The sequence below is a fragment of the Diceros bicornis genome, chromosome 7 (assembly GCF_020826845.1).
Source record: "Diceros bicornis minor isolate mBicDic1 chromosome 7, mDicBic1.mat.cur, whole genome shotgun sequence".
In the NCBI taxonomy this organism is placed as follows: Eukaryota; Metazoa; Chordata; class Mammalia; order Perissodactyla; family Rhinocerotidae; genus Diceros; species Diceros bicornis.
Genome location: NC_080746.1, coordinates 22,174,880 through 22,461,763, shown reverse-complemented (window position 1 = coordinate 22,461,763; position 286,884 = coordinate 22,174,880). Strand labels below are relative to the sequence as shown.

The 286,884-nt window shown below is 48.2% G+C and overlaps 2 protein-coding genes and 1 pseudogene across 2 annotated transcripts; all 3 read left to right on the top strand.

The window, feature by feature from the left end:
- The first annotated feature begins 6,850 nt into the window (after window positions 1-6,850).
- HTR3A (5-hydroxytryptamine receptor 3A) lies at window positions 6,851-20,642 on the top strand. Its single transcript, XM_058545188.1, has 9 exons — window positions 6,851-7,223; window positions 9,610-9,776; window positions 10,851-10,895; window positions 13,161-13,270; window positions 14,745-14,914; window positions 17,292-17,452; window positions 17,784-17,994; window positions 18,099-18,320; window positions 19,826-20,642. Exons 1-9 carry the CDS (start codon window positions 7,157-7,159, stop codon window positions 20,122-20,124), a joined length of 1,452 nt encoding a protein of 483 aa, XP_058401171.1. The 5' UTR covers window positions 6,851-7,156; the 3' UTR covers window positions 20,125-20,642.
- Window positions 20,643-76,888: 56,246 nt separating this feature from the next.
- On the top strand, window positions 76,889-253,878 carry ZBTB16 (zinc finger and BTB domain containing 16). Its single transcript, XM_058545186.1, has 7 exons — window positions 76,889-77,115; window positions 80,115-81,472; window positions 164,584-164,681; window positions 194,501-194,587; window positions 245,127-245,297; window positions 251,152-251,319; window positions 253,511-253,878. Exons 2-7 carry the CDS (start codon window positions 80,205-80,207, stop codon window positions 253,738-253,740), a joined length of 2,022 nt encoding a protein of 673 aa, XP_058401169.1. The 5' UTR covers window positions 76,889-77,115; window positions 80,115-80,204; the 3' UTR covers window positions 253,741-253,878.
- Window positions 253,879-274,426: 20,548 nt separating this feature from the next.
- On the top strand, window positions 274,427-278,012 carry LOC131407903 (nicotinamide N-methyltransferase-like; annotated as a pseudogene).
- The last annotated feature ends 8,872 nt before the right edge of the window (window positions 278,013-286,884 follow it).

Sequence of the window (286,884 nt, the reverse complement as noted above, 5' to 3'; positions counted from 1 at the left end):
ACGCAGTGCGGTACAAAGCTTTGTCAATGTTATTATTCTCTGCCTCTGCTTTCTTCTCTCTGGAAGAGCCCAGAAATGACCACTGTGTTGTCACTACCTCTCAGAGACAGTGGAGAGGATGGATGGGAGATGGGACTCATTTCTACAGGATGAAAGGAAATGATTCAACTTGTACCAAGTGCAATTAAAGTTAGATATTAGAAGAAACTTCGTTTTGGAATCCCAAGGGAGCTTGTGAGGTTTCTTTCTTTGAAAATTTCTCAGAAAATACTAATAACAATATATTAAGACACTAATCTTCCCAGAAGCAAGGGGATGGATAAAAATGCTTCTCCAGTCTCTTCCTTTCTAGAAATTAGAATTTAAGTAAGAGAGAAATTTAAGCCAATCCATCTTCTTTCCCCAGGTCCAGTTCTGGGGTGGTCAGATAGACTAATGGGCACTCACCATGAATAAGATGACCTCTCTGGTCCCTTCCTCCCTGGAATTTAGTAGTTCTCTTGAGTTAAAAAGAAATTCAAGCCAAACGACCTTCTGTTCCCAGGTCTGGCTCTGGAGTAACCAGATGGGCTAATGACCCATCACCAGCCCCATTAAGGTCTTGCATTTGCTACCAGCTTGCTAATCTCAGATGCACTTTCCAGGCTGACCTTCTACCCTGGAGTTGGCTCTGTTGTTTGGGGCACAGAAGACAAGCTTCCATCTCAAGGAGATGAAAAAGCTAGAATTTGATAGAGGTTTGGGGAAAGAAGTAGGTGGAAAGTGTCATCTTGTAGGAAAAAGACATACTCAAGTGGCTGGAACATCCCCTTCTTGGATACCCACATGGACTGGAGTGAGACCTCCATCCTCCTGTGCCAGAAAGGAGGGGAAGGGTTAGAAGGAAGGATGGGACCCTACCGGCTCTGTGATTTCTTATACTCAAGATTTCCTTACAGCTTGTGTGAAGGATTACCACCTTCCTTCTGAAAACAAGTCCCCCAATCTCCAAAGTTTAGCGGCAGGAAGATCTCCAGGCGGATGGGACAGTGGGACCAAGCACCCCATCACAGTCCCTTGAGCTTCACTTTGCTCAGGTGCTTCTCTCTCTCAGACCATTGCTGCTGCCACCACACTGGCCTAATCAGAACCAAGCCCCCCTCCTTATCCTCCCCTTAGAGCAGAGGATGAAGGTTGGGAATTCCCACATGAATACATATTAAGGGAAGAGACAGGGAAATAAGCAAAGGGACATGCAAAGACCAGAATAGTCTGTCTTGTCCAGCACAGGGTGCTCAGGTCCTGTAACCGGCCAAATCCTTCCTGGTGTCCCAAAATAGCTGCATAGAGTCCCAAAGACACAGCACAACTTCACAGGCCCCTTGCTTGGGTTTCTTATTCCTATCCCTGCCTTTCCGCATGTGGAAGATGGCAATTTAAGCACATACCTCCTAGGACCAAACTCTCAGTCATCGTGACCTTTTGGGGTCAATATATTTTTTTTTTTTGTGAGGAAGATCAGCCCTGAGCTAACATCCATGCCAACCCTCCTCTTTTTTGCTGAGGAAGACTGGCTCTGAGATAACATCTATTGCCAATCCTCCTCCTTTTTTTCCCCAAAGCCCCAGTAGTTAGTTGTATGTCATAGTTGTACATCCTTCTAGTTGCTGTATGTGGGATGTGGCCTCAGCGTGGCTGGAGAAGCGGTGCATCGGCGCGCGCCCGGGATCCAAACCTGGGCCGCCAGTAGCAGAGCGCACGCACTTAACCGCTAAGCCACAGGGCCGGCCCCTGGGGTCAATATTGAGAGAAAAAGCCCCACTGTGCCACTTCAGGATCTGCATCCTGTCTGGTTAGAGGGCTAGAAAAGGCCTCTCGCCAGGTGACAGGAGGCAGGAAATAACCCCATCCTTCTAGAGAAGCCCCACCCCATGCACCCAGACTCTACAGAACAATATCACACACCAAAAACTCTAGCATCACTTCCATACTATGCGGAGGGGCTGCAGGGGTCACCAGTCCCAAACTGACTGTGAAGCCCCATACCTGACATTTGCAGAAACTGGCTTTGCTGGGACCAGGATGGTAGAGAGCAGTATATCTGAATCCACTTCGTAGGGAAAATAGTTAACTTAATGGTCCATTAAGTCGCTGCATATTCTTACTTATGACACTCTTTAATAAAAATATCTTTAATTAGTGGGCTTAAGTACGGCCAGCCCAATGAGCCTGCCCTTTCAATAAGAGTAATCAAGGCAGGAGTGGGGACCCCATCCATTCCCGGGATTGGAGCCAGAGTCCAATCAGCCTGGGTCTAAATCCAAGAGAAGGCTCTGGGACTCAGTGTAATCAGGTGGTTAAGAGCTCAGGATTTTGAATCCATAAGACCTAACACCATACCTTCCACATACCAGCTACGTAATTCTGCACAGATTGCTTAACTTCTCTGTGCCTCAATATTCTCACCTGCAATATGGGAATAATAATATCTTCTTCGTAAGAAATAAGGATAAACAAGCTGAAGAGCTTGGTACAGTGCCTGGCACATAGCATGCTTGACAAACGGTAGGGACTGTTGGTGGAGTGGTGGTGAACCAGGCCGTTTCAAGGTCCAGGGCCTTGACAGAGAAAAGGTCCTGATGGAACATGATGGAACATCACGGAAAGAAAAACCGGGAGGGAAGAGACCCTCCTGTGACACTGCTCCTCCTCTCTCCTCCCTACAAAGGCCACTGCTGCCTCTTTGGGCAGGGGAACTGGGAAAACTGAGTCAGGCATCTTCCCATCCTGCTGCTTCCCACCCTCTCCCTGGGTAGGCAACCCCTAAATGTTTTAACCTCCATGCCAGGATGTGTCAGGTCCCTGGAACTGGGTGGAGGAAAGACTGCACCTGTCTGTTCTCCCTATGCTATCCCCAGAGCGGGGGCGGGGGGGTCTCGTAGGGACTCCGTGAGCAAGTGCCACCCTGGGTATCTAACCAGTGGGGCTTCGTGAATCCCTCTCCTCCAGGTGATGGAGGTTGAAGCTACATTTAGTACCATGATAACAAACCGTAAGCCCCCCTCAGCCCTTCCCTAGCAGGTGGGCCCCTCGTGGGGCTGGGTGTTACTACTGGTTGCAGAATTTCTGTGAGTTTATATGTTTTAAAAGGTCAGGCTCTTTGGTGGTAAAAGTTTTACAGACCAGTAAAAATTTACTGGAGAAGTTGGGAAACACAGCTGTGATGCAAACGCTGGAGGCAGGAGTCTCGAGGATCTCAGTTCCGTCTATAAATTGCTGTGGGAATGGAGGCAAGTCATGGAGGCTCTCTGGGCTCTGTGTTTTAACCTGAAAAATGGAAGCGAGAAAAGTGATAATGGGTATGACAATGTGCATACATGGATGGGTGGAAAGTTCTAGGCACATATGTGAGTACAGTCCTCGTTCCCATGGTGCTGGGAGCAGCTGGCACAGACGGAAGGCCCAGGCCTGCAGGTCCTGTAGTCTCAGAGGTTTTCATTGTCCGCGCTGGACCACTGCCATCTGCGTGTCTGCCTCCACTCCCTGGGAGGAGACTGGCCGTCTGCAGGCAGAGATCAGGAATCAAATTACCCAGGCCTCTGCTTTTCCCTCATCCTCACCGGCCAAGGAGAGTTCATCAAGGCCTCGCACTAATGCTTATCTTGTTTAAAAGGGGCAAAAGTGACTCCACAGTTTCATTGGAGGCAATTTACACCCCGCCACTGGCCACGGCCCCAACTCCCTCCCAGCCCCGTTGTGCCATCAAATCCATTAATAGGAAATTTCTTCAGGGGAAACTTGATTGCTGCTCCATCAGGGAGGCGCACAGACAATACATCTCCATTCGAGGCTGTGCCTGCCCGGCTCGCTCTAATCCTGTTACCTAAGAGGCTAATTCCCTAATGCACACACTGTGCCGAAGACATCTTCTTCTCTCCCTAACACAATTGGGCAGTCCCAGAGGATTCCGGGAGCTTGGTGCAGAAATGAAGGCTTGGGGACCGTGGCGCAAGGTCTCCAGGCTTTCTCACTGCCCCCGAGTCGTAGCACACACCCGTGGCTGGCACTCCACTCCACAGTGTGGAGAGCCCACTTTCCAGAGTCCCGTGGTGGGGAGGGGTCAGCCACATTCAGGCACCCTGGTTTCATAGCTCTGCCTCCTCCTGCTGCCGGGGCCTCATCCTTCCTCCTCCTCTTCCTTCTGTCCTTTTCTTTCTTCTCTTTTCCTCTTTTCCCCCCTCTCCTCTTGCCTTTTACTCCAATCTTCCTCTTCCTTCTCAGTTTCCTACCAATTTTTCCTTCTTTTCTCATCTTCCTCTTATTTTTTACCTCTCTCCCTTGTTGTCCTCCACATTTCTCCTCTTCTTCAGTTTTACCTTCTGTTTCTTTTCATCCTCTTCTGGCCCCTTTCCCTCCTGCTTTGGCGCTGCTCCTTTCAGAACAAGTTCAGTGCTTGCTGCTTCTTCCTGGCTCTCCGTGTCCAGGTGGCTCAGCTCTGTGGAAAGAATGGGCCCCAGGTACCGGCCTCGGCTTGGAGCAAAAGATGGGGAGTGCCTCGTGGATATACACAGGGAGCCCCAAGGGGTACAAATGGGGCATTTGGGGGCAGTGGTTAGGGTTCTGTGGGGGAGCAGTTAAGTGTCTGGTTTTTTGTTGGTTTTTTTTGCTGAGGAAGATTCGCCCTGAGCTAACATCCATGCCCAGTCTTGCTCTATTTTTTAGTATGTGGGCTACCAGCAGAGCCTGGCCACTGATAGAACAGTGTAGATCCATGCCCAAAAACCGAACCCCAGGCCGCAGAAGTGAAGCATGCCAAACATAACCACTAGGCAACCAGGGCTGGCCCAGTGTCTGTTCATTTTTAAGGATGAAACAATCATAATGGAAACCCCAAGTGAGTCTGTGACTGCTAAGCTCAAATCCCGGCAGCGGCCACATGGAGGGACCCCATCAATGAATGGTATAATGCTGTATGCAGATTTCATAATGCACATGAGCAAAAGGAGAATCCTTCTAGAAATTTGCAGCAGATTTCTAAGTGGTAATGGCCATAATTGGAGGTGAACATCAGCCTAAGAATCTTTGTTTATCACTCCAGATGTTGGGCTTGAGGACACGTTTAGGAATCCACAAGTGCTCCTTCTGAGTTTGAGCCCCTTCAAGACCTCAGCCTGGAGGCCAGGGGGCAGCCTAGTTCTTCCTGCCTTGCCTTGTCCCGCTGTCAAGCCTGGATTCTGTGTACAATCACTCTGGGGTATCTGGCTCTTTAAATTCCCTAGAAGTTTGGGGCCACCTATTTTCTTCTATTCTACCACTTGTCCTCATCTCCGTTCCTCCAAAAAGAATTCTTGGAGATGATTTTCCTTGTTTTTCTGAATTGTGCAGTGAGGAAGCACATGACTTAAGAGAAGGATAGCCCAACATCCTTGAGCTTGCCTGAACATTCCAGGGCCGAACTCTGCCCAACGGCCCTATGAAGGGACTCCATTAGGGAGAAGCGTGGTGCTATGTGCAGATTCCATCATGCACACGAAAAAATTCAGACAGAAAAATCCAGACAGAACCAAAAAGGACTCACCCCTGACAGAGGTGATTTTTTTTTTTAACTTAACTACAATTCAGAAAATTCTTCCTTCCTACAGTGTTCTCAGCCTATGCTACACTTAAAATTCAGCTGGAAAAGGGATTAAAAGGAATGAAAATGTTTTGTTGTTGAAGTTTGCCATGATTTGATACAGGGGCATCTTGCCTTTAACACACTCGAGGTAGAAACGTCCACATCTACTCACATGGGGAAGTGGGGGTGGGATTCCTTCCAACAGAAATTCACAGCAATTCTTTTCTCAGATAATTTTGGTGGTACGTGATTGGGTATCTGAGGGATAGATACTTGCCTATTTAACTTACACAGAAAAAAGAAACACTTCTTTCAAGAAAACAATATTTTAAAAAAATTATTTTATTGAGGTCATATTGGCTTATAACATTGTGTAAATTTCAGGTGTTCATCACTATATTTCAGTTTCTGTATAGACTGCATCATGTTCACCGCCAATAGTCTAGTTTTGTCCACCACCATACACATGTGCCCCTTTACCCCTTTCACCCTCCCCTCACCCTTTTCCCCTAGTAACCTGTTCTCCTTATCTATGTATTTCTTTGTTTATCATCCACACGAGTGAAATCATATGGTATTTGTCTTTCTCTTTCTGACGTAAGGAAAACAACCTTTAAAAGAAAAGTGTTGAGCATGCTCATGAAATGATATTAAGCAAAAAAGGGTCTGGATACAAAATTATATATATGGTATATTAACTTCATTGTATACATATTATAGAAGGAAATTATAGAAGAATATACACCAAAATATTAACAGTGGCTGTCTCTGGGCAGTAAGCCTATGGATGATTTTAATTTTTCTTCATATTTTACTACAGTGAGCATGTGTTACTATTATATTTTTACAACCCTATTTACTATGTATATTAAAAATATATAAATATATATGTATAGCATAAAATTATCTATATAAATTACTACTTAAATACTTAAATATGAATATTTAGATGAGGACAAAAGGGCAAACATGTGGTGACCCCAGGTCTCCTTCTTCTGTCTGCAGAGATGCACAGTCACCTGCTTAGCTAGGGGCACTGTGTCACCCTATGGAGCGAGAGAATGGCCCTCCTGCTCCTCCCATCTCACCCCACCCTGCCCCAGCCCAGTGCTACCGAAACATATTTGTCGTGGGACACAAATGAAGGCAGCAGCCTGGAGCACCTCCCAGCAGACAGGCTGCACTCTTGCTCCAGGGGGTCCTGCAGCCCCCGTCCCCAAGTTACTCCCTGGCGAACTTGGCCAGGCCACCTGGCTGAATGGGTGGACTGAGCTCCGGCTGCATGACATCAGCTGGGCGGGCTCCCCTCTCACTGGTTCCCCGCCTCCCTCCCGCCCTGAAACCTCAGCCAGCTGAAGGACTGATTGCAGGAAAACTTGGCGGCTTCCCAACCCTGGTGGCCGGGGCAGTGCAAGGCTGCAGCCTCAGAAGTTGCAGGGAGCACTCGGGAGACGCAGGCTGGCTGGGACACGAGGCTGGCAGAGTGCGGGCAGGCTAGTCCTCCGCGGGACTCACTCTGAAGGCCACTCCAAGGCACCCCCACACCGCGGGAAGCACACCATGCTGTTGTGGGTGCCACAGGCACTGCTTGCCTTGCTTCTGCCCATACTCCTGGCACAGGGAGAAGGTAAGGGGACGGTGGGAAAACACGCAGGGCTTGGCTGGTCATCTACAGGGGTGGGGTAGAGGATGCTTGATTCCTCCAAGGGTTGGGGGAGCGGTTTATGGAGTGGATGCTGCTGCAGGAAAGTCAGGAATCTTACCACAGAGGAGCATGAGGGAATTTTAAGGCACTGTGGTCCAGCTAGAAAGTTGGGGAGGGTGAGTCCCCAGTGAGAGCTGGGGAGCAGAGCAGCAGCTGCTGTATCAGAAATGCTAGACCGGTGCTGGAGAGGGGCCCCTCTCCTCTTTGCCCTGCCCCTAAGCCCATTGAATGGCAGCTGCAAGGAACCTTCGAGCTCATTTTGTCCACCGCTTCTTGTTATAAATGGGAACACTGTGGTCCAGAGAGGGGAGTAATTCACACAATCTCACACAGCTCGTAACAGCAGAGTGAGATGAGAACTAACGTAGTTGTCGTTCCTCAACTTCCCTGGTTCCATTGCACGGGTTCTCTGGGCCTTCATTTTCTCAGTTCCCTCTCAGGGCTAACTCCAGTCACACCAAACTTTGCTCTGCATCCCCCACCCATCCTTTCCTGCTTCATGTGGATACAGGGTGTTTTAGTCCCAAAAGGATCCGTTTCCTTTGGCTGCAGACAGTACTCATTCCCCATTTTGGAAGGTTTTCTCCCCATCCAGAGCTGGTTGAAGCTGGGGCTGCGGCACAGTTAGGATGCCATCCAGGGCTGGACAGACATGAAGGGCTCATGGGCACAGAAGTTTTCTTCCCCGTGACTGTCATCGGGGAAACTCAGTGGTACAAGCAGGCCCAGGCTGCAAGTTATGACTGTGGTCTGGGGAGAAGACCCAGACTTGGCTGAGGAGGAGTTCTGTCCCTCCCAGCAAGAGCCCTTCGCTCTGAGGCGTGTGGGGCCCCATCTGGTTCCCTCCAAACTGGTCAGAGTCCCAGATAATAGGATCTGGGCTGTTGCTGGTGTAGTGAAGACGCACAGGGATCTGGGTTTGAATCTCCATTCCTCCACTTGCAAGGCACAGGACTCACCTTTCTGAGCATTGGGGATCCTTGTCTATACAATGGGCTATCATGACAGCCACCCTAGTGGGCTGTTCTAAGATAGAAGTGAATAATTTAACTGATATTATTCCAAAGAAGACACTCAATAAATGGTCTCTTGTGTTCCGTCTCTCTCTCTCTCTCTCTCTGCTCTTCTCTGCCCTCAGGGAAGCTGACAGTTTATCAGGGATGGGTGGGTGAGGGGCAGGAAGGCGAGGGTGTAGGACCAACTGACTGCACAGGCTGCACACTAGATAGACGAGATGAGCAAAGAGGGAGTCTTGTTTGGAGGAAGCCAGGCCTGCTGGCTCCTGGTCTGTGAAAGACCCTGGTCTCCCCCTGCCTGTCCACTCACATCCCTGCAGCCTGTACCCTAGTCCTCTAGGGTGGTCCCCCTTCCCCACCCTAGGCCTTTCATCTTCATATCTCTTGACGCCTTTCAGGAAGTGTCTCTACTGTTTCCCAGAGGGATAGCTGAGGTGCCCATGACATCCCCATAGAATGGGGCTAGGGCCTAGGAGTTGGGTTTTCTCGTCACTATTTGTCTTTGCAGTCCTCCAGCTCTGGGAACAATTTGGTTTCTCCTCACTACCTCTCCACCTCACCCCTAACCCTCTCCCTAACCCCATCAAATTTGCCCACAGAGCAACCCTAGGAAGGAGACCCAGCAAAGCCTCTCCTAGGATTCTGCGTGTGCGTGTGGTGGGGAGAGGGAGAGGATCTTCTCGGGGTGGATTTTGCAGGAAGGAGAGGCAGTATCTGTTTCCCTGGATGCCCCTCCTTCTTTGTCAGTTGCAGGCCAGGGTCAAGGAGACAATGAGGAGCTGTGCAGATGCTGAGATCTGACCTTGGCTGAGGCAAACCCTCATGCACACCACTGGGCTTAGAAATTGTGCACCTGGGGCCCCATTTCCTTACACCCTTCTCACCTTCCAGTATCCCACATGCAGGGCAGCTTCCCTTTGGTTCCCCAGAGCCCCTCATCCAGGGCCCCACAGGCCACCTCCTCTGGGCAGGTCCCTACTCTCGAACTTTCTCAGCCCTTGGCCTGCTTCGGACCCCACCTGTCCTGTGTCACCTGCTTTTGTAGCCCAGCTCCATCTCTCGTGTAAATGAGCACGTAGGTTACTCTTATGAGACGATACCTTTGAATTTTGGCAGGAATCTCTGCAGACAAAATGCTCTAGTGATGGGAATTTCAGTCTGTGGGGGTATCTGGGAATTTTGTGAGGTGGGAACGGTGGGGACACTTTCCTTCTAATAGCTTTCAAACCAGGGCAAGAGAACTGGGGGAGACTCAGGCTCTGATGTCCACTTTGAACTGTTCTCCTTCCCAGCCAGGCAAAGGGGAGGACCCCAGGCTCGTAACACCTCCAGGCCCGCTCTGCTCAGGCTGTCAGATTACCTCCTGGCCAACTACAAGAAGGGCGTGCGACCCGTGCGGGACTGGAGAAAGCCAACCACCGTGTCCATTGATGTCATGGTCTATGCCATCCTCAGCGTGGTGAGTGCTCGGCCCCAATCTGCCTGGCTCAGAGGTGGGCCTTTTGGGATGGGAGACCAGGTGACACCAAGTCACTCCCTGGGCAGCACGGTGGGCATTCAAGTACCCATGGTACCTGTGGTCTGGCACCACAGCTCAGGGCAGACTGCAGTACCCACCATCTGCACAGCTGCCCACACAGAAAACTGTGGTCACCTGTGTGGCTGCCTCTCCAACACCCCTACAGCCAGCGGGTCACTTACCACATGTAGTTCTTCACACATTGTATCATGGTAACCATCTCCCTGTGTAAGCTGTGTGAGGGTTCAGGCTGTCCTATTCCCCTCTATGCCCTCGGTGTCTTACGCAGGTCCCTGGGACGTGGTGGGTGTTACTAAATGGTTGTTGAAGAATTAATCATAAATCAATTTAATCAATTCTTTCATCAATTACTGTAGTAGGGGAGGTGCACTTCCCAGTAGAGGAGATCGGACATCGTGCAGAGATAAACAAGAAGATAATTACAGAGATGCAGGGCACTGTGTTGGGGTAGGTGGGAGAGAACTGACTTCACGGTCTCTACTGCAGTCAATATGTCTATTTCGGAAAGGGAAATTGAGAACTGGATGGGAGGAAGGGAGAGTGATGAATTTTTCACTCTATGTGGTTTTGTACCTCTTGACTTCATACTCTGGCAAGAGACTGGTACAGATATATAGATATATATACATACAAATAAAAATATAGAGATATGTATGATATTGTTATATATGCCTTCTATTATCTTCTATGATGTTATATATAGTATATGTGTAAAATATTCATAACATAATAGACATACATATAATACGCATAATATAATAGAAGGTATATACAAATATATATATGAAGTTAAAAAAGAAATCATTATATTTCTTTCTAGGTGTGTCCCAGTAAAAGACCACTTTTCCTGGCTGGCCCCATTCCCCCACCCTTTTTCTTCACTCTCACTTCCTGAGGGAACAGGGACACAAATCAGCTACTTTTGGGGCTGGTATGTGCAGGTGGACCCCAGCCCACAGGGCCACCCATGCTTAGCTCGCTTTCTTTTCACAGGATGAGAAGAATCAGGTACTGACCACCTACATCTGGTACCGACAGGTGAGCAGACCAGCCCCTCGTCCGCCCCCACTTCCTGGGATGGGGACTTAGCTTTCCGGGAAGGATTTCTCCACCTCAGAGGAGTCAGGAACCTCAGAGGTGCGGTGAGGGAAGGGGAGGAGAGATTCAGAGGCAGATTCATGGGATCCGGGAGTCTGGACTCCTCTAATCTCAGGACTGGGAATGGAAGGAAGCTTCAAGATTGGTGCAGGAGAAATCCTCCAAACTCCTCTAGTTTCGGAGGTTTTTCACAGCATCCCAAACAAGCACTTGTCCAACTTCTGTTGATCAAACTCCTCCAGTGACAGGGACCTCCCAAGGCAGCCATTTCACTTTCAAACAGCTCTAATTGCTAGAAAGTTCTTCCTTGTATTAAGCCAGATTGGACACAACCAAATTGGGTGATTGAAACAAGAAGACTCCACCCACTTAGTCTTCAGATCTTTGGCCATTTCCTCACTCTTCTAGCTTCTTTTTTTTTTTTTTTTGTGAGGAGATCAGCCCTGTGCTAACATCTGCCAATCCTCCTCTTTTTTTGCTGAGGAAGACTGGCCCTGGGCTAACATCCGTGCCCATCTTCCTCCACTTTATATGGGACACCGCCACAGCATGGCTTGCCAAGCAGTGCGTCGGTGCGTGCCCAGGATCTGACCGGCGAAACCCGGACCACTGCAGCCGAGCGCGCACTTAACCACTTTTGCCACCGGGCCGGCCCATCTTCTAGCTTCTAATGGGCATCAGTCAGGCACCGAGTGTGGAGGTCTCTGAGGCCTTGGCAGCATTTCTGGCTTGGAGCTGGTAGGGGGTGGGGGGACAGCACACAGTGGAGGCTGCTGTCCACTAGCTGGTTGTGCTCCGGCAGACTCCGAGTCTGTGGGGAGGACGCCAGAGCAGAAGGGAAATCAAAGTGGCTGAAGAGAGGGGGGCAGGAGGATGGGGACAGTGCATAGAGGTCAAACCTGAGAGAGGCTCTGGGGACACGCCTGGCATATTTGGGTCTCTGTTAAGTCCCTTTTCGCTCCTCATGGGCACACTCCACCACCACCACCAGCTCACAGGACAGGGAGTGGGGTGACGGAAGAAGCTAGAATGCTGATTCCTGACACACTGCTCCCTTTCTGCCTTGGAGAATCCCTTAATACAGAGCATACCCCACCTCAAGGGAGGGGACTCAAGCAAGAATAGGCAGCCTGGAGCTCCTTTCCTGGGACATCTGGCCTGGTCCCACCCCTGGACCTCTAGGGTCACTTGTCTGCCCTCAAGTGAGGGGATGCCAACCTACTCTGTACCAGCGACTGTGCTGAAGGAGCAGAATTAGAGACACAGACTAGACTCAGGCCCTGCCCACAAGGAGCTCACAGACTAGCGGCGGCCACAGACACGTGAACAGACAATTAAATGCAGCAAGACAGCCACTCCAATGCAGCAAGGACAAGATGCCAACCGTGAGAGCATAGAGGAGGCACATAGAAACCCAGCCTGAGGATGGAGGTCACAGAAGGTCCCTGGAGGAAGGAATAGACAGAGGCCTTAGTGAACAGACAGAGGCCTTAGTTAAGTCTGGAAGGATGAGTAAGACTTTCCTCACTATGGAAGATGGGGATTACAGTATGGTAGAGGGAGAAGGGTATGCAGAGATGTGGAGTGTTTCGTTCCATATGGCTGGAGAATTCTAATTCTGTAGAATTTTTTTGCATGGCAAAGAGAAAAAAATGAGGCTAGAAAGATGGAGGCCAGATCATGAAGGCCTTTGCTGGCCATGAGGTTTAACTTTATCCTAAGTGCAACGGGGTGCCACTGAAGAATGTTAAGCAAGGGAATGACGTGACCAAATTCACATTTTGGATCAGTCATTCTGGCAGGGTAGTGGAGAGTGTATTGATTAAAACTTACAATAACCATCTCTACCCTATAAGGTGCATGTCATTATCCCTACTTATATATGTGCACACCAAGACCCAAGAAGCTATTTGTCTAAGATCCCTCAGTTGGAGGACAGGGGATTCAAAACGTTAGAAACGACCCAACCCCTTCCTGGGATAGGCTGCACCTGCCTACATCTTATTGCATGCAGTGAGTGTGTGAGTACAGAGGTGGGGGGACTCTCGGGTGCTGCTGAGTGATTTGGGTGCCACCGACACCCAGGTTCCCCCAAGGAGATGCCCACCTGTTGCCTGGGTGCTGAGCGGTGAAGTCGGCCTGAGTTGCCGATGACCCCTCCCCAGACGGAGGGGCTGCCCGTGACCGTTCCTGCTCCTCCCCTAGTACTGGACTGATGAGTTCCTCCAGTGGAACCCTGAGGACTTTGACAACATCACCAAGTTGTCCATCCCCACAGACAGCATCTGGGTTCCGGACATTCTCATCAACGAGTTGTGAGTACTGTTCTTAGATGCTGGGCCGCCAGGTGGCTGAGGGGCTGGGAAGGCAGGGAGCAGGGAGACAAGGTTATTGCTGTTGCTCTTGAGATGTCCCACCCAGATGTGCAGAACTGTAGGCCAAGTTGACTTGGGCCCAAATTGCCCTTTGCTTTTTTTTCCCCCCTTTTACTTTTTTAAAACTTCTCTTTTCTATGCCTGATGTTGAAACTCTATACCTTTTGGTCCAAGGGCTCCTTCCTGGGGAAAGGAAGCCAGTGAATGAATTCACACTGTTATAATAGCCAAATGAAAGACAGCTGCATTTTAAAGGGGACAGTACTGTTACTGAAAGGAATGAAGGGCCAGTAGTGGCCACTGCTCCTGGTCACAGGGGAGAGCTGGTGCTGGGAGACACTCAAACCTCTCAAGTCACACACGTGCCTGACTGGCCACAAATTACACCCTCAATATGAAGTAGGTCCCACCAGCCTTTACTCTCAGCAGTCAGACATTGCCTCATTCGGCCCCAGCCAACATACCTTCTCCCCATCCTTCAGGTTCCTTCAGCCTCACTGCCTGGGCTTCTGCATGCAAGGACAGGGAAGATGGCTGGGGGAAAGATGGAAGCCGAAGGTGGCCTGGGGCCAGTCACTTTCCGCCCAGTACCCACTGCATTGCCCAACCCCATGGGGTACTATTGTTTTCAGGGGAAGTGGTTGACCTGGAGCCCGTGCCCTGCATAGCTCAGGCTGGAGGGATTTAGGGAAATTTCAGTTTCTGGCTGGATCTCCAGTTCAACAGTGAAGCAGCCGTAGTCTTGACTTCTCATCTCTCACCTGGTTCCCCAGAAGGCTGCAGGCTCAGGACCCTGGGCTCAGGCCACTCCATGTCACAGTGGTTACTTGGGAGAGCCTAGGGGTCTGGGATCTGCTGAGAGAGTGGGATGAGGTCTTGTAGGACTTTCCCCAATTCTTCTTGACGATTTCTCCAGTTCCTTTTCCTCCACAGATGATTATTCCCATTTCACAGGACTTCTAGGGATGGGGAGCAAAGAAAAGCCTGAACCAGGATGGGACCCAAGGGTCTGCTCTCCTACCAAGCCTGCCCACTGTGACTGGGCTGGTAACCCTGGGAGCCGAGCTCTGCCCAGCCCGGGTGGGTGGCAATGTAGGGACAGCTGGGCATGCTCCTTACAGCAGTGGATTTGGGGTACACGGCTTCCTTGCCCGCCTTTTGTGGCTAGGCTGCCAGGGGAATCAAGGAGAAATGCCCCTTACTGCTTGGAAAGCAGCCTTGACAATGGCGGGTAAGGAAGCCTAAGAGAGACAAGAAGGTTGGAAAAACTGAGGCCAGACAAAACTGTGAGGACTGTCCTGCTGCCCAGACCCTCCCCAAATTTCTCTCCCTGCTGGGTTGGTCAGAGATCTTCAGACTCCCAGGGCTTGACCTGCTCCTTGAGCCCCCACACTGACACCTCTTCCCCGGCCAGTGTGGACGTGGGGAAGTCTCCGAATATCCCGTACGTGTATGTCCGGCATGGCGGTGAGGTGCAGAACTACAAGCCCCTACAGGTTGTGACCGCCTGCAGCCTGGACATCTACAACTTCCCCTTCGATGTGCAGAACTGCTCACTGACCTTCACCAGCTGGTTGCACACCAGTGAGTATATGGGCTTCAGGGGGGCGGGGGCGCACTCAGATCGGGGGTCCCTGGGACACTTGAGTGAGGCGCACACCCTAGGATGCATTGTCCCTTATTCAACTTATCACTTTTTTTTTTTATCTTTTTTTTGGTGTGTGTGAGGAAGATCAGCCCTGAGCTAACATCCAAGCCAATCTTCCTCTTTTTGCTGAGGAAGACTGGCCCTGGGCTCACATCCGTGCCCATCTTCCTCCACTTTATGTGGGAGGCGGCCTCAGCATGGCCGGACAAGTGGTGCGTAGGTGCGCGCCGGGGGTCCATACTGGGGCGGCCAGCAGCGGAGCACACACACTTAACCTTTACGCCACGGGGGTGGCCCCTATCACTTATTTTTTTAATGCTGCTGAGCCTCTGTTTCCTCGTCCTCCAAATGAGACTAATATTGTTGCCCTTGTCACCTCCTTCAGTTGTCATAGGGATTAAATGAGACAGTGTGAATGATGGCAAGATGCTCAGTAGGGGCCAGTTCTTTCCAATATCACAAACAGGATCTGGCACTAAGTGTCTCTCAAATCCACCCACCTCTCTTCTCCACTGATGCACCCTCCCCACTAATGCAAGCTACCCTCATCTCCTGCCCAGGTTTCTGCAGCAGCCTCCCAGTTGGTCCCCCTCATTCATTCTTGTCCTCCTCCAAGTCATGCTCTTCCCAGCAACTGGGGAGATCTTATTAAAATGCAGCTCTAATCATATCACTCTCTGCTTAAACCCTCAATGGCTTCCCAGCACTCCTGAGACAGAATCCAAGTCCTTCACCTAGATAGGGCGGATAGGGCCCTGCAAAGTCTGGTCCTGCCCACAGCCCACCTGTCCAGCCTCATCTCGTGCACACTCCCCTGGGCTCTGCTCCAGCCCAGCTGCCTTCCTTCCCAGACCCCCAAGCCCCTTGTTCTTTCCCTTTATCATATACTGCCTCCTCTCCTAGGCCACTTTGCCCCCTCCTCTTCCCTCCCCTGCTCCCCTTCCTGCCTTACTCCTGCCCCAGCCACACCTAGCTTGGCCGACTCCTCTACTCACCTTCTAATCACAACATCAGCGTCAGTTCCTCAGGGAAACCCCCTCTCATCCCCCGGACTAGGCATCCCCGTTGCCCAATTTTATAGCATCCTGTTCTTCTCCCCACTTCTATTGCACTTGTAAGTACTTGGTCAATGTCTACTTCTCTTCCAGATATAAACTTAGAGAGGGCAGGAACACGATTTCTGACCCACCATCAGATCCCAGTGCAGTGCATGGCACAAAGGAAGGTGCTCAGCAAACTTTTATTGAGTGGATGAATGCTCGGTGCTCACGATGGTCTAGGGAAGTGAGCATTAGCCTCCTGCAAAAAGGCATCCTCCATTTCTATTCTGATTTTATTGCATTAACCGCACATTACAAGGGTAATACATAACTTCCTTGAACAAAAATCAGAATTACAGTCTTTGACATTTGACCTTTACCCTCAATCCCAAACTCTTCACCAACTCTCCACACCAAGTCTTGACAACTTTTATCATAAACTTCATATAGCATGTTCTTCCAGATCCTTCTCTGTCCTTTGCACATATACACGTACACACACATCTATGGAAAATATATGGAAATTATTTTATAGGTTTTTATTTTACATAAATGTATCATTTATGCTACTGCTATTTGATTCTTTTTACTCAACAACAGGTCTTGGACATTTCAAGTTAGTGCATATTTAGATCTTCCTCATGAATTCTGACTGCTGGAGAATAGCTCATCATTTGGCTGCATCACAGTTTATTAAGCATTTTCCTGATGGATGGACATTTAGATCTTTCCTAATATTTCGCTGCACTGGAGACACCCATCCTCCTGGTGCCTGAGTATATGAGTCTCTAGTATAGGTACAGAGAGATGAAACTGCTATTTTGTGAGGATTTTGCTGATTTTCCTAATTCATCTTTAAAGATAGGCGACTCTGTGAAGGCAAAGGTGAAGAATGCTGACTTTTGGTCATTTCCTAAATGGGTAATTCTAACAGGGAAACCTAGAAAGGTGTTTGGAAGGGGTGTGTGCGTGTGTGTGTCTGTGTGTCTGTCTGTCTGTAAGCGAAAGAGAGAGAGGGCTTTCTAATAAATGGTTTATCTGGTTCTTTGATTTTTGCTGTGTTTTCATTCAAGACTTCATTTCCCTCACCACGGCCCACTGTACAGATAGAGACAGTGTGTACTATTACCTTAGCTGAGGAAACTAAGGCTGAAGATCAAGAGCTGAGATGAGCTAAGTCACGTGGGTGTGGCCCACCCCACGCCCGCCATTGCGGGATCTGGCACGCCCCTGGCACTAGATTCCAGAGCTGGCTTGATTTCTTCTCTCTCAGTCCAGGACATCAACATCACCCTGTGGCGCTTACCGGAAAAAGTGAAGTTTGACAAGAGCGTGTTCATGAACCAGGGCGAGTGGGAGCTTCTGGGGGTGCTGCCCCAGTTTCAGAAGTTCAGTCTCGAAAGCAGCAACTATTATGCAGAAATGAAGTTCTATGTGAGTGGGATGGGGAGTGGATGCGGGCGACACAATGGATAGAACCACTAGGCCGTTGCTCTGGGGTAGACTTAAGGAGGCCTATGGGGAAGAACATTTTGGGTCACACCTATCCCCTAGAACTTCCATGAAACCCAGCTGAATCGCCCCTTACTTATGCTGAACAGCCACAAGCCTGGATCCAGAGACAGAATGTGGGCTCTGTCCATTTCCTTCTCTGAGGATTCAGGCTGAAAGCTCCATGAAGCAGGGGGTCTGGGATGGGGTGGTGGCTCCTGGGTGCAGAACCTGTCTGCCCCAGGGTCCCCCTCAGCTTCTCTCCTGGTCTCAGGTGGTCATCCGCCGGCGGCCCCTATTCTATGCAGTCAGCCTGCTGCTTCCCAGTATCTTCCTCATGGTCATGGACATCGTGGGCTTCTACCTGCCCCCGGACAGTGGCGAGAGGGTCTCCTTCAAGATCACACTACTCCTGGGCTACTCAGTCTTCCTGATCATCGTGTCCGACACACTGCCGGCCACCGCCATCGGCACTCCCCTCATTGGTAAGGCCCACTCCTGGGGAAGAGCTCAGTGTGGCCGAGGGACCCAAGGACCGGCCCCTTCCCACCTCCTGTGTGTGTCCCCCACCCTGCCCCGGGGTGCACAGGTGTCTACTTTGTCGTGTGCATGGCTCTGCTGGTGATAAGCTTGGCCGAGACCATCCTCATCGTGCGGCTGGTACACAAGCAGGACCTGCAGCAGCCCGTGCCCGCCTGGCTGCGGCATCTGGTTCTGGAGAGAGTCGCCCTTCTCCTCTGCCTAGGGGAGCAGCCAACCTCCCGAAGGCCTGCAGCCACCTCCCAAGCCACCAAGGCTGATGACTGCTCAGGTGAGAAAGGGAAAGAGAGAGTCCCATACAAAGGGACCCCTTTTGGCCTGGATGCAGGGACATGGTGATGAGTCTCTGGAGGCCGTGGCATCCCAGAGAGCCCAGGCAGGGCCTGGGAACCAGGTGCTGTCCTACACACGGCGCCCCACGCCTGGCCTCATTGGGAGGGGCAGACTTCAGGTGTCAATTGGACCCTTGCTTCACCTTCACATCCCAGGTGTGGACGGAGAGGGAGTAGGAGTCCCAGAGGCTGAGCATGTCAGGAGCTGAGACCTCTGGGTTGAGAGTGGCCTCTCTCTGGGATGGACCCAATAGTGGGTGAAATGGATGCCCACTGGACTCCTTGCCTCACCTAGTTAAATACTGCAGCCAGGATTTCTAAAACTCTCACTCTAATCAGCTCAAAGACCGGGGCCCTTAGATTTCAAACACCTATGAGGCAGAGAGACAGGGTTCAGAGGGACCCTTAGTGTGGAACTCACCCCCCGGAGGAGCTGTCACAGCTGCATCAGTTGTTGGTGGAGGGGCTGTGGTTGGTTGGTGGTTGATGTGTCGAGCGCTTGAGGCAGGCTAGTGCAAAGCATTTTCTGTGCATTCTCACAGGTAATCCTCACGGCGACCCAATAGGATTCTCATTTTTCAAGTGAGGAAACAGGAGAGGCCAGACAGCTTGCCTTAAGTCACAGAGCCAGGAACTGGTGACACCGTGATTTGAAACCAGCCAGGCCCATCTGCCTCTAAGCTAGTGTTTTTAACCCCTTCATCCCATTCCACTCCCTTTTATCCTCCCTTCTGGCTAGGGCCAGGCCTTCTGCAGAAAATGTTTGGTTAATCTAAGACTTTCTTATCATAGCTACTGAACCAGTACACCAGCCTAGTGCCTAATTTCACTGCTCACCTGGTCAAGGGAGCCATATCTGAAGGTGTATTTTCTGGTGCAGGGGGGACTTGGAGTCACGGAGAGGAGGGCAGTGAGGCAATGTGACACAGCAGAGCAGGGGATTCAAAGTGCGGATACCTAGGCCTTGGTGGCATCACTATTAAATGATGCTCCAGCTGTGTGACTATAGGCCAGTCACTTAACCGCTCTGAGCTTTAGCACCTTTACTTAAAAAGTGCAGAGAGGATCACTCCCACTTTGCCTCTCTCATGGGGCTTTTGTGAGGCTCAAATGAAATAATAGATATCAAATTGCTGGGAAAAGCCCATGGGTTAAAAAAAAAAATGCATGGGAAAGACAAACACCAAATTCATGGTCTTGGTGACCTGGGAAGGGGATGGAGGCTGTGACTATGGATGAGTATACAGGAATCTTCAATTGTATTGGCTTTCTTTATTTGCTTAAGTCGGATGCTGGGTATGCAAATATGTAAGTTGTTCTCTATGCTCTTTATGTTTGAAATCGTTCATAATAAAAATTTCTGCAGGCCACAAAAACATAAGGGACAGTGTTCAGCCAGCCGGCTAAGCCTCCCTCCCTTGCCAATGCTCTGCCTTTCTTCCAGACATGGGAAACCACTGCAGCCATTTGGGAGGACCCCAGGACTGTGAGAAGACCCCAAGGGGCAGAGGCAGCCCTCCCCCACCACCACGGGAGGCCTCCCTGGCGGTGCGTGGGCTGCTGCAAGAGCTGGCCTCCATCCGGCACTTCCTGGAGAAGCGAGAGGAGAGCCGAGAGGTGGCCCGGGACTGGCTGTATGTGGGCTCTGTGCTGGACAGGCTGCTGTTCCGCCTCTACCTGCTGGCAGTGCTGGCCTACAGCATCACCCTGGTCACGCTCTGGTCCATCTGGCAGTATTCCTGAGCGGGTACAACTCAGCACGGTGGTGGTGGTAGCAGTGGTGGTTAATGGCGCTGGTTAGGATGGGGTTGGGGGAATTTCAGAGCCCAGGGGATACCAGGGATGTTCTCAAGACACATATACAGTTCCATCTCTGTTTTCCATGCCAGTTCATCTCAGCAACCCTGAACCTGGGCCTTAACTCTTCCCCGAAAGACTTGGTGTTCAAGACCCTTACATCCTCCAGCCCTCTCCCACCCGCCCGTCATGGCTTTAAAACATGCTGTCTTAGATCAGGAAAGAACCACGCATTCCCTAACTTCACTCTATTTATCTATGTATCAAACCTCAATTTCCCTATTGGCACTTCCCTGAATAAGGCACTTTGGAATTCTGCTCATCTCCCTCAACCTCGTTTTCAGACTGAAGGCAAACAACACTACTACACAGGGCTGATAACTCTGCCTCAGGTTCATCCAACCTTAATGTCTCCTTCGCCTCACCTGTGGCCATTTCCCTGAACACTCATGTTCTATCAGATGGTGGGGTAGGGGTGGGTGGGGGTAATAAAATGCGATGAAGCTCTAATCTCTCTTCTTGACCGTTTGTCAGCAGCTGGGTGGGTGGAAGAAGAGGTTTAAAGTTATTGGTGGAAATGAGATTGGGGAATTATCTGTGGTTTCAGTTGTTCAGTGCTTCCCCTTTCAGGGAACTGGGAAGTGACCAAATAGTGGCTGTTATGAAGAAGAAACAATAGGAGGTGGAATTTAAGGTGGGAGGGTCAGGGCCATGAATGCTTAGCAATGGAGAGGTGGGGAGGGGGAAGCTCAGTTCTGTGACCCCTGGAAAGATGCCAGAAGTGTCCACACAGTCCTGTTATCATTCTGGGCTCACTGTCTCTCTGCGAAGCTGGGAGCAAGCTCTCTCCCTGCAAGAGGATCCTGCAAGGGAGACAAGAACATTAGCACCATGGCCAGCACCAGCTGGTTTGGTGTTTGGAAGACAGCGAAAGCTAAGGCTTGAGTTTATCTCCTTTGGGAACTTTCAGCAGCCAACCCCTGGCATATCCACCAGAAGAAGGACCATGAGAGAGGCAGAGTTGGGAGTGTGGTCTTTGATCTTACTTCTCATCTCCTGGCCCCCTCTCCCAGTCATCAGGGCTTAAGACAAGCTGAGGAGCACCCCAACTCTATCACTCCATCCACCTAACAAGCATTCAGAGGAAAAGGATGCCAGAACCCACCAAGAGTGACCTGTGTTAGTGTCCGCCACATTTGCCTGAGGCTTTGGTTCTCCCTTTCTCATTCCAGCCTTATCCCTTTCCCCGCCTTGGGCTGCCTGTCACTCAGAAGAAGGCATAGTGGACAGGGACTGAACACTGCCAGGCTAAAGGGATGGGACCCAAAAGGAATATCTGGGACGAGTTGTTCCAGGCTGGCCAATTATAAGGGGTTCAGTATAGAACACCTGAAGCTATACCTTTCCTTGACCCCAAACTCTGCATTTCTAGTTCGTAGACCATCCCAGGAGGCTGGGTGGTGGGGAGACCTTGGGCCCTTGAGAGCTTCATGTCAGAAAGAGCCTAGAGGCTAAGGAATGGTACTTGTCTGGTGTAGCATCTCGCAGCTTCTCCTCACCCCAGCTTCCCCAGCATGCAGCAAGAACTCAGTAAATATTGACTGCTAGTTCCTCAGGTGAACTGGGAATGAGGTTTCATCTGCTACTTCCACCCAGACACACGTGTTTTTGCTATTAGTTAGGGATTTTATATGTATCTTTGTTTTGTTGATGGGTAGGTATCAGGGCCTCCCAGCAAAAAGCAGGAGACTGTGGGGCTGCGGATTGGCCTCATTCACAGCTGTTGCCTCCTGCTGAGCAGAGATTGGGCTAAACACTAAAGACGGGGATTGTTCATCTCCACTCTCTCAGGATGGTCCCAACACCCCATACTTTGGAGCCTGGTCTTGGGCCCAAAAGCTGCCCCACTCCACTGGGATTTGCTGGGGCCATTCATGCTACTAGATGATTCTCATGTCTCAGGCCAGAGAGAGAGAAAGGTGGACAGTGTGGCACTGCCGATGCACCACTAGTGAGTAAGTGGGTGGCTATTGACAAAGTGTCCAACCAGAGAGCTAGTAAGACACTAATCAACCTATTGATTCCTCATCTCCCCCGCCCCACCCTTCGCCCACAATCAATGGGGCAACAGAGCCCAGCACTGAGGCAGCCAATTAACCACCTCAGGAATGAGCCACCACGTATAACATCCTCTGCTCCACTAGCCACAGCCAATCAGCTCATCGATCCGGCATCCAGGGTGTGCTGCCCAGGGGTGGGAAACCGAGGCCCGGGGCCAGAGAATCCCCCAGTGCACTCACTCTTGTCCATCAATACTGGTCCTGGGCTTCTCCCAAGGAGACCTTTACCTGTCTGGGATATGAGAACACGCAGAATCTCCCTGCCCTCTGTTATCTCCTTCCCTCCTCCTGCAGAGAGAGAGAACCAGAAACCACCCACGTCTTTGTAAGTGCTTCCAAGAAGCTTGCCGTTCTCTAGCTCATCTCCACTCCTCCTCCGCAGCCTACTCTAGTCACCGATGAATACTCCCAGTCCTCACGTCCTTTTCCCCATCCACCTTGCTTTCCAAACCTGTCATTTCTACTCAAAAGATTCCATTAAAGGTCTTGAAAGTGCCCAGCCTGAAGCCTCTGGCCATTTGTAGTCCTCCAAGCTGTGGAGCCCGCTGCCACCATCCTGGGAGCCTGCCTTTCCTGCTGGGTGACGGCAGCTTGTGCTCAACGACCTCAGGGCCCTTGCAGGAGTGGACATTCCTGGCTTTAAGGATGGTCCAGGGAGAGTAGCTAGCTCAGAGTCAGGATCCGGGCTTAGGGGAGATTTCCCTGAGAGAACAGGAGGGAGGGAAAGTTGCCTGTGGGGTAAAGGAGGGGGAGGTGTGGTTCAGCGTTCCTGAGCCAGATTCCCCTCCCCCCCATCTCCCCCCAACCTCTGAATCAATACATTTTGAATCTAATCTAATAACAGAGATTTAACGAGGGGATAATGCCTGAGGAGCGGCCAGGCGCTTTGTCTCTCCTTTCAGGCGGCAGCTGGGGCCCATTATCCAGGGACAATGCCCCATGCTAATCACTCCTCTCTCCTCTGAGTGTTTGGGGAGGGGACTTGGGCAAGGGAGGGCAGCTCCTCCCCTGACTGGAGGGGAGTGGAGGGATGGAAGAGGGGGGAAGAAGTCAAGAAGGGTCTGGACGGGCCCCACACCATTGTCTTGACCTGACACCAACTCAGTGGCCTTCTCCCTCGGCCCACGCTGACCACCCTTGACGTCAGGATCCTGAGCCCTAACGGCGCACACCCACGGCAGATAATTACCTCTCAGCTGCAGCTCCAGTGACTGGGAGTGGGGTGGGTTTATTGGGGTTTTTTTTTTTTCGTCTTTTCTCTAACTTGGTCCTCTATAATTTAAGCTCTCCCATTAAGGCCTGTGATTGGCCAGCCCTGACTGTCATGGTTAGAGAATGAAACCCTGATTTCAGAGCCAAGAATACCCCTCGCTGAAACAGAAGCCACATCCTCTCTCTTCTGTCTGGGACCTTATAAACGGGCTTGACTCGCAGGAGGAGGTGGGAGGTTAGACTGTAGGAAGAACTTTCTGACACTCATATTCCTGACATGAATTAGATTGGGAGTCTGAAAGGGAAAGAATGGAATCTCATTTCCTAGAAGGCTTTAAAGAGAGACCTTTACCTTGGTTGGGAAGGGGCAGACCAGGGAGGAGAGATCGGCCTCAATTTCCACTATCGGAGCTTGAGTTAGGAGGGAGCCCAGATCTAGGACACCTGAAGCTTGGCTATTCCCATTCCTTTTGCAACCCATTTATTGGGGTCCGTTTATTGGGGATGAGTGCCGTGCAGAGTGGGCTACCCCAGATTTGAATGTTGGCCCCACCACCTGCTAGCTGTGAAACCTCAGACAAGTACTTAACTTCTCTGTGCCTTCACCTTCTCATCTGAAAAATGGGGATCATATTAGTACCTGGCTCATAGCTGTTGTGGGCACCATGCTCCCAACATGGGGCAAAAGCCCGGGAAGTGATGAGGCTGGAGTATCAGCCCCTCCTCGGTCTGCTCACGTCACCTTCTGAAGGGGTGAGAACTTCTCCCAGCGGAAAGTGGAGGAGAGGCCTTTATCCTTCTTGTCCCCATGTCAGGGAAGGGCAGGGCGAAGTGAGCTGGTCACTCACCATTAGGCCAGTGGGGGCTGACGTTCCTGCCCCCACCAGGCTGCACTCAGACCTCTACGTCCCATACCTGCGTGTCCTTTTTTCTCCCACTGCTGCCCCCTCTCCGTCGCCCCTGCACATTCCCAAGCTCCTTTGCACGGAGTTCCTTCCTAAAGTCACAGCTTTGAGCTCCTCCCCTGGGGAAGCGTATGAATTCTGGACACAACTGGGATGGACTATCCTGATCCTGGCTGGGTCTCTCCTATTCGATTCCACCTCCTGTGACCCTGTCTGTAAAGAGAACTAAACTCTTGGCAGAGGGACGCATCATGAATAGACAGCAAGGACTATGGGAGCCTAGGAATTCACTTCCACGTGACTGGTAGAACCTCCCACTTAAGACGCAGAAAGAAGTACTATCTTAAGGCCCAGGATGAGATGCCAATCTTTGGCCAAGGGCAGCCACAACTCTTCCTTCTAAATTCTGTCCACCAGGTGGCAGCAAAGTCCAGAAGTTCTACAGAGGGGACTTGAAACATTTTTTGCCCCTTCTCTCCCCTCCCCCGCAAAAATGTCCTCCCCCACCCTCACAGGCCTCTGAAGCCCCCTTCTTTCAAAGCCAGCTCTTTCCTTTTGGCCAGCACTGAGGATCATGTTTCAGAGTGCTGAGCGCCCTGTTCTGATTCTCTGGGCAGAGGCTGGCCCACTGCCCCCTTTCATCACACAATTGTGCCCACACTGATCCCTGAGCAACTGCCCCTCTTGCTTATGTGCTCTGGCCTAGACCCCATACTAAGCCACACACTTAGTTGCTTTTCCCCTTTCTGCTTATATGATGAAGATGTTAATGCCTGATGGTGAAGAAGCTGTTTAACCCGAAACCCATACGTACACAGGCCCACGGAGGACTCTGCGCCTTTCTCTTCTGCCCATGTCTCTAGGGCCTCAACTCCAGCCCATCCCACATTAGCTCCGAGATGGTCCTCGGTGGTCCTAGGAAGAGAAGGGTTAGAATAAGGTGCTGCCCAGAGCAGAAGCTGGGGAGGGGGCGGGGGTCAGTAGCTAGATATGGAGGGTGGGACACTGGCAGATGCTCATCCAATGGCTCCAGGGTAAGGACTGAAGAGATGACGCTGGTCCACATAGGGTTAATGACACGATGATTTTTTTTTTTTTTACTCATCCCAGGGCAACCCCCCCCCCCATAGCTTTGCTGTTGCCACCTGCTAGCTATTTTTGCCTATCAGTTTCCTGCTGCTGCTGTAACAAAGCACCAATTTAAAAACAAAAATTTATTATCTTACAGTCCCCGAGGTCAGGATTCCAAAATGGATTGGCAGGGCTGTGTTCTTTCTGGAAGCTCTAGGGGAGAATCCATTTCCTTGCTCTTTCTAGATTCTAGAGGCCACCTGTGTTCCTTGGCTCATGGCCCCTTCCGCCACCTTTTTTTTTTTTTTTTTTTTGTGAGGAAGACCAGCCCTGAGCTAACATCCGATACCAATCCTCCTCTTTTTGCTGAGGAAGACTGGCCCTGGGCTAACATCTGTGCCCATCTTCCTCCACTTTATATGGGACGCCGCCACAGCATGGCCTGACAAGGGGTGCGTCAGTGCGCACCCGGGATCCGAACCTGGGCCGCCAGCAGCAGAGCACGCGCACTTAACCGTTATGCGACAGGGTGGGCCCCTCCCTTCCGCCATCTTAAAAGCCTGGAGTGTAATATCTTCAGATCTCTCTGCTTTGTCATGTCTCCTTCTCTGACTCTTCCGCCTCCCTCTTTCCCTTATAGAGACCCTTGTGATTACAGTGGGCCCACCCAGATAATCCAGAATAATGTCCCCATCTCAAGATCCTTATATTAATCACATCTCCAAAGTCCCTTTTACCTTGTAAAGCAACATAACCGCAGGTTCCTGGGATTAGGAAGTGGAAATCTTTGAGGGGGGCATCATTCTGTCCACTGCTCTGTGAGGTCTTGGGCAAGTTGCTTAACTGCTCTGGGCCTCAGTTTCCTCGTGTGAAATCTACACAATAACAGTACCTGTCTTACGGGATTGTTGTGAGGATCAAAAGAGCCAATGCAAGTAAAGAGTCTAGCACAAAGTAAACACTTGATCAATTTTAACTATGGTTTTGTTATTGCTCTTATGCATAAATCTAGAAGCTTCCTGCCCAGGCCCCTGCACAGCAAAATTGAGGTGTGGTCCATCTCAGCCCATTTAATTAATACTACATAAGAAATATACTTCCTATTAGGCCACGTTCATTTATGCAATAGCTTTACGGTGAGGAATACTGAGCTACTTTATAACTTAGGAGAGGGGGATACAAAAGCAGAATCAACAGCAATGAGTCCAGGACCCTAGCCTGGAGATACAGGATCAGGTTATGGCAGCCTCTCTCCTTCCCCTCCTGCCCCACTCCCAGGGTCTGCTTGTCTTCCTAGGGGGCAGAGGTGCTTGACAGTGCTAAGGGCTTCTGGAGGCAAGAGGTGTTAGACACAGAAGGGGGTGCGAATCACTTCCCTCCGAAGCCTTTGACAGAGATGCTGCCCCCTTGCCCTGATCCACCTTCTTTGTCTGAGAAAGTAGTACAGGCAGGGGGTGGAAAGGATAACCTCTAGAGGACCTTCCCAGCCTCTAGGAATCCTGCCTTTCCTTCTCCATGACACTTACTCATGGCACAGGCTCCAGCTCTGCACTCTGATCTTTTCTCTTTGCTGACATATCCCCCCGCTGCCCTTTTCACCCAAGGGCTTGTTTTTCGGGTTCTCACTAATGAAACTCAAATCCATCTTCCATGTGAGTTTATCACTGGGCTTCCGGTTCCCACTAAGAGCTCACTCCTCAAAGTCTTAGGAAGGTGAGCACAGGGTTTCTCCTACCACTGTAGCCTCACCCAGGATGTGCTCTTTCAACACCCTCCCCGTTCCTTTAATCTCACAATAACTGTAAGTCATTTATCTGTAGTCTGGAGATTTGTTTAGCATCTATCCTGGCTCCCAGCCTGTAAGTTGCCGAAGGCAGGTATTTCTTGTCCTACTCACCACTCACGTGGTGCCTGACACGTAGTCTATGCTTTGCGTTTAGTAAGCGAATCAATGAGTGAACTCTGGTTGGGAGAGAGATGTCTACACGCGAGAGAGATATGCGAGAGAAGACCTTAACTGAAACTCCTTCTCTAACCTACTCCTCAGCCCTCCCTGTCACCAGCAGTGTGGGTGGGAAGCTGGGAGTAGAGTATAAAAGAGAAACCCCAGCAGCTGAAAGGGCACTGGGGAATCTTGGGGGGAGGGGTGGCCCTGAGGAGGCTGGGTGGGGAATGTGGGGGTGGCCTTGAGGGGGCTGGGTGGGGAATGTGGGGGTGGCCCTGAGGAGGCTGGGTGGGGAATGTGGGGGTGGCCCTGAGGAGGCTGGGTGGGGAATGTGGGGGTGACCTTGAGGGGGCTGGGTGGGGAATGTGGGGGTGACCTTGAGGGGGCTGGGTGGCTGTTGAAGCCCCTGATGTCACTTCCTCAGTGAACTTTCTCTGAGACCCTTTAAGAGAATGAATCGCTGTCCCCCATAACTTCCATATTGAGCCATAGCTGGTTTGGAGCTGATTTTGCCAAAATTGTGAGCTCCCCCAGCAAGGACTGCCTGCTTCTCACTCAGCTCTGTATCTCCAGGGCCAGACGTGCGCCTGGCTTAGGGCTGAGGCTCAATATTTGCTGAGGGAATGAAGGGGAGTGGTAGTGTGGATTCTATGTGAGCCCCTTTCTGCCAGAATGACCATATAATTTCTTATCCAGACCAGAGCATGTCTGTCCTGGAAAAGAGGCACTATTAATAATTGCACAGGGACAACCTTCTGTAAAGTGGGGCTGTCCTGGGCAAGCAGGATGCATGGCCTCCCTTCCTCTTTAGAGTCTCCCTGCCCCACTTCATGCCTGAGACCCTACCCGAGCTGGTCGGCTACGAGTGCTTCTGCTCCCTTAGATTCTAGAATCAAGAGATCTCGGGCTGGCAGAGGGGCGGAGAGGCCTCAGTGCTGCCCTTTGTCCACTGTCAGGTCAGGTCTTCCGCCTGAGGTTCACTTCAGAGGCCAGGAGGATTTCCTGTGGGGTCACGGGTCAAACACCGCATGTCTTTAGCAGAGCTACATGGAGTCCTAGCTCAGCCTCTGCCCTCCTGCCCCCAGGAAGAAGGATGGGCTGATTCTGGAGCAGGAAGCAGCACTGGGCAGGCCCAAGAAGGCAGAGAGGGGCTCCGAGGGGCCCCAACCCCACCATCCGAAGGGCATGGTTCTGGCAACTTTCTTCACCCCCAAGCAGGAGATGCTGCCTTGAACTTGTATGTTGGGTGGAGACGGGGCACAGTGTGGAGTGGGCTCTTCTGGCACATGGGGTTGAAAATTGGCTTAGCAGAGCTAGATTTACAAGGAATCCTCTGATAAACTATTGCCCTAAAAGTCTACTTTTCATTAATAACCCCTTTTTTGGAGGAGGAAACCCATATGCCCCACTGCACAGTAAAGAGAAAGTGCAATTGTGTTGCTAAGGGGGAAACGGATTTGGGTCTCTCCCCAGCTTCCTGACAGCTCCTTGAGAGTTCCCTAGAATTTGGGCGTAGAACAGAAATCCCTCTGGGGCCAGGCCGTATCTAAGCAGTAGCTCCCCTAAGTGGTCTGATATCAGGGATGTGGTGGGAAATGGGGTCAGGTTGAGAGGGTCAACCCTGAATGTCTACTTTGGTGTGTGCTGAGATTCAGCATCAGCCTCACCATCCCCTGCATGCATCTGGGCCCCAGTTTACAGGGCTGCTGTGTCAGGCTGCACAGGTTGTGCACTGTGCAACCCCAGGGGCACCATTTACATGGACCCCAAAGCTCTGGTCTTGAGCCTTTTCACATGCAAGTCCCTCTACCTAGAATGTCATTCTGTCAAGTTCCTACTCAACCTACAAGATCCAGCTTAGATTTCATCTCCTCTTAGAGTTCTTAGTGCCTCCTTTTCTGGGTATCCCTCACACTCACACATACCTCCGTTCTGCAATTTACTACTTGGAATTGCAATGATCTGTGTAAGAGTCTGTCTTCTCCACTCTTCTCAGAATCCTACTCCTCCCTGCCTCCCTCCTCTCACTGTGCCTGGAAGGTCGAGGCACTGCGTGAGTGATGTGGACTGAGTATTGGAGCGGGAAGGACCTGGGAGAGCATGGTGCCCTCTTTCATTGTAAATAAGAAGATGCTGTGGCCAGGGAGGTGAAATGACTTGTCCATGGTCACTCAAAGTCTTTGTGGCAGTGAACGGGAACATGATGGACAGGCTTGGGCAGCAACCAGCCCCTTAGTACTGGGGACAGGGCAGGCTTCTAGCAAAAACAGTGGTCCCTATTCTGAGCACACTGGGGAACTGGGGCCCACACTCTCTTTCTGGTGGGTCACTCCCTCCTGTCCTTCTTTTCTTCCTGCTCTCACTTTCCAACCACGGGTATTTTAAAGGCTATTTTGACTCTCTCTGCTGTAATAAGAAAGCGGCAATTATCTATTAGAAGGCTCTTTTACAACTGTGTGCAAGCCCCTTTTATTTGCTTTAAACGGTTCTATCTTTCATCCCTAGTTTTCGGGAATATAAAACTTTACAGCATTTGCTGCAAACCTTCATACTTTGCTTTGCGGTTTATTGCTCCCTCTGCAGAGATATCTTTCACATAAATAAGACTTTCATCCGTACAGTACCAGGCCTGGGCCACTGTGGCTCTCCAGGATTTCATCAGTGGGACTCGGCTCCGACACAGGGTGATTCGCATGGAGCCACTGGCCTGGTTGGCTGCCCTTGGTTGCTTGTCCTCTGATCAGGGCTAGACTGACAACCCTGCGGCAAAGGAGCTCACAGAGCCCAGGGAGAGGGAGGCGTGATGGGCATCCTGGAGGGGGTGCTCCCCACTCACCTTGTGCCTGATCTGAGGTTTGGGCCCCCACAGACATCAAGTTTGACTTGATTTTCGGTTTTTTGATCTGGAGTGTTTGGATCAAATCCAAAAATGGATGGTAGCTCATATGGCGGCCATGAGAATGCACCACCCCTGGACCTCCAACTTCAGTGAGGGAAACTGATCAAGGGCTCCAGCTGCTGCTCTAAAATCCATGGCATCATTTGTGCCAAGGCCATGCCTCCCAGGGGCTGCTCCTGGCAGTGACTGAGCGTGGCAGGGATGCTAAGAGATGCCCATTCCTGAGAGACAGGGGACCCCTCTAATGGTCGACTGGCTGGAGGACTCTCCAATAGCCTTGCCAAGTCTTCCTTATGTTGCATGGCCATCTAGGAAGATCCCACCCATCTTTCCTTCTCTCTCTCCCTCACGGGGATCAGCCTTGCAGAGCAGTGTGACTGCCCTCCCAGCCTGCCCTGGCTCCTTCCCCATTTTCCCTCGCAGGCATTTCCCCTAATAAAATCTTTGCACATTTAATCCCATATTGGCGTCTGATTCTCAGAGGACCTGGAAAAGCACAGCTCTCATTTACACAAGGAGAAAGAGTTGTATACATTAGTGTGGCTGACGGAGATTCTGTGCCTTCGTGTTGTTCACGTAGATAGCTGTTAGAAAGACATGTAGACAGCTAGAACAGATGTGTAAATGTTTACATGCAATGCTAGAAGGAAACGTACACGTACCTCTAGGTATAGACATAAGTAGGTGGGTATGAGTTGATAACTATAAACACAGGTTTTTAGAAGACTTTATTATTTTAGAGCAGTTTTAGATTCACAGCAAAGTTAAGAGGAAGGTACAGAGTTTTCGCACATACTCCCTGCCTCCACACACACATGGTCTCTCCCATGATCAACATCCCCCACCAGAGTGGTACATTTGTTACAATCGACGAGCCTACATGGACGCATCATAATCACTCAGAGTCCATAGTCGGCATTAGAGTTCACTCTGGCTGTTGTATAGTCTATGGGTTTGGACAGATGTATAATGACTTGTATCCATCATTATAGTGTCCTACAGAGTAGTTTACTGCCCTAAAAATCCTCTGTGCTTTGCCTATTCATCCCTCCCCTGCCCCCAACTCCTAGCAACCACTGATCTTTTTACTGTCTCCGTAGTTTCGCCTTTTCCAGAATGTCATATAGTTAGAAACATACAGTATAAATATACTTTTTAAATTGCACTCATCCAACACTTGGGAAGGAATCACTAGTTAGTTGATGATGTTACAGGTACAGAGAGTGACGGATGTATAGCCGTAATAACAATTATCTTACATAGATACACATGATCTCACTTAATTCTCACAACAATTCAATGAGAGGTGCAATTATCATTCCTATTTCAGAGATGTGAAAATGGATGCCCAGAGAGATATTCCAGTAGCAAGTGGCAGAACCTGGACTTGTCTGTAGATAACTATGTACATATGTGAAGCTAGGCAATAACTGCACATTACAGAGAAGAGTAAGTGGGAATTGATGGCTAAGTAGACATATCTGAACATACATGGAGACAGATGTGTTGACAGATAAATAGATGAGGATGCGCAAACCTATCCTCCACAATCACCACCTCTTCTCTGTAACTCAGGACTCAGGATGTGGCTGTGTTTGAACTTGAGCCCAGAACACCGAGTTCTGTCTCAGTAGACTTATTCCACTGCTCAGCAGTAACTCAAACCCAATTGCCTCCTCTTATCACTCACTGGTTACCTGGATTCCAGGAAAGCCAGTCCCAACTCTAAGAAGTAGCTCTAGCACTTGGTATCAGTAGCAGACGATGTGTATACAACTTTGCATTTTGTATAACTATTCCCATGTCTCATTTTCAAAATAAAACTTATCTTGCTACGATCAATAAAGACCTCCTAGTTGTCCAATCCAATGGTCCCATTTCAGTGCTCACCTTCCTGGCCCTTTTGGAGACGTTAACAGTGTTGACCACTCTCTCTCCGAATCTCTTCTCCACGGTTCCCTTGACATCACTCCATTCTGACTTACCTCTCACCTGTCTGGACACACTCCCTCTCAGTCTCTTCCAGGCTGTTCTTTGATTACTCTGTAACAGACACTGTTGGTCACCTACTCAACAGTTTTCTCCCCTTGCTCCTTTCTGATGGAACCCTGATTTTGTTCAGGTATCTTCCCTCCTCTGAGCAGCAATGCATTTGCCATTGTTGAGCCCAGTCCTCTGAGATGAATGTGATTAGTCTAAACCACTGGTTCTCAAAGTGTGGTCCCAGGACCAGCAGCATCAGCCTCACCCAGAAACTTGTTAAAAATTCAAATTCTCAGACCTCACTCCATACCTACCAAACCAGAAGCTCTGAGGGTAGAGCCCAACAAGCCCTCCAGGTGATCCTGATGCATGTTCAAATTTGAGAACCACTGGTCCAAGCCCATCATGATGAGCAGTCTTGTTCCCCTGCCCAGTGATGGGATTAGACATGCATATGTGATGAAATTTTTGCTAATGAGAAATGAGAGGAAGTCTGCTGGGGGAGGGAGTCTTGGAAAGGTCTCTTTGCTTCTAAAAGAGATACAAGGAAGAGACGATCCCTCTTCATTCGATGGACGCTATTGTGCTGGATGTGATGCCTGGGACTGCTGTAGCCACGTTTGACCATGAGGAGAGCAGCCTAAAGGCAAGCCAGCAGGTTGAGACCGGCAGAGCAGAAAGATGGAAAGGACCTGTTACGGGTTGAATTGTGTCCCCTAGAAAGATATGCTGAAGTCCTCACAATGTGACCTTATTTGGAAATAGAGTCATTGCATATGTAATTAAGATAAGGTCATACTGGAGTAAGATAGGCCCTAAATCCAACATGACTCGTGTCCTTATAAGAAGAGAAGACACACAGAAAGAAAACGACCACATGACGACAGAGGCAGAGATTGGATCCTCTCCTACAGGTTTCAGAGGGAGCATGGACTTGCTGACAACTTGATTTTGGACTTCTAGCCTCTAGAACTGTGAGACAATAAATTTCTATTGTTTTAAGGCATCCATTGTGTGCAACTTTGTTATGGCAGCCCTAGGAAACTAATATAGGATCCTTCTGACCTATCCACCAACTCCATAGCTGAGACTACATGTTATGTAGAATAACAATTTTTCCCTATCATTTAATCTAGTTGGATAGGGTTTTTTGTTTTGTTATCTTTTAGTTGCAATCGCTTCCTGTCTGATAACTGTTAGTCTTTCTGTCCTTGGCCTTCTTCTCTTCTGACCCCACTCTTTCCTGGGGAGATCTAATCCACTCGCACAGCTTCAAATACCACTCTGTCGGTTCCTAACTCTTAAATCTGTATCCCCAACCCACATTGCACTCCTGAATTACATATTTAGTATTTATCTAACATCCCTACTTGGAGATTCCCCTCAAACTCCACATGTCAGATTTCAATTCCCTATCAACCCCCTCCTTTGAGCTGACTTTACATGTTCTCTGTTTCAATAAATGTCACAATGATTGATTCAGGTGTCCAAGCAAGACACCTTGGACAAGGATGTCATTCCGTCATCCTCCTCTTATGTCTAGAACATCCACAACTTCTGTTAATTCTACTTTTTCTCCCTAATATCCCTTGTATCCATCTTTTCTTTACGATCCCCATTTTCACTGAAAGAATATAAGTCTCCATCATTTTTGTCTAGGATGTTGCAATGCCTAACTCTACCTTGAACAATTCTCCATATTACTGATGATTTAAAATACATCTCTTAAAGTTTGGTAAAATTCGCTGGTGAAGTCATCTGGGTCTATAGTTTTCTTCGTGGAGAAGTTTTTTAAATTACAGATTCAATTTATTTCACAGATATAGAATTTCACAATTTTTTATTTCTTTTTGTGTCAGTTTTGTAAATTGTGTTATCCTAGGAATTTGTCTATTTCACTTAAATTTTCAAATTTTTTGGAATAAAGTTGTTTGTTATAACACCTTTGTATCAGTTTCCTAGGGCTACTGTAACAAAATCCACAAACTAGGTGGCTTTAAACAACAGAAATTTATTGTCTCACAGTCTGGAGGCTAGAAGTTGGAAATCAAGGTGTCAACAGGGTCATGCGCCCTCTGAAACCTGTAGGAAGGAATCCTTTCTTGCCCCTTCCTAGCTTCCACTAGTGATGGTCATCAGTCTTTGGTGTTCCTTCGCTTGCAGCTGCATCCTTCCAATCTCTGCCTCTGTTGTCACGTGGCGGTCTCTCTGCGTCTCTGTCTTCTCTTCTTATAAGGACACCACTCATACTGGAGTAGGACCCACCCTACTCCAATATGACCTTATCTTAACTTGGTTACATCTGCAAAGACCCTATTTCTAAACAAGGTCACATTCTGAGACACTGGCAGTTAGGACTGCCACATATCTTTTGGGGGGCACAACTCAATTCATAACAATTTTATTATACTTTCATTATCTTATATATTTTAATGCATATTAAATATGCTTTAAATTTTATTAAAATGCTAAAAGCCAAGAAAATCTTGTAAGAAGAATAACAAAATTGGAAGATCTACATGACTGGTTATCAAGACTTTTTACATAATTATGATAATCAAGACAGATGGGAACAGGGACAAGCATAGATAAATATACTAAGGGGACAAAATAGAAAGTCCAGAAATAGACTCAAATATGTATGGATTCTTGGTTTATGACAAAGATGGCACTTCATAGCAGTAGTAAAAGGATGATCTTTTTAATACATTGGGCTTCCGCGTGGGAAAAAAAGTGAATCTTGAGTCCTACTTCACATCCATCACAAATATCCATTCTGGATGGATGGTAGATCTCAATGTGAAAGGTAAGACAATAAAGCTTTTAAAATAAAACAAACATAGAATATCTTCATGATCTTGTAGTAGTCAATGATTTTTTAAGCTGTACACAAAAAGCATTAACAATTGTGGTAGTCTCTCTTGTTGGTAGCCCTCAGTGAACCCCACCAGATCGTATTCACACCTTTGTGTAGTCCCTTCTCCTTGAATGTGGGCTGGGTTTGTGACTGTATTTAATCAATAGAATGTGGCAGAAGTGATGGGATGCCAGTTCCAGCTACAGGAGGAGCTGTCACCCAGAACTCAGCTAAGGATTCAAGACCCTAGAGGGAACTATCATCTACTTTCCTCTAGGGCTCTTCACAGTAAATCCCATCATAAGTCACATCCCTGCTTACTTTAGGAACCTCTAAAGTCCAGGCCTTCTGGGTCATCCATTATGGGTCATCCAGTGGATTACTGGTCCCCAAACTGCTGGTCATATCTCCTAAACTGACCTATTTCCCAGAGCCCCCAAATCCTTTCATCTCTCCTCTGGAGCTTCCAAACCATAACCACATAATTTCCTGATATTTTCCCTTCTATTCTCTAAGGACACAGCCTCCCCTATAGTCCTCTCATGTAGGTCTGGGGTGGGGACCCCAAATTGCATATCTAACAAGTTCCTGGGTGCTGTTGATGCTGCTGGTCTGGGAATCACACCTTGAGAACCACTGCCGTGGTCCTTATTATAATTACTACTTTATGCACATCCTCAACTCTCTGCTCAGCTCCCTCTCCATTATACTCATCTGGCAAGGCCACAACCCCGCTTGAGTCCAGCTGTCCACATTCTCTGCTCCCACATCTAAGTAGCTGACTACTCTTGGAGAAAATCAAACTGAGCTGACTAGATTTACCACAAATTCATGGCTTCAACTACAATGGGCACTCAGTGTCCCCTTGGCAAACCTACATTTCTCTTTTAAATTTGAATTTCTTACTTTCCAAATAATTATTTTATTATTTCCTCTCTTTTTTCCAACCTCCCACACTTGTTCCATTCTGCCTCTTGTTGACAACCTCATTCTTTAATTCATTGAGAAAATAGGAGCCATCGGAAAGGAATCCCTTCATCTTTCGACCACCAAATCCACAGATGGACCACATCTGTACCCAAGTTCTCACAGGTAAAATGGAGGAAGGGGGATCCTTCCAAGGGCAACCCCATCTCTCATGCTCTGAGTCCTGCCCTTATCACCTTCTCAAGGACTTTACTCTGAAGTTATTTCCCTTTTCCTCTGTATCATCAAGCAACCATGTCTACTAGATCATTCTCATGACCAAACATATTTTAGTGTCTCCTATTATTAAGAAAACACAAAAACAAAGAAACTTCACTTGAAACTGTTCCAAAGGGAAACTTCTCAAAATAGTTTTATATTAGTTTTTCCCACTTCCTCACCTTCAATTATTTCTTTAACTCAGTCTGGCTTCAATACCCATCATTCCCATGAATCTGTCCTTGTCAAATTTACCAGTAGCCAAAAATAAATGGCCAATAAGCATATGAAATAGTCATTAGGGAAACTCAAATCAAAAACACAGTGAGATACCATAACTTCATACCCACTAGGATGGCTGAAATTAAAAAGACAGAAAATATCAAGTAATGGTGAGGATGTGGTGAAATTGGAACCCTCGTACATTGCCGTTGAGAATATAAAATGGTGCAGCCACTTTGAAAAACAGTTTGGCAGTTCCTCAAAATGTTAAACATAGAATTACTACATGACCTAGCAATTCCACTCTAGGTATATACCCAAGAGAATTGAAAACATATATCCATAGAAAAACTTGTACACAAATGTTCATAGCAGCATCATTCATAGTAGCTAAAAAATGGAAACAATCCAAATTTCTAATTAATTCATGATAAATAAAAGGTGGCATATTCATACAATGGAATGTTATTTGGTCATAAAAAGGAATGAAGTATTGATACATGCTACAACATATATGAAACTTGGAGACATTATACTCAGTGACAGGAGCCAGACACAAAGGCTATTTATTATATGATTCCATTTACATGAAATGTCTGGAACAGGCAAATCCATAGAGACAGACAGTAGATTAGTGGCTGCCTAGAGCTGGGATTGGGGGTGAGCAGAAAGGGGAATGACTGCTAATAGGTATGAGATTTCTTTTTAGGGTGATGAAAATGTTTTAGGTTTAGATTGTGGTGATGGCTGCACAATTCTGTGAACATATTAAAAATCACTGTTCTGTACACTTTAAATGAGCAAATTTTGTGACATGTAAATTGTACCTCAATAAACCCGTTTTTTTAAAAAGTCATTAAAAAACTTATCAGCAGCTTTCACATTGCCAATTCCAGAGGCTTCTTTTTCCCACTCCGCTCTCCCTTGACTTCTCAGCGGCCTTTCACAGCTTACCACTCCCTTCACTCTCTTGCCTTCCACAACATCACACCCTCCTGGTCCTCCCACCTCACCGGCCACACGTTCTCAGTCTTTTTTGCTGGCTCCTCCCCTTCCACCCAGCCTCCAGATGCTGGAGACCCAAGGCTCTGTGGAGGCTCTTCTTATCATCTTGGCTGATACTTTAGTACTCTGAGACTTGATCCAATCCTACCCCATGACTTTAAATAGCACCTCATACGCTGATGATTCCAAATAAATCAGGACCTCTCCCCCTTTGTCTCAGATTCATCTATCTAACTGCTTATTCAATATCTCCCTTTATTGGTCTTAAAGTTATCTCAAACTTAGTGTGTTCAAATCTGAGCTTTCTGTCTCAAGCTCCCCACCCCACACCAATCCTATTTCTTCCCTATTTTCCTGTCCCAGCAAATGGCACCACCACTCACACAATTACCCAAGTCAACCTTGATTTACATATTTTCCTTCTGCCCTACACCTGATCATTCAGCATGTCCTGGCTTCCACTTCCAAAATGCATCCCCAACCCACCCACTCTTTTTCATCTTTTCACCACTAAGTACAAGCCACCATCACCTTCCATGTGCAACAACCTCCTAACTGTTCTCTTTGTTCCCACTTTATATTACTTTCTCAATTAAGACCCCTCATTGACTTCCCATGATGTGCCAAGCCCTTATCTGCCTCAGGGTCTTTGAACATGCTGTCTTTCTGCTTGGAAGTCTCTTAGGTCAACTCTCCATATGGATGGTCCATTCTCTACTTTTCTCTCTCAGGTCCTGTCACCTCCTCAGAGAAGCCTTCCCTGCACACCTGTCTATATTCTTTCTTCATCTCAGTTATTCTCTAACATATCATGCTGTCTTTTCCTTTGTGACACTTACCACAATCCATAATTATCCTCTGTGTTTTACTACCACTGGTTTATTAATTCAATAAATATTTATTGTGTCTCCTCTGTGCCAGTCACTGTGTTCAGTGCTAGGGATAAAACTGTGATCAAATAGACAAGGTCCCTGTCCTGAGGTAGCATACGAGTTAGTGGAAGATACAGATATTAATCAAATAATCATACAAATGACAATGTAACCACAAACTCTGAAAAGTGCTTGAAGAAAAAGCTGTTAGAGAATAAAATACTTTACATTTACTGGATGCTTATCATCTTCCAGATACAGAACTAAGTTACAGCCTGTCCAGGCAGGGACTCATTATGCTCGGTTTACTTGTGAGGAATCCAAGTCATGGCACAAATAAGGGACTCAAAGTCACATAACTAGGTAGTGGCTGAGCCGAGGTTCACTCATGAGTGTGTGGCTTCAGAGCGAGAGTTCTGTAGCCCTGTGCGACCCCGTCTCCTCTTGCTACAGCCTTTCTTGGTTTCCCTCCTGCCTTTCTGACCATTGTTCCCAGTCTCCACCATCACATCCACTCCCCTGGCTCACTCCCTAAATTCTGGTGCCTCCTTGGTTTCTGGTCTCAGCCTTCTCTTCCCATGTGCCCCAGCTGGGCTGGAGCTGAAATTTACACATCACTCACAGAGTTAGGCAAATTTTGGAGAGCAATCTGGTGCTACTTACTTAAATAACAATCTGGCAATTCTGCTCCTAAGATCCCAAAGCCATTCTCACAGCAGCTCTTGAGGCTCCCTGAATGAGGAGAATCACTATGGCATTACTCGTGACGGGGTGAGGCTGGGCAACCTGGGCGTTCATCACCGCCTGGGTGCATCTATATATGCGGTGGTTGCATGGCACAGAGCATAAGGCATCCATTAGGAGCAACAAATTCAATGTAAACATGAACAGTGCTTAGCGAAAAAAGGTAAGAAACACAAGTAGAGTTATAGCAAAACATTATCTATATAAACTAAAGATGCATGCACATAAAACAAAAATATACATTTTATAAGAATACATAAAGGCAAAAACACACAAATTAAACAAAACAGAATGGGTGCTTAGAGGGACACAGGAAGGGACATAAAGTATAGGCAGGGTGTCCATATGTCCTGGTTTACACCTGTGGTCCCAGCATAATAATTATTAAAGTGCCTCTTTTTCTTCTCGAAAGTGTTCTTGTTTGTATAATAAATATATGGTGGCTCTAGGTATAGAAATAAGAAGAATAAATAAATAAGAGGGAGATGTTACACCGATCTTGAGGAAGTAATAAGAAATGAGGACTATGGTCCCCTCAGCCCCCCACACTTGAGATTCAAAACAAACTAAAATAGAGTAAACAACCACAATAGGAGTTAGCAAAAAAAAAAAAAAATCTAGACAAAAAAACACTCCAAAATTTGAAAAATACACATGTCTTTGAGTATCTATTTGCAGGTACTGACATGCTTGGGCAGAGGATCATTCACACATGGGGACAGGGACTCTGAGTATCTACATTTGGATTCCAGGCATATAAAGGCATGTCAGGTGCACTGGGAGACTAGGGGTAGCTGTCAGAGGTCAAATTACAAGAATAACTTCCGGACCTCTGGGAGAGAATTCACCACAATGGAGACATCCAGTATGACGAGTACAGCCGCTAAAAGTGCCCAGTGGTGGAAGGAGGGCAGTGATCTAGGTGCTGATATGGGTAACGCAGGACAGCTGGTTTGAAGGAACCCTCAGAACCTAGTGGATGGCAGGTATGCACCCTGGGAACAAGCGCTCTAGGGCGCTCCGAACAAGGGCGGAGCTAAGGCTCTCACTGTGAACAGCTGTAAGGTCTATGACAGCCTCATAACTAGGGAGGCATGGAGGGAATGTTCCCCTTCTGACCTCCGCGCAGGTGGCCACATGCATGCACTTGCGCTGCCTGTAGCTTCTGCACCCCTGAGCAGAGCTCTGCTTGGCTGCTGATGCCAGTGAGACAGGAGGCACAGTGGAGGCTCCGCAGAATCTCAGTTCTGCAAAGGTGGTATCTGTGAATAATGATTGATTCATGAATGTGGGTTAAGACTTTTTAAGATGCCAGAAGTTCTTTGGAAAAACTTTGCAAGGATCTGCAGGCGGGGATTTGAGCTAGTAAAATTGGTATTTAACCGTTAATGTGATAGCATTTGTCCCTGTGAACTGGTGAAGCTAAGGGACAACCACATGAACTATCACAGTAAAGAGAACCATCTTTCACTTACTCTCCCCAAACCCAAACCCAGGTGTTATCATAGACTTTCTTTCCATTATCTTTCAAAACTAATTGCTCACCAAATCCTGTTCAACTTTTTAACAGTGTTTTAATCTATAACTTCCTCTGCATTGCTGCGGCCACTGTTTTTGTTCAAGCCTCTATCATTTCTCCCTTGTGTGATGGTTAATTTTGTGTGTCAACTTGACACAGGGTGCCCAGACATTTGGTCAAACATTATTCTGGATGTGTCTGTGAGAGCGTTTTTGGATGAGATTAACATTTGAATGGTAGACTGTGTAAAGCAGATTGCCTTCCCTAATGTGGGTGGTCCTCATCCAATCAGTTGAAGGCTTGAATAGAACAAAAGGCTGACTCTTCTGTGAATGAGGGAGAACTCCTCCTGCCTGATTGCTTGAACTGAGACATTGTTTTTTTCTAGCCTTCAGACTCAAACTGAAACATCAGCTCTTCCTGGGTCCAGAGCCTGCTGGCTTTCCAACTAGAACTACAGATTGGCCCTCCTGGGTCTCCAGCTTGGCAACTGCAGATCTTGGGAATTCTCAGCCTCCATAATCCTGTGAGCCAATTCCTTATACTAAATCTCTTTATATAAAGAGAGAGTTTATTTACATGGAGAGTTCTCTGGAGAGCCCTGACTAATACACCTGGATTCCTGCAGCAGCCTCCTGAGTGGTCTCCTTGCCTGGCTGAGCCACCTTGACCTTCCACGCTGCTTTCAGAGCGATCCCCCAGGACATAATCCGAGTATGCCTCTTACATATTTAGCTTTCTGCAATGACTTCCCATTGCCTTCAAAATTAAAACTCTTTAGCATCTACACTAAATCCTTCATGACTGACCCCTTCCCACATCTCCAGACCCTTCTCTTACCTCTTTGTCCATGTGTATAAACTCTAGCCTCACTGAGCTACAGGCAGTCCTTCAAAAGGGCCTTACCACCTCTTCCCTCGGTCTTCGCACAAGCTCTACCTCCTGCCTGGAATGCCATGCAGGACGGGTCCCACAGCTGGTCTAAGGGCCTGACAGCCTGACTCAGGGCCTGCTGGGTTACTAACCCGCCTTCCAGTTTCGTGCACAGAGTTCAGGAATGTGCACGACCAGGCTGTGCAGGAGAGTCTGATGATGCCTTAATGTACTGTGTACACACTGTAGCCAATGTTCTCTGAGACGGCCACGCACTTGGCCCAGGTGAGGGGGGCGTCTCTGGCAAGAATGCTGTGTAGGTTACATGCTGGATGTTTTAGCCTGATATCTAGATATGGGTATATGTTTATGTGTGTAAATGGAAGACTTACCAGAAGCTAAGCTTCAGAACCCTCATTTGCACAAGGTCCTGGAAGGATGAATGTTTGCTGTATTTATTAGCTTTTGTAAATGTGTAATTTGCTCTGATTTCTTTTTTCATTCTAAATAAATATTCATTTTGTACCTAATTATGCATTCATAATTTTATTATTTTTCTTAAAGAGGGCCCTTCCAAACTGTATAAGCTTCGTGCCCACAAAATAAGAGATGTATCTTTGCCTCAAAGGAGACAGGCTTCCAGAAAATCTAATGTGACCCTCATTTACTCAGAAGTCCTCACCCACAACTTTGGGCCACTGTTCTGGGGATAGTTGCTGGTGTCTCTGCCATGTGTCCTGACTCCTCCCTCGTCTGTCAGTAAGGAAACCCAGTTTGATTTACCCAAGTGGGGTCTGCACCTGGTCTCTCTCTCAGTCCAAACCTAATGTGGACGTACAGTTGTCAGCCATTTCTTTCATCTGGCTTACTCCTCCTCATCCTTTAGGGTTCAGCTCAGGAGTCGCTGTCTCCTGGAAGCCTTCCCTGATGCTCTCAGTCCAGGCTGGGTGCCCACACATAGCAGCCCTTCAATAACTGTTAGTTGAAAACGTAATGAATGAATGAAGCTGAGCCATCAAATTAGTCCCCTCTGCTCCTAGAAAAATGCATTCTTTTTGGTTGGTTCCAGTGGAATCCTGAGTTCCATCTGAAGCAAGCCCCTACTCCGCAGGTTCCTGGGTTGTTCCTCTCAGAGGATTCCACATCTCCCACTCCTGAGGCCTTCAGACAAAGGTGGTTCCTTTTTCTGTTCTCTTGCTTGACCTAATTTCCAATGCCTGACCTTTATATGCCACCGAGTGTGGTAAGAGCCTTCACTTGCCATCTATCATGTAGTTCTCACAACTCCCAAAGGTGGGCTGTATTAGTTTTCCAGGACTACCAAAACAAAGTGCCACAGACAGGGTGGCCTAAACAACAGAAATTTATTCTCTCACAGTTCTGGAGGCTAGAAGTCCCAGATCCAGCGGAGTTGGCTTCTTCTGAGGCCTGTCTCCTTGGCTTGCAGACTGATGTCTGCTCCTCCCTGTTCTTTTGCATACTCTTCCCTCCATGCGTGTTGGTATCCTAATCACCTCTTCTTATAAGGACACCAGACAAACTGGATTGGGTCCCACCCGCATGACCTCACTTTACTGTAATTACCTCTTTAAAGGCCCTATCTCCAGATACAGTCACATTCTGAGGTATGGGGGGTTAGCACTTTAACATATGAATTTGGGGGTACACAATTCAGCCCATAACAGGGTTAGCCTCATTTTACATATATGGAAACTGATATCCAAAGGGGTTAAGTAACTTGCTGTCTTGGTCAGCTTGGGCTGCTATAACAAAACTATGAAAGACGGGGTGGCTTAAGCAACAAACATTTATTTCTCACTGTTCTGGAGGCTGAGAAGTCCCAGATCAAGGTGCCAGCAGATCCAATGTCTGGTGAGGGCCGGCTTCCTGGCTTGTAGACCACTGCCTTCTTGCTGCGTCCTCACACGGCCAAGAGAGAGAGCGCGTCTCTGGTGTCTCTTCTTATAGGGCATTAACCCCATTCATGAGGGTTCTACTCTCATGGCCTAATCAGTTCCCAAAGGCCCCACTTCCAAATGCCATCACATTAGGAATTTGGCTTCAACATATGTGTGTGGGGGGACACAAACAGTCTATAGCACTTGCCCATGGTCACTCAGGCAGCAGGTTGAGGAGCTGGGTCTTCTGACTTCAAGTCCGGTGCTTTCTGCTACATCCCACAGTCTCCAGGGTCACAGCCCCTGTCCCTTTGTCGTCTCTAAGAGCTCTCTGTCCCCTCTGTCATCTTCCTGCCATTTCATTTCCTGCAAAGTGACATATCTCTACATGCCATGTGAACACAGGCAATCAGGACCGTGTAATTGGAGGGTATGGGATTGGGAGGTCCTAAGCCAGCCTAGGCAGCTGCAGTGGCAGGTGGGGGTGCAGGTGGGCTGCAGTATAAAGGAGAGGTTAAGGGTACATACTTTGGAGCCAAACTACCCAGGTTCAAATTGAGGATCACTCATTCTCTAGCTGTGTGGTCTTGGCCAAGTCACTCAACCCCTTGGTGCCTCCGTTTTCCCATCTGTAAAATGGTGACAATAACAGTACCTACGTCATTATTTACTGAGGTGACTAAATGAATCAATATGTGAACGGGGGCCAGCACTTAGTAAGCCCCAAATGAGTGAGAGCAAAATGGGTGGAGTTTTCCTCAATCCCATGTTTTCATTGCTCTGAGGCAGGATTAGTCCTGAATTCTTGTTGCAGGCTTATAGAAGGCAAAGAACAGGCAAAGAAGGATGAGTGTCTGGAATATGCCCCGATCTCAGGGGCAACAATGCTTGCCTTCACCTTCGGGCCATAAAGTTCAAGGAGACACAAGATCCTTGGGATTTCAGGCTGGCAGGGCTCTGGAGAGACCTCTGTGGCCACCCCTCTGCCTCTAGGCAGACCTTTTGTACATCCTCTGCTAGTACAAGGCCCTGAAGAGCCGGGTGACAGCGTGTGGCTACCAGGAAGCTTTATGGTGCTTCATACTAGCTCTGACTTCTATTTCAGGACCCACAAAGGTCAAAGTCAGTCCCTGCCTGCAGGAATGGGGAAACGCGTGCCAGGAGCAGCTGGGTTCCCCAGCCTCCAGGGTCCCACTAACCGGGAGGAATGAACCTCGAGCCCATCAAGCACGGAGGTTGACAGAAACTTGCACCAAGCCCCGAGGGGCCGCTCTGTAGAGAATCCCCAGTGAGCCCAAAATGGAGAGAAATACAACTTCTCACAGCTCATTTGGGAGCTTGCCTGCCTCCCCCTTCTCCCATTCCCTCAACCAATGAAGTAGCTTGGTTCACAATTAAATACAGTAGCAATTTCAACCGCCCTGTGGTGGGAGCCTGCACCAGCAGAACCTCTCCCCGCCTGCTCAGGTTGCTGTTGACTCTGGCAGGGCTGAGCTCCTCAGCCGCCCTGATGTTGGCACTGAAAACTCTCCCATAAAACACCCTATAAAAGAAGCTCTAGGGGCCAGTGAGCCAGGTTTGTGAGTAGGGCCTCCATCCCTGGACCTTGTCCCTTTGCGCTGGAGCCCAGGACACATGGCGCTTCCTTTTGTTTCACCCCATTTCCCAGGGGTCTTGTAGACTTCAGGTGACCCCAGCCCATTTACACCACTTCCAGGTGGAGAGATTTCAGGGCGTTGATAGAGATCCTATCCAGGCTTCCGCTGAGGGAAGCCAGCTGAGGGGGATGGGAAAGGACGCTAGATTTGGGATCAGAAGCCTTGGGGTTCAATCCCTGGCCTGCCACTTCCTAGCCCTGACCCCGGAAGTCAGTGGTCCTCAAAGTCTGATCCTTGAGCAGCAGCATCAGCGTCACTTAGGAACTTGTTGAAATGCCACTTCTCAGGCCCCACCCCAGACCTACTGGATCAGAAACGCAGCAATCTGCGTTCAACAAGCCCTCCAGGTGAGTCTGGTGCACGCTGAAGCTCGAAACTACCATCTTACATCATTTCCCTGTCTGAGACTCACTTTCCTCCTCTGGAAAATAGGGAGAAAACATCTGTTTTGCAGGGTTGTTGTATTAAATGAAATTACGGTGCGTGAAGGTGCCTGGCCCCACACCTTGTCACACAAGCTGCCCCATGGTGTCGCTGCTGCAGGGCTGAGGGTGCAGGGCAGGCCCGGAGCCTGAGCCCTCACAGTACTTCATGGAGGGGGGCTGCCTCTCATTTGGCCCCGGCTTTGAGTGATTCTGAAGCCAGACCTCATCTCACCAACATCAGAGAGGCTGAGTGAGCAGGTGCCGCCAAAGGTTTAACTAAGCTACAGGCTGAAAGAAAAGAAGGCAGAGGAGGAAACACGAGGAGTGGGAGAGCAAAGAAGACAGAGAAGGTGAGAGTGAAAAGAGAAGCTGGGTGGTGAGTGTGAGATGCCACACACAATCGTTTGGTTGGCTTTGGTGCCAATGGTCACCCACTTCTGAAAACACTCGTGGCCTTGGAGTCGTAACCAGGGAGAAAGGCCTCTTGTTCGTGTCGCTGCTTCCAAACAGCACAGCATCTAACCCGTCCTGCCACAGCCTCCCATCTCACCTGCCCTTGGGCTGGAACACCCTTGTTCCTCATCTTCAGCATTACCAACAAGTGTTCATTAGGCACCTATTATGTGCAGGGTGTCAGCACTACTTTTTTAAAAGGGAGGGGACACATTCTCTGCCCTCTAAGGTTTACTGTCTGGTAACTTGGAAGAAAAATGTGCTCTGGCACCCAAGACAACCCATAACCCTTACCAGAAGCTTCACTGGCTGCTGAGTGACTGTGGGTATGGGCGTGGTTCTGCGGGATTGTCTTACGTGTTTGTGAGGAAGAAAGAGAACAAGAGCGAGGAAGAGAGGAACAGGTGCACACTGGTGGGCTGCAGACCCCACATCTCCCGGAAGACTGGGTGACATGTCTGCTGATTCTATGCTTCAGCACCTGGCTCTCCCAGGCATTAGGAAACAACCACATGCCACACACAGTGGGAATCCAGAATCCTAGAGACCCGAGGCAGGCTTGGGCCTTAAGTCTTCACCTATCCATCCTTTTGCCTCTAGGCAGGACTGTCCTCCAAGAATCCTAAGGGAGAACTGTCCATCCTCTTTGGTAATGTTCTCCATAGCCTTCCAAGTTTGAGTCCCAGCTACCAAAAACAATCGCCAAAATAGCTGCTCTTTATTATCCACCACACGCCAGGTTCTGTGCTGTGCACGCTGTCCAGCACACGCATTCTCTATTTATTTTTCACCATAGCACTGAAGAGTGGAGCTATTCATCTTTGTTTTTATTAGTGAGAAAAACTGAAGCCGAGACAGGTTGCATAACTTGCCCAAGGGCACATGGGAAGGAGTAGGTTCAGAGTCTGAACCCAGTTCTCTCTAATTCCAATGCTCTTTCTACAATATCACCCAGTTATTAAAGCTTCCCCTGTGTCTACTACTCATTCATTCATTCAGTTAATATATATTTTTGAGCACCTACCATGTGCCAAGCACTGTGTTGGGCACTATAGCTAAACTGAATTCCTTCTGTTTCTATAAGCCAGCTCTTTCTTATCCTTGTTATTAGGGAAAAAGATGCAAGTTGATCTATGTGTGATTATTTGGGGGGTTGAGTCAAATACGGAGACATGAAAAATCTAAAAACAATTGTTTCAGGTCATTAATTCTCTCTTGTTTGTTATTCCCATGCCTCTCTCCACTGGGTTGGGAGAAAGATCAGAGTTATCTAACTTTTGGGGGAACCATGGGAAGGTCTTTAAGGGCTAGGATGAGAGGGTGCCTTACAGGGCACACTCTTAGTGTCTGGAGGGGTGTGACATGTAACTGTATTTAAGTTTATCTAAATGTCTCTCAGCTAATGGGTGTTGCCAGTCCCTTCCCTTCCTTTCCCCCATTCTACACCAAAAAGAAAAGGAAAAGATAAAAAGAAAAGGGAAGAAAGAATGTCTATTCTGAGATGGACTAGGAGTTCCAACAAAGGTTATCTATGTTGGCCTGGAATCATTGGTCCTTTGGTGCTGGGGACACATGACAGCTTTGCCCCGCTCTCTACTGCTAATCCAAGTTTCACATTTCTTTTCCTCTGGCAGAGGAAAAAGGCTGCCACTGGTCTTCGAGAGACTCTAAGGTCTTCCCAGTCACTAGGGATAAAAACACGCAAGTCAAGAGGAGACAAAATGGCAGATTTGTCCCCCTTAACGCAACAAAGAACTACAGAGATGGTCCTTGTTAAAGCAGACTTCGAATGTGTCATTGTTATAGAAGCAGGCTGGTTTGGCCATGGGGCTGTTTTATAGGCTTTAGGAATCAGCCCGAGAAGGGGGCATTGAGAGCCCCAGTTGGGTTGCTGTTTCACACACCTGCTGTCTGCTGGGGCTGGCTTTCCTCCACGCTTGATGAGCCGAGGAGGGGAAAGCTAACGAACCCACCCCTAGGCTGCCTTGCTCCCAAATTAAGGGGACAAAGTTGCTCAGCACCCCAGTGATGGGTAAAAAGCCTCCTTACCTTTCTGCATGACAGTAATAAACTTGCCCTAAACCCCTAAGTTATAACTCAAAGAGAGCCAGATTGAGATCCTGGCTGCCGTGACAGTGCCCCCAAGGTAGGCATTTAAGGAGAAAGGCTCAGCAAAGTGCACTATTAGAGGAACATCTCTCTGAAGGATGAAGCTGAGAACCTGACATTAAAAGAAGCCCTCAGAGGGCCGGCCCGGTGGTGTAGTGGTTAAGTTTGTGTGCTCCGCTTCAGTGGCCTGGGGTTCATGGGTTCAGATCCCGGACGTGGACTGTGGCGTGGCGGCATCCCACATACAAAACAGAGGAAGATTGGCATGGATGTTAGCTCAGGGCCAATCTTTCTCACCAAAAAAAGAACCCCTTGGCATTAGGCCTCTTGAAAATGTCTGTTGGTGTAGGCCGCAGATCCTGGACACTGTGGAAGCATACAAAAGAACAAGGAGTGTGGTTCGTTGTCTGTGGACACTCATTGTAATGACTTTGGTTCTGTGCCTGGAGCACTTGAATCCATTCATGTATTAAATAGCCACTTACGAGGCACCTACTATACAGCACCTGGTATGTGTCTCTAAGATGGTCCAGGCCCTCAGGCTCTGATGGGACGACTCTGTAAACTTTCTCCAGGAAGAGAGACTTGGGTACTTTTGTCTAACCTCATTCTCCCTCTCTTGTTCTGTGTGTCTGTGCTTCTCCCTCTCCAGATCTCACTAGGAAAATGGTGAGATTCAAATAAAGTCTGTAGTGTAGTTAATAGTATTGTCCCAATGTTGATGTTTTGGTTTTGATAACGGTGCTGTGGTTACGTGAAATGTTAACATTAGGGGAAGCTGGGTGAGCAGTATGTGGGAATTCTCTGTATGATTTTTTCAACTTTTCTGTAAGTCTAAAATTAGTTTAAAATAAGAAGTTAAAAAAAAAGGAAGTCTCCTTAGGAGTTTCGTTGACTCTCTGACTGCTTCTTTTCCATCATTTGGTCTCTGTCATCCTGTTTTTCTATAATCCTTTTACTATCTCCTTGCCCCTCCTCTCTGTCCAGTTCTTTTTCTCAGTTTCTGCCTTGTCCTTCATTTCTCCTTCCCACAAACATCTGCTCTCCTCCCAGATTTCTCCTTCCCACACGTAAACACATAATCAGTCACCAAATTCTGTGTATTAGACTTCCTGAATATCCGTTAGCTCTTCCCGCCTCTCCAGTGCTACTTGCAAGGCTCCTGGGTATACCATCACCACTCACCCCACACAATCATCCAGATTACTCCAAGGGCCTCCTCGCTGGACTTCCCACCTCTGGTGTGGGCTCCAGCTGGTTCATTCTGCCCACCGCTGCAGCTCCATAAGCTCTATCCCCTGATGAACACCATCACCATACTTGCATCGCCTACTGAAAAAATCCCAAACAAACTTCATCATGCTCTGGTCCCTATTTCCCCAGCTTCAATTCCCCATCAGTGGCATAACTAGTTTAACTGAGTCCCAAAGCAAAGTCTAAGAGGGGCTTCTGCACATAACAGAGAACAGCACTGCTTTTTCCTGCAGGCAGCAAAGGTGGGTTTTTATATGTAAGTTGAGGTTCTTGGGCTGGGTGTGGAGGAGAGAGGAGGGGAGGGGAAGAGAAAAGAGAGAAAAGAGAAGAGAGAGGTTTTCACTTCAGTGTCAGCAGAGGAGCCGATGGAAGAAGAGAAGGGAGGAGTCTTAGGCCTTCTTAGTAACGTGGTCTTTATGGGCTTGGTTGCTGCTGTTCTGAGACTGCACAAGATGCTGGAGTTTGTGTCTTCCAGGAGGATGGAAAATAGACTGAGGTCCAAGCGGAGACTGTGGCTCTATCCCAGCAAACCTGTAACTTGTCCCTTTCAGCCACCAGCTTTTAGCAAAGCCACCTCTCGCCTGTCATTGGAATGAGCTCTACACACACTTTTAAAAGCCAACAGACCCTGTGCAACGCAGCAGTAGCATATTCCTAGTTTTATAACTACCTTCCCCCTCCTCAGTATTTTATGTTTCAACAATACTGAACGCATCACAATGTTGTACCCATTGGGGGCAAGGGGGCTGGACGGTTTATAGGTTTGTATCTATCAATCATTGGTTAAGGGCTACCTCCAGTGGAGGTGGGAGTCAGGTTATACATTCATTCCCAGGCACTTCCAGCAAAGCAGGCAGCCTGAAGGCAGTCCTCCTAAAAAGAGACACAGGTGCTGGGTGTTGGACGTGAACACTCCCCCTGAGTCCATGCACACAGAAATGGCAAAGGGATCTGAGGCATCTGCTACACAAGGGGGTGGTTGCAATTTTAGATGGGGGTGCCCAGGGAAGCCCTCATTGAGAAGATGACATTTGAATTAAAAACCTGCAGGAAGTGCGAGCAAGCTACGCAGGTATCCCTAATGTCCATCACAGTGCCTGGCACATACAAGTTGAATAGAGGAAGGAATGGATGAACAATGAATGAGGCCTTGTGTGCCTTTCCACCTGCATGGGGCAGATGCTGGGCTCCTGATCCCTACCCCGAGGTCCAGGTCTGATGTTGTAGTGGATGGCTCATGCGACCAGCAGTGCCAGTTGCAGGCCTCTTCCAGCGTCTCTCCTGCTGACCGCCCAGAGCCAGAAGAGATGAATTAGCACCCCAAGTCCCCCAGCATCCTCCTGAAGACAACAGTCCAACTCTTGGAAAGTTGCAAACTTGCTGGGTGCATGTGGGCTGCCTCGGGAGCAACAAATGAGCCTGTGCAGATGGCGCTGAGATAAACGGCGCCATCCTTTTACTGTAGCAGTACAGTCGTAATTTTCCAGAGACATTTATTAGGCAGCGTCTCCCTTCTATGGGATTCTGCTGTGGCTGGCGCACAGAGCTGCTGCGAGCGAGGTGGAGTGCAGAACCCAGTGCTAATGGCGTGATGGGCACCCGAATCTCTCCCATTCCTTTCCTCCCATTCTCGCTTCTGACAATTTATAGGTTAGTTTGATGCCTGAATAGCAGTGTGTCTCCAGTAATATGTATTCTTTGTAAGTATTCCCTGCTGTGGCATATCCTAAGAGAATTCCATCAAATAATTACCTTCCTTTTATTTATTCTCCTTCTTTTCACTTGATCTGCATCACTATAAAATATTCAATGGTCTCCTCAGAGTAGAAAGCCTTCTCTGTGATTGTAAAGTGTATTTATGTACAGTACTAAATCCACACCCGGTAGCTCTTCATCTCAGCACTTGCCGGATCTGACAGGGCTCTGGGCCCGCAGTGGGTTCCCACCACCTTCTGTTGGGAGAGGGAGAGCTGGGGTCATTGAGGCCATTGGCTCAGCCCACAGGCCCCAGCGGCATGGAGAAGCCAGCTCAGGAGCCTGTGTCCAGCTGTACCTCAACACCTCCTGACCTTGACCTCTTTCCCCAGGATCCCCAGTGAGCCTCCTTTGCCACGAGGAGTCTTGGTCCAACTTGCTCAAACTTTCCCTACTTCTCAGAATCTAGAGAAGGTGAGGGCGCACAAGGAGACCACAGCACCGGAGTGTCTGGGTCCCACAGCCAGGACTCAGCGGCCTGCTAACTGTGGTATGCTCCAGGCCTTCATGTGCATACTGCTTCTCTAACTAGACAGAGAGCTCCCTGTGGGCAGGCTCAGTATCGTTCACCTTCCTTGATTTTCCCAAAGCCTTTAGCATGGAGCAGGGTGATCAATTCACAACTAATGGTAAGTACTTATCGCTTTGAGTCTCTTTCCAGGAAGCGTTCTCTGACAAGATCCTTCCTTCCATGACCCCTACGCTCATATTAACTTGCATACTTAATAAATGGCTTTATACTTTTGTAAGAATCTCTCCAACTAGATGACAAGCTCCTGCAAGATCTTACACTCTCAAAACAGGACACCTCCTCAGGGGTCCCTCTGTCCCCCTTCTATCCAACGCATGAACACGAACCCTGGATTTTCTTTTGCTCCTGTTTTATCTTCCCAGTGCCCAGATCACACAACTTGAAGGAAGAAGAACCAAACCGTTCTAGAAAGAGCACACACTCAAAAAGACACCTGGGTTCTAGTCAGTTCCAACACTGCCCTTCTGAGTAAGAGTCACAGAACCTTTCTGGCCTTCATTTTCCTCATTGATAAATATGGAAATACTTATAAGGTTACAAAAGCCATTTGGATCTAAAGGCCATTTGGTTCATCCCTCTGCCTCTAGATGCGTATCTATCTAATCTGGAAAGGTGAAAATTCAACCACCTCACCTGTGCCCTTGACCCAGTGGTTACCCTCCCTGGGGTTCAGAATGCCTTCCTTTTGCTTCTACATCTTGCTTGCAGTTTAAGCAGAATCTCTGTGTTCTCTCACTTGCTTACCTGGGAGAATGTAGGCATTTCTCCTTCCACAGTCTGGAGCTGAGAGGGAAGTCAGAGTGAGGGCGACGGCAAGGGGGTAGAACTCCCCAGGGAAGTAGGTCTCCATCCAGTTCTGCTTCAGGATCACCTGTGCAACTTTAAACACCTCCTCGGGCCAGGGGTATGCCTTGGATCTGCTGGATTGGAGTCTCTGGGGTTGGATTTTTAAAAGCTCTGTATCTGTGGTTTTTAAAAGCTCCCCAGTAAATTCTGAAGCTCCATCAGAGTTAGAGTCCTGTGGTCCTTCCTCCTTCTCCCCACCCCCATAGGCAGGAGGAGCTGGGAAAACCTCTGGGGCTCAGTTTCTCCTACCCCTGAGCTCTGGAGGCAGGACTTACAGACAAGGCAGCTGATAGCATCCACTTCAGGACCATAGCCATAGCTGAGCACCACAGCTTTGAGACAAGCCCAGGGCAGCAGGCATGGTCCTGTACCAAGAGTGGGGCTGACGTGAGGCTAGCCCCTTCCCTCCCTAGTGGACCAGGGTGATTTTATACCCTGCCAGTGCTGCCTGGAGGAACTGTCGCCCACAGTGACTGCCTGGCAGGTTGGATTGACACGGGCTGACCTGCGTCCTCTCCTGGTCACCTGTGGCGTTTACTCCTTTGATATCCATCTCACTCAGGTTCCTGGGTGTGTGCAGGCTGACTGCTAAACTCAGACAGGTTTCCTGTCTTCAGGAAGCTTAACACCTACAGCAATGCCTCATCTTCCATCCCACCCCCAAGCCTCGGACTCTGCTGTGTGCACAGAACTTCTGATGCCAGGGCTCATGAGGCCTCTCTCCTATAAACGCTAGTGCTGGGACTGCAGAGTCTACCCAAGATTCCAGATTAGGCTGAAGCGACTCTCGTCCAGAGCAGGAAAGGGGCTTTGTCCTGAGCTCTTTGGGAAGGAGCCATATGGCCACACATGGTCACCCCTTACAGGGTCTTACATCTTGGACCAGACCTACCTCTGCCTCCTACCTGGTCTCAATGACTTTCTAGACTTTTCTGCATATTTTTGGCTTTGCTGGCTTCTCTGACCTAAGCTTCTTCCACTGTCTTCTTGACTTATGGGAAGATTCCTTATTTTCCATTCCCACTCCCGCCTCTCAACCTGCCCCATTCACCTCTCTCTGAATGCAGAATGGCTTAGCCCAGGGAGCACCTAATGAGCTTTCCCACCTCCCTCAGAGTGCTCTTCTGCAAAGGACATTTCCGAGCTCTCCAAACCTCAGCCCGGGGCATCGCCATGGCACGTGGGCTGGTGGATGAGAGGTACTCTCAGATCTGCACCTCCTGGGGAGGGCCACAGCCTTGAAGCGTTCTCTCCTTCCAGATCTGGCTTGACCTGCTCCACGAGACTCTCTTTCTGCGGCTGACCATTCTTCTCCATCCTGGCCAGGGCTGGAGGGTGAGCGAGGCTTGTTGCAAGCTCCAAAAAGAGGCGAGAAGAAATGCCTTTCCCCTCACTCCTCTCTTCCTCGTTGCGGTGTGCTTCTCTCACCCAAGGAACCTTCCAGACACCACTGAAAGTTCAGCGGCAGCTGTTCGGCATTTACATTTTACACAGTGCAAGGTTATTTGACTGCCACGATTTGATCTTCGCTAGTTAATAACCTTGACTTATGGAATAATAGCAGCAATGGCTCAGTTCCTTTTCCTGCCAGGGATTCCCGCTGCTGGGAGTGGTGGCTGGGCACAGACCCCTCTCTCCAAAACCCTCTGTCTTCTTGTCTCACAGAGAAGGGGACCCTGCAGGATTAGAGAAGTCCAACAGGCTATGCCTATGGCCAGGTCTTCTATCGGCATCTCCTCCACTTCCTCTCTTTGCGGAACGTGACCCCTGGCTCTGGTCCCTTTCTTTGGGCACCACCCTTTCCTGCCTCTTGTCCTCCTCAGTCCAGACCCACAGGTAGAATGGGCTGCAATCTTGATCCCTCTCCTCTCCGGGAGTCCTCCCTGGCAAGGGTTAACCGTGTGTATAAAATTGATTGCGATTTTAGTAATTCGGTATAATCACAGTCTACCAGCAGGTTGCTTTTCCAGCAGGAGGGTTTGGAATTATTTTCTGGAGTTTGCAATATAGAACTTAAATTAAGCCTCAGAAGTCAGGGGCGCTCCGCAGCATCCCTAATGTGGTGCCAAATTCTCAGCAGCACAGTCTCCGTATTAAAGCCTTTGCTGGCAATTAGGTTCATTAACTATCACAATACCTTATTTATTACTCGTCGTGCCATATGGTTTCCCAGCTAAAGAGTGGCGCCCGTTCTCCCACAGACCATTTGGCATCATAAAAATGTTAACAAATAATATTATGGCTCTCGGGGGCACGAGGCCTCCCTGGGTTCTGGGTCTGAGCGGCGGGAGAGAATATGAAAACATTTTTCTTCTATGGTGAAATAAAAAATTCCTCAAGACAGAAGTATTCAAAGAATATAGCACTTGCATAACATAAATGGGAGTTTTATTTACTCTCGTAATGGTTATGTCAATATTTGCATCAGCTAGGACTTTCACTCATCTTCCTCTCTGCTCTCTTTTGAGGTTGTTTTCACTTTCAGCTTCCCCCTCTTACTTCTCCAGTTTCATGGCATGAGGCCAATGACAGCCAGCACCACCCCAAGGCGTGGGGGCAAGCCGCTGGTGGGGTGAAGCTGCACTGGGATTCTCCCATCATGCACCTGTCTCAGGGTCTATCGCAGCTCAGCCACCTGGGCGCGGCTGCCTTCTCTACTCAAATCCTGCCTCAGGGCTTCGTCTCCCAGTGCTATCTTCAGTCAGTGTTTTCAGCAGAAATTGGGAAGTGATGCAGGGGCCAGTGTTGCCCTGTGATGAGCAGATGGTCTACTGCCCAGGCCTTGCCAGTCCTCTCACTGCGGAGGGTGGGCATGGGGGTGGCTGGAGCTGGAAGTGAAGACCTCAGGAGGATGGGAGAGCTGCACTTCAAAGGGCCAGTCTCGAGAAAGCCATCTCGAGAGGGCAAAGCACCTCACTTTTCCTTATCCCCTGGATGTGGGAGTGCAAGGCCTATGCCTGGGGGCTGTAAGCAAAAATTAAAGAGAGGAGAAACTCTGCCAGTTCTTCAGTGTGCAATAAGCAAGTCCTCCAGCTGTGAGGAGCCTCCCTACTTCCCAGCCGTGGCCTTCCTCTGAAATGGAAGGCCTGCCTGGGCAGTATTCCAGTGCAGCTTCCAGAGAGGACTGTGTGACTTACCTTTTCCCAAATGACTCCTTAGACCTGCATGGAGATGCTCCTTGGGAAGCAACATAATGTAACAGTTAAAACCATAAACACTGGAGCTGGACGCCCTAGTTTCAAATCCTGGTGTTGCCATCTACCAGCTGTGTAACCTTTTTATGGCTCACTGTCCTCATCTATAAAATGGGGATCATACTAGTACCCACTCCCGCAGGGTTGTTCCAGGGACTAAATGAGTTGGTCTCTCGAGGGGCCTAGGACAGCGGCTGGCCCACAGCAGTGCGATGCAGGGGACAGCTGTGATTAGGAACAGTTCTCTTGGGCTGTCCCTTTTCTTTCCCCTGATATTTCTTTTTATCCCTTTGAGGCATTTGGGAGGGTGGACCGCTCCCAACTCTACAACCACACTGCATCATCCCCAAATCCTGATTCTGACCCTGAGATGGAACCACGTGGGCTGGGACAGAGCCAGAATGGGATCTGCCCCTTTCACACACCATTTCCTCTGCTGTGATGATACACTGTCACCTGGGGCTCACAAATGCAATGACCCCCCTGCACACACCACCCTCCGCCCAACCATGGCTTGGAATCACAGACTGAGAATGTCAGGCCAGATGAGACCTTAGAGCTGACCAGAGAAGGTGGTGACATGGCCACAGGCATACAGCCAGGAAATGGCAGAACTAAGTCCCCAGTCTAAGTCCGCACCCCCCAGCTCCACTCAGCAGAGGAAGGGAACAGAATGTGACAGAGGAGAACTCGAAATGAAACAAATTCCATTAAGTGTCAATTACATGCAAAGCACAGAAAGGATGAGGCCCATCATTGGAATCAGTGGATGAGGGTTTGAGATGAGATGACTGTGGCATAGCAGCCCCAGGAGATCTGCCCCTCATGCTCTATTTCTGGGCCCCAGGGTCCCTAGCAAGAAACAGGCTAATCCCAGAGAGGACAGTGTCAAAACAAGCCTGTTCCCATTCCCAGGCGCCTGCTTCACAATTCGAGGTGAGGGTGGCCGACTGCCTCAGCCTGTCGGCCCAGCTGGCTCCTCGGGAACCTCTCCCTCTGTCCAAAGGCACTTGGCTTTCCTTCCTGCTAGTTTTCTTCTACTAGTCGCAGTGACTAGTTTGTTTCCCCTTTGCTTCTCCAAGAGGTGGCCCCCTTGGGGAAACTCTTCTAGGAGGAAGGGTGCAGGTGCAAATGTGTGTGTGTGTGTGTGTTCCCACATGCACAGGCACAAGCAAACACCACGCCTAAGCATGTGTACAACCTGGTGACATCTTCTCAGGATGTGTCATCAGACTCCCAGAGCTCACTGTTCACTTTCCAGGCCCCTGCCAACTAGCTGCGTGTCTTTGGGCACGTTTCCCAAGACCTCTCTACTTCATCCTCCCCATTTGTAAATGGGGACAATGAAAGGATTTGCCTCGAAGCATTGCTGTGATGATTAAACAGTACCTGCAAAAAGCTTAAAAGCTCCACTTGTAATGTGCACTCAATAACTGCTAGCTATTACTGTAGTCATTAATATTATGTATGAGCATCTACCATGGGTCAGGCTCTATTATCTATATGTTATATATATATTTTTCTGTGTACTATCTCATTTAGTTTTCACGACAACCTGGAAAGTAGATATTCTCTCTCTCTTCTTACAAAAGGCAAGACTAAGGCTCAGAGAGGAGACGAGCTAGCTAACGGAAGCACAGGTATTTGAGCCCACAGCCTTGACCCTAAGTCCGGCGCATGTTCTGATATAGGGATTGTTTTTCCTCTGCTCCCTGAAAGGACAGGCATGGGAGTGCACGTCCCCCAGGAACTTCATGAAGGCTGAGGCACCATTACAGCCTGTCCCACTCTTGAGGGTCATGCTGCCCTGCCTCCCCCATGTTGCTTCTGTCCAGCTCCCTTGGCAAGTCTGGGAAGGGGAGGGTCAGGCCGGTCAGACCTGGAGTAGGTCTCCCCAGGACTGTGCACTCCAGCCAAGCCGAGGGGGAGGAAGGGCAGAACCATCAGGAGTCAATTTACCAAGAGCTGTGACCACGAGGAAGAGAAATGAGAAGGAGAGGATCAGGAGATTGTTTTCAGGAACATTAGACAGAGACCAGAGAGAAGTGGGTAATTTTAATCCCATGCAGCTGCTGGAAATTAATTTAATTGTGCTGGCGCTGGCTCTTCTCCCTTCCAAGCCACTTCATCGAGGGTCTGATGGAGTGCCCAGCCTGAAGAAAATGGCCAGGCCCCTCCAGACAGCTTTGGGTACTGCAGCCCCCAGCGAACTTAGTGATCCTAAGGCTGCTACCAGAGCTGATGGGTAAACTGGTATTTTTTTTCAATCTAGACTCTTCTCTTCTTGAGAGGGGACTGAGGTGAGACAACAGGAAGAACTTCCCAGGAGCAAAGAGTATGAACTAGGCTAATGGAGAAAGAGGCTGTAAATCATCCTCTCTGACTCTTGAGAACATGAGAGAGATTGACAGGACCCTTTGCTTCTTGAGTCTGTGCCAGGGGTATGAGTTTCACCCTAGCTCACTCACCCCATGCAGCCACCCACTCAGGCACAGGACCCCCACGTGGTCAGATACCAGCATCACGGACACGCTGTCAGAGAGGCACAAAAGCCCACACTGGTGCTCAGACACTAGACTCAGGCACACTTGAGGGCAGACATAGCCATATTCAGACGCTGGCATCACAGCCACCTGCTCTGGAACAAGCAAATGCCCAATTTTGACCAAGGGCTCTCAATCCTGGCTGCAAATTAAAATTACCTGAGGAGCTTAAAAAAAATACCGACGCGAGGTCCCACCGTCGGAGACTGGTCTGCGGTGGGGCCTAGACACGGGTATTTTCAAAGCTCCCAGGTGATTCTAATGCTCAAACTGCGGTGAGAACCGCAGAGGTGTGAGACAAACTCGTCGCTTGCCACCCTGGCCCAGCGTCCTGTTCAGTTCTGCCTTGTGGCCACTAGAGGTCAGCAGGGCCTGGAAGTAGTGGCAGCGGGGGGAGACCCGCCCGGCTCGGTGCGCGGCGGTCCAGCCTTCTCGCTGCTGTGGCCTCCAGCGGATGGAGGTCAGGCGCTGACTCGGCCCTGGGCAACGAGCGGACACCGCGAGGGGGCAGAGGCGGCCTGCTGGCAGGATCAAGGCCTGCAAGCCACAGAAAGTCAACTTCACTTACAAGATTTTTTCAAAGTATCCCCCATTAAAACCTCACAATCCAGGCCTCCCGCAGCGAGCGCCTCTCTGCACCGGGATTTTCCCATCTGGTCACTGCCCGGCTCTGCGCGCAGGTGGGCGCGCGCTGAAGATGCGCACACAGCCGTGCCAGGCACCCCGGGGCCTCCGTCAATATAAAAGGAAAATATTTTGCCTTTTCCGTAGGAGGAGCCAGCGTTTGGATTCCAACAGTTGTTTATTTTGACTTACTGCTGTTTTTGCTGGAGACGAGTAAAGCAGAAAGTTCCGTTACTTTGGCTGAGATGGGGCACGCATAACCGCGCTGAGCCCGAATTTCAGACGAGCAAATAGAAGTGAACGGGTGGCTCAATCTCCTTTCATCTCCAAGGAGAATAACGTCAAGGGTGGAGAGAAAGGAAGCTTCCCTACACTTCAGTTTAAGAGAAATAAAAGCAAGGCTAACCTACCTTCTAGCAACAATATCTGACCTCAAAAATGAAAAATGCGAGGCCTCCCTGCTCTACTCCAAGCTCCTCCTTCCGGTTCCGGCTCCTGGATGCCTGCCTGGCACATTGCACATGCGTGCTCCCAGCGCTGCCCACAACATGGTGTTGTCACTGCTCTTTGTAAAGTCCACCTTTTCCTCTGAACTGTGAGTCTGCTGGATGGCAGAATTAGTTCCTGGCACGTAGCAGGTGTGCAGTAAACATTTGTCAAACCAGAGTGTTTATTGCTCATCTTGTCTTGAATCTAACTTGCATAGTATTTAAAATCGACCCACAGAGAAATTTTCCTAGATCCTTCTCTGTTCAACCCCAAAGACCCCCTCATTCTTAACCCTCAAACGTTTCAGGGAAATTTGTTTAAAATGCAGGTTCCTGAAATACACGCCCCCTAGAGACAGTGATTGGTAGGTTTTAGGGTGGTGTCCAGGAACATGTGCTTTTGACAAACGCCTAGGTGCTTCTGAATTGTCAGGAGGATCAGTCCTCTCCGCCCCCTGCTCCCCAACTCCTGGCTGGGCTCTTTACCCGGCCTTGACTTCAGCCCTGGTCCGGGGAGAGAGGCCAGGGTGGTTTTGGATGCTCCCACAGGGTTTGGGGCCTTCTGTCCTCCTAGTAGGGAGTGCTGTGAATTCTCTCACCTCCAGCAGAGTGATGTCAAGGTTCTCTTCTCCTGCCACATCTGGTCTGGTGCGCTCTCAACAGTACAGCTTCTTTCTTTTCTCCTCCTATTCTATGCCACGCTTTTCCTTGGTTTCCCTTATCAATCCCAGCAACCAGGGCAGGACAAACATGCCAGGCCCCCATCCTAGAATGGGACAATTGTGGGGGCTCCTGAAACCACAGTTGGGGGCTGAACTTGGGGCCCTCGTGGATGTGGTTCTGGGTCTCAGACTGGCCCTTAATGGAATGAAGGGTTTTAGGGCAGCCAGAGGAGAGGGGTCTGAGGGCCTGGAGTTTCACCAGCAGCCTGAGCCCCACCTGGCCGCTGCCTGGACCTCCATCAAGACCCTCTTCATAACCACTCAAGAGACATGGTTATGATGAGTTCTACAGCCCATTCTCCCTTGTCACAAAGACACTGTCCGAAAGGCTGCCCTACGGGGAGCAATCTCCGTGAGTCCAACCAGGATAGGAAAAAAAAAAAACCTTTAATAAAAATAGCTACAATTTTTTTTTTTTTTTTGGTGAGGAAGATCAGTCCTGAGCTAACATCTGCCAATCCTCCTCTTTGTTTCCCTTTTTTTGCTGAGGAAGACTGGCCCTGGGCCAACATCCATGCCCATCCTCCTCCACTCTATATGGGACGCCGTCACAGCATGGCCCAACAAGCGGTGCGCCAGTGCATGCCCAGGATCTGAACCGGCGAACCCCAGGCCGCCGCAGCGGAGCGCGCGTACTTAACCGCTTGCGCCACAGGGCTGGCCCCAAAATAGCTACAATTATTGAGCACACTACATTGCAGACACTGGACTAGGCACCTCGATATACATTATATTAAAACTCATAGCAACGTTGAAAAGTAGCCACACATATATTATTCTCTCCATTTTACAGATGAGACAGAGAGTTTAAACAATTTGCCCAGGACACACAGCTAGTGAGTGGCAGAGAGAGGATTTGAACTCAGATCTGTCTGGCCCAAGCTCCAGAGCTCAACCTCAAAACTGAAGAAATAGACAAAGCCTCTTACTGCTCTGCCCAGGGCTGTTCTGTGTGGAGGCATTGCAGGGGAAGTGCCTAGGGCCAAGAGAGGTCTCTGAAACTGCTTAAGACCTAAAAAACTGCTGACTCCAAATACAAAGAGAAAATGACAAAACTGAAATGTTTAAAAACACTTATTTAAATGACAACAAAACAACATCATGACAAGTAGTTAACCACAGCTCACATCTTATAGAGTTTTATACAAATGATGTTTAGTGAGGGGCATATGCGTGTTCTGATAAATTGGGGATGGCTCCCAAAGGAGCAGAATCTACGGTCTCCCATCACCATGCCCAGCCCACCTGGCCCTTCTGATCTGTCAACATTGTCACCTGCCCAGCTTCCCACCATAGAAACCTGAAGGAATGCACAGAGGACGTCAGATCCTGCTCTGAGCACTCTCCTGATGGCCACTTCTCATTTCAGTTTTCCTGCCTGCAGAATGGGGATAATACATTCATCCTACTAGTCCTGAGGCTCAAATAAAACCATCTTTTGACGAGCATAAAGTCCCATAGTTTATCCAAAAAGCCTGATTCTAAAGGATGATAATCTCTCAAGATGGAAAACACAGGCTCAAATCAAAACAAGGAAACATAATTTACATATGAGAAAAAAAATTCCCAGTGTCTTATGTTATTCTGTTCTATCCCAGATCTCATGGGGTGTCAGATTTCGTAAGGATAATTACTAATGCATAGCACTTCACTGAAATTCCTTACCCCATGCAACCATCCTATCTTGTAAAATAATTTGCACTATCTCTCCTTATTTGTCTGTCACAGATACAGTATAACTAAGGCACAGAGAGGTGGAGGGACTTGAGGGTCTCCCAAATAGTAAGCATACAGCAGTCATACCTATCCTTTAGGATTGTTGTGAGGTTAAATGAGAAAATCATGAAAATCACTCAGCAAAGTTGCTATGTAGTTAGTGCCCAGAAAATGGAGGTGTCATTATTGTTTATTATTACTATAGTTATTATTATCCAGCATATGTGCATATGGTTCCTTCTCTGAGCCTCTCCCAAACCAACACAGACACACACTTTCTTTTCAGGAATAAAGATCTCAGATCTGAGCTCCTTGGGGAGACCAAGCCAAAATGTCAGCCTGACTTTTGCTTGATTCTCAAGATCATGCAAAGAAGACAGAAAAGTTAGACACAGAGGATGAAGGGGAACAAATAGATGAGAGCTTAGACAAAAAGCGGGGAGGAGGAGAACTAGGCAGAAGGCTGGGCTTGCAGAGCCCGCGTATTAAAGCTACAAACCAGTTACACGCCCCTGACCCTGGCGGCTTGGGGAAGCCTGATGCCAAAGGACAAAGTCTAAAAATAGGCCCTGGGCAGATGGGGAGGTGCCAGGGTACTTGGGAACCTGGTTTCACTTCATTACCAACAACTCAGACCCACATTTCACAGGAAAATATAAACAAGTTAGTTCAAAGGCTGGAGTCACACTTAGCCTGGCTATAAAGTTACACTGCCCAGGCAGAATACTGAAAGTAACCCTCCGCACACATACCCGTTTAGTGCAGAGAATGTGGGGAAGGAGCCCTGGGAGGCCTGGGTAGCTGGCTTCTTAGGTAACATCCCTCTGCCTAGCACTAACCTTCTAGATCAGGCCACGCCTCTGGCCACCATTGGTGAGCTGGGTCCACATCAGCTTTGCTCCAGTTCTTAAGCAAAGATCTTGAGCATGGGTGACCTTGGAGTTAGACTTTGAAGGGTAAATGATTTTCGCCCAGACAGACAGGGCAGGGTACCTTGGGCAGAATGCACAGCCTGTCCAAAGCCATGGATGAATGACAACGTTCAGGAGGCAGAATGGTGCCAACTTGTAAAGGTCTTAAAGGCCATGCCAAGTGGTTTAGGCCTTTTTTTTTTTTTTTAATGTAGGCCACGAGAAGAGCCATTGAAGGGTTTTCAGTAGAAGAGTGACAGATCTGTCCTTTAGAAAAGTAATTCCAGTGACCATTTGGAGGGGAGGTTGCCAAGAGGTGGCTAGAAGCAAGTCGGCAGAGTGAGCCAATCATCCCCCAAGAGCAATCCCGTTAGTTATTTTGATGCTATTTCTAGACAAAGAAGTATCATACGACATGATAGAAAAGGGGAGAAAACTTGTAGAACACTCCAATGAGCAGGGCAGGACGAGGTGAGGCAAGTGTGATGCCTAGGGTGCAAAATCAAACGAGGCATCATCTTAGAATCCTGCAAATGCCCCGAGAGTGATGCCTCCTTAGACTTTACACCCTCAGTGCCTCACGTGCCTTCCTCTAGTCCTGGCCCTGCTCAGGAGCCTATTATTACCAGCCCCATCTGGAGGTGGTCCTCCTGTGATCTCTCCACGGGGACAGGCATGGGGAGCCAGCAAGCCTGTGTCCATTTGTAGGATGTTTAAATGCAAAGATAAGAGCACTAGTGGCCAGCAGACCTAAATCCACGTCCTAACTCCATCCTTTATGATCTCGGTCAAGTTGCTGAGCCTTAGGAGCTTGGGTGTCCTCATTTATAAAATGGTAAAACGATGTGAAAGTACTGGGTGCAGTGCTGTACAAATTCCAGGCACTGTCACTCATCCTGCCTTCTCCTCGGCTGGCACACCCTTAGAGAGCGGGGATATCATGATGCATGAGCATGCTTCTTTTGGAAGCAGCATCAGTAAAAATAACTCCAGCGCAATTGGCATGGCTACCTCAGAGTCTGTGGAAGGACAGCTCTCTCTTCCCTGGCTGTTAATTATTTGAGCCTGAATCCCTCCTTCTCAAGAACATGCTGCCTGTTTGTTTAAAAAGTCTTCCTGGGGGAAAAAAAAAAAAGCAGCACATTTCTTGTTTTGTTCTTTCACTCTTTGAACAGATATTTATTAGGCGCCTACTCTATGCAAGCATTGTCCTGGTGCTCTGGCTATGGCAACGTGAATGAAAGACTCCAGCTCTGGGCCCTCAGGAAGCTTAGATTAACTAGAGGGGTCTCAAGGGAGGCTCTGGGAGGGGAGCCAGGAAATCAACAAGCAGTCATGTAAACAAAGGAAACAATTTCCAGTAGTAACAAGTGCATGCAAACAATAGAGTAGGTCAGAGGCCTGAGGGGGCAGGGGGAAGCTCCTGATGGGCAGCTGAAGGGAGGATTTCTCTGGGGAAATACTGTTTGAGCTGAGATCTTAACATGGAAAAAAGTGTATTGTGTCATGGAAGGGGAGATTTGCGAGGGGGGAGGGGGGCCATCAAGTGCAAAGGCCCTGAGGTGGGAAGTAGCAACCTTTAGTTATGATGTCTGCTTTGAGTCAGTGTACAGCGTTGGGCATGATTTCTAAACAAGCGTGGAACAAATGTGTTTCTGGACCTGATTCAAAGGAGCATATCTATCTCTATATCTGTATCTTTATCTAATTCTCCATCCCCCTCTCTATACCAAGGACACCTTATTTGGGTCACAGCTAAACACTCTCATAACTACCCTGCCCCCATCCCCCACTCCTTCCTCTATGGCCTGGCCATGGCTTCACCACTGATACTTCCTTTCCTTTCTAGAACCACAAAGAACCATCACTGACAGAAGCACCTTACCATTTCCTGCCCAAGCCGAAGCCCAGCTTGCCTCCTCCATTTTGCCTGCTTCTGTGTAGAGGTAGAAGGCTCCCCAACACCTGGGTTCCCTCATGATGGGAATCAAAGTTATGATAAAGACACCTCTTCCTTTAAACACACCCACATCATACCCTCTCTCAATCAGAAGGTGCTGGCACCTAATTTGAGCGTACTAGCTGATGGAGTTCACAGAGTATTATAGAATTTCATAGCTAGAGCTGGGTTGGCCATAAAACTAGTCCAGTATTTTCACATTATCCACAAGGAACCTGAGGCCCCAAAGAGGGGAAGTAACGTGCTCAAGGTCAGGCAGTAAATTAGGGACAGGCCTTAAGGCTCTTCTCAAAGAACTGGGCAAGCACTTTTAAATGGTCACAGACACTTTCCATATCATATCGCCATGTTTACAGAGGGGAACATTGAAGCACAGAGAAGTTAAGTAATTTGCCCAGGGTTACCCAGGAAGTGTTTGGCAGAGCTGGCCTTGAATCCAGGTCTTCTGACTGGAAATCTAGTGTTCTTATAACTTCACCATGCTCTCTCCAATCTGCTTAACAGAAAATCAATAAATAAATATTCTAGAACATTCCAAAGAGATGTTGGGGGAGACAAAAATTAATATCCTCCATGATTACTTTTTTTTTTCCTTGTTACTAAAGGCAGTCAATAGGCAATAAACTCAATAGAAGGAAAATTCTCTTTCTGGGAAGACAGGATATTAAGTCTTTGAAAAGAGCTTCCACACAGTCAAATACTGGTGCAGTTTATTTGAGTGCTTTCCCTTGAAAGAAAATCCCCTCCGATGACTGGGAGCTCCTACAGAATGGGGCTTTAATAACCAGAGAAATCCATGTCTTGCAGTAGACTCTGCAGTCAATTTATAGTCTTTTCTGCTTTCCACCAAATTTCTCTTCGTGGTAATATTTTTGTCATTTTAATTTTAGACATGGGTGAGGAAGTAGGAGAGGACTTTTTTTTCCACTGAAGTCTAACATATATATCACGAGAATCATATGTGGTCTTACCTACTTGCTTCTCGCACTCAGGGTATAAGAGATGGCTTTAAAAAGAAAAGATTGGGCAGGGTGTGAACCTCCTCTCCAATCCTAATGGCCACCTTCCTCATAGGGAATTGCCCTCTGCTTCCTTAAGCATGGGGTCCAAGAAAAAGGCAGGTTTGGGAATCCAATAGACCTGAGTTTAGGTCCCAGCTCTGTCCCTTACGATCTATGGGATCACGGCCAAGTTCCTTAACTTCTTTGAGGTTACAGAGACCTTAGGCATCCTTGTAATACAGATGAGGAACAGAGGCTTGATGAGGTGTGTAGGTCCGTGCCCAAGATCCGAACCCGCAAACCCCAGGCTGCCGAAGCACAGCGCATGAACTTAACCACTACGCCACCAGGCCGGCCCCCAATCCCGCTGGTTTTGACCTCAGATTTTATTATCCAGCTTCATCACCCTCTTGAGCTTGTTTTGAAAATCAAATCTTCCCTCTATGGGCAAGATATGCCATGACTGAAGAATTTCAAAAGATTAATGCGATGTACTTTAAAGGAAATGTCACAATTTCCAAGATTTCCAAGAACGACTGAATGGCTTCAATGACATCTTCATGATGGCCCCCAAAGGGCTCTGGTCCCAAGTCGTGCCTCTAACTGGCCGCATGGCTTTGGGAACATTGTACCGCCTTTCTGTTCTGCTTCCTCTCTTGTAAAATGGTGAGATTGGACTAGATGATGTTTTAAGTCCCTTTCCATTTTGAGTCTACTGGGCATTTTGAAGAGGGTAACTGTTATTTGGTTGTCTAAGCTCAAGTTTGCTTATCAAAAAGTGAACTACTTTGCCTTCTAGTCATGCCTGATATATGTGAGTGGGCAAAAGTGCTGGTGGGTCCTCGTTTGGAAATAAATGTAACAACTTTACCAGCCCACCCATTTTTCATAGTAGATTACTGCCTCATTTCCTCCTTTCAACCTAGGAGATAGAGAGTGTGCAAAAGATCGGAATGTACCATCTCCTTCCAACCAACATGTTCAGGGGCCTTTAACTACTTCCTTCCAGGACCTGGGCTCACTTCTCTTGATTTCTCCAATGTTATGCTAGCACTGTGGGTATCTTTCCCTAAATTCTGTCACTACAAAGGATGCCCCTTTGTAAAGCTCCTCCCCAACTTTTCCTCTACTGCTTCCCCAATGGGTTAGGCTGGAAAATTACCTTTTCTTCATCATTTGTAGGGAATTGTGAAGAAACTCAGGCCACAAGGAAAGCCTGTCACTGACCTGCACTCTTCTCCCCAGCAAGTTGGTGGGGGTCCCAGTGTTCAATCCTGGAGAAACAGCACCCCCCCCACCTACTTCTAATGACCTGGTGATTAGATTTGAAAAGCTCAGTGGTTTACAAATCTGCTTCAGTTCACCTCCTTCTCTTCTACTGATGAAGGACCAAATGACTCCGCCAGAAATTAATCCAAAAAGCAGGAACGCACAGCAGTGGTTTCAAGCATGGCCTCTGGAATGTGGGAGTTGGCTGCTCCCTGTTGTTAGCTGTGTGGCCAAAGGAAGGTTGCCTTTTCTCTCTATCTCAGTTTCTCTAGCTGTAAAATGGGAATAACAGTAACGCTCAACTCATGGAGTTATCTGGAGGAGTAGAGGAGATGACACATGTTAAGGGCCAGCGCCCTTGAGTAAGTCCTCAGTATGTGTTAGCCATAGTCATTACCTCATAAGCAGTATTCAATACATGTCATGGCAAAAATGAATTGAAGACATGACTTAGATTTGTTTAAGCCTATCAAATCAATATTCATTCTACATACACTACAGAGTTTATCATCCTGCTGGCAAGGGCCCTCTCCAAGAGACTATGGGAGGGAGCTTAACAAGATCATAGGAAATGGAGAGCTCAGATTTGGGCTTTTTTGGTTACTCTGTTGTCTTTCAACAGAAGCAGGTTCTGTGAAGTGCCTGTCCACCCAAACACCTTCCTCCTCCCCCATCCACTTTTATTTTGGAAAACAAATAATACAATAATACAAATCCTACCACAACCTGCCCTTTCTGATTCCAGCCTTGCCTATTAGACTGTAACCTCCTGAGGGCAGAATTATTGTTTCTTTGATTGCGTACTTCACCCAGTATGGAACCACGGGTACACTTGGATTTTTAACAAGGAAGCAGTGCAAACACCCCAAGGCTGGGGGTGGCCTCCTTACTTCTCAGAGATTTTGCAGAGCCCAAGCTGTTCAGAAAAGCAAAACACGCTGCCCACATTCAGGGATCTGCCATCCCTGCCAGTTCACGATTAATCAACAAGGAAGAAGGTTCCTTTAAGGAAAAGAAAAGAAATAGAGACTGGAAGGAAGAAAGCAGGGAGAGCTGTGGATCTGGGCTAGAGAGCTTGCTTAACACTTTCTCCCAGCCCTGCAGCCCTCTGTGACTCTTGGTCTCAGTATAATTATGCTAAATAATTATATTTATTATATAAATACATATATTTATATAATATAGCTAGCAACTGTCCCTGCAAGATGCAGCTGGATATCTTAGTGTCTGGCTAATAAATATGTGGCAAAGAGAAGAAATTACAGCTGGTAATGACTTCTGAATATTGAGGCACCCCTGGAACAACCTTTTCCAGCTTTCCTACAACTCTACTTCCTATCCCTAGACAAATGGAACAGAGAACACCCAACATGTCACCATTCCCCCAGCACAAGACATCACTCACCCCAGGCTGGTGGACTGGAGCCTCTTAGCAAGGCCAAGGTAAACACACACATGCAGACTTGGGGGAGGAGGGGCGGAGTCTGCAGTCCACACCTGCCTCACCCAGAGCTTCTCTGCAAACCCCCTGGTCTTGTGAGCCGAATCCTAAAGGTTAAGAAGAATCACAACAGGCAGCCTATCATTGCCTCGCGGTCTGGCCGAGAGGCTTACAACTGAAACTCACGGCAGAGGGAGAAACTGGCTCAATCACTTGGAGTAATGGTACATGCAGAGCCAGCTGGGCATGACTGCTATTTAACTCAAGGAGACCGGGCTGCTGCGCTTAATGTACGTACGCACTAATAAACGCGTCATGCTATGAGGCCAAAATTAACGCCACCCCCTGCACTCCCCACCTTGCTCCCCATTTGCCTGTTTGCCTCATCCCAACCAAACAAATGGGACAAGACTGGGAGAATAGGGCATCAAACAGATGCTCACAGCTACAATGATGTCAATAATCCCAGGTCACCCTTCACTCTTTTAAAGAGATTTAAACTTTATTTATCACAAGACCTTACCCCAAATATTTATAATAAGTCATTTTGTAGGAGGAGGGTGGAAAGAAGGAGTACCTGACATCATCGCTAATAATAGCTGACATTTTCAGATCTTTGACTGTGGGCCAAGCATTCCTTGTGTACCTTCCTAGCAACTCCAGTGAGGTGGGTACCATTACTGTCCCCAGTTTGCAAGGGAGGACAGTGCAACTCAGGGAGTTTAAGAAATTGATCCAAGATCACCCAGGACCTAGGAGGTAGGAGGGGGTATTTGAACACAGACCCATGTGAGTAAATCAGAGCCCAAGCTCTCAGCTTTCTGCTACACTGGGTATTTACAAGACAAAGGAGAAAGTGGAGGATGGGATCATTGGCTTGATGGTGTTCTCAACAGTCCTGCTTTTATTCCTTAAGGTCTTGGATGGGTCCACATTATGATGCCTTCCTATCTGCCCTTCCCTAGTAGTCATCCTGCTTTCCCGCCACAAACAAGAACTCACCTTTTACCATATGCCACGTACTGCAGATACAGAGGTAAGACCCACAATCATCCTTGTCTCATAGAACTCACAGTGTCCTGGAAGAGGCAGCTGAAGAAAAATATGTTCATAGGAAAAAGGGTGAACTACAAACTGTCAAGATATTTCCTAGTTTTCCCCTTGGCTCTGCCCATACAGGATGCTCTGTTCTCCAGATGGACCTGCCCTATGTGTAACCTAATTGTCAAGAGGACCTGGGGGCAGCCCCTAGTCTCAGGCCAGAACCTCAGCTTGGGTGCTGTGGCCCTGCTGCTTCTGACAAACGAAATAAGATGTGTTAATTAAGGTAATGCTAGCTAATATAATAAACAAACTCCAAAATATATAATAGCTAAAGACTAGGGTAGCCAGATTCAGCAAAAAAAGACACCAATTTAAATTTGAATTTCAGATAATTTTTTTAGTGTAACTATGTTCTGTGCAATAGTTGGGACATACTTATACTAAAAATGTATTCATTAATTATCTGAAATTCAAATTTAACTGGTGTCTTTTTTTGCTAAATCTCTGCATTGTATTTGGCAACCCTACTCAAGACATCGAAGGTTTATTTCTTATTTATATATAAAGTCCACAGTGGGTGTTTTTGGTTGGCAGGCAGCTCCCCTCCAAGCTGTGATTCAGGTATCCAGGCTCTTTCCATCCTGGCTCCGCCATACTCATCACTCAGCTTCCAAGGTTTCTATATACTCATGGGGTCAAGTCACAGAAAGGGAAAGAGCATGGAGGATTCCATGTGGGAGTTCTTATGGGCCAGTCTGGTAGTGGCACAACGGACTTCTGCTCACAATCCATTTGTTGTCCAGAACTCAATCACATGGCCTGTACCTAACAGCAAGGTAAGCTGAAAAATGTAACCCAGTGTGTGCTCAGGAAGACATTTAGAGAACAGCTAGCCAGTCTCTGCCACACCTGGTAACAGCAGAGCTAACTGTCAGTACTTGTGGCTAATGCATGTCTCATATGCTAGTTCTGGATTCAGTCAGTAGTCCTACACCCTCTGGTGTCCCTAGCAGGAGATCAGATGCTCTCCTATAGCCCTGGCTGGTTAACTAATAGCTATTTGGGATTGGGAGTACAAGGCCATTGCAGGAATAATGAGTAGTGTTATTCAAATCAATTCATTTCACTTCAATGCAATCTAATAAATATTTATTAATGCCGCTAGGATAGCGAGAAAAGCTTGGTTCTAGGCCCCTGACAGAGACATAAACTGAAATAGAACCCACTTATACTCTCAAGGAGCTGTATACAATTAAACTCAACAGCTATCCTCAACCCTTATCTATATTTCATTGATTTTTCAAGGGTTAGTAAAAAACCCATAGCTACAAAGAATTCTGCCCTAAATGTTGAGATACAGAATGGTTCCTCCTCTCGCGAATTCCTAAAACACTTGGTGTTCATGCGTGTACGTATTCATTCAATTAGTTCATTCACTAACCTGTCTGAGAACTACTCTTCTTGACAGTGTGCTAGGCTCTGAGGGTTGGGAATGGGAATACTGAGTTGAACAAGACAGAGACCTTGCCTTCCAGAAATTCACAATGGAGGGGGTGGTCAGAATGCACATAACTCAGTCAGATACAAGGCAGATAGTGGTAAATACTATGATAAATGTTCACACAGTGCTAAGGGACTTATGGATGAGGGAGAAATTAATTCCAGCTGGAGGGTGAGGTGGAGAAGATTACTTGAAAGATCCAACAATGACTTCCTAAAGAGACAAATGAACTTGCCCTGGCAAGGGAGGCTGAGTCTGGCTCAGAGCCCACAACAGCCTTCGCCCATGGGGCATCCCCCAGACTGCCCCCGACTCAGCCCTAATGGGGAAAAGGCAGCGAGCTTTTCTCAAGGGAGAACTCCAAGGGAGTCTCGCATTTTATCTTAAAAATTCATACAGATTTTGAATTCCACTCCACAGGATATCAATGTTTGTTTTGCTATAATAATTTTAATATAATTGGCTTAAATTACCTGCCATTGAGTAAAATCATTTCATCTCGTGGCTTGTGCGTCCCTGACATACCACTTCCATTTGAAGGGTGCCTTCTCCAGAAATTCAGCTTCTGAGAGTGAGTATATGAATGGAAGCTCAGTCTCACTCATCTTATCACTTGTCTTTTCTGCTTGTCAGGATAAATGAAATATTCTGCTTTAAGGACTCTGAGTCCAGTCTTATGCTTTGTGAACAACAACCCAACAACCATGGATGAGGCCATATTAAATGAACAGAGTAGTTTTCATCCACTTCTCTCACGTCAGGGGAGAAATGTATAGAGTAATGCAACCTGAATATGAGTGGTATGTCTGGACCATGGGGCTTCTGGTGGCACCTTCAAGGAGCGTGCCCCTCCACCTGCATACCCTTCCAGGTTTTGTACATAACTATAGCGTTCCTATTGTAAAACAGCTGCCGTGGATTGAAGTCTATAACATTAAACACCTCCAAAGTTAAACAGTTGGCTATTTAAAGTTAAATAGCATAAGAAAATGTTACATATTTCCCCTCTTCCTGGCCTCCCCACAATAAAACACCGAAGTGTTAAAAAAGCCCCTGTTTGTGACGAGGACTTGGGGGTTAATTTTCAGCATGGTGCCTGGGGATTTAGCTGTGGGACTCCCATTATAAGTAATGGGAGTCCTGCTGCCTCATTCCACGCACACTACATGGAAACCGCACCCCTCGACCGCTACAAAATTTTAGTTTTGAAATTGAGGCCGTCTTTCTCAGAGCAAAGCAGATTTCCAGAAATACCAGAAACTACTCACTCATTTTATCCGGGCCTGGGATATGTGTGTTTGTGCTGGCCCGGGGCCTGTGTGTTTGTGCTGATGTGTATCTAAAAGAGAGAGAATGCCTTTCTCTTAAGTACAGATGCCCCTTTCAAAGACAACAACATTAAAACATTATGCCCCATAGCTGACAGCGATAGTCGCTATGTCTCACCCCAAAGCTTTGTTAGGATCCCCATAAAACCTGGCACATGGTTGGTGACACCCACTGAAACACTGTGCTTTTTCCATAACCTGAGCCCTGCTGCCTGTCATTAAGGGACCTCTCTTATTAAGCATCTCTTTTTTAAATGGCTGCCATCATCTGGTCCCAGTGTACATTAAATCCCATTATAATTATAAACACACTTCCCCATAACATCCACTGCAGATTTCATCCACACTGCCTACCCCCTCAGGGCATCTTTGCACTAATAACAACTCAGATTTGCTATCTGAGTTGACAACATTAGGTCCCAACACCATTTGCAATATGCTGGGGGGAGAGAGAGAGAAGGAAAAGCTTTTCTCTTCCTCAATCATGAAGATCTTGGGGTCACAGTGACCCAAGGCCTCAGGGGCTGAAAGAAATACCTCTTCCTCTTCTTCATTTGAAAAGTCACTCTCTCTCTCCAGATGAGAGGAAGGGCATACTTAGTACCTGGAAGAGAAGCCCAAGTTTGTAAACACCACTAACCAGATCTCTACAGGGAAAAAGGATGGCAATTACTAATCAAAGAAGGCACTTTCTTTCTTGGTTTTCTGACCTTCAACTAATTAGAGCCAACATGTCACCTGATTATTTCCCCATCTGTTTTTTGGAGGGGACATCTAAGGAAGTGACATGAAAGAATTAAACTAAAAAAACAACAAAAACACAAACCAAAAACACTATCAACATATGCATTGAGGGCAAATTCTACTCTGCTTAATTTTTTACATCATCTGCATTTATCTAGTAAATATCTACAATGATGACCTTGACGCATTGTAAGATCCTTTGCCTCCAGAAAAGGACAGAATAGGCTTGCTGTGTCTTCCCCCTAAGAGTCCCCAGTGGGGTAAAGATCTGAGAGTACATGTGACAGTGTGGTGCATCCTCCAGTGGCAACCTGGAGTTCTCAATTGTGGAAGAGACAACTTTTTTCCAACTAGGGGGCTTCACTGCCTGCATCACACCCTGAAAATGCTTCATTCCCCACTTATCACAAAGTAGCTTGGAGAAATGCAAAGTAGCTTCTTCTCCCCAAAAGCTAGGAGTCCTTGATTTATTTATCATGACAGGAAAGTTTACTTTTAAGTTTTAAAACTATTTTCCTACTGAGGAATTGGAACAAAATGAGTTGCGACATTCCATTAACAATTGGAATACTCAAAACACCACTGTCACCTTCTTCCTAGGCACCTGTTTAGTCGAAGTTTTATTGTAACTCAAAACTCCCTCCTCAACTTTTGCCTGAGATATTGAGGGAGGAGGAGAAGTGCAGAGATCGTGGGGGATCTAGGTCTATTTACCTGGTGGCCTGATTCAGCCGAGAACTGTTTGGTACTCAGCTTGGCTGGATGCTGCATAGACCTTGGCCTCAGTGGAGAAAGAGGAGAAGGAAAATTAAAAGCCCTGTTTCCCTTTTCTATCTCACAAGAGGCTGTATAATCTAGAAGTTAAGATCATGAGCTTTGCAGTCGGAATGGTCTGATTTAAAGTCTCAGCTCTGATACTGAATAGCTCTACAGCCTTGGGGAAGGCACTTAACCTCTCTGAGCCTCAAGTTTCTCATCTGCAGAAATGGGGAAAATACTACTACCTGCATTAATAGGATTGTTATGAGGATTAAATAAAACAATATAGGTAATGTGTTAAGATTCACAGACAGTGCTCAGAATGAGTTGTTATTCCCACTGTCTCATTCCCATAAGATCACTTAGACCTGATCTACTCTCCTCTTCTACAAACTGAGCTCTGAAAGGCTGCTACCAGTGGGAGGTATGTTAGTAAAGGAGGAGATGAGGGCATAAGAAGATTTAACAATGGAATTCCATCCAAAGGTCAACTCATCTTTTTCCCTCTCTCCAGCATGACATCCTAGCAAGACTGAGGTCCCTTCTATTTTTAGGACCTATCAGAACTAATGTCCCAGCTTCCCTTACCACATCCTTCAAAAAAAAAAGTAAAAAAAAAAATTACTACAAATACATGAACATGTGAGAGAGAGAGAGAGAGAGAGAGAGAGAGAGAGAGAGAGAGAGAGAGAGAGATTTCTATTGTAATTTTCCATCCTGCTTGTTTTTAGGTGCTGCCATATGCAATCTCTGAACTGGGGATTCTCATCAGCCTTCTGGGGACCCAAGGACATAGCTCTGGCTATAAATGATGCCAGTTGTGGGGGGGGGCAGCTGCTGCTGCTTTATCTGGGCCTAATAATCCTTATCACACTGCTGTGCGGCCAGCCTTTAGCGCTAAGTGGAAATGCTGGGAGCCCAATGCTGGCACTCAGCCCACAGCTCGCCTGCCTTCCTCCTTTTTGTTACCTTCTCCACCTCTTAAATTCAGGCATTAATCTCTCTTTAACACTTACTAACGAGGACTGGGCTTTTTAATGGGCAGAGTTTATGAAGCAAGGGAGATTTTCACGTAGAGCGAATATGGCATGGGGTGGGGGTGTCCAGGGCCATGGAGGGATTGTTCTTTCTCTCCCATTGTTTCCAGGGAGTTTCTCTTTCTCTGATTTGAGGATGAATGGAGATTAGGATGGAGGGTTAATCTGGGCCTCTTCTGCTCCTGCACTCAGGAGGGGCCGGTAGGTGGAGTGGACAGCGAGGAGGCAGCAATCTTCAGCAGGCACCATTGAGGCAGAAGCTCAACAAGTTTACTGACTCTTCTATTTCCCTTGTGAGGCATTAGGAGGGTCTTTTCTTACATCCCTTCCCTCTCGTTCTCCTTGCAGACCATTTATTTCTTAACTTTCTTTACATTCTTTTCCTCTTACAGATTGCAGAGACCTTAGCTAGGAAAACAATCTATAATAGGGATTGCTCTTCATTGTTAATCAAAATGAACACCCAGGGACTGGGCTTTTCTAGCAGCGGTTAGCTGTTGCTGTATTCCCTGCTATCAGAGGGTAACTGGCCCCTTTCCTTCACTTCCCAGCGCGCTTCTCTGCCCATCGTCTTCTTTCCCCTTACTCCTGAAGGTCTGAGCACTTTCCCTGTCAGTAGGAGACAGGAGCGACGCTTGCTGGGATGAAACTGCCCCTTTAGCAGCTCTTGTAACTCCACCGTCTGGCCTTCCGTGGCCGGAAGCGGATTTTTGCCTCTAGTTGGCTTCTGCCACCTTCCATGACCCTTCAGTTCTCGGGGCCTGACTCTCGGTCTGGCACAGTGCCAGAGGCACGCATCGGAATGTGACTGTACGTGAGTCGGGCGGAAAACCCTTGACCCACTCGCGTCTCAGGGACAGAGTGTGGGGACTCAGAACTCTGTGCTTGAAGCCTCGCGCTGCTGAGATTGTATGACCTCCGGGGCTGACTGGCCTGAGACCCAGGGAGGGCGCTCTCCACCACCACCCTCACCCCAAAGCTCCTGGACCTTAGTCGGCTGCCATGGCCTGTGCTCAGAGGAGCGCTTCCCACCTCTTGTCCCCTACCTTCGCCAAGCTCCAGGGAAAGGGGGGAGAAAGGGACTCTCCATCACCGGAAGAGGGGCAGACTTCTGGTTGCTCTTACCCGGGTTTAGTGATCTCAACTCCACCTTCTAAAGTGGAGCGGCCAGCTGAGAGGACGAAGCACTTTTGTGGGACCTGGAGCTTCTTCAGGCTTTCACTCGCCCCCTGAAGACTTTGCGCTGACTAGGGCGCAGTTCTCAGGAACTGTTTCCAGCCAGGTTCCCTGGGGGTCAAAGTCCAGGGGATGCTCAAGACTGGGAGGGAGGAAAGTTTCTCTCAGGCTTCGACCTCGGCCTCCAGGGATCCCGACAGCTAAAACTGGGTGTCTCCCCTCGACGATAGATCCCCGCGGAGCCTCTGGCACCTGGCTCACCAGGGCCCTCGAGCTCTGCGCCTGGAGACTTCTCGCAATCCGGCTGCTCAACGCCCAGAGGCGCAGAAGACCTGGGCTTGGGCTGGGAAATTGACCTTCTAAAACCGACGTCGGGGTACAGGGGATGTAGCCCCGAGCCCGGAGAAAAAGTGAAAGGCGAGAAAACACGCACTGAATCGGGGCAAACATTTGAAGCCGGGGACCAAACTCCGCGCCTGGAGCAGCAGGAGAAAACAAACCCCGTGTCCAGGGGAAATTAAAAACCAGGGGGTTGAAGGTGGGGGCTGCTCCTCGCCCCTCACCTCCATTGCCCCCACTAAGGGTTCCAAGCCCCTGGAACTCCTCTCCACGAGCTCCTTCTTTCCTCTCCGCTTGGCCGGTAAGCGGCGGCCGCCGGCGCCCCAGCAGCAGCTAGATGTCAGGCGAAGCCCGGGGCGCGGCGCGCGGGGAAGGGAGGGGAGGGGAAAGGAGGGGGGAGTGGGGCGGGGAGCGCGCGCGGGCTTGGCCAGTGCGGGGGGTGGGCGGGCTGAGCCCAGGGACGGCGCGGGAGGGGGGAGAGAAGGGGGGCAGCTATGGGCAGGGAGCCGGGCTCGGCCGCCAGCACTAAAGATGGAGAGGCGCCGGGGCCTCGCAGGGGAGGGGGCTTGGCGTTGACGTGGGACGCGGCGGAGGCGCCGCAGCCGGTGGTGATTTGCTAACCTCACAGCAGAGAGGAGTTGAGGGCGATGAGAGCGGGTACTGCGAACTGCCGGGCGATGCCGCCGCTGCCGCCTTGATACCGAGAGCAACAGTTCCCCAGCAACACCCCTCCCCGACGCAGGCACACACCCCTCAAGAGGCACGCACACCCACCCTACAGCGCCTGGCTCGGCAGCGGTGAGTGGGATGTCGGGGAGGGGCGCACCGCTCAGCAATAGCCTTGCGCCAGGGCGCCCCAGGACTGGAGAGGTCTTGGGGGCGCGCTCGCTTCGGCCACTCGGCCGCTGGGCTTGTGCCTTATTTTATTCGGCTTGCTCCCTTCTTGCTGCTGCAGCCGTCGCCACCGCCAGTTGGGGGGGGGTCGGCTAGAAGGGGGAGCCCCGGCTGTCAGCCTAGGCGAGCTGCCTCCCCAACCCTTCCGCTCCAGGGCACGGTCGGGGTGAGAGGTAGGGGGCAGAGCGGTCTACAGTGGCTGAGGGCGCGAGCGGAGGATTGGGGATCCGGAGGCTTTGTACCACCAGGGGCCGGCAGTGGAGCCGGGGGCCGGTGGGTGCTCATGTGTATGCGGACCGGTGCGCGGGCGCGAGATAGGGTTGTGGTTTATTTGTGTGTTTATTCGCCGGTCGGCTGGGAAGCTAGAATCGGAGGATCCGAGGAGTGGATCTGGAGGCGAAGGAGAGCAGGACTGGGACTCACTTGGGTTTTGTTTCTCTTTGAAAAACGTGGTGGGCTCTTTTTTCTTGATTGGACTTGATCCCCCCGTTTTGGGGGGGAGGGGCAGCCGTGGCGTAGCTCCGGAGGGTCTCTAGGGCTCCGGGCCCTCCTCGGCTCTCGGCGGGACCGGCCGTGGCGCCGGAGCTCGCTGTGCGCTCCCGACCGCTCTCGGTGGGTGCCCCGGCTCTGCACCTGATGCGTTCGGGATGCCTTTCCCATCCTGGCGCTCCGGCAGCTCGCTCGCACAGCCCCTCGAACACTCCCGCACGCGCTCGAAATGCGCACGATCTCTCTGGCCCGCGGACCCACCAGAACGCACAGACGCGCTCGGCACCGACTCACTCGCCCGCTCCCTGAGACGTTCGCAACGTGCCTGGGGAGGCACGCCGGCTGCTGGCGCCGGAGGCCGGGGACCCTGCCCGTCACTCCCGGGAGTCACGGCCCTGGGTCGAAGAGGAAAGGCCGGCAGATCTTTTCTCGCCTTTCCTCCCACAACTCGCTGTCGGGCTTTTGTGCTTCCCCTTCGCCGCGGGGCGGGTCCGCCTCCTCGCGGCTCTCGCCAGGAGTCCAGCCAGCTCGGACTCTCGCTTTCCGCCCGGGTCTCTTTCGTTTTCCCTCTTCCCTAGCCCGGCTCCCTTTCTTTCTGCGGTCTGGCTCCCCGGGAAAAGTTGCTTCCCTAAGTTTGCTGAAGTCGTCTCCAAGTCTCTGTGGGGGTGGCTGGGAACTGGGGGTGTGTGAGAGCGCGATCGATCCCTGGAGCTCGAGCGGGTTAGCCCCGGCTTTCCCCCGCGGCGCCGGGCTGGGCGCCGCAGCCAGCGCCGGCCGGATCGTGGGCGCCGAGCCGCGGGTCGGGGGGACCGCTGACCGAGGGCACCCTGATTTCCCTCAGGACCCGAGGAGCTTGCTTTTGGGAAGGAATTGGGGTAGCCCAGCTTCCATTCTTTCGATTGCTCTCTCCTAGTTCTCCGAAACCCCGAAGTCTTCGGGAAGGCGCACGGTGGCGAGGCGCCGATGAATGGCCCTCCCATCCTTGACGGCCTCAGTCCCCACCCCAGGGTGGGCAGCAAAAGTGTCTCGATTAGCCGTCCTGTTAACCCTTTCTGCGTGGGATTTGTGGCTGTGGAGCCAATAGGGCTCCTTTTGGGGGCGGAGGCAAGCAGTGTTCCAGGAGTGAGGGAGAACCCTTGCTCTGCTTTGCTCCCAGTTCGTTTCACTGCAGTATTGGCCACAGCAAGGCAGAGGCTGGGGGTGACCTGGGCCTGGGGGTCTTTCTAACACTCTTTAAACCGAGTTTGGGCCTGCCAGAGCCCTGTTGTTGATCCCGAACAGCGCTTTGGGGAGAGGCCTTTGTCTCCCAGCCCTGTCCTCCCTTCATACTGGTTGTAACTAACACTGCAGATGCTGGTGCCAATATCACTTCTAGCGCCTCAAAGCCATGTCCAGCATCAATTGCTGCTCCTGGTCACAGGACTTGCCCACTCCTGGGAGCCTGTGGGACGCACTTGGAATTCATGTGCCCAGCATGTGCTCTCCTGGATGTAGGGGTGCATATTTCCTATGATCTCTTTCCGTAGATCTTTCATGACCTATCCTCCTACTTTTATAGATTCTCCCGTCCACTGGGCACTTGTGGGCAGGGGTAAGTGTGGCATCTTATATAAGTGTGCACACGTGTTAACTCTCGCTCCCTCTCTGGCTGGTGTGTGCACACACATGCACACACACAGTCCAGACTTTGGATTACATATAGTACAGTAACTTGAGGCACCTATGGGTAGAAGTGAGCCAAGCCAGTGTGTGGGTTATGTGTGTGTGTTCCTGTTAGAGCCTAAGGAGGGAGTCAGGGCATGGGTCTGCCAGTCTTTTGCAGTCCTGAGAAGAGTGGAAGGACAGAGGCCCACGAAAGCACCATAGGTTTCTGTGGGCCAGGACTGTGGGCTGCTTGCCCCAGCTAGGCTTGACTTTGCTCCTGGGGCTACCACTGTGAGGCAGGATTTAGAAGAACTTTGTTTCGAAGATGAGGTTTGCTGCACAGGGGTTGAGAGTGAAATTGACCAAAGGAAGGGGTTAAATTCTTATTCATTTCAAGTAAGTGCTGGGCACCTCCTCATAATGAATGTTAGCCTTGCATAGGAGACCCCTACTCTCAGACTTGAAGATAGCCCAGGACTCACAAGGCTCCACTGTAATTTTCATTTCACTTCATCTAATAGACATCATAGAGCAGGAAGTTAGACATATGCTGTAGTAGAACCTTCTCTTGACTCTCATCATCTCTGGGCTTGTAAAGGCAGACATGTAAAATTCTAGGAAGAAGCCCCTCCTCTCCATTAAAATCTCCAAGGCTCTCTTGCTGGGGGATTGCTGTGTTGTATTGTTTGAATTCTTACTTTTAAGGACGCTAACTAATCTACCTTTTGTGCTCTCATCTCTTTTGCCTCTGCCTGCCTTCTCCCATCTAGCCTTCTCCATTGGCCCAGGAAACTCTCACTGCCCCACCACGCAGAGCCAGGAAGGAAAGAAAGCCTCATGCCTAAGCCGCGGGGAGCACTATGGATCTGACAAAGATGGGCATGATCCAGCTGCAGAACCCCAGCCACCCCACGGGGCTCCTGTGCAAGGCCAACCAGATGCGGCTGGCTGGGACGCTGTGTGATGTGGTCATCATGGTGGACAGCCAGGAGTTCCACGCCCACCGGACTGTGCTGGCCTGCACCAGCAAGATGTTTGAGATCCTCTTCCACCGCAATAGCCAGCACTATACTCTGGACTTCCTCTCGCCAAAGACCTTCCAGCAGATTCTGGAGTATGCATACACAGCCACGCTGCAAGCCAAGGCAGAAGACCTGGATGACCTGCTATATGCGGCCGAGATCTTGGAGATCGAGTACCTGGAGGAGCAGTGCCTGAAGATCCTGGAGACCATCCAGGCCTCAGATGATAATGACACGGAGGCCACCATGGCAGACGGCGGGGCCGAAGAGGAAGAGGACCGCAAGGCTCGGTACCTTAAGAACATCTTCATCTCGAAGCATTCCAGCGAGGAGAGTGGGTATGCCAGTGTGGCTGCACAGAGCCTCCCTGGGCCCCTGGTGGACCAGAGCCCTTCGGTCTCCACGTCATTTGGTCTTTCAGCCATGAGTCCCACCAAGGCTGCAGTGGACAGTTTGATGACCATAGGACAGTCTCTGCTGCAGGGAACTCTTCAGCCACCTGCAGGGCCTGAGGAGCCGACACTGGCTGGGGGTGGGAGGCCCCCTGCAGTGGCTGAGGTAAAGACGGAGATGATGCAGGTGGATGAGGTACCTGGCCAGGATAGCCCTGGGGCAGCAGAGTCCAGCATCTCAGGCGGGATGGGAGACAAGCTGGAGGAAAGGGGCAAAGAGGGGCCCGGGACCCCGACTCGGAGCAGCGTCATCACCAGTGCTAGGGAGCTGCACTACGGGCGTGAGGAGAGCGCTGAGCAGCTGCCGCCGCCAGCGGAGGCTGGCCAGGGCCCCCCGGGCCGAGCAGAGCACACTGCGCCTCCAGCTGAGAAACATCTGGGCATCTACTCCATGTTGCCCAACCATAAGGCTGACGCCGTGTTGAGCATGCCATCGTCGGTGACCTCTGGCCTCCACGTGCAGCCTGCCCTGGCCGTCTCCATGGACTTCAGCACCTATGGGGGTCTGCTACCCCAGGGCTTCATCCAGAGGGAGCTGTTCAGCAAGCTGGGTGAGCTGGCTGTGGGCATGAAGTCAGAGAGCCGGACCATCGGGGAGCAGTGCAGCGTGTGTGGGGTGGAGCTTCCTGACAACGAGGCTGTGGAGCAGCACAGGTAGGCCCCTCTCCAGTCCCGCACCCCACACCCCAACACCCCGACACCCTGCCTGCATTCCCAGCTACTCCTGAGTCCCGGGGCCTGGCTCCCCTGTCCTCCCTCCTATTGGTAAAAAACCACTTCTTTCGAAGTCCTGGGGGGCCACACTTTTCAAGTGTGGTGAGGGGCCTAGGGTCGTTCCAAGCATTGGGGAACTCATGGGCCCAGCTCCTTATTCGGCTCTTTCCTCTCTTTTTGCCTTTGGGCTCCCGTTGGCTTCTCTGCTCTTGGGTCTGCTCTCCTTTGCTGGAGTGACTGATAAAGTGGAGGGAGGGAGAAGAGAAAGTGACATTGAAAAGGAAGGTCTCCCATGGCCTGGATCTGGCCACATTGCTGGGTTGCAGGTACCCGGGTTCCCATGCGGTAGTTTCTGCCAAGGTAGGCTTGTCTGCAGCTCTGGAGGGTGGGAGGGCCTGGGTGTTCCTCAGGCCACAAGAGCAGCTGCAGGTTCCGAATGTCATTCCTGGTGAACTTTCATTGCCGGGAACGTTGCTTTCTCTCCCTTCTTGTTCTCTGTCCCTGCAAACATATGTGGAGGGAGTTGATTTAAATTCAAGGGGGAAGGATGGGTATGAGAGTCTTGGTTTTGCAGCCTGCAGAGCCTTATTCTTATCCCATCTCTGCTCACATTGAATTAAATGCCACTTCGGGCTGGCATTGGCTTCCCTCTGGCTTCTGTTTCCTTTTCTGTGAAATAACCATTCACTGAGTTCTTATGGTGTGCCTGGTTCAATACTAAGTGCTTTATGTGGAGTCACATTTTTGTAACCACAGCCCTCTGAGGTAGGTTCTTCTTTTACATAGGAAGATACTAAGATCTTTTCCCAGGGTCACATAGATAGTAAGAGGCAGAGCTGTGTTCAAATTCAGGTCTTAACCCCCTTGCACGTTGCTGCCTCTTGGAGTCTTTCAGTCCTGAAGAGGATCGTGTCTACAGAACAGAGGGTTTTGAACATTGCTCATTAGAAGTAGAGTAAATACGGAGGGAATCAGTAGCGGGTATGGTGTTCACCTGTATCTGTTGTAACAATATGCCCATCATTTCACCCTCCAGTCTCCGGGTGTCAATAAGTGCCGTTTCTGTTGTCATTCATGATAACATTTCCCTGCACGCCCTCTGGCCTGCTGTTTTGCTGATCTTGGGTGGATTCTCTCGTCTCCCTCCACCCCATCCCTCTGTTGCTCATTCAGGTACAGGAAGGGATGTGAAGGAGACAGGGTGGGGGTGGAGGAGAAGGGGGAGGCGGATCTGATTACCACACGCTGAGCCGGAACCTGCTCCAGCACTGCTTAATCGGTGACAATTGGTGGCTCTGAGACTTACCTTGTGGAAAGTGCCACTGAGCTAAATGTAGCCGGTTTTTTTTTCCGGTGGGTGCGAAAAATAACCGCCACTGAGGTGTGTCTTCTTGATGCTTCTACCGCTCAGACATAGACCGGGGTTGTGTTTGTTTTCGCTCAAACTTTCCTAAAGAGGAAACCCCCCCATCAAACCAGATAGATTGACCATCTCCGGATGTGAATTATTTCAGTTGCGTGCTATTAGAAATGGGGTATGGTGGAGAGTAACTTTTTTTTGAGGTATAATTGACATGTAACATTATATTAGTTTCGGGTGTACAACATAGTGATTCGACATTTGTATATATTGCAAAACAATCACCACAGTAAGTCTAGTTAACATCTGTCACCATACATAGTTATAGATTTTTTCTTCTTTTGATGAGAACTTTTAAGGTCTACTCTCTTAGCAACTTTCAAATATACAGTACAGTATTATTAACTATAGTCACTGTGCTGTACATTACATCCCCAGGACTTATTTATTTTATAACTAGAAATTTGAATCTTTTGACCCCCTTCACCTATGTGGCCTACCTCCCACCCCCTGGAAAGTACATTTTTTTTGACTCCTGTTGGATCATTTTTGCTTCTCTTGACCTGAGAGGGCTACAAAAGAGATCACTCTCCCAGGAGTTCCAAGTTCCTGTTCTGCGGGACCCTCGCTTCTCTGGGGAGAGATGGAGGGCTGGCTGTGTTATACCCCACAGAGCCTGGGCGGTGGAACTAGCCATATCTAGCCGTGAGAGCTTGGGAAAGTCATGTAATCATTCTGAGCCTTGTTTTACTCTCTTTAAAGTGGAGGTGGTCAGCAGGGTGTGGGGCTGAATTAACGAAGTAACATTCAGAAATCCCTAGAGCTGTGCCTGGCACATAGTAATGATGAAAATGAAGAAGTGGCCCTGCAATCCCCCGTCTTGCTTAGGTCTCGTCTCTGCATCACCTTCTCAGCTCTGAGTTCTAGCGGGTAGTGTCCAAGGCACTGCCTTCTGCCGGGGTTGTGTTGGCTGTGAGGTGGTGCAGAGAATGACCCTGTCCTTGTGAGCTTGTGATGGCGGGGTGCTGGAATCCTTGGCATCACACTCTGGGCTGCTGACATGGAGAATGTGCTTTTGACTGACGGTGGAAAGTAAGCTGCTGCAGCCCAGGAAAGTGGAACCTAGGGCAGCGCCTTGTGTGGAAAGCTGTGGGTGTTTAAAGAAATCGAGGAGGGGAGAAAATGTCCCTGCACGTGCTCGGCCCTCGCTCTGACTGGCAGCCCCGTGGCTTCTGATCAGATGCGCTTGGGGAGGCTTTTTCCTCTCTGCTTCTCCCTCAAAGCTCCAGGATTAAGTGCGACTTCCCTGTTTCCAACTGTTTTCTGTTCCTCCCCCCACATCACAACTACCAATACAAACAAAAAGGCAAGACAAAACAATCAGAGTGGGAGATTTGGATGTCAAGAGGCTGTGGAATTGGCTGTAAATACAACGGTGATGAACATGATGAAATAACAGGCTACAGGTTTTACTTTATTGTTAAGCCAGTAGGCGAGAGTGTTGGTCAGGGTTAAGCACCCAGCAGTTATTGTTGCTTTTCTTTCTGGGGGGCAGAAGGGCATGGAGAGGAAGGAAGGGGAGAGTGCTGGGAAGTGATGCAGCAGGGAGAGTTTGTGAAGGAATCCCATCAGTAGGTTTCCTCATGGCTTGGTCTCCAGCTAGTGAGAGGGGAGCCTATTGGCATGACAGACAGAAAGAATGAAACTTAGTGAAGTTGTGCTCCCCACGGTGCATGACGAGATATAAAAGCAATGTCACATACAGTCATGCATTGATGGAAAGACTGCACAAAGACACTACTTGGGTAAATCAAATGGGGCTTCCTTACCTAAAGGATCCAGAAAGAAGTGAGGATAGTCAGAAGACTTGATAGATCAGCAGCATTCTCCAGGCAGATGCAGGAGCAAGCTCTGGACCCCCAAACCTTCCCCAGTGAGCCCACATTACAGAGGACAGTGTATGAGGGAGGGAGGCTCACATCAGGATTCTGGAAGATTGGACTCTCCTCTAGGCTCAGTGTCTTGTCTTGCTCTCTTTGAAAAGCTGAAGCTGTCCTGCGTGTAGCCTTGTCTGGATCTGATCTAGGGGCCGTCTTAACTGGTCTAGATGCAGCTTCTCGTTCTCAGAGTTATGTACATATGTGGTAAGGTTACAGGGGCAGTATGGTTGACTTGAGTGTCAGCACAGTCCTCATTTATAGCCCTTAGTCTCCCCAGGCCTGTACAACCTGGGCTTCACATGTTTCTGAATTTAGTGCTGCAGAATCAGAGTGCCGTCTGGTTTCCCAGGAGCCTCTGGATCTTCTACAGACCAGCCCTTAGACCAGCTACAGTGTGGATCCTCCACACACACAGTAGGAACTCTTGCCTGGTGCTTGAAGGGATGCTCAGGAACCACAAGTAACAGCCTCGGCCAGTTCCCTGCACTCGTGTGTGCAGCCCTTCTCCGTGGCTTCTTGAGGCCAACTCTAGGGTGCATGAGCCACATAGCTGAGATGTTAGAGTTCTGCCTGGCCCTTTGCCTTGGTCTCGCAGGTGGCCAGCAGCTCTGTTTTCAGTGGTTGACCATGTAGAGGGCTAGTAGCAGTTGATCTTGTTTTAGGTCACTTTGGGGACTTTAGAACTTGCTCATAACTCTTGGTGCCCTTTCATTATTCTGCCAGCTTTAGGCACCCATTTGTTCTGTTTGGAAAGAGTGCACTGTGCAATAATGATAGCATCAACAATAATATGAATGATGCCTTTTATCAGTTGTACCACTTTTTCCTTTGCACAGCACCTTTAATGACTCTATCTCTCTTAACCTCACAGCCTCCCGTAAGAGGGTTCAAGTCCATCATCCTGTGTCTGTGATTATGAAGTCTGCAAAGCTCTGAAAGCTGAAAGGTTTTGTGTAAGTTTGCAGCAAACTCGTTTATTGGCAAAACCTGATCTGAACTGATGTGACGCTATATTTATCCCACCTGTTTTGAATATTCATATATTTTGCTGCAAAAATATTAATGTGTTTGATTACAGAGTGCTTCTCTAGACTCCTCTGGGACTGGTAAAGACGCTAGGCCCCATGGTACCTTTCTAAAATCTGAACAATTAGGATTTTGGAAGCACCCAACAGTTTTGGGTAAGGGATTGTGGGCCATCATCAGCCACAACTTTGAGATGAGAATGAGCTTTGGAGGGAATAAGTGACACGCCCAAGGTCACAGAGCTATAAATGGCCAGAGCCAGGAGTTCAGCTCACGTTCTGATTCACAGTGCTGGGTGCCCTGCACCAAGCCATATAAGAACATCAGCACTGCCGTTCTGGGTCGGATCCATCTGACCGAGTCTTTGGGTGCCAGCACCATCCCTCAGATACCACCATGGGAGGCTACAGCTATCTTCCTTGACGTCAATCCTAAAGGTCAGGTGCAGCCCAGCTTCTCTTAGTAGCTATTTACGGCAGCTCTGTCATTCACAGATTTGCTCAAATCCTTTCCGAAACCATTTCTATTTCCAGGAAGTATCCTTTTGGGGGTGATGAATGACTTAAGTTTATAACCTGGGCTCCTGGAAATCTAGTCTTTCGAGAGGTCACTGGTTGTGATGAGAGGAAGACGGCAGAAGGCTTGGTGGCGTTGTGTCCAGCTCTTGCAGAGGCCGGGCCTCTAGACTCAGCTCTGCGCTGTTTTAGCTCTGCCACCTTTCACATCCTGAGCTTTAATTTCTTCATTTGTAAAACTAGGCGCTTGGATGAGCTGTTTCCGGATTGTTGAGCTCTTTAAAAAGTCCTTTTTTTTACCCTTTATGCTCTCACTTCTGTCTTCATGAAGTCCTTTTGGTTAATTGAATTTTGCTCTGTTTTAGAATCTGGATTGGCAGTCAGCCAGCTAAAATAGGGGATCAGTTAGATTTGCTTCTGTCTGCTGTAATTTCGTTTTTAAATACTTCAACCTGCTTAGGGTTCCTGAGTCATCTGGGATCTATACTGAACTCTTGGACATTTTGAAGATGATTTCTTTTCTTTTATTTCCAAGGAGGAAAGTTGCCCGTTCTTTCGTCTCAGTGAGAAGTCCCATTTTAATCTGCTGTCCCTGTTGGATGGAGCTGCTCTTTGCTGGAGGGAGGGGGAAGAGCTATAGATCAGCAACACTTTTTCCTCCTGCTTGTTCTAGGAAAACTATTTATGAATCTTTAAAATAGTGATTATCCTGAACTGTTAAAATCAAACTCCATTCACAGCTCTTTGATTTCTTGCTAATTCAGGAGAAAAGCATTTCCAATCACTTTGTTTTTTGGTTAATTAATGACTTTGAAACAAGTCTAACTTAAAGCCCACATGTGAGACTTGAGACTCTTGCTAAATGAATACAGGTGTGCCTCAGTTTGTCCGTTGGAGGGTTCCTGAATTTTCCACGATAACTAAGAGTTTTCTTAGTCAAGTTCTGTTTTGGTGCTGTTAAGTGAAAGCCCTTACTCAGCAGCAGTTATTTTGGTAGAAAGAAAAGTTTACTATGGCATCCTCACTGCCTCACCTCCAACCCCACGTTTTACACATAGAAAATGTGCATTTTCAGCAAATTAGACTATCTGGGTCAGAATCCTGATTTCACTACTGACCAGCTGTGTGACTGTGGTTACGTTACTTAAACCTCTCTGTGCCTGTTTGCTCATTTGTAAATGGGAAAAGTAACAGTACCTACTCACTGGATTGTTACAAGGATTAATCAGTAAATATTTGTCAAGTGCAAGGAATGGTGGCTCACAGTAAGTGCTCCATCCATGTCTGCTATTGTATTTTTATTGCCGTTGTTGTAGTGAAGCGGGTCACCTGGCAGTGCAGGGTAAAAAATGTGTTTGTGTTGGTCCGGGTCCTGCTTTCCCCACAGGCATTGGTTCATACAGCGTGGTAAACACTGCTGCCTTGGGCGCCGCATGTTTGGTGCTGATACACGGTAAGCACCTGCATTGTCCCCCAGACGCTGGTCACTTGTACTGTGGTGGCCAGGGTACTCTTTGTCCCATTGACCTGAGGCCTGATGAGTCATTCCAGTTCTCATTTAAATTTAGCTGGGCAGCACTCCACCATCATTGGTTCCAAATGCCGAGGCGGCTTATCCATGCGGTGTCCTATTGCCTGTGCACGTGGCCGGGTGGGTGATTTCACTGTGGTCGAGGCAGAGGTGAGGAGCACAGACACCCCCTTGCTGAGGGAACTCTAGGCTTGTGGATGCTGGGCGTGCCAGGGCTCCTTCCCTTTCCTGCCCCCAGTGCAGGATGCTTCTAAGAGCGCATTCAGCAAACACGGTTCTGAGTGCTTGATCCATGTCAGGTTCTGTGCTAAGTGCATTCGTAGTCAGAATCTCCTCAAACCCTCTAGCCACCCTATAAGGTGGATGTTGGTTTTGCATTCCCTGGTGGGCAGAGGTTAGTGGGCTTGTCCATGGTAAGACAGTAAAGTGTGGCGCCAGGGTTGGTGCCCCAGTCTTCTGGCTCCGTGTTCACTCTTCTTTCCATAACGTCCTGCTTGGACCTTCAGCCCCTGGTGGGATCAGAAGGGAAGGGAGAATACAGGAAGGAGCGGCTCCGTGTTCCCTGCAGCTGGTGCCCAGGAGGCTTACCTCTTGGCCAGCTCTGGGCTCCTAGCTTCCTCCGGTGGTTTGAGAGGAAGAAACGAGTGAGGAGCTGCTTACTGGGAACGGTTCAGGTCTTTTGGGGGGCTGGGACCACACAGGTTCAAGGAGTAGCACATTGTACTACATCATCTCTTACCGACACAGAGACCAGCTTCTAGCAATAGAGGCCTTTTATGCTAACTCGAAAAAAACCAGAAAAAGGGAGCGAAAGAGAAACACACTTACAGAAATAAAAATTCCATGCTGTTAATTTCATGCCAGCATAATCAGAAATTCCCCTTTCTACTGTTTCCCCTTAAAAGCCCCCGTGTCCTTATTATGCTGGCTCAGTCTGGAAAAACTGTGGTCGGGTTTTGCCTACGTGAGGCTTATCTCTGCAGCTGCAAGGAGGGATCCGGTACTTGATCGTCAGCACGGAAACTTCGGCTAGAAACTCACAAAAATGTGCTTAATTCTAAATTCATAGCTCACTTTCGACTCTGTCCTCAAGACCTGATTTTCTTCAGCAGGAACAGATTGTGTTCAGCTTTGCATTAGGAAAAACCCAAATTCGATAAGAGAAGGAACTTCCTGAAACAGTGGGGCATTCCTGGTGAAGCTGTTAGAAGACTTGGTCACAGAAATGTGGATGAAGAGGAGAAGTTGTGGGCCACTTGGAAGTAGTTTTTGGAGTTCTCGCCTCTTTAGGGCCATTTAGATCCCCCAGAAATAATAAGAGGACACATACACGCAAGCAAACCACCGCCACCAGGCATACCAAGAACAAGACATACGCACCACCAGACCATTGTCTTTGTTGGGGACAAGGTGTATAGTGCCCGGGCACAAAGATTGACGTTGGATAGACCTGGGTTTGATGCTAGCGCTGCATTGTGAATTTGGGCAAATGGCTTCACCTGTCTGAACTGTCAGGCCCCTCTCCTTTGAAGTGAGGTTAACCCCGTACCTCTCAATGTGGTTTTCAACATATTCACTGAGGTACCGGGTAACATAAAGCACACAGCAGGGACTCATATGTGAGGCCACCGCCCTGCTTCCCACTTCTCTCATGACCTCAGCCTGACAAGGGAGCCTCTCGCTCGCTGAGCCCCCTGCCACCCTCACCCGCATTGGTTTCTAAGTGGATTAGCTGAGCGTTGTGATCTTAATGCCATTAGGCCTGTTGGCACAACTTTCCTTGCCATAGTGAGAAGCAGATGTGGCCAATCATAATGGCCCTCGGTGATCCATCAGGCCTGGAGTGCTGGGGGAAACATTATGAGTGTTAATTTGGGGGAGTCTTTTATGGTAGCTGGGGGAAATGGGCAGGGATTTTTGGAAATGTATTTATTTAAGCCCTTCAGCAGGTTAGATGCTGCCCGGGTCTACTGTGGCTAACCCCCCTACTCCTCCACCCCTCTCTTTAAATAAGACCCCTCCCCACCCCCGAAGCCTAGGCCTGATTGCTTCCAGAGTTGGAGAGACAACTTAGCAGGGCTCTTGTTTCTTGCCGATGTACCTTATTAGTAGCACCTGGCATCATAACCCACTAATGGGAACCAGCGCTCTCCTCCTGCGTGGCCAGTGACAAGTAGCCTTGTCAGCCGGAGCTCGCCGTGCGAGGAAGTTCCTATTAGCTTTATGGTCAGGAGAACTTGTCCTGTTCAGGAAATGAATGTTGCCGCTAAAGGTCTGTGGCCCTGACCCTGGCGGCATAACCTGTGCGGGCCGGGGAGACCCCGCTCAGGATGCTTGGGATTTCAGCCCCTCTCTGGTTCTTGTCATATGTAAAGAGGGAATCATTGTGGTATGTTGCAGCCTTGAACTTTTGATTTATTCAGTGAGGGCGACTTAACTGTTTCCATGCCTGGATGGCTGTGTAGTGACAGAGCTGAGTGTGTGTGCCTAGATGTGTGCGTGGAGTCTGGGGGCTGAAGGAGGGACCCCCATATGCTCACAGGGGTTGTCTCTGGGAGGGGGGATTTCAAGGGATGATTGTTTGCTTGCTTTTGCGTTCCTGCAATGTCAAAATTTTCTGGAGTTGTTGGCGGTAGAATGGTGGGAAGTTGGGCAGCTGGTGTCTGTAGCTGGCTGAACCTGGATTTGAATTCATCCCGTGCCTCTTAGAAGCTCTGTGGCTCTGGCAAGATACCTAACCACCCGCTTCCTCCTCTGTGAGAGGAAGTTAATAAGATCTACTTCACAGTGTCGCCATGATATTGTTCATAGGACGATGCATATGGTGGAATATATGACCCTGCCCGGGGTCAGGTGTGTGGTATGGTCTCAGGTTATAATGTTTGAAAGGATGTGCGTATTTCTTCTTTTCTCGTCATAAACTTGTTTTAAAAAATTGAACGGCATAGCCCCTTTTTTCCGTTTGTATTGCGACTAGTTTTTCCTCATCATGGCCTTAGAATCGTTAAAGAAAAGCTACTTGTTTCTTCTTCTTCTTTTTTTTTTTTGGCCTGCAAGTAATGTTTCTAAATGTGATTCTTGCAGAGAACAGCAGTGTTTGACCTCATTCTTGAGGGAAACTTTTGCCCGACTCTTTTTGAGAAGAGATGTTTGTGAGCTGTCTGGCAAATGGATGCGTTACTTTTGCTGCTCTTGCTGCCACTGCGGTTTTAAAGGCCCCTGGTGACAGAGGGGTGAACTGCATGTCCCAGCGAAGCATGCGGAGTCTTGCCCCGAAAACATGGGCCTGGGGGAGGAAGAGGGCAGTCTGAGATGATGCCTCCTAAAACATGTCTGTCCTTCTGTCTCAGGCTTTTATGGCATCGTTGACAGTAGTTCAAGGAAAAATAAAGATAAGTTCTTATCTGATTGTGGGGTTGGGTGCAAAGAAAAAGGACAGCGAGTTGAGCTGCTGGACCTGGAGGTTTAGAGAATGGGACACTGGCCCATTTCTGGGAACGCACAGTTGCAGGAGGCAAGTTCTCACTTCTCAGCCGTCTCTTCATCCTGTACGTGAAAAACGGCGCCTGTCTCAAATAAAGAGCAGCTCTTGCCCCTCTGGGAGCAGGTGAAAGCTGCTTCGAAGGCGTTCGTCGAGTAGGGACTGGAAATGTTCAAGGCGAAAGCTGAATCGTGACAGTTGTCCCCTAAATGCTCTGCTAAATTAAGGCTCCGCTAAGATTTGCGAGTCTACCTCCCTGCCTACCCGCGCCCCCGTCCCCTTGGCAGAAGGGATAAAGATGGTACCTAAAACAACGTGAAGTGGCTGCTAAATTGAGTGGCTCTAAAAACATTTTTCTTTCCTTGAAGTTGAGTGTGGAAAACCAGGGCTGGACTCGTGAAGGCTGCAGACCCATTTAGGGCCCATGTGCCTGGCCCCTTTCCTCCATTTCTAGCACAGTGTTTTTCATTGCTACCTCCCCCCCTCCTTTCCCCCTTCATAATTATCCAGTATTTTACTTTTTGTGTCCTGACAGCTACAAGAGGGGTTTTTGTTTTTGAGCTGAGTAGCTGCTAAATATTCCCCAGCAGCCGATTCAGTGGAGTGGGGGTGTGGGGTCGAGGGAATGGGCCAAACCTTGGCATCCCTTGTTGCAAAAGTGAAAAATATTTCTGTTTGCAGTTAATTTTAGTGGCAAGCAGATCATGTTAACTGGATGTAATTGCTTCCAGATATGGCCGAGGGTTTTGTGTGTTGAGATGAAGGGTCTGGTAAGTGCTTACTTCCTGTGTAAATTAGCCTATTCCATTCAGTCTTTCATTCTGGCCAGCCCTGGATTCTGTCATTCTCCCATTTTCTCCCTCCCCAGCCTGCAGCCTGGTGTGAGAAGCAGCTTGCCCTGTCCCTCCGAGTGTAATTCTTTTGTCACTTGGAGCCACTCACCTCTTGATGTGAGTTTGCCCTTAAAATAATGAGAAAGATTTGAAAAGATGCCACCTGGACCTGCTTCTTTCCACGCAAAGGCAGATCTGCAGAGCCCAAGGGCAGGTATCATCTCCTGGTCACGTGGATTGTCTCGGAACCCAGAACTCCTGGTTTTCCGTGGATCTTTTCTCTATTGACCTCTGACCCCCTCTCCCACCTTGGAGAATACCTTTTTCTTCCTTTCTGCACAAAGCACGTTCCAGTGGGTCTGAAATCCTGGAAAAATGAAATGACTGCCACAAGGAGGAGAAGCTTGTGGTCACAGAAAGGAGTTATATTAGTCAGACATGAAGCCGCCACTCTTCTTTGCAGAGCAGGTCAGACCTGCACACACTCCTGCCCCTCCCTGCAAGAAAAGGAGAGGAAAATCCACCCGGAGAATATTCTCCAAGTTCCTGCGGGTTTGCAAGGTTGGAACCAAGGAAAACGGTTAAGATTGATGTTCTCCTAAATTCCGATTTTGTCCTGTGGCTGGTCCCACATTCTTAGCGCTATTTGCATAAGAGGTTGCTGTTTATCTTCCTGTATCAACTCTGCTGATAACCCCTGTGGTCTGTTTAACAATCTGTGAGGAGTAGATGACTTGATAAATGCCAGTTTTTCCAATATGCAAAGATAAACTGTTGGGGTCAGGGTGAGGGGTACAGTGTGTTAGGAGGGAGGGACCAGGTGGGGAGCCAGGACCCTCTTTCAGATCGGGGTGGAGATGTGTGAAGGCACCTGATAGAAGAAAACAGGTATCTTGTAAAACACAGCAGCTGCATTTATCACACAGTGTATCAGCTTCCTGCCCTCACCTACTTTTCTCCTCCTTCATGTGGACACGCAGAGTCTCTGAGAACGTTGCATTGAGTGGGAAAGCGTGTAGGTAATCTTTGCTTCTTTAGTTCCTATCTTTTCCTCCCTCAACCCTCTCTCACTCCCACCAGTTGTTGGCTGGTAAGTAATTTGTGCTTGCGAAAAATACGTAAATCTGAAATCTTCAATGGGTGGACTTTTCCCACCTGCCCTGAATTTGCTTTTTCAAGCCTAGTGCCCCATTCTGGAAGAGGCGAGGTGAAAACTTCTGACCCCATCACCTAGTCAATAAGCTGTCTGAGAATCAAACAAAAGAGTTTGGACTGGCTGCTAAAGCTAGGAACCCAACTGATAGCTTTGTTTTGATGTCCTTGTAATGTTTGCAGATCATGGAGGGTGCTATTTAGAGCAGGGGGTGTCTCCTGGGACAGACTTACTGGGAAGTTGAAACAGCCAGCACAAAGTCCATGAGATGTTGAAGATACTGAAATGCAGCCCAGGAATTGAGGGGGTGGTTCCTCAAGGAAGAGGCTTTCTGGGAGATGGTGGAGGAGGTGTTTTCTAGGGACAGTGTAGAATAATGAGAAGAACACAGGCTTTAGAGGGAGGTGTCCTGAATGAAAACCCAGGCTCCAGAATTTACTGTGTGCTTTGGACAAGTTACTTAGCCTTTCTGAGCCCCTGTTTCCTTGTTCTGTAAAAAATTATGTGGTTATTTGGATAAAATATGTGTAAAGTGCATAGGACAGTGAAGGTACTTTGTAAACAGGCACTATTAAGCTATAGAGCTAGGCTCTTAGAATCCTGCTGTTTTGGCCCAGGGGAGAAACTGTGAAAGGAACCAGTGAAATCTTTTGTTTTGGGCACTGCTAAATTGATGATAGTACTAACCCTGTACCAGCAGCCGGCAGATGAAATAATAGGTGAATAATGGAAGTCCGCTGTGCATATAAAGGTCTCCATTTATGAAGTGCCACTGCTGTGCTAAAGACACCTACATCGCTAATAAGTGATCACTTAATCCCATGATGTGGCCACGGCCCCAAACATTTTGGAAACCTTCTTTCAGAATTCTTTCCGAAGTTTGTGCCACGTTCTTTTGCCTCGTCCTTTGGGAGGATAGATTTGACTTTTGGAAATGGTCAAAATAATTCCGTGACCAATCTGGTGAATGTAGTGAGTGATGACATTGGGTGACTGTGTGTGACTCTGAGGGTGGATTCTGGAAAGAATGTGTAGAGACAGTTTGTCAGCTCAGCCCCAGGGTGAACGTTGGCCTCACCTCTTAGGTGGGAGGTGGGCAAGGCCAAGGGGCTGGAGATTTCCCGTCACTGTGGCTGGAAGGAATCGCTGACACTGATTGCCTGGCCTGGGGCAGACTCCTCCTATTGCTGCAATGTTTCTGCATTTGTGGTTTGGCCTCCTGTGAGTCTGGGGTCCCGAGAGGCACTTTGTTGTTAAAAAAATGTAGACCACCACCAGTAGATACAGTTTGGGGTCAGAAAAAATGGATTGAGTTTTGACACACAGACTCTAAGGGAGTAGGTACAGAGGCCTGGGTTTAAATCCTGCCTCTGTCTCTTGGGAAAGCTCTGGAAGGTTAAACGAGCTTGTGTGTTAAAATCCTAGCCCAGCACCTGGCACATTGTCAGTGTATATTGGTCTCCTTTTCTAACGACCTTACTTGTCCAGATCACCTAGAGAGTGGAGGGGGGGAATGTTTGCCTTCTTCTCCGTGGGAACCACCACCGGGCCGTCAGTCGAGCTCACATTCACCTTGGGATTGTCTGTCGGACCTGGCTCTTTTGTGACCCGGCTGCGCAGAGGCCCAGGGCTCAGTCGCTCCGTCTCTCTTTCTGCATTATTTATAGTAAACCATATTAGAACAGAGTGTTAAAGAGGAAGGATGAGTCACCCCATTGAAACCATTGATGACATAAATAAAAGCAAGATGCTTACTATGTGTTTTCACAGTATTTAAGGCCAGGTTGTGCTAATTTGAATGCTCCCAAACTGGATCTGTGAAAGTATACATATGTGGGAAAAAATTCAGGTTTAACTAGAGGGAAATGGTTTATTGAAAATCCATTTCAGTATATCCTTCCTCTCTTTTATTTACTTCAGATCCATATTCAAATCATGGTTGTCATCCTTCCTAATGAGAGGGACTGACTGGCTTATTCACTGGCTCAGGTTTGTTTATTTCTTTTTGGAGGGTTGAGGACTAGTGCAAGGGGGGAAAATCAGCGCCTCTGTCGTCATCCCTCTTCTTGCCACCTGTTGAGGAAGGCACTCGTGCTCTCCACCTGCTTTGCAGGTGTGGGTTCTCAAGGTGACCAAGAATCATAGAATGTTAGAGCTGGAAGGGCCCAAAAATCGTTTATTTCAGCGTGCTCATTTAGGGCAGAACAAGTGGAGGTCCAGAGAGACTCTGTGTTTTGCCCAAGGTCACACAGCAAGCTGGTGGCAAAATCAGGACTAGAACCCATGTTTCTTGTTCCCTGCCTACTTTAATTCCTCCTTCACAGACTTGCCTATGACTACCCAGGTCTGCTCCCCACTCCCACCAAGGGGGAAGTAAGACTAGAATCTGACTGGAGAGCACTTGCACTTTCAAATCTTTGGATATGAGGGGTGCTGGGTGGATTGTGGCATGGTGACTTGCCCCTAGGGATACTCATTAACCTCTCTGTTGCTCAGCCTCATTAGGCTAACGTACGCTGACTCCTTTAGATTTACAGGCAATGCATTGTGTTTGGCGTTGTAAGATATAAAGAATTAATAAGACAGAGGAGTCCTTCAGGAGCTTATAATTTGAGCAGAGGAGTTAAAATACTTAAAATATGTATATTGATAACTATGATAGAAAGTAGAAAATGGAAAGATTATGGTAAATATACAAAAAAGCACAAGGAAATTCAGAGACGAAATGCCTTCCACCTGGAGGGATTCATTTTTCTTTTTTCTTTTCTTTTATTTTTTTGGTGAGGAAGATTGGCCCTGGGCTAACATCCGTGCCCATCTTCCTCCACTTTATACATGGGATGCGGCCACAGCGTGGCCCGATAAGAGGTACATAGGTCCGCACCCAGGATCCGAACCCCTGGGCTGCTGAAGCGGAGCACATGAACTCAACCACCATGCCACCAGGCCGGCCCCTAGAGGGATTCATTTTTAATTAAAAAAAATTGGTGAACACTTACTGTGTGCTGGGCACCGGCTAGGCCCTGGGAATTCAGTGGTGAGCAAGACAGCAGAGCCTTTGCCCATGTGGGCTTTCCTAACGGGGGAGAGAGAGTTAGCTAGCAATCCTATGAAAAACTATAACAGTGCAATTGCAGTAAGTGCCAGGATCTCAGATAAAGTAACTTCCTTTGGCTGGAATGAGGGTGATTGATATGGAGTGGTGGGTTAGGGTCAGATGGAGGTGCCATAAATGCCAGGCCAGAGCAGAGAGGAGGCAGCACGGAGGAGTGGAGAGAGTAGGGGCGGACCTGAGTGCAGACGCTCATGCTGCCGCTTGCAAACTGTATGATCTTGGCCACGCGCCCAAGGCACTGTGAACCATGGTTTCCTCATCCCCTAAGTGGGGTTATTGTGTGGGATAGCGTGTAGGATAGACTGAAGATTTCAGATAATGCATTGAACACATCCTGCACCGTGCCTGGAGCAAGGTAGTTGCTCAATAAATGTAACAATTGTTAGTTTTTGGACTTTATTCTGGGGCATTAGGGAGCCTTGGAAGGCATTTGAGAAGGAGAGTGATTTGATCAGAGCTCTCTGCATTGATCTTGTCCACTCACCATATCCTGCTGCCCCCTGCTCCTCCTCTGCCTTCCAGTCATCTGAAAAGGAGTTTGGAGAGCCATCATCAGCCCTCTTCCTGTGTCTTGTACTTGGCATTCTACCAGGATTTGATGAAATGACGCGCAATGGACCCTTGCCTCCTCTTCTCGTTGGTTGGAGGGCCTGGGAGAGGGAGGTGGACTGGGGAGGAGGGCTTCAGCCGTCAGGATCAGAGGAAGTGACACTATGAAGCTGGCCAACCGGACTGTTACCCGTCTCTCTGGCTCTCTTTTAATAGAAACCCGAATGTCTGAGTTCAGGCTAACCGCCCATACCCGCTCTTGCCTCCCTGATAGCGGGCAGAGCGACGGCTATCTCCCTTGGGCCAGTCTCGGCTGTGGTTGTAGCACTACGCAATGTCTGCAAACCGACAGTGGCACGGGGAGATAAGGCCGCGTTGTGTAACGAGGGGCATGGTCTGTTTGCCCGAGTGGCTCCCGGCCCCTGGTTAACTGCTAACCTCAACGGAGCGGCGGGCCCTTGCCTGGAAGGGCCGTTCCAGGGCCCCTCGCTGGTTCCACTGATGCCTTTTTGTGGTTGGATAAAGGAAGCTCATGTAGGCCGCCCACAGCACAGACATGGGCTTGGGCTACGGGTGTTTGGTTGTTTTGTTTTTCTCTTTTCTTTTGTCTTTCTTTAAAAAGAGAAGCTGAAAGGGGGACAGTCTTGCTTGGCACCTATCACCCGTAACCCAAAACAACATAAACAATTCCTCAGCGTAAGTTAAAATCGATGGGCAGTAGAAACGACCTCCTCCCTGCTTGATGCCCACTGGTCCCCAGAGGCCAGCTTTAAGAAATTGCTTTTGGGGATTCTGGGTCTTGAGTAGAAACTCCTGTTCTGGAACCTCAACACCACGCCAGCTTTTCTCATGTCCCAGGGGCTGGGTCCAGGGAGCAGAGGCAGTGGATATACGGCACTTCACTTACCTTCTTCCTTCCATCTTCCCCGGATACTCACTATCTGTCAGGATGAATAGGTGAGCCACAGTCCTGGGCCCCTTGTCCTTTTAGGGGCCATGGAACCCAGTACCCTGGCTTCTGGTGTTGCCCTCTGGTGACGGGCCGTGGGCTGAAAGGGACTTTTCTGGCCAGCCCCTGTTCTGAGCCTCGCATGTGCTCTGTGCCACCTAGCCTCTCCTTGGACCAGGAGAGCAATGTTACTGTTTGCTGAGCAGCTAATTCCATTTCCAGAAAGTTCTTAATGCCCCCCACTAATTCTGCTCTTTAGAGTCACGGAGACTCTGGACCCTAGCCCTTGAGATATTTGTAAGTTATCTGTGTGTCTTCCCTGTTTAGGCAGTGGTTTCCCCTCTACCATGATTTCACTCCCTCTCACCATTCTCGTAGCTCTCTCTTTGTTTTTTTTTTTTTGTTTGTGAGGAAGATCAGCCTTGAGCTAACATCCGTGCTGATCCTCCTCTTTTTGCTGAGGAAGGCCAGCTCTGAGCTAACATCTGTTGCCAATCCTCCTCCTTTTTCTTCCCCCAAAGCCCCAGTAGATAGTTGTATGTCATAGTTGCACATCCTTCTAGTTGCTGTACGTGGGATGCGGCCTCAGCATGGCTGGAGAAGCGGTGCATCGGTGTGCGCCCAGGATCCGAACCCAGGCCGCCAGTAGCGGAGCGCGCGCACTTAACCGCTAAGCCACGGGGCCGGCCCCTCATAGCTCTCTTTTAGATACTTCCAGATTTGCAAATTTTATATCACTGTTGGATCTGATCACATTAGGGTGATTATATACAGTGACATAACCAGGTGAGTTTGACCCATCTGGAGAATAACCAGACTCTCACTTCTGTTGTTTAAGATGTTATACTTCTATTAATATGTCTTCTGAGTGTCTCCCTTTTATTGTTTTCATCATATGCTCTGAGGTTGTTTCCCTTATTCTTGGCTGTCTGATTGCTCCCAGAGATTGTAGTGATTTTCTTGGGGGGGGGTGGAGGAAATTGGGGGGTGACAAGAATTAGGAGTTGGATGGGAGATGATCTCTCTTTGAATATTAGCTTGAATGGAGGGTCATTTGCAGGCTTGGAGGTTGCTCCATGCCTCCTGCAGGGGTCTGGCTCAGGGATGGTCGGAGAGGGAAGGTGGTGATTTAAAAGATTTGGAGGCGGTGGCTTATATTGATTTTAGCTTATCTGACCCTTTAGCTTGAGGATGCTCTTCCCTCAAAGTGTCTAACTAGCTGTAACTTAAAGCAACAGAGAAACGTATATCATCCCTTTCTTTGCATTAATTAGGGCTGGGAAATTCATTATTTGGAAGGATAAAAGCTCCTTAGGAGGGAGGCTTTTGAACTAGTTGAGAGATCTGTGGCCAGACTGTGTGATTCGCAGGGAGCAGGTGTTGGAGGGGGCGTTGATGAGAGGTGAGTGGTGGAAAGGAGTGATGCCAGGATCAGGACGGTGAGGCAAGGGAGCATCACCCCACTGCCCTGTGCAGCCAAGCCCAGATCAGATGCCCTTCTCCAAGGTGGGCCCCGAGTTAGCAATCCCCGGAGCAGGCTTCATCGCCCTGGATCTTCCAGGAATGTTGCTTTCTGGGTTTAAAATACAATGTTTAGGTTAACTGCTGCTCAGGCATGTGGTCTGGTTAACCAAGGGTTAAATTCTACATCCCCCTTAGTCATAAAGCTGGTTATGGATCTGCCTACCATGGAGCCATATGCCTTCCTGCCTTGGTAAGTGGAGTCTAGAGGACCTAGCGGGATGCTCAGTGAGTGAGGACTATTGTCCGAATTCCAGAACCCTTCCATAATGATGCTGTTCTGAAGCTGTGGAGGTGTCAGCAAATGAATGGAGTGTGTAGTCGTGACCACCCTCCCCTGCCCCCCAGAATTCTTCGGAAGTTGTGTTTTGGATGAAACCTCTGATAACGTGTGTTTTTATTTGCTAGTTTATCCTAGAATGGAGGCTGTGGCCCACAGCGAATAGTACATTTTTCATCCTGACCCAGGGCACACACAAACATACCTCAACCCGAAGGTTCAGCAGAACTCTATTTATCTTTACTGTACGCTGCGGACTCTGATATTTTCTCTCTCCTATTTCGTTTAAAAATGTTAAGCAAGACCCGCTAATGGATTTATCACCTGTAGTTTGAAGAACGCCCCAATACAGTGAGGACTGTGCCATTGGTATTCAATTAAAAAATTGTACTGAGCACCTACTGTGTGCTAGGTCGTTGTGAAGTGCTGTAGGATAGTGCAGAGATGTTAATAAATTCCCTTAGGAGCTCACAGTGAAACATAAATGATAGCTATATATGTATATGGCTCTGTGTGTGTCTGTGTATCAGACTGTACGCTCAATTATTATATAGGTGAGCACAGGAGAGAAGTTGAACGATTCTGATTGAAGCTTCAGATGGGCTTCGTGGAAGAGGTGGCATCTGGCTAGTCCTTGGAGGATGGCTAGGCTTTGGACAAGTGGAGATAGGAGCTGTCATTTCTAGCTAGGAGGTGAGCAAAGCTATGGCAGTATATGAGTAGGGGCGGGGGGCTTACACACAGGTGCTGGAGTAGGGGGATGGGTGTGGGATGGGATGGGAGACTAAGCAGGAAAAGTGGATTGGGGCCAGGTCATGGAGCACTTTGAATGCTGTGCCAGCAATTCTGGGCATCTGCAAGGCTGAGTCGGTTGGAAGTTGGATAACTGTCGATTTTAGTAGAAGACAAACCTGGGGGAGGTGAGGCCATGCAGTCGCTCAGAACGCTGAACTCCTCTGTTATCAGCCAACCTTCTCTGAGTATTTGGGGGTAGGGTGGGGGGTGGTGTCAGAGCTTTGCAGGCAGGCTGGTTTGGGTGCTTGTTCTTTTTCTGAAGTTCTTTCCAGCCCCAACTCCTGCTCCCAGTCCACGCCCCACTTTGTGGGGAGAGAACCCCCTGTGGAGCCCCCTGGCCAGTGACACTGAATGGGGACACATTAGACTTGGCGCACACCTGTCCTTTTTCACATTCACGCTCTACCCTTTGCAAACATCACGCAACAGTGCCAACTCAGCCCTGGGCCTCTGAGAAGTCAGGTCACTTCCAGGAGAGCAGATTTGGAATGAAAGTACTTTTGTTTTGGCGTTCATGACTCCTCCTGCGCCCCACCCCGACCCCACCTGGATGGTCCTTCCCTTTCTCCTTGATCTCCCATCCCATCCAGCTGTCAAGCCCTACTTCACGTCGTCTCTCTGTCTCGGTCCTCTGGTTTCTTCCTCATTTGTCTCCTGCAGCATTTATAGTGCACCATTTGATTATAAGCTCTGCTGCCTTGTTAGTAAACTGTTTGAACTTATGTTTTGTCTCCCTAACCACAACACGGGTTCTGTGAGTATAGCGATCGTGGTTTATCCATCCTCTCTCCCTACACTACCTGAGGCCATGCTGAACATGTAGTAGGTACCTGGTAAATAAGAGCTAACTGAGCATTCACTGTGCACTCAGCACTTCACTTGCGTTAATGCATTTCGTCCGCACAACCACCCATGAGGCAGGTACTATTACAAGGAATCCTTGGGTGCTTACAGATTTATTCTCCCCAACTTTGGACGTTAGTACCATTTGCCCCAAGGAGCTCCTCAATCTGTTGCAATCTGCTTTTGTCAGGGTAACTATGTTGACAATTCTTTCAGAGGTCGCTTGTGACCTCCAAGGCCTTCAACGCAGTGTCCCCTCCTGGACTCCAGCATTGCTCCCCTGCCCCCCTTCCCTGGTAGTTCCTGAAAGTCTCTCCCTAGAGGCAGTGTGGTCTGGGACACGGAGCTCTGCGGGCTCTGTGTGTGAATCCTGATGTCGCCTCTTTCTGAGCGGCCAACACTTTGGCCCCCATAGTCTGTTTCCTCATATGCAAAATGCTGGTTGTGTTTCCTCTTCATAGGGACAGTGATGGGTTGTCAGTGTATCATTTGAAGCTGAATGTCACCCTCTCACCCCATAACGTAGGTGTTTTCTAAGAAGATGTCCTTATCATTTCTCGTCTTTCTCTCTAGTCTCTTTCTTGGCAATCTCATGGTTTCCGTGATCACTGCTCTGTGGATGACTTCCAGATCTCTATCTCTAGGTTTTTTTGGTCTTTCTTGTGTTGCACACATTCCCTTCCAGCTGCCTGCTGGGCCCAACACCAGTCCTGCCAGAAACTAGAACTTCGTGTGTGTCCGGCTGAGTTCAACACAGTTCCTCTCGAATCTTCCCCTTCTGTGTCCTCACGTTCTGCCAGAGGCTCTGCTCTCTTCTCCTCCTTTGGCATCCTCTGTGGCTCCTGCCTCTCCTCTGTCTTCTCCATCCGCCATTTGCCTCCCCAGCCCCATTTCCCCACTCTCACTTGATCAGATGGTTATCCCATTCTCCTAACCAGCCTTCTTGCCATGCCCCCGACCGTGGCTTGTCACCACATCCTCCTGAAGTAGAGCTCTGATCATGTTGCCACGCTGCTCGAAAGCCTGCGGTGGCTCTCTATTACCTATTCTAGAGACTAATCTAGAGAATTCTTAGCTTGGCATTCCAAACCATCGCGGATCCTAGATTCCAGCTACTTTTCTACTCCTCCTCCCTTTCTCAGCATATGCCTTAGGATGTACACCCCTCAAGGGCAGGGACCATCTTTTTCATGTCTGTGTTACAACCTTTTAGCCATCATCCAGCATATGGCGGCTCAGTACGTGTTGCTGTTGAATTGAAGTCCTGTTCTATCCTTCGCTTGCCGTATCCATCTCCACTCATCACCACAGGGCTAGAACTTTCAAGCCTCAAGCAGAGATGCTCTCTCCTTCTCAAAGCCTTTTGTAAAGCATTCCTCCCCTTTGCTTCCATTCGGAAATAATGTATCCCTCCTTTGAACTCCCATGCCAAAAGAGGTATAGGTAAAGCTTGATCTTTCATTATCGCTACTTCTGTTCATTTCTTCCCAAGGAGCCTTAAGTTTTATGGGTAGGATCTGCGTCCTATTTAGTTACATAGCCATCCCCCTGCACTCCTCCTTCCCCAGAGTCCACGGCAGTGCCCTGGACATCATAGGTGTTCCATAAATCTTGTTGGCTTAATGAATTGGAGGTTGTCTGATGGATAACAGTGTTACTGTGAAGCAGAGGTGGGCTGAGCATTCTGAGTCCCTGCAACATGCTACTCACGGGTGAACCCCCAGGGCAAAGCTGGTAGTAAGGGGGGCCAGAAAGCAGACCGAGGCTTGGGTATTGTCAAAGCAGAACCATCTTTGCTTTGGAGCTTTTTCTTTTTCTGCCTTTTTTTTTTGATCAGAGGCAGATTTATCCTAATTGGCATCTTTATTACGGCAGGAATAGGCCAGGCAGGAGTGAAGGGCGGGGGCCGTGTCAATGCTGTGTGAAGGGAGGTGGCCAGGGGACCGCACACACAAGGCTACATTGTGCAGGTACAGGTATTAATGTTCCACCGTCTGTGTTTACCCACCGGGTGACAACAAGCAGGCTACCTGGGGCCAAGGGCCACGAGCCCAGCAACTGGATCGTCCTTCCCTTTCCTCGCCCTCCAGCATCCCCACCCAGCACCTACCCGATTGGGCCACATGCCTGTGAGAAACAGTCCTTGAGAAGAAGCCGCCAGGGAGAGCTTTGCTGGGAGGGGGCAGGGCTCAAGGGGTGAGCGTTTGCTGGTTGCACGGTCAAGGTTTTCCTGTGGATTAAGGGAATCTGCGAGGAGCAGCTCCTGAGGGCGAGGACATCTCGTTTGCACATGCTCGCTTGGTTAGTGCAGTTACTATACCACTGTATTTATTTGCATGCCATCTCTTCAGCACAATTGAGAGCCTTTGAGGGCAGGGACTGTGGCTTTTTCTTTTCTTTGTCCCAGTGCCCAACCTGGCAGGTAGCACAGGGCAATGATCCATGGTTGGGCAGCCCCATGATCCGTGGGTTGAATTATAGATGGCATCTCTGATCCCCAAGATCTGGGGAGGGCATCCGCCCTCTCTATGCTCCTGGAAGATTCCCCGCTCAACTTGGGCTTGGATGGGGGAAGACAGAGGCTGCTGAGTTAGCTGGTGGGGAGGCAGAGGGGATGATGCTGTAACTACAATCCTAAAGGACTCACTGGGGACTCATCCTCTTGCATCCGTGCTTGCCAAAGTGCTCTGTGTTCTCTGCAGGGTTCGTGAACCTGGTACAGGTATGTGCTGGATCTGGAGACGAGAGGGACAGGGAGGCTGGGCTGCTCCTCCCCTTTTCCCTCCTTTAGACTTTGCAGGTAAATCCCAAGGTGTTTGCAGTGTAAAGGTTCAGGGGTTTTATAGACATCCAGATGGCAGGTGCGGGTCTGTAACTCCGCTTGGGGCCTCCCTGGGGCGGCTGGCCAGGCTCAGGGCAGGAAGTGGCTAATTCTGGGTCACTTGGCTGCTCTTGTTTGCTGCTGAGATTGTTCCCATAATTAAGATCTTAGATCTGGAAGGGACATTAGGAGGTTATCTAGTTCAGCTCACGGCTTTCAGGCAAGAAAAGTAGCATTATTATTCTCATGCCCATTTCATGGACAAGTAACCAAGGCACAGAGTGACAGGGTGGCTCCTCTAAGTCATTCAGTGTGGCTCCCTATGCTCTTCTCTTCCGTTTCCTGCCAGGACATGGCTGTGGATGTTTGCAGAAGGTATCACCTCACTAGTGAGGTGTATTTTCTGTGGGGTGAGGCCGTTCTTGTCACTTAGGTATCCGAGGCCTGAGAGGGTCAGGAGGAACGTTCTTGCTTTATTCCTCGGGGCCTAATGCAGGGAGGGTGGCAGGAAGACAGGGTGGCCTCTTGAGCTTTTGGGTTTCTCTATGTTGAAGCCTTGCCTGGCTAGCCGTGGGAAGCTCTTGGTGGCTTGGAAAGCAAAGTAGGGACACCTGGCCTAGCCAGAGAGCTCCCGGGCTCCCCTCTGCCAACCCCACATCACAGAAATGCCTGGACTTCCTGGTGGTGAGAAGATAGTTTAGGAGGGCCTTTGTGGCTGAGGCCTTGTCTGGGGGTCGTCTGAGGCCTGGGTAAGAACTTCCCAGTCCGTGGCTTAGGGACCCAGCCTTTTTGTCCCTCAATCCTGGGAAACTCATTTTAAAACTTAAAAAATCACTTCGTTCTCTTGGATGCTGCTTGGGCCAGCCCTGGGCTGTTTTCGAGAGAGGGTCGAGACTGCTTCTGCTTTCCCGACCACGAGAGTGTGTGTGCCCTGTAGGTGCCCTGCCCTTTTCATAAGATACTAACATCCCAACCAAACTCTCAGATTGTTTCTGCAGATTGTTTCGACAGATTGTTTCTGCAGATGGTATCTTTGTGGGAAATTTAAGAAAAATGTCGATGGCTTTGTTGTTTCTGCTTATTTGTTTTCTCCTCCAAGTTTCCGATTTTGTCCGCCCCCCACCCCTGCCCCGCCCTAAGTTGATGTTAGTGAAAGTCACAGTGGGTGTCGTGGGGTGGTCAGAGGGCCATCTGTCCTCCTTCCTGGCTGCGGAGAGGACAGGCAGTGGACATTTCATAAAGACCCCTTCATCATATTCTCATGTCTTTCCCTGCCACCCCTAAGCCCAACTGAACAGCTGATGGACATGAACCTTCAACCCTCAGCCTGTGCTTGCCCACGGCTGTAAGTGCCGGTGCTGAGTGGTTATGGTGGGTGGCTGAGCGGCCCCAGGGGGTTTGGCCTGTGTTTTCTCTACACATGTGAGCGTGGTTGCTACTTCTGCACTGCTCTGTGCCGTTCTTCTTTCCCCCCATCCTATCTTTCCTTCATTTTTTTTTTAAAGTAGGTGGCTACTCCTAGTGTTGTATCATTCCTATCTGCTTCTCCAACCTGCTGGGACAGTGTCCTGTGGCTGCAATCAAGGGTGGACTCCAGTCTCTCAGCCCACTCTCCTCCTTGTTTTTGTCCAGTTGGCTGGACAAAGAGAACAAAACCAAATGGCCTCTGCTTCCCTCTCCTAACCCAGTCGAGCAGTGGCCTTCTGAGATGATTTTCCTGCAGCCATTTAAACACATGCTGAAGTGCTTACAAGTCACTGAGACTGACCAGGCCCATATACCCCTCCTCACAGACACCCCCAAACCAACCCAGGCCTCATCCTTTTGTCTTCCTGCCCTGTGATGCCCGCTGGGCGCAGGGTGGTGGGGCCGAGCAGAGCCTCTGAGGCTCTGATGACCAGCAGCTCCGTTACAGTAGAGAAGAAGGAGGTCTGGGGGCTGGAGGGGCAGGTCAGACAGGCCTCTTTTATTTACAGTACTCTCTTTCACGGCCCCAGTGAAACAGGAGCCCCGAGAGGCTCAGTGAAAGGGTACTGTGTTTGTGCATTCAGGCCTTCCAGGACCTGCTACAAAAGGTGGGGGCGCCCAGAGCACTGAACGGGCTTTTTGTCATTGGCCGTTTGGCTTGGGGTGGAAGAGAGGGCGAGAGTGCAGGGCCGCCGCTGGCATTGTGAGCATGTGCGTGTTTAGACAGCTCTAAGCTGCTCCTTGAAACTAATTTTGTGGTCTGGGGCAGATCCTCTTATTTTGGAGCAAATGATTCCTTTCTCCCTAATGTTTCTCCTGATGGTCCAGTCGTCCTCACATGAGCTATGGTTGGCTGTAAAGAGGAGAGGGGACCCCACTCTTCTCACCGCAGTCTCCTCTCTCCAAAGAGCAGTTTCATGCACAGCCATCAACTTCAGTGAGTTCTTTGATCCTTGTAGCTGCCATTTCCTGATTCCTTTTCTCTCCATGTTATCTCCTTGAACCTTAGTTTGCCCACATCTAAAATGGTGAGAGTGATAGCACCTAGCTAATGTATAGGGTCGTTGTAGGCTTAGGTCGGATAACACGTGGGATTGGCTTACGCAGGGTTCTTTCCTTTCACACTGACCAGGCCACAGTCTCTTTATGAGTCCAAAGAGCCAAATTGGGGACCCCACTTTGTAGTGCCCCTAATCTTCCTTACATGCATCCCAGGCTCTTGGGGTTCTTCATACTTGTCACCCTCTGGTCTGCGTTACGTGATAAAGGGAAGAGAAGTTTTCCAGAAGATCATTCAAAGGATTAAAGTTTGAGGTTGTACAATTATGAAAACATATACCACACCACACCCAAAAATTGCCCTTTGAAAGAAGATAAAAAACTACCAGGGCTTGCTCTACGTTGGAGAATTCCGACAAGGCTGACAGTGCGTTCTTCATTGACCTGCTCCGACTTCCAGTAGGTGAGTCCAGATGGTGGCATCTGGACTCAAGCATCAAGTGTTTCTGCCTTTGCCCTTTAATTATATCTTTGAGACCATATTTTCAGGACCAAAACTCAGGGCCACAGATTAGCAGTGGCATAGACTGGTTAAATTCAAGCCTATCCTGGAGAGCCTTGGGCCATTTGGAAGCCCTGGGTGGTCCGTGCTGTGGGGAAGTGAACAGCTCATGGGTGGGAGTTGCTGTCCCCCAGCTACAGAGGGGCCGGTCTTCCTGTCAGCCTTTTGTTCTCTGGCTCCTCTCTCTTCCTCCCCTGTACTTAGCACCGCTGCTGCTCCCAAGGGGGCAGCCCCCTCTCTTGTCCTTGTGCATCTTCCAGAGAGGCAGCTAATAAACAGTGGAACAAATAGAAGAAAATGGACACCTGGAAGGAGATGAGCAAAGGCACGAAAAATGATGGAGCATTGGCTTGAAATGTAGCATTAGAAAGAGCCTCAGAAAATCCGTTTACCACGTACTCACCCCTCGGGTCATTTCTGCGTCCTGTCCCAGCAGCTGGAAGCAGCCAGAGCCTATAAAATGATTGGAAAGACACAGTGAAGGAAGTTTCTCCTGTTACCCAGCACAGATTTCTCTGCTGCCTAGTTTTGCTGAAGAACTAATCCGTAAGAAAAATATTTCTACCACTTAACTCATGTCCATTTTCTAGATGGTTTATAGAAAAGGTATCATACTAGGTCTTTGGGACAATATCTCATACACAAGGATTGGTTCTGGATGGTTCATACATGATCAAGAGACACTTTTTCTTTCTGTGTTTGGAATAGTGATGATGTCATTGGTTCAGACTTTAAGCCCTTCTCTGGTTAAACTCTTCAATACAGGCCCTTAAAAATATTTTCTTTGGACTTTTCAGTAAAACAAAACCAAATTAGTCCACTGATAGTCTGAGATGCTGGTTCATTTTCACATTGGGATATAGAAACAAGCCACTTGGAAAGGTTTACTCTGCTTGTTGGTGAAGGCATGGGCCACCTCGTGGATTGCAATGCTGTGGCTGTTTGGGCACCTAGCTTCTGGGGGTCAATGGGAAACTTGGGCAGAGAGAGCTATTGCTGCTCAGGAAGTTTCTGTGTGGGCTGAAGCATGGCGGCTGGTAGTCCACACGCTGCTTTTGTGTGAATTAGAAAAGGTACTCCTTCTTGTGGGAGGATGTGGCTCCTACCAGCTCCATGGAAGGGGCTCAATTTCAGATCTGCTTGCCCCTCAATCAGGTACACAAGGTCCATGACCCAACGGGGCTTCAGTGGTTGGAGTGGTCCTGAAATGAAAGCTGTTGTGGTGAGATGTTTTGAGCCATCAGCTCATGGAGCGTCTGCGGGGGGAAGCAAGAGTTTCCAAAGGCTGAGGCCCCCGGGGACCTATTTCACTGATCCTCAGCCAGTCTGTGTGTGCCATGAGCCAGGGCACTGCCCCCTCCTGCAGCAGGCTGCAGGCCCCCTGGCTCAACTCCACAGGAGCAGGGGGGCCTCTCTGCGCATTCTGACATCCCTGAAGCTGCCAGAAACATCAGATGGGGTTTATGGCATCCTTTTAGCATGACTATTTCTTGTGACCAAGGCCAAGAAAAACAACACGAAGGGGTAAGAGTGGTGAAGAAGGACAACATACGTGCACACAACTCCGCAATCAGTGTCACTGTAGTCTTTAGAGTTTAACTTGGAAAAGCACAGCATCTTACACAAACAATTTCTTCGGCATAGATATGGAGCAGGGAGAAGGAGACCTGTTCATAAGGCCGAAATCAGCCCTTTGCAATAAAATCCCATTCTCCCACCCCTTTTCTCTTAGTTTTGCTCACCACGGCGGGGTCTTTTTAAAGCCGCTGCTAAGCCTAGGCCTGAGGGGTGAGAGAAACTCTAGGTCCCTTTAGCCTGAGCACACTCGGGCACTGTGTTGACAAGACTCTGAAGTGCCTATAGTAAGTAGACCAGGGCCTGAGAATAATTTCCATTTAGCTGATTATTATTCTTACTCCAATAGATTTGAAATCTGTTTAACTTGTTGGAGTCCCATAGCCTTTTAAATGTTTCAACTGTATTCTCTCTGATAGGTTACCTTTTCTCTCCTTGTAGGCTATAATTAGTGTCCTTTACACAAAATTGGCTTAGAATTGGATTTAGAGAAGATAAGAATCAAATTACCGGTATTTATCTTGTAAATTCCAAAAGATCTACTTAAGACGCTGTATTAAAAAAAAGTTTAGAAGAAAAGTTTATTCTATGAAAAAGAAAATTCCTCATGGTCTGAGCATCCCAGGGACATTTTAATATTAAAGCTGCAGACTCGCCTTGGAGGAACTTAAAATTGCCTTTTCCCTCGTCTAAGTTTTTATCTTCAGTTGAGCTTCTGAAATATGTTGCCAGGCTTTGGATGGTGGAGAGCTGATGTGGTCTCGGTTTTCATTAAAATTTGGAGGGTTTGGATTATCTATTATTTCTGATTTGGGGTAAGATATAAACCTCTAAATGTGCCTATCTTAAAGACATACATGCAACTTTTATCTCGGCATTTTAAGTTATTAAGCTGTTGGGAGATGGGAGAGCAGATCTCTGTGGTCTCCTGCACATTTGCATGTCCTAAAATGTCAGCGTGCTGGTTTTCCGTGCTGCCTAGTACAGTAAGTGCCCAGCAGGTCTAAATAAGGTCAGGTCAAAATATATGCCTATGTTTTTAACACTGTTGGCTTGTAAAGGTCCAGGCAGTCATGGCGTATTCAGATAGTTCATTAAGATGTTTAGCTGCATTCCCTGTACCCCACAAATCCTTCCTTTTTAAGGCACGCTTCTGGTGTTGAACTCAAAACTCTCGCTCCCATCAACCGAGGAAGGGAGGGGTCTCGGCAACAGACCTGGCTACACGGCAGGGGTAGCGCTTGACGGGCACTTTTGTGACCAGGTATGCACTCTCTGCCTGGCTTTCTGCTTCAGCAACATTGTTGACTTTAGTTTTTCACCCTAATTCTGTCCTTTTTTTCTTTTTTGGTTCTGATGAAGGTGTTGGATGCCAAAGCACAAACTATGGATTCCTTTTAAAGCAACAAAAATGTATTTTGTGAGCAATTCCACTTCTGGTATGTACCCCAAAGAATTGAAAGCAGGGACTTAAACAGATAACTTGCACACCCATGTTCATAGCAGCATTATTCACAAGAACAAAAAGGTGAAAACAACCCAAATGTCCATCGACAGATGCATGGATAGGTAAAAATGTGGTAAATACATACAGTGGAATATTATTAAGTCTTAAAAAGCAATGAACTTCTGACACAGACACATGCTACAGCATGGATGAACTTTGAAGAGATTATACTAATAAAATAAGCCAGACATAAAAGGATAAGTAGCATAGTGTTCCATTTATATGAGGTACCTACCTATGCTTATATGAACCAGATTCATAGAGATAGGACATAGAATAGAGGTTACTAGGGTCTGGGGAGAGGGCAGAATAGGGAATTATTGTTTAATGGGTACATCAATTTGGGATGATGAAAAAGTTCTTTGGATGATGGTGGTGATGGTTGCATAACAGTGTGAATATACTTAATGCCACTGAACTGTGCACTTAACAATGGTTAAAATAGTATATTTTGTTATGTCTATTTTATCACAATAAAAAAAGTATTTTATGTTAATTGCAATACCTGGCATCTGAGACAAAATATCTGGGAAAATACTTAGAACATCATACTGATAAAAACCCTTTGCTAAAATTTTAAAAAACAATTGCTTCTATTTAGTCTTGAGTATCAGTCATCAACCTAGCCTTACCCTCTAACCAACATTATTGTTATTAGCTAGATCAAGTAATTTTTATTAGATGCTGCCTCAGGTGGCATGATTACTTTTTGAGGCCCTGTGTTTTTATGACTCCTATGATTCTAGAAAAGTCTCCCCCTTTTTGGCTTTGAGTCTTTCTCTCGTTGACCTCTTCCCGGAGGGAAGTCAGAGGAAAATCTTCCACTCTGTTTTTTTTTTTTTTTCCCTTAATAATTAAAAAAATGTCTGGGGCTTTACAACACAGGGAGGTTTCAGTGAGGAAGGAAATTCATTCTAGGTTTGCAGAATTTCTGAAAATTGTGGAAGAGGTGTTTATGTTTTTAGACTTGGCACCTATGTGGTCAGGTTTTTCGAGGCTATCTGTGGTGTGCCTTGTCCCCCGCAACTGGTTGCAGACGCAGCCAGAGATGTTGTGAGCTTCCGCACAGAAACTTCTTCAGCTCCTCCTTCCCTTCCTCTTCCTTTGCTTTTTATTTAAATGAAAATTTAAAAGCTCCTCAGGAAATTCAAAGTGAAAATCTATGCCCAGATAAGTTAGCATCTCAAGATGAAAATATATGTTCTGGAAATGGAAGTTTCCTCTATCCCGTGGTGGCATCGGAGCCAGCAGCCTCGTTCTGTGCTTCTGAGGGTTTGATGGCCAGCATCTGAAGGTATGGGCTCACCATATATATAGTACCAGGCGTGTGGGCGCCTTGGCGCTGATCTGAGAAAGCTTAACTTTGGCATTTCTAGGTTTATTTTAAACCTACAACCTTTAACGCCACAGATCTTCTTTCCCACTTAATGTAACCATACATTGATTGCTTTTAATTAGTGTTGGATCTTTTTTGGTGTTTTGCAGCTTGGGATATATAAAAAGTCTGACTTAAATTAAAAGAAAAAAAAAAAAAAAGCTAACTCCCGAATTTCTCCTGAGTCCTGTAGGAACCAGCACAGGAGCTTTTGAAATCCTAACCTCCCTGTCCTCTTTATTTGTATCTTGAGTCAGGTGGGCTGGGGAGCAAGTTGAAGAGTCCAATTTAACACACGTAATAGATGAAGGTAATTTCCTTGTACTGTTTTGGCAGAAATTAAGCATCTGTATTGAAATAAACAATGGTGAGCTGGATTTTCATTGCGTAAACAGAGTTGATGAAGATCGATAGTGCCAGAGTAATGGGTTCTTGGCTGGGGTGAGAGGGGTGGGGTCCGGCCTTTTCATTCAACAGTTTGGAAATGCTCGTGGTCATTTGTGGTTTCCAACCCAGAATTCTTCCTATTTGCTTGCACATCGCCACCCCTCACGGGAAGCCTCCATGCCACTGCCAAATTCTCCAGTAAATATTTCAGACATCCTGGGCCCTGCTGTCCTTTCCCTGCAGTAAATTACATATTAAAGTAGCCTGGTAACTGAGCACCGGTTGCTGTGAGATAAGGGCTGGGAAATCAATATGTTTGCCATGTGGCTGCTTGTTTATGACACCTGCCTCTGGAACAGTTGAGCAATGTTCTGTTTGTTAAGGCTGCATTTCAGAAGCTTGTATCCTCCTAAAACAACCGTGATCTTACTGAGGGAGAGAGAGGTGCTACAACAGATATTGATTTTAGTTTTTCTAAGTGTGGAATCGCTCTTCTAAACAGTGGTCTCACGGCCTATGATTTTTTTTCCTCTTGGGGAGGGGAGATAGAGACTCTGATACTCTGAACATATATATCATATGTCTATTTTATAATGTTTATGATGTGGTCAGTTCAGAGAAGGAGTGCAGCTTCTAGTAAGGAAGTGGAGGTATTGTTTAAATTTATCTCTTCTCCGGGTACCTGGCTCACACTGGTTCCGTTCTCTCCACACTCCTGATCCTCCCTGATGTATGCAACAACAACAAAAAGCAACAAGAACACAGCTGTAGCTGCTGGTAAATAAACATTTTAACCCAAGTCTCCAGTGGGGTTTTATTTTAACTAATGGATGATACTATTGTCTTGTGACCCAGCCTTCTGGTGAGTCAATGGGTCTTAGAGCTGTGCAGTGTCAACTCAAGTGAGTAAAAGAGTGTGTGTGTGTGTGTGTAAGTGTGTGATGGAGGGCGAGGGGATATGAGGTAGGCAGCTTTGGAGAGAGTGGGGAGATAGCCTGGATGCCTTTGCTTGGCCTTCCGTTTTGGAAAAAACCAGCAATGATACAGCCTCTTTCCTCGCTTTAGGGATTCAGTAGTGTGAAATTTTCAAACACGTTTGGATGTCAGGGTGTAAAACATATCATGTGTTGGTGTACATGGGGGTGCCAATGGCACATACCCTCCTAGCATTCCTGCACCTTTCAAAGAAGTATTCGGCTGTCTCCACCCTGGTTAGTGTTCCGTGACTTCAAATGGACTTACTTGTAAACAGTCAGTTCTGCTTTGTTTTGCCAAAAAGTGAGTTAAAGGTTTCAAAAGAAACATGAGCTCCCTTACTGAGCACCCCAGAGGCAGCCATAGGTGAGCTGCTGCCCTGCATTCGCATTCCTGCGCACTGGGGAGATGATCTCTTAATGACACTAATATATTCGGAGACTTGATTTTTATTTGTGTGTTTTTTAACCCAAGTTGTCAGGTTCTCCTTAATCAATAGTGGCAAAATGTTGCTTTCCTTTCGATTTTCCACATGATGGTTAAGTGGCTTATCCAGTCATCTCTCTCTGCTCGTGTTCAGCCCAGGGTGACAGTTAAAACTGGACAGAGGTGGCCTGGAGGAGGACTTGGTGAGTTGAGCTATACCAGTCCAAACCCAGAGAAACTGAAGCTGTGTCTGTGCAGCTGATAGAAAGGCTGGTGATCCAGGGATTCAAGTCAAAAAATTGTTTTTCCCCACCCCCTTATTCCCCATGATAGTTGACTTATTTTGAGGAGGCTAGTACCTATTTGATATTTATTTAATTTGTGCAGTCCTGGCCTGGCTGGATGATAAAAAGGTTTAAACCAAGACTAATTCAGGCAAGTATTTCATCCTGCTTGTCAGGGGAGTCTGGTCATAGAGAAGTGTGTAAATTTGGGGGTGTTAGCAAGCTGGCCTCTTGTCTCTTAAATTTGCATAGCCACAGATGGAAAAAGGTGAAACTCGACCCGGACCCTTCTCGTTATTTTAGTTTTCCAGGCAATTTTTAATCATCAGGCAGTACTGAGAACTGGAGCGACTCTGACCTTTCTGACAGACCCTTTTGTGAGATACGGCACATCTAGCTTTATGAAATTATTAACCTTTCATAAGACTGGGATAATTATAAACTATTATGAGTGAAGCCAGACAACGGCTGTTGGATTCCTCACTTTCAAAGATCAGGTATTTACTGCTTTCACAAAACTTAATGCTGGCTTGGGAATCCAGAAAGACCTCTGGTACGGTGGGTGACCTTGGAGTAGTTTTAATGAGGAGATATTCATGTGGCCTAGCATCTCGGGGGTCCAGAGGGACCCTTAAGGCCAGAACATTGCAAGCAGGGTTTTCTTGTTTTTTTGTTCGTGTTTATTTTGGACAGTTACCTCCTGTAAAGGGATTTAGAATATGTGCTCAGTTACAATCCAGCCCTTCCTATATTCTCCAGTTTAGTGTTGACATTCTTTGGGGCTATAGAGGCTATTTTCCTAGACTGACTAATTCATCTATTTAACCATATTTATTTGAAGGGTCAAAGGAAACTTGAGTGACTGAAGAGAGCAACATGATGTAGTGCAGTAGAAAGAGCCCACATTTTGGAGTCAAGATGGACCTAGATTAAGAGCTTGGCCACTTTTTAAATCATGTGTCCTCAGACATGTCACTAATACTTTCTGAGGCTCCTGTAAAATGGATTAAGTGAAAAAACATATATAGATCTCCTTGCTATTATTGTAGTGCCCAATAAAGGTGAGTTGCCTTATCCTCCTTTCTCTTCTTGAGAGCAGAGGACCTTCTTTTATGTCTTTGTATTTTTCATGTCACTGCACACAAGAGAGATACATTCATATATCTGTGGCTCATTTTTGTATATATCATGGTGGGATAAAGGAACTGGTGACACTCCAGATGGGGAGGGGGCAGGCAAGGTTTTATCAGTGGCTTTTAATTTCTCTTCCTTATGAAATTGGGGGCCACTCCAGGGAATAGAAGTCCCTAGTACAGCCCATCTTCCCTTGCCTTTGGCCTCCGCCTCAGAGTCCTCTTTCCTTTGGTTTGGTGGTCTGTGCCCAGCTCTGTGGTGGATCTTGTCTGGCATGTTGGGGTTGGCGCTGAACCCATCAGTGATGGCTGGGATGTCCCCCTTCACAGACTTCTGAGTCATGTGCCTCAGCTGCTTTGCCCTGCAGATCTGCTCTCTGTTGCAATTTCTCTTTCCAGGAAAAAAAATCCATAAAAAATGCTTTGGGAAGGCTTTCTTATTGTGGCTGTAAGGCGCTGGTGCGTCATTGGCAGCCACGTTTGGGTTTGACTCTCCCTGGGATTTGAGGCTGCTCAACTGCTATTCCTAACACGCTTTTGCCTTTTTATGCATAGACTGTCCTGGAGATCCTTGGTGAATTTTTCACTCTGGGGTTTTCAGGAGAAAGGTTTGTCATTCGTCATCACTCTCCTCATCCATCACAGCTGCAGTAAGAGTGGTTAGAGGGAAAAGGTGGAATCAGTTGTTTACATTTTTCTTTCTTTCAGGTAAGTATTTCCCCCCTGTCTTTCTGGAAGTGAACCAGTTGGGAAATGCTTGGGCTGGTGTTTCTGGGATGATGAGGGATACTTTTTGCTGATAGCCCTGGGATTGGTCCTGTGTTCCTGAGGTGTGGTTTAGTAAGAGGTGAAGTCATTTAATTATTTATTGGGTGCCTGGAGAATTTTATAGGCAAGAGAGCCTAGGGCACTTCCACAAAAAAAGGCCAATCCTGGAGCTTTTCATGCAGCTCCCTTCTTGGGCTTGAAGCCTTTGATGCTCCCCGACATTCATGATAGCCCCCAGTACCAACTAAGTGTCAGGCAGGGACAGTAGAGTCAGCTAAAGCTCTTTCTTTGCGTGCTCGCATGTTAACTGATCCAATCAAATGTGGGTGCCCTTCCAAACCATTGTGTCTTGTTCCTCTCAGCTGCTGGGAACATTAAAAGATCTTATTTGAAGGCAAACATTACTGTATCAATGATGCTGAAACTGGAGGTCCGTAGAGTGGCACTTCGTTGCATTGATAATTATTCCTGCTTTGAGCCAAAACACTGTGATTATTGAGGTTAAAATGTAGGGGCTGAGAGATCCTTGAGGCCATCGAAAGCGTTCTCCTGCCTTCAGGCCAGGCCCTGTGTTGAAGGAAGGAGGAAGAGTGGACTGTGCATGGAGGAAAATTCAATAGTGACTGGAATTCTGAAGGTAGACCTCTTCACCCCCCAGCCTGAGATCACAGCACAGTTTCACCGGGTGATGGGCACAGAGGGTAGAGACCACACCAGCACTGCGGATTAGCAGAGCATTCTGCTTAAACACACTTTTTTTTTTTCGTTTCTTTTTTAGTGTACACCGTCTGCTAAGACTAAAGAGATTTTGGTTGTTGTTTTTTTAACTTTGGGACATAGAAGTCTCTACTAGCGTTTGTGTTTTGGTAACCACATGTAACAGCTGGTGGAATCTTTCTTCTCTCTGCTTTCTCTGAACTTTCCAAAGAGTGGGCCCCTATCTCTCGGGGGATTAACTCCTTGTGGCCCCTGTGTCGTTGGTGCTCCCTCACCCTGGGTCAGCATCTAAAGCTCTGTACACAGGATGTTTTCTCTAGCGCTTATCAGATGGTGTAGGAGATGCGGGGTGGAGATAGAGGTAACGTTTAACCCATCCTGAATTCCTTTCATGAGTTGGGGCCTAAGATCAACTCAGCCTCAGAACAGAGGGAGGGTTTGGCTGGAGCAAACGCTGCTGGGCCTTCTGTCTCAAAGGGAGGTGTGGGCGCCTGTGGTGGGGGGCACAAAGGAACTTCATTTCGGCGGCTTATTTAACACCCCTCCCTGACACCAGTGTGTGGGTTTGGAGCCCGAGGAATCAAAGAGAAATTGAACAAACGATTCTTTCTTGTATATGGGCTGAATAATTGAATTTGTGGGTCATCCACGCCAGTTTGTTCTCTTTTCTCATCCTCGTTCCTTTCTCTCAGACCAGTATTTTGATCATGGTGCCCAGTTTGAGCTCCCTTGCTGAGGGTGAGTACGGAAAGGAGTGGAATCCCAATCGGGCACCTCTGCAGCAACCTGAGCTCTTTTCTGCCCTGTTGCATTTGGATTATGGGGAGGTTTTGATTTTCTGTTTTATCCCAGGTTGGACATGCCTAGAAAACTGGGAACTAACCAGGTTCTACCCCTCAGCCCCACAAGAGTTCCTACTTTGAAGGCAGAAAGGATGAAAGCAGAACAGGGAGTGGTTTAACATAGCTTTGTAAGTAAACAGCAAGCATGTGCTAGCCTGTAGACATGGCCTGCTCGCTGGGGACGGACACAGCTGGTGAAAGACATCAGCCTTGCTTCCGGCACCCAAGATTTAAGCATTTCTTACTCTTTCTGGGCCTGGCCATCTCTACTTTGCAGTTTCTTCCCACCTACCCCTTTTTCCTTAGCAGGAAGGGAAAGGAAAGTACCTTGGAACAGCTGGCAGTCAGCATTGTCCCTAGGAGGCTCTGTATTACCAGGGCGGAGGGTGAGCGGGGACCAGAGAGTGGATTGGTGCTGTTTTGTTGTGGTTTGCATGCATTCTCCAAAACCTTTTTGGGCATGACCGTCAGATTCAGTGAAGGGGTGGACCTCCCAGAAGCCAAAAGGTAGGAGATCTTGTGGCCTGGGAATCAGGAGGCCTGGGCCCTGGGAGCCACTCACGGTGGGATTCAGCCCACCTAGCTTCTGAAACAGAGAAGGTCATTCTAGCTTCGGCATCGTGTTTGCACTGGAAAACCGTTCTGTTGAATGGACGTTGACTAATTCATGCTTTTCTTCTTGCTGACACCAAAGAGAAAGGTAGTGCCTCTTATCATGAGGATATTCTTGTAGGGGCACCAGAGTAATCTCAACTACTTTGAGTAAGAGGATTAAGTCCGTTTGGGCATCAGAAGGGGAATTTGTCATTACTGTTTCCCCTGAGATCGAGGTTGGTTATCACATTGGCCACCACGTTTGCCTTTTCCTGACCCATTTTGCCAGGTGAGCTGGCAGCTTTCCTCATAGCCATCCACCCACCTGGGGAAGACACATTTGTAAAAAATTAGACCAGTTGGTGTTTTGACATCTGCTAGACGGACGTAGCAGTACATTTAGGAAGTTCCTCCTTATAACTCATCTTAGTTTCTCCTTATAATCTGAATATACTTCTCTGATTTTTTTTCAGTTTTATTGAGAAATAATTGACATACATCACTGTATAAGCTTAAGGGGTACAGCATGATGGGTTGATTTACATATATTGTGAAATGATTACCACAATTGGTTCAGCTAACATCCATCTTCTTGTATAGATACAATAAAAAGAAAGCAAAGAAAAAAAGGGAAAAAAAATTTCTCCTTGTGATGAGAACTCTTAGGATTAACTCTTGTAACAACTGTCCTGTATGTCAGACAGCAGTGTTAGCTGTAGTCATCGTGGTGTGCATTACATCCCTCGTACTTACTTATCTTATAACTGGAAGTTTGGACCTTTTGACCCCCTTCCTCCTGTTTCTGTGATTTTTGCAACAAGCCTGTGAGCTGAGGCTGGCTGGACAGCCCAAACTCTGAATTAATTCTCTTGGGTGATACCCTGGGTGTGGCTGTTTTTTTGGTGGAGGTGACAAAAAAGAGGTGGGGGATCTATTTAGGTTTCATGGGAGGCAGAGATCTGCCTCTCTCTGGGTTTCCTCGTTTGTTTATAAACTGTGCTTAAATGAGGTTTTTTCCTCCTCTCGCCATTCTCTCCTTCTCTTCTTATCCTAACAGTCTCACAGGTAAACTTAGAAGGAAGACAAATACTTCTCAAACTGTCACTGAGGGTGCCATAAAAGAGACATTTGGACAGTGGGGCTGGGAGATCCTTGTCTTTGCTCCATGTTAATACAAAGGGATTGGGGTAGCCCAGATCACCAGGGGAAGGCGGTTTTTCTTCATTTAGCTTTTAATTGCTTTCTTTCACTTTTATGTATAAAAGATTGTCCATTTAATTAACTCAAGAATGCAATTTCAAAAACACTAATGCTTTACACATGATGGCTTTTAAAATAAAAGTAGCATTCTAATATTGCATAATGTTTTCCTATCTGCTCAGTCTCCCCCTCTTCCACCCACCACCCACCACCCTCCAGTCTGTATTAACCTTTAACAGTGGAGGTTGTTAGGAGGAAAATGCTGGTCTTGATGGCGTGTCTGCCTCCACTTTCCACCAAGCGGGCGCTCTCAACAGCGATCCGGCAGCCGCTCCCTTCTGAAGTGTTCTGTCGCTTCTGTGAAGTGAAGGCAGCTCCTTCATGCTGCCTTGGCCCGACTCATGGCTGTATTTATCCTCGTTGGGGTTCACGGGGCCCTACTCCTGTTATTGCCTTAAAAAAATTATGATGGATTATATGGGAAAATGAAAAAGAAAATAATACTTAACTTTGGTTTCCTTTGGACATTTCATTCAAAGAAGTATCAATTGGCTCAAGGGTTGATTTCACCGTCTTCTCTTTTCTGACTGAAAAGAAATCTAGCTCTTTCTCATTCCTTCTTATTTCCTTACGACTACCAACAATGTTGTGAATCCCCCCATGTCTTTGGTTCTGTCTGCTTTTCTGCTGGTGGTTCCTCAGATCCTTCACACCAGCTCTCATTGCCCAGTCCCCACTAGATGAGTTTTTGAAAGCACAGTCATTTTGCCCAGTTTGATTTTCACCAGTTGGGCTTGGGAGGACAGGAGTACCCATCCACGTGCCCCTGAGAAAGACAACCTGTGGCCGGTACAGCCATCCCAGCCACGAGGTGGAAGGGATCCTGGCCATCACTTTGATTTTGTAGATGAGGTGAGGGAATGGAGCCCCAGATGGGTCAGTGACTTGTCCATGGTCTCGCTGCCAACGAGGGTAGTAGCCTTAATGAGATCTGCTTGCCTGTGCTCTTGATGCCTTCTTGGATTTTCTCCAAGGTGCTGAAAGGGACCTCGGGAATCATGAGGCTCACTCACCTGCCTTGAAGCCTGCTTGTGTGTGTGTCCCTCATATTTTGGTTTTGATGATGTCTGGAGAAGAGTTTATAGACCTTGTAACGTGCACTATAAAACACTGCATTTAGATCTAATTCAACTCTCTCAGATTAACCCTATTTTCATGCTCTGGCCCCCCCGGCGATGAAACGCTTGGTCGTTTAGTGAACAAATCCCGTGAGTCTGCCGAGGGTTTCTCTGTGAAGCTGTGCAGGTCACTTTTCAAAGGGACCCTCTCTCCCGTGGTGTCTCTTCTCCAAAGAACATTATTTTTGAGCCCATCAAAGCGATTGCAGTACTAAAAATTTCCACTCTGGAAGAATAATGTATATTTATTAGAGGTGACTAAAAGATGGTTTCTTTCCCTGTGATTGCGCGTGTAACACCAACTTTTTTTCAACTGTGCAATGTGGATATATACGTACGCATCTTGAGAGAACTGGATACTCTTCATTCCGTAATATATTGGTAAAAATGTCCTTGGAGATAGATTGTTTTCAAAGAGGAACAGAGCTAGATGGAGGGGCCTGGCGCTTGGAGACAGCGTGCAGCACAACACTTTTTCTGTTTTCTGTCCTATTTGGGGAGAGAGGTTTTCAAATTAACCTGCAATGAATAGAGAAGATAGTGGGAGATTTGGGACTAGATTTTTTTGTCTGGCTTCTTTGTAATGGGGTCCCTTTTCCACCTCCCACCTTTATTATTATTATTATTATTATTATTATTATTGGTTTGTACTTAGGAAGCATTCATTATAGAAGACGAAGCTGGGAGGGTTTGAGCGCTGCTTGTGCGAGGAGAAGCTGATGGGGACCATACGGCTTTATCATTCATTAATTCCATGTTCATTCATTGAGCTATTTAAACTTCCGTGTGTAAGACAACAGCCCCAGATGGTCTTTTGGTGCCAGCTTTAGCTCTGAGACCCCAGGCCCAACAAAAGAGGGCACAGACAGCAGCTGAGTGTACAAAATATTTGCAGCCATTAGTAAGCAGCTCCTGAGTCTTGTGGCTCAGGAGCTAGAACACCTATCATCTCCAGCATCTTAGGCATCTTTTTTCTTGTCTTTTCCCCTTTTTTAAAAAAGCCCAGTGTGAATCAGTGAGCCAGTTTCTATTATTGCAGAAGCAGTAACAGTATCTGATTTTTAGAGTGGAATTGATGTCCACGTGCTCATTCCCTGGTCTCCTCAGTCGTAGCTGTCTGCCTTCTTGTTTTGGAAAGAGTTCTCTTTAACATCATGGTGAAACTTTGACCTCACCTGCCTCCCTCCTTCCCTCTCACCCTCGCCTGCTCCACTCAACTCTCTAAAAGACACCTCAGCTATTAGGAATTTGCCAGTAGGGGTTGATGAGGGGAGATGGTGGTAGTAGCTGATTTCTTCCTTAGGCATGGGGGAGGCGGCTCTGTGGGTTGACCACCTACGGTGTGTCAGGCTCTGAGCTCAGCGTTGGTACACATTACCTCATTCAGTCCCCACGACAGGCCTTTGGCATCCTGGTGTTACAGATGAGAAACCTCATTTGTGCACATAAGAAGTTAAAAGAGGTTAGATATTTACCCGTGCTTTTAAGTTGTGTAACTGAAATCAAACCCAGGTCTGTCTAATTGCTAACCTATGCTCTTAATGCCTTCTTGGATTTTCTCTGCGGATATTGGGATAGGCTGGCTTCAGTGTTGATGGTTAGACAAGGGCACCCAGCCAGTTCACCACACTACGGTTATGCCTACCTCCTGTGTTTGCTTCTTCAGTGGGTCTGTCCCGTGTTGGGGCTGGGGATGGGGCATATGTGTCATCCTAACCCGTGACAGGCTTAATTGCACAGAGCCCTGGTGCCGTACCAGAGGAGGCTTTGTGGGGAGTCAGGCAGAGGAAGGGAAGAGTATGGGGCACGTCCCCATCACTGAGATGTCTGTTTTTTCCTCTAGTGGAGCTCCCTTTGGCCTTTCAGTAGCTCTCCATTTGAATGTGGCAGTTCTCTAAGGAACTTTGTCTCAGTGTGGACCGATCTTCTGGAAGGTTCTGGTACCCCAGAAATAATAGCTGGTCTGCAGTGAGTGAGATTGGTTCTTTGTGTCTTGAGGTGGGACATCTTTGGTTAGACTAAAAATGTCTGCAGCTTCCCTTGGCATCCCAGACCTTTGAAGCTAGGCCCTGTCCCCCATGTACTGTGCCACTCACTCTTGGAGAGACTGGAGGTGAATGCAGTTCCCAAGGCCGGGGTTGGGAGCACAGAGAGGCCCAGATGTTTTGCATCGTTTTTTCCATTGCCCCATCAGGAATGTGCTCCCTCAGGACGGGTTATGGCCTGGAAGTGAGCCTAATGTAAACATCCTTGCCACGGCCAGTCCCCTAATCGAATAGAAATGGTTTGGGGATAAGCTGGTTTGGAGGTGGGGGAAGGGAGGAAAGGGCAGGAGGGGAGGGGAGAGATTTAGCTGAATTCAGACAAGGGGCTCTTCTCCAGTGGGTTCCCAGGTAGATGCAGGGCAGGAATGGCTTCTGGAGTTGGTGTAGGGTAGACCTGGCTGGTTCTCTTAGGCAGTGTGGTATGTGGAGGGAAAGCCTGGAATTCGTGCTTCCGTTGAATAGCTGAGCAGAGCGTGAGGGAAACTGAAGTGTGTTAGAAGAGCCAGGACTGGGGGAAGGAGTGGATGGGCGCCACTGGAGGACTTCTGGAGGGAGCCTACTAATTCAAGTATTTTAAAGACCTTCAATATCATATTCAAAATTGTACTAGTTTGAAACGCTCTATTTTGAGGGCACTAGACTCCCAGAGAAGGAGTATGAAGAATGGGGAGAATTATGTGTGTATGTGTACGTGCTTAGGGTCTTGGTGGGGACCCTCAGTGTCACAGAGAGGCTGACCCTCCTCACTGTGCCCTCTTCCCCTTTTCCTCTCCCTTTGGGGGCTCAGGCTTTCTGGGGGATTCTGGGTACTTCAGCCAGAGCCCAAGGGAGAAGATTGGGCATAAGGCAGTCTTCTGAGCAACCCAGACCCCACAAGGCAGTAACCTGGGGCCCCCGAGGACGGTTACATGTTACTGATCTGACCTGGATAGGTTTCTCTTTTGTAGGAGTGTCTAGGTGCACTCTAGGCAAAGCCACAGCAACCATTCTTGCTGGCTAGTGAAATTTTAGGGCTTTTGTGTGAGGCTGGTTTAAAAGAGTTGGCCAAGATGCCAAGACTGGTGTGTTGGTACAGATTCTAGGAATAAGGGTCAGGCATCAGGGGAGACCACAGGACCAGGGAGGTGGTGGAAGCCTTTCTATTCTGGAAGCCTTTCTATTCTGACAACTGGGAATCGTGGTGCTTGAGGTGTGCCAAGGAGAGGGAAGATATAAACTATTTAGTTTGCCTTCAGGGTGCAGGATCTAATCTAAACATGATTAAGCTGATTTGATTTTATAGATTGGAATTTCTAAGTGATAGAAACTGATGAGGTTAATGTGAAATATTTACTTAATAAAAAGCCTCATTACGTGATGCTGAAGGGTAGAGGAAAAAAAGATTCTTGGTAACGCGTCTGATCTTTTGGAAATGAAGTTAGGTTAAAGTTTTCTTGGTAAAAACTGAATTCTGTGATCTTGTTTTTACACATGCTGTGCTTAAATATTAACACCAATTGAGCAAATTGCCTTTTAACTGCCTTTATTTGCTTTCATTAACAGTATAATTTAAAAGCTCAAGAATTTGCATGGAACCTGTTGTGCCTGTTGGGGGGGGCAACTATTCATAAATTAATTAATCGTGAGACCATTATCGTTAAGGAAGGTCATGAAACACGAGCATGGTTTCCAAAAAGCAGTGACACGTTTTTGCTGTTTCTTGGGGACTTGATGTACTTTTAGCTTTGAGATCTGGGTTTGTGTGTGTGTGTGTGTGTGTGTGTGTGTGTGTGTGCTATAACTTGGCTGGATCAAGAAAAATTTTAATGACTGGACATGTTTTAGGTTAAGTTGAATGAACCTCATTACACTGTCGTTTCCAGAGAGCTGAAGGCAATACCATTGGTATTTAAGCACTAGTTTCAAAATTAAAACCAACCTATATAATTGGCTGTGCTCCTTAAATTGTTTATCTCTTCCCCTCTGAACACCCCCTCTCTTTCTCTCGCTCTCTTTCACTTCCACCAACAGGCAGAGAGAGAAACTGGCCAGTGCCGCCAACCACAAGACTGTTCTTCCAGTGGGTAACATTAACCGCATTGTCCTTTCATGAAATTACTCTCAATATGTGAAAAGTTTCCAGAATGGTTTCAATGAAATCAGTTGCTTCTTTCTGGACAGATGTTTTTGTGGTTTTGAACTTCAGCCAAGGCAAACATTCCGAATGAGATGCAGAGACCACTGTGTCTTATGATGGGCTGAAAATTCCTTCGGGAGTTATTTTACACAAGCTCTTCTGACACCTCTGTTTTGACAGCCCTTCAGCCTTTTCTTCTCCTTCCGTCTCCCTCTCCTGGTGCTATTGGTTTGTTGTGGGTGGTTTTCCTAATTAATTTAATCTGTAGTCTAGTTTTTCAGGGTCCACAGATGCCAGAATGTTGAATTTATTTATCTCTGGTGTTTTTATTGGCTACTGTTGAGACACATTTTTCCTCTTCCCTTTTCACCCTCTCTACTCTTTTGTGAGACTTCCAGACCACTTCAGTAAAGAAAGAATTTCTCGTGAGCACTTGTCAGATGTGTTTTGTTGTGTGTCTGTGTGTGGGAAATATATGTTTTAAATAATATAATGCATATTTTTAAAAGGTCATATACAAAACCCAAAGTATATAGAGGAAAGGATGGATAAACTTGACTACATCAAAAATTGAAAACATTTTGCTTGCTTTTCTATTGGGTTTTTGTCTTTTCCTTACAGGTTTGTTGGTTCTCTTTCTACATAAATCAGAACTCTTAATCACTTATCTGTTGAATGCATAGCAGATATTTTTCCCAGTCTATCATTTGTCCTACAATGCTGATTATGGTTCCCTTTATTGTATAACATTTTTATAATTTATTTAATTTTAAAATGTCACAATGATGTCTGCAGAATGGATAGTATACAGCCTTTACTGGTTGTGTTTTAGAATTTGGGTTTGGGAAGACTATTCAGATATTGAGAAAGAGAGAGAGAGAGAGAGAGAGAGAGGAAGGAGGGAGGAAGAGAAGAGAGAACCCATGATGTTAAAAAGTTGATTTTTTTTTTTTCTTGTAAAGAAATCCACTGTCTTCTGAGGACACCTTCTCTCTAAGGGGAATATGGTTCTGATGCTTTTAGCGTGTACTTGCAGCACAAAGATTTCCCTATTCTGAAGAGAGTCATCCTAAGAGTTGTCTGTCCACAGAAGGTAGCCTCATCGTGTCCTTTCTTCTAGTCCTACCCAGTCTTTAAGACCTAGTTGAAATGAAAACGCCATAAAAGCCATCTCTATTTCCATACACTTCATTTTTACCTTCAAAGTACCTACTGTTTTCTTATTTATGGCAGAAATATTTCTGCATATCCAACCTTCTTTTTCAGAGTTTCGCTTGAGAGCAAAGCAAAACTCATCTTTGAATTCTGCACTGTCTTTAGCATCAGTGTACAATAATGATTTATGAATAAGTAATTTACCAAACAGATCAACTCTCATCTATTCCTCTTTCCTATACACTCTTCTTAGACTGGTCCATTCTTCAAAAGAGGTGTTTGGGGCCTGGAAATCCAACATTGCATGCATTTTGCATAAATAAAGTTGAGGTATTGCCTTGGAAGCTGCTTGGAGTTTTGGGAAGAAGAAAGGGGAGATAACCGGGGAAGAAGGAATTCCAGAGCAGCTAGCATTGCTCTCAGGATCTTCCCAATCTAAAACCCATCTCCTCATGACCTTTTCCCAGAGGTGAGTTCGTGGCAGCTTAGTCAATGGATATTTTTGAGTACGTGGCAAGCGTTTTGCTTTGTGTGAGATGATGTAGGACAAATAGAAATATCATCTTTGCCCTTGTGAAGTATCCCATACTTTGGGATTTGTTCATGAAAAGGGGTTAAAAAAATGCAGTTATTCTGTAGAAGACTCTTCCGTGTTATCCCTCGTTCTACTTTTAAAGTGCCTTGCGGCTTTTTTTTTCTTTCTTTTGTGAGGAAGATCAGCCCTGAGCTAATATCCATGCCAATCCTCCTCTTTTTGCTGAGGAAGACTGGCCCTGAGCTAATGTCTATTGCCAATCCTCCTCCTCCTTTTTTTTCTTTTCCCTTTTTCTCCCCAAAGCCCTAGTAGATAGTTGTATGTCATAGTTGCACATCCTTTTAGTTGCTGTATGTGGGACACCACCTCAGCATGGCCGGACAAGCGGTGCGTTGGTGCGCGCCCGAGATCCGAACCCTGGCCGCCAATGGCGGAGCGCGCTCTTAACAGATAAGCCACGGGGCCGGCCCCCCTTGCTCTCTTTTGATTGCTCATCCTCTCATTTCCTCTTCCTAAATGAAGCTGGTTGGGACTGTCTTCTTCAAAACCAACCCTATTGAGGTTATTGGGGCGGCCATAAGTTAGCTTTCTAATCATGCAGTTAGTCTTCAACTGAGTCCTGGCATTCATTCTTTTATTTGTGTATTCATTTAGTTAGTCACTCAACAAAAAGTTGTTTAATCATTGTTAGCTAGATTAGTCAAATTTTAAGTACATGAGGCGACTAAGTTCCTACTCTTTTTCTAATAGAAAGCTGATTTATTGTTCGTGGAAGTAATGGATGGTAGGGATAAAATTATGACCAAAATACTCATCCAATGGGCTGTCTTATAACCTCCAGCTGATTCAGTAGAACTAGTTCTGTCTCTCTGATATGTTTTCAGGAAATAAGTAGACATACTGGAGTTCTTTTCTTAAAGGTCTAGAATAACCGGATATTCTAATTGGAGATGATTTCTGGAGAATGTGTCCCTGACACTTGGCACAATGTCTCACAACGTAGGGGACCAATAAGTGTTTGTTGAAAAACAGAATAATGGATGAAGACTCAAGGTAGAAAATTGATGAGAAGTTACTTTGGGATAAGGGGGGACGGGAGGGAAATCTGTCTGGGGAGGGATGCACAGGAGGCTTCAGCATATATGGGTGATATCATTCTTTCAACCTTTTGAATGTCTGAAATATTTTCAAAATTTCTTACTATTCTCTCACCTGATTGATCTGTGTCTTTGCTGCTGAGTTCAGCCTTAGTGCTATAGAGGGAGCATATTTAGGCTGTAGTGTTGGTAAAAATAAGTTTGCTTCAGTTCTTATCAGTATAAGGAACATACAGGAACAGAACATACGTTACTTTTCAACGCGCAGGATGGAAGTCAGGGTGGAAGTTAAGGTGTTCCCTGGAATGTTCCAATCTTGAGCTTATTTTCATAGAAAGTCCTATAGATCATTCCACATTGACAGGATGCAGGGGCACAGAAATAAAGACCTCAGGAGCATAGGTTGCTTCCTCCCTCCCTCTCCCCCATCCCTTCTTCCCTTCCTCCTTCCTTCCGTCTTTTGTTAAGAGAGAGGTAGGAGAGGGTTGTGTAAGGATGGACTATTGCTGCAGACCTGTAGACCCTTTAATTTCTCTACCTCACCTGAGGAGCTGAAGCTTTGTGTTACTGTGTCTGGGAAAGAACTTCTAGAGAAAGGAACCACTGCTTTTATATGCGGATGTCACCAGACTGGGGAGAGCCTGCGTCCTCCAGCACAATTTAAAGTGTTTGGAGTCTGTCGCCTCTCTGGAGGTCAAAGGTGAGACAGACTTTTTGTTGGTGTTGTTTTCCTCCCCCCTCTTTTTTTTTTTTTTACTCCCTTTCCTTGTTATCTCAACTTCCAAACATCAGCTTTGATGTCTATTGTTGGGACTTCAAGAGGACTCTTAGCACATCGGCAGGTGTTGGTTTTAGTGAGCAGGCGAGAGTCCCATATTCTTCTAGGGCGAGGAGTGGGTCCCACACATTCCTTCCCGTGTGCTCCCCCTAGAGCGCCCCAGGCTGCACTCATTCCAGTGGGAGCAGGAGACCTCATGCGGCCTCTGCCCGGCAGGCCCTCTCCCCATGGGGTGGTGGGTGTGCACCAGAACTTTCTCCCCTTCTTGTTAAAGCTGTCTAGAGGGATCTGTCTTCTTTCAGAGCGGCTGAGGCGAGGTTGTCTAACAGCCGCGTATTAAGGTTTCATTAATCAAAGACACTTCCACTGCCCCTTTACAGAAACACAACTGCTTTGGCTATCCTTTGCTGACAGCCCGCTAATTTGTCTTTCCTGGAGGAAGGGAGGGGAGAAGGACCGAGAGGCAGGTGGGTGTCGGCCTGCCCTGCGGAAGGGATCGCCACTCCGGCCCCTAGTGTGCTTACGTGCGTTCACGGTGTTGGCTTTCACATTTCTGTTCAGAGCAGTGGGCTGCAGGCCGCATCCCCTCCCCACTCTGTCCACTCAGCAGAAGATCAGAACTATAGGAAATAGACACTGGAGATGAGTTTCCATGGTCTTCTTTTTTTATTTGCCAAGAAAATTTCACTTCTAACTGCCAGCCCCAATATTTGCTAAAATTGGGGGCAGAAAGTGCTAGAAGAAAGAAGTAAGAGTATGGATGTGTGTGTTTAACGGACATTCTAGGTGAAGTGAGGGGTGATGGGGACATTAATACCTGGGATCCACTGACCTGAAATGGTACAGTCTTCCTTTTCAGCTTTGCTGAACTTCTCATTCTAAGGTTGGAATCTGATCTTCTGTAACCCTCAGCTCAGAAGATGGATTTTTGGGTATTTGGTGATTGAGCATTGTGTGTGTGTGTGTGTGTGTGTGTGTGTGTGTGTGTGTGTGTGTGTTTTAAAGCTAGATCTCTACTGGGGAGTAGCTTTGAACTCACTTTATTCAATTCATCAAATATTTACTGAATACCTATTAGATGTGTTTGGCTCTGTTGGAGAAGTAATGGTGAGGCATAATCCTTTTCCTAGTTTTAATTTGGGGTTAGAACTAGTACACAAATGGCTGTAATCAAAGATAGAATAAAACATGTTCCTTAAGACAATTAGAAAATCCATTGGAAGCTCCAAGAGGGGCATGGTCATGTCTGACTTATTCATACAACAAGTGTTTATTGAGTCCTACGATATACCAGACAGTGGGGACATAGAAATCCAAAGACATGGTCCTTGTCCCCAAGAATCTTATAAGCTAGTAGGGGGAGGCAAATACATAAGCACAACAGTACATTATAGTGTAATAAAGTAGTAATAAAATGAAGAACAAGAGATAGAGGGAATGGAGGCGAAGCAGTGACTGGCTGTGCTTTAGGAGGGGATGCAGGTAAGACTTTGCTGAGAAGGTGACATCTGAGCAGGGTTTTGAAAGACAGAGGACGATCACTGGTTAGGCGAGAGGGAAAGGCATTCCAAGTAGAAGAAACAGCATGTGCAAAGGCCCAGGGGAGGGAAGGAGTAGAGGACTGCAGGCCATTTGGTTTCACTGGAGCTTGAGATGTGTGAAGAGGTAGGTAGAAGTGGTGGTCGGAGGAGATGTGGAGTCTATTATGAAGGTCTTGCTTGCTCAGCAAAGAGAGCTAAACTTTATTCTGTAAGTTTGGGTCAAGGTGTTGAAATTTTTTAGTCAGGGGAGTGAAATAGTAGGAAATACATTTTAGAAAGAGCACTCGAGTGTGGCCTTGAAGAGGGATATATGGGAGTTAGCTTAGGAGCCTGTTGAGTCATCTGGATGAGAGCTAATGCAGGCTGAATGATGGCAGCAGCAAAGGAAGTGGAGAGGGAAGGGTAGATTGCAGCGGTAAAATGGATAGGTCTTTTTTGGGCAGGAGGATTATGAGGAGGGAGTTGAGAGAGACTCCTGAGTTATGGCTTGGATAACTGGTGTGTGGTGGGAATATAAAAGAAGTTCTGGGTGAAAAAATAATTAAGTTTATGTTTTTGACATGCTGTTTGAGGAGATCTTGGAAAAACTGTGTAGAGGTAGTCTGTGTATTTGTAATGGGTCTTGAAGGAAAGATATTTTGACAAGAAGTTGTCTGTATACTAATTCAGCTCATTGACTTTTGATGATATTTTAGAGTGTATAAGGATCAGAACTATCTTAATTCCAGGGCAGAAAACAGTTTTTCTGGAGTCCCCTGAATAATGAGAAGTATTTTCATCATAGACCTTTATTCGTGTATGCGCTGACATCTGGAGAGCTGAGATAGATATTTTCCTTGGGTCTGGATGCCCGAGCCATGAGCTCTTCCCTCGCTCCTAATTAATCCTTTGTAGTTAGTGACTGATGAAATCATGACTCTATGAACTTTTAATCCTTGGCTGTATAGACACAACTGACTTTATCACAGGACCCCAGGTGTGTGTCTGAAATTAGTGTGTTGAATCTATTGCATATTTGATTACTTTATAAAATCCACAGGATCTGGAGAAAAGAGTCTAGAGTTTTGGGGAGGATTTTTTTTTTGATAGTCTTGACCAGTTTTCAGATGTAGATCGTGGCATCTTAGAACTTGGAGAGCACACAGTATCTTACCTGAGGAAACTGAGGCCTGAGAGTCAAAGTGACAGGAAGCTTGGCCTCCTGCTTCATACTCCATTTCTTCTCTCTCCCGCCTAGGAGAGCAGATAGAAGAGAATTAGCTAGAGTGAGGGGTTAGGAAGAGAATAATGCCACTAATGAAAGGAGGATGGGACGTATGTTTATGATGAGACAGAGAGTTCCAGCTTTTATAGTTTTACTTATCTCAAAGTAACGAACTCTGGATTGGAGCAGCAAAGAATAGGGGACGCACAAACTGCTCAGACAGCATCATTTCAGGGTGACTTTTGTGATGAAGAATTCAGGCGGTGTGTATGTGAGTGAGTGAGTATGTATGTGTATGTGTGTGTGTGAGAGTGTGTGAATGAGTGTGCGTGTATGTGTGTACAGGTTCACTCTCCACCCCTGCCTTCCCCTTTGGTAACCCTGGACTTGCCTGTTGGACTTGCCTGTAGGAAATACCCTGGACTTGCCTGTAGGATTTCCTAGGACGGATTCCTGCGCGGGACCCGCTAATCCAGCATCCACTGCTGTTCCAAATGACACTCAAGTCCCTCTCCCCGTGAAGCTAGAAAGAGATAACTTTGACGGGTGCTGTGTTTGTGTGAGGGGTGTGAGACCACAGAAGGTTTTGAGTTGGACAGCGTGGTGGAGGACTTCTGTCTGGTCTTACCTGGAGAGACAGAAAACTTCTGTGTGGATCTTTGCAGTGATGAGGGTGTGAGTCCTAACAACCTCCAGAACGGCAGCTCTGCTCTGGTGAGCACCTCTGTGATGTCGGTCCTTGTGTTAGGTGCTTTAAAAGCCAGGTTTTATTTAATCCTCTCGACAGGCTTGAGGTAAGTGTCATTAAATCAGAGTACAGATAATAAATTGAAGCTCAGAGTGGTTAAATGCCTTTCCCAGCGTCACACAGCTAGGAAGGGGTGGAGCTGGGATCTTGCCTCTGACACGCCATCTCTCCCCGCTGCCATGGCAGGCTGCTAGTGAGGAAAGCTCTTGTCACTGGGGGTTGTTTACTCCGGACTGAGAAGCACCTCTCTTTAGAGAAGGGATTTCTTGGAAGAAAGACTGCAGAGTCTTCTCTAACGATTACAAGAAGGGCAGAGTCCTGTGGACGCAGTTAGAGGGTCTTGTCTGGAGAGAAAAGAGCTAGGCAGCCTCTTGGAACCTATCCAGGAGGGAAGTCTCTAAGAAGAGAGGTGGGGCACTACGTACAGCCACTGAGAGGTGGTTGCCTGAGGCCAGCAAGAGTCTTTCTCTGCTTTCCCAGGGAGCAGAGAGGCAGTTGGAGCCACCCCCAGACCCCTCAGGCCTCTGTTTCCCAGATTCTCTCAGGACTCCAGAGGCAGAGCCAGCAGTTCCTAAAGAACAGGGACAAGGTACAGGACAGCAGGCTGGGAGCAGGTGATGAAGATGCTCTCCCCTTCCACCGGCCTTCATTTTGGCTCCCTACAGCTTCACTCCTCATGAACTTCCTTCTCTGCAGTTTCATACTGTCTCCATTTTTTCAGCCTATTCTCTATCTCCTTCTTTAACACTGAATTCTCTTTGTATGTATAAGTTGCTGTCCTCTGAAATGGAAGAAAGTTTCTCTTCTAATTTGTCCCATTTTCGTTGTCTTGGGGCCCACTCCATATTCACCCCTGGAAAGCGCTGAGTTTGAGTTCCTCCACATGCTGTCTCTGCACCTCTTTGGATGCTTTATTTATTCAACTCGATCACAAGCTCTGAAGGGTGGCAGTGTCACAGTAGGAACTAAGTCAAGGCCTTCCCTGGGACCCGAGGGCCTTTGTCAGAGTCTGTAGATGACGATGGTAGTGGTTGGTCTGGAGTTGGGGTAAAGTGCTGGGGGTTGAACAAGAAAGATAAAAAGGGAAGGGCCAGCGTGGACCCTGGGGTCCCTGTCTCCGCATCAGACTTCAGCTCTAGATCTTCTGCTCGTCCTTCAGGACCCTTCTTTCCCTCTCCTGGGAACCCATGTAACCTTATCCTCTCCAAGATGGCACCTCCTTTGACACGGTCTTGTCAGGGAGCCAATCTCCATAGTTTAAAGTTAGGAAAAAATACTGGAGGGCCAATCAGGAATGCCCAGTTGCAGTTCCTGTGTCCTGTGAAATCCTGCCTGACCCATGTTCAGAGTAACCTTAAGGTTGTACAGAATCTTAGGTACTCAAAATGTCTTTGAGATTCTGCTTTCCTGGTGAAGAAGCTCTTCTGTTGATGTGCTGGGAAATGTTTAAGAAGAAATTCTCCAGGATGAAAAATCACCTGATTTGTAGCGTTTGCTGATTTCCATGGTGTAAATACTCCCACCATGGCTGATTTCAAGCTGTCAACGTGAAGTCATTGAAGGCAGAGTTGGGAAGAGATGCAAGCAGTGGTGCGAGCTGGCTCTGGAACACCACGGCTTCTGAACGCGAGCATTGAAATAACCCTAGTCAGGCTCCAGAATGGAAGTCTAATCCTGGGTTGGGCTGCCGGTAAGATGAGGAGATTATTTCCTCACCAAATCAAAACATGGAATCCATGGCTCTGTTCTTGGTCTTTGCCATTCCCACGTCTGGTTCTTGATTCTGGCTAGCACAGATATTTAGTAAAAATACTGTGTACGTTGCTGCCATTAGTTGAATACTTATGTACATTATCTCATTTAATCATTACAATAATCCCATGAAAGAGGGCCTATTATTTATCTCCCTTTTACAGATGAGGAAACTGAGTCACAGAATGGGTAAGTAACTGGCTCAAGGTTGCATAGCCCCTAAGTGGTAGAGCTAGAATTTGAAACCAGAACTGTCTAATCCTGGATCCCAAACCTCACTCACTATATTATACTGCCAGTTTTATAGCATTTCACGGACGTCTCCAAATTTTGACTCTACTCCCAAGGGAGGGTCCTCCAGCACAGCCTTAGCTTCTGTTGGCAGCTTTTCAATTATGACTGTCAAGATAGATTCTTGGAGACGTGAGGTGTCATGACCCCATCTTCGGTCAGTTTGGTTGCAAGGTGCTGGCTGTCCTCTAAGACACTGAGCCTCAAGCCCACCCCTTTCACCAAGGGCTGAGATGGCTGCATTCTTCATAGACACTAGATTCGCCTGTTCCAAAAATGGTGATTTCTATAGCAACCATTTATTCTAGCAGATGTGTGCCTGGTATGGTTGGCAGAGGCTGGGATCAGAAATGGAAACGGCCTTTTTTTCTCCACTTGCTGAATGCACACCCTGTAGGTGAGGCCCAGAAGGGGGAAAACATGGCATCCTTCGAATCTGTACAAAATCTATGGCGCAGCAAAGAGGTAGTTGTTGTTGAAGACTGATTTTTATCTGGAGCTTGAGTTGGGCTGTATTCAGTTTCTGGTTCTTTAAGGAGTGTTTTTTGGCAAATGTACCTGTGGGTTTCAATTCAGTAGATGTTTGTCACTGGTTTCTGTAGAATGTGGACATTTACCATGGAGGGGCGGGTAGGGCGGTTATATAAACATGGAGAGGACCCCACATTGGCTCTTAAAGATCTCAAAGTCTGTGTTCATGTATGTTAGTTATGTTATGTTAGGGCTCTTTTGGTTGTAGGTAAAAAAAACCAATTTGTGCCAGCTTAAGCTAATCAAGAGGATTTGTGGTCCTAATACAGGAGTGTTTCATGGAGCCCAAGAGCAGGGATACAACCGCACCTTTGAAAGGCAAGTGAACTGAACTGAGACCCAGCTGTCAGAAACGTGGGCGGTATTCTCTTTCTCTTTCTCATCCTCATTTCAGTCTGTGCATCATTTCATTTTCATCTCTCTGCAGACAGAAGTGAGTCCAAAAATGATGACCCCAGGACTCCCAGGTTTGCATGTGAAAAGACCTGATTGAACTTTTCCTGTCTGAATCCCAAATTCTAGAGAGGGAATCTGTCCAATGCAGCTTGTGTAGGTGTCTCCCGTTGGCCACTCACTCACTGAAGGCTTGGTGGTGAGGGTCCTTGTCTTAGTCTGCTCAGGCTGCCATAGAAAAATACCACAGACTGGGTGGCTGCAACAGCAGAATTTATTTTCTCACAGTTCTGGAGGCTAGAAAGTCCAAGATCAAGGCACACCTTCTTGCTGTGTCCTTACGTGGCAAAGAGTGAGAGAGAGAGCAAGCAAGCATGTGTGAACACAAGAGAATGAGCGCTCTCTGGTGTCTCTTCTTTTTTTTTTGTTTTTGGTGAGGAAGATTGGCCCTAAGCTAACATCCATTGCCAGTCTTCCTCTTTTTGCTGAGGAAGATTAGGCCTGAGCTAACATCTGTGCCCATCTTCCTCTATCTTGTTTGTGGGACGCTGCCACAGCATGGCTTGATGAGCGGTGTGTAGGTCTGTGCCTGGGAACCGAACCTGCAAACCCCGGGCTGCCGACGTGGAGCACATGAACTTAACCACTACGCAACCAGGCCGGCCCCTCTGCTGTCTCTTCTTCTAAGGACACTAATCCTATTGGATCAGGGACCCACCCTTATGACCTAATTTAACCTTAATTACCTCCTTATGAGTCCTGTCTCTAAATACAGTCAAATTTGGGGTAGGGCTTCAACGTATGAATTTTTGGGGGGACACAGTTCAGTCCATGGCAGTTGTGTAGTGTAGCATGACTTCTGGGATCCACCCTTAGGCCTTGTGCATTGGAAGGGGGTTTATCAGGCCCCCCAGAAGGAGACCACTATAGATGGGAAAGCTGGACACAATGTCAGGACAATGCTGCATGCCAGATTAGAAACTGAACCTCACTGTCAATGCACTGCATTTGGGGTGAATGGCTCTACTGTGTATATATATGCATGCATGTATGTGTGTGTGTGTGAATATATATGGATATACATATATATATATATGTGAGACTAGAGAAGACTTGTCGGAGAAGGAACGAAAGAATGTTTGAGGATGGCCTTGGGTCCCCTGTTGGCTGTTAACACCCTGTAATGAGCTGCTCTCCATTTTGGTTTACACAGAGTTTGAAATTAAGTATAAATTCCCATTTCTCATGCTCATGGGTTCTCTGTCCTTCTGAGGAACTGTGAAGAAAGAGCTGGATTTACAGTTTGTGGTCTCTTAGTTCTACATTCCAGAGGAATTAAGCCTCTCTTATTGACAATGGCCTTAAAATAGGGTTTTTAATAAAATAAAAAGAGGCACTATGGGGCCATGCACTCCTGTCACCTATGGCTAGATGAATATATGGGCACTAGGCCGGTGCAGGGAGCCTTTTGTGGTGTATGCTCCCAAGCCAGTGGGATAGAGGCTGCTACAGAGACCAGATGATGAATATATTTTTAAACTTGGAACCCATGAACCACTTATTATTTCTGAATTAGGAATCAAAACATATGAATAATCTCAACAGGGTTTCAGCAGATGTATTCTGCTTTTAAGGTCACTTTTCTTTGGGGAGATGGTTGGGTGTGATGGGGAGAAAGTCCAGCTTGATTCTCTCTGTGGCTCTTAGGACATCCATGTCATGTTTGCTCAATTTACCAGTCACCATGTTATGTGAGGCACATCGCCGCAGGGTCAGGGTAACTCATGGAAGCAAACAGCCTTCTTTATTTTTTAATACATCAGTGTCACCAGTGCTTACAGCAGAGGCTGTGAGAAGATGGGCTCTGGGTGGCCGTGTTCATGGCTGTGATGACTGAAAAGGCAACAGCCTGCAACAGAGTTCTCAGGTTTACCCCAAATGCTTCTCCCACCCTCTCCTGTCTCTCAGCATCGCTCCCTTCGTCTCTTCCCCCAACCGTCTACCAAACAAGGTCCGGAACTGAGGTGTTCTGGAATTCCACCCTTGCTAAGCTCAGGGATTAGGGCCGGTCATTTGGAAACAGGACGGTGGGAGAGGAAAAAATACCCAAACATTAACCCCTTGGGCCCATAGCACTGAGAGGCCTCACCATTTTGGCCACTGGCAAATCAGCATCTCTTGGCCACATCCCTGAAACCTGAGCTTCACGCACCAGAAGGAGACAGTTAAGCCAAGCCAGGCTGATGAAAATCTCCCTGTCCTTAATGACTCTGCTGGGCACACCTGTTCCAGCCTCTCAGTCGCTCTCAGTCAGTCAGACACAGGTATTGAATGACCAGCAAGTGCAGAGTGTGGCTGGAGGGGGCTGTGGAAGAGAAGCCGTCACGAGCAAGAGAGAGGCAGCCTCCTGTCCTCAGGGAGCGTGCACTGTGACTGGGGGGCATGTTCATCTACGGCTCACCCAGCGCTAAGGGCACAGGCCAAGGGGAGGGGGCAGGGGGGCACTGACCGTTACTGACTCTCTTCTCTGTGCCAGGCACAGATCCTAGACCCTCTGCCTTCCCCATCTACCTGTTTTCCTTTAAACTTTTGGAGTTTAAAAAAAAAAAAAAAAAAAACACAGCAGTAACATGCTCATTTTAAGAAATGAAGCAATACAAAGATATACAGAGAGTTAATATCCCACATCTCCCCTGCATTTCAACCCTCCTCTAAGGCAACTAGTATGTGTTTTATTTTTATGAAATAATTTCAGACTTAGGGAAAAGTTTCGAGAATAATACAGAGAACTCCCATATCGCCTTTACCAATTGGGTGTTTACCAGTTTTTAACATTTTGCTGGGTTTCTCTCCTGACCTAATGTAACCACAGGGCAGCCTTTGCAGTAGGAGGTAGGTGGTATTGTTCTTTCCCATTTTAGACGAGGAAGCAGTGGCCCAAAGTTGTTGAGCAATGCGCCCAAGGTCACATAACTATCAAATGGCACGGCCAGGGTTCCCACAAGATTCTGCCATGATGTCACTTGTATTTTGATTTTTGTCTTTCCTCCTAGGACTTCTAGTAGAACTCACAGAAACAGAGAGTAGAAAAGTGGTTGCCAGGGGCTGGCAGGTGGGGAAAATAGGGAGAGGTTGGTAAAAGGGTACAGACTTTCAGCTGTAAGGTGAATAAAATCTGAGGATTTAACGTAAAACATGGTGACTGTAGTTGATAACACTGTATTATATAATTGAAATTTGCTAAGAGAGTAGAATTTAAATGTTCTCACAAAGAAAAGATAAATATATGAGGTGATGGATGTGTTAACTAGCTAGGAGGAATCATTTCACAATGTATATCAAATCATCATGATGTACACTTTATATCTTACAATTTTATTGGTCAATTATACCTCAATAAAGCTGAAAAAAATAAAATAGCAAAAAAAAAAAAAAAAGAAGAACTAAGCCACCTGCATAGTTGGACACTGGGATCTTTGAAATACTGGGAGACCGTGAATACGTAATTGATAGTTAATAAATGTTGATTAAAAAAAAGATTGCAGAAGTCTCATCCATTTCCTTCGTAAGGAGGCGATGTTGACAGGAAAGTAGATGTAAGTCCTCCTGCCATTGTCCTCCGCAGACCAGTGACCTCCCCCTCCCCATTTTGGTTTTCCCTGGGGGGCAGGTGGGCTGGCAGCGGGTGGGGGTCCACAGTGCCGCTTGTTGCAGGAGTGGCACCTTGCTTCAGACCGTTTTTGCTTTGGACAGCTAGATGAGCTCTTTTAGGGTCACACCCAACCCGCACGAAGGAAATTCACTTCACAAATGCATCTGTTTTTCCACGAAGAGGCCACAGAGAGAACAGAAAGAGCAAAGCGGCCCTTCTCACGGAGAGACGAAACTACCACTGCCTTTCGGCCGGGTCTGGGTTTTGCGCACTCAAACCCACGGGACTGACATGTCGTCCTTTGTAAAAGGAGAGGACTGAGTGTGTTGGTGTCGAGTCCTCAGTTATACCCCTAGCCTCCCACCCCTGCCAAATGTGTGCGCCTGGATGGGAAGGTTGGAACAAGCTGCGCCCAAAGCTTCTGCCATTTTAAGGATGTTTCTGGCTCTGACCCTTTTGCCTCTGTGATCTCTCATTGGAATCCATCCCTTTTGCCCAGGCATGGATAATGCTTTTATCTCATGCCAGCTCTGCCCCAGCTGGTCTTCAGATGAGGCGATCTGCTGCTCTGTGTTGAAATATCTAGAAGGGAGCCACTAAATAGGAGCCTCATGATCTCCTTCTCCCTGTTTTTTTAATCCATGCAGAGTTTTCCTGGCAGCTATGCCCTTTGTCCTCATTCCTCCCTCTGGGGACATGTCAGATTGTTGGGGTGGTAGTGGACTGGGGTGTAACATAGGTCTGGGCCAGCCTACTTAACTGGTGCTGTGGGGATGGTCCCAGGAAATCTGACCACAAAGAGGCTGGGCTGACGTGGTCTAGGACAGAGAAGGTGGTGAGGCCCCTCATGTCCAATTTGAGGGAGCTGAGTATTATTGTTGAAGGTGGCTGTGACCTTATCTTCATCAAGCGTGGGGTTGGTGACCTGGGCTGTAGTGACAGCTGTGGGATGAGAGCTGGGGCAGCGGTCAGACATCACTGCCTCTTGAGGGAGGTTCTGAAAGCTTATTTCCTGGAGACTTTCACAAACTGGAGTGAGGCCCTGTGTATGTTCTTGGCTGAGGCCAGAGGCCCAGATCATATGACCGTGGTAGGAGGGCCACTCCTGGCCTGAGGACCCAGTGGGCTCCTGTACCTGTGAGGGGCCACCCTGCTCTCTCCACCTCCCAATCCACAGCAGAGTCTCTGCTCCACAAAATTATTTTGAGACCAGCTGTGGTGTTCCCTGATTGTTCTGGGTGCAATAGCCTCATCTCCCTGAGCAGACACAAGCATCCTGAAGGCCAGGGCCTGTCCTTTCTTCTTCCAGTTAAGCAGAAATAGAGAATGCTGGCTCCTGGACCCCACCCCGGGGCGCTGGGCTAGCGCCCTCTGGCTCCTGAACCAGGGTTGCACTACATTTTCTTACCTGCTCCCCTCCCTGCACTCCCCGCCAAGGAATTCAGCCCACTCCCTTGGGTCACACAGGCTGGTGACAGCAGTGCCTCCCCAGGGTCAGGTCCTATCTCAGAATGAAGGCAAGTGTGTGTGTGTGGGTGGGTGGGGGTGTGTGTGTGATGTGTGTGTATTTTAAAAGCCCTTCATATGTGATATGCTCTCCTGGTGCAGCTCCTATCATGAGAATCCCGACCCTAGATGGTTCTTCTCTTCTACTGCAGCCCGTAGATCAAGGGGTTCCCATGGTGACCTGCTGACCTACCTGCATTCAAACCCCACGGGGCGCTTATTAAAATCTCTCTGCTCACGGGGATGGGCTGGACTCAGAATCCCTGGAGTGGGAGCAGAAAGCTGTATTAAATACTGCAGGCTTCTCATATCGTTCTACTGTGCTCTGAAGTTAGAGAGCAACTGTAATGGTCTGAGCCCCCCCCCGCTCTCCCACCTCCATAAACACACACACACACACACACACACACACACACACACACACAGAGTTAAATGGCCGCTTCTGCTGAGAATGCTCTGCCTTCTGGGTGTCTGTAGATGGGTGGGAAGTGGTGCCTGAGTATGGAATCAGATGGGCTCTCAACTGGCCTCATGTCAGGGGTTAGAGGAAGGAAGGATCGGAAGGGGGGTCCCTGACTGGGCTTCTTGGGGGCCTGCTGGGGAGGCAGAAGGGCTTAGGGAGGGGCCTACTCCATTGCTATCGAAGCCTGAAGCTGCCACCCACGTGGCCAGCCCGTGGCCATGCAGATCTCTGACTCTTATCAGATGTCACATGTGCCCTCTGGGCAGTCCTGAAGCGGGGCTTTGGGGGGGGTCATGTGATTAATTTTGTGCCCTAGGGAATGCAGCTCAGCATGTGTCTTAGGATGGAGCTGCAGAATCTTGGTGCTGTCTCCTCGAAAGGCTGCAGACTGGGCACTGAGAGTAGGGAAGTCATCCCTCCATCCCCAGCCTCCCAACTGCATCACCCAGCTATGTGAGGCAAGTTAATAAAGATCCAGTGGGAAGGGTAAGGCTGAGAGTCAGGCGTGCCCAGAGCTAAGCTTTTCTTGCTTAGTTTTGATAGGACTTGGGGACATTTCTTTCCTTCTCTGGGAGCTCAGTCTCCCCTCCCCTTGTTCCCATCCCATCTGGCCTCTGGCTTTAGTGCAGTGTCCACGGCTACACCGAGGAGTGAGAAACCACTAGAGCTGTGTGGCTCCCTTAGGAAGGCCTGGAGGGATCCCGAGGTATTGGTGATTTGGAGGGCTGATACCCCTGAGTGACGCAGCATCAACTCACCTGCATACCTGCCCTGCGCCAGCATGAACACCCCCGAAGCACCTCTTTGGGGGAACCTTCCTAGGCCGAGGCAGAGTAGTCAGCAACTTAGCCTGCTCTTTCTTTATCAGTGGGCAACCCAGATGCCTGCCAAGCAGACCCCCAGAGCTTCTGCAGAGGCCACGTGGAAGGTGGCTGAGCCCCAGTCCTGGAGAAGGGGGGATACCATCCACATGGCCACGGTGGGTCAGGCTGAAGATCTCAGCCTCTGGTATCAGATAGTATGGGTTTGAATCCTGACTAACACTTTCTAGCTGTAGAGTCTTGGACAAATTACTTAAACATCTGACCCTTAGGTTTCTTACCTGCAAAATGGGGGATTAAAGGAGCAACTAGCTCCTAGGGTGTGTTGGGAGGGCTTGGTGAGGTGAAGCCAATAAAACCCTATTAGCATCAGCACTGAATGAGCATTAGCAGCAGTTGTGATCCTGGGTGTGTTCTGAAGATACTCATGATCTTGTCAAGTGAAGCTCGGCCCTCACAGACAAGCAGCATCTGGTTTGGAGTTCTGACCAGTGGAACTCTGGGCTGGTTTAGAAGGGGTCTAAGTTAGTGCAGCCAGTTTGCCTTCCCCAGAAGTGGGCATTCTTCTGTCCTCTGCCCCCTGATATGCCACGTCTCCTACCCAAGCTCCCTTCATTGGCACTAGAGCAGTCAAGGGGAGGCTGACACCCAACACCGGGGACAAATAGAATCTCCAGGCACCTTGAGCCCTGGAGCAAGAAGGGAAGTGGGGAATGGACAGCACCAGGCCCGGCGTGGAGGCAGCGTGGACGAGGAGGCGAGGGCCGGGTCCCAGTGTGCATCCAGGTGCCAAGAATCTGTGCAGCAGCCTTTATTTTTAGCCTTGGGTCCGGGTGGGAGGTGGCGTGCTGCAGCCCAGGGCCCGTTCGGACCAGGTACATACAGTTCAGACTCTTCAGGAGTATGAACTCCAGGAGCTACTTCTCTCTCCTTTTCTTCACTTTGAAAAGAGTCAGCAAAATCTTTATTTCCATAAGCATTTTTCTGGCTGTAAAAAGCTGAATCCCAAACCTGTTATTATAGCTGTTCATGCTATTTTAATCTGCTCTGTTTAGAGGTAAGAGGGTAGCAATGACTCTGCAATTACTGAGTACATTTGATCCACGGCACAGCTACGGGAGCCGGTGGAGAGCCCTCTGAGTGGGATGGTGCCGTGTGTGGCAAATCACTTTCAAATTTACTAAAAATATGCCCCTTTGCAGCCATGCAGATATCATAATTTTCCTCCCTGAGGCTTGTTGAAATTTCCATTTGCTTCCTGCCATACGCTCGCTCCCAGCACGTGTCCCTGGGCCCTCCTGCCTGTTCCCTTTCATTCTTTGTCTTGGTCCTGCCTTGGCCAGATTCTGTCTGGTCTCTCTCACCCTCCGCCCCACCTCACCCCTTTTTTCTTCCTCCCTCTTCATTTCCTGCTCGAAAATATTTTCTGTTCTACTGACCAGCAGGCTAGTGAAACCATTTTTCGTTTGCCATGGTCGGAGGAAAAATACTTAGAATTCTGAATCTACCAACTATTTCACATTTAAACAAGCTGGCAAGCTGGACTGACGCTGAGCCTCCTACATACAGTAATTGTTGCATCCCCAGGCTCCCTTCTCTATCTCTGTTCCTATTTCACTCACTTTTCTATTTGCAGCCAGCGCAGAATACGGGCTTCTCCCCCTCCCTCCCTCCTGCAGCCCGCCTTCTATCCATGACCTTGGCTTCCCTGAGCGCTGCACTGTAAATGAAATGTGGCGTGGCCACGTGTATCTTGATAAAATATATCAGTGGATGAATTGATTTTCATATTGATTTCCTTGGATGAGCAAGGTGTGTATAGAAATCAAGTGTCTCTTACTGATGGTCCTAGAGAGAGGCGGGATGCCTAGGGAAGAACAGGCTTTGTTTTTCTTTCACGTAGGGAAAGTTTCTGCTTGTTAGCTTGGGAGAGAGGCCTCTTTGCTTTGTCGGCTCACCCTCTTTGTGGGAGGAAAGAGCAAATGTCACAAGGGCCTGGACTGACCCCAGAGAGGGCTGTGCCATCCCAGGGACTGCCTGGGTCTTTGAGGAGAGCATGCATCTGGATGTCCCCAGCTACTTTGTCATTAGAGCTGAAAAACTCTCAAGCCTTATTGGAGGCCATGTGCACCCAGAGCGTGGACGGTCTTGGATGGGGAGATGTATTTGCATGTGATCTTCATAGCCTCCCCCTGGCCACTTTCCACTGTCATGTGTCAGGTTAGTTGAGATGTGGCACTTGTGAATCCAGGACTGATGCTGTGGCTCAAGGGAGCCTCGGGGCTCTGCTTGACCAGGTATGATTCATATGTGTCCCCATCAGTGCACGGGCGGGTATCGGTATGTGTGCTTGCAAGGACACGCATATAAAGATCTGTGTGAGCTTGTGTGTGGGTTGGGTGTGACTACAGGTAGACGACAGTCTCCAGGCTTGCAGTGGCTTTTATTAGTGAGCTCTGGGCACGAAAGGACAGTATCCAGTGAGGTGATCAAAACTTCATTTTCTCTCCTCTGCAGTTGCTTTCCCAATTCCCTCTCCCAATTGCTCCGAAATAAAATAGATGCTTTCAGCCCTCTATTCGATCCAAGAAGTGAGCTGATAGTTAAATCTTTTTATGAGGCTAAATAAGCATAGCTCAGAGTGGTGCTGTGCGTGTGTGGACACTCATGTAATAAAGCACAGGTAACCGGGATATTTGGGGCTGAAGCTATGGTAATTCATTACATTTTCTGGCTAACTGAGGCTTAACTGGAAAATCCTTTTGGTTATCAGCTTTGCTGAAACGCTTTGCAAAACAGAATAGTATATTTTCCTGCTTTTGTAAGAACTGGGTGGTGAAGTAATTAAATCCTTTGACAGTTTGTGATTTTGCAGCTCATGAGGGCTGGTATTCTGGCTCTCACTTTTGATTGCACAGGCCATATGAAAGGTGTGGGACTGGCTTGAATTAGTGTTTACCCTAAGAAGGTGGTTCTCAACCCGGGACAGTTTTGTCCCCCGGGCACATTTGGCAATGTCTGGAGACATTTTCCGTTGTCACAACTGAGGGAGGTTGTTACTGGTATGTAGTGGGTAGAGGCCACGGCTGCATCTAAACTCTGTACCATAAACAGGGCAGGTCCCCTCCCCACCCCCGCATTTAGACAATTATTTGGTTAAGATGTCATTAGTGCTGAGACTGAGAAACCCTGAACTAGGACATAGCTTAAAAAATTTTTACTAAAGTCTTGCACACAAAATATTTTGTTTTCACTGGTCTGGTTTTTCATAAGAGTCAGGTGCTGGAAGTGTTCTGAATAATTGAAGCTTCTAATTCATTGACATTTATTGTTCCACAGAACACATAGGGAAGCCTGCCAGTTTGCAGATAGGCAGGCCTGTCCCGAGGTGGCCCGCCAGTGAATGCCCAGATTCATTGAATCATTTAGGACCATTAAAAACCATTAGGGCCACACTAACTTTAAATTGAACAAAGCAGAATAAATTATCCCGGAGGAGGCCAGAGTTTACCCTTTTCTCTTTCTCTTTTGTCTTTGTAACTCAAACTAAATTCTCAGAGACTTCCCGCAGAACTTTCTGGTGATACAAGGTTTATTCTACTTATTGCAGGTCAGAGACAGTCTAGCACTGACACACTTAAAAGTGCTTCCAGAATATGTAGACGTGTTCATTGGTTTTGAGTGGCCCTAAGTGAGCCTTTGGCAGAATCCATCTGGTTTTGGAGTGATGTGTGTACCCAAGGGCAAATGGGAAGATTTTGCATATTCTGCATCTTCGACTGTCTGAAGACATCGTTGGACGTCAATGAATTTACATACTAAAAAAGTCTTTTAAGCAGAATCTAACTGGGTTTGGGGCAGTTATGAAGACTGAAGGGCCTCCTTTCTTAGAGTAAAGGAAAAGCTTTTACTGTGAACTTAATCTCAACTGAAACTTCAGTGCGAAATGTTCTGGAACTATTACACATCATTTTATTAACCTACACCCTTTCTGTTGAAAAAGAATCTAATTAAATGACGTGTCTGCATCTGTGTGTCTAGTGAATGCAGGTGAGTAGTTAGAGAGCGTTCAACGCTTGGTTTCATGTGCAAATTACCAACCCATGGTAACCTCTGGCAGGGGTTCATTATTTCATGTAAACTAAAAAGGGAAAAACTGCCCCTGCAAGACTGACTGGTATTCCACATCAGTAAAAGAGGGCGGAGTCCTGCAGCCAAAGCACGGTTCATCTCTCAAGCTGTGTTTCAGAGTTTGCCTTACAGTGTGTATCAGTAGAGGCAGGAGCAGAGAAGGAAGACTGGAGGTGGAGGCAGATGGCCGAGGCTCTTGGCTCGGTTCTGCTGCCTCCTAGCTGTGTGACCTTGGACAAGTTGCTTAACCTTCCTGAGTTTCATGGGGACAACAGCACCCACCCTGCCCCCTGGGCAGGCTTGTTTTCAGGATCAAGGGCTGGGAGAGCACTCTGTAAATTGCAAAGAGCTGAGTAGATATCAAGCACTGCGGACATTGTTCCATTGTTAAGCAAGAATGGTACCATTTTTAAACCAGGTTTTGAGGACATCCCAAGCATCTTTTGGTAGAGGAGAGGAGCGGAGCTTCTCTGCATGCACTCCTTTAAGAACTGATCACAGATCCCTCCATCTGCTGTTTTCTAGCTGAAATGCTAAATGGAGTTGTGGGTGTACCTGGGGTCTTTCTCCTTACAGTATAGGTTCTGAGGGGAGCTAGATGTGTCTCCCCTTCTTTCTCTTAGATGGAAGTGTATTTATAGCCTAGTATAAATACAATCAGAAGGTTCCTATAAAACTCTGTTATTACTGCAGTACAAAGTTGGAAATGCTTGAGGTTTCGGCTTCTTGGCTCTTCTATGCGGCAATGAATATTTTATGGGAAAGGAAATACTTCGTGTCTGACTCTTTTTATAGTGCAGCTACTCACAGGGCTGGTAACCTTCCAGATCTCTCCAAAATCAAAATTGTTGCCTGTCCATCTCTACTCCTTTCTTCACAAAATCCATTGGTGCCGTGCCTTGCTGAGTTGTCCATGTTCTCTTGGTGAATGAATCCATTTACAAAATATGTGGGGTACAGTTTCCAGTCCTAATTAATGCCCTAAACCAGAGGAGTTGGCTGCTTACCAGGTGCACCCCACCCCTGCTGGCACCTTGTGGTGCTGGTCAGCCCGGGAGAGGCGTGCTGGCAGAACGCCCTCTGGGTTCTCCACTTGGAGGTCTCCATCTGCATTTTCTACCATGCCTTCTTTGCTGAGTGCCCGGTAGCCACTGGAGGACATGGCCCAATCTCTCCAAAGTCTACTCTGATCTTGGAATTAAAAAAGCAGTAGGTGAGTCTGAGGTCCAGCAGAGCCCAAAGGGGCTTCTGTGTTTCGAGGCTTGAGCTTCGGGCTGCAGGCCTTACCCAGAGCACCATCAGGGTTGATGAGATTTCCTTCTCAGCCTCACTTACTGTGGTCCTTTCGGTGACCCCACATGTAGGGTAGGAAAATGGGGCCTCAGCGGTCTTGGCCCTGGCTTGCAGGTCCAGGACTTTAAGTAGAGGAAATGGGTCTCCTGGCAGGTCAGCATCCATGGAAATTGCTCCTCTGGCAGCCTGAGACCATCGTGACAGAGGTGTTCAGCTGGATTGGCCCAGTGGTCCTCAGAAACCTGTTCTGACTACAGCAGTATCAGAGACCAGGTTTACGGCCCGATTACCATGTCAAAGAACACCCTGCCTCAGGTAACCATCCCACGTGGCTCTCCTCAGAGGCTCCCACATACTGGCAAAATACTTAGGTCTCCTGTGGATGTGGACTAAGTGGCCTGGGTCTTTTACTAGTGCCCAGAGAGCCCCAGTGTGGAGATGGTGGCGAGTGTGAAGTGTAGCTTCTGAGACGCCCAGGAGCAAAGCTGGCTGTGCCTCAACACGGGCCTGAGACAGTTTTCTCTTAGCAAGGGTGGGCCTGTGAAATGTGCCTCATGTAATCTGAATGTGGGTTCCACCCTTTGTTTAGTGGGACTCGGGAGCTCAAGGGTTTCACCGTATTTCCCTTCTGCTCTGCCCCTGGTGTTTGTCTTGGCGCCAAGGTCGGTATAGGGAAAAAGTCATTTGCAAGCCTCTGGCGGCTTTGGTTTGATCTCCCAACTCTGGTTGCGTTACCGCCAAACAGAGCCGCGTTTCCTCACTGCAGCTTTGTACTGTCTTCCTCTGTCCTTTTTTCCCTCCTCCTTTCCTACTTTTTGGTCTTCAAACTCAGTGGTAGCGTGAGGCAGGGCGGGAGTAGAGGGCTTTTGGTCTTGTAGGCTTACAGGCTCAGTCATCTCTTCAGTCTGAAGGTGAGGAAAGGGTTATTTATTATTTTTCGTAAATGGAAGTGGGATCAGCTGATGGCTCGCTGCAGAAATGGAACACAGCATTTTATGCCTGGGATCAACTACGCAGAGTATTGAATACAGTTGACATTTAGGGTTCCTGTGACCACCAAGTTGCTGGGCGGAGTACAGTAAAGCTCGAAGAATTGAAAATCCTCAGGTGTCCTGAAAACTCTATTGTTGGTCCTTACTCGTATTTTAACTAGCCCTCTCCATCAGTGAAGTAAACAATGAGAATGGATAAAAGAAATGGAACCAGAAAGAGAAGAAAGAGGAACAGCTTTTATTAAGTACCTATTGTATGAAAGACACTGCCATGTGCTTTTCAATAAATACCTTTCAGGTTAATTCCAAAGCTAACATTCAGTAATTCCCACGTTCTAGGACCTGGATAATCCGTAGATCAGATTACTGGTCCTACAATGAGATAAGCCACCAGTACTGAGTGTCTCATTTGGTATCTACAGTTGTGCCAGATTCCATGGGAGATTCAAGGATGTATATGCTATAATTCCTTCTCTCAAGGGTTGAAACGACACACTGTATACACATGTGCATGTACACACACGTATGCACACACAGAGGTAGATACAGCTAGTGGATTCTGCCAGTGTGAGCTATACATGCCAGTGCTCCTGAAATTCATAGGGCTCTGTGACTTGGGGTATCAGGAAGGTGACATGAGACACTCTACCTCTTTAGCACAGGCTTGTGGGCTGCCATGATAGAAAGTGTGGGCAGCCTCAGGGCATCAGGCAGAAGGTCAGGACAGAAAAACCTGCTCCTAAAGATGCACGGTTTAGTGAGTATGGTAGGCAGAATAGTGGCCCCCGCCAAAGATGTCCACGTCCTAATCCCTGGAACCTGTATTAAGTTAAATGGCAAAGGGGAATTAAGATTGCTAATCAGGTGACTTTAAAATGGAGAGATTATCCTGGATTATCCAGGTGGGTCCAGTGTGATCATTGTAGTCACAGAGGTCTTTAAATGTGGAAGAGGGAGGCAGGAGAGTTGAGTGCCGTGAATTCACTTTGTGGGTGCGGAATCTCATGGTGGGGCTCTGGCTAAATAAGGGAAGAGAGTTGCTTGGAGTTCAGTTGAAATCCTTCTGTCTTGGGGGACAGGGTAGACTTGGACCCTGGCAAGAGTGATGTCTGGGGTCCCGATGTCATTCCCCACCTTCTCGTGCTCAGGTCCTCCTTTTAACTTGTCTTCCTTGTGTGAACAACCTGGGTGAAGTTTTAAAAATAAGTAGATTTTCCCAGGAAGGGCTAAAAATAGCATTAGCCTTCAGGTACTGTCTTGGCGTTTCGTGAAGGTTATTTACCATGTTTGCTCTGTGCAGGGCCACCCAAGAGCAGCTGTAGAAATGGGGTCTTGCTCCCATAAGGGGAGGGGCTTATAAGCTTATAGATCACAGATCTGTCCATAGACTGTCAGAGTCCGAAGGAACATCCTCATTTTACAGATGGGGAAACTGAGACCTAGAGAGCTCATGTGGTCTATGGAAGATCTTGCAAGTTCGTGACCATCTGAGAGCTTGTCCCCCTGCTGGAATGTTCTAAGGCTCTTGCCTTCTAGTATTGTCAGTTTGGGAGCTTTGGGTGAATTGTGGTGGGAGTTACAGAGATCAGCTTTCCAGTGTTCCCTGCAAGATATGAATGAAACTAATCATCAGGCGGAATGTTGCCTGCCAATGGGTTTGGTTTGGGAGATGTTACTTCCCATCATGGAACTTGAAAATAATGTCTACTGAGAATGACTTTGTCTTGGGCATTTCAGTTTTATTTTTAAGATTCAAGTATAGACTTCACTGAAGGGCATCAGCCCCCTTGAAGGTCATGTAATGCTTTGTCTGGGGTTTATGACTTAGCTCTTTTTGCTGGGTGACATGTCTTGTACTCTCTTATTGTCTGATTCTCCTACCCCCAGATCTCCACAATTGCTCCTTGTTTTGTGTGGCATTTCCTATCTGGAAGTCTTTAAAAATATTCTAGGTGATCTGTCTATAGTGCTTGAGTACCTTTATTCCTGGATGCGTAGAAGGCCCAAGGACCTCCCAGGCTCTTGAAGCCCTCTGATTCTTAGTAGGTTAAACTATTATGGAAACAGACACTGCATCTGTGTCTTCTCTTATTTCTTGCATGCAAGGGTGACCTTTGGGGTACATTGTTCAGGAGACCAACTATTATCTACCATTTGAAGTCTGCTGGTCTCCTCTCTCTACCAAGAGAGAAACTAAACCTCATTGTCATGATTAAGGTCATAGCCAACAGCCAGTTAAAGAGCCACTGCTCCCTACTCACACTGCTTCCCCCTCCTCAGCTCTCCTGTGGTCTCTAAGATGCAGGTGTCTTGGGAAAGAAAAGGAATAGAGAGTAAACGAGAAAGAAGAAAAGGCTGCTGTGGTGCTCTCTATCTCTCAGCCTCACTGGAGAAGGAACTTGGCCACACACTCATTGGGTGTACTAAAGTGATGCGATGTGGATGTTCAGGTGGCAATTAAGTATTTATATCACTAGATCCGAGGATTTCCAGGCCATGACACTTCCAAATCCTTCCAACTCGCTTGTAGAGAGAGGCCTGGAGGCTTCCAGCAAGACAATTAGTGTGTGAATTAGATTATGTCTTCTGGAAGGGAGATGAAGTTCCCTGCGCACTCTATTACAGTTTATTTCATTAAGGTTGACCATGTTCTTCTCTTTGGGCAGAGAGAATAAGGATGGATTCCATGGAGAAAGAAATGGAGCACTACTCCACTGGAGGTAGGAGGCTTTCTGAGACCCTGAGGGAGTCTCCTTCCTCCTCCTGTGAATGCTGCAGAGTTGGAGGAAGGTCCTGCCCGGCTGCTCTGAGCACATCACCCTATTCTGGTGACGAATGTAGCGAGCCCCATGCTCTGCGTTGGTGAAAGGTGGAGAGGGGACCGCTCAGTGGAGCATTGCTCTCCAGGCTGGCTCATAAAGAAAGCAGTGAGCGAGGAGTGGGCTTTGGGGTGCTTGGGGAGGAGGCTGTCGGGGACCAGGATGAAAGGGTGCCTGGGAGCTGTTGATAGGCCCACCCACCTGTCCTTCATTCCCAAGCTGGAAAGAAAAGCAGGTGGCATGGGATGGCAGGAGGTGACTCTTAGGGCTGTTACCAGGTTTAAGGTTTTTAACCCTGGGGGCTGCCATTTTAGAGAAAAACAGGCCATGTGACTGAAGAGTGGATAAGATTAGTATTTCCAGCTTGATACAGACTTAAAATTTCGCAGCAGAGCCAGGAGAAGGTGGAAGGGCTGCAGGAGGGATGCATGGGGGCTTAGAGTGGGCTCTGGTGTTCCCAGACGGCAGTAACCCTTAGATGGAGAAGGGGCGTTTTTCTGCTTTGTTTCTTGGAGCCTACGTTCAAAACTCTTAGCCATCTTCATCTAGCGTTTAGCCTTGCATCTCCCCTTGTCATGTGTTGTTAGCTGGCCCTGGTTCTTAATCTTTTACATGCATGTCTTGTGTTCCCCACGAAGTTTTAAGGTCCTTGAGGGTACTGCCTGTGCCTTGCATTTTTTTGAACCTTTCCACAGTGGCTAACCTCATGCTTTGCATTTAGTAGGCAATAAATATTTGTCAAGTTTGAGTGAATGGAACTGCCACTCCCTGTTCCCTTCCTGGTAGGGAGCTACTCATATCTCCTTGTCTCATTCCTCGCCTGGCCCCCAGCCCAGTTTTCTATGTCAAAAAGAGGCTGACGCCAGCCCCTTCCTCCTCCAGAGGTGATTCTGTGAGGATTTATAAGATGAAAATCCTGGGGTGCAAATAGACGTGTAGGATCGGAGGGTCCCTGGAACATGGAGACCACGCTCCTGCTACTGCTGCCACTTTGCTTGGTGGATTTCCCATTGCTCATTGGTCAAGTGGCTCCTCAGTCCTGAAGGGGCAAAGGGGGGCTGCCTGTAACTCCTTGGCATCTCACAACGCCTATTTGTCTCCAGTTGTTATTTTTATCAGACTTCCTTCCTTCCTGCTCCTCTCCATGGCTCCTTCGTTTGCCACCTCTGCCAGTTTGTTCAGTGTGATTGTTTCAGCTTTATTTGGAAAGTGGAAGCCTCATTTTACTATAATAGTTCCTTAATGATTTTCTAAATGAAACTTGCGTACTTCATCTGCTCCCCACTTTTCAGATATCAAATATCTCTAAGAGGTTTCTTTTTTTTTTTTTTCCTTTTTTTCTCAGAGACCAACAGTTTGCTGAGCCAGATGGTAAGAGATGGGATGTGTGGTGGGTATGTGCCCGCTCCTCACATGTGTGTAGTAGCGGATTCTTAGAGAGGGTGTCTGTTTCTGTCTAGCATTTTCTTGCCTTGTTGGCATCCAGCTATGGAGCAAGACAGAGCACCCTGGCAAGTGACCAAACACAGAGCGGGCAGCAGGACGGCCCCATCGCCCCAATATTCCTGTGAGGAATGCACTCATCTGTGAATGGGAGGCTGTGGAGGAGGTCGGAGAGCAAGTATCTGGCCGGTCTCCAAGGCCGGATGTTCTTTAGTGCCATAAGTCATGATAGGATGGGTAGGCGCTGAGGGCTTCTAGAGCATGTCAGACCTCTGCTTTTGAACCACCATAATCCTTGTGGCTCCCTCCCCCCTCTGTCACGGACCTGCAATGGCTCCCTCTGTGCCTGCTTTTCAATTCCACCTTCTCCTCCATTAGCATTCTGGACTACACTCATTTCACATGACGCTACAATACTCACAGCTCCAGCTCACCTGTCTCTGGGTTGGCCACCCCTTGCTCAGGAATGATGTTGTTCTAGTGCCTGCTTTGCTCTCATCTGAAGTGCCTTCTGTTATTCTCTGCCTGCTACATCCTTGGTGTCTTCTGAGCCCAGCCTCAAGCCCACTTCCACTGGAGGCGTCTGGGGTTTTGATTCCCACTGACTGGGGGTGTGGCGACTGTAGTCAGGACCTGACATTTGAACACATGACTAAGAACTGGTTTATGTATTGTCTTCTCTCTTCAACTAGATGGTAAGCTTTAGGGGGCAGGACGTTGTCTTATGCTTTTGTTGTATCTTTCACTATGCCCAGTAAATACCTAGTTGATTATCAACCTGTCTAGGCTTGTGAGGGAGAAAGGGGACCTGGATATTCCTGCTGCCCCGACCATGTTGAGTTGGTAACCAACTCAAGATGACTAAGAGGAACAGGTAACACAAAGTAGCTCCTCCGCTGCACGTTTTTGTTGCCATCTGCGTTCTGATAGTTGATGATGGCCTGTTTAATTGGATGGATATTGCTGCCAGGTAGCAAACAGAAGCAGCAGGTCTTCTGAGTTCCCTGCCATGGTCACTTGTACTTCACAGAGCCAGGCACCTGTGTAGGCAATAGATAGAGATAGGTGCTTTGTTCCATACTCTCTTCTTGTGCATTCTTGGGGAACAGAAGGATCATACAGATGCATGGCAGGGATATTATGTTGGCATTTTGTTCTGGAAGGCTGACCTAACCACTGTCTTTGGAAATGTCCTCATTCTCAGTACAGAATTTGGGCACTTCTCTCTATCCCTCTCCTTCTATGGTCCCTGCCCACGCTGAGCCCTCTACTCCCAGCCAGCTCCATTGTTCCACGGAGGGTTTTGGTGGCTGCTCAATGATTGCAGAGCTGAGATTGAAGTCAGCCTCTGTCTTAGGCCTCTGCATAATCCAGCTCAGTCTAGATCTGTGTAAGTTTATCCCCACCCCCTTCTCCATCTGACCGCTCTGGATAAGCCTGGCCGATCTCCCAAAGGCTTGTCCAGCGTGGCTTGCTCATTCCTAATGGCAAGTCTTGGCTCATGTGATCCCCCCATCACATGGAGTTCTCTCCCTTATCCGAGGCCTTGCCATTCTTAATATTTCCTAACATAGGTAGATATAGCCTTCAGAGCTTAAAAAGCCCCTGAAAGAACCAGCTCAGTCTCACCATATCCTCAAGCCATCTCTAGCCACTCATTTTGGCACACCACCACCACATCCTCCTTTCAGGATTCTTTCTGAATCTTTCTCACCAGCGAGGTTATGAACTGGTCAGGAGACAAGGGTCTATCTTTCTTATTCTCCAGCCTTATGCTAGCTAATGTTTATTTAACACATTATGTTCTCAACACTGTGCTAAATCTTTTTACATGCACAATCTCATTTTTGTACCCACTGAGGTAACAATATTATTATCCCACTTGACAGATGAGAAAACTGAGGCTTAGAAAACCCCAACGTCTTAAAGCTAGTAAGTTGTGTACCTGGAATTTGCAATTGGGGTTGGTGTCTGAGTTCTTAAACTTTTTCCTCTACTAACTCAGTTTGTATCAGGCTCTGCTACTTACAAGCTTTAGGACCTCGGGCAAGTTGTCTACTTCCTTGTGCCTCAGTCTCCTCCTCAGCAAAACAAATAAAAGTACCTGCCTCATAGGGTTGTTCTGAGGATTGGATGAGATAATGCATGAAAATGCACAGAATAGAGCCTGGCACACAGTAAGTGCTCATGTGTCTTGTACACAATTGTTCTTCTAGTTCTTCTTCATTATCGACATCATTTTAATATTGTTTGCGTTACTATTATCACCTCTCATGTCTCTGGCATCATCTTAGCACCTAAGACAATGTTAGGCACATGGCTCGTGCTCAGGAAAAGCTTAATTAATGAACGAGAAGGCACTTGGGCTTTCAGAGGTGACTCGGTGACAAATACTTGAGATGATGTTGTCTTTGTGGCAGATGCTGATTATGAGGTTGTCTTTGCCAGTGTACAGTCTTGGCAGGTGCTTGCAGTGGTGGTGGTGGTGGTTGGGGGGTAAGGCATTGTAGGGTGTGATGGACGCTGCAGTCGAGAACCTTCCTGTAGCCTAAAAACTTTTTTTCCTTCCCGCCCCCTTCCCCAGTAGCTCTAAGCCCTGCCAAGTCTGTGCACAAGCCTTGAAATGACAAAGTACCCTTTAGTTAATTGCACAACGGATTGCCTAGAGTTAAAAGTTCTGATTTATATGACTATAGCTCTAACTGCTCAATAACACAGGCCTGTAATCTACTTTCATTTCAAACAGAGCGGTGATTTATAGGGCAGTATGCCGCTTTAGCTCAGAAATGAGGTGTTCAACATATGCTCTGTTGACATAAATTTGGAATTTATCGCTGTTGTCAAAACTGCCTGTTGGACAAAGGTGGGTATTAAGGCAATAAATGGCTCAGAATAGTTTTCTGTCACATTTCCTAACCATTGTATTCAGTCTATTTGAGGCAAAAAATATATACTTAAAAGTAATCAAATGTCCAAAATCCATGCATCTTGTTTTGAATGGTGAGAAGGGAGGATGCAGGGAGGATGGAGGGACCCGAGGTCTTGAGGAGGGGCGGGGATGAGTTGGGGGTGTTGTCAAGGAGAAAGCTTTTCATGAAGTTATGGCCCATTTTAAAAAGATTCCACTTTGCTTCCTCTCCCCCATCCCCATTAGGAGGTGGGCTTTCCTTTCTCATTTACAAAGAAGGGGAGGAAAATGAAAGCTCATTAAATAAAAATAGTAAAGGACGTTTTTATGTGTGGGCTTAAAGCCAGCAATGTCAGGGAGGAGTTAGTGAGTGGGGCTGTGAAGAAGGCAGAGCAGGATTTTGTTTATGGGGAAATAAAGCCACCGGCCAGCCTCGCTTTCTTTGCTGCCTCGATGAGCTTGGGCTTCCTTCCACCTTCCCTCTGCAGGCCCGAGGCCTCCTGCAGGCCGCATAGACTGCCCGATGAGGGTGAGGAACAGTTGGTTCCCAGGCTCTACGCAACATGCTGCAATATCCAGGTCCTGACTTTCGGTACCCACAGTATGGTCAAGACGTACCACCCACCCACTTACCCAAAACATGTCTTGGGCACCCACTGATGCCATGCTCTCTGCTAGGGTTGAGAATACAGAGAAATGAGGTCAAGCTCTGTCTTCAGGTAGTTTTCCATCCAGTTGGAGAGACAGATAAGCAAGCAGATGCAGCCCCAGTGCCATCAGTGCAACAATGGACGTGTCCGCAGAAGATGGGGGTAAAATGGAGCACCCGCTTTGGGAGTGGAAGGACCAGGGGAGCCCCCTAGGAATGATATTAGCTCTCTGCCTGGTGACATGTCCCTTTGTGGGATTAGGTCTCTGCAGAGAGAATACAGAAAAAAAATACACTACTGATAGGCTTTTTTCTTTTTTAAAGTGTGCCATGTTGTGGTCAGGTGATCACCGATGTGTGTGTCAGTGTGGGTTGTCTGTGTCATGTATTATAAGAGCGAGGCCAGAGTCCCTATGCCTTGAGGCTGCCCCTCCATTCTCATGTGCATCAGCTCCACGCCGTGGACTGGTCTTTGCATCCCCTGAGCGCAGGGGCACCAGGCAGGTAGCACGGAGGATTTAGCGAATGCGATCAGAGTCAAGGTGAAGGATCTCTGTCTTTTCTCCATCCTCTGTTTTAAGATAAGATAGCTTGCGGTCTGTTGTCGCTAAGTATGTGTCTCTGTGAGATGGAAAGTACTACATGCATATCCAGAGGGCCGGCTGTGCCTTGGCTGTCACTGGGCCCGGAGTCGTCGGTATTATGCATTTCCTGCACACCAGGCTCTGCTCGGCAGGCTCACAAGTTAGGAGCCAGAGGAGCACGCAAGCCGCCTGGTACTTCTCTCCGTGAAAATGGGGCCCAGCAGGGGAAGAGGATGCGTATTTGTTGCTTTACATATTTAATGCGTATTTGTTATTTTATTTTTCCTTTTATCTCCATGCCCACACGCTTGGGGCGTCTCAGCGTTCATAAATGTGCACACACGCACAGAGACACACACACCTACTACCTCCCTTTCTCTCACCCGTGTGCATGCCATACACACACGCACGTGTACACACACACCCACGCAGGCTGGTGCACACCGGGCACGGACACCAGTTGTCAGCCTCCTCTGTGTGGCTCACCCTCCTTTTGCCACCAACTCCTGTCCTTTTCACACAAAGCTCCCCATTGGGAAAACTCATAATTTTTACACCACACAGTCTTGACTGGCCATTGCTGGAATTACTGTCTCTTTGAAGTGCTTTCTGCTGGGGCATTTACAGGCCGTTTTAATTACCTGCAGCTTGCGAGGGGCCGTGCTCTGTCCCAGCCTTTGTTTGTTTGTTCTTTGCAAGGAGTCTGTGCAGAAAGGAATACGGCTGCCGCCTCTTACGAAGAAAGAAAAGGGGGAAAAAAGAAGTTGGGGAACCCTTCGCAGAGCTTCTCCCCATAGCATGCTCCGCACTCCCTTCCCCTCCAGCGAGCTCAGGGAGAGAAGCAGCCCTTGCCCCTGGCTCGCCCATGTTCTCAGCAGGTTCCAGCTCTGTGGGTCCCTCTCCTAGAGTTTGCCTGGGATATTTTTGTTTGTGTGTGTGTTTTGGTTTTAAATATTATTAAGTATATTTTCAAACTTCCTGTCACAGACAGCAGGGCTGTCAAATAAAGCTCCTCTCATTGCTGACCAAATCAGAGTCAGCTGCAGTTGAGCTGGGATCCTGCTCATATTTTTTTCACCCAAATCTGTTTAAGGAGTGTGGGTTATTAAATTATTGAGTCTGGACAGTGGGTGGAGGGTGGGGGTTGAAATCACGTGTGGAGGTAGGACCCACTTTGAGCTGTCTGGATTTTACTTTCCTTGTCTTTATTTTTCATTTGATTCTCTCTCTAGAATGAACTAAATATAAATAGCCTTCTTTGGGGTTTTTCTTAAACACGAGTGTGGCATGTCATATCTGCAGATTAAGATGCTAGCTTACCAGAGGAGCCTTGGAAATTTATCCCCTTCTCTGCGAGCTCTGACAGCAGAAGGAATCTTCATTCATTTATTCATTTAGTCCAAAAATGTACTGAGAAATCAGAAACCTCATACATTGCTGATGGGCATGTAAAATGGTACAGCTGCCTTGGAAAACAGTCTGGCAGTTCCTCCAAAGGTTAAACATAGAGTTACCATTGACCTAGCAATGCCACTCCTAGGCATATACGCAGGAGAAGTGAAAGCATTTGTCCACAGAAAAAGTTGTATACAAATGTTCATAGCAGTGTATTCATAGTAGCCAAAAGGTGTAAACAACCAGATGTCCAATGACTGATGAATGGATAAATTAAATGTGGTATATCTGTACAAGGGAATATTATTCCACAAAAAAAAGAAATGAATTACTGATAGATGCTACAACATGGATGAATCTTGAAAACATTCTCAGTGAAAGCAGCCAGACACAAAAGGCCACATATTGTATGATTGCATTTATATGAAATAGAGGAAGATAGGTTAGTGGTTGCCAGAGACTGGAGGATGAGGGGAATGGGGAGTGACTGCTGATAGGTATGGGGTTTCTGTTTGTGGTGATGCAATATTGTGGCATTAGATAGTGGTGATGGTTGCACAGCTTTGTGAATATGCTAAAGACCACCAAATGGTATACTTTAAAGGGTGAATTTTTATGGTATGTGGATAATATCTCAATAATGGTACTTAAAAAAAAAAGTGTTGAAGGCCTACTCTGTACCAGGCTCTGTGCCAGACTCTCAGAACACAGCAGATGGTTTCTGCCTTCATGTAGCTTACAGTCTGGGAGAGGTAAAGAATACCAGTAAAAAACCCAATATAGACCTATAAATTGTGTTAAGTGCTATAAAGGCAATCACTAAAGTACAATAATGGAGAATAGTGATGTGGAACCTACCTAGATGACTGAGGTTCAAAAACAGCCTTACTTTCCCAGAGCCTGGCACAGAGTAGGTGTTTAACAGATACAGAGTACTTAGCAGTCGAGGACGAGGCAGTGTGCCTTCCCTGAGGTCCTTCCTGTTGGAAGCTATAAAGTCCCTTGAGACCCAGCCTGTCTGTGGACTCTGGGTGCCATCATTCTGCTTACCTGTTCTGTTAGCGGCTCCTGTGTTCTTGTCTCTCCCTGAGTAGGGTCCGGTGAATCCTGGCCATGCTCTCTGTGTCTCCTGTCTTGCTGGTGGTTTTCCTGTAGGGGGAGGCTCTGGGAGGACATTATGGGGGGGCAGATGGTCTCTCCTCAGCTAGGTAAATGTGAATATGGATCCTGATGTGAGAAATCTGGAGACTTCCACTTGCTTACCTGGGAAACTAAGTCACTTAGCCTCAGATTCCTTATCCACAAAATGGGTACAGCACTCTCTTCCCAAGCACAGGGTAATTGAGATGATCCTTAGCAAGCCTTTCAGTCAGATGTGATAAATGAATGCTTTAGCATTATTATTATAAAACCTCAGTTGACTACATTTTGTTTTTTTTGTATTTTTCCGGAAGAAGGGAAAAAAGCACCAGCAACAAAGTGGATATCTATTTGGTTTTTGCCTTTTTCCTTCATTAACATGACAATAACTTTCACAATGTGATTCCGTGTCCGTACAGGTTAATCTGCCCCACCTCTTATCTGTGTTCATCACTGATGTTTAGCATGATGGCTCTATAGTTCCGAATCCTCATAGAAAAGTAATTTAATTTTCAGTGTACTAAAGCAGAAAGAATGAGGCAATATACATTACGAAGATTTTCAGAAGCATTTAATTCCAGAGGAACTTTTTTCTTAGGCTCTTAATAAACCTCATCTGTTTTCAACAGTCTTGGAGGATCCGGGGCTGATCTGTGGGATATGAAGGTGGCAGCTTCCTGGCTAAAGTGAGACCATGTAAAAATGAGCCTAGATAACCAGGAGATGACGTTTCTTCCACACACTCAGGCAAAACAGCGAGATAAAGGAGGAATCTGTAGCTTTTTGAAAACTTTTCCCAGAAATTGGCTATTTGTGCTGGTTGAAAGCCTCATATGGGAATGAGAGAGAAAAAGCAAAACCCCTGCTCATCCATAACCATAGTTCAATTCCCTTATAGGGCCTTTTAGGATCTGGAGAGAATATTTTGGATTTATTTTTGTTTCCCTTGGGCTGACATCATCAAGCATGCATCATGGTGCCCTGTTTTGGATTTGGAAAAAGCTGTAAGAAGCTATAAATCTTAAGGCATTTTACTGTTTTTTTCCTCTTCCCTTTTTTAAAAGCACAACTTTTCTGGTTTTGTTAAAGAAAAAAAAAAAGGAAAGAAAAAGAGAAAACTACAAAAGTGTGTATTGATCCCCTTCACTCAGATCTTAACTGCCCAGGCTGTAATACCTTGCTTACATCTGCCAGGTTTTTGTGCAGTTTTGCAACATCTCCTTAATCCAGTGAGCATAAATAGAACATTTCAATCATATTTGGCTACCAGGAACTTCGCAGATAAGCACGCTAAGACCTTGTTGAAAGGGACTGTATGAGATTGTGTGCGATAAGATCATCCTATAGCCTGACGCACAAATGAAAAACTTTTGTTCTTGGTGAAATTTGTTGATAGAGATATTTCAAATGAATGACTTTGGAGAACTCGGTCTTTTAAAACAAAGGGCCGGTTACGTAACAGCCAGAAGCCCAGGCCTCCTGGTGCTCAGCAGCCGTGAGGATCCGTCTTTGAGCAGTTGCTGTGGGGAGATTAGCATGCCCTTTGTCATTTCTGACATCGTATTTTAACACTCTCAGGCAGCCTTATCTGAAAGCACTGTACTTGGTGTGGTTATGGCCGTGGGGAATGCCATTGTCCTGCCTCGTATTTTCAAGGCTCAGGACAGCTCCTTCCACTCTTCAGTCAGCTCCAGGTTGGCCTTGATCCCAGGCCAAGGCAGGATGCATGGCTTTCTTTCTAAGAACCCCATGGAGGCCTTCTCTTTTGGACAATAGGGACAACTGTTCTTGTTCTTGATTTGTGTGTGTGTGTGTGTGTGTGTGTGTGTGTGTGTGTGTAGAGGGGGTGGGTTTTTTTACCTCTCTGTTTTTCTCTTCAAATTCCCTTTCATGTTTGTTTGTTCAGTCATTCAACAAAAATGCACTGAATCCCTCCTATGTTCTGGGCTCGATGACAGAGGTTGAGGGGATGAAACTGGTATGGATCCTTCATGAAGGAGGTTATAGTCCAACTAGCAGGACCCTGTCAGCCCCACAGCCTTTCAGTGTCATAAACCTGATTGGAAAGGACCTAAGAAATCATATAACTCAACTTTTGTATTGTTGCCAAGGTGTGAAGTGAAATCAAGAAGAGCGTAAGTGGTTTGATCAAGGTCATTTGATAGTTCCTGGCAGAGCTGGAGTGAGCACCAGATCTCCTGCCCCTAGTCCAGTATTTCAGTCAATATACCGCACTTATAATCTAGGTTCTTAAGAAAATGTGCCTTCTTTGACATTCTCTCCTCTTGCCTTTAAAAGGCTCTGATACAACCAAATGGCCACCATCTTCCATAGCTCCACTGGTCTGGATTCCCAGCTTGCTATATGCCCCCCACCACTCCCCCACCCCCATCCTGTAGCACGGAAGGTGTTAACTAGCACTCTGTTAGTTCTTGGTTGCTTTTTTAAATCTGTTTGAAATCTTTGCCTTTTATTGGTATATTTACTTTATGGCATACATAAAGAGCCATATTAAAAAATAAATTGTGTTGTAAAAGCGTTCGGTAATGTTTATTAATATTGACTAGTCAGGGAGCAACAAACTCTATTGCTAGAAGGATAATTTGTGGTAATACCAGCTAAGCATTCACGGCTTGTCAAATGACTGTCTAATCTCAACATTAAGAAAAATGCGGGTAAAAGGATAATTTCTCTTATGCCTTGAGAAAATGAAAGTGACCCATTCCCTAGCCAAGGGTAGAACTCTCCCTTCTTTTTCTGCCTGGGGGTACCAGGCCTCCTCTCTGATTCTACACAGTCCCAGGGCTGAATTTCAGTGGTCAGGTATCCCTTTGTCTTAGGGTGGTTGGGAGTGCTTCACTAGAAATTAGCTTCTCATGTGTCTGCTTTGGGTGCCTGCATCTGTGCTGAGGGCCTTGGATGTGGAAATAGAGACATGGTTCCTGTCCTCCAGGGGCTTATAGTTTTGAAGAACTTATGAATGGCTTAGTCCTGAATCACGGACTTGATATTTTGAGAAAGTACATAAGGAGAAGGACACGGGTGCAACTAATGGACTAGACTGGAATATGTCCCTACTGGTAGCATTAAGAGACATTCCTTGGGAAGATATAATGTCACCCTTAGAAGGTAAGGAACATTCCTTGAGCATCCCAGACGTTCTGTTAATGACATGCTCCGGAGGCCTCTAGTAGAACAGGCTCTGTACAGAGTATTCCTTCCCCACAAAAGACACGTGGAGAAGGTACAGGAGATTGGACTGCAGATGGAAACACCTGCAATCTCCATGGAAGTTGCTTTTGGGAGTAAATCCCTGATAGCCTAATAACTTTTCATTCATTCCTTCCTCTTAAAAGTAGAGCCCGGAATGCTGTTGACTGTTTGGCCTTCCTCTTGTCATTTGAATTAAAGGTAAATGGACATTGAAGGTACGTTTTGCATTTAAGAGTCTGGTGGAAAAAGAGTAAACCCATGGCTGAAGTACATAAGGTTATCTCTCTCTCTCAGTTCTGTTTCTGCTTGGAGGGGTGAGCAAGGCCAGAGTGAGGTTCTCTTACTACTTGGTTTGGGAGTCATTTGTTGCTTTTGAGACTGAGAACATTGGCAGAGCCCCGTGAAGGGACCTGCCTCACACCACGCCCACCTGGGAGACTCGGCAGCAAGTCAACGCCAGTTGGCCAGGTCCTGCTCAAGAGAGGAGCAGGAGGTTTGCATGGTGGCTGGGTTCTGTAGAGAGATTGTGATAGCAGGATTTGTCCAGGATTGTAACACAAGTTAATGGCTGAGTCAGGGTGAGGATCTAGGTCTTCTGGCTGCTCGCCTGGCATTTTTCCATGTACCCTGCTACCTCTGTAACAAAGGGCAAAGGTGCATTACCTCTCATGCCACACCAATCCATTTGGCCAAGAAAGCTACTTGCAACAATTGCCAGGCACATCCACTGGCATCTAGAAAAAAGGCAGTGAGGTTACCCAGAAAGCATTCATCATGGTGAGAGACTTGATCTGGAACCTACAGGGCGGAGTTGGGGATGCTTATCCTGGTGGTGGCTGCTGAAACCTGAAGACTGGTCACTCCAGAGTCTTTTTGAAAAACAAATCAGAATGGGTGTTTTTCTTCCTGTTCCTCCTGACAGCCGCCTCTTGAGAGGTGGACACCCCTGGAAGCTAAGAAATCGCTAGTGAAGAAAGGATGAAAAGGAATAACACTGAAACTGATACGCTGCCATCCACCAGACCTGACCATGAATGTGTGCAAGAGGTTCATTTGCTGAACCACTTGTGAATAGAGCTTTTGCCGCTCCATGGACCATCTCTTAGAAAAGCAAACATCTGTCACGCCCCGGCAAGTGACAGGAATATGTGTGTGTGTGCGTGCAAACACACTCATATGCCTGGGTACCTATTTAAAAACTGCTTTGCCCAGAATGCTGTTGGGACATGTCCCAGTGCCCAGCATTGTGAAATATATTTAGAGTTAAGAATGTTCAGTTAAAATGTTCTGTACTGTTACTATTTCTCAATTGGGATGGATCAGCCGTGCCCAGGAGTAAGATTACATGGGGGTAGGGTGCACTACAGTGTCATGGATGAGGGTGTGTGAGCGTGTGTGTGTGTGTGTGTGTGATTGAGAAATCATTTGTTGTCTTTGGCAAGGGGGTAGAGGAAAAGCGAGCAAACAAAACTGTGATTGAGAAAGAGTTCTGTGAAGAGGACTGGGCGTGATCGCTATCGGAGGCTACACGCACTGGGCACTGTCTGCTGTCTTCAGGCCACTCTGGCCCCTAGACTGTGGCACTGAGGAGGCTCACCTGGGGTCCAGCATGGTTTTGGCACACTGCTGGCCAGGTTCTCATTACGGGATTTGGAAGGTGGTGGCAGGGGGTGGCTGGGTTTAGCTGTCATGATCTGGGCACTGAGGCCCAGATCCGGGTCCTGCTGGCCTGAGGGTGTAATACTCCCTCTCCCCACCTGTGGTTGTGTCAGTATCAGTACCAGCAGCTCTCCAGCCTTTGACTGTGGTCTTAACACGTCAACATTCTGATTGCAATGGGTTGTTGGCTCTAAGGGGGCCTTGAATGCTCTCCTGCCTGTCCCACCACCCTCAGCTCTTGCCTCTGGCTGCCATTGCCTGCCCTGTTATACCTCAGGGCCCAGGCCCCTGGGGACGTGGCAGGCAAGGCACAGAAATGGGGGTGGAGGTGGATCCTGAGAACAGGGCCTGAGAACAGGACTGTGGGTGGGAGGAAAGTCAGTGTTCCGGGCCAGATGGCCCACACGCCAGCCGGCAGCTCAGAGCCTCGGCCAGGCTACACATAGACCCTCTTCCCAGTGCCTACCTCCCCACTAGCCCGCCTGCTTCCCTGCATCTTATCGGCTCCATTGCTGGCTGCTGCCTTAGCAGCGAGGTCTGGTGGGAAAGGCCCATGGTGGGAGTCGGCATTGGAGCACTGTTACAGGCTGGGCCTGTGACCAGTTGTTCCTGGGGCCTCTGTCTTCCTGGGGTGATCATACATGCCAGGCCCTCCTTACAGAGCTGCAGTGATGGGAAAATGAGATAAACATGCATAAAACCAGTTTGAAAAGTCAAAAACGATGACTACCACCTTACATTCACAGAATGATGTTATCTGGTTTCTTGAAACCTTTCTTTCTGTCAGGGCTCAACCCCTGGCAAAAAATAGAGGAAGACAGTTCAAAAGCTGGGCCTTAGCTGGAAGGCTTTGCATGTTGGGGAGTGACTGCAGTTCTAAGGACCTCTGGATGCCCCAAGAGGAGCATCTTGTATCCATAAAGGCATCAAATCATTAATAAGCTTATTCAGAGCCCACTCTGTGCCAGGCACTGCAGTGGGAGTGGGGATACGAGAGAGAAAAGGTACAGATGCAGCCCCCCTAAGTTTAAAGGTCTCGCAGAGGAGCCAGGCACCTGCACAATTGCAGTGCAGTGAGGGCAGTGCTGTGACCCAGGTAAGCAAAGGCCTGCTGGCCTCCCAGTGTGGTCTGTGATAGTTTGACCGTGAGCATTATGTCTGTCTGACTGTTCTGGCGCTGAAATTGGATCTGACTTTTTTTCTTGGTCTACGTGCCAGTGAGTAAAGCAATAGGAAGTGCCCTGTTCTTCTGGCCCTTGGACAAGCCCAGGAATAGATGCTTCCTTGGCAGTGGTCCGTGGGAAGAGGGGGCTCTCTAGGCTGTCTGAGGATCCAGGGATATGTCTCCATCAGTGCCCATCTCCAGCTCCCATTCCCTCCATCTCCCTTCCTCTTGTTCATCTGCCGGAGGGATGACTGCACAGCCCCAGGTAGGGGTGGGCCTGCCTTCTGTCCAGCCAGAGCAGCAGCAACCTATCTTTTCCTTTCCCCTACAGGAAGCTGCACAGTGGGATGAAGACGTACGGGTGTGAGCTCTGCGGAAAGCGGTTCCTGGATAGTTTGCGACTGAGAATGCACTTACTGGCTCATTCAGGTAGGCAAGGATGCCCCAACTGGCCCCTTGGAGCACAGGCAGCCACCTCCTGCCCGCCTGCCGCCCGACTCAGAGCACAGTGTCCTCACTGTCAGCCGGGATCTTGGTCCAGCTTGTCCCGTGGATGCTCCCTCCAGTTTCATGGAGCAGAAAGTCCATCCTGATGGTCTGACCCTCTGGATGAACCCAACCTCATGCTCTCTTAGGTTTCCCAGGGCATTGTTAGCACCCAGGGCCCTGTGTGGTCCACCTTCCAAAGTAGACTGCGGTTTCATTAGCAAAACAGTTGTGGAATTAGGTTCTCCCTGTATAATGAATCCGACTATTGGGTTCACATTATACAGGAGCCTTTAATTAAACAGATATAGAAAGGTTGGGACACAAAGCTAGTTAGAGCGTGCTGTCTTTTGCAAGTTAATTTTATTCAATTCAAGTGGGGTCGACTATGTGGCTGCTGGTATTTTTGCTCATGTTTGGATAAAGCTACTCTGCCCCACAAGTTGTGGAAAGGAGAGAGGCACCTGACATCCAGTGTGCCTGGTGTTCTTGGTGGAGCGAAGGATATAGCAGGTCTGATGCTGCTGCTTTGAACCTGGCTTCGGTTGTAGAGGCCTCCACACTTCCCTGCCAGGGCCAGCGCTCTATTCCCTCTGATTCCCTTGCCTTTCAACCTTGGAGTCACGTTGTGGGGGAGAGGAGAGGGCTAGTTTCTTATTTGGTCTTACTCTCCCCTCTTATCGTCAGCTGTCAGCATCTGCTGGTTCCTTCCCCATATTGCCTCCAGCATCTGGCCTTCCGGGCAGTTTAGCATTTGTGAAATGAGCCTGGGCTTTGGGGCTGGGCAGATGAAGGTTCAGATCTTGTCTGTGATATGTGCTAACTGTGTGACCTGGGGCGGATTTGCCTTCTGAACCCCAGTTTCTGCATCTGTAAAGTATAGGTGTTGCTAACTCCTATCTTTTTTTTTGTTTTTTTTTTTTTAGTATTAGGTGACAGAATATATGTTAAAGGCATCTGTAGTCCACTTCCTGGGATACAGTTGATGTTTAATAAATGTCAGTTGCTTCTGCTTCCACCTTCCTCCCTTTTCCACAGTTCTGAAGCTACCGTTCTGCGGCACGGTTCCATCACCGTACTCCAGAGCTTCCGGTCTGGCTGGCTGTTTGCAGTCACTCCCTGCTTCCTCCCTCACCTGTACAGTTGTGTAAATGCTATTTGGTAGCTTTTTACGCTTCAGCTCACCACGGCTTTGCTGCAGAGCCCGTGCAACTCCACAGTACGTTGGATGCTGTCTCTCTGGCCTTCATGGCCCTTCCTAAGGTGCCCTAACTTCTTGCTTCCCTTTCTTCCCTCTTCCAGATCCAGGGTTGGGCCATGCTAGGTGGCTGTCTATCTCAGCATGCCCACTCTGTCCCTCTATCTTTGTGTGTGCCATTCCTCCTTCGGGTAGGGCTTCCCCACCCGACACCTGGCTCCACTGAACCATCCTCGTCCCGCCCACCTGTCCCACCTTGACCTGAAGTCCTGAGTCCAGGCGTTCATGCGTTCAGCGTCTGCTTGATACTCATGTCTCTTTTTGTTCTCTTTTTATAACTTGCACCTTGTGTCTTCTTGCTCCTTTTAGCTTTATGTGCTGTGGGGTTTCGTGAGCTGTCTGCCAACCAGGTGCCCCCCACCACCAAATGCAGAGTTCTGGTCTTCTGTTTCATTTGCTTCCCGCTCCAGGCCCCCGTGTGGTCTCTAACTATGTGATGTTGGACACTTCTGTGCGGGTAACACACTTTTCAGCCTATGGTTAAAGCTTCCTCCCTGCTTTGTAACTGGCCCAATAAGCATCCCCACTCCTTACTTTTTCCTCCCGTCCAGTAGACTGGTCTACTTGTTGGTTTGCTTTATGTGCTTTCCGAGCCCTGTGGTTTTGTTCACCCTGTTCCCTCTGCTCAAAATAACCCTTCCCAGTCTTCCCAGATCTTCAAGGTCCCTTCCACAATGCCATCCTCTACTTTCCCCACCTCTAGCCGGAAGCAATCAGGCCTTCTTCTGGGTGTCCATATTTCTTTATCTGAAGTATCTTTGGGCACAATCTTTTTTCTTTATGTTATAGTTATTTATGAACTTGCCTTATGTCCCCTACTTGGGAGCCAGCGTTAGGAATTTCGGCACCTACCTCCTGACCATGTGACGTTGGGCAAGAATATGAATCTTCTGAGCCTCCGTATCCTCAGCTGTAAGATGAGAGTACCTCTCCCTGCCTCAGAGAAGTGCGGAGGCTCACATTAGACACTTAGCACCATGCCTGACAGGTGATAGGCTCTTGGGGAATGTAATTTCCTTTCTCTCTGTTCCTCTGATGTAAGCTACCTGGGGACAGGGCCTGTCTCCAGTATGTGCGGCACATTGGAGCCTATAGATAGTGGTTGAATGAATGAGTACAGCCTGGGAGGCCTAAGGGCAGCTCAGGGAACATCCAGTCTCCCTTTGCTCTCTCCTGCACTTGAAGCTGTTCAGACTGTGTGCCAGGGGTGCATGGAGCAGGGCAGCCAGGAGCCCTCTGACCCGTATTGTCCAAGTGTGAATTAGCTGCTGTTTCTGCTGTGAAACACACTTCAGCAGTGTTGGTGGGGCCAGTGGGAGAGGCAGAAAGGGGAGAAGCTGCTTACACACTTTCAGGTGGGCCTGGAGCCCCCACTTCAGATAAGATGAGTGACTCTGCATCACCCCTGTGGAGCCAGCACTTCCCTGGGGACGTGCACTCCCGTCCTGACGGAGATGCCACTTCAAGGTTCCATGGTCTCAAAGGGCTGCCCCAGAAGCTTTGGAAGTTGGGTCCTGTTTTCCTCTCTGTGCCTGAAGTCTGATTGTGCAAATGATTTGTCTCTCTCAAATTTACTTGCCAACGCCCTTGTAAAGGAGGATTTGGTGATGGGTCATAATATGCTTTAATTCACCCTTACAGATAGCTCATAGCCTGCTTCGACTCTGACATTTCTAGTCTCTGTTTTTTCTTTCTGTCGTCCAATATACCTCTCACTCCTAAGCTGGGATGTCTTGAAATTAAAATTGCAACAAGGGCTTAGTGAGGCTTGACCACTTCCTGAATTGTTTGCCCCTGCCCTGGTTAAACAGTGAAGGCTCCGGGGCCTCTGAGAGCCTTGGCCTTGTCAGGGAGTTGGGGTTGGAGGGCTGGGCTGGTGGTGCCAGCTCATCTCTCGGATTCCAGTGGCAGAAGTCAGGTTTTACATGTTCTGACTCCTCCCCAAGTTACATGATAACAGAACGTGTGATGTTTTAGAGGAGGCGTTTAATTAGATAACATGAGGTTTTCTTGCTGCTCTGTTTTGAAGGCTCCGTGCAGGGAGCCAACACCAAGAATGGCCCCTAAGGATCTGTAGTGCAGACCCACTTTACAGAAGATCACCAATGGTTGGAGCAGCAGTACAGAGCCTAGAAGAACAATAGTTGCTCCAGAACCCTGGGGACCATTTTTTAAAACGGAACAGGCCGTGGAGAAGTGAGTCTGGGATCTGGGTCAGGGTCACAGTGCTCCTGGCTTCCCTTGAATGTTGTTGCTGCCCTTGCACAGGCACATTCCTGCTGTGTTCTCCTGCTCGGCGGAGCTCAACGGTGCTCAGACACTCAGTTACTCGCTGGCTCCCTCTGCGTGCTAGCTGCCCCCACCCCCTCTTGGCGAGCGTGGCCCGTGTTTGTTATTGTAGTTCTGGCGCTGGGCCAGGCCTGGCTGGGAGCCAGCCTTGTGGGTACAGTGTGTACAGTGAGTGCTGAGCCAAGTTGTCATCATACACGATTAATTTTTTTTCTAATCTGGTAGGGATGGGGTGAAGGAGGAGGCAAGAAAAGAGTTTCTCTGATTCTTGAGAACAGGCTGCATTGAATTCTGCGGAGATGTCATTGATGAAAGGATGAAACACTCGCTCTTGTTTTCCTTCTCTTTCTCTTTTTTTCTTTTTCCTCCTTTCTCATCTTCCTCTCTCCTCTGCATGTCCCTATCTTAGGAAATCAGCCTGTCTGAGATCGACAGTGTGAGGTCTTATTTTCAGTGACTAGAATACTAAATTTACACTCCTAAATCAGTTTTCGTTGTGTTGAAATTGACAATTTGTTTAATTAGAAGTTTGCCCTGTAGGAGGCCCTTCTTAGAGACAGTTCTTTCTTTTTCTCTCTCTCTTTCTTTTTTTTCTTTTTTAAGGCCCTAAATGGTAGTAGTGAATGTTCAGTTTAATTGAAGTTTTTGTTTCGATTTGAATGCGTTAACTAATCAAGTGTTTATGAGATATACCTGATGATAACAATACGTTTAAATTAACAAACAATAACCTAACTCATTAACTAATGAGATTGATCTGGCCAGGCCCTGCATTCTCAGAGGTGGTTTTTTGATCAGGAGGGTTTGTGTGTTGGGAAAGAGGCTCGGGGTGAGAAGAGTGACCATCGATACTTTGCAAAGCTGTTCCTTCTGGAGCGTGCATCTTGTGGTGGAGGATGGTGGCAGTGAGCAGGGGAGGAATCCCAGCCCCCTGCAGCCCAGGATCACTCTGCAGTCTCCCTCTCCACCCTTTGCTGCTCCATCCCTTGTGGGGATCGGGCCCTGAAGCATCTACAGACTGGACCTCTGTGCTGTGCGCTTTGCTACTCCTTGTTCTCACTTAAGAGGTGATTCCTAGCTCCGGGATGTCCAGGCAGAGACCACAGACTCGGGCAGTGACTCAGTTGGTTCTGTGATTTGCTAGTATAAGGTTTCCCATTAGGTAGTATTTCCCACAGCTTGGCTTAACATACTGGTGGATTAGAAGTGAGCACACCCAGAACTGTTTGCCCCTATTTATTTATTTATTTATTTATTTATTTATTTGTGAGGAGATCAGCCCTGAGCTAACATCCGCCAATCCTCCTCTTTTTTTGCTGAGGAAGACGGCCCTGGGCTAACATCGGTGCCTATCTTCCTCCACTTTATATGGGACGCCGCCACAGCATGGCTTACCAAGCAGTGCGTCGGTGCGCGCCCGGGATCCGAACCAGCGAACCCCGGGCCACCGCAGCGGAGCGCGCGCACTTAACCGCTTGCGCCACCGGGCCGGCCCCAGTGTTTGCCCCTATTTTTGACTTGGCTGCATCCTATTTAGAGGTTTGCATGTTTCTGTGGCCTGCTGCCACTCTGGGAGTGTCATTCATTTTTGGAGCCAGCAGATGTTTCCTGAGCACTAATTACGTGGTGGGCTCTGTGCACTTAACACTGGAGAGTGCCACAGCATCCCTGTCCTCAAGGAGCTCCAGTCTAGTCGGAGAGATGTTTGACTGTCAAGTAATGATAAAAGAAGGCAGTGTGTGCAAAGTGCCAAGAACGAGTTCTAGGAGGAATTCAAAGGAGGAGGGTGTTCCTTCTAGAGGATGGTAGAACTTAAATGGAGGGTGAGAATGAATTCCGAAAGGAACTGGTAGGGAGGAAGCCCAAACCACCTGTGGTGATGTGCAGTTGGGGGGGTGGGGGGAGAGGGCAGGGTTTATTTTTATTTTTATTTTTTTTAAAACAATTTTTTATTTATTTATTTTTTCCCCTAAAGCCCCAGTAGATAGTTGCATGTCATAGTTGCACATCCTTCTAGCTGCTGTATGTGGGACACAGCCTCAGCATGGCCGGAGAAGCGGTACGTCGGTGCACGCCCGGGATCCGAACCTGGGCCTCCAGCAGCGGAGCGTGCACACTTAACCACTAAGCCACGGGGCCGGCCCCAAGGGCAGGGTTTAGAAGGGAGGGACGGGGCAAGACTGTGGAGGGCCTTGAGTAGCAAAATGATTTGCATTTTACCTACAGCACTGAAAAGCCACTGAAAGATTGAATGAGGGAGTGACACTTTTTTTTTCTCTGGAATAGAAAGACCTGTTGGGTTGTTTGATGTACACTAGGTTGGAATATAGGATTTATAAGACCCCGTGGAGAAATGGCAATCGTGACGATCTTGGGGCGTGACTGGAGTGTAGAGGCCTGTGCCTCTCACACGGGTTAGGGGCACTCAGCCTTTCTTTGGGAGTCAGGTCCTGCCAGGGGGACCGTCCCCTGCACTCACTCCCCCTTGCCCTTCCCGGGGCACTGTGAGCCAGGGCTATTGAGAAACCTCCCCTGACAGCAGACTCCTCCCCAGAGTTAGAGCCACCAGGGGAGAATATGGTTTCTGACTGATAGATCTTCTGATTCCAGCAGCAGCATGGGGTGGCCAGAGCATATCGTCTGGGGCCTGGGTGATCTGTCTGGCAGGGAAACGGGCTGGAGAGGTTGGGGCCAGAAACCGGACTGGTTCTCTCATGCTTTCCCCTGTCCTGATTGGATGGAAGGAAAAAAAATTATGAGACGTCCAAGATCTGTGGATTGTGCTTGTTCCTTTTTTTTTTTTTTCTTTTTGAAACACTTAGTTTGGGGTTCAGGGTCCCACTTCCCAAAGACAGAGGAGGTGGGGGCAGCGAGGTAGCTGGAAAATTCCTTGTGATTGTGAGGTAAGGGTATGAGCTGGTTCCCACGCTGAAGATGGGAGAGGCGTCTTTGGATTCAAAGATGGCTTCTAGGACGTGCAGCTTCCATCTCTTTGATCTCTTCCCAGATTAGGTGTCTGCTAAGAGCGGGAGATTGGGGCTTATCCAGGCAGGTCTGAACCCACGGTCAGTTGATTCCCTGCCTGCCCGCTCCCCAGTGAATGTCAACGCTCCCCTCTTCTGGTTAGCTTGCTGCCATCACGGCAAAACCAGGAGATAACCGAGAAGAAACTGCTCAGCCCTTTAACTCTCTCTGCATGCCTTTGGAAGTGGGCACCATGGAGGGTTTGGCTTAATAGCACAGCACAGGGAAGATCAGACGTGAGTGGCTCCAAGGCCCACCACCTTCCCTTTGGTCCATGAGGGCGATGGGGGTCCGTGCAGAAAGAGGAAAGAGCCAAGAGAAGCCACTTTCCCCGGCTCTCTTGAACATGCTTCTGCCTCTCTCCCTCCCTACTCTGAATTTGGCCTGCTTCCCGAACTTTTTCCCAGAGTGGTGTCGTCACTGGCCTGCGGCAGGTCTGGATGTTCTGCCAGCATTCCAGAGAGTTTATGATCGCTCGCAGATGTGCCTCCAAGAACACACTGTACCCAAAGCAGAAATTAATGCAGGCTTGACTGCTGTCCAAGCCCATACACGGGAGAGAGGAAAAAGAAAACAAAAACTGTTTAATGCTGTTTATAAATTATACACTGGCTGATGAAAAATACATTTCTTCCCCCCTGCTCCCCCCTTCCTCACGGCCCCTCCACTCCCACCCCTTCTCGTTTTCTGCCTCAAGAGCCTAAACTGAGACCAGAAGAATATGGTTTTGCTTTTTAGCTCCTGTTTTGGCTGGGATCCGAAACCCTGCTGCTGATTCACAGCCAGAGTATTTTTCCCCTTTACCTGATGAAATATACTGATTTTTCCAGCCCAGATGGGGTGTTTTGGGTTTTGTTGTCTGGGTTTTGTTGTTTTTTTTTTTAACTTTTTTTTTGGCCAGGGATTTTGTTGACAATAAGTGACAGGTCCTGGGATGGCGCTGGGTGCGATGCTGGCCCCAGGGCACATAAAACCTTACATCTGTCCACCGCAGTGCTGCTGGGTCCCCCGGCCCCGGAGACTTCACGTCAGGCCAGCTGAACAGAGAAAGTTCGGAAAGTTCACGGCAGGTCATTGTATTAAACAGTGTTTTCTTCACTTCTCTCCCGCCCCTTCACCTACAGCCCCTGTGTGAAGAGGGGGTTTGCATACCCTCCCCCCAAATACACGTCTCTACCTCCATATGGTGCCCTAGCAGGGGTTTGGGAAGTTTGCTACATCTACCCCTCTGGATCCCAGCCTCCCCCCCAACACTCAAGTCCCCCATCCCAATTTATTCTATAAATTCGTTTCCACATTATGTCTATCCATTTACATGGCTTTTGTGTTTTTTAATACTGCTAATGTTTATCATTTGCCCAACAGGCTCGACAGATTTTGCTTCCTGTAGAGCATCGAGGCTTCAGAGCCCCCTGGTTGCTAAGTAGCAGTCTCCCTGTACTGTAATGGGCTGATTTTGTATTCCGTTCAGCGCTGTATCTTATTTTTGTATGCAAGACAAAGTGTTTTGATGGAGGACGATTGCGGCAGTGTCTGGAGGCTGTTTGGAGTTTTATGGGCTGTACAGTACACTGTGTGCTCTCTGAACAGAACACAGGCTGTTGAATTTTGGATTGGATTTGTCATTTTCCCCCCTCAGAGAGGAGGCTGTCAGATAGAACATTACTTTAAGGGTGGAGGGAAGAAAGTGGAAATTATGTAATAACCTTCTTGCTCTCTCTGTCTTTCTCTCTCTCTCTGTCTGTCTCTCTCTGATTTTTCTATCCCAAAATAGGGTGCTTTCTCCCCCACACGCCCCCTTTCCTACCACCATATGATTTTGTCGAGGTGGATGATGACGTTCCTATCAGGAAACGAATGGCCCTAGAGAGATGGATGCCGGGACATCCTGTCTGTCTGCTGTTTATTCTCATTCTCTCCCTTCCTCTCCCTTGCTCCTTCCATCTTTCGTAAGTTCTGGGCTGCTTTGCTGGCCCTTGCTTTTGTCTGAGGATGAATGGATAGTGGGGCTGTAGGGCAGGATGTTGTGTGGGATCCACCCAAAGGCAATTTTCTTATTTCCAGGGACTTTTCACCTCCCTTTTGCGCCCCAGACATGCACCCTGTCAGAATCTTAGGTGGTCCTCTGTTGTTTCTTTCTCCCGTTGGTCTTCATGCCCTAGTCCTCTAACCAGGCTGTGCCCGGGTCCCAGGATCCAGGGCGGTGCCCGAGGGACCAGATTCCCCCAGACCCACGTGCCACACTGTTGTGGACTGTCGTTTTCGGTGCTGTCTTCTGAGTTTGCTGTGCTGGCGGGTGTTGATTTTCAGCTTTGCTCTTCTCCTCTCCTTCCATTTTTTCCCAGTGTCCTTTCATCTGCCTCTATCTCTTTGTCCCTGTACTTGTGTCTGTGTTGGCCTCAGCCTCTTCTTGATGCTCCTGTGTGTTTTCTATCTTCCTGTCTTTGTCTCCATCCATCTTGGTTGGTCTTCTCTCTCTCTCCCACCCCTCAAAGTTTCTTAGCTTGGAAGTTGGGTGGTGGTTGGGATGGGGAACAAAATGTCAGGCTGGCCCAGAAGGCCTGGGGAGGACTCTGAGCGAGTGCCCCGAGAGCGCTCCCAGTACCTGGAACCTTGTGTGCTCCTGTCCCTTGCCACTCGAGGACCAGAGTGGGGCTTCTCTTGCTTGGCTTTTGTTTTTCCCAGGTTGCTGGATGTTTTCTTAAGTTGAGCTGAGCATGGGCAAGTGGGAGAGCAGGGTTAGGGTTTGCAAGGTCCTTACTGGACTTGCCTGCTAAAAAGCACGTCTTCCCGGCACTGTGTTGCAGAGGTCTGTACCATGCACCTGAGTGCAGAGCCCACCCAGCACCTTGTGTTTTGTGCTCCCTCACATAGCCATGGCCTGGCAGAGTGCCTGGCACATAGAAGGCTTTTTGATAAGTTTTTGTTGAATAAGTGAATAATACCCTATTACTAAATTGTTTGTATTTCTGGGGCAGATCTGGGTTTGGTGGGGCCTGAGACTTACACAATTTTGAGTGCAGTCTTTCAGAAAAAGATTATGAATATCAAGTGTGTTACAGCCCCTCCCAGGGAATGGGCCAGTGCAAGGGAGGGGCCTGAAGCTTCAACTTGATTAGCTTCAGGGAGAACAGGCCTCTGTGAACCACTGGGAGGAGCTGCCGGTTGAGGGCCCCACAGTTGGAGCAACTGAGTGGGGAGATTCAAAGATAAGGATAGGATGGTGACATCTGCTCAGCTCTGGGGACCCTCAGAGCGTGGGGCAGCCATGTCCATGGGGCTCAGATCTGCATTCTACAACGGTTGGGACAAATCATGCCACTTTTGGTAAACTGCCGCTGGTCACCGTGGACCTGGAATACTCTTTTTATTTCATACTCTTTTTCTCAACAAGGCCGGTTGGTAAGGATAGACCCTAAGTTCCATCTCACCCAGAGCCACCAAGTGGATCGAAACACATGGTAGCATCCTGACCTCCAGACCGACTGCCAGTGACTTAGTGAAATGACGTGACATCCACCCCCTTGCTGGGTGCTCCATCGGCCTGGGCCTATGGCTTTGGTTCTCCTCTTCCTGGGGCAGAGCACTGGTCCTCTCATGGGGAGTGTGTGTGTCTTGGAGAGGAACCATGAGAGTGAGGGATCCTGGAGGTGATGGGAAGTGTATGTAGACGTCTAAGGGTCTGTTCTGCGGAGCTTCCAGACTCATCATTAATTAGGGTCAGTGGAGGAGTTAGGATTGGACAATTCTTTTGGAAGGACGCTACTTACTCCTTGGAAGGTGTGGAAAAGCTGCAGTTATGTTCCCAGAGATGAGGGGCGGCTGTGTGTGTGCGTGTATGTGTTTGTGTGTGAGAAAAAAGAGATCGAGGAGAAGCATTTACATGAAATACTCAAAATTGTTCCATTGCTGTAATGGCCCCGCACAGACCATTACCTTGCAGATTTAAAAACTAAATGAGCTCATCATATCTAGTGACTTCCACCGACATTCATGCTTGATTGCAAAGCCTGCCTTACCTCTGATTTTCAACTTCATTGTTTGTTATTAATTCTCGGATGTTGATGGTGCGTCTCCCCTCTTGGATTCAACCTCGAACACGTTGATTTTGTATGATGGACGGGAATGTTCCTCAGCAGGACCCCACTGATGGTTCGGTTTAAAATAGCCCCCTGACCTCTAGGGCGGAGTCTGGAGTTTCCGAGGAATCCAGTGGGCTGAGGCGGGCCATGGGTTGACTTTGGAGGGGGCTGAGGTTTTGCATTTTGTAATTTAAGAATTTGAGTTTCCTATGAATGATTCTGCGTTCCGGGCGATACTCTGCATTTTCATAACTGTCTCTTCCACTCTGGGGAAAGGAAGGGAGGGAAGAAATAACAGCAGCAGCATTCTGTGGGCAAAGGAAGAAAACAAGAGATTGGGGCAGAGAACAGGCTAAATTTAAAATTGTAATTGGCTGACTTCCACTGGCTTGCGGGTGTTTTAATGACTCATAATAACTTCATTTAAAACCAGCTGAGCAGAAAATAGATTGGAGAGGAGCCTCGGGCCATTATGGATTTGTTTTTTTTGACAAGCTCGGTTTTCAGCAGCCAGGAAGGCTCTCAGAGAGGGCTTGGCTATGTTCTCTCTCTCTCTCTGAGGGTTGGTGGTCTGCCCGGGAGAGATTGTATAGAAACCTGGGCTGCTTTTTTTTTTTTCCACTCCCCCCCTCTTTTTTAACTGATTAAAAATAGATGCCTTGAGGTATTATTTTAGCATCAGTAGGATTTTTTTTTTACTTTTGATGTGGTAAATGGAACATAAATAAAATTGTTTTTGAAATTACTGAATTAATTAGGTAGTAAAGCAACTACAATACATAAATTGCTGGCTGCCCTGATCCATATTTGGGGGGCGTTCCCCCTTTTCTTCCAGTCGCCTCCTCCTCTCCCCCACCAGCCCCGCCCTCCACCCACTGTGGACCCTCCCTTTGAATGGCAAGGTTCTTTTATCATCCTGGCCACAGCTAAATGATTTTTTAAAAGATCTGTAGGATTTTGACAGGATTGGTTCTGTCCAGCTCCCCAGTGGGCTCGAGGAAGCGCGAGTTTTGGGAATTGCCAGAAAAGGCTCTAACCTGCCTCAGTCGTTTTAAATAGATCCTGCCTGTCTCCTGTGCTAGGAACGGTGCCAGCCCGGCGAGCGTTCCTTTCTCTCTTCTCTTTTTAAAGTCAGCTGGCTCAGCCATAGGATGCGTCTGTCTGGGCAGGACAAGGGGCCGCCCCCCATCTGATTGCTCATGGCCATTTATCTGCCCCCTCTTATGGCATCTGTCACCTTCTTTGTGTCATAGCTATTTATTTGCTTGTCCTTTTTCGCCTACTAGACTCGAAGCTTCTTCAGAACATGTGATTTATTTCCACATCCCCCGTACTACCTAGCAGAGTAACCTGCATGGTGGTTATAACTCAGTGGTTTTCTGAATAAACTAATGGGTGAGTGGGCGAGTGTGTGGCTAGGCGCCTGGGAGGACCTGGCGCCAAAGCACTCCCCTGCTTCCCTCCAGCCCCGGGAGTCAGCGGTCTGGAGCAGGAGACAAGGAATGGAGGAAGGACCTTATCGGTACTGTGCTCTGTTGCATCCCCACAGCCTAACACATAGCAGGCTCTCAGAAAATATCTGTAGAATAAATGAATAGCTCAGGATGGACAGTAGAGATCAGGGAAGGAGAGAAAGGCACATACATTTATTGGATACCTACTGTGTTCCAGGCACGGTGCTTGGTGCTCTGCGTGTCTGAACTCAATCTTACGTTGACCTTGTAAGGTGGATATGTTGATTCCATTTTGCAGGTGAGGACACTAAGGCTTAACAAGGTGAAGTAACTTGCATAAGGTGAGACAGCCAGGACGTGGCAAAGCTGGATTCGTGGCCAGGACTCTCTGCCCCGACGCTCTTGCTTTTCTGCTGTACCTGGCCCAGATGCTTGCTTTTCTGTGTGTAGAGATAACCGATGTCTCAGAAACTGCAGAGCTGAGACAGGGAGAGCAGGGCAGGCCCTGTCCCCAGGGGTCCTGGGGGTGGGGTGGGTGACCCAGTAATTGGCTGCTGTTCAGGGCTTTGCACGTGGGCCACCAGGAACAGGTGTGTCGCTCATTGGCCTCTTGCTGGAGCCACATGTAGCTGCCATTGTGGCCATTACTTTTTCCCATCGCCTTGTAGGGCTGGGGTAGAGTGGTTCCAGAGCATTGCTGGGGGTCTGTGGATGAGTATGTGGCTCTCCCAGCCGGATGAGAGCTTGACTGTGTTATTCTCCCTACTCTCCACCACGTCCCACACAAAGAGGACGGGCAGGACCAGAGTGCTGCCTGTGGTCCCTCCTGCGTGGTGACCCAGCTGGGTGCTGTGCTCCTGGGGGGAGGCCCTCTGTGATGCTGAGTCAGGAGTGAAGGGGGCAGCTGACCAGTGCTGTGTCCCAGAAACATGGGAGCTGTGGCTACTTGGGTTGTCACTAGCTCCTTAGATGTCCAGTGCCTTGGAGTGTGACACATCAGGAAGATTGCGGCTGCCCTGACCTTTCAGATTCTGTCCAGTGAGGCTGGGCCACTTGGCATGAGGCTGGTTATGTCTATTCTCCAGCCACCTCATCTTCCCCAGGCACGCGCTGGGGATGCTGGAAGCCTTCTCTGGGGACCGAAACATCAACCAAATGGGAACCAGATGGTGAAGGCTGGGCAGCAGAGTAACCTCGGTGACTATTCTGGGTCACTACATGTGGCCTCTTTTGAGGAGAAATTGTTCATGAATGAATTCATCAGTTAGCAATTATGAGCTGAGGGCCAGTGGAGTGCAGAGCCAGGCAGGATGGACAGAGGGGCTGCAGCCAGGGTCCTTACCTGCAAGGGGCTGTAGGTCTGGCTGAGAGGATGGCGTGAGCCCCTGGGAAGGGAAAGTTGCATGCAAGGCTGAGTGCACTCACTGTCCCCACAAGGGGGGAAGGGTAAGTGTGGGAGAGTTTACAGGGGGGTGAAACTCCTAAGGACCAGGGTCACGAGGAACGGCTTCAGTGATAGGCTCTTTCCTGCTGGAATGTCCAGATGGAGCTTCATGGCGGGAACTAGACTTGCTTTTCTGGAGAAGAGGAAGCAAGAACCTCTGTGAGCTGGAGCCAGCCAGGAAGGCGTCTCTTCCCTCTTCTTTCTTTCCGTCTGTGCACAGCAGCCTTGAAGAGGCCTAGAGCCCAGTTTCTCCTACTTGAGAATCCTCAGAGCTCTGAGGATGTTATGACCCTCCTCGGCCTGCAGGTTGAGAAACACTGCATTAAAAATTAAAAGCTGGCACTGCGGGGAGTCCCTCCATTTTGAGATGTCCACAAAAACAAATGCAAGTGTGAAAGTGGGGTTTAAAATTGGACGCAGATCAGAGTATTGCATATTTCTCATATAAGACTTGATGAACCCCAAAATATATCTTGAGTGTCCAGGGATCGATGAAGCCCAGGTTGAGAACACATAGCTTAGAGGGCTGTGCCTTGGTGAGGCTAAAGACAGAGACTTGGCTGTCCTGGAGGGAAATGGAGGAACGAGGGAGTCTGTCTTAGGCTGAGGCACCCAGGGCCGCAGCCCACCTTCTCAGACCACACAGGTGAAGCCCCTGTGTATGCCTTCCGTGAAGGTGGAGGTGGCTCTACCCATAGGTGGGAAGTCAGTGGGAGAGAGGGGTGGTGCTTCTGTAGTGAGCTCTTGGTTGGACCCTCTCCAGGATTCAACCTGACCGAGACATCTTTTCTAGACTTTTCTCCATTAGTTAACATGCTCCCTCCTCCTTCCCCTCAACCATCCCATTTTGTTTGGGATTCTTTCATTTGGAAAAGAAAAAATAAAAGCAAGTTCTAAAGTTTTCATTAGGTAGTTGGGATGAGAAGTCTTCTGGGGTAGTTGCATTAAACCTCAGCAGCTCTCTCACTGACTATTACAAGCTAACTGAGCACCGGGAGCTCTTTGGCGGCGGCAATGAGCATTTTGCTGGAGTAATTATGCAAGGCCATAGTCATTTTCAGTAACAAGGTAACTCCAGGTAAGGAGAGAAACCCTTGAAACTTTGGATTTGCTGGAGTCTTCATTAACATGAGCCCAGGACAGACAAAGGCCCAGAGACCGGATCTTTTGGGAGGCTGCTATCCATCAGGGATTTCTGCCTGAACAGCCCAGATCTCTTGGTCCCTGTGTTGGGGCCTGAGGGGAACAGCTCGGCACATCTGGGAGAGCCCTGCTGGGTTTGCATTGCTGGTGATTTGGGTCCAGAGTCACGTGCTGTGGACTATAGGATGAAGAAGGACAGGTGCAGGCTTTGGAAGCCTGGGGACAGCTGACCAGGGAGCAGGGAGACTCACAGGCCAGCATCTTCATTACTGACCTGTGCACTGAGATCAGGGCCTGACTGCAAGTAAGAAGGCCCAAACTGTACTTGCTGTCATTTTTGGGTCTGTCTGTCCTGGGTGGGTGAGGTGTGGGCCTGAATAAATGGGACCAGTGCAGCAACACCTGGGGGTCTTTTGTATCCCAGAAGATTCTTTATGGTGAAACTTGCTTAGACATATGGCCCTCCTCCCACACCCCACCCCAGCCAGAATCGTAATCGGGAGGTAGGAGCCTGAGCCTGCCATCCACGGGTCCTAGGCTAGATGGGCTGGGCAAGCATCTCTCAGTGCCTTTTGGCTGGGGCCCTGGGCCTTGCCAAGCCGAATATGTCCTCTGGGTGGCCCTGCCCAGCCTCTGGCCTGCCGCCCATCAGCATTGAATCATGCCCCTCAGAGGACAGCATGTCACTTTGCTTCCAGATATAGCCCCCGGCCCCCGGCCCTCCGGGGTGGGGGAGAGGAAGAGTCATTGTCACCAGAGTACTCCATCTTTCTGACACCACATGCCCCACATGGCTTTCTTCCTCACTTGTCAGCCGTGCACAGCCTAGAATTCTATTCTGGAGCAGACATAGAGCTGTTTAAAAAAACATATGTGACCCTTTGATTTTTTTCCTATTCTCCATTTCCCACTTTAGTTTTCAGGACTCTACCTTCAGTCTTTGGCCTGGACTGTCTGCTTTCTCCATCTCACAGTTATAAAAGTTTGTCACAGTCAGAGGCTGGCTGCATCGAGGCAGGAATGTGGTGTTTGGTTAAATTGTAAAATTAGCTAGGAAAGTTAATGAGGCATCTCGCCTCTGCCTTCCGAAGAGCAGGAAGTTTATGAAGGTGCTTCGAGTACCTTGCCTAAGAAGGAAAGAAAGGGAGAAAGGCCAGGAATGTGGAAGAGCCTCATCCAGGTGAGTTTGCAGACCTAGGACCCGGCTGTGGCCTGCTTAGCTGGAAGGGACCTGAGGGGTCATCCCCTGAGAGCTTCTGCTTTGGGACAGACTCCATCAACCATTTATGTCCAAGGACATCCCAAAACTGCACACAACTGGCTACGGTTAGCCATTCTAGCACCAAATTCCTTTTTTGTCTTGTGCAAGGCTGAAGAGACGAAGACCAAACACTTCGTCTTAGGAGGCACCCACAGCAGAAAGGAGAAGACCAAAGGCAACAATTATAATGGCAGCTAACATTTACTGAGGGCCATCCGGGGCCAGGTTCTGTGCCAGACGCTCGACTCCATGATCTCATTTAGTCCTCACAAGACCCCTATGAGGTTGGTACTATTATAATGTCCATTTTACAGGTGAGGAAACTGAGTTTACTTGCCCAAGATCAGCCAGCGAGTAAGAGGCAGGGTTGGGCTATAAACCCAGGTCTGTCTGAGTCTGAAGCCCCTGGTCTTAACCTCTGGGGCAAAGTTGTTTCCACTCCTTTTCCAGGCTGCCCATTTCTCCCAGCCCAGAGTTCACATGGCACAGATTGCACGCTTGCAAATGCTCACCCTAAAGCTTTAGAAGTCACGGTCTCAAAGGTGCGTGCAGAAGAGCTGCCAACAGTCTATTTTCTGCACACACCAAATTCTCAGGTCCTCTAATTACACCAAACAAATTTTCCTGTTTTCAAGCAGCAATTCGATGTCCTTTTAGTCATCAGATGCATTTTGATAATGGTACAGGCTTAACATGGAAAATAGCTAACCCACCTGGACCTTTGGCATGAGGTCCGCCAGAAAAGGCGAGTTGTTATTTTTTGGGGGGTGGGATAGTTCATATTAAGAATGGGCGTTAAGTGTGATGGGCAATATTTCTGTTTTGAAAAGCGTGGAGTCTCAAGGCTTCTGAATTTTGAGCCTGAAAATGTCCGTGCTGTATTTGTAATGTAACACCTCAATTATGGTGCAGGGGGTGAGCAAGACAGACTCGGAAACCTGCAAGGTTCTTTAGATCCACAGCCTGAGCCACAATTAAGGTTTCAGAAACACCAAAGGCAAGCCAATGAGTGTCATTTTTAACCAGTTTGAACATTTTACTACTTCCTAACATCAGAAGCACCCGGGCTGGAGAGCCTGCTTCTCGTCCTCAATAAAGTGATTAAGCTGAATGGGTGTTGGGGAGTATTATTAGGCTGAGAAGGGCTAAAAATAGAAATGCTCTGTTTTCTGAAAGCCACAGCAGGCCTGGAGAGACTGGCAGCCTTGAGGTGCCACTGAGGGGCTGAGGAAGGGTTGGGAGAGTGGCAGTTGCTGGGCCCCGGGTCTGAGATGAGGTCGTGGGTGTTGTGACAGGCAAGCTAGGTGGCAGGGCTCTTTCCCAGCTGTCATGGAGAATAGAATAACAGGGGAAGCTGTGGATTGCTTTCTTCTGCCTTGGTTTGGAGAAACCCCCGTGTATGTGTATTAAAGAACTAAGATAACTGACAACACTGGAGTCTAGGATGGACACCTCGGCCTAAAATTTACATATGCAGCCCCCAAATAATTGGATTTACCTGCTGTTCTTGGAGGGAAGGGGTCCAATTTGGGCAGTGAGTAAGGGCAAGTTATAAGGGGCACATGCAGAGAGAGATGGGGAAGGGAAGAGACCCTCAGAGCCAAGAGTAGGCATCTACTTTGTAAAGCTCTGATAACTAGGAGGCTCGGGGAGGTGGAATAAGGGACTTTTGGTTAACTGAAGGCCAACTGAGAAAACTTTGTCTATTTCAGTCTTTGTAGTTTACTGTCGTTCGTCAATGTAAGAGTCCGTTTTCTACTTTAAGTGACAACGATTGATTGTTTTTTATGATAGAATGTCTTGATGCTTAGAAGTCAAAGGAAAATGCCCAGGAAGGGTGTCAATCATGGAGAGAGGTTCCTAATTGGGGTTTTATTGTCAGTCAGTCTTGAAGATCGGTTGTACATTTTCTTGTAAAGCCCTACACATTTTCATGTCCTTGAACTCATTCCTCTCCATAACAGCTTTAGGTGGCAGGGAGGGGCTCAGAGCATGACGTCCATTTTACAGATGGAGAAACTGAGCTCAAGTAAATCAGGATTCTAGAATACAGCAAAGTCCACAGCAGAGCCTGATCTAGACCCTGGTGCTGCTGGCTCCCAGTCCAGACTCTCTTTGATGGACAGTGGTGTTACTTTCCTGGACCAAGAGGTGAGGGTTGTCTTAACAGGAAAAGCGTTCAGAGAAGAGGGTATGAACTGAGGAGGGTGGCCTCAGAACTTGTGGGAAAGATCCCCTAACTCCAGGGAGTGAGCTGGAGTGTGCAGAATAGCAGAGGGCTCAAGCACACTGCCTTTGGGACCTTTTTCTTCTCCCCTTAATATGAACTTCTTACTCGTGAACCTTTTATGTAATCAAAGGCCCTCCTAGTTCGGTGGGCTTCCCTTGCTGCCACCCTGATTGAGTTAGTTTCTCTTTCTTTGACACTTACTAGCTATAAGACTTGGAACAAGTGAGCTAAACTTTTCGAAGTTCAATTTTCACATCTGTACAATGGGGATAATCTTAGAATTAATGAGAGAATTAAATGGTACATGGCACGTATGTATGGTACTTAGTTCATAATAAATGTTCAATAAATGTTAGTTGTTGATATTATTATTACCATCAATGCGGAGCAGCATTACTACTCCTCATTGCAGGGCAGCCCTTGCAGGACCCCTAGGATCCTGGGAAGGGAAGAGTTAGGGTGCAGTTTCCAAGCACCAGTTACCGTTGGTAAGGCACCTTCAGGTGCATCATCTCATTTAAACCTCCTACCAACCTTGTGGCTCATTTCTGAGTGAATGGTGCCCCCTGGAGTTGTGCAACTACAAAGTCCCACTTGTAGGATGGGACAGATGTATCATATCTCTTTAGCAGGTGAGGAAATCGAGGCTCAGAGAGGTTAGACTGCTGGTGCTCTTGATATAGCAGGTGGGTACCTGAGCTGAAGTCTCAGATCTGTCGACATCAAAGCCAGGGATTGGCTTGGACAGTGAGGCTCCTCTGCTGACTGAATCCTGCCTCTTCTGTGCAGTCCGGCCTGGATGTCTGGGAGGGCTGTGGCAGGGCTTCCTCATGGAGCTCCCAGAAGAGAAGCTTCCATCTGCAAGGGAGCCAAGGGAAGGGTCAACAGACACTTGTATGCAGAACCCTGCCCACTGGTTTGTGCAACGGTTATCACACTTGTGACAGCATTTGAAGCCCTCTGAAATGCTTTGTTTCGTGTCACTTATTGAAATGTGATGACCTAAGAGTATTTTAACTTAAAAACAAAGTACACACACACGCACACAAAGTTGCAAGTGAAACTGGGGAGAGATGCTAGGAGTAGGGAGAGAATGGGGGATTCTGAGAAGAGAGAGGAGGTGGGAATTATCACTGTGGGGATCCCAAAGAGACCCCAATGTTGTGAGAGAGCTTGGCATACTTTTCAGTCAGCGGGAAAAGAGGGAGGAAGGATCCTGCTAGGACAAAGGGAGGGAGGACCAGAATGCAATTAGGGCTGGGGAAGTCTCCCCTCCCTTCCCTCTGAAAATACCTCAAGTAAAAATTTAATTGGAGGGAGTGTCAGGGGATGTTGGGGGACCAGGTTAGTGGCAGACGTCACTTGAGATTTTGTGGGTAGGCGGGGTTTAGATTCTGGCCATCACCCGAGAGCGGCCTGGCTGTGCTTTTCTCCATTGTGCAGGCAATACTCATGAATCTTATGCTGGGGAGGTGTGTGGGGCGGGGACCGCCCTACCAGATTTCGGGTGAAGGTCTGTGATGGAGGATCTGGAGGTGCTTCAGTAGAATGGAGCAAGGTAATTGAGGTTGAGAGGAGGGGGCCAAAGGCTCAGGTAACAAACAGCTTTGAGGCTGCTAGATGCCAGCAGAAGCCCCTCTTTGTGTTCTGAAGATCCCACCTGATAATCCTTTTTATTGAGCAGTTACTGCATTTATTCTCAGTTACTGAGAATCCTCAGGTGGGACCAGGGAGGAAGATGATTGTTGGTATCTAAGGGTTGAGGGGTTAGCCCATAAAATCGTGGCGGAAATCCCTACTGGAGTATCTCTGGCCTTTTTGCCTAGTCTCTTACAAATGCCAAGACTGCTGGCTACCTCTTTCAAACAAAACAAAGCTGTGAACACCTGAAAGCTTCAGTGTTCCCTGGAACTCAGGGGTCAAGCCTCGGCCTCGGCCTCATTGGCTGAGCCCGACTCTGTCTGGCTAATGATTCTCTCGGCGTCTGGACTCCCTGTTCTGCCTTGCCCACCTGATGGAGCAAGGTATTCCTCTTGAGAAGGAGTTCCCCTGGCTGAAGCAGGGAACACAGCCCCAGCTTGCTTGGTCCAGCCAGCACCTTTGCATCACCAAGGGATGTAAGCATTTGAGCTCCCTGTTACAGCCACGTTTAGCTTTCTTTGCTATATGCTTCCAGCTTCTTCTCACATAACACCTGTTCATCTTTTCTTCTCCTAACAGAGAAGAAGACTAGAGATGTCCCAATTTAAAACTTGTCATTTATAGATGGAGAGACGAAGTGACTCACCCAAGGCCACGCAACTCGGGCAGGACAGTGAGGACTCTGCATCCATTTCTCTTTGCGGTGCTTCAGGAAGGGTTGGGTGCTCCTTGCCAGCAGACCCCTCCTTGAGCCAGTTATCCACCTGCCTCATCTAGTGGTGGCCCCTTCTCTCATCGCGAACAACTGAGTACCATGCATACAAGAGCCCCAGAGAATACAGTGTCGCACCTCTCTCGGCCACTTATTCACTGGGGATTACCCAAAGGAACGGTGGGGCTGGAGTTCCTGAAGGCTCAGGCCAGAGGCTGGCCTCCTGGAGCTCAACTTGATGGAGAGAAATTGGTCTATACTCATAATAACTATTTGGGCACCTACTGTGTGCCAGGTACTTCATATAGGTTCTTGTTCAAACTATCTTGAGAGGATTAATAACCCCATTTTAAGGAGGGAGGTGATGCTGCAAAGTTGATGCCAGGACCATACTGCCAATGAGTGGAAGCACCCCAAAGCCACGTCTGGCCACTAGCCGCTGTAGAACTCTACCTTGGGGACATCTCCGAGTTGTCACGGTGTGTCTGGAAGTCTAGTCCATCACATCAGGGGTTGACATTCCCTTCCCATGGTAAGAGAGGGTTTTGTGCTACTGCGTCGATTACCACCGTTTCTTGATTGCCAGTCATGGAAGTTGCTGGGGGAAGAAATAGGTTAAAGGCAGTGTTGAGTTAAACCCCCAAATCAGTACTCTCAGACTTCAGGAAGATTTGTATGTTGTTGTTTTCACTGCAACAAATTTCCGTTCCTACTTGTATTTTATTTAAAATAATTCACCTTACATAGGTTTGCGCTCATCTCAGCAGGAGGATGATAATGCTGTCAAAACTTGGCCATGAGTGACGGGAGTCGACAGGAGAGGGGGCATTTCTTTGCTCTTCTCCCAGGGAAAGGTAATCGGCCCTCTCTTGACTGTACATTCTTGGTTATAGGGATTTCTTGGGGTGCACATTCGCTAGTATCATCTGCCTTTCCTTTATCTTCCACTCCCTTCCTTCCCACTCTCCTGACAACTTGTCCAGAGTGGGTGTCTTTCCTTCCTTCTTTTTCTGTTTGTGTTTTGGCAGGGGTGTAAGAATATTTTAAATGTTATGGTGTTGATTGCATGCATTTGATGTCTGTGTGGGTCCCAGACATTGACACTGGGGGAAAAAGTAACGGTAATAATGACGATGTTGTTGTTAATGACAACTAGCGTTTATTGAGCAGTTACTGCATGCCAGGCATGGTGTTAAAGATTTTACATATGCTATTTAAGTTAGTCTTTACTCAGCCCTGTGAAATAGATACTCTGTGCCCAATTTTACAGGTGAAGAAACAGGCCCAGAGAAGATAATTAGCTTGCCCAGGGTGGTAGCTAGAAATGGTGGGACCCAAGACTTGAACCCAGGTTTGTTTGATTCCAGAGCGAGGGTTCTTCACTTCTCTGCTGTGCAGCTATGTATTGAGCGTATGTGTTTGTACTGGCCATGGGCTGTGTTTCTAAGCCTATTGGGTTACCTACTTGTGCTAAAAGTGGTGACAAAGGAGCTTTCCAAGACTCTCTGGGCTGAGAATTGAGTTGCAGGGATAAGGGACAAGGTGGACCTCTGTTTTCTCTATCAGACATGAGAGCAGGACCACAGAATCCCAATGAAGGCCAAGGGCACCAGGGTGCCACAGAACCTCCTGGTAGGATGACGTTCATTAGGTGCCTAGGAAATGTTCTCTTAGACTAGAGACGCTTCAGCATTTCCTTTTGACCCATTCCAAGGTCTCGTCTTCTACAGAGTGGACATTTAGCCACCTGTGAGGTATCTGGCCACCTACCAAGTCATTGATGGGAAATTGACTTCTAGAGATCTGAAACCCTACCGCCTGCAATCGTGTCATTCCTCTATCTCTGTGCCCAGCCTCGGACGCTTTCCTGGTGGCTTTCTCAATCCTACCTTTGACTGGGGCCCCGTATCATTAGTTCATTCACCCTTCCGTCCTGCAGTGAGACCAGGTCCCGAGGACCTTTCTCCCACTTCGTTGTCAGGTAGAACTACCCTTGAACCATATCCTGCGCCAATCGATAGAGCTGGTGGTTTTCCATTCTGCCCACATCTGCCCACTTGCCTTCCCTTTTCCCTCTCCTCTGACTCTGTGTACCTTTCAGAGATGCTGGTTCTGTATCACATTTTGTTTTGTTGATAAAAGAGAAAGAGCGAGAGAGAGCTGGAGAGAGAGCACGCCTTCCAGCTCCTCTTGGGGAGTACACATCTCCTTGAGTGAAAGAACACGCAGTGCTGGCCTCTGGAATTGGCAGCCAGTGTACTGTTCTCTGTCTGATAAGAGGTACTGTAAATAAAACTGTACACCATGGTCTGTTGTAAAATGCCCCGCGTCTGTACTCATTGTTCTGACAGCTTATGCTTTTTTTGGGTCTGCTGTTTTGGTACACTCTGTACTTCCTTATGTAAGCAGGCATGCATATCTCATCAGAACATTCAAGATGTTTATTTTAAAATCTCAAGGAATTAAAAGAAAAAGGACACTGCTCAACATTAGTTGCTGGCAAACGTTAGGTGTTTTTTCAGTGGTTCCTTTTTTTTTTTTTTCTTTCCCCTTCTCATTAGCATGGGGGTTGGAGAGCTTTTGGAGAGGGAGGATTTTAAATGTTTTTTCTTCTCTCATTGGCTTCTGCCTTTATTTATTTCAGAGAGACACCAGCTCACATCTGATTGCATTCAGCATCTTCTACTCCCTTCTTAGATGCTCAGGACCCCCAGCCCCATTTCTGGTCAGGAAGGCCAGTGGGGAGCAAGGCTCTATACTTTGCCAAGTGGGAGAGGCCAGAGGTGGTGGGAGGAGGGAGCTGCGGGAGCCTGACGCACTTCTGCCTTTTAGCTCTGTTGTCATTGGAATGCTGGGCATTTATAGAAAGCTTTATGGTTTTGAAACTGCTTTCCTGGGGTGTCCCTCCTTTGATTCCTGTGAGTTGGGGTGATCCTTAGCACAGAGTGAAGGCAGCTCCCATATAAGGAGGCCTCAGACCAGCTCCAGCCTCCCTGCGGGCTGTGGCCGCTGCCGCCTTTCTTTTCACCCAAGCTCAACCTGCTTTGAAGCATCCTCCTTCCTCTAGCGCCTATCTAACCTGCTGGAAGTCAGGGAGAAAGGGGAGAAGTAAGGGTCTGGAAAATTCAGAATCGTCTGGCAGCTCCTGCTCCCCCAGTGTAGCACTTAAGGCATGCTTGAACCCTCATCTGCAGCAGCCTTGGGAGACTGGCAGGGGCAAGGATGTCTGTCTGCCTGTCTCTTTAACAGTGACTCTCAGATAAATTCAGTACCTGGACTGGAAGTGGCAATCACTCAGCAGATCTCTGCTAGCCAGTCGAGGGTCTACCCTGGCCATCGGAGGCCTCCTTGGACAGGAGGCTCCTATGTATGCTGGAGGGAGGGGCTGCTTGTTTGCTGCGGAGTGTGAGTCCGGGGTGGCTGGGCGGGGAGCAGAGGGCTGATGAAAGGGAGATCTTGCTCCAGAGGAAGCAGACAGACCCACTTCCTAACATTTCCTTTCTTCTCCCCGGAACTGCCTGAGTTCCAGCCAGAGAACATGTCCTTGAGTTTTGAAAAAGGGGCAGTAGAGAACCCAGAGTGGGTGGAATAAGGACTCTGCCACCCCCTAGGGGACAGCCTGGCAGTGCTCTGAATGGCCACTGCCCCCTTCTCAAGCCGGTTCTGCACCCGGGAACCTGCCTGAAGGTTTCTTTGTTTATCAGGTGTTTAGTGAGCACAAACTGCACGTCAGGTATGGAGCAGGGCTTAGGGGAGACAGCAGGGAACAAGACAGATGCTAGCCCTGCTCGCACAGAGCTTACAGTCGGCTGGGGAGGACGGAAAAGAGCCCGGCAGCACAGGACATGTGAGTGGGCCTCCTGGGGCTCATCCGGGAGGATTTAAGAACTGGATGTGAATAGCTGCCAATACTGACATGTTGGTCCTATGACAGATGATCCTGCTCCCCTCAACAAGACAATCACTCACCTTCAAATTAGAGGGACAAAGGTTGTGTGTGTGCTTATAATGAAATATGTCTTTACAGATGTGAGACTCACTTTACACAAGATAAATGGCCCCCAAATCACTGTGCACTGAATTTCAGTAAAATCAAGCATACTTTGCACAAAGGAGTTCTTTAAAGGAATTTTCATCTGACTGGTGACGCTGATGGTTACTACTTACTGGGTCTGTGTATCTGCACCCCAGGTATAGGGTGGAGCACTTTACCCACCTTGTCACAGCCCTCTGAGGGACTTCCGCTCATTCCCATTTTACGGATAAGGCGACAGACTCACTGAGATTAGGCAGCTTGCTGAGAGTCACGATCGTGACTGGCTTGGCTGGGATTTGAACTCGGATCTGTCTGACCTGAATCTCTACTGCCTCCCAAGGTCTAAATATCATCAGTGAGCTCTTCTATCCACAGAGCGCTTGGTGATGAACAGAGTTTTGTATTCATTAATATCCATTGTCTCCTTGGAGCCTCATAGCAGCCTCAAGTGAGGGGGACAGACGTGGTTTCCCCATTTTACAGACTGGGAAACAGGTTCATCGAGGTGTGATGTACACAGCAGTGAGTGGCCTAGGACCCAGATCCCTCCACTCCGGATCTCACTGTTCTGTCCCTTGGTCCACTCAGATCTGTAATTGCTAGGGAGGAGAGCGGGGGACTAGCCCACTTTATCTTCTGGCTCTTCTGCCTCTTGGCTACTTAATTTCTCTCCCTGCGATCTGTCCCCTTACTTGACCCCATCTTTCCCTCTCCCCTCACTGACTCCATTCCAACCAGCTGGCCTCCCTGCTCTTCCTTTGCCTGGACTGGGCATCCCCATACAGTGATGTGGCTTCTCCCTCACCATCTTCAATTCTCCCCTCTGATGTCAGCTCGTCAGGGAGGTCTTCCCTGACCACCCCATATAAAATAGCAGCCCCTGGCCCTCTCTATCCCTCTTCACTTAATTTATTTCTCTTTTTATCACTTAGCATCACCTATGTTATATTTATTGTCACGCGCCAAATAGCGACATTTCGGTCAACAATGGACCGCATATATGATGTACCCATAAAATAAGTACCATATAGCCTAGATGTGTAGTAGGCTGAACCATCTAGGTGTGTGTAACTACACTCCATGATGTTCACACAATGATGAAATAGCCTAACGACGCATTTCTCAGAACATATCCCCGTCGTTAAGCGACACACAGCTGTACTTGATTTCTGAAGACGTACCCTCCCCTCTAGAATGTAAGCTTCCTGAGGGCAGAAATTTTTTTATCTCTTTTGTTCATTTACGGTAATCCATCTCTTGGCGTATACTTAACGGACATCCAAAAAACATCCCCCGTTTGCAGGAAGGCTATGACAAGGCATGGCCATCCCTGAGCTGTGCCCTGGCATTCTCCCCACTCCAAGATGAGCCCCAGGAAATTTGGTAGGGGATAAATTGCTGCCGATATGTCCATATGCACCCATTGTGTTCAACTGGCATGACCTCCCTCCTTCCCCATCACTTCCTCGCACTGATGCTTTATAAATGTATCAGCAGCTGAATGATGTCACCATAATGCATTTTGGGAATAGCCATGTGGTTTGTACACACTTGAATTGCTTTGAATGCAAACCTGACATCATACTGAAGGCAGCAGCGAACAGCATATGCACAGTAAACAGGCAGGGACTATCTTATTGATTAACAGATGAGGCCTCTATTATCGATCAAAGCCTGGCGAGGAAATTTATCACTTTTAATTTCAGGGCTGCCAAATATTTCTGCCTCTGAGCCAGCCATTACAGAGATAATTTAAAGGCACATGCCTCCTTGGGAGAGGGGGTTTCTGCCTCTCTCTGCTCAGCTCTTGTGTCCTGGAACTGCCTGGCTTTGCTGTTGGGCTCACCCTGGGGAGTTGGGGGGAGTCTGGCCTGGGGGTGGGAGGGGTGGAGCAGTCATGGGGCTTCATGAATGGGGGATGGTGGTGGGAGCCAACATTTGTGGTATCCGTGTGTAATGAGGGTTCTGACCCAGAGTCATTGAGGACAGGGGGCTTTCACACACTCAGCTCAGTTTCGTGACTTTAGGAACGCAGGGGTGGAGAGGGGAGGACTTTGAGGGCAACCAGAGGTGGTCAGACTTGGCCCAGCCAGCAGCCTTGACTAGATCATGTGTGCTAATCTGTTTTTATCTTCATCTGAACTCGTCTGATGGCACACATCCGGCCTGCATTTCCTCCCTGCCCTCCTTCCTTTCTCTCTGCTGCTCAGTCATTAAAGCAGACGCTATTACAGCCGCACGGGTGGCTGTTTTCTAAGAACCCTCCATACCACATCCCTTTGAAGCTGCAGCACGGGAGGGCTCCTCACCGGTTGCAGGGCTCCAGCACGATGGGGACTGCGAGCCCACAGGGCGCCCTCCGCTTTCCCGTTCCTGCTCCCCTCCTCGGGCCTCCCCTTCCCCTTTCTTCTTTAGGGAGCCGTGAGAACTGACAGAACCAAAGAAATACAATTAAAATCAGATCCCTTACAGATGCGCAGAAAATCATTGCTGGCTAATGATTTGCGACTGGGGGCAGTTTCTCTTTGTGGGGGGCTATGGCTCCAGCCACCCCAGTCTTTCCACCCTGGCCTGCTCTGCTCTTTGGGACACTTGCTGCATCTCCAGTATAAAGGCATGAAAAGTGGTCCTGGCTGCCACCCCACACATTGTGACCGCTTGCCCGTCAAGTTTCTGGGCTCTCTCTTGGAAGCTCTGTAAGCCGAGTACAGGTCCTTGGCCTGAGGACTCCCTGCAGCTTGAAGGGATACCCAGAGGTGATCATGGTATCCTCCCTGCCTCTAGGCAAATTCAACTCCAGCCACCTAAGACAAAAGACAATGTTTACTTTTAAAGCTCTTAAGGAAAAGTGACCTCATATCTTTCCTGGGGCACTTTATCACTCGTTTATTCAGTCAGTCAACTAACATTTATTGAGCACCTAGTAGAGGGTATATCCTGCTGGTCATTAGGAATCTAGACCAGGTCAGTGCCCTCACAGGACCTGACTCTAGGATCATGATACCTTTCATTGTCAGGAATTATGTATAGGTGTTTAAGTCTATACCAGTACAATTTGTATTCTAGTTCTGTTCCTTAAGTATATGCTATTACTCCAAGGCAGAGGTTTTAAAACTTTAAAAAAAGTAGTGGAACCGTTTTTCCAAATAGAATTTTGGATTTTCAAAACTGATTATAAAAGCAATACATTAGATTTTCATTTTTTTTGATTTGGAGGAAGGAAGCCCAGACCCCCCCTTATCCCTGAAGCATCTTTGCAGATGGAACCCTAGGGAGGCTGAAGGCACAGGGATTAAGAGCAGAGGCTCTGAAGGCAGACTGCCTGGGTTTGAATCCACCTCTACTATTACCTACTGTGTGACATTGGCCAAGCCACTTAACCTCTGTGAGCTTCAGTTTCCTCATCTGCTAAATGGGGGTAATAATAGTGTGTACTTTTAAAAGTACATACTTTTGGGATCAAATGAAATGATATATCTTATTAAACACTTAGTATCATGCCTGGCATAAAGCCTCAGGAAATCTGAGAAGGTTTAAAAATGGCACTAAACTGTTTTCTACTACAAATGTGTGTAAGAAGTAGTTCTGCCTCTTGGGAGACTAATACAAAACTAAAACACAGGCACACTTAAAGAAGTGCTAAGATGAGGAGAAAGGAACAGAGGAGTTGCTCGAGCACAGAGACTCAGGAGGGTCGAGTGCTGCCCAGTGAGGGCTGGTAAAGACAACTCCCTGTGGAGATGGAGGGCTAACTGGGTCAGGTTATGGAAGACCTTGAAGCCAAAATTCAGAATCAGTGCAAATTGTGAGCCACTGTATCTTCTTGAGCACGGAAGTGAGTAATCAAGTGGCCTTCAGGGAACCTGCATCTGTTGGGTGGATCAGAGTGTGGCCGGTGGTGTGGCATCCATCCTTGAGAGTTCCTTCCAGAGTTCCAGGCACAATCCAACAAGGGCCTGGATAGTGGCAGTGGTGATCGACATGCAGTGGAAGAGATGTGTCTAGAAGACATTTTGAAGGAAAACCACCAAGGCTTGTGACAGGTGCCCCTTGTATGAGATAACATATTAGAGCCTTGAAGACTGTTAGCAAATTGTAAAAAGTCCCGTTTCTCTTGACATTGTCTCTTTGAGCCTGGTAAATAATGGTTCTAAAAACGTTTATCAAATTGAATTGCACTGAATTGATTTTGTTTATTCCACAAATATGTACAGTAATAGGTTCCCACTGTGTGTCAGGCAGATGCAACTGTGCATGAGATGACATGCTCCCTCCCTTGGGGAGCTTATAGTGTGGCAGAAGATAGAGACGGGTCCACAGGCGTTTGGAAGAGAGCAAAGTGAGGCTGTGACGTGGAACATACAGGGTGCTATGGGAGCATAAAGAAGGGCTACCTCACCCAGACACGGGGGCCAGAGTATTGAAGCTGATGCATACGTGATGAATAGGGGCTAGTATACTCTGGGGCTGGGAAGAGGGGCAAGAATGTCAGAGACAGAGGAGGGGTAGAAGGATGCACAGAGACCTTGTGATGAGGAAGAACATGGCTCCTCCAGGGAATCAGAGCAGCTGAGAAGGGCTGGAGACTAGGGAGCAAGAGTGTGTAGTGGGAGACGAAGCAGGAAAGATAAGCAAGTCGAGAAGTGCTTTGTGAGTCATGGTGAGGAGTTTGGACTTTATCCTGTACACACATCTAGGTATTTTAAATGGTCATATGCAGGGGTAGACAGCAAGTTTAGTTTTGGACACGTTGAGTTAGTTTATCCAAGGAGAGGTATGTCAGCAATTCCTATTTTCCCATAAAGTATAATCTAGGTAACAGGGCATGTTTCCCCTCATGGTCTTGTTTACTCCTTTCCATCTGTCGCCTGGAGCGAGCCCCCGAGGATCCCCCTTCTGCTGGGGGCATCTGATCTGCACACCATCTCTGTTTGTCTTGGTTGTTCTGATTTTGTTCTCTCATCTCTCTGGGGGAGCCCTAGATGGGGCATTTGGAGCTCAGCTGGGTGGATGGTCACATCTTGGAGGAGGGGCTGGGCTGGCTGCTGGGGCCATGGATTATTCCCGACTTGGGATCTTCACAGGTGTCTGACGCCTCCCTCAGTGTCCACTTGCAGGATTTTGGCCCAGGACCCCGCTCCTAAGGGCATTTCACTCTGATGATAACTGCCTGCCCTTTCTTCCGCAGCCGGTGCCAAAGCCTTTGTCTGTGATCAGTGCGGTGCCCAGTTTTCGAAGGAGGATGCCCTGGAGACACACAGGCAGACACATACAGGTGAGTTGACTTGGATTCCCGTGCTCCGGGTCCTCCACAATGTGACAGCGTGTGGAGACGAGGTATCCTGGCGGCACCCTCTTTCAGCAAACGTGACATCCAGTCATTTCCTGGGGGAGCTGTGAGTAGGGATGGCTTGTGCCACGGCCAGCTACTCCTGCTTGTGAGGCTGGCTGGGCAGGAGTTTACAAGGGTGACTTTGCACCATAAGAACAGCTGCCCTGGATTATGCCAAGATCTCTGTCTCTAACGGGCACCAAGATCCCGTCTTCACAGAGACTTCTTGTACGCTCTTGTCAAGGCCTTAGAAAGTCCGTGATGTTATCTAAGCATCCCCTTCCTTTGGTGAATGAGCAGTTAGGAAACTCGCACACCCCATCTGACTAACTCTGAAACCCTCGTGTGGCCACAGTGGGCTGGTCCCCGCTCCGCGAGAGTCGAATCCTTGTCTAAAAGAAAGCAATCTGTACACAGGGTGCGTTTGAACAATGTTAACTGACAACGATATCGCTTTATTTGATTTCAAAGCATTGGTCTCACAGCATCAGCATCATCTCATCATTGTAATCAACGTCGTCATCACTGGTGTAGCCCACACTTATCAAACGCTCACAGTGTGCCAGACTCTGTTCTCAGTGCTTTACCTGATCTCACCTGGCTGGTCTTTCAGTAACTCTGAAAGGTAGGAGGCTACACCCATGTCATAGGTGAGGAAACTGAGGCCCAAAGGAGGGAAGGTGACTGGCTGAGGTGAATTGGGGGATGGGAGTGACAAGGTTTAGACTGCCCGGGTGTCCTCTTGCTCTTTGTGAGACCATGGATAAGTCGCCTAAACTCTTAATTTGGGTTTCCTCGTCTGTTAGAAAGGTGGAGTATTAATAGTGCTAACCTCATAGCATAGGGTTGTTGTGGGGATTAAAAAAGATATTTCATTTGAAGTGCTTTGTGGAGTGTTTGACTCATAGTTAAGTGTTCAGTGAGTGGTAGTAAGTGTATTTAAAATTTAATAAATATTTATTGATTTCCCACAACGTGCCCGGCCCTGTTGGGGCATTTAAGTCACAATAACGTGGCAACAGACAGCATTCCTGCCCTTTGTGGACTGAGATTCTCATGGGAGACAGTATAGCCAAATATATGTAATGTATATGTATGTATGATATATGTAAAGTATGTATAATACAATGTCGGGTTATAATAAGTGCTAGTAAGAAAAAATAAAGCACGATAAGGAGTAGAGAGCAATGGGGAGAATGTGGTATTTTAGATCAAATGGTCAGAGAAGACCTCGCTGAGGTGACATCTGAGCAGAGTCCTAAAGTGAGGGAGTGAGACACTCAAAGCTTTCAGGAAGAAGGTCTAGGCAGAGGGAACAAGCTCTTACAGAAGCCCTGAGGCTGGGTTGAACTTGACAAGTTCAAGGAACAGCGTGAAGAGCAGTGTGCTGGGGGGCAGGGAGTAAGGTGCAGAGAGTGGGAGATGAGGTCTGACATAAGGAATTTAGATTTTATTCTGTATGTGCTAAGGGTCCATTGGAGGGGGATAAAACATTTGCAAATCATACATCTGATAAAAGACTTAGAAAATATAAAGGACTCTTATGACTCAATCATAAAAATACAAATAACCAAAATTAAAAAGGGGCAAAGGATCTGAATAGACATTTCTTCAAAAATAGACAGTCAATGAGCATGTGAAAAGATGCTTGACACCATTAGCCGTCAGGGAAATACAAATCAAAATCACAATGAGATAGTCCTTCACACTCATTAGGATGTGGCTATGATAAAAAACAGTAAGAAGGGTTGTCGAGGATGTGGCGAAATCAGAACCCTCATACACTGCTGGTGGGACTGTAAGATGGTGCAGCCACTTTGGAAAAGAGTCTGGAAGTTCCTCAAAAGGTTAAACATAGAGTTACCATATGGCACAACAATTCCACTCCTGGGTATCTACCAAGAGAAATGAAAACATACACCTATACAAAAACTTGCACATGAATGTTCATAGCAGAATTATTTATAATAACCAAAAGGTGGCGATAACCTAATGTCCACTCACTGATCAATGGATAAACAAAATGGAGTTTATGCATACAATGGAATATTGTTTGACTATGAAAAGGAATGAAGTACTGATATGTTGTACAACATAGATGGACCTTAAAAACATTATGCTGAGTGAAAGAAGCCAGTCACAAAAGGCCACATGTTGTATGATTCCATTTATATGAAACATCCAGAATAGGCAAATCTGTAGAGACAGAAAGTAAATTAGTAGCTACCACAGGTGGGTGAGTTGGGGGGAAGTGGGGAGTGACTGCTAAATGGGTATAGGGATTCTTTTTGGGGTGACGAAAATATTCGAAAATTGATTGTGGTGGTAGTTACATAACTCTGAATATGTTAAAAACTATTGAACTGTACAGTTTAAATGCATGAATTGTATGTTGTATGGTGTATGAATTATATCTCAGTAAAGCTGCATACATACACACACGCACTCCCCGTGCCACACTCCCCGCCACACACATGCACTTGTGCGCACACATTCATAGAGAAGGGGAAAAAAATAGTCCATTGGAGGGTTTTGAATGGGAAAATGACACGACTTGATTTATGTGTTTAAAAGATCATTTTGGCTCCTATGTTGAGAATTGACCGTGACTGTTTCAGTTAGTAAGTGCTGTGTAATGAACCACTCCAGCAGTAGATTAAAGCAACAGAGTGTTAGTATCTCTGACAGGTCTGTGGGTTGACTGGTCTCTGCTGGGCGGTTTTCACTCAGGGTCTCTCATTGGTGGCAATCAGGTAATGTCTGGGTCTGGAGTTGTCTGCAGACTTGGCTGGGCTGGATGTCCAAGATGGCTTCCTCACAAACATATCTGACCCTCAGTGCTCCTCCCCGGGGCATCTCTCTACAGCAGAGTAGCCTGGACTTCTTACATGACAGCTCAGGGCTCCATGAGTCCAGAAGCAGAAGCTGCCAGCCTCTTCAAAGCTAGGCTGGAAACATGCACCATCGCTTCTGCCATATTTTATTGGTCAGAGCCATCCCAGGTCAGCCCTAGATTCAAGGGGTGGAAGACTAGACTCTCCTTCTCAAAGGGGAGTGACAAACACATACAGGGAGAGAGGAATGGATGGCAGCCATCTGTGGAGACAAGCTACCCAGGTCCTATGGGGGCCTAGAGTGGAAGAAGGAAGTCCAGTCAGTGACTGTTTGAATGATTGTCATCAGTAGTTCCTTGTCCTTCCGCCTCACAAAGTCTGCCTCTCCTGAGTGAAAAGCACACCTTCTAGCACTGGTGTCATCGGCTTTGGACTGCTGCTGCCCTGGCCTGTGGCAGTGGGAGAAGAGCTTTCTAGGTAAGCTGTCATTCCAGTCAGCATTTCCCTGGCTCAGTTATAAAGAAGGTGATTTGGCTAGATGATTTTGCCCAGGGTTCCAGAGCTGGTAATCTTGAAAGCCAGGGGAGGACCCCAGTCTGGTCCCAGCCAGTTTCTTATTGCTAGACCACATGTAACCGAGAATCCCACTCGGAGGATTCCAACTGGGGGCTGAGGAGACTGGGCTGTGAGCCAGCTTTGCCAAGCAGCTTAAGTCTGTCCATCCAGATTAAATGTACAGCAGCAGGGAGCCAGCTGCCCCCTCAGCCAGGGCCAGCGGAAGAGGCTGAGTCCCTGAGGGGTGAGCAGACGGGGAGATTGTTCACAAGCAGACCCCACATGCTTATTGAGCACCTTCTGTGTGCCTGACACCCATGGGGAATATAGTAGTGATCACCACAGACATGCTCCCTGTCCCTTGTTTTTTTAAACAGCTTCATTGAGATATAATTCATATACCATACAATTCACCTGTTTAAAGTACACAATTCAATGGTTTCTGGTATATTATGCTACTAATTTTTATTAAAATTTAATTTATTAAAATTAAAATATATATAACAAAATTTGCCATTTTAACCATTTTTAAGTGTACAATTCAGTGGTATTAATGACATTCCAGCCTGTTTTTAGAGTCTAGGTATTGATTCAGCTTTGAAAATCAGGAAGCATCTTAGGACCAATGCCTTTCTAGGATTTATGAAGTCAGTAGGAACTTGAAAGTGGTCACCACTTTCCAGAAAAGGAGATTTGTTGCAAGTATGATTGGAAAGAGTCTGGAGTTTGAGTCAGAAGCCTAGGATGGGTTTCTAACTCCACTGTCTCCTAGGTGAATAAGCTTGATTTGTTACTCGTCCTTTCTGCCCTTCAAGTCTCCCCACCTACAAAAAGCATATGGTGCCAGTCCTTCCTATAGCAGCCGTGGGGCCCAGCCATTCAGCCTTACTTTTGCGTTATCTCCAGGTTGAGTAAAGGGAGCTCTTGAAAGGGGAGAGGAATGGAGAAAATGAATCCGAATTAGGGATGAGAGAGCAAGGCGGATGCTTTGAGAAAGGCTCCCTCCCCACCTGGGTGTGAGCTACGGGCAAACTCCCTCAGTGGTGAGGGGCATTTGGCCACTTCCTAGTGCAGGGCAGGCTGGGCTCAGTGAGGACAGATGCAGTAGCGCCTTATCCTCAGTGTAGGCTTGGCACCGGGATGGCTCTTCCTGACACGTGGCAGAGCTCCTTTATCGCTTATTGTGCTGTTTCCTGCAGAACCCAGATAGATCCTCACACTCCTTTAATAATATTGAAATCTTGAAATAACTTGAAATCTAGTTGTCATCTCCATTCTAAGAAAGGGGGCCCATGAGGAAGGGAGAGGCCTAATTATAAAGAATGCTGAAAGTAATGGGGCTCAAATTACGGGACTGGGAAAAGCCAGCAGGGCACCAGGTATGGTTGGAGAGCCAACAGGAGAGCAGGGGGGGAGAGCTCTGAAAAGGAAAAGGAATAGAAACTGTGGGAGAGTAGAGTAATGGTAATGCCACCTTATATTTCTGACTGCCTTAGTTTATAAAACACTTTCCTCTATTACACCCATTTAACAGATGAGAAAGTAAGGCCTACAAGCCACCCACTAGGAAGTGGAGAGCGGGAAGTTGACCCATCGTTGCTACCACTCCCCAGCTTCCTACACACACACTGACTTCCTGTAGTCCGTGGGTATATGGCTGAACGTTTAGGGAGAGCCTGTCAGAGATGATTTAGCTCATGGCCCTGTCCTGGGCAGGGCTTTTTTGGATCCCTGTGACCCATTTAACTAAGAATCCTCAATGCCCTGATGCCCATGTCCCCCTCCTGAGATAGGATACAACTTGGCTGAAACAGATTGGGTCGGGGTGTTCCGTGTGCAAGGCTGCCACGTGGGGAATTCACAGAGCTAGCATGTGGAGTTGCCTCAGGTGGGTGGTGTGTGGTCTTACAGGTATCCTTGCTGCTGAAAAATGAATTTAGTAGAAAGTATTTCCAATTCCAGTTTAACTGAACGAATGTCATCTTCACGTCTCACCCTTTTGACCCCACTTCAACCTGGATTTCCATCCTGGTATGTGTGACCCCTCCTTGTCCCCTGCCTCCAAGATCTTGGTGGGCTCCCGCTGGTGCTCTGGGAGGCCACATTCTGGTTGGGCTGGGCTCAGGCTTTGTTGTCACACTTCAGTTCTCTGTTTCGGCACAGCAAAGATTTCGAGGAGATAAACAGAGAGCACTTGACACCTTTTATATTATGACAAATACATATTGCAAAACACTGCTGCTTCCAAAATGTTTGGGTTGCAGAGCAGTGAGGAATTAACAGCTCTGCAGCTCCCTGAGACGCTTGTGCTTCATTTACACATCAGAATCTTTTTTACACTATTCAGTAAAATAAAAAGTGAGAAAACACACATACACTCATGTACACACTCACATGCACGCTGGGCGCACCACTTGGGTTCTATATCAGGAATGTCTTAAATTAGTAAGTAGTTCTTTAAGTCCAGATAAACTGATAAATACCATTAATGGCTTAATTTATACTCTGGGTTTGAAATTTGACACATGGACACTATCTTGGCTCGGGAAACACAAGTGGTTTTGTGCCAGAGGTTTTAATGACCGATCAGTAATATAAATTGCTGCATCACTGAACAGAAATAGCTTCTCCATGTCATTTGATCTGGAAACTTCTCCGGCCAGGCAGCAGTTAATAAATTTAAAAATAATTACCCTCTTTATTCAAAGTCAAACTAATTAGGAGTGGGTTTTACAAATCATAATGTTGTTCAAGCCACTGTACATCCCCATTTGGGACTTGAACGGGCCTGGGGGCAACAGACAGGATCGGATGGCGTTCATTAGAGGGCAGGGGAGATACCGAGGCTGCTGAGCTGAAGGCGAGGGGGTTGGGACAGTCTTCATCGTGCCCTGTGGGGGAAGGAGGAGGTCTCAGTGAGGAGGCCTTGGGGGTGAGCTATAGGAACCTTCAACTCTTTTAATCCATATGTGGGGAACTCAGAGCAGCTGCCTACCTATGATCTGAGCCTGGGGGAGATGGGGCCATTGCTGGTGTTTGTGGGCCAGGCCAGAGAGACTATGAGAGCCCAAGGAACAGGAAAGGCAGGTCCAGATAAATTGGCACATGGCTACTTGGGGAGGATGGACCTGCCCAAAGGCAGGGGAGTGGATAGGGTGATCTCTCAAGGGCTCTGCTCACTAGGCAAGTTTGGGCCCTGATGGGTGGCTCAGGTTTGTCTTGCAGGCTTCAGGGAAGAGGGACCTGTGGAGAGTGAAGTGAGAATGTGAAGTTCAGGGTATTCAGTGCATAGTGACACCCAGAACTTGGGATGTCGTGTCACACTGTCTGGATTCAAATGCTAGCCCCGTCACTTCTAAGTTTTATGATCTTGGGCAGATTGCTTAACTTCTCTAAGCCTCAGTTTCCTCCTTCGTAACATAAGGGTAATGATGGCATCTATCATTGTGGCGGCCATTGTGATGGGTGTTGTGAGGATTTAATTGGATAATCCACGTAAAGCACTCAGCACAGGCTTTGCAGAGAGTAAACTCTCGGTAAGTGGTGGTGGTGGTGGTGACTATCTTTGCATCATCAGGATCTTCATCAGAGGCCTTGGAGGGCACCCATTCCCCCACTGGGTAGGTGAGAGGGGAAGTGTCAGGTTGATGGTCATGGTGGTGGAGGAATAGGAGTGGTGTGCAGCTGCTTTGCTAAGGTGGAGGTGGGATCTTCCAGGATCCCTGACTTGTCCTTTGGCCAAGAGGCTGTTTCCAGTGTGCCCATTGAGCTAACAGCCACTGGAGCCCTCTGAGTGCAATTGGGAGAGGTGAGGGCAGAATGAATTCCACATGTTGAACAATATCACAGAGCAGATTTGGTGGATCGTATTTAAGGCCCTGTTGCCTGGAATGCCCAAAGCTGCCCAGGGGGACCACCCCCTACCAATATCTAAACAGATGACATATAAACCTAGGCCAGACAAGCTGCAGAGCTGGGATAGGCACTAAGCAGACGTTCCACCCCCCAGGAGCACCAGGAACATGCCCTGCCACATCTTAGAGGGGACCTCGTTGGTTGGTGCCCTTGAAGGCTCAGGAATCTTGAATCTCCTGCTGGTGTCCTGGGCCATGTCTTTACCATCAGGAACCTCAGTATTCTGTATCTCCTGTCTTCCTCAAGTAAGACCTTCTATGTCATCCCACCTACGCCCACCTAGTGCCCTGGAAAAGAAAAGAGGAAAAGAGGCAGACACAAGATGGCTGAAGTCATTCCTAGCTTTAGGTGTTGTAGGGCTAGGAATCTTGCGGGAAGCCTCAGAGGCCCGGGATACTAGGTTGAACTAGATCTCTAGACTTGCCCTGAAGCAACTCAGCTTTCTCCTCCAGTCCCCAACCTGCCCCACCAGGTCTGCCAGGTTAGTGACTTGGGTCTGCTGCAGATCAGAGTAGCCTATGCAGCTGGTTCATCCCATCATTCCTTCATTCACTTATTCTCTGAGTTTTAAAGTACCTACTATGTGCCAGGGGCTTTGTGGACCCACTACCTAATGGTGAACAAAACTTGGTCCCTGCCTTCCTGAAGGTTACAATGTTGTGAAGAAAATGAACAAGTAGGGTGAACTTGCCTTGGGTGCAGATAGTATAATATTATACTACATTGGGTATTATATATCCAATAGCTATACTCTATTGGATACTTTGGAATTATTATTTTACTAAGCCCTCACTACAGTCCTAAAACATAAATATTTTCCTCCCTATTCTTTGCTGGAGAAAAGTAAGACCTGGAAAGGTTAAGGAAGACCAGTCCAGGGTTGAGCTAGAACATGTGCCTTGGGCTCCTGCACCCAGAGCCCATGTTTTAACACTGCTTTCCCTCCCCATGGGGGCCTGGCATCAAACCCAAATTGCAGACCAGGAGGTCAGCTCTGACTGTTCAACAGCCTGGAAACCAGGGCTCAGAAGCCCATATTTGAGAAAGGGGGTCAGTTAAGAACAAATAAGCCAAACTAGAATTAGGACCCACGAGGTCTTGTTTCCAGTCCAAGGTTCTCTCCACTCTGACTACAAAATAAGGACTTTCTTTTACTGGCCTAGAAAAAGTTGCTAGTTTCCACATTCCTGTGTTACACAGGAAGCCACTCAAGCAGATGCAAATGTTGAGATGCTGGTTCTCATCCTCTCTGTGTTGGCTGCAAGAGGGTCCTGTGGTCCAGAAACAGTGAACACACCTGGTGGCCAAGGGCAGTTGTGCTGCTGGCTCTGCTCTCCTCTGATAGCAGGGAGCAGGCGCTGGAGGGAGCCCCGCCCCACAGTGCTCCCCCTTTCAGTGTGAAGGAGGCTAGCAGGCACCTTGACGGAGCTTTGGAAGGAGGAAGCAGCGAGGACACTGAACACCTCCTTTGAAGGTGCAGAGCTGCACCCCACCTTGGTGTTGTTGGCTATCTGCTTACACTGGCCCCGCTCTCACTCCTGATACATGAGTGATGCTTGGAGAAAGCTTCAGGGACAGTGTCTGGCTCTGAACTTCAGAGTAGAAAATGAAGTCCTTGTTTGGAGGACTTTCTGTGGTGGTGAGCATGGGAGGGGCGGCAGGAGTCGCAGGCGGGACAGAGGATTTAAAAGGGTGAGCAGCAACATTCCTTCCCTCAGGGTGGCTGCCAGCCTCGCCCCTCTCCTGCCCCGGGCCTGGCACAAGGGGCGGTGCTGGGCGCTGAGGAGCTGCGTCAGGGTGGCTGGCCCCTGTCCGACAGCAGTAGGAAAACCAGCAACTGTTCTGGCTCCTCCTCCCAAGGGCAGCCTCCCGGTGCCTGGCCCCAGAGGAGGGGCGAAGGGAGAAGGGCCAGATGACGAGAAACAACTTAATCTACCTAAAACTTGACATGAGAAAAAAGGCAGAGCAAGCCTCAAACCCCTGCCCAAGCTGGAGGGCATGGGAGAGGACAGGGCAGGGGGTCATTGGATGGACACGTGGACTCCATGCAGGGTGGTGTGACCTCCCCATTGAAAACATAATAGCATTTGACTTTTATAAATATCAGGGGTGATTTGTATAGCATTTCACATGGTGTGCCAAGGAACTGAACACGAGAAAGCTCGAGCTCAGAACGGCTGCGGAACGTCATAGGCACCTCAGGAGGGAGAGTCATGTGCTGCCGTCTGTACAGTCGGCGCACCGGCATAGACTTACTCTTGACCTCATTTCATGCTGTTACTATACAGGCATGTTTGATGCCTAATATAGAGCTTTATTTTCCAAGCATAGGCTCTCGGCTCGGTTGGAGCTGCCTGCTGTGGAGTAGGGAAGGACAACTCAGCTGTCACCTGCTGCCCCAGACAAGCCATCCTTCTCCATTCGTCACCCTAGTGGCTCCTGGGCCCCTCTGGCCACCTTCAGGAGGGACCCCCAATGCTTTTTTTGTTAGCTCAGGATTCACCCTGAGCTAACGTCTGTTGCCAATCTTCCTTTTTTTTTTTCCTCCCCAAAGCCCCAGTGCATAGTTGCATATTCTGGTTGTAAGTCCTTGTTCTTCTGTGTGAGCCATTGCCACAGCATGGCTACTGACAGGCGAGGGTGTGGTTCTATGACTGGGAACCGAACCTGGGCCGCTGAAGTGGTGAGAGCACCAAACTTTAACCACTAGGCCATTAGAGCTGGCTCCCCCATGCTTTTTTTAAATTAATAAACTTTATGTTTTAGAGCAATTTTAGGTTTACAACAAAATTGAGTGAAAAGTACAGAGAGTTCCCATATACCCCTGCCCCCACACATGCACGGCCTCCTCCACTGTTACATCCCCCTACATTGTTACAGTGGACACCTACACTGACACATGATCACCCCAAGTCTGTTGTTTACATTAGGGTTCACTCTTGGTGTTGTACATTCTGTGGGTTTAGATAAATGTATGATGATATGTATCCACTATTGTTGCATCATGCATAATAGTTTCATTGCCCTAAAAATCCTCTGTGCTCTGCCCATCCGTCACTCCAATACTTGTTATGTGAAGCATCACAGCTTTGGGTAGCGCTTTGAGGGGACTCACGGTGTTTGGCTCCCTTGGGATTGGAGGAGAAAAATTGACCCGAGGCAGATTTGGGTTAAAAAAGGTTGAAGTCATTCACTCAGTAGACATCTTGAGCATCTGCCTTGTGCCAGACATTTATGCTGGGCCCTGGGATGGGGATACAGCAGTGAACAGGACTCACATGGTCCCTGCCTTCTCCAGCCTCCCATCATACAGAAATGATGAGCATTGTTATCGTCGGGGGGGAGGGGGCAGACTGGATTTTGGAATCAATAATGAATTAGGAGAAAGGAAAACTGAGTTCTTATCCTGGCTCTGTCACAAGCTTGCTTTATGACATGGTACAAATTACTTTGTTTCTCTCCCTTTTTCAAATGTTGGGTGTGGGAATTGGGCAAGAAAAATTGCTGCTTTGGGGGTTCTGTGGTTCCCAGCACAGTCTAAGATTCTGATCTTGTAGTGACCGTCTACATTTTTCTCAATCTTAGTTTTCACATTTGTAAACTATGATTAATAATATATGGTTGTTGTAAGGACTAAATAAAATAATACATATCAAGCGCTCAGCCCAGCGACTGGAATGGAGAACACGCCTTAAGTGCGGCTGCTCTCGATTATTATTTTTAGATGTCCACACTTTCTGTCCCTCACCAGTAGACAAGTATTTCTTTTACCTCATTTAGAAGCTTAGTCAATAAAAATTTAAGTGCGTACTGTGTCTGAAGAAGGAATTAAAGATGAAGATCTCTTGCCTTTTAAAAACTGTTCTGGAAATTTGAGGAGAATGATTGAATTTGATCTGTGGGGACTGTTGTTCAGAACTTGGACTGTGCCTAGCACTGCTGCTTTTTATATTTTGTCTAATATAGCCATCACAGCGCCACTAAGAGGCCAGTTTACTGCCTGTGTCACTGATGAGGAGCCACAGGCTCAGAGAGGCTTAAGCAATATGTCTTGTTCAGCGGAAGGACTGGGATTCAAGTTTAGGGGCCCCGGTGGTGAGTCTGATGGGAGTTTTGGGGCACCCATCGTCCTACTGTTCAGAGTGGCTCCCTTTCTTTCAGCATCATCCTTACACCAGAGGCCTGATTACGAGCCTCAGCCCCCAACTCCGGTTCCCACTCGCCTCTCCTCGCTCCCATCCCCGGTTCCGCTGTGTTTCTCCTTTCTCCTTCCACTCCGCTCTCCAGCTCCTACCCTTTCCTCTCTGACTGCTCTCCCTCCGCCCTCATGACTCCACTGCTGCCCGACGACAGAAAGGAGTTAATAAAAACCAATGCGTAACTGAAACTTGAAAAGCCATAAATCGCCTTGTTTTTTCTAGGATGTTGGTAGCATTTTGATTTAATAGTTGGACAAACACAAGGGCCTATTTTATTCAGAGTTTACAGGCCTCAAGGCTGTTATTCCTCCAAATTTAATAGCATTGAAATTGCAGGGTTTGCTATAATTTGCCTATCGCTTTCTGCTCCACCATTGATGTTTATTGTCAGCGGGATGGAATCTCAATCCGACTCACTTAGATAACATGTCTGTTAAACATTTAGATAATTGTACCATCATTAACTTGTCACATTATTTTAGAGATTCAAAACAGAAGCAGGGTAAGTAGAGGTACCAAAGAGAGGTGGAGGTGGGGAAGAGGAAGAAGAGAAAACCTCTCCTGAGTTAAACAACCAGGAGATGAGAGTTGGTTTCACACTCTCGACCTTTCATCAGAGGTGTCTGTGTTAGGGCGGTGTGTGCTGCAGAGCTGTGCCAACCCTGGGACACTGTAGCTGATGCTCAGAAACCCTCAGTATTTTCCTCCTCCCCAGCTTTGGCCTTCATGTACCAAAGGTCAATTTTTTAGCCTCCTGTAGGGATGCTTATTGCAACATTAGATGTAATTACAGAGCATTGAGAAGAACCGAAATGTCCAAAGGTAAGGAATCTGTTAGTTATGATACCTGGCATGGAAAGATATCCACGATAAAAGCCAGATAGAGAAAACAGGTTGTATAGTGTGATCCCATTTAATATAACATACAGAAGCCATCCTGTTGTAAGATTCTATAGGGCTCTATACATAGTTAACAGTGATTATCTTTAGAGAACGGGATTACAGAGCCCAGAGCATTTTGCTTTCTGCTTTATCTATTTCTAAATAATAATTATTATATATATTTTATTTATTATTATATAATTATTATTATTTACAGGCATGTACCATTTATGTAATTTTAAAAATTAAGGTCACATTATAAATAAGAAAAATATTGGCTTTGAGTCTCATTCGATCCATGGAGAAGGACTTCTTAAAAGAAAAGGCAACAAGTGTCAGTAATGGGTTTTGAGAGAGATGTGGAACATTAATATCTCAGCTACACTGGTAGGTGCCTCAGTTTCCCACCATTAGGACAGATCAGTGGAGATGAGGCCAGATGGAGAACTCAGTACCCTGGGAAGAAGGGACCTATGCCAGTGCTCACAGCTCACAGCTGCTGTGCCTGTTCACCGAGGGCCTGACAGAGGAAGTGGGCAGCAAGAGAGATGCTCATTACACCTGAGGCCAGGGATCACTCCTGGAGGGGTGCCCGAGGCCAGGGATAAATAGGAATGAGCCCCCATTCAGCAGAATGGGAGATTCTGGGAGCAGCTAAATGTCAGCAATAGTGGGAGCTTGGCATCCAAAACTGTCCCCCAGAAATTCTTTGTATGTGGTCCCCTGGTCCTGCAGGGGTGGCGGGTGTGACTGTGGTTCTGTCTCTCTGGCTTTGGACAGCATGTTATCTCCTGTGTCCCCAGGGCTGCTCTGTGACTTGGGCAAGAGAACGCACTGTTGTCTCTCACAGCTTGTGCATACCCAGTGACACAGGGTGCAGGGAAAAAATGCACAAGTCAAAAACGAGGGTTGATGTTTCCCTGATTGTCCTGTAAATAATGCAGATATTTGGGGGGTGGGAGGGACAAACAATGTAAATATTTTATAGACTGTAGGCTAAATAATGTATATATTTAGAAAAGCGGCTTAAATATTTCATATGCTGCAGCACGGATTCCTGCTTAGAGGATGAAAGGGGCTGGTGAGGCCGGTGGGGTAAGGATGGGGGTACTGTGGTGCCAGGAGAGCGGCAGAGGAGCTGCAGTAAACGTGTGTGTATGAGTTTGGGGCATAACAAGGAAGGCAACTCACCTACTTGGAACCCTTTTTTAAACCATCCTTTAAATATCCTATACTCTTTTTCTTTTTTTTTTTTTTAAATGTGGGAGAGAGACAAATGACAACCTAATAACAAGAATTTATTTTTAAAGTAACTTCCCTCCGAAGAGAGTTGAAAACATACGTCCCCACAAAAACTCATACATGAATGTTCATAGCAGCATTATTCACAATAGCCAAAAAATAGAAACTACCGGAATGTCCATCAACTGATGAACGGATAAACAAAATGTGGGAGGTCTGCACAGTGGAATATTGTTTAGCCATAAAAAGGAATGAAGTACTGATACATGCTACAACATGGATGAATGTTGAAACCAACGCGAAAGAAACCAGACACAGAAGGCTGCATATTGTATGATTCCATTTATGGGAACTGTTCAGAATAGGCAAATCTATAGAAACAAAGCAGATTAGTAGTTGCCAGGGGCTGAGGGGAGTGACAACTAATGGGTATGGCGTTTCTTTTGGGTGATGAAAGTATTCTGGAATTAGTTTTGGTCATGGTTGTGTAATTTTGTGAGTACATTCAAAACCGTTGAATTGTATACTTTAAAAGGGTTTATTTTATGCTTTGTGATTTATATCTCAACTAAAATAAAAAGCAACTTCCAGGTATGTTGTTGGTTTTTATAGACTCAGCTCAGTTTCCTCTACCTGCTGCATCACAGGACTTTCTAGACAGGCAGCAGTTTGCATACTAGTGACCATTTAGACAATGCAAGAGGCTGTGGCACTTTGGGAATCATTCTTTTCACAGAAGGCAGCAGCGAGTAGGGTGGCTCAGAGACTCCTCCTTCCCCTCTTCATTCCTCCGTTTTCAGAACTGGGAGGGAAGAAAGAACAAAACAGGGTCAGGACCCTTCAACAGGAGAAGGATGTGAATCTGACGTCCACAAAGTCAGGAGAAGACTGGGGACTTGCCTTGAGTGTGAATCTCAAGGAGAGAAGCCAGCCCTTATCTTGCCTGGGAGGCAGCACTCTTGCCAAAGGCAGGACAGGGACGGGATGGACCCAGGCAGCCCGTTTTAAGAATCACACGAGTAATATGTGCTCAGTGTGTGGAGATTAGAAAATACATGTAAACAAGAGAAATGTGTCTCCTGTAGTCCCACCATCTTTTTCTCTTTTCTTTTAAACAAAAATGGGGTGATAATATGCAATGCATGCTGTTTTATAATCTGTTACTTGCATGCTAACAAACCTGTATCTGGATGATCATTTTAATCGTTTCCTAGTATTCTTCCCTACGCCCATTCATTTTTTCTGCAGGCCCTGGTGTGCCTTACTGGTGCGCTGGGACGCCCCTTGCCCTCCGTGCTTTGGTGGGAGGACCAGGCCCCACATCCGAAGGACCTTGCAGGGACTGCAGGTGGGAGAAGTGACTAACAGAGATGCCGCACATTATCACCTCTTACCCGTCGCTGCTTCTGTCAACAAGATAAACTGGACCCGCCAGGCACTTTTGCAGCAGCTGTTTACTTGGCCATTCCAGGCAAGCTTGAGATGCTGGGAACATATTCAGTCCTCGCATTCGATCTTCTTAGTAGCTGTTTGCCTTTGGTTTTCTCCAGCCTTGCAAATGGCCACTCGCCCTGGGCAGGATCTGGGCAGGTAATTTACCTCCTCTACTAACTTAACGAACGGCACTGCCGGGGCCTGGGCAGACCAAGGAAACTATACGCATCGATTTATTTGCCAGGTTAAAACCCAGAGTTAAGTAGCAAGTTAAGCATCTCTGTATGTTAAGTGTCCCAGGCCCAACTAGAGAAGATTTCCTGGAGAAGAGCCCAAAACAGGTGTTAGGAAAAAGCCTTTTCTTTTGGAATTTCCTTCTCTGAACGTTAGGAAAAGTTACCTAAGGGAGGGATTGCGGGGTTTAGGTCAGATGAAATGTTCCCCGCCCCCACCAGGGATTGGAAATGACTTTGTCTCTAAGTGCCCATTGTCAGATGGGATGCACATTCCCCTCAACCAAACAAATATAAAATGCTTCCAGCCTCTGCCTCGGATTTTCTATTACTGTTTCACAGGACTCCAGAGAGTTTTAAGATAGCAATTTGATTAAGCTTATGGGGAAGATCCCATCAGATAACATTCTTTTTCTGCAGGTAGAGATAATGTGTTCAAGTATTAAGTATGTTTTAAAGGTAATTATCTTTTCCATATTCATTTTAGTTACAGGAATTGAAAAGGGGGAGACTTTGCATCTGAAAGCTGCCCCCTGGGCCCCAGAGTGGCTCTGACTTCTCTCCTCTGGGAAACACACTTGAGGTTTTTGACAAATGAATGAGCACTGAGCGTTTTTCTGTTTTGAAATGACTTGGGATCCCTGTCTCCAGAGAGGTGGTCCAGAAGGCGAGGTCTGGGCCACTGACCTCCTCAGGCCCCCTAGCTTGAATTCCCTGTTCTGGCATGCTCTGGGCTCCCCATCTTCTGCTCCTGGAGGCCAGGAGGGGGCCTGGCTGCTGCTTAGAAGGACAACTTGCCTCACCCGAGGGTGAGTCGTGGTGCCACATCTCCCGCCTTCCAGAAGTAGAACCTGGAATTACCATTTACATATGCTAGGCCCAATGTTGGAGTGTATTCATATCGGGGGAGGCTAATTCGAGGTCTAGAATTCTAACAATGTCTAACAATGTAGACTCCTAGACTTCAGAACTGGAGCAAGGGCCATTAGGGAGAGTGATCCTGAGCCTCAGAGAGGTTCAGTGATTTGCCCAGGATCACACAGCAAGTTAAGGGTACATTGTGGGCTAGAACCCAAGAGTCCTGGTCTTGGACCACTTCTCCAGTCCCCCAGCATACCTACAATTCTGCCGTCTCCAGAAAATAATCCTCTTCCCGTTTCTTCGAAATCACCAGAATGGGAGGACTAATGGACGGCCCTCCCTGGCAGTCCATTAGTCAACGTCTGCACCGAGAGCTTTCAGGGCCCCACAGGGGCCTGGGGAGCCCAGAGCAAGCACAGTGCTGATGCCCTGGAGCCCTCAGCCCTCGTTTGCTACCAGTTGTGCTGTTCCAAGTACTCTGTGAATTTTTGCAAAATAGAAAAATCAGACCCAAATCCTGCCTTCACAGAGCTAACCATTGCTAGGGAGGAAAAAACAGACCTATCTAAAAGATAATTAACGATACGAGGCAATTGAATATGATGTGTGCTGTGAGGGTTTAGGGGTGGTGTTTGTAGTGTCTCGCATCCCTTTGTCTGCCTGAAATCCTTTCTCCTGAGGCCAGAAACCCATAATTCCTGCACACGGTGTTTCCCTGTGTTACATCTCCACCTGATCGCCTGAGCACTCGATTAGATGGGCTACAGCTTGTTGGTCTGCAAGCAGCTGACTCTGGGAAAGGACACCAGGTGACAGGTTTATCATTGCAGCCCCCAGGATGGTGGCATGCACCAAGGTGGCAGGGAAGGGGTGGACGCCAAGTGGGTGGATCCAGCCTGGGTTTAGTGCTCCATCTCATGCATTTCATCCTAAGTAAGAATGGCTCTGGCATCTAAAATGCGCACCCGATGTTGCCTCTCCCATGCTGATCCTTCAAAAGATCCTCACTGTCTTACCCCAGCTACATGTTAAAATCATTTGGGGGAGCTTTTAAAAAAAATACCAAGCAAGGGCTCCCACCCCAAATCAATTGAATTGGAATCTCCAGCATGGGGCCCAGACATGGATGTTTTTACAGCTCCCCAGAGATTCACATGTATGGCCAGGGTTGAGAACTTCTGGATGGGATAAGATCAGACTCCAGTGCATGGCCCAGAAAGTGCGTCACAATCAGAGTCTCGGGCCTCATCTTTTACCGTCCCCTACAGTGTGCCCATACTGAGCCATGTACAATTTCCCATCCTCTCCTTAATGTTTTTCTCCTCCAGGTACACTCATGTATCACTTAACGATGGAGACACATTTTGAGAAATGCGTCGTTAGGCTATTTCATCATTCTGCAAACATCATAAAGTATACTGAAGGGGAACAAAATTTCCCACCCCAAAATGTGTCTCTTTACCATGAGGATTATTTTAGGCTGACTATTTTTAAGAAACAAAAGACTCGGAAAGTTTTTCTTGTTTCCTCTCCCTTAACTGCCTAAAAGAATTCAGATTAAAAAACCTGTCTCAGGGAGTGAGCTGTCACCTTAGCATAACATGAACTAGGTGGTAGACAGGGAGGAACCTAGAAAAGCCTGTTTGTTGGCCTCCCCTCTGTGTTCTTCTGTTTCTGTGTGGCCAAACACTTGTTTTCTGAACTTTTGTTCCTTTTCACTCACCTGTGAATTGCCTTCTTTCCCTTTGAAGTCCCTCCTCTCCCCACCCCCAACATCTTCTTTTGTCTTGAGCTGAGGATGGTATTTAAGGTGAGGGCTTCAGCCATTTTGGTGAGTTATTCGGTTTTCCTGGGTTTCTCCCATTTATACATGTTATTAAGCTTTTGTTTGTTTCTCTCCTATTAATCTGTCTCATCTGAATTTAATTCTTAGACCAGTCAGAAGAACCTAGAAGGGTAGAGGAAAATTTCTTCCTTCCCTAAAGTACTTACAGAAACCTAGATGGTATAGCCTACTACACACCTAGGCTATATGGTGTGTAATCTTATGGGACCACCATCATATATGTGGTCCATTGTTGACTGAAATGTCGCTATGCAATGCGTGGCTATATCTTCCTCTGTCTCCCACATTCTCACGTGTCTTGACTGCCTGACATATTTCTTCTCAGCTCAGTTGTGTCTGTTATATACTGAATGTTTGTGTCTCCCCCACCACCCTGACCACTCCCGATTCATATGTTAAAGCCCTAACTTCCAATGTGATGGTATTTGGAAGTGGGGCCTTTGGACAGGTTTAGATGAGGTCATGAGGGTGGAGCCCTCATGATAGGATTAGTGTCCTTATAAGAAGAGGAAGAGGCTGGAGTTCTCTCTCTTTCCACCACGTGAGAACACAGCTAGAAGCTGGCCGTCTGCAAGCCAGGAAGAGGGCCCTCACCAAGAAGCCAGTCGTGCTGGAACCATGATCTCAGACTTCCAGCCTCCAGAACTGTGAGAAATAAATGTCTGTTGTTTAAGCCACCCATCGTGGTATTTTGTTACAGCATCCTGAGCAAACTAAGACAGTATCCTTCTCTGTCACACGCTTCCCCCAGCTAAGCAGTGGAAAGTGCTTCCTCCTTTTGGTCTTCTGTACCGTGGACGTACCCCACTTGCAGCGCTTGGCCATCTTGCTTCTCCGTGAGTTACAGGTGATGTCTGAACCCTCTTTGGGTCCCTGGGCCCCTGTACTGTGTTAGAACATGTAGTCGCTCAGTAAATATTTGTTGTGTGGTTAATCAAAAGCAGTAAAGGGAGCTTCCTGGTTAGAAGTGGAAAAGGGGAATCGGTTTTTGTCCAAATTCAGATTTTTGCTCTTCACTTGCCAGCTGTATGGCCTTGGACAAGTCACTCAACCTTGGCAAGTCTCAGATTCCTTATCTGAAAAATTAAAACACCATACTTACCCTATATACCTCAGAGGTGGATGTGAGGACGAGAATGACCTTCGAAAGAAGTAGTGTCTTTGTAAGGTGTCAAGTATAATTCAAAGTTAAGGTATTGTTATAATTGTGACATCTCTAGACACCTTCAGTGGCTTTGGATTCAGAGTGCCCTGAAGGTACCCCCAGTCTGTGCCCTCTGTACCATCTCCTATCCCAGCCCTTCCAGGCCTTTCTTCCCTTGGCTTCCTCTAATGCACCTGCCGTGCTCTCTCCTGCACATACAGTGCATGTTGTCTGAAAGCAAGCCAACTGCTTTTTTAATATATTAATATATCTCGAATTATAGAGAAAATGATGAGGGAAGCAAGCTGGTCCATTTAGTAATTAAGTATTCAGTGTCACATGGTAGACAGAAGTTAGGAGAAGTATCCTAGGATTTTTGACTGAATATGACCTACATGGGTCAATGAGACAGATCCCACATGCAAGCCATTCCAGATCTGTAACCTCTAGTGTGGAGAAAGATTCAGAAGGAAGATTCCCCAGACTCTCATTCCTTCCTCATTCATCAGCTGTGATTTGAGCACCAACTACGGGCATACACGTCAGCATCCAAAGACGGCCTGCCTTGCCTGCCCTCCAGGAGCTCGCAGACAAGAAGAGGGCTGTGACAGAGGAGTGCATGCGAGAAGGGCAGGTGCCTGCCCTGATGGGGGCCGTGGGCAGGAAGACTTGGAGGCAGGAGGAGACGCTCCGACTGAATTTTCTTCTCTCTCTCGTCTCTCCCGTGTTAGGGTAAACACTTTGTGAGGATGGTGAATGATTTGCTCACTGTGTCTCGTAGAATAAACCTTTGTGTGTCTGCATGTGTGTGGAGGCTGTTACTAATCCCCTTCCTTTCTTGGTCTCCTGTTTCTGAGGCTAGTGGTGTCTGGGATTTTCGGAGGGAGGAAGGATATAAAAGGGCAAGACAGGAGACCCTGGTGCCTGGATTCAGAGCCTCTGCATTCCGGAGACCCCCTAGAGGCCCCTCTCCCTGGACCCTTCAGCTCGAGAAAGCCATTGTGCTCCGTCCTGGCCTCTGACCCCGAGGCTCTGGGAAGCAGCAGGTTGTTGACACTTGGACAATCATTTCTTGCAAGGCGACTGCCTCCCTCGGGAGCTCCCCTCTCTGCCTTGGGGTGGTGACTGTTCCCCCAACCAGGAAGGGGGGGCAGCGAAGGAGGAGGGAAATTGGCTCTCAGTTGGAGTGGGAGGAAAGGAGGGGGCTTCTCAATTTCAGGCCCCCCCGGCAGCTTCCGAGTGGTCTCCACGGCTCACTCCTGTCTCACCTGCCCGTTCAGAAGCACCCTCTCCCCTGGGGGTAAGCTTCGGGAAAATGGGTTCAGGAGACACGTTTCTGGCCCAGAATTCCTTCTGGCCTTCTTGTGGGTCTCGTGTTTGTCGAGGATCCCTGTATGTCTTCATGGAGGATGCCTCTGTGTCTCCTACAGGCACAGGAACAGAGAATATTTCTAGTCCCGGCGCTGCTACTGATTAGGAGTCAGACTTTGGGCAAATCACTTGTCCTTTTAAAAGTTCAGTTTCCATGGGCCGGCCCCGTGGCTTAGTGGTTGGGTGCACGCGCTCCGCTGCTGTCAGCCCGGGTTCGATCCTGGGCGCACACGGACGCACTGCTTCTCCAGCTATGCTGAGGCCGCGTCCCACATACGGCAACTAGAAGGATGTGCAGCTATGACCTACAACTATCTGCTGGGGCTTTGGGGGAAAAAATAAATAAATAAAATTAAAAAAAAAATTCAATTTCCTGATTGGTAGAATGGGGTCAAAAACCCCCACTTACCTAATGGGGCTGCTCTGAAGCTCAAATGACACAATATGTATGCAAGCACTTTACCCTCTGTGAAGCAAGTGTACGGTTTGGTCCTGATGGCTTCTCTATAGCCCACGCTGGCATTTTGTGTGTGATTCTTACAGTTTCTGAGTGTGGAGTTCCCGAGCATTTCCACCTCCCTTCTTTCTAGGGCATTTCAGGAAGCATTATTCAGGAGGGGATGGGGTAGGACAGAGGGACTCTTAAATTTTTTAAGTGCCACTTTGCATTCCTTTCTCCTCAGTCTTAATAATAAATAACTCTAACTGCGCAGCCAGGAGCTGGGATGTTCTGTCCAAACGAAGGCAAGAATGTGTCTCCAACAGCCAGGCGTCACCATTCCGTGGGCTTGCCCAGTACCATTTCTCCAGCAATGAGAAAAGCCCTCTTGCTAAGCTACAGAAAAGTCTCCCTTGTGCTTTAATTCTGAAAGAAGCGGATTAGTGTGGCCATATTTAACCTTTGACCCTGACACAAAAGCATTATCAAAATTAGTTACCAAGAGGCTCTGTCTTCCTCTCCCCACTGCCACGTCCCTGTTTGCAGGGGCTGGTTTAGGATCTTGGTATACTTCTTCAGAGCAAGAGCAAAGGTTCAGAAGACCACTAGTGCCTTAAGGAGACATTCGGGCCTGGTGCTCGCTGCCAGAGCTCTCGGGGTCTAAAGTGGATAAAGGGCAAAGATGAAATCTTGCACTACAGTGGGGGGTCAGAATTTATGGGCTGGATTTAAAATCCTTTTCCCCTGACACCAGCCTAGTTCTTGGTTATCTTGGACATTTGACTCTATTCAGATGATATATTGATTTTTAGACCCATATTCATCAGAACTTTCTTTAATGTCTCCTTCTACCCGCCTGTTATGTGACCTAAAAGTACTGTTTGATCCGAAGGATTGATTTCCAACATCTTCTCCTTCCAGGCAGAAATCCACAGACTTGGGGGATGGAGTGGGGCTGTATCTGGACCTGAGTCATTTCTCTGGCTCTCAGTCCCATCCTCCCTGTCATTTAGTCATTGTGACCTTGGGCAGATTATTTGAACTCTGAGCCCCAGCTTCCTCTTCTGTAAAGTGGGCGTAGCAGTAACAGTGGCTACCTCCTGGAGTTATTTTTGAGGATAGATAACAGGATACACGTGAAGTGCTGAGACTGGTGTAATGCACTTACTAAGTGTTTAGCAACTATTAGGTGCCATTATCACTCTTGTTGTCATTATCATCCATATCATCATTACTGATTCTTCATCACTTCTCCAGGTCCTGGCTGGCTCCTGCCCCACACACCCATCCCTACCAGTCCCCCCACTGGGGTTTTATTGGTGACCTGCTCCATTCCCTGTTCCTTCTCTTTTCTAGCTTTCTTTGCCATCATTTTCAGAGTCCCATCTTGGATCGGGGGGGTATGCAGGGGGAGGATTGGCTTCATTTCGTACCAGAAGTCCAACTTGCAGTGGAGGACTGGGAGGGAAAAGCGCTTTATAAGCTCGCGATGAAAGCTGTAAAACGAGATGGTCAAGGATCTGGCCAGGCCTGGTTCAGGATTATGGCCGGCCCCTGGAATGCAGAGGGGGCCTCTCTTGAGAAGCCAGTGTCTATTTACAGTGCATCTCTCATAAACCCCAACGCCGGGGCGAGGGCAGGGGGACTCGCCCTCCTGGCATGTGATTGATTATCTGGTATTTATGCCATTGAGGACTTGTCAGCGGTTCGGGGTCAAAGGGTCATCTCATGTGTCTTGCCGCAGTCCACCTCCTTTTGTACAGTGCGGACCGGGTGAGCTGTGCACAAAACAGCTTTTTCTTTTCCTTGGGAAAAGGGGGAGGGTGTGGGGGTAGTGTCAATGAAATTTTTTTTCAACCTTTTCTGAATAGTGTCCTTTTAATTCTAAAGAACTTTTAATTAAAAGTAGCAGGAAAATTCATCTCGAGAAGGTTTAACTTACCTTAACAGATACTTTTGTGTCCCAAGAAGCTGGGAGTGACTTTCAGAAAAAGAAAGTAAGTGAGGGTCTTTGTCGTGTCTCCCCCCCTCCCCAGACATCCTCACAGTTCCCTGGAGTTCCCTCCCTCCCACTCGCTGACTGAGTGTGGACCCTGCTTGGGAAAACAGGAAGGAAAGAGGTCGTCCTTTGACTGTAATATAACCATAAACATTTAGAAAGGGATTTCGGTCCTTCTGGTCCAGCTTTATCTTCTTACGACGAATGGAGAAACGGAGCCTCGGCAGGTGAGCAGACTCACCCAGGGTCACACAGCCGGTCGGCTGCAGAGTTAGGCGCTGGGATCTGCTCTCCTGACCCTCCTTATGGTGCTCATTTTAGCACACTGAATTGCTTCCTGAAGTTCAGGATGCCAAGTGAAGATAAACGTGATGTTCCTGTTGTTTTTAAGTCCTGGATATTTGAGACTTGGGAACCACTCCTGAGGGACCACCCAGCTCCTTCCCCCTTCCTCTGAGCACTCAGTCTGCACTCACACGACCCAGAGGAACTGCTCTGTGCCCCTTCCTCAAAATCTGCAGAGAGAGAGGCTCCAAGTCCTCTGCTTGGTAGAAAATACCAGCACCCCTCCCCCAAATCCTTGTCACTGCACAGTCTGGATGTCCTTCTGAACAGTTAACTCAGTTTCCTCCTGCTGCAGCTCCGCAGTGGCCCAAGTGGAAGCCGTCTCTATCCACCTGTGTGCCAACAGGGGACCTCCTGCAGCTGGGACAGGCGGGGACACCTCATTCTGCGGGGCTGCTCCACTGTGGCCTCGCTCCTGCAGGAGAGCCTTTACCCTCCAAAACCTCACCCAGGCTCCTTGCCTGGTGATGCCCCAGGATGGGGAAGTGAGACGTTGATGGACGCTCTGCCAGGGCTCTCAGCTCAGCAAACAACGGTGAAAACCCAGGCAGGGAAATTATTTGCCTAGAGTTAGTTGTTTGTGGGAGTCACATGAAACTCATGTTCCCCATACTCCTGCTTTTGTCCTTCCCACCCCCACGCCCACTTTAAAAAAATGCAATACGAAGAATTGTTTTCTAAAGAGTAGCTTTAGAAATCCTAATTCCGTTCTATTCCCTCCATTCCCATTCAAGTTAAATTAGTGAATGCTGATTTAGGCTGTTGGGACACCACTGTAAGGAAGATACTAAAATTGTGTAAGATCTGGTTCTTGCTCATGAGCCGGGAAACCAGTATTTGCTGAATTCTTAGGGAATTTTCTGGGTGCCATGCACTGTGCTAGTGCTTTATTTAGATCATGTTACTTAGTCCTTATATCCACTTGTCAAGGTGAACATTCTTATTTCCAGATGAGGAAGACATGAACAGCTTTCCCTGGGGTATATGTATGATAACCATTATAGCTAATATTTATTGAACGTTTGTTTTTTTGCTGATGGTACTAAACATTTTAACCCCATGATCTCCTTGAATCCACATAAAATCCCTGTAAGGCAGGTATTGTTATTATCCTGGTTTTACAGAGGATGACATAGGCACAGAGGAGTTAGGTAACTTGCCTGAGGTCACACAGCAGGAATAAGTGGCCAGGCTGGATCTGAGCCACAGTGAGTGACTGCGGAGTTCACACTTCCACTACATTACCATGCTGCCTCTTTAGGTTTCAGAGCTGGGCTGGAACCCACAGCGTCCTGATGCCGGTGCTTGTGTTATTATCTTTTCCACTATCCTAACATAAATTTGCTGGGAGACACTATATATAGACATATATAAATCAACCGGAGACCAGCAAAAGGTCACTGTGTAATCAGATGCCAGCCCGGGTGGTGCATGGAGAGGAATTTAGAGGAGGAACATGTTAACAAGGACAGTACTCTCATCACTGGACTCCCATAGTGAGGGCGCAGGGCCTTACTCATCCCTCCATCCCCAGGACCTACCCCAGAGCCTGGTACACAGGAGATGTTCCATAAACACGGATTAAATTACGAGGAAAGATTTAGTGGCAAGGTGGGGTTGAAATGAATTTCAGTTTTAGGAAAATGATGTTGATAACCGTCTCCCTTTTATTGCATGCTGACCAGGTGCCCGGTACTCAGCCAAGTATATTATTTATGCTGTACTGAACCCTCACAACTGCCCTATGGCTATTATTATCCCCAGAGTAAACTGAGGCTGAAGAGAGGTTCTGTATCCTGCCCAAGTTTTCAAAACCGTTTTTTTCCCTGACTTCAAAATCCATTTCCTTTCCCAAAGCAGAGGAGAAGGCATGAGTGAAGAGAAGGAGTAGAAGTGAGCCAGGCCTGCAGAGAGACCTGGAATGCCGGGGGAGGAGCGCGCCCTCTCTTTTCTGCTCTTGGTCGGGAATTGCCTCTCTGATATAAGGATTTCTGGATCTATGAAGTTAACTGTGTCCAGTTAATTGAATTTATAATTCAGCACCAAAATGCTGAAAAGAGTTGTCTTTTATGTCCCTTAATGAGTGCTATAAAAACAAGTGGTGAATCTAATTTTATGAATGATCCTTTATGACTTACCTGATAACTAGTAGTTGTTCAACACAAAGGACTCGTAACTCAGTCTGGACCGACGCTGGCTGCCTGCAGTAAAAGACCGTGTTTTAAAGTTGCCATCTTGCTCCTCTTGAGTGGCCCCTGGATTCACGTGCTCCTTTCTCTGGTGTCTCGTCTGGCAGAGGATGAGGCTCAGGCTCCTCTTTCTGGGTGATAGTGGAGAAGTGTCACGTGACTTGCCAGCCCAGGATGACCAAGAACTCACCTCTCAGAATTGGCTCTTACCAAGAAGGGGAATGCAAAAACATGGCTACTCATTCCAGTCTCTCTGTAATGGAAGATATTGATTCTACCTAGATGTGGTCAGCTGAGCCAGAGAAGAGAAGAGAAACATAGAGAAAGATGTACAAGGGATGTAAGGAAGAATTCCTTTTATCTTTACCCTACAGCAAGAGGCAATGAGCTTTAAAAAAAAAAAGAAGAGAGAAGCTTAGGTTAGATGCTGTTAAGAACTTCCTGAGTTGACAGGGTGTTCCTAAGAGAGACTGAGGAATCTCTGTCTCTAGAGCTGCTTCTCCTGAATGTGTGCACATACGTGTGCCCTTAGCTTTTGACAGTTTTTCATCATTTTTTATTTTTTAGATGTTGAATTTGAATGATTTTGTGGTTACAAATCTTAGAAGTAATAGATGTTGCCATAAAATTCAACCATCTTCCATGAATACGATTTAAGAAATGTTGGCTACTCTCATCTGGGAAGTCAAAGGCAGGGGGCTGGACTCAGTGGCCAGGGCTCTGTCCGTGGTGCCAACCCAGAAAGGAAGGGGTTTTGGCAGAGGGAAGCCCTTGAACAGAGCGGCATGGTGGGGGTATGGGAGCTTCGAGGAAGGAAGGCCAAAATAAGGCTGTAGTTTCCATTTATTGTCTCCTTTCCCACTTTATCTCGGGTAAGAACATGTCCTGCAGCCCTGAGCGAACCTTTCCGTGGGGCTGCTGAGCTGTGAAGAGAACAGTCATGGACACACCACCCTCTCCTCCCAGTGCCCCCTCTCCCTAGTACACACTGCACCTAGAAAGGCTCCTGCTTTGGTATATTGGGTGGGTGGGGACAAATGTAAAGTCCCCCATCTGGGTGCTGATTACTTCCCAGCAGAGCTGGGGGTGGGCTGGGACATTTGTCGCCCATGATTTGAGCCTTGCTTCAGCTGGCCTTGTGCCTGGACTGGCTGGTGGACCTTCCTCTCCCTCATCCCACCTTCACCAGGCTGATGAATTGTTGTTCGAGTCAATAGAGGCTCTGACTTGGCTGTTATCTTTGGTCGGAAGGAGGCTGGGTGACAAGGACAGGGAGAAGGACTGCAGCTCCAGCCCGGCATTTGGAGACTGATGAACTTTTGCAGGGGAATGCCCCCGCAGCTGGTCTGGAAAAACCTGCTGGGCCCCAGAGAAACTTGACAAAACTTGGTGCTATCAGCCTAAAAACATCTACCCTGAAGGCAGCCTGTAGCACACACATACGTTCCCTCGGCTTATGAAGGGCTGAGAGGGAGGGCACATGGGACCCCAGAGGAAGGGTACACAGTAGATACCCAGGGGACAGATAAGGCTTCCTGGAGAAGAAGGCACCATAAGGTTTTAAAGAAGAAGTGGAAATCAGCCAAGATGAAAGGAGAGCTAGGCAGAAGAAACAGACCTGTGTGTGTTTGGAAACGGTGGTGCTATGGCTTAAGTATCATGTCTGAGACAAATGTGGCAGATGAGGTTGGAGGGGTGGGCAGGCCCAGACCACAGAGCTCTTGTTAGGCCGTCCAAGGAGCCTGCATTATATCCAGAGGTGATGAGGAGTCCCAGGAAGCCTTTAAAAGGAAGTTACGAGATCAGATCAATTTCTGATAGGCCACTTTGGTGGTGGTGTTTGGGTCAGATTTGAGGGAGATGAGCCGTGTTGAGGAGCCTTTCGTAGGAATCCTGGTGAGGGATGCTGGCCGCTTGGACGAGGCAGTGTCTTCCTGGAATGAGAAGGAAGCACATGTATGGGAAGTACTTAGGAAATAAAAACTTAGCCAGATTGGGATGTGTGGGGTTGGAGGACAAGAGGCCTCCGGGATGACCCCAGCATCTAGCTTGGGTGACAGAGTAGATGTTAGTGCTAACAACTGAGACAGAGATCCAGGAAGGGGAGTGGATTTGGGAACAGAAGATGTGGGTTTCAGGTTTGGCCACGTTGAGTACTAGGTGCCTGTGGACCATCCAGGGGGCGCTTGGATTTGTGGATTTTGTGCTCAGAAGAGATCTCCAGGCTGGAGGTGTGATTATGAGCCTGAGAGTAGTCACTGACACCATGAGAGTAGAATTTTCCTGGGAAAGATAATGGAGGCGGGAAGCATAGTGGGTAGAACACTGTGGGAGCAAAAGGCCCTGTTCAGCAGAGGAGGGCCTCAGCCCCAGTCAGCTCCTCAGTCTTCACAGGCCTCGTGTGCAGAGGGCTTCTCACTGGAGGAACCTCAAAGCCTGGCCTGGTGCAGGGATTCCCACAGACAGATGGGGGATCTGCAGGGTGAGGAGGTGCTCTACCGGCCCAGCTCCTGACATTCTCGACACCCCGGGATCTCCTTTGACCAGTGCCGTGGCCTGGGGTGGGAGAGAAGAGGCTGACAGGCTGGAGGAATGATCTCAGAACTGCTAGCTCCTTAAGGGCTTACAGGTCTACCCTCCTGCTTCCAGGGGAGTGGATGGTCAGTCCTCCATGCGGTTCTGGAAAAGTTCTTAGAGAAGGACCTGCCCCTCTGCACAGACCTTCCTGGAAGGCTGGCCCAGGTAAACCCTTCATGCTGGTCCTGTTGCCCCACAAACCATCCCTTTGCACATGTGTCTCTTTTCTGAGGTTTATTATGCTTGATTCTGTCTCATTTTCTGCAGGGAATATAAGCACCCTGATTCCTTCAAAGAAAGCGGAGAATAGGGCCCCGGGCCCTGTTACATTTGGGTTTTACTTTCCCTAAAACCCCTTCTTCTGCCTTCCCTCTGCCACACTGATCCCTAAGTGAACACTTCATCTGGGACGTGTGTTCCACTCTCCCTCTACGCCCTCCTCCAGTGGCTTGGCATTCTGGGACCAGCTGCCGGAATGATTGACATAAAGCCAATCTATAAATAAAGTCTTTTTCTTTTCTCATAAAGACTTTGTGGTTGAGTTTGCCTTCAAGGTCAAGATCAGACCTTTCTAAATAAACACATATCAAAGGATCATTAGCAAAGCAGCACTGTTAAATTGAGATATTAACTTCTGTCAACTGCTTGTTTCTTTTTTGTTCTGTAACTCATGACTGCAGTAGGGTTTTATTATTTTGTCCTTAGGCAGTAGCATCTGGCTTCTGTAGAGACTGTACAAATTAAAAAGCCACACAAATCATTGCAAGAGAAAAGCAGTAAATTCAATGATAAGAATTTAAAATTAAAATGTTTCAGTGCTTTTATATTCTGCAAAACATGAAATGAATGAATTTGCTGCCTGTTGCCATAAACCTAACCTAGCTAATCGTCTGCCTGAGTTTTTTCCTGTCTCCTTCACTCATCACCATCAATTCTGTCTTGGCACGAGGTGAGACATAAAGTGAAAGCCATGTGTGTGTGTGTGTGTGTGTGTGTGTGTGTGTTTAGTGGGGTTGGGGCTGAGTGGCAGATGCATTGAGACCCACCTCATTTGAATGGAGGGGACAACAACAGGGTGCGTCTGGTAGGAGCCAGGGTGGGGAAGGGAGGGTTGAAGATCAGCACATCCCCATGGATCAGAATTCTCTTTTTTCTTCGCTCTTTCTAGTTAAGCACCTAAAAACAAAACAACAACAACAAAAACCCACAGGTCACAAACAAACAGCAACTTGTAGCGTCCAGGTGAAATTCTGAAAAGGAATTTCCTGAGCAGGTGTATGATGCTAGGTTAAGGGTCTGAGCAGGTGCTGGTTCCTTCCCATCCCAGAGAAACCCAGGCCTTTGGGTAGAGTGCTGGGGAGTGGGATGAAGCAGCATTTTAAACTCTTTGCTCCAGCCAGAAGGTTCAGGGTTTCTATGTTGGGGTCATTCGTGCTTACTGCAAAATCGAATTGTGATGTTGGATCTAGCTATGTGCTAGGCCATAAGGGAGATAAAAGTAGAAGATGGTTTTTCTTCTTTGCTTTAGAGAAACTGTAGCTTAAATAAAAAATAGATATGATGTTCCAAATAAAAAATAGATACGATGCTCCCTATGTTAAACAGCTAGAAGACAATTTAAGGCAGATGTGAATAAGGATGTGATGATGGTGTACTAGCCATACACAGAAGTACTGGAGAGTGTGTAGGGTCAGAGTGGAGTGAGGCTAGTGCAAGGAGAGCGTTTAGGACATGCATTGCCTTGAGCTAATTCCAGTCCATCTGGCTTGGGGCCTGGAAGTCCTGGGAAGCCTGGGGTTAGCATTGTCTGGGGGAGTTTATCCCCATGTCCAAACAGGGCAGTGGGGGCCCAGGAGTGGTGGGGGGCTGCAGGTCCCTTTTCAGGCAGCCTGTCCCAGTTTGACTGCGGGACCCACAGGCATGAGGGCAGAGCTCTTTGTCCCTGACGAACTTCTCCATCCCAGGGAGAGGTGAGAAAAGAGAGCCGGTCCTTGGCCTCCGTCAAAGGGAATGAAGGAAAGTGTGAAGATTAGGGGACAGAGGGGTCGAGTTAAGAGGGTATGACTAATACAGCCCGTCATTCAGATAGGAGAGCACATTGTTCTCTACACCCAGATGGTCCTTGGAATAAATCAGCTCAGGCAGAAGCAGACTTCCAGTACAAGGAAGTTTGGGCAACTGCTTGCCTGCTCTTCTATAATGACATAAACCAGGCCCTGGCCCTGAATAGCAGCCATTCATGTCTCCACTGTGGGTGTTGGAATGGGGCATGTGTGTGCATGCACATGCATGGGTGGGTGTGTATGTGTGTGTGTGTGTGTGTGTGTGTAAATGTGTCATTTTATAGCCTCTTGAAGAGTGTATGAGTTTATGTTGTGAAGCGTGGGCATAGGGACACTTAACTTGGAGGCTGACCCCTTCTCAACTTGAGAATTCCGACCTTGAGAGTGTTATAAGTAGTCATTTGTTTAAGTCTGTCTCCGTTGGTGGACGGCAAACTCCCCCAGGGCAGGGACTGTGTCTGTCTGATTCCTCAGCATGTCCCCAGGCCCATAGAGCACAGTGGCGGGTTCATACAAGGTGCCTAATAAATATAAATGGGAGGGAAGCTCTAACAACATTCTTATTTTTCTCTATTGCCTCATGGTAACCACCCATTAATTAATTAAACTAATAATTAGTGCATAAGTAAATCAGTCAATCAATAATACAGCTATTCCTCATGTGGTTCCCATCTGGGGACAGTAATGAGGACTGAATGAGATTGGGTGGGGATACCCACCAGAGCAGTCACTTAGAAAGTTTTCGGTTGTGTAGGACTTTCTCTTGTAAACCTTTTCCAGGTAGATGTCTTCCCCACTGTCCCCGGTTGAAGATTTGCAGGCATACATAGGACATAGAATGTATGTAAGCATCACAATGCTTTGTGGAAGCTTTTATACACACGCAACAGAAGAATCAACCAACTCCCCTTTCTTGCCCTATAGTCTCCATCCAAAGGCTGCACCGTTTCCTTTTCCCTTACAGAATCCATTCAGACTCCTTAGGAGTGAGGGGAGGGAATAACCAAGCAGCAAAATCATTGAGTAAATAAGAATAATCAAACAGATACTCCCTGGAGAGTCTTCTTTCTATGAAGATGTTAATTAATATGAATGCTCTGTCCTCACATTCAGAGGCAGCCTTTCTGTGCAGACTGTACAGGACTGCCCATCCAGCTTCAAGTAAATTTTATCCTTGGGGTCTTCATCCTTTGGAGAAGGAGCTTCTTTGAGGGGAGTCAAGCCAGATCCTGCCTGTTCAGAGATCAAAGAATTGCTTTGTCTAAAATTAAGTGCATATTAAACAAATGACAGTGGAGGAAGCAAAAGACACCTCAGGCCCGGATGCAGCTGAGTCAGGAAATGAGGCAGGGACTCCACATGTGTCCCCTTTCACCAGCCACCCTCCTCCCAGGCCATCCTGCTTTTCTACCGCCCTCACTGCGTGTCAGAAGACCCCAAGCTCACAAGCTGCTGGAGTGTCGTAGTTGGCAGATTCGAGGGTTGTTTCTTTCCCATCCGTATCTGAGGCCTGTACAGTCCTCATGGCCATTTCCTGAGTGCTTTATTCTGCAGGCCCCTCCATGAAGAGGTGGCCTCTAGCATTCTCTGACTGTGCTGGGATTACTAGGAAACTACAGTCCCCTCTCAATGGGCCATTGCTTCAGAAAAACAACTACAACTCAGTGACAGAGGAGGAGGAAGGAAAGGGGAAGGAGAGGGAAGTGTTTGGAGAATGGAGGAGCCAAGGAGAATAAGGAATTATAAGTGCAAGGGGAGACTCATGTCATGAAAAGTGGCCGTGACCACAAGATGTCCATCCAGGGTTGTCTCTGATGTTCCCTGCATGGAAAACCCTCCTGAAACAAGACAGTCCTGGGTGAGGGTGGTGGGCAACCATCCTTGATGTAGACATCTTTGGAAGGATAGGATCTTTCTTTCTTGTCTTTTCACCGATCCTGGAGGCTTTGAAAACTCCACAGTGCTTCTGTCTGGGCTTAAATGGAAACGTTTTGAAGATTCCTCACTCCTTTCAATGACTTTTGCCCAAATCCTCCAAACCTACAATTACTGTAACCTGAATGAACAGAAAGTGTCATCAATGTTTTCTGATTATCCATGGCCCCTTGTCCTAGCCCAAAAAATCACAGCTCTCCACCCCCCAAAAAAAGTTAGGAAAGAGGCATGAAGATGATTGAGTAAACATTGCTTATCTCTCTCGTTTTTAAGAGTTCTCAGAACTTGAGAGGTGGGGAATCAGGAAGGAGGAGTGAGCACAGTGTCTGGACAAGGAAGGGGCCTGAATGGATACAGGCTGGGCCAGGGCACCTTTACCTGGGAGCTAGTAAATCCTGGGGTGACCTGTGTTGTCACATTTGCTTACAAGAATGCCTGGCACTGCATTCACCACTGACCAGTCATCCCTAGAGCCACAAGAACCAAGGTCTTTGACCAGGGTTGAGAGCAACAGTGGACTCAAATCTGATAAAACTGTTCAACTCTTTAAGAAAAATCAATCTTTATTTTCCTAGAAGGATGGTATTGGAGGTCACAATTTATGTGCATGTTAGTGACACGGCTTTTGACATTTCCATTAGCAGCTCTGTTTTAGGGGTTTTCCATCTGCTGTAGAAATCGAATCTCAGAATAGTATATTATACGTAATCACCATCTGAAAAGGGATGAAAACCCACAAAGAGTGTGATTTTGAGGAGCCCCTGCACACTGGGGCTAGCCTGTGTGCAGCTCAAAGCAGGCCTTGCAGGGAGAGCTGAGGGCCTACTATGGTCTTAGAGGAGGAAGAGGTAGGAAGTGTGCACCAGGGGCATCTGCATAAGCCTTGGGTCCGTGTTCTGCCAGTGGCCAGGAGGAGGTGCCGGGTTTGACTTTAGGTCCCAAACTGTGGTGCTTGTTGGCTGCCAGCTCACAGCTTGGGCCATCGAGTAATATCTTGTAACTCCATTCTGCAGCCCTCCCATTAAAAGACTTGGATCCTCCATTGATGTGAATGACTCTCCGTGTTGAAGAGATGTCTGGATAGTTCTGCACTGAGTACCACGTGAATGAGTCCTTCCAGGTTGGGAGGAGAAACCAAGCTCAGAAGAGCCCATGCCCTGATTCTAAAGCATGTGGATACGAGTGCACAGCTAACAGTCATACCTGTTAAAGATATAGGAACACACAGGCCGGAAGCCTGCGACTCACAGGGAATCTGGGCTGGTGGTGGGGTGGCTGCAGCGGGTAAGGAGGCATGTTTACTTGAAGTTGGTAAGTCTGATATGAATGGCTTGGGCTCTATAAATCATAACTTGCTAAGGACTGTGGCCCAAGACCGTAGAGGTATTAGGTGGTTAAACTTCTATGTAGTCATTTGTTTATTTATCCATTCAGTAAATATTTATTGAACACCCATTATGTACCTACTAGTATATTAGGCTCTGGGAATACAGTGGTAAGCAAAACCAAATCCCTGTCCTCAGGGGGCTCATGCCTTATAAGGAGACAGATAAGTAAGTAAGCAAGTCATGTAGAGGACACATATTGTTATATTGGAGACATAAGATGTTATAAGAGCACATGTGAAGGCTTCCCAACTTGCATGGGGAATTGGGGAGGCCTCCCAGAGATGATGTCCTCTAAGTTGTCATCTGAAGGGTAAGAAGAAGCTATTAAGTGAAGAAGATGGGGGTAGTGGGGAGAAAGGGAAGAAGGGCAGGCTGAGGTCAACATGGGTAAATGTCCAGAGTTGGGCGAGAATAAGACAAGTTCATGGAACTGAAAATGGGAGTGGGGAAGAGGGCCAAGACCTAAGGTTGGAGAGGTAAATGGGCATTAAATGTGAAGGGACCCTGAAAACGACTTTAAGTAGTTCTGCCTTCTTCCTGAGGGCAACAGGGAGTCATTAAGGGGTCTTAGTTAGGAGAGTGACATCAGATTATGTTTTAGAAAATGACTTTGACTACACGAGGAGAAGCAGGACTTTCTTGTTGCTCTTGTTAAGATAATGTTTTGATATTACAATAGTAAGGCGTGTGTGACCTCCAAGGGGGAGATATCCAGGAGGCATTAGGATGCACGGGTATGTCTGGAATTCAGAAGAGAGACTCGCTGGACTTTTGGAGTCATCAGCATATAAACGATCCTTGAAGCCCTGGAAGTGGGCGAGCTTACAAACAAGAGTGTGTAGAAAGAGAATAGAGCTTAGAAAGGATGCAGAGGAACCCCAACATATTATGCTCCTCCAGAACAATCACAACCCACAATGGAGACTGAAAAGTAGTCGCTGGAAGAAATAGGAGGGACACCAGGAGAGTGTGGTGTCATGGAAGCTAAAGGAAAAGGTTTCAAAAAGGAGAAGTAGTCATCAGTCTTAAAGCTGCTGAGAAGTCCCCTAAGAGGAAGACTAGAAAATCTCTGTTGGATTTAGTGACATATGGGGATTATTGGTTATCAGAGGGGAACAGTTGTGGTCTTAGTGGAATGATGGGAGCAGGCATGCGATCATGGTGGGTTGAGGAGTTAATGAGCGCTCGGAAGGTAGAATCAGTGTGTGTAGGCAGCTCTAGGAGTGGAGAAGGGGGATGAGTTAGACTGATCCAAGGTCAGGGTTTGGCAGGGTGAGTCCCATGGAAGGATAATGGGCAAGAGAGTTCGGGAATTGGCAAGGAGGCAGCTGGTAGTTGAACCATGGGCCTCAAAGTGTGGACTGAATGGAGAAAGAAAGAAGGAAGCGCATGCTCAGGAGATATTTGGAAATCAAAGAATGGTTCTGGTGAGAGTAACTGGATGGGAGAACTTGAAGGGAAGGAGGTTTAAATTTAACACTTCAAAGGAATAGCTCTTATTGGTGATGAAAGCCCCAGAGTGTTCTCTATAAGCACCTCCTGGAGGGGGCCTGTTCAGTTCGTGGTACCTAAGTTAAAACACCAAGTCCACTCATTTACCTACCTATCTCCCCACGGCCCTCACCCAGTCTACTGGATCGCTGTTCTAAACAGCGACCATTTCTCAATTCTCTACCATCTGGCACTGAGGTAGACACTTCTCATATGTTATCTCTAATCCTCCCAGGAACCTTGCATGGTGAGTATTATGACTCTAATACAGATGAAGAAACCAAGACCCAGAGATATTAGGAAATTTGCATATGATTACATAGCTGGTAAATAAATGGCAGAGCCAGGATTTGAACCCAGGTTTCGTCTGACTTCCAGATCCAGACTTTTTGTTCTACGCTTTTAGAGTGTAAGCTTCTTGGGGGCAATAAGTGTCTTCTTAGCATTTGAGCCTTGGTATCTGAAGCCTGCGCAGAATTGGAACTCTAGAAATGCAGGTGCGTGAGTGAGTGAGTAAATGTAAATGAGTGAATGGTGCTAAAAGCGACTCTCCAATACTGTCTCCCAGGGAAATAAAAGTGCTACCAGCCAAAGAGAGGAATGGAGATGATTGGAAGGGGAAGGGGAAGAACAGGGTAGGAAGACTTGGCAATCAAGTGACACCAGTGTGGGATAGATAAAAGAGAGGTGTCTCTTCTGGCCACTGATTCTGCCCGGGGTGCTGGACACCTGGCCGTGGCATGAGAGATCAGCCATAAGGTTTCCCATCTGCTCTGGGGCCAACCTCAGGCTCCAGTCCTGTCAGGGAGTGGCCCAGAAACTCTAGAGGAGGAACTGAAAGGGGTGGTACCTGGGGAACAGGACCTACATGGGAGGAAAGAAGAACCCCAAACCGCTAAGTGACATTTAACTTTGCATTTCCGTTTTAGAATCTGAGGCTGGGGTTTCTCCACAGACCTTCCTTCAGAATGTCAAGGGGTGTGTGTGTTCGTGCATGTGCGTGTGCATGTGCGTGTGAGGGTGTGGGAGGGGAGGACCGGCTTGCCCATCAGTTGTCTGAGGAGCACGCACACCACCTAACACGGCCTGGAGGCCCAGGCACGTGTCTGCCGCATGCTCCTTCTCCTTTCCCTGGGCTAGATTCAGTGAGTCAGGAATGCAGCCTGCTTGGAAGGAGGGTAGTTCCAGATTTGGGGGAAGTGGCATCAATGTGTTTTGTTTTTTTTCTTGACTAGAATCAGATTCCTCTCCCACCCTCCCCGAATAGCAGACAATGTCCTCCTCCTTCTAGGCTTTAAAAGCCGCGCATCCACCTGACATCACATAAAAGTCTCTTCCTCAGGCCTCTGTGGCTCCCTCACCTCACTTGTCTGTTCAGCAAGTCTTCAGATTCACTGTCCTCCCTCACCATCATTACCAGCCCATTTCCTCTCTGGGTGGCAGGGCATGAGGCCTCGTGGTCCAGGGCAGGGCCCTCCCTGAGGCCCTGGGAAAGCCCTGGGGCCCCAGGGCAGTGGCCGTCATCCTCAGTATTCCACATCAGACAAGCTCCTGCCATAGCCTGTCCCCCACCTTTCCGCACACACCACCCTGTGTCTACTTCCCAGGGCTACACACTGTGGGGCAAAGATGTGGGCAGTAGATAGAGGAGCATGGTGAGCAGATGGAGCCCTTTGGGACTGGAGGAGCTTTAAAGGATCACAGAGCCTATCCTCTTCATATCACAGATGAGACTGAGGTCCAGAGAGAAAATTCATTTGTTTAAACATTTATGCACCCATTCGTCCTTCCCTCCATCCAATAAATATTCATCAGACACCTGGCAGGTCCAAGAGATGCAGGACTGTATAAGAGAAATCAGGTCTCTGCTCTCAGGCGGCTTTTCTTCTGATGGGGAGAGGGAGACAGAACCTTGAACTTGAAGCCACTCGCCCAAGGCTAGTTGGTGTCAGAGCTGAGAAGGGAGCCGGGACCTCCTGCCGCGTCTTTTCCAGGACCCATACACGATAGCTCCTCGCCGCCTGGGAGCCTGAGCATTCCGTTCTGGTCTACACTGCAGATGGAGAAGTTTAGAAGGAATGAGATTGGATTTTAGTCTCGATACTTCTGGGCAGCTGAGCGGTTGTAGAGGTACAAGTAAATTTGACCAATCTAGACTAAGGATTGTTTTTTTTTATATTTTGGTAAAATATACATAAGATAGAATTTAGCATTTTAACCATTTTTAAGTGTACAGTTCAGTGGCATTAAAGACAGATATCAAAATACTTTTTAAAAAACCATTTGTAATCTAGTAGATGTGTGATTCTTTGTTATCAGGCTCAAGCAGTGGTTGAGTATCTACCGCATTTTTGCAGGAGTGGTTTGCATAAACATTTCGAGATAATTGCCACACTTCTAATGTGGTGTGAAAATGTCTCCACTGTCTGTCAGTGACCAAGTCACAGGGACAGCTAATACGACTGGTTTGTTGCTTTCATTCCCCATTGAAGGAACTGCTAAATTTCAGTTAGAGGTTGGTGACAATAAAGATGTCACTTTTTTCCTCTCCAAGCTCACCAGCCTCCTGAGTTCTATCCCTGGACTGCTGGGGGTTTCGTGGACTTCAGGTTAAGAAGTCCTGCCAAGACAGAATTAGCCCCACCTTTTCTACCCTTCTAGAAGGGCAGTGCATGGGGCCAGGCGTGTGCTGATGGACATGGTGACAGAATCCCTCCCTGTGCCTGGGCCTTTGAAGGAGAGAAGGCAGGAGCATCACAGGAACCCAGCCAATGGGGGAAAGGTGCCCCCATTCTCCCCAAGCCGCCAGCCTGCTGTCTGAGGTGGGCGGGGCCCGTGCCCCCTGGAAGTGTGCCTTCTGGCAGCTTCCCCGCCCCCCTTCCACCCCCTTGTCCAAAGGCTCAATGCAGAAGGGAGCCATATGGTCCTTTGTGGACACATTTGCCCTTAGTACAGTATCTTCCCGGTGTGAATGCAGGGCCTGGCTCCCCAGTGTCAGCTGTCCCTCCCCTCCCCCAGCACCCCATCCCCCACAGCCAGCCCAGAGAGTGGCAGGTTGTGGGGGGCAAGCTCCCGGAGTAGGGGAGCCCTGCAGAATCGGGGTGACTGAGGAGTTTTTCAGTAACACCCACACACACACTCACACAGAAAACTGTTGAAGTCAAATGTCTCAAAGTCAGATCCCTTTTTAGTATGAATTTGCTGTGTCTCATTCTGAGCACTAATTCCAATTTAATTGCAAGTGGCCTGAAGCCTCTTCAATAGGAGTAACAAATGGTTTGATTTTGTAAACTTCATCAGACTGCATTTTAAATGCGACACAGTAGCCCAACTCGAATGCCAATGAAGCACTGGAGTAGCTCTCTGTTTACTAATTATCCGTTTTTACTCCAAGCCACGCTGGCTGGCTTGTCTGATTAAATCGGATTTGTGGGATAGAGAACAGCTAGCAGAGTTTTCTCTATAGTAAACGAGATTGAAACTATGGGCCGCCTGGCTGCACACTGTAAATTATATTTCCTTTTAAAGGGGACGTGTCTCTTTTATTTCTGTGTCGTCCCTCCTGCATATTAAACTTGACGGAACAAAAGTGTCCCCGGCTGCTTCTAAATCCAGCCTCTTGCCCTCCACCTGGTAGCCAGCTCACAGCTCACTTCGGTTGCTTTCCATCTTCCTCTCTGAAGCGCTGGAAACGAAATTGGTAGCTACATCCCGTGTGCCCACCGCCCCCTCCCTCCCCCGCCTTTCTTTTCGTAATCCTTTCTTTTCTCGCCTTTATCCTGGGGTGAGTTTTCATTATTCCATTATTCTAAAAGGTACCTGTGATGATATGAGTTCTTAGAATCCATTTTGAGTTGGCTAAAAGAGAGTTCTAGCAATAAAATTGACTGAGTTGCAACACGGACTGGCCTTTCAGAAAGACTTGAGTATTGGTGGCATCGGGCTGGGCGGGCAGGGGTTGGGCATGAGTTGGCAGTGACAGTGTGGACATGAAGAAAGAGTCAATTTCTGAAAAATTAAATTTATTCTTTTAGTCCACCCTGGAATGAATCCTTTCCTCTGACCAGAGTGAAATTCAGATCACCTGGTTTCTACCCGTGGCCCAGCAGAGAAGGCTGTGGCGCAGGTACTGGAGGGGTGAACATTGGTGGACTGGTGCCCACAGGTGAAGCCCAGGTTGGGAGCACTGATGTCCTCCCCCCACTCCCTGGGGTCTGAGGTGTGGCCTAGAGGTCCTGCGCTCTCTCAGTTGTTTATTCCTCTCTAGGAAAGCCACCTCCAACCGTCATCCTTCCTGCACCATACACACACACTATGATACATAAAACAAATGTAAGGCAGCCTTGCATAAGGTGTAATCAGGCTGTACTTAAACTCTGCTGTTGCTGAGACTTTAACTCCATGAGCTTGACCTGCCCTGCCCTCCCTCTTGGTATCTATCCTTGTGCTGGGAGCTTTTTATATTTTAATTTGTTTCTGAATGTCCTGCAAAATTAACGGTGTGCGCATGTTTCCCTTCTTGGCCATTGTGTGCGGTACAGTTCGGGAAGGCTGGCAGTGCCTCCGATAGCCCGGTTACCGTGGGAATGAATGGCCGCGGCACTCGCAGACTCGCAGCCCCCCTTTTAACTGTTGACAGTAAAAAGCATTTAAATGCTGCTTAATTTGTAATCATCTTCTGGGGGGGAAAAGAGAGGACCCATTAAAATGTCAGTAAAATGAATACGTTCTCCGTTTTTTTTTGGTTTGGTTTTGTTTATTTATATGGGGTAGTTTTTCTTTTCATTACCCAATGTTTGTCAGGTATTTAAATGGCTCTGAAACAATCAGTGTTGCATTTTATTTTGAATTTCTGGCTCCCCCAACCTTACTCCTCTCCCTGCCCCATTCTGTCTCTCTGAGTCTTTGTCTTGCCTCTGTCTGTCTGTCTCCCCTTTCTGTCCCTTCTCTTCTCTCTGGACCTCCTCCTGCCTCCACCTCACCATCTCTGGAATACGTTGGGGTTTACAGGACATTTTAAATAAGACCGCAGCTGAGTTGGGTTTTTTTTCCTCCAAAGATGCCTCTTCTGGGCCTCGCTTCCTCCCCTGGGGCCTCAGGATGACTCTGGAGATGCCTGGAACTGGAGTGACTCTCTACAGAAAATGTCTTGTACACTTGAGCAATACAAGAGATGAAAGAGACCGGGAATAACTTATTGTCCAAATAAGGAAATGGGGTGTCATCTTCGGGAGACTCTCCAGGCCCTCCCAGGAAGCTCTAGACACGCTGCTCAGAATTTAAGTGCCTACTATGCATTGGGCATTGTGCTGAGGAATGAGACCACTGGATTCAGAGGGTCTGGTTCTCTGACTGACCGTCTGTGCGGGGTCGTTCAGTTGTCTTTCTGTCACCCTGGCGCTGGGGGCGTGGGAGTGCCCACCCCACTTCTCCCTCCCCTACCCCATCAGCCAGGTCCTCCCCCAGCACAGGGATATATGCAGGTACCCTCAGACCTAGTGACCTTCTGGGTGTATGGCCAGTTCCAGGAGGTACTAGCAGGTAACTGGTGATCCCTTGAGAGCAAGGACCTAGCAGGTTCTCTCAAGTCTTGCTTTCCCCATCTTCCTAAACATCTCTGTCCCACAGGGCTGCTTCAGAGGGTTCAGAGTGATAGACCTGGACTGGCCCCTAGCAAATGCTCAGTGAAGATCAGGTCTTTTCTCTGCCTCACCTGTGACTGTCCCTCTGTGGTTCCCAGTGAAGCCTCGAGATTCTGTTTAACTAAAAGAAGGCTGTCAAGGCTGACTTGGAAGGAGAAATGACTGAAATACATCTCAATGGGAGAAGGTCCCTTTCAGTCTTACAGCACCGTCTTCAATAGGCCTGGGATCATTGGCTGTTAGAGTAGGGGGAAAACCCTTTAAGGATCATTTACTTCCACCTCATTTTTCCGATGAGGAAACTGAGGTCCAGAGGGGTCTAGTCACCTACCTGAGAGTGCACAGTGAGTTGGTCATAGCCAGGACTTGAGGACATGCCTTCCAGCTGAAGACTCCAGTGCTTCCACTCTTCCAACCCCTCTTCATGTGGGAGTCTCCAGTGAAAGTCACAGGAAAGGGTAGGGCAAGAGGACAAGGGTGGGAGGATTCCCCTGGCCTGTCCTTTCCCATGCCATCTTGACTTCCCACCACACACTTCAGGGGTTCTTTTCCCGGAAGCCTCCAGGACCAGACGAGTAAGAAATGGAGGGACCTTAGCTTCTTACACTCCAGCTCTCAACACAGCCTTGCAGAGAGCTACGGGCCTCCCGCAGGGCCACAGGCAGAGGGCAGAGAGGTGAATACACGCCAGGGAGGATGGACTGAGGAAGGAACTTATTGCAGCTCTGTGTTTATTCGCTACCCACCTACCCCCAAATGAGCGAAGTAAGGAGCTCTTTGGCTTTGGAAACCCAAAGGGTAGACAAGGACCTGTCTCTCTCCTTTGACCTTTCTTCCCACAGAACAAGCAGTGTAGAGAAACTGAGGAAGGCAGCTCTTCTCTGCATCGTGGGAGGAAAAGCTGGGCACACGGGTCCCTCAAGGCAGCATGATGCCCGCCTGCCCCACCCCCCAGTCCACCTTCTCCCAGACTGGTCCCATCTCAAAGGCCAAAATGGGCAGTACCTGAGAGAAGCTTCCAGTCCTCAGGCCCTGCAGGGCTGGGCTAGGTTACAGGACTCTGGGCCGCCCCTCTTCTCTCACGACTGTTGAAATGGGTCCAATTTTTCAATCGTGGGCCAATTAGTTTCACAAATGGGGGCCCCCGTGGTGCCAGGGCACATTTGTTCCAGGCCTGCGCACTGGCCGAGCCCCATTGTCCTGCCTCGCACCCCCGTGTGGGCCCATTGTCCTCACCCCCAGCGGGTGCTGCTTACGGCTGATTTATACGGGCAGGCGTCCTGCGGGCTCCAGGCTGCACTGCCACAGCTGGCGGAGGTGCTTAAGGCCTCGGACCCCGTGACCTTTGCCCCAGTCCTGCTGTCATTTTGAAAGTTACAGACTAGAGGGCTGCATACCTCTCCGGATTTACTTCCCACCCCAACCCCCCCCCCCCCCCCCACCACTACACACATACACACTGACTGCCTTTCCTTCTTTCTCCCATTGCTCTTGTGGTGGACGTTTGGAGTCATTCTGGAATGTCTGGAAGGGTCCAGGAACTGGACTGTGAAGGGACTGCCAGTGGGAGGTACCAGGAGAGGCAACTAGTCGCTTCTGATTGGAGGAGGCTGCTTCTTCCCCTCGTGTGGCGTTTAATCCTCAGATTCTTGAGTTCCACATCCGATGCAGGGGCAGGAGGATTGAGAGTGCGTCACCGTCGGTGTGGCACTGCCAGGGATCCAGGACTTGGTTTGGCATCTGGCAATTGTGTTTGCCCTTGGCACCTTTTCACCCTAGAAAGGGCGGCCCAGCATGAGGTAGATCGAACAGGGAGGCGGTCATGTAACAGGCAGCAAAGCGCAGATCTAGCCCCATTTTAAGTCGTTGACTATCTCTTGCAAACCAAACTCCATGTTCATCCTCCTTGTTACCTCTTTTCCACCCCTTTTCTTGTCTGCCTCCCCCAGGTGCTCCCCCTCTTCGGCTCGTTTGTTGGAGTGATTGACAAAATTAGTAAATCCATGCATGTTACTTTTATTGTGCAGGTCTCAATAAATCCCCCGTGTCTGGGGTGCACCTTAATGAGCTAGTGAGCTGACAAATTTGTTTACTGTAGCTGGAGGTGCCGCGTAATGAAATGCACTTGTGTCTGCAGCTCACTGCTAAACAAATACATGGTTTTCTGGGAGCCAGCATTGCTAGCCGCTGCTGCCTGAGGATGCGGCCACATTCCCCAAGAGACCAAGAGGGTTTTGATGTGTGTCTGTGTGTGCGTGCCTGCACGTGTGTGTGCTTTGAGACATGTAATCACTCACCCATCCATGGCTTAGTTTTTTTTTCTCTTATTTATTCTTTTTTTTTTTTTGCCCCCAAAGCCCCAGTAGATAGTTGTATGTCATAGTTGCACATCCTTCTAGTTGCTGTATGTGGGACGCTGCCTCAGCATGACCGGAGAAGCGGTGCGTCGGTGTGCGCCCGGGATCCGAACCCGGGCCGCCAGCAGCGGAGCACGCGCACTTAACCGCTACATGGCTTAGTTTTAAAACAAATTTGAATCAGCTGCTCCAGCTCCTCCCCCTGGTTATTGGTTATTTGATTGTTCATTGAGAACTCTGCTTCCTGGACTAATAATATGAAACCATAACAGTCGCCCTTTCCCTTGTGGAAAAGGAAGGTTATATAGATGTATATGTGTCTTCCAAGATTCTAATCAGATAAGAAAGAAAGGAAAAAGGGATAGGGAGGGCTGGATAAGGAGACTGGAATTGACAAGGCTGAAACTGACAAGTAGGCTAGGTGCTAAGGTTTTTAGCCTCTGGCTTGGTTTAGGAAGATGTCGCTAAGTGGATGATTAAAGGTGCCCAGCAGTAGGTGACTCTGTATTCAGAAGACAAGCACCCATGCACAGGCTTGCAGCTAATTTGGTTGGAGGCAAGACTTCCAAGATGTTTTCCCGGCCTTCTCTACTTCTGGGAGAGAGGCCGTAGGCAGTAAACAGTCGGACTTTCTCCCACTTAATAGCGGCTGTCGTTCCCAGGGGTCAGTGGGCTGACACTTTCCTCGACTGGGCAGACTGAGCCCTCATTGCACACATAGCTAGCCTTCTGTGGAAGGGTGGGAGTTCAGGAGCTCATCCCAAGTGATCCTGCAACTTATGCCCAAGAGGAAAACTCGAGAGGGAGCTCTTGGCTCTTTCTCCAGTGGATCCCTTAAAAAGGAGCAAAGCCTTAAATGAGGGCACAGGGGAGTCAAAAGGGAGGCACCCCTGCAGATGTCATGGGCTGAGTTTTGTTTCCTTCCTGTCTGCTCCCCATCCTTCCCTCCCACACCGCTAGTATCTCTATCCTTTGAGAGACACGCAGAGCCTTCCTGCCTTTGGTGTGAGTCAGCCTTGGACTGCTGGTCTCTGTCTTTTTCTCTTGATGGTGGATCTACCATCTTCTTTAGCAGTGACCTGGGGGTGGGGGAGAGAAAGACGGGGAAGGAGAAAAGGTGGCAGTTTCAGTGATGGTTTTGGTGTGTGGTTACAGGGCTGCCCATGGCTGGAGACGGCATCTTGGAAAATAGTAATCCTGGGGGTCAGAGGAAGGAGAACGTGTCTGAAGGATTTGGGGGTGGGAGTGAGGAGTGGGAGACGGTTCCAGCTTAAATGAAGATTTTTACACCCCCCTAAATTTGATATTTTCTTGTTCGGAGAAGAAGCTGCTGGGGGTGCCGGGGGAAACAGCTCTTCCTTTGTTGGGTGAGGTCGGGTGGGGTTGGACACGAGAAGCCGATCCGTGGTCCATGTGCGTGTACACACACACAGGCGTGCACACACTCCGCACACGCACATGTGGCAGTCACAGCCGGCTTACCAAAAAAAGCCAGAGTATATTTAGACCCCTCTGCTCTTTTGATTAAGAAACTGCTTATAGCTGGAGATAATAAGAGCCTTGCTCCAAGAAGGTGTAGCACCTAAACATCTTCTCCAGCTGCGTACCCCTCTGATCCTGTTCCTTCCTTTCTATTAAAGAGCTAATTGGTATGGAAATGGCACAGGTGTAAACATGAGGGTTTTTGTGTCTCATAATTTCAGACCCAGTCATCACCTGGGTGAATGTCACCCCTCCTGCCTCCTGTTCCACCCTGGCCTTGGCTTTCTCCCATTTTTTTGGCTAAAATTAAACTTGTTTTAAATTTGGAGTCTGTGAGTCGTCCATGCCCTGCACAGAACTGGCTGTGCTGCCCTTGGGGGTGGGCGTGGGGGTGGTGTGGATCACTATCTCCAGAGATAGAATTGATGCAAATGGGGGCCCAAATATTTGCATGGACCCTGCCCACATTACCCAGAACCAGGCTTTTCATTCAGCCTTGCCACACCCATTCCCTCTTCTAGTTCAGATTTCCTTTAGGCAGATACCCTTGGAGTCCAGCCTAAGCCTGAGCCCCATTCATTCTCGAGGAGAGCAGAGGAGGTGCTGATTCTTTGACCCGGTAAATTATTTCCCTGGGCTAAGGCTAATTTATGTATCTGATTTACACTGAAATTTACAGATTGATAGAACACAATACATTTGTAAGATTTACGTACTCAAAAACATTTGTCAGTTGCCTCATAACACCACTGTGAACTTGGTATTGGAAACGGCAGGTTAGTTATGAATGCCATTTCCTTGAGGAAGAAATGAGGCCAAGGGCAGCGGCTACCTGGCCCAGGGCCACAAAGCCAGGAACGGCTGCACTTCTGGGGAACTGGGGTCTTCTGACTGTTTCACTGTGTGACATGGTGAAACTGGTCCTTCTATGGTCTGGGTCTTTGTTTCTGAGCAACAGAGTTCAGACATGGAACAAGAACTGAGGAGTCCTCTCCAGCCCATTAGACAGACATGAGCAGCCCCAAAGAGCTCAGCTGTCTGGGGGTCACTTGGTGTTGTTAATTTCCAAGAAGAGCCTTGATGGAAACTCTCAGTAAGGGCTTCATTGGGTCTGAGCGTTCCCCAGTTCTACCCATCTGTCTGTACCATGACTCCCCCTGCCCTGTGTCCACCGTCTGCCCTTCGTGACTATCCTACAACTCCTAATTTACTCTTTAATGCACTGTGCAGTTATTGAGTGCCTGCTCGCTGCAGGACCCTGTGCTCCGTGTTGGGGGATGTAAAGATGAAGAGAATAGTTCCTGCTTTGAAGAGCTTACAATCTAGTAGGCAGAGTTGAATGACAAAAATAAAGGCAACAAAGGGTTTTACGTGCTATCATCGTGAGGGCTCAGAGGAAGATGTTGTTCTTGGCCCCGAGTCCTAAATGATGTAACTCATCCAAGATGCCTTCTCTAGGGTCGGCTTCCTAGAAGAAGCAGCCCAGAGTCGATGAAACAACTCAGGCTGGTGTATTGTGCAGGACTGCATGATCCGCATCCAGGGTGTTCAGTGCAGGAGGATGCCCAGCTGAGGGGCAGATGGAGGCTGGATCCAGCCCTCTTTGCCCGCCAGAGCTGTGCTCCCAGGCAAGGATCTGCGTCTGCCCAGAGGAAGAGGCATCATTTTCTAATTCAGACAAAGGCATCATCTTGGCTGGCATTGGCTCTGCCACAACTTTTTAGTTATAAAGCTTTTTCACATGGGTATCTCATTTGATCCTCTCAACAACCACAGACAAGGTGGCAAAGAATGAGCAAACTCTGGTCCAGAAGTTCAGTGACTTGCTCAGGATCACCAGGCAAGGAAGTGGCAGGCAGAGCCAGGACCCCTGTGCTTCTTTTGTCTCCCTTGTGTCATGCTGACCACATGATTTCTGAAGGTCTTTTGCAACCAGTGGAGGCTCCTCCCCTCTCCCCAGTGGTATCAGGCACAAGGTCTCCCCAAAGCAGAGGAAGGAGCAGCAGGTAACTCAGGAGCTCATGGATTGAAGGGAGCAGAGTGTTCTAGCTGCCAGGCCCTCTTGTCCTGCCACACATCTCGCTGCAGCTAATGAATTGCTAATACAGTTTTCTAGATAATTTTATTTCCATAGTCCCACATTTTAATGTGTTTCCAAAAGCTAGCATTTATTTGCTTAATCTCCCAGTGTAATAGAATCTGCCCTGACTCATCATACATGCGAACAATCAGCTAGGCAGAAACTACAGCAAATTGTTTAATAACTCAAATCTAGTCTCTAGATTTTTAACTTGCATGCACCAATAGCTTTCCTTGTGTCTCATCTGCTTCTCCCCCCACCCTTTCCTTTTTTCTTTTTAAATATTTTTCCATCCTCCCAGCTGTTGGTCTCCAAACAGAAGAATGAGGAGAGTGGATGTGGGGCCTCTGAGCCCCGTTCTCTTCTCCTATGAGCCTTGGCCAGTGTATTGGGGGCCAGAGAGAGCCCCTGCACTTTGTGGGGTGTCCCAGGAAGGGGAGAGAGACCATTGTAGGGACGTTGTAGCATTTTCTTTCCAGGTGGTGACCGTATAACTTTAAACCTGTCACCAAGGTGAGGAGCTGGCTGTCTGGGACTTCAGGTGCACTGCACTTCCCGACTTGAGCCCAGGCCCCAGGTCCTATAGTATCACCTTCCTGGATTTCATTTCTCCGCTCCTTCTCCTGTCCTCACAACTCCTACCCAGTCTGTCCCCACCCTCCTCCAGTGGTAGCACAAAAGCAGTCAGCTCTCTCCCTGTTTCCAGCCACTTGCCACTGCCGTCAGTCCTCACGCTGCCTCCAGGGGCATTGCTGTCACATACAGGTTGCATCCTGCCAGCACCCCCTTATCCTTTCATGGTACAAATTGCCTGTAGAATGAAGTCTAATCTCTCCCACCTACGAAACAGCCCTCTGTGATTTGACCCCCAGAACCTTCCCTGCTCATCTCCATCCTCAGGGCCTGTTCTCTAGCCTCACCTGCTCTGAAATGGGCTTGTGGTGATTCCTTGGCCTGGCTCCTGTGCCCCACTTCCTGGTCCTCAGCTTCTCAATATTCTTCATTTCTCAAAGCCTAACTCAGAATCTTCTCTAAAGCCTTCTTGGAGTCACCCTGTCTCATCATATGACTGGTCATTGACTTGTCTGAGTCCTCAGCCAGTTTGGGACCCTGTATCTCTGGTTGATCTCAGCATCCCCCTTGTCACCTAGCACAGTGCCTCCACTTGGTAATGCTCGCTGGGTCGGCTGAGTGGACATGAAGTGGGTTCAGGCCATCCTGAAGAGTAGCGACAGCACAGGGGGCCAGCACTGAGGACCTTGGGAAGACCAAGGGGCAGAGTGCTGTAGGACTCTCAGTTGGCCCTGCCGGTGGGATTGCCCTTGGAGGTCCTCTGGCCTGGCCTTTTAGGCTCGGCTATCCTACTGGGAATGTTGTTCATGTTCCTTCTGACCTACGCTCCTTACATGCTGGGGGTTTCAGGGGATGCATAAGGAGAAACCTGGGCTCTTCAAGGGCATGGCTTGCCCAGGAAGCCTGCTCCGTCTTACCGATTTAAGGCAGCTGTTTGACATCTGGCTTTTAGGGACAGAGAGGGGTGGTGCTGGGGGACCTCAGGATGAAGCAGCCAGGGAAGCCATGTCACAGAATGTGTTGTAGACGGACTCCACTCCTGGGCAATGGTGACCTGTCTGGGCTGGACTTTGATGACTCACTGTTAACCCTTGGTCTGCCTCTGCCTAGAGCCCCCTCAATCAAGTGGAGCCAAGCACCCCACTACCTCCCAGACATCTTGCTGGCTCCCAGCGGGGTTGGAAGGATTCAGAGAGCTATACCCATGACTCTGCTTCCAGCCCACTCCTCCTGGCCCGGGTTCTCTAGCTGTTGCTGGAGGAGGCCCACAATGCACTGGGGCTCCTGAACCAGCCACGTTGGAGGTGGCTTGCTGGTGTCGTTATCTGCCTCTTCCAGGAGAAGCCCAGACAGACAGGTGGCAGACCCAGAGCTAGACATGGGCCCAGCCATGTGGTTTCTGAAATCAGAGAAACCCAGGCTTTTTCAAATCCCAACTCTGCCTCTTTCTCACTGTGTGACCTGAGGCAAGGTATTTCCTCGCTTGGTTTTCCCGTTTGTAAAAAGGGGATGAGAATGGCTGCCTTGCGGGGTTGCCAGTTTCGAATGAGATGACAACACAGATAAGCACCTAGAGCAAGGCCTGTGTTAGTTTCCTTCCCTTCTGCTCTTTGGGGCCAGGAGCAAACCCATGCCCTAGCTTGTATCCAGTCTCCCCTGCTCAGCATGCCCAGACCTGGCCTCAGCAGCGACTGCTGGCAGGATGGAGCCTGACTGCAGGGACCTAGGCACCAGGGTGTCTGCAGTGGAGGCTGTGAGGGGTGGAGGAGAAGGGGGCAGTGAGAGGTCTTGCCTTCCCACTAGTCCATCCCAAACACAGCCATGAGTGGGACTGAGGCGTGAACATAGACCTCCCACTTGCCATCTCCACTGATGGACCAGGGAGGCAGCAAGGCTCTTTATGCTGTCCTTCTCTTCACCTCACTTTCTACCAGGAGCTCCCTGATTCCACACTGAGCAGCCCACGACTCCCAGAAGCCAAAGCTCTGCCCCTCCCTCCACTCTGGGCTGGGTGGACAGACGCTAGACCTGCCCACCTTTCCTGCTTGTGTCCCTCATACAGGAGAAGGGAGTGCAGGGCTGAGCACAGATGTCTAGATGCCAGAAGAGAGAGGCGAGCAGATGGGCTTCCTGGGGGAGCTGATGTACTTAGGGAAATGGAATCCAAAATGGTGGGCAGTGAGCCACCAGTTAGGACTCTGATGGGGGGACCTTCCTCATGTGGTGCTGTACCCAGACAGGCCATGGCTCCAGAACAGCATCAGGAAGGGGGATGATAACAAACAGAAAATGGCAGCCTATCTTTGTAGGGTACCATGGGGTACCTGCCTGTGCTTCTGATCAGCACAGGGAATGACTGGACAGAATTAAATGGAAATCTCATGTCACTCATTAGCTTCAAGTCCTTTGACAATTGCCCATTGGTCTTGGAATAAAGCCTAAAGCTCTTAACATGGTTTTCAAGACCCCGCATGACCTGGCCCCTGTCTACCCCGTTGGCCTTCCCTTCCACTCCTCCCTGCTCACCAGCTGTGCTGTTCTTCTGTCTGATCCACCAACTCAGCACACTTCTTTCCAGCCCAGAGTGTTCACAGATACTGTTCCGTCTTCCCCCACTGGCCCAGTGTGCTGGGTAATGTCTATGATGAGAGCAGGGACTTTGTATAGTTTTCCATGGTTACATCCCCAGTGCCAAAAAGACAGTCTACTTGTAGAAGATACTAAAATAACGTTCGTTGAATGAATGGACACTTAAGATGTGTGCTTTCATGAATGGAGAAGTGGTTAAAAGAACAGGGTTTGTAGCTGGCATCAGGAAAGGATTCAAATCCAGGCTGTCTGGGCTTGAATACCGGCTCTTCTGCTTATGAACTCTATGGAGCTTTGGACAAGTTATTCAGTCCTTCTGTGCCTCATTTTCCTTATCTGAAAGCTGAGGATGGAGAGGTACCCTTTGGAGATGTGATTTTAAATTAGTCACATTCGCACAATGGCTGGCACATGTTATCTTCATTATTGTGACTCCTCACAGAGGCCACCCTGACTTGCCCCCTCCTGCCCCAGACTTCAGAAAGTCCCTCTGATATGTGCCATCAGGGTACCCTGCCTTTGACACGGCACTCCACACCATTGCAGACTCACACTTGCTGCTGCAACAGATTTGATTAATGTCTCTCTTTCTCCTTCTAGACTTTAGGCTCCATGAGGGCAGGAAGTAAGTTGGTTTTGTCCACCACGGAGCCATATACTAGGTGCTCCATCAACACTGCATGGCCTGGGCCGCTCCTGGGTTTGCCCCCAGCATGGAGGCTTGGGGGCACTAGTCCCGACGCTGGCTCTGCCTGGATGGGTAAAGATGGGCCTGTGTTCCACCCTCCTGAGGCTCTCCCACTCCTGTCTCCCGCAGGCACTGACATGGCAGTCTTCTGTCTGCTGTGCGGCAAGCGTTTCCAGGCGCAGAGCGCGCTGCAGCAGCACATGGAGGTCCACGCGGGCGTGCGCAGCTACATCTGCAGCGAGTGCAACCGCACCTTCCCCAGCCACACGGCCCTCAAGCGCCACCTGCGCTCACACACAGGTAGGACATCCAGGTGATGGGCGGATCAGGTCTCTGCAAACCCACGTCTGGACTTACCTCCAAAAACAGGAAGTGGAAGTACCTGGTGTATCGGTTGTCAGCCCTTCTTTGCTCAAGAGTTGGGCGTGAAGGGGCTTCCATAGTGCAGGTAAATGTTGACAGGGCTTCTCCCAGTCTCATTTTGTGGACCGTTGCTTCTCATCTCTCTGTGATTGACAGAGAGGGTGCTCATTAAAAATGCAGACTCTTGGGGCCGGCCCGGTGGCGCAAGTGGTTAGGTGCGCGCCCTCCACTGCGGCGGCCCGGGGTTCGCTGGTTCGGATCCCGGGTGCGCACCGACGCACTGCTTGGCAGGCCATGCTGTGGCGGCGTCCCATATAAAGTGGAGGAGGATGGGCACAGATGTTAGCCCAGGGCCGTCTTCCTCAGCAAAAAAAGAGGAGGATTGGCGGATGTTAGCACAGGGCTGATCTCCTCACCAAAAAAAAAAAAAAAAAAAAAAAAATGCAGACTCTTGTCCCACCCTCAGAAAATTTGACTCAGTGAGTCTGGGATGGAATCCAAGACTCAACGTTATTAATAAATATTCCCAAGGGATTCTGATGCAGGTGGACCCCCAAATGCATTTTGATAAAAACCAACCTGCAAGGTCTCTAACTTGCTCTTCTAACCCCCAGCGCCTCCCACTGCCCCTATAATGTACACACAGTCCTGAAGTCAGCTTCGGGCTCTTAAAGGAATGTTGCAGAAGTGGTCCTACTTGCTCCACAATAGCAGAAGCAAATTTTCTATACTTGGGCCTTAACCTTACTAAGGGGAGACAATGAGGGTCTTTAAACAATGAGTCATGAAATATCCCTGCTTGGCCAGTTCTAGATGATGGAAAAAGAGAGGGATTGTGAGTCAAGGGGGCTAGGCCAGGTGCCCAGGTACTGGCAGTCCCTGCCACCATCTTTTAGGGTTGGGGGGTGGGATGCCTGGTCCCTGAGGTCCAAGGGGCATTTGCTTCCTTGCAGCAGCCCCTGATCCTCTAGCAAGAGAACAGATGACTGAAATTCTTTCCTTTCTCTAAGGCAAAATGGGGTCTTTGCTGACTGTCCATGGAAAAGGAATGTCCATTTCTGAGTCTGCATGTGTCTCTGCTTGTATGTGTTCTGTCCTGGGTTTGGGGTGAGAGTGGGCAAGAGGGTAGGGCCAGGGAGACAGACAGGCAGACTCTCTATCTGGGTTTGTAACAGGGTGTATCCTCATGTCTGTTGGAGAGGGTATAAAAAACTCTGTGTGCCTCAAGACAGGAATGGCAGGACCCTTTCTGTCCTCATTCTTGAGTCTTGTCACAGGTCTGGAATTAAGTCCACAGGCCAGGCTTTTCATGAATAGCAGACTCTGCTGAATAAGGGAGGGGGCTTTATTTATCACAGACTGAGTGGGCCTGTCCTGCCAGCAGTCGGCATCCTCACCAAGGAGCCTACTAGGCTCTCACTTCTGGATGCCATTCTATTCAGAGGAGCATACTGCCTTAGCACCACCAGATTTGCTTACAACTATTTAGATTTGCTGGCACAGGGCAAGGGGAGGTCTCAGATGGTAGGGCCCTACAAGAAAGGCTAAGGAGGAAGGGATGCCAACAAGGACTTTCTCTATAATGACTACATACGCATCCCTGCTGGTGTATGCACCATCCTGTCCACACCTCCCCACTGGGTCCCCAAGTTCAGCCTCATCAAAGATGGCCAATTACCTGTCAGCCATTTCTGAGCATGTTGCTGGGTCACATCAGTCGGCTTCATGTGACTTAAAGTGATCCCAGTCCTGCTGAGTCCACCCAGGATATGCCCTGCTGTGCCCGTGCCACCTTCTGAGAGCTCAGATATCAAAATGTCACATGCCCCTGTCTCCATCATGGCTCAGATCCATGGCAAGGGGCTATTTCCAGACATAATTTGGGAGAAGTGCTTGCTTAATCTAGGAAACGAGGAGCATGTGCGCTGCCCGTGCACACACACACACACACACACAAACACCCATCGAGTTTCCCACCAGTGGGGCCCTGTGCACACCAGCTGTACCCAGGGCGAGCACACCCCCCACACAATGCCTCATCAATATTCCGTTGTTCTTGGCCCATTTGCTGCTGGGGCTGGGTGTTTAGCATCGGCAGCTGTGTTTGGTGGGTTAGTCCAGCCACGCTGTTGGCATTGATGGATCCCTGATTCACACGGCCCATCATATAATAAACTCTCAGCTGTGCTGAAGGGAGGGGACCGAGGAGCTGACGGGGTGGGGCTAGGGTGGGGAGGGCGACACTGGGCCTGGGCGGTGCCAGGGAAGCCACCAGGTAAGGACAGACCTCCAGGGTCACAGGTGCACTGGGCAGGCCGGAGGGGGCTCTAATTAGTCTCGTTTGTCCTGCACTTAATGTCAAGCTCATTAAAGAGGCTACAGAGTTAATCAACATACCACAAATTGGATTTTGAGTTCAGCCGCCAGTTTTGTGCGCATTATGGCAACACTGACACAATTAACACTCAGGGTGAGGATTTTAGGCCAGGTATTTGCCATGCGTCAGAATCTGTGTGTGTGCGTGTGTTGACGTCTTTCTTTTTTTCTTCTAAGTTCTTTTTATTCGGGTCCCTGGGCTGACTCGGTAGATTTCCTATTTAAACTCATTTAACATGTGATCCACTTCATAATTAAATTCATAAAACTCTGATCAAACAAACCTCTCTACCTTAACCCTTTGTTTTTTAAACTCTCAGGGCCCCCCCTCCGGAGAAGAAAGGCACAGACGGTGGTCCCCCCCCACCCCGTCGCAGCCGGGTGGCTGCCGATGTACGTTTTAATTACTGGCTCTGGCTGAAGTCTCACGTGGCCCTTGCTTTATTTATTTATTTATGCCTTAATGAGGATACTGAATCCTTGATTAAAGTTGTAATCGTTGCCGATTCGGTAAGGAGGGGGAGTTGGATGTCAGACGGGGCTGTGTGCGCAAACGTCTACACAGAGAGAGTGGCATGCGGGCCCAGGCACTTACAGACTGACCCTCTCTGTGTTAGATACACAACTAATTAGGACCAGGGTCTGCATGGGCCTCTACTCCCCTTGGGTTGGGTGGGGCTGGTGGCTGGAGACCCGCCCTGGCAGCGAGAGGATGGGCAGGTGCTGAGAACCCCAGGACTCGCTCCATCCCCAGATCTGCATGGGAGGGACTTGCTGGCGGTGCTTCTGAGCCCTGGCAGTGCCCCATAGATTGGTGAGAACTGGTGTCATGGGATGGCTCTGCTCTTCGAGCTTCTCCTGTCCAACTCCTTGAGGGAAGTGCTGCACCCACCCCTCTACACCCTCAGAGCTTCTTGCAAATCTTCTACCCACGAGACAGCCCACTAGTGAGCAGACCCCAGCATCCACTCCCCACAGAGCCTTAAAAACCCTTCAGAGCCATCAGAAGAGATGAGAATTTATGTGGGTACAGGGGCCTGCCTTCGAGAGGGGGGAGGTTTGGTTAGCGGCCGGCGGAGGGGAGAGAGAGCAGAGAGTAAAATATCATTTTAAAGAGGAAGTGAAGGCACAGGCATGCGAGTCTATAACGAGAAGGACAATTTATGCCCAGGCACGAGCGCAGTTTGACATGGGGATAATGAAAAAACGTAGGTCATTGTGGATGACTTAAACCTTCAGCAGCTGAAGAAAATGTATAAAATGCAGAGGACGTTACACGGTTGGCAGCCCCGCACATCTGCAGAGGGACAAGTGAAATACAGTGGGCCATTCTTTACCATAAACTGTGGTTGTTGAAGATGCAGCCCAGAGAAATTGTAATTACAGTGACAAGACGAATCAGTGATATTTAAATATTCATGAACAAAGTCTGGGGTGATCAATCTATCTTTATTGTCTGTGCCTTCATTCCTATAATAAATAAGTGGCTGAAGTCTTCACCTTTCATCCCTCTAAGCCCCCACTTTGGGTACAAAGTGAAAGATGGTTAATCCCCACACCCCAACCTCTCGCCCTCCAGGGGACTTAAGAGTGGAATGCACAAAAAGGAGGCTGATGGGCATAGATTCCAAGCCAAGGAAAGTCAGTTCTCCCCCAGTTTCATAAACTCTGCATTTCCCGAGTGATGCTCTGGGTCGTCCCTCTGCCACATACTGAGGCTACGAGCATGAACAAGGCTCCATGCTTACCCTGGAGGTGCTTCCATTCTACAAGCATGGTGGCCGTGACAAGAGGTAGGGCACAGCGTGTCAGTTAGCAATCTGATAATTCTCCAGTGTCCAGACTCTGGAACCAGACCGGAGTCTGAATCCTGACTCAGCTACTTACTATTTGACCATGGGGACCATGTAAAAGCATCTCATTTTTCTCATCTGTAAAATGAGAATGATAGTATCTTTCTTATAAGGTTTTTGTGACGATGACGTGATATGATCCTGTGAAGTTCTTGGCACAGTAGTAAGCATGCAACAAGTGTGGGCCATTTAAATTAGAAAGTGCCATAAAAATTATACTACTACTACTAAAAGAACAAAATGCTGGACATTTCTTCTCTTTGGGGACAGAGAAGAAAGTGTGACTCATTTTATCTGGGAGACTAAAGGGAAGCTTCAAAATAGCGGTGACATATGAGCTGGGCCTAGAAGGATGACTAGGAGTTCATGGGAGAGAGAACAGGAGAGGAGAAAGAGAATCAAGCAGACAGAACAGCTACGTAAAACTGGGGAGGAGGGAAAGAGCAGAAGGTATTTGGGGGACAATGAGAAGTTCTCCAAATTGGAGGGATTTTTTTATTGACATATGATATTGTATTAGTTTTAGGTGTACAATATAATGATTTGATATATGTATATATTGCAAAATGATTGCCACAGTAAGTTTAGATAACATCTGTCACCTCACATAGTTACAGATTTTTTTCTTGTGATGAGCACTTTTAAGATCTGATCTCTTAGCAACTTTCAAATATATAATACAGTATTGTTAACTATAGTCACCATGCTGTACATTACATCCCCAGGACTTAGCTTATAACTGGAAATTTGTACCTGTTGGCCCCCTTCACCCATTTTACCCACCCCCTACCCCCCACCTCTGGCAACCACCAATCTGTCTCCGTATCTGTGTAAGTTCAGTGTTTTTTAGATTCCACATATAAGTGAGATCATATGGTATTTGTCTTTCTCTGACTTACTTCATTAGCATAATGCCCTCAGGATCCATCCATGTTGTCACAAATGGCAAGATTTCCTTCGTTTTTATGAATGAATAATATTCCATATTGTGTGTGTATGTGTGTGTGTGTGTGTATATATATATCATATTTTCTTTATCCATTCATCCATCAGTGGACACTTAGGTTGTTTCCATGTCTTGGCTATTGTAAATAATGCTTCACTGAACATGAGGGAGGGTGCGTATATCTTTGGAGGGATTTTTTCTGAGGGTAGGGGAGTCAGGCTGGAGTGGCTTTTGCCCCTGACCTAGAGGAGGGGAAGAGAAGATAGCATGGGAAGCTGGGGGGCAAGGTCTCAAAGTCCCCAGGTCTGTTCTACCCTCGTGGGCGCCTGCTTTCTGGGGACTGTTATTCATCTATAAACCAAATGGATTCTCTTTTCCCTAGACTGCCCCTTGACCCATGGATGACCGCTGGGCCACAGGAAAGTATGGACGTATGGGCACACATTTGCTCCCTATTTATGCTCTGGGGGCCGGCAGAGGCTGAGGGTCCTTAAGTCATCTTTGGAGGTGTTGAGTGCAGCAGTCTCATCCTCCTGGTGCATTGAACATGCCCTACTGTCCCCTAAAGATGGGGCAGGGGGAGGCAAGGACCTGATCCAGTCCCTTGTCCCCACAGGCGACCATCCATATGAGTGTGAGTTCTGTGGCAGCTGCTTCCGGGATGAGAGCACACTCAAGAGCCACAAACGCATCCACACGGGCGAGAAACCCTACGAGTGCAATGGCTGCGGCAAGAAGTTCAGCCTCAAGCACCAGCTGGAGACGCACTATAGGGTGCACACAGGTACTGAGGGCCAGTGAGGGTGCCTGGGCTGGCTCTGGGCTCTGGGTGGGAGTGGGAGACAGATGGTTCCCCAGAGAAGCCCAGGTGAAGATAGTCCAAGGCTGTACTACAGAGTAGAACAGCTTCTGCTAAGGGTTAGTTTGGTGGCATGAGAGCCACTGCCCCTTCTCCAGACTGAGGCAGACATTGCTCATTGATCACAGCACACTTTCCATGAGCCCAGACTAGCACTCCAGGCAGGCATACCAATAGATCACAGATGATGTGCAAGGTGACACCTGTTGGTGAATCCCAAATTAGGGTCTAGTTGGCCCAATTAGCTGAAAGTGAGGGTTGGGGTGGTTTTATGTTACTTGAGGGTTAGAGTAAGAGTTAGGGGCATTGAGTTAGGTTATGAAGAAGGTTGGGAAATTGTAAGTTAGAGTTAGGTTCTGCAATTAGAGGAGCAGATGGATTTAATAAGCCCTCTACGTGTATGATGTTTCACCGTTTCAAAGGGCCTTCACGTTCCTTTTTTCGTAAAAGAAATGTGAGCTACTGTTTTACCTGGGATCTGAGGACAGTGGTCCTCATGTCCAGAATTGCCAGAGTTGAGGGCAGTGGAATGCTGGAGCTGGCCCGCACCTGCTTGTGAAAGCCAGTTTTGCACGTCTTTTCCCAGCTCCAAGTTCAGTGATATCACCTTGGTTGCTTAAAATCAGTGGGAGTATTCACAACGTGGACATCGGCAAATGCCACAAACCAGGGCTTTTTGGAGAGCCAGTTGTTACACATTTAACACCAGTACACTGCTGGTTGGGGGGAAGGTAGACATTCAGAAAGACTTCCTCTGAGGATAAGAGGTAGTGGAGGGTAGTGGAATCTGGCAAACTAGGAAGCCTCCTCTAATCAAGGGAGACAGCTGTCCTGTGCAGAGGAAGGGAGAGGTGACCTCAGGCAGGTCCTGCTGGCCTAGGGGAGAGCATGCTCCCGTGGGAGGGGAGAGAGAGAGGAGCAATGAGAGAGGGTGTGTGTTGTGATAGCTCTGCTCTCTTGCCTCGAGCATGGGCCACAAGGAGAGGATGGGGTGCTCATTGCTGACAACTAGAGAGACCTAGAGGATTCCCCAGAGCCCTGGGGCTTCTTAGCCCCTTGTTGGGGATGTGACCTGGCAGGCGGATCATTAAATGCATTGGCAGTGACTATTCTAAATAGCCAGTCAATAGTTAGATCACTTTGGCTGTTCATTACTTCATTATTTGCTGGGGCCTCTGCATGGAGGAGTATCGATAGCGAGATGGCTAGCCAGTTAATTACTGTATTGAAACAAGGTTCCCTCACATCCTCTGCTCAGCTCCAGGGGGCTGTAACAGAGGGGAGGTCGGCTAGCAGTGAGGGTATGGCCATGCACTCCCAGGTTCTCTGTCCCTCCCCCATTCTAGCCCCAGAGTGGAAGGCAGGGTCCAGCAGAGGTTCTTAGAGCCTTAGAGGACTGGACATGCCCAGATGCAGATGTTTGAAGGAGAGGTCCCCTTAGTTTCACTCCACCCCTACTCCCTACCATCTGTAGCCCTGAAAGGACTCCATCCACTTGCTCCCCTAGAAGGAACTGTGTGCTGAAGAGCCATCCCCTGAGAGCGTCCCCTCCCACGGGAGCATGCTCTCCCCTAGGCCAGCAGGACCTGCCTGAGGTCACCTCTCCCTTCCTCTGCACAGGACAGCTGTCTCCCTTGATTAGAGGAGGCTTCCTAGTTTGCCAGATTCCACTACCTCTTATCCTCAGAGGAAGTCTTTCTGAATGTCTACCTTCCCCCCAACCAGCAGCATCCATTTAGGGCCCTCACTGCCCCTTTTCTAGACCTCCATTTCCTTTCTTAAGGAAGGGAAGAGTCTGTGTCTTTGGGAGAGTTAAGAAGAGGAAGGCAAGGAGCTGGAGCTATGCTGAATGGTATCATAGCCACGAGCTACATGTGGCTGTTTAAGTTAGTTACAGTGAAGTAAAACTAAAAATGTAGTGCCCGGTCACACCAGCCACATTTCATCTGTAACTAGTGGCTACCATATTGGTAGCATCTATCATCATGGAAAGTTCTAGCGGAAAGTGCTGAACTATTCAACAAGCCTGAGGGAGGCAGGAGGGCCCAGAGCATCCCTGTGGAGGCCCTCACGGCCCCTCCCCCTGTCCTGGCTTTCTCCTGCCCTCCCCCCACAGGTGAGAAGCCCTTTGAGTGTAAGCTGTGCCACCAGCGCTCCCGGGACTACTCGGCCATGATCAAGCACCTGAGAACGCACAATGGCGCCTCGCCCTACCAGTGCACCATCTGCACGGAATACTGCCCCAGCCTGTCCTCCATGCAGAAGCACATGAAGGGCCACAAGCCTGAGGAGATCCCGCCCGACTGGAGGATAGAGAAGACTTACCTCTACCTCTGCTACGTGTGAGGCGAGGCCCGCTGCAGTGGCGGAGGAGCGGGGAGCGAGAGAAGAAGAGTGAGGGAGGGTGAGGTCAAGGAAGGACTGTGCAAAAAAAAAAAGAAAAGAAAAAAGAAAGAAAAAAAAGAGGAGAAAAAGGAAACCTGAGAGCTGTCTGGCTTTGGATTCTCTCTGGGGCTCCGGGTGCCCTGGATGCCTGGCCACTGCCCCTTCCCCGGGGGCCTCCAACCCACCTCTCCTGGCTGGAGGTTGGCCTGGTTTTCTTGGGTGTGGGTGGTGGGGGTTTTGCTCAGCTCAGATATTGGCATATTTTTCTCTTTCCTTCATCCAGACCCCCCTTTTTTTCCAGAAATGGAGGCTAGGGAGGGGTTGAGGGGTCCTCTGGTCAGAGCCAAACAGTCTCTGCCTGCTCTCACTGACTCCTCAGAAGATGGGGGCTGGGTGGGGAGGGAGAAAGGGGAGCCTGCAGATGGTGTGGGTGGGGGGGTCACTGGTTGACGCTCAAAATGGCAGCTTTAGTTTGGTGGGGGCAGAGTGGTGTGTGGGGGGCTCTCCTTCCCTTCCACTACTCGGTTCTTCTGTTGCTTTCCTCCGCTCTGCTGCATCTGGATGGCCCCTCGTGGTCTTCAGGAGCCTCATAACTCTTGCCCCTCCCCTAGCTCCTTGCTCCCTGCCTCCTCTTGACTCCTGCCCCCTAAGTCCAGGGGCGCCCAGCCCCTCATGGATCAGCGGCCTCTCCCACCTCCTCCAGCTCCCTAGTGGGGAAGCTGATTCCAGAGCCCCCTCTCCCACCCTTAGCTTTCTGAGAACCTGAAACAAAATAAATGGAATCCCCCACCCTGGTCAGGCCCTGTCGTGAGTGAGATCCTGCTGAGCTGCTTTTGCTTCCGAAATGGAAAAACGGAACAACTACATACATACAGTCCCACCAAACTAACAAACACAACCTCTAACGCCCCCTGTTGCAGTCCTTGGGAGAAAGGATCCATGAAAAGGCTCATTGTCCAAGGGAAGGATGAGGATGTCCTTCTCCAGATGTGCCCCACACCTGGACGAGGGGACACCCTGCCCCAGGGTCGGGGTAGCTGCCAGAGGAGGGAGTTGTTGAGTTGTCCTGGGGACCCTTTGAACATAGGGGCCCAGGGGCCCCCAAACCTGGTGAGCTCAGCGGGAAAAGCCAGGTGCAGAGAGCTGCAGAGAATTCCCGGCTCCCAGGGCCCCCCAGTCCGCAGGGGGAGGAGGAGTGGAAAGCGCTTTGGCCTTCTGTTCTGTTTTGCTTCTTTTCTGTGTCCCCTGTTCCCCTGTTAGCACATTGTACTTGAATTACCTCAGTTTTTTGTGACCTCATGAGCTTTTTTAACCCCTGTATCTCTTTTTTGGTTGGGGGTTGGAGGAATGGGGAGGGTGTTCTTTTCTGTTTCTTGTGTAAATTAATAGTTGGTTTAATAGACTTCAGCTGGCCCAGGCCCTCCCATCCCCTAGCGCCTAGTCTCCAGCTGGAAGGAGCTGTCCAGAAGGAGCTGAGTACTCAGGATCTGAACGTGAGAGCCAGGGGTCAGCAGAAGGTGGGTGGAGGGGTGGTGTATTGGGGACACTCTGGAGTCACCGTTGGCTCTGCCCTGGGCATGAATCATCCGTGCCCAGCATCGGTTCAGCCTAGAATGCTCTGGAGAAGATCCCACCTTTCTTAGAATTTGCTGGGTCATTCGGGCCTGGGGGACCTGTATTATTCAGATCCTTTCAACTGTGTGGTCCCACCTCTGTGTGCATGATCATTGCCAAAACTGGTCTATTTTCACGGCTGGCGTGGGGATGAGCCAGCCTGTGTTGTGTTGCGTTGGGGTGGGGGTATTGTTTTCCGAAAGCTACCTCTTATGTTCGTCCAGTTGTTCTTCTGTTCCCTTCACGCCTCCCGTTCTGCTGCGCTGCTCCCCCCTCCTTCTCCCCAGCCTCCCCGCCCCGGATTTTGGAAAGCACATTTGCAATATTTGTGTTCACTTTGGGATGGGCCCTCTGTTTCATCTCATGCTTTATTTGTTAAGAGTTGTGTTTTTTTTTCTTTCCTTTCTCTCTCTGAGAAAGTTGTGGCTGCGTTTGTATTTTAGGTTTTAAAAAGTGGTTTAGGGAAGCGGTTTGGGGAGAAGGGTTGTGAGGAATATAGGGAAGCCGGAGGGATGGGTGCTGCTGTGACCACCCCCCTGTCCCTCGGCCCCACCCCTCCGGCCCTCCCCTGCAATCTCGCCCACCACATCTGAAGGCCTTAAAAATTGTGTGTTGGGGGGATATGAGCTGGGGGGACTGTGTCACTAGACTGTTGATTGGGGATGATAAGGTAGAGAGGATGCTATTTTGCAACTATAATAATGACTTAGTGCTTTGGAAAGGAAAAAAAAATGTTAAACTTGAATATGTGACTAGAGCAGTTGTTGTGTTTATAATGTGAAAAGAGTGAAGTTGTTGGGGGAGGAGCAGTCTGTAAGAAATCATTATGCACTATTGCTTCCTCCCCCAATCTGGGAAGAAGGGGAGACTGGCTGGCCCTCAGGGGATCTGTAAATCCCAGAAAACAGTATTGTAACAGCAAGATGTCATTCAACTTTGGTGGGGAAGGAAAGAAAATCCAGCTATTCCATAGACCTAGCTGACACCTCTTTTTCTCCCCCACCCTCCCCCGCAGCCTGGGTCTCCTCCCCTATTCATCAAAGCTGAGAGGGTTGAGCTAATATTTACAAATTGTAATATTTTTGTAATGTTTGTTAGTTCCTTCGTCAGTTCTACAGAAACTTGCCCTTTTCTTTTGTAATGTGAATAGGAAAAAAAAAGATAAAAAAAAATCCACCACCAACAACAAAATATCCCTTTGTACCTGTGTGTGCGTGCGTGCGTGTGCTTTTTGTGTGTGGTTGTGTGTTAAGTCACGCAGTATTGTTGTGATCTGGTGTTGCAGCACTGGATGGTACTCAATCAGCACCCACCCGCCCCCACCATCCCTAGTAGGAGGGGATGCTCCTAGGGAGGTAGAGAGAGCCGGTCAGGGCATGCGTTCTGAAGGATACTGGATGGGGAGAGGTCTGTCGTTTTTGCTCTCCCCTCCTCCCCCATGAAGCCCCAGACACCCTCAACAGAGTCCAACATGCCTCTTTCCCAGCTTCTGACTCACAAAGATGGAAGAAGTCTGGCCTTGCCAAGGCCTTCTTGACAGGACCTGATGAGGGTCCGAAGTTATCTGGAGGCTTTAGATGTGTCTGGATAAAGGGGGCTGGGGAGACTAGGCGGGTGGAGGTTGCTGTCTCCCCAGGTGAGATCTGAATGTTTTCACTTGCCTCTTCTTTCTGCCATCTAGCCCCTTGGCCACCCCGCTGCCTTTAGCTGTGGTACTGCTGACAACCTTACTCGCTGCTGCCTTATCCAGCAGAGCAGAGCTTCTCCAGCCTGGAACGTCCAAGTTGGTTAATAGTCCTTTCCTATGTTCAGCTCCTACAGGCGTGTCCCTTAATGCTTTTGGTGACACTTCCCCCCTCACTCATGTGCTCTTTCCCTGTTCACTCCTTCACTCATTCAAAGCATTAAAATCCTATGTGTATATAGGATAGACAAATATATAGAGAGAGATATATATAGCAAGAGAGAGATATAAAATAGTAAATATCATTGCTGCTTTGGGCTGCTTTGGAGGAGGCCACGGATATGGGGAAGGTAGATCTGGGGTGCGGGGGTGGGTTGGGAGGCTGGGGGACCCAGTGATTCAGTACAATCCAGGGATGCAACGCGGGCTTGTTTAATCTTTGTGCCTGAACGGTTTTTCCAAGTTTAGAAAAAAAAAAAAAAAAACTGCTGCAATTTTTCACAAGTGTATGGTACCCTTCTGGATGCTGTTGGTGCAGCCGGCTGCAGGGGTGTCAAGGCCCCAGAGGGAGAGGGCCATCAGCTTACCGCAGTGGGGGCGGCCTTTGGACTCTGTCCAGGAGGGGTGGTGGGGGGAGATTTGTGACCAGTTCCCTGCAAGCCCAACAAGAGTGGAAGCTGGGGGTACTGGACAGAAGACAGAAAAGGAGAAAAAGATCAAACTCTGTTTGTTCATTTTTCCTAGGCCTCTGTTGTCTCTTTTTTCCTCTCCTATCTTGTCTCCTCCTTCCTGGAGCTTCATGGCGGCACTTACCTGGATATTTCAGTAGGAGGAAAAAAAGCCAGACTAACCCAACACGGTGGGACTGATAGGTGGAGGAAAAAGGCAGAGCCGGCCAGGAGCGGGGTGCAAGACAACGCAGGGAGCTGGGGCAGGGGAGAAGAGTGGGGAGAGAAGGGTGCAGGCCTGCGGGCCTGTTTGCCAGCAGCCCTGCCTCCCTGAGTCCTCGGCGTCTCGCATTGCAGACAGGGTACCAGCCTCCTGGTGTGTGTCATAGAATTTGTTCACATAGTATTATGCATGATCTTTGTAAGGTTAAGAAGCCGTGGTGGTGCACCATGACATCCGACCCATATATATAAAGATAAATATATATATATATGTATGTAAATTATAGCACTGAGGGCTCTGCCGCCCTGCTGGACCAAGCGAAACTAAGCCTTTTGGTTTGGGTATTATGTTTTGTTTTGTTATTTGTTTGTTTTTGTGGCTTGTCTTCTGTCGTGACAGCACAAGTGCCAGTCCGATTGTTCTGTATTACAGAATGGTGTTTTTAATTAATTGATGTTCTAGTTCATGTCTACCTCAGCACCTCCTCTTAGCCTAATTTTAGGAGGTTGCCCGATTTTGTTTCTTCAATTTACCGGTTACTTTTTTGTACAAATCAATCTCTCTTTCCTTCTCCCTCCTGCCCCCCGTCTCTCTTCCCTGCCCTCCCCTTTCTGGTTGTTCCATTCTCTCTCTCTCTCTCTCCCTCCTTCCTCCTGCGCCCGACCCAGCACCCGACCCCCACGCTGTGCTCTCCCATCCTGTCTGTTCTAGTCCAGAAGCAGTTCACTCGAAGTTGTGCGTCCTGATTGCAGCTTTCCGCATCGGCCTCCGTTTCGTGTAGATTGATGCGTTTCTTTGTAATTTCAGTGTTTCTGACAAGATTTAAAAAGAAAAAAAGAAAACATGAATTTACTGCTGCAGGTTTTTTTTCTCTCTCCATGTGTCACTAAGTGAAGTTTGTGCCTTCTATAGCAAAGAGAATATTTTTTACATCCTACTAACAGTAGATTTTTTTGTAGTGAACATTTTTTGTATTTTTATTTATAAGTCTCATAAGAAAAATAGCAATGTTCAGTTGTATACCTTGAATCTGCAGTTAGAAGAGAATAAAGTTAATTCAGTTGTCTCTGGCTCGACATGTCCCCCCTTTTTTTAACGTGTTTTGTCTTTTCTGCCTCTTGTTGGGTGGGAAAGACCAGAGAGGAACTAAGATTGCTGTCTGGGGATAGGGGAAGAGAAAGCTCTGGATTATACACATTCAGCCTTATATATGTGGCACTTTTATGTCATACTTACAAGGCACATACCCACTCCATAACATACTTTTCAGCTTAAAAAATAGCACTAAATACACTACTGTCATTTGATCCTTGGTACAATGTACAAAGTAGGCAGTTGCTCATTCACTCCTTCAACATAGGCGATTCGTCCAGTCACGTGCGCCAGTTACTGTTGAAGGCCTTGGGAATGGGCGGGAACAGAACAGACAAGCCCCTGCCCCCAGGGAGCTGACCTTCTAGTGAGTCGGAGTCCGTTTGCTTATGTTATAATTTGCCCAGGACACACAGCTGGTGAGTGGCAGAGTCAGAACTTGCATCCAGATCTCCTGATACCAAATCCGGTTCATTTTTCCCAGGACTCCAGAGGCAGGGGTCTCTAGTCTGGTCTTTATTATAGAGACATTTTCAACTTTTCCTAGCAGCTAAGCAAGCTTCAGAAATTTCTCAAAAAGAAGCTGCCACCCAATTAAAGATCCCTGGGTCTGTGGCAGCCACGCCCCGTGGAGAAAGCAGATTGGAGCAAGTGGCCGTGTGCAGGGAGGGAACTGGCCGGAGGTGGGGGCAAACCCAGCATCACCACTAGCAGAATAAAGCATTTCCACAAAACTCCAGGAGTACAGCTCCCTCCCGCCTCCTCTCCCTGTCTCTGAGCCAGTGCTTCTTATCTAGGCCTTTCTTCTGTCCTCTGACTGGGGGTTGGACGTAGCCCTGGTCATCTGTAGCTGTAAAACCAATTCCACCCAATCCTAGGCACTCTGGTTCAGCACCTCTTCCCCAGGCCACCCTACACGCTCAGCTCCAACCAAAATAACCCGTCTCCTCGCCAGGACACAGCAGTGATTGCTACAGTGCCCCATCCAAGGTGTGACACCAATGCCAAGCCTCAGGGGCTGCCTGTCCCCCAGCGTTGTTGGGAGGCACTGGGAGCATTGCTCTGCGTAATACCCTCCCAGCCTGCAGCCTGCGTGGAAGGCCTGATTCATTGCCTAACCAGCCTGCTCGTGTTGTGGATCAGAAGAGTGGCCTTCCAGCCCCGGCGCTCCTGGCCTGGGGTCTGTGTGGCCCTGGGGTTGTGGGTCTGAGAACTACCTGGAGCTCTGCTTACCTCCCTGGACGACCTTCCCAGGAAGAGGAAGGGACAACAGGGCGCTCTCCCAGCCCCTCTGCGAGCTGGCGGCTCTGTCTGCACTTTCTTCTCTGCTGCTTTTCTCTCCGCTCTGCTCTGGCATGTTTTCCTTCCCCTCATCTCGCATTTTTCCTCTCACCCAATTCTCCTTCTCTCTCTCCACTCCTCTCCCCTTCTCTCTCTCTCATTATTTCTCCTGGGGTTTCTTTTTGCCTTTGTGTGTCTGTCCCACAGTCTTTTTCCTCCCCCCTTATTTCTCATCTTGGAAAACAATCCTTTGCCAAAAACATATGTGGTTTGATTTTTGAGCCTCTGCCCCCATTCCTCCAAGCTCTCCGTCCCTCCCTTTCTTCTCTGGGTCCTGCTCAGTCCCCAGGCCTCACCCCGCCACATGCTCTCCCTCCCCCAACAGGCCTCCCGCCCCTCCCCCACGCTCCCTCTCCCCTCCAGCCTCAGCTTTCCCTTGACAGATGGGAGGGCAGTGAGCACTCCCTCTTTAAAACAACATTTAATCGCTGTTTTCTGTTCTTGGACATCAAAGCTGGGGCTTAGGCGCTGCGCTGGGGTCGCGGTGGCGCGGGCTCTGGGGGAGAGGAGGTGAGTGAATAGAGGCTGGGCTGAATGGGCTTTGTGTGGCCGCTGGGGTCTGCCTGCTTTACATGCTCTTTGACCCAGATATGATCTCATGGAGAGAAAGGGGCCCCGGCCGGGCCAGCCTGAGAACGCTCCATGGCCTGACTCAGACCCCCTCCCTCCCTCCCTGGGGCAGGCAGCCGGCGCCCACCCCCTGCCCGCCCCCTGCCAGCCCAGGCCGCAGCTGCCCTCTGCCCCAGCCCTGCAGCAGCGGGCAACCTCCGCCAGGACGGGACTGGCCACGAGGGCGCTCTGCTGGGGTCAGAAGAGGGGCCAGGCAGCCGAGGGAGGGGCTACATTCCTCCTGAATGAGTCTCCAAGGATATTAGGTGGGAGCTCCCTACACACACACACACAATATCCCTTTCTGGCCAAGGCTGCTCGGGTTCAGGTGGCCACTTGGTCACATCCTAGCAGCCTTAACAGCTCTCCTCCCAGCCGCTCTGTGGGGCTCCCCTCCTGCCAAAGGTGGGAGAGCAGAGGACCAGAGCCAGCAGAGACTTGCTGACGACTCCAGCAAGTTGTGGCAGGTGAGATGAGAGAGATGTGGAGCTAAGTCCAAGGCCACGGCCTTCTCCATCCAGCTCAACGTTGCCCAGCGCCCCCACCTGGCTGTATGGGGAGCCCCGCGTTGCCCCCACCAGGAAGGGGAGAGGGCTGGGGGATACGGACCCCAGGTGCTCTGCCTCCCTCCGTTCCATCCTCTGCTTTGCTTTGTGGCAGCCAGAGGGATTTTCCCAAAAATGCAAATAGCATCGTGTCACTGCTTTGATTAAAGTCTCTGGTGGCTCCTGATTACTCTTAGGATGGAATTCAAATTCCTTAACAAGGCTTACAAGACCCTCAGTGATAGAGCCCCTGTGCTCGCCCCCCAGCCTCGTCTCGGCATCTCCCTCACATCCCTTGGCCACCCCCTACTCTTCCAGACAACTGGACCACCGATGGTTTCTGGAAGACACCGAGCCCTGTGGGCCACAGGGGGCCACAGTCCCCCTGTGGGCCTTTGCACATGGGGACTGCACCAACACACACACTCATCTCCCGTCTGCCTGGCTATCTCAACTTCTCGTTATTCAGGTCTCAGCTCAAACCTTACCTCTCTCAGGAAACCTTCCCTGGCCAGTGAGGCTGAATTTGGTGTCCTCCTGTGCAGAGCCTCTGTGGTTCCATCTGCTGTAGTGCACCGTAACCCCACTTTCTTAACTGTCACCATTAACCCAACTGTAAGTTCCTTAAGGGCAGGAATTGTGTGTTGTGTATCTTTGTATTCCCAGAGCCTGACACACGCTAGATATCCAGTAAATCTTTGTTGAATAAACGGATGAACGAAAGAAGGGAGAAGGAGGGAAGGAGAGAGGCACTTAGCATCCGTGGCTGAGGTTACAGTGGCCAGGGACAGGTGAAACCGGATTAGTAGGTGCCCATCATGTGCCCGCCTAGGCACCTCCACGTGCATGCACGTCACAGGCTGCATCGAGGCCTCAGCAGAGGCGCTCCTGCTCCGCCTCACGTGTGCCTGTATCAGCTCACAGAGACACCTGCACTGTGTGTGCCGTGTGCAAAGGGAGGAGCAGCCAGCACAGGACAGTGGCACATCAAAGGCAGGGAACTGCCTGGGCATCGCTAGGTCTGTGTATGTGTGTGTGTCTGTGTGTGTGTATGCACATGCGTGTGAAGACACCTGGTCCCTGGCCAAGATGGGGGCCATCCCCCAGCTCTCTCTGCGGTTCTGGGCCTAGCCACCAGCCCCACTCCCAGCCCCTGCCTCTTGTGGGCTGGCGGGAGGGCAGGCTCCTCTCTGGGCTGTGTTTGCTGCTCTCTGGGGGGTGCCTCAGTGAAAGTGAACTCACTCATTTAAACCTGACTCTGCAGCCCTGCCGCCCCCTGCAGCGCTAATTACCCTGTAGTTCTAAGCTGATTGCTGTACACTAAGCTTAAGCCCTCCTTTATTTATTTACTGACTACATTAATAGCAAAGCCGCTGCTTTCAGCCGCTCCTAACTGTACGCTGACTGGCTGCACCCTCTTCCTCTGCATCTCCCTAGGAAGGCGGGGTGCAGAGATACAGCCTGGCACCAAGCCCCCAAATCTGCTACCCTCACAGAATCCCTGGGACCAGACGACAATGAGAAAATCACTGCCTTCATCCATACACACTCCCAGACCCAAGGCAGGGGGCTCCTTCTCTGGTTCTGACTCTTCAATAGAGTGGGGAGCACACAGCACACCCCAGCTCACCCGCCAGAGGGGTCTTCTAGTTCAGGACACTCGGAAGCTTCCCTTCGGTTTTCACAACTCCTGTGGGGTGCCGAGCACTGGCCGCATTTTACAGATGGGTAAACTGAGACTGTAACTCTACAGCTGTGGGTGGTGAGAGTGGGACTTGAAGCCACGACTTCTCTATTCCAACAGCTCTTTCTTTCCTCTCCGCCATGCTGCCTGTCAAGGAGATGTCCTCCCCTCTCCTGGCCCCCACCCACCCAGGCCTGACAATTTCCTTTTAGTTGTGTATTCTCATAGCTCCCACTCTTTGCCATGAGGAAGGAAGTCCTGTGTTGAATCAAAACCTCTATCTCCCAGCTTTTTCTGCCTCATTCACATGCTCGCCCAGAATTTGCTGGAAATCCGGGTACTGGAGCCTTTCCTTCATTCTCTGTAGCTTCTCCCAGGGCAAATCTAAGTCAAATCTTAGCCACACCCCACCTCCTTCCACCACTCACACCTGGGCGGGTCTGGGGCGTGGATGCCAGCTGCGGGCTTCCGTGGGATAGTGTCCTGCCTGTTCTCCCATTCCTGGGCACAGTAGAGCCCATAACCATGCTGGCTGGTGCTGCCTGCTTCTCCGGGTGCCCTCAAGTCCCATGAGGCCAAGCTGGGCCTGGCTTTGGGGCATGGCAGCATTCTGAAGACCAGATGGGCACCATCAGGGTGCAGTATATGGACCCATGGAATCAAGCACCCAGGCTCTATTCTGATTAGAAATAGCATGGTGGCTGCAGTGCCAACCTAAGAAAGGGGGGCAGCCGTGATCTGGCAGAAAGAACCTGGGATTCAGAGTCAAGAGGACCTGGGTCTGAGGCCAGCTCTGCCATTCACTGTGTGACTGATTGCAACTCGAAACTACTCTGAGTTTCCCTGTCCTCAACTGTAAAAGGAGGTACAGGAGTGCCTGCCCCTGCTACCCTCAGGACAATCGTCAACTGAAGTAAGGCAGGTGAATCAGCTTTCTAAACACCACAGTGCTATAAAAATGAATGTTATAAATGATTCGTGGGCTCAGGGCTGGCCTAGGAGGGGAGCTGGTGGCCTAGACAGTCATTTCCAGGGTAGGGGCCCCCATAGCCAGGACACAGGAGCCTGGGGGTCTGGAGTGGATGGGTCCTCAGCAGGCATCACCGGGACTCTGTCGCCACCTAGTGGGCACTGGCTTCCACTGCTCAGGGGGTCTGGAAAATGACTGGGAAAGCATGTCCCCTTGTAAGAGGCTTTGGTTCCCTTGGGTGGCCTGCTATACCAGGTCGGGCTGTGTAAGGAAAGAATGTGGCCCAGATTTACGCCAGAGAAGAAACGCCTTAAACTACTTGGGAGAGAGTTTAATTGGACTTTCCAGAAGTTCTTCTGAGTCACTATTTCTATCCTGACCCTTTTTCTCCCACCTTTCCCCCCACTGACCAACTGGCCATGTCAAATCCAACACCTCCCATCCCTAAAAGGCTGGTGTGGAAGCTGCTGTCAGCCAGCCCAAACCCCGGGGATCCGTGGGCCTCATCTTACACTGAGTGAAGATCACCGTCAGATCACAATCCAGCTGCCCTAAAGCTTTGTTACTGGGAGAGAAGCAGGTAGGCCAAGGAAGGGTTGCGCAAGGAGCTCCAAGTGCCCCAGGCCTGGCTCACTGAGAGCCTGAGAGGTGACAGCAGGAGGCTGAGGACAATGGGACAAACTCTCACTTCCTGAGAACCTTCAGGGAGCCTGGAAAAGCCATCATGGTAAGTTGCTGAAGTCAGCTCCTGACTCGAAAGAAAACCGCCCTTCTAATGCAGCAAGTGAGCCTGTGTCATCCCCCAAACCCTCCACAGCCCCGCTCTGGCTGGTTAACACCTGAATTCTCAAGTTCACACTTGAGCTCTCTGGGAGACAGCAGACTATCCAATTCCCTTGGACATTTGTGTCTACAGATGATTTGATTGGAGGTAATCTTAGGCTGGATCATTTTGTCTCTCTCCTTGCCTCTTGGCCCCTCCAGCCACCTCAAATGAACGCAACCAAAGGGTTTGGAAGACCTCTCCCAACACTGAACTTCTAAGATTCTATGACTCTTGCCAGCTGTAAAGATCCTCAGGGCAAAGGATACCTCTGCCTCCATATCACCTGTTAGCACTTCTTTAAGAAGCGCCATTTCACTTGGAGTTTCTCCCTCCACCTAGATCAGCATGGTCTTCAGCTTAGAGTGAGCTTCTAGTGACACCAGGTGGTGAGAAAGGGGAAACGCATGCATGATGGTGGGTCTGACTGGTAGAATAAGGAAACTGCTTTCCCTAATAAATCTCTGTTTGGGAAGGGAGGGAGTCACAAAATGGCGGGCAGGGATGGGGGGAGGGAGGCTGGAATTCACAAGTTTGACTTGACTGATTCCCACCTTTTTTCCAGAAATCTCTTGCCAATTAGCATTCCTCCTTGACGCCCTATCCCAACCACTGGTACTTGACCTTTCCCTTAATTCCCAGAGCACAGCTGAGACCAGGCTGAAACATTAAAATTAGATTCTCCGAAGTCTCAAGGACACCAAAAGAAAATAAGCACCAAGAACAGCATAGTATTAACCCAGCTCTCTGCCTGCCTGCTTTCAGGAGACAGAGGCCATCGTTAATCCCTACCACCAAGAAGTCCAACAAAGTGAGGTCCAGAGTAAGAGGTCTAAGGGATTACGTGTCCGTCCTCATATCAAAGGTCACTCCCCTTCTTGGGCTCTGGGTCTCATCCTCTCTGTCTTTCCAACTTCTTTGCTCTTCACTTTTCTCTCTGCTGTATCCGTTTCTCCCTCTCAACCAGATGATTACCATCAGCATACAAATATCTCCCATTTGAATAAACCTTTCCCTGACCCCACGTCGACCTTTGGTTACCATCCAAATCCTCCTTGTCTGAACAGCAAAATTCTAGAGATAGCTGTGTGTAGACACTGTCTTCTTCATTTTTGTTACGAAAACTTCTGAGCTGAGTTTTATCTTTCTTACTTCCTTAAAATTGTCTTGCCATGCTCATCAGGGGCTCCATTTTCCAACACACAATGGCCACTTTGTTGTCTTCATCTTACTTATCTCTCCGCAGCTTTCTACATAACTGGCTCCTTTTGGAAACACTCTCCTGGTTTTTCTCTACCCCACAGGCTGCTGCTTCTCAGGCTCATTGGCTACGTCCTTCTTCTTCCTCTGCTGGAACTTGCATATTATATTAGACTAGCTCTGAATGCTTCCTTGACCCTCTCACCTTGTCTATCTACTCCCCCCACTGGCGTCTCATCTACTTCTGTTGCTTTTTGTATGTGCTCATGACTCCCAAATTTTAGTTTAGGAGTCTTGAATTTTCCATTGAGTTCCAGACTCAAATGCTTAGTTGACACATACATTTCAATGTCTAACAGGCATGTCACACTTAACGTGCTCTCATCAGAAGCTTTGTCTGCATATATGTATGCCTGTCTCTTCCATTGGGTACAGTATTATTAATTTTTTTCATCCTCAAATCCAAGCTTCCTTATCAACTTCTTGTTAGCTATTTTGGGGCCATCTGAAAGAGTCAGCTTGGGTGGGAAAGGCAACCCTCTTAATTTGATGTTTGCCACAGGACTGAATCCCTTTGTAAGAGAATTTTTAATAATGAGCCTTTATTGCTTGAAGCTTTTTCCAGTCTTATTTGCTGTAATTTAGGGCATTGAAGTAGTCAGCTTACCCATATCCAAGGAAACACAAATTTCTGGATTCCTTCTGTTTTCTTTCATTTCTTCTTGAAAACTTGTCATTTTTTTCCTGAACTCATCTCTTAATAATAATATCTTGCTACAAACACTGGAGAACAACCAACATACACTAACATTCTGGTTCTGTCCCCACAGTTTCTCTTACAGCTATAGGGAGTATATACTTGGTCTGCCTTTCAAGTTATTGCAGGCAAGAGTTTTCCTACATATATTATTCCTGCCTACCTTGGGGCTGTGTTTTTCTAGCCGAGTGCTGCTTGCTGCCAGCAAATGTCCTAAATAACCTGACCACTGTCTACTTCTCTGACTCATCTCCTCCACTTTCCTTCTACCACTGTACCCGGCCTCACTGCCTTCCATCTTCCCCTAGATAGGACAGGTCTTTGTATATGCTGTTCCCTCTGCCAAGAGTCTCTGCCCCCTAAATCTTTTCCTGGCTGCCTCCTTCACACATAATTCAGGTCTTAGCTCAAATATTGTCTCTTAGTGGGGTCTTCCCTGACCATCCCATCTAAAGGTTTTTTTCCATAGCATTTACCACCATCTGATATTTTCTTCATTTGTTTACTTGTCATGGTCCATGTCCCATTCCCCCTGCAGGTAGCTTCTGTGAGAGCCAGGATCCTGTTGGCCTCATCTGCCACTGTATCCTTGGTGTTTAGAATGGTACTTCCCACACAATCGGTATGACAACAAATGCCAATACTTATATAATGCCATGTGCCAGACACAATTTTAGTTCTTTGTTGAAAACTTTTTTTTAATGAAACATTTCAAATATACACAAAGATACACAAAAGTAGACTAATATGATGATCCCTCATAAAACCCACCACTCAGATTCAACATTATCAATCTTTTGCCGCGCTTGCCTCCTCTATCCTTCTTTCTTTCCTTCTTTCTTTTTCTTTCATTTTTCTTTCCTTTGTTTCTGCTGAAATATTTTAAAGAAAATCCCAGGCATCGTTTCACTTCCCCCTGACATACTTCAATGTATGCATTTTTTAAAACAGATTTTTCTTATATAACTTCAATGGCATTCATACGCTTTCAAAAATTAGCAACGATTCCTTAGTATCATCACTCAGTTCTTATTCAGATTTTCCTGATTGCCTCAGAAATAACTTTTTAAAGTTGATCTGTTTGAATTAGGAACCAAACTAGGTCCACACACTGCATCTATTTGTTATTTTCATTAAATCTCCTCCTGCCCTGGGCTGTTGACTTGTTGAAGAAAGGGGTGATTATTATTAAGTATTCAGTTGTGAGACAATGAGGGCTCCAAATGGGACTGGGTAGCAGGGATGAAAAAGAGGCAATGGTCTGAAGAGACTGTGTGGAGTAGAGTCGTCTGGTCGACCTGCTGTAGCTCAGTCGAGTGGTGACACCACTGACTCTCTGAGGCATCAGGAGCTCTGAGAGCAACAGTGGCCTTGCTCCCTCTTACAGGGTCTCTGGTGTGACAGCTGAGAGCAACCCTCAGATCAGCTAATCGTAGCTATTGTTTTAGTCCCTTGCCCAGCCTCCTCCAGCTGGGCAGAACATCTGTACAATCCTCCCACTTCTTCACAAAAATTCCCTCTTTATCTTGCTTCCTCTGAAGCTGTTAGGAGAAGGTCCATCCCTATGCACTGTACTTACCACGGTTCCCAGACCATCTGTGCACCAAAACTCATAGAGTTTTGTTCTGCTCCTTAAAAATATGCTGAAATATCTGGTTTCCTACCCCAGACCTTCTGAATCAGAACCTGTGGGCATGGTACCTGGGAATCTATATTTTTAGACCACTTTCTAGATGATGTAGCCAATTCACAGACCCTCATCAGAAACCTTGTAGAATACACCAATAGAGTGAGTCTTAAGATAAAATTGGTTAAGCAATTTCTGCCAGCAGAGTTACAATTCCTTTGGGGTCAGCCGTCTTCCACCTTTTTTGTTTGTGCACCCTTTTCATTAAGAGTTTGAACATGTACCCCAATATTTGTGTCTTTATTTATGCATTATACACATGTACCACTGTACTACCATATTAAGTGTAAAACACACTGAAAGAAAATTTTTTAAAAGATTTAACAAGTAACTAAAAATAGAAGTTCTAATATTTGCTTCTTGCAGCCCAGTGGTTTTTCTTGGACCCCCATCTGTGGACTACTCCTCTGGGGTATGTTCGGCCTGTCCTTTGCCCAAGGCTTCCCAAGAGAGTCCAGTGTGAAGAGCTTCCAGATACCATGAAAGCTCCTTTCTCCTATAACATTCTTTACCATAACCTCTAATCCTGCTTGGAGAGAAGTTTGTCTGGTTCACTTGGGCTGAATTTTTTGTCTGCAATGTGACAAGAGGAACCTTCCCAGATTAGTTGCTGCGCAAGCAAACACGTTACGTCAGCAGTCCCAGTTTAGTTTGGGCCCAAGTCTTCCATTCTTTCCGTGGCCCTCTTGGGTCTCTGACGGCTTAGGAGGCAAAAATTTCCTAACGGATGTATTTAAGGCTGCAGAGGGAGAAAAGGTGATTGAAGGCCTAGAGGAAGCAGAAGGAAAATTGAGATAAGGAAGCCTAGAACTTGCCATTTCTAGGGTTCTTCTTTCCTTCCTATAGATCTGAGTTGCCATCGGGTATCATTTTCCTTTAGCCTGAAAAGCTTCAGAGGATGTATTTCTTGTAGTGCAGGTGTGTTGGTAACAAATTCTCTCAGTTTTCCTTTATCTGAAAATATCTTCATTTCCTCCTCTTTTTGAAGGGTATTTTTGCTCAATATGGAATTCTGGGTTGACAGTTATTTTGTTTGTTTAGAGCTCTAAGGATGTCATCCTTTATCTCCTGGCCTCCACTGTTCCTGATGGGAACACAGCTGTTATTTGTGTCCCTATTCTCCTGTATGTAACATGTCATTTTTTCTGGATGATTTCCGTTTTCAGAAGTTTAACTATGATGTGCCTTGGTGTGATTTTTCTTTGCTTGGGGGTTTGCTGAGTTTCTTGGATCTGTAGGTTGACGTTTTTCACCAAATATGGGGAAGTTTTGACCTTTTTTCTTCATATATGTGTTTCTACCCTGTTCTCTCCCTCCTTTCCTTCCGGGATTCTAATCACATATATGTTCAACAGCTTTGCGTTTTCCCACAGGTTACTGAGGCTCTGTTCATTTTGTTTCAATCTTTTTTCTCTCCCTCTTCTTCAGATTGGGCAATTTTTATGGCTCTGTCTTCAAGTTCATGGACTCTTATATCTTCCATCACCAATCTGATGTTAAAACCACCCAGTGAATTCTTCACTTCAGATCTTGTATTTTCAGTCTAGAATTTCCTTAAAAAAAAAAGCGTTCCATTTCTCTGCTGAGATTCCCTGTTTGCTGCTCATTAAGACTATATTTTTCTTTAATTCCTTGAACACATTTATTATAACTGCTTTAAAGCCCTGGTCTGCTAATTTCAACATCTAGATCACTTCAGAGTCTGTTTCCATTGATTCCTTTTATTTTCATGAGTAACATTTTTCTGCTTCTTGGCATATCTAGCAATTTTTTATTATAGGCTAGTTATTGCGGGTGATCTATCAGGGAGTCTGGATTATGTTATTTTCCTTTATACAGTGTTGTGTTTTGTTTTGGCAGCAAATTAATTTATCAGGATCTTTCCTTGACCCTGTCAAGGCTTGGTTTGAGGCTTCGTTAGGGTGACTCTAAAGCAGCCTTTATTCTAGGGCGTGATCCTTCTTCCCAAAGCATAACTTCTCCTGTGTCTCAGCTGAGTGCTGAGACAATACATGCTGCAACAAGAAGATCTCTCCACTCTGGCTGGGGCGGTGACTCCAAGCACCATGTGACCTCTAGTATTTCCATTCTGCTCTCAACTCCATAGCAAGCAATCTCTTACAAAGTCTCAACCTGTGTGCGTGCAGCCCACTTCTTGACCAAAACCCAACAGGGAACCTGTTATGGGTTAAATTGTGTTCCCCCCGAAAGACACATTGACGTCCTAACCCCCAATATTTCAGAATGTGACCTTTATTTGGAAATAAGGTCTTTACCTAGATAATTAAATTAAAATGAGGTCATTAGGGTGGGTCCTAATCCAATATAACTGGTGTCCTTATAAAAAGGGAAAACTGCACACAGAAACACGTACACAGAGAGAAAGCCATGTGAAGATGAAGGGAGAGATCAAGGCGTTGAGTCTACAAGCCAAGGAATGTCAAAGATTGACAGCAGACTCAGACGGCAGGCGAGAGGCCTGGAACAGATTCTCCCTCACAGCTCTCAGAAGAAACCGACCCTGCTGACACCTTGATTTCAGACTTCAGGCCTCCACAATTGTCAGAGAACAAATTTCTGTTGTTTAAGCCACCCAGTTTGTGGTACTTTGCCACAGCAGGTCTGGCAAATGAGTACATGCCCACACAGACTTTTGGGGCCCCCTCTACATGACTCCCTCTTCCCTGGCAGCCAGCCCTACAAGTTCCATTTGCTTTAGAGCTCCAAACTCTGATCTCTGCTTCCTGGGCTCAGCAGGACTGCTGGACTCTTCTTGGGTTCCATCTTCCTGTGCTGTGTCAGGATGTTGTCCCCAGGCAGACAGCTGGTGACTGCTGGGCTCACTTTATGAGTTTTCCTTCTCTCAGGGATTGCAGCTGTGCACTGCCTGTGGTCCAGTGCCTTAAAACAGTTGTGTCATGCATTTTGTCCAGTTTTGTAGTTGTCAATGGTGAAAGGCAATTCCAGTGTTTGTTACTCTGTTATGGCAAGAGGTGAAGTTTCTGTTCTAAATTCTTTATTTGAATGAACTCATTTAATCCTCTCAACAACTCTGTGATGGAGGTTATTATCCTCACGTGTTCCAGATAAAAAACCAAGGCAAAACAATATTAAATAACTTGTCCAAGGATATATCTTATAAACGGTGGAGCTAGATTTTGAATCTAGGCAGTTCAGCTGCAGAGTCTATGTTCTTAGACATTAACCTATTATCTCACATAATAGGTGCTCAATGAATGCATTTTGAATAAATGAGGAGATGGTGGTCTCTTCTACCTTTGTTGCCATTTACCTTCTGATCCACCTGCCCAGGAAAATCCCAACATTACATCAATCCAATATCTTTACTCTCTTGCACCCAGACTTTTAGCACGCTGGAGAAAATCATACTTCTGGGCAGACTGAACTCCTACCAAGTTATCTGGGCCTTTGACAATACCTAATGATTCTGTGTTCCCCTAGTCTTTGCCTTCCATCTGCTGTGGGTTCTCGCCTCAAATCTCAAGCCCCTGTACCTCCTTATTCATTATTTTCAGGAAAAACACAATTTCGAGCTGTGAACTCTCAGTTTCCTACTCATTTGTATAAATTCGACTTGTATTGTCACTCATTCTGGCCATTTCCTCTACTGCCAAAATATTTAGTGTTTCTGTATCTAAGGCTCATCTGCTTGTAGCTGCCTCTTGATGTCTTTCCTCCCTTTCACAGCCAAGCTATGGAGGTGATGGTTACATTCTCTGTCTGCACTGCCTCCTCTCCCTCACCTCCAGCTCATGTCACCACTCCAGTCTGGCTTCTGTACTCATACTTCATTCATTTGTTAATGCTGGCCTTTATTTTTATTAATTTCAACCTTAGGCTTTCTTTAAATATATGTTATTCTTTGTTAACTTCTTGATTTGAATGATTAATTCATCATTTTTTCTGTTTATTAATATAAGTATTTAAGATCATAAATCTTCCTCTACGTTATTTTTATCTTATAGATTCCTATCTGTAGGATTTTTTTCTATATATTTTTTTATTTTCTTTTGGTTTCCTCATTGATCCAGAAGTGTTTAAGAGAAAAATTTTAAAATTTCTGTGTGGTAGGGTCTCTTGTTTTCTGGTTTTGTAATTAATATCTATTTTATTGCATTTTGATCAGAGTGTTATTTCATATTATTTCTACTTTAGAGAAATTTTATAATTTCTCTGTGGTTTTATACACAGTCAATTTTTGAATGTTCCATGATGGCTTTAAAAAAAGGTATACCTTCTGTTTTTAGATTACAGAATATAATATATAAATTGACCACATTTGTATTATTACTTACATTTTTGTTTCTTCTCTATCCTTATTTGTTTAGGAAACTGTGAACATAGGGAACCTGTGCCCCTCCCCTGAATATGGGGTAGGAAGTATCGAGACCTCAGACTTGTCCTTATGCTCAACTTGGTGCTGGAGCAGAAGAACTGTTACTGGGGTTGTTTTGCAGCCAAGAGTATCCTGAGGAGTGGGAGAGTGATTTTCCTGGCTCCTGAGTGGGGGATGGAAATAGGGCAAAGGGAGAGATACAGGCATGGAAGTTGGGTAAAGGGGATGTTGCAACCCTTGTTAATCAGTGATCTGGGACTAGATTATACAATGTCACCTCAGTAGGTGCCAGCAGCATGAACAAATGCCAGCCCCCATGCCTGGCACCAAGTAAGCTCCCAACCCCTACCCGGGTGAAGGAAGACTCTAGGTGACTGAGATTTAATGTCTACCACCCACTTGAATGGGACTCCAATAAGAACTTCAGTTCAGCTGTGGAAAAAGTATTTTTGTACACTCAGCCCACATCATCTGTAGCTCCAGCTCAGACCTCTCTGTGAGTTCTACACTTGTATCTGGGTTAGATTAGATTTTTCAGCCTCAAGCAGAGCATGCTCAAAACTACCCCATTTCTTCTCATCTTCTCCTCACCTCTCAAGTCAAACCTGTTCTTCTTGTCTTCCCTGTTTTACTAAATATTATCAACATCCATTCAAATATTATCAACCCATACCATTATCAACCAGGGTATTGTGTTGGGGAGTATCTTCAGAAAACACTGAAGATTAAAAACCAACTAAGGCATCTCCATCCTATTATCATTCATATATACTGGGGGTTCACAGGGGATCTAGTTTAAAAATTAGGCATGCTTTTTATTTTTTTATTTTTTATTTTTTTTAAAGATTTTATTTATTTATTTTTTCCCCCCAAAGCCCTAGTAGATAGTTGTAGGTCACAGTTGCACATCCATCTAGTTGCTGTATGTGGGACGTGGCCTCAGCGTGGCCGGAGAAGCAGTGTCAGTGCGCGCCCGGGATGCGAACCCGGGCCGCCAGCAGCGGAGCGCGCGCACTTAACCGCTAAGCCACGGGGCCGGCCCCAGGCATGCTTTTTAAATAGTTTAAAAAACCACTGTAGAAAAGGATGCAATATAGTGGAGCAGAAGAGACTAGAAACACTTCCATACAAGCCAAAGCCACTGAAAACCCGGGGGCCAGGGTAGGGGTAGAGGGTGGTGTCTGTTGCTGAAGGAGGGACCTGGAGAGGCGGACGGGAGGAGGCGAGTGTGACAGAGGTGAATGGCCGAAGGGAGAAGGGTTCAGGAAACGTCCTTCATTGGCTGTCTTGTCTTCATCTGAGTGTTTGAGGGCAGGGGGAGTGACTAAGCCTGAGCTTTATCAAGAAGGGCCAGGGTCCAGGGCTCCTTCCTGGACAAAGCTCACTGCTCTCCATGGCTCTTCAGGAATCCGTGGTGCCCGATGTCTATCAGGTGAATTTTGAACCCACAGCCTCCCTGGACTACTTCAAGTTTGGCCAGAATCCCGCGGGTGATGAACACCTCCATTTCCTGCTAAAACACTATAACGCCACTTTTAAATCAGGTGCTGGTCTCTTTCAACCCTGGGGGAGCTTGGGTGGCCATGCAAGTCTTAAATCAGATGCTGGTCTTTTTCAACCGTGGGGCAGGTTTTGGGTGGGGATGGGGGAGGGTGGCCAGATAATTGACAAGAACTTTGGGCCATCAGAGTGTGTGGAACTGCCTTATAGGAAGATTTTACATATACTTGATGCATGGTAAAATGGTGGGTTGCCCTCAAAGTTTCTGAGGTCTCTGAGGTCAAGATTTTCTCCTCCTATAAAGTCTAAGAGCTGTGGTCTTTTTTTTTTTTCTTTTGTGAGGAGCTCAGCCCTGTGCTAACATCTGCCAATCCTCCTCTTTTTTTGCTGAGGAAGACTGGCCCTGGGCTGACATCTGTGCCCATCTTCCTCCACTCTATATGGGACGCCGCCACAGCATGGCTTGCCAAGCAGTGCGTCGGTGCGCTCCCGGGATCCAAACCGGTGAATTCCAGGCCACCGCAGCAGAGCGCGCTCACCCAACCGCTTGCGCCACCGGGCCGGGCCCAGAGCTGTGGTCTTTGACAGTCCTGAGCAGGCCCGTCTTCTCCCTGTCACTGACAAAAGAAGCTACATGGGCATCACGAAGTGTAGGAAGCTTGCTCCAAAGTCAGGGTGGCCTTCACTCTTCTGCCTGATTAGCACTGTGGTCTGCGAAAACATCCTGGGTGAGTGGCTCTCAGATTTGCCCCTAGGGGAAGAACGGGCTAGGCAGGCTGGACCCTTAAATCAAATAATGGGTATCTTTTCATGATTTACATGAGAAGAAAACATAGCTCCACAGCTAGAATTTTCCCAGTTAAAGATTTTGTGCCATAAAATTTTCTTAAACTCGGTGCCTGCCTCAATTCATCTGCGACCGTACCCTATGGATAAAGCAAATGACAGGGAACAAAGAGAAGGTAGCAGCAGCACCCAGGAGCAAATGAGTAGGCTAAGTCAGTAGGTAGTTAGGACCCCTGGGTCCAGCTAATTTTCTCTCCTTGCTGCTTTGATGTTTATCTTGAAAGCCCTTTGCCACCTTATCTTTTGTGTCAACCCAGTCTCTCCCTGGCTGGAGAGAAGGCAGGATACGGAGGAGAGACCTGGGGCTTCGTGAGCAAGACCTATATTCTCCTTTTAGTCCCCACACTTGCAAGCAAGTTTCTGGGAATACAGTTGGCGCTCCATAAATGTTTGCTGATTGATCTTTGGAATGTTATAGATGGTCTCAGGGGGAGCACAGGGCCCTTCAGCGAAGAGGCAAACCAGTGGCCTCAGAAACATGACCAGATTTCTTCTGTGAACACTTATTTACAGGGTGACTTGGCAGTTGAAATGACAAAGCTGATTCTCTACTAATTGTGCCCCCCCCCTGCCCCCAAACAAACTCTCCTGCTCCTCACTCTCCCCTCCTACCAAAACTATCCATGCTCAGTGCTGGGGACTGTGCTACGTGGTGCCCAAGGCTGTCAGTGCAGGCAAGATTCCTAATCCTGGAGTTTACATTCCCAAATGGTCAACTCCTTGCAGCCTCTCCAAATAGGGTACAGAGAGTGGAGCCTTTGGGGCAGGGTGGACCTCAGAGCCATGCTTTGGTACTGACGATTTAGAATGTTCCTGTTCTAAAGCAGGTAGGCTGAAAGGAAAACTCCTGATTGACATTGGCTCTGGGCCCACCATCTATCAGCTCCCCTCTGCCTGCGAGTCTTTGAAGGAGATCATCACCACCGACTACCTGACTACATGGACAAGAACTGCCTGGAGCTGGAGAAGTGGCTGAAGAAGATGCCTGGGGCGTTTGACTGGTCTCCGGTGGTGAAATAGGTGTGTGAGCTTGAGGGGAACAGGTGAGGGGTTTGTTGCTTATTTTTGGATCTCCATGATACCAGGAGCTTCACTTAGCTCTCTGAATCAAGGATTTTCCATAGGGCTCACACAGAAAGGGTAAGGCAGATGGACACTAAGAAGCAAGGAAGTCAGTGGGGCCCCAAGAAGAAAGGAGGAAGAGTGAGATATGAGTCCTATAAAGACCAAAAGAGGGAACAGAACTAGATGGCTGGAGACAAACCTGGAGCCAAAAAGAAACTGTCATGAAAGCCTACCCAGAATGCCAAGGTATGAGGCCAAGCAGCTGTAGAAAGCCAGGCAGCTGCCAGCTGGTTGTTTATGGCAGGCGCCCATTCCCATTGGCCGGGGCCCGTGTTGTTCCAGTTCCAACCTCCAGGTGGCTCCAAGCTTGTGGAATTTTCCTGTGGATCACGTGACATGGGGGATAGAATTAAGACCAATCCTGCACACAGGTGGAACAGAGTTTATTTACCTTGTGTAATTTTAGGGCACCAGGAAGGGCCACCTCCACTCCCAAAATATGACCCTCCTTAGGTAAGGTAGTCAAAATTGTACATTGGATTCTTATTCCTTTTGCTTAAGACTATGACTTTTTTAAAATACAGAACTGGAAAGAGTAAACCTTTTAATTGCTAGCCTTTATTCGTACCTCAACGTGAGTGAGCCCCACACCCTGAGAACAGGTACATGTGAGAAGAGAATGTGTGAGGCAATGAGGAGGTTGAGCGAAGTGGCTGAGAGACCCGGGGAGAAAGGTAATGGAGCGACAGGAGGTCCCCAACCAAGTCTACCAAGCTCACTTTGTAGTTCTGCTCAGCTGATTCCAGGCAGACTTTCCATTTCTTGTTGCATTTGCCTGAGTTGTGCTAAGCATGGACCTAGCGGAAAGAGAACAGGCTAACTTCCCGGAGTACACTGAGGGAGAGGGCCTGCAGGTGGAAGGAGCATTGACCACAGGGTCAGCAAGTCCTAGACTTCACTTTGTCAACAGCTGGCTTCATGACCCCGTCTCCCTCTGGGACTCAGTTTCTTCGTCTGTAAAACTGGTGACCTGATATTCTGGGAGTCTGTGTGAATGGCAGGGAATCTCCAGGAGTTATGCATGCATCTCACACGATGAGCATGACCCAGCTGGCCACTCTTTCCTCTTCCCTCCACTCTAGAGACAAGTGGGCTGAGAAGGAGGAGCGGCTAGGGAGAGCTGTCCGCCAGGTGCTCAAGTGTGACATTCTCAAAGAACGGCCCCTGGAACCTGCAGTCCTGCCCTGGCCAACTGCCTCATTTCCTCTCTGTGCCTTGAGGCTGCCTGCCCCACCCTGGGGGCCTGCTGGGAAATCCTGCGCCACCTCAGGACCCTGCTCTGGCCAGGGGCCATCTGGTGCTGAGCGGGGACTAAGACCACTTTCTACATGGTGGGGGACAAGAGGCTCTCCACACTGCCCCTAGAGGAGAAATTCCTGCTTGAGGCCCTGCAGGAGACTGGCTTCACCACTGACAAGCTGGAGAAGGCTCAGCAGGCCGCTGAGGGCTTAGATGACCTCTCAGACTACATGGGAATGTTCTTCCTCGTGGCCCAGAGAAGAGACTGATGCGGCAGACCAGGAAGGAGCTGGGAGCGTGCAGGGGCGAACTTCCAACCGTCATTCTGCCACCTCATTTGCTTCCCTCTTTATTTAGCCAGTTTTATTTAGAACTCTTACCAGCAGCAAATGCTTTTAGAGTCCTATTGTACATGATTGCCAGGTAAATAATGACGTTTATCTCAAACAGAGAGGTTTATTATTATCAACTCTACTGATGGCCAGGATTGGGGAAAAGCATTGGACCAGAGAAGTAAAGCTATGCCTCCCCTAGTTTTAAGGGCTCTTCAGGGTTGCATAGGGTTAAGAGGGTGGAGTCCCTCACAGTCTCCTGTTTTAGGTAATTTGGGACTGCATAACTTCTGAGCTCATTCACCACCTGTGTCTTCGTCCCTACTATGGCTGCAGCCCCACCCCAGGAGAGGAAAAGACCACAGGTTGGCAGAACACATGGATTTTGATACTTGGCTCTCTGGCTTACTTGCTCTTGTCACTTCAGGTGGATCACTAATATCTCAGAGCCTCAGGTTGCCCATCTCTGAAATGGAAATAATAACACCCCTCCCCAGGGTTATTGTGAGACCTCAAAGATATAACGTAAATGCACTTGGTAAAGAATTACATAAGCACTGTGTGTGTATAGGTTTTGGCTGACCCCATATACGTGTATCATAAGCAGTTCTAAAACGAGCTGGAGAAGTTGTTTTCCCTCTTTGTCCGGTGGAACCTACCTACTCCAGTTCGGGACAGGGATGGGGCACTTGGGAAACACTTTTTGAAGGAAGTAGCAGCAGATCAGAGAGATCTAAAAGGTGACCAAGAGTAAGCCAGCTGGAGGAAGGGGAGTGAAGAGCAAAAAGTCCTGGGAGCTTGTGCCGAGACCCAGAGGGAAATAACATACTGTGTTTGGTGAACTTCAAGAAAAACTGAAGACACTTGGTACAAAGCTTAGGGCCCTGTCCCTCGAGGGCGCTGTTAACACACTGGGCACCTGGCCTGGTAGAACAGGCCAGGCTTCAAGTGGGCAGAGAAGTGCCAAAGCGGTGACAGTTGATAGGGGGCGGGAGGGGGGCAAGCAAGTAATTTACTCATTCAACAAATATTTGTAGAGTGCCTAAGTAGAGCTAGGCACTGGGCTACATGTCAGCACCTTTGCCCCGGTCTGGGCCTCACACTAAACATGGTTGCAACATCCAAGGGCTTGATCACATTCTACCCCATGAGTGTATCTGTGTGCATTTTTGTGTGTATATGTGCATGTGTGTGTGTGTGTGTGTCTGTGTGTGTGTGCACGCACACACACTGACGATGGTAGTTGAGGGTGGGTCACCCTATCCGTGGTGGCACCACATGAGTGATAGTTGAGCCTGACTCCCGAAGGCTGAGTTCACATCAGGAGTTAGCTACCAGCAGAACATTACAGTAGGTGGACCCAGAGGCTGAGTGCTAACGCCCTGTCCAAGGAGAGCTCCAAGCGTACATTGGAGTGTGTGGCCAGAAAGCTGGGCTGGGCCGGGAAAGCAGAAGGCAAAGAGCAAGGTGGGCAGGCACATGGGAGGGTGTCCAGGGCAGGTGCTCTCGGCAGGACTCAGCTGCCCAATGCTCCACCTCACTGCATGAAGTGTGGATGTGCCCCCTGGGGTAGGTTCCTCTGGGGTCCTGATGTTAGTTACATAGGCATTCACATCAGGGAGCTATTAGCTCCTGTACATGATACTCAAGTTACCACATATGCTTTATGGGCCTACTATGAGTAAGCATTGTGTTTGGCTTCATGGGAGATAAAGAGATACCAATATGTGCAAGACGTGGCTAGTGACCGGAAAGGGTTTACAATTCACTGAAATAACAAGCAACACACTTTTTTGTGTGTGTGTGAGGAAGATCAGCCCTGAGTTAACATCCGATGCCAATCCTCCTCTTTTTTGCTGAGGAAGATTGGCCCTGGGCTAACATCCCTGCCCATCTTCCTCTACTTTATATGGGGTGCCACCACAGCATGGCTTGACAAGCGGTGCCTTGGTGCGCGCAGAGGATCCAAACCTGCGAACCCCAGGCCGCCGAAGCGGGGTGCACGCACCCAACCGCTGCACCACTGGGCCGGCCCCAACAAGCAACACACTTTTGTTAAGCACCCATTGAGTAGGCATGGGACTCTACTGCAAGGCAGAATTTGGTTGGGAGAGGGACGACAAAGCGAAGCACAGAAGAGGGAGGGATTAGTTCAAGGAAGCTTTCATGGGGGAAGTGGCAGCCAAGATGAGTTATAGAGGAGGCTGATGGTTGGAAAGGCATTCCTGCTGGAGGAAATGATACATGGCCTTACGAAGATGCTGGGTGAATGATGTGATGTTTCCTTTGCCTAGAGGATGGTCTCCCTATGGGAGAGCAGAGGCAGACAAGGCTAGGGAGGGAGCTTGGGGCATTGGGCTCTGTGAGCCTCTCCAGGGCTAATCAGAGTTCATCAGTCAATATTTATTTAGGATCTGCCATCTGCCAGGCACTGAGAATGTGAGAATAAATATGACGTAATTCTTGACCTTGCTGAGCTCATAGACAGTCATGACAACAGTGTTACAGGAGGTGAGAGCACACAGAAGAAATTGCCTAATTTGGGGGAGATAAGGGAGGCGTCCCAAAGAGGTAATGTTTAAAGTGAGCCTTAAACTAACAGTAAGTCTCAGGTTTCCAGCCAGACAGTGAGGTGGAAGGGTGGGTGGGCTGGAGTGTTGAAGGCATTTCAGGTGGAAGGAGCCACGTGGCCCAGGTGGGAGCCAGGAGTCGACATCGCCATGTGCGGGATCCTCGATCAGGAAGCATGCACTAAGTGGCTACTGTGTGCTAGGCCCTGTTCTGTATTCTGGGGATACAGGGAACGAGTCCAACAAGGCCCTGCCCTCCTTCTTCTTGGGAGGGGAAAGGAAGGCAGACAATAAAAGAGAAGATAAAAAGAAAGTGTGAGAAGCCCTAAGAAGGATATAAACAGGGTAATACTGTGGAGAGTAACAGGGTCAGAGCGGGTGGGAGGAGCCTGGGATGGGCAGACCTAGACTGGACCCATCACAGCCAATGGTGTGAGAGCAGGGGCACCTGGGGTAGGGGTGCCAAGCCCAACAGTCTCCCTCTGTTTATAACAGAGCTCTCCAAAATAGGAGCGAGAATGCCTCTGGAGGCAGAATCTACAGGCAGACAGGACCTGCTCTCTTGCCTGTTCCGTATCCTGTCTGCGGGCCTCCCATGAAGACGCCCCCTTTAAAATTTTCAAGCCCTTCCCTTTTGCCCTCCAGAGGAGGATCCCAGACACTCAGACTCCCAGTGGAAGTAACAGGCAGTGAGTGGGGTGGGTGGCACACTGCTGGAGGACAAGGCGGGTCATTCTGCCGAATGTGAGTCTCTGTGTAGGGGTGTGCCCTTCAGAAGAAGGCTCAAGGACAGATCCCTGAAGGCTCTCTGAGGACCAGTCCTAGAGCCGGTTTAGATTGTTTCCCTTGTCCTTAACTATCTGGACACAAGGGGGCAGTCGAACCTTGAGTTTGGCAGTCTGCAGGGCCAATGGGGTGGGAGGACACTTCCCTCAACCTTGCTTGTCAATGGCCCGCTCATTTGCCTGCAGCCTGTTTCCCTGTTCAACTTGACCCCTGAATGGGGCAACCAGGAAGAGGAGGGCCTCTGCCAGCACAGAGCACCCTGGTTTTCATTGACCTTCACTCAACCATATATAATATACACTACCCTGCTCCACAATGGAAGCTAAGGCCCAGGAAAGCTAACATCCATCTGCCTGCTCCAGGGCCCTGCTGGAGAGTAGCCCATAAGTAGCCTGGATGACAGACCAAGGGAGAGGCCCCCCAGCTGTCCTCTAGAGGAGAATTCTTCTGGGCCCTCTCTGCTATAGTGAAAACCTCCTCAAAGCCTGTGAAGCTAGGGCAGCAGGGCCAAGTGCAGTGCATGGGGCATAGTAAGCCCATCAGACCCATTCAACAGCTATTAAGTCCAATGTGTGTGTTTGGTCCCACACTAGTGCTAAGAGTACAAAGGTGAATTGGATTCAGGCTCTTCCCAGAAGTTCACAATCAGGTAGGCAAACAGCCATTGCAATATAATGTGGTAAGTTCAGTGAGAGAGAGATGTGCCAGGCGTTGGGGAGCACAGAAGAGGTGCATTAACCTAGACTTGGGGGTGGGGTGGAGGGAGGTCAGAGAAGGCTTCCCGGAAGTAACGCCCAAGTTGAATCTTAAGGGTAAGAAGGTTTAGCCACACAAAGGTAGAGAGGGCTTTTCAGGCAAAGGGACAACGTGAAGAAGATATGGAAGTCAAAAAACTAGATGGAGGAAGATTAAAAGAAGTTCCAGTGTGTCTGAGAAAGTTCCAACTTAGCACCCTTTAATGTTGGAACCATCTTAATAGGCACACACTCTGTGATCTGGTTTTTGCCTACCTCTCCAGCCAGTTGAAAGGGCTTCCTGAACAGCTTTGTACATTTCCACAAGAGCTTTGGAGAACTGACTTTTTCCAGGCTAGGGCCTACAGGATTAGGGGAAATTGGAGGCTGGAAGGGAGACTTAGAGGCTGGGAAATTAGTTTCTGGGTGGGCCTTTTCTATGGGACCTTCTACTTCCCTGTGCCTTAACAAGTGACTCTCTTGCCAATTGGGGACTGATGGGGAAACTGACAAAGGAAGTAGTGACAGAGCACATTCAAGAGGAATCCAGAGATTAAGATTGTAAACAAATAGCAAACACAATTTCATAAACAAAAACCATAAGGCTAAATGTTGATGAACTGGGTTACATAAGAATTAGATTCCTGATTGATGAAAGACCCTGTAGCCAAAGTGATCAATCAGCCAGATTGGAAGAAATATTTGCAATGGATAAAACCAACAGGGAACCAACACCTAGAATATACAAAGAATATACAAATCAACAACAGGAAGACGTCCAAAGAATAAAAGGAGCATGGATATGATTAGGAAATTTATAGAAGAGGAAACCCCAAAAGTTACAAACATTTTGTGGCAGAGATTGTCTAACTCTTCACCAATCTCCACGTCTTCTCTTCTTTGGCACCCAGCTAGACTGAGTTTCTGAGCCCCCTTGCCTCAGGCCATGTGGCTGAGTTCCACCCAAGGAATGAATGGATCAGTGTATAGCGCTACTTAGACGGGGCCCTCCCATACCATTCTCCAAGGGCTCTCTCTTCCCTCCCTGCTGGCTGGATACAGAGAATCCAGTGGAGGACTCTAGGCCCTAGGAGAAGACAGAGCTACACCATAGACGTCTGACCACCTGGAGCAGTAGCCCTGCTCCGACCTCCACCACACTGGACTGTGATGTGAACAAAAAATAAGCATTTATTTCGCTGAGCCACTGAGATTTGGGGTTTGTTATATCACTTAGCTTACCTCACTGATACGCACGTTTAGATGTGCTCAAACCAATGAGAGAGAGACAAAATTAAAAAAAGTGTACAACTTTGCTTATTCTCATTAGACTGGCAAAAATTGATAAAGTAGATCATTACAAGAATTGTGGTAGGGGTTGGAGAAGTGTGTGTGTGTGTGTGTGTGTGTGTGTGTGTGTGAGTCTGTGGTGACATAGGAACTCCCATGCACTGCTGGTGGGGATGTACACGGATGTAGTCTTGCTAGGGCAATCTGGTGGTTCTTACTAACATTAAACATGTGGATATCTTATGACTCAGCAATTCTACTCCTGGGACTATACCCCATGGAAATCCTCACACAGGTCTACACAGAGGAGACATGGATATTTACAGAAACATTGTGTTGGGGAGTTAGAGGCAATCTGGGTTTCTATCACTGGGGGAGCAGATAAGTAAATGAGGGGATGCAGGTCATGGAGAACCATGCAGTGGCAAGAAGTAATGGACCACATATACACATAGCAACGTGAACGTGAATGGGCCTTAAAAGCATAGTGAAAAATGATGTGAATGAAAATATGTGCATACAAAACAATAGTACATATTTTACAAGAATACACATGAAGAAAAGAATATGTATTAAACACCATAGAAAGGTTGCCTATAGAGAGACTGAAAGTGGAAAATAGGAGGGGAAAAAGAAAATAGAATTGAATGAACTTCCACTATACAGATTCTTAGTTCATTTTAAAAGCTTCTGACGAGAGCTTGAAGACTGACAGTCACAGTGTTTTACTTCTGAGGCTTAGTTTCCATTACAGATTCTGATTTCCATGAGACTGTTACATCCATCCTCAATTTTTTAAAAAGCCCATGTTCAGGGGCCAGCCCAGTGGCATAGTGGTTAAGTTCGAGCATTCCGCTTCGGCGGCCCAGGGTCTACAGGTCTGGATCCTGGGCGTGGACCTACCCACCACTCATTAAGCCATGCTGAGGTGGCGTCCCGCATAGACGAACTAGAAGGACCTACAACTAGGATATACAACTACGTACTGGGGGTTTGGGGAAAAAAAAGAAAAAGAGGAAGATTGGCAACAGATGTTAGCTCAGGGCCAATCTTCCTCAAAAAGAAAAAAAAGCCCACTTTCAACCTTCACTGCTCTTTTTCCAATTTCATAAACATTCTCTTTTAATTGCCTGACCTCATGCTTTTTCAAAAACTAAACAAAACAAAACAGTGAAAAGGGAACAGAATTAGAAGATCCAATCTTAGTCCAAATAGCTTTTACTCAGAACATAAAACTATTTGCTTTTTACATATGTAATAAACAGAGGGAGAACATGCTTGTATTTGCTTGGCATTATTAGTGATAGAATGGGTGTTCTAAACATGTATTATACCATTACAGTAATTAGTATAAAGCAAGAAAAAACCAGTGGAACAGAGAAGCTAGCCCTAAATCAGATCTTAGTAAGCATTGTAAGCAAGCATGTAACTAAGGAACATCACACCAAGGAGGAAAGGAAACAAAGCAAAATAATCCAAATGGCACAAAAGCCACTCAAGTTCTCAGCTTTTGTCAAGTAGGTGTTGTGGAAGCTCCTCCCTGATGTTCGGCCTCACTGAGCTTTGGCATTACATCTTCTGGGGACACGCTGATCTCCAGCAAGCTGGCCACCTGCCACAGCAAAGCTGCTGGACCTGGCTCTGCCAATGGCCCAAATGCCATCTCCCGGCAGTCCACAAACCATGCAATGGGAGTGGGCAGGGCTGGACACCTCTTGGCTGGATCATGGAATTGGCCCAGGTTGAGGCACAGACTACTGTCTTTTCCAAGTAGCCCTCAACTGCCCCCACTCCCAAGGACCCTTTTCTCCCATTACTCTTCTTCCTTTAGGCATACAGTTCGTCTCAGGCCCTCCCTCTCCTTCCTCTCGCTGACATCCTTCCCAGAGCTTTCTGCAACCTGGGCAACAGATTCAGTGGCAAGTTTAAAATGTGGATACTTGTGAGTATTGATAACCAGATAACGAGATGGTTAGAGTTTCTGGATGAATCAGTATCTGTGTGGCTGGGGTTTTCAACCCAAAGCTCCGTGCGAGTCTACATCGTTAGAACCATAGGAAACGCAGCTCTTTGTGCGCCGCAGGGCCTCTTTTCTGATCTGATGGAACAGCCTGCTTTCTGCCCCACAGGTAGCCAGGACTCTTAACAAAACAGGGAAGCTGGGAGGTTGTGGACTCCAAGACAAGGCTCCCCACCTCCCTGCAATTAAGGCTAGGATTAATCATCCCTGGACTCACCATACGTATTCATTAAAATCTAAAGCAGGCCCTGTGAGACCACATCAAATTTGATGAGTTATCATTTTGCTTGTAATTTTGTTTATTTATTATTATTTACCAAGTACATGAAGGCTCTCAAATTGCTGGTTCCTCTGACTCCAGGAGTTGCTTAATTTGGCTCTGCCTTAGATTCTGACCTGGGGGCTCACACCTGGCCTCGGGTCTGGTTTGAGCAGAGAACCAGGAGGAGGCTCAGTAGATGTGCTTCTCCGCAGCATAAACGAATACCTGCCCCACTGTGGCAGGAAGAGGCGATGGGAGCAGGCTCCTAATTGCTGTGCTATACCTGGGCCTACATTTCTTTCTTGAAGATAAGCAGAAGCCATGTATGTAAAAGGAGAGATCACTGCCTCCTGGAGTGTGAATCGTCTCTGGAGCATCCCAGGCTTCTGAGCTAAAGGAGGCCTTGATGTCTGAAGCACAGAAGGACTTCTTCCAGGATTGGAAAGAGAAGCTTGGAGGGAAAACTTGAGCGACAGTTTCTGTCATGTTCCCCGCCATCCTTGACCCGTTTTTTTTTGAGATAGTCATTTTTCCTTTAGTGCCCTTTAGTGATTTAACCCCATTGGATAAAACTGAGTGAAAAGAGATGTGCTGGGGCCTGCCTCACAGAGGAAATGGGAAAACCTATGTGATCAAGTGCCCTTGATCTCATAATCTGTGCTTGTTTCAAAAGTGACTCTGCATCTAGACATGCAGGATTTTTTTTTGTGTGTGAGGAAGCTCAGCCCTGAGCTAACATCCGTGCTAATCCTCCTCTTTTCTTTTTTTTTTTTGCTGAGGAAGACCGGCTCTGAGCTAACATCTATTGCCAATCCTCCTCCTTTTTTTTCCCCCAAACCCCCAGTAGATAGTTGTATGTCATAGTTGCACATCCTTCTAGTTGCTGTATGTGGGACGTGGCCTCAGCATGGCTGGAGAAGCGGTGCATCGGTGCGCGCCTGGGATCTGAACCCAGGCCACCAGTAGTGGAGTGCGCGCGCTTAACCGCTAAGCCACGGGGCCGGCCCCAGGATTTCTTTTAAATCATGAGATATGTCATACATATAGAAACGTTCATGAAGCATTTACATACAGTATAAAGATTAATATAAAATGAACTCCAGGTAACCACCCCAAGTTAGGAAATAGAACCGTGCAGGATCTTAGC

Excerpts from the sequence above, each read along its gene's own strand:
- HTR3A (XM_058545188.1), top strand. The coding sequence starts at position 7,157 with ATGCTGTTGTGGGTGCCACAGGCACTGCTTGCCTTGCTTCTGCCCATA. Across the intron at positions 13,271-14,744 it reads GACATTCTCATCAACGAGTT|TGTGGACGTGGGGAAGTCTC; the intron begins GTGAGTACTGTT and ends TTCCCCGGCCAG. Across the intron at positions 17,453-17,783 it reads ATGCAGAAATGAAGTTCTAT|GTGGTCATCCGCCGGCGGCC; the intron begins GTGAGTGGGATG and ends TCCTGGTCTCAG.
- ZBTB16 (XM_058545186.1), top strand. The coding sequence starts at position 80,205 with ATGGATCTGACAAAGATGGGCATGATCCAGCTGCAGAACCCCAGCCAC. Across the intron at positions 194,588-245,126 it reads ACACAGGCAGACACATACAG|GCACTGACATGGCAGTCTTC; the intron begins GTGAGTTGACTT and ends TGTCTCCCGCAG. Across the intron at positions 245,298-251,151 it reads CCACCTGCGCTCACACACAG|GCGACCATCCATATGAGTGT; the intron begins GTAGGACATCCA and ends TTGTCCCCACAG.